General features: G+C 37.6%; 17 protein-coding genes and 2 long non-coding RNA genes across 41 annotated transcripts; 8 read left to right on the plus strand and 11 right to left on the minus strand.

Moving 5' to 3' along the window:
- The first annotated feature begins 49,355 nt into the window (after nt 1-49,355).
- Nucleotides 49,356-55,320, plus strand: LOC139995504 (uncharacterized). The gene is made up of 2 exons (XR_011801987.1): nt 49,356-49,435; nt 54,804-55,320. It is a non-coding gene; the product is annotated as an uncharacterized lncRNA (long non-coding RNA).
- Nucleotides 55,321-55,785: 465 nt separating this feature from the next.
- Nucleotides 55,786-57,799, minus strand: LOC139995503 (uncharacterized). 3 transcript variants are annotated; one of them, XR_011801985.1, is made up of 3 exons: nt 57,276-57,686; nt 55,965-57,202; nt 55,786-55,903 (listed from the first exon to the last, which is right to left on the minus strand). It is a non-coding gene; the product is annotated as an uncharacterized lncRNA (long non-coding RNA). The 3 variants fall into 3 exon arrangements; XR_011801986.1 differs by having other exon boundaries at nt 55,800-55,899; nt 57,276-57,687; XR_011801984.1 differs by lacking the exon at nt 55,786-55,903 and having other exon boundaries at nt 56,551-57,202; nt 57,276-57,799.
- A 1,812-nt stretch (nt 57,800-59,611) lies between these two features.
- On the minus strand, nt 59,612-63,330 carry Cpr5 (cuticular protein 5). 2 transcript variants are annotated; one of them, XM_072018906.1, is made up of 4 exons: nt 62,082-63,330; nt 61,548-61,743; nt 60,963-61,234; nt 59,612-60,817 (listed from the first exon to the last, which is right to left on the minus strand). In XM_072018906.1, exons 1-4 carry the CDS (start codon nt 62,181-62,183, stop codon nt 60,617-60,619), a joined length of 771 nt encoding a protein of 256 aa, XP_071875007.1. In that variant the 5' UTR covers nt 62,184-63,330; the 3' UTR covers nt 59,612-60,616. The 2 variants fall into 2 exon arrangements, with proteins under 2 accessions (XP_071875007.1, XP_071875006.1); XM_072018905.1 differs by lacking the exon at nt 62,082-63,330 and having other exon boundaries at nt 61,548-62,002.
- Nucleotides 63,331-64,206: 876 nt separating this feature from the next.
- On the minus strand, nt 64,207-64,952 carry LOC139995698 (G-protein coupled receptor Mth2; the record flags this gene model as incomplete). The annotated part of the gene is given in 3 exon segments (XM_072019399.1): nt 64,207-64,800; nt 64,802-64,835; nt 64,837-64,952. Coding segments are annotated over 3 exon segments (633 nt in total), but the record flags the coding sequence as incomplete, so codon positions are not given.
- A 4,030-nt stretch (nt 64,953-68,982) lies between these two features.
- LOC139995422 (roundabout homolog 2) lies at nt 68,983-97,374 on the plus strand. Of its 2 annotated transcripts, XM_072018870.1 has the most exons (11): nt 68,983-70,353; nt 78,445-78,753; nt 88,024-88,177; nt 88,326-88,456; nt 88,559-88,825; nt 88,923-89,203; nt 89,366-89,890; nt 90,047-90,277; nt 90,424-90,762; nt 90,855-92,943; nt 93,063-97,374. In XM_072018870.1, exons 1-11 carry the CDS (start codon nt 70,293-70,295, stop codon nt 93,239-93,241), a joined length of 4,566 nt encoding a protein of 1,521 aa, XP_071874971.1. In that variant the 5' UTR covers nt 68,983-70,292; the 3' UTR covers nt 93,242-97,374. The 2 variants fall into 2 exon arrangements, with proteins under 2 accessions (XP_071874971.1, XP_071874973.1); XM_072018872.1 differs by lacking the exons at nt 68,983-70,353; nt 78,445-78,753; nt 88,024-88,177 and having other exon boundaries at nt 88,331-88,456; nt 88,564-88,825.
- On the minus strand, nt 92,951-99,327 carry LOC139995442 (uncharacterized). Of its 2 annotated transcripts, XM_072018908.1 has the most exons (7): nt 99,184-99,324; nt 98,772-98,848; nt 98,273-98,416; nt 98,099-98,205; nt 97,900-98,026; nt 97,727-97,815; nt 92,951-93,137 (listed from the first exon to the last, which is right to left on the minus strand). In XM_072018908.1, exons 2-6 carry the CDS (start codon nt 98,818-98,820, stop codon nt 97,733-97,735), a joined length of 510 nt encoding a protein of 169 aa, XP_071875009.1. In that variant the 5' UTR covers nt 98,821-98,848; nt 99,184-99,324; the 3' UTR covers nt 92,951-93,137; nt 97,727-97,732. The 2 variants fall into 2 exon arrangements, with proteins under 2 accessions (XP_071875009.1, XP_071875010.1); XM_072018909.1 differs by lacking the exon at nt 92,951-93,137 and having other exon boundaries at nt 97,576-97,815; nt 97,900-98,023; nt 99,184-99,327.
- Nucleotides 99,328-99,413: 86 nt separating this feature from the next.
- On the minus strand, nt 99,414-102,949 carry LOC139995428 (kanadaptin). Its single transcript, XM_072018881.1, has 6 exons — nt 101,954-102,949; nt 101,592-101,860; nt 101,372-101,514; nt 100,526-100,686; nt 100,069-100,443; nt 99,414-99,991 (listed from the first exon to the last, which is right to left on the minus strand). The coding sequence occupies exons 1-6, from the start codon at nt 102,695-102,697 to the stop codon at nt 99,608-99,610; spliced, it is 2,076 nt and encodes a 691-aa protein (XP_071874982.1). The 5' UTR covers nt 102,698-102,949; the 3' UTR covers nt 99,414-99,607.
- Nucleotides 102,950-103,082: 133 nt separating this feature from the next.
- LOC139995434 (choline/ethanolamine kinase) lies at nt 103,083-111,792 on the minus strand. 3 transcript variants are annotated; one of them, XM_072018896.1, is made up of 6 exons: nt 111,014-111,792; nt 108,075-108,187; nt 107,001-107,480; nt 106,652-106,898; nt 104,727-104,891; nt 103,083-104,566 (listed from the first exon to the last, which is right to left on the minus strand). In XM_072018896.1, the coding sequence occupies exons 1-6, from the start codon at nt 111,080-111,082 to the stop codon at nt 104,450-104,452; spliced, it is 1,191 nt and encodes a 396-aa protein (XP_071874997.1). In that variant the 5' UTR covers nt 111,083-111,792; the 3' UTR covers nt 103,083-104,449. The 3 variants fall into 3 exon arrangements, with proteins under 3 accessions (XP_071874997.1, XP_071874998.1, XP_071875000.1); XM_072018897.1 differs by lacking the exon at nt 111,014-111,792 and adding an exon at nt 108,501-108,710; XM_072018899.1 differs by lacking the exon at nt 111,014-111,792 and adding an exon at nt 108,302-108,429.
- Nucleotides 111,793-111,927: 135 nt separating this feature from the next.
- LOC139995436 (galactose mutarotase) lies at nt 111,928-115,767 on the plus strand. Of its 2 annotated transcripts, none has more exons than XM_072018901.1 (5): nt 111,928-112,219; nt 114,206-114,414; nt 114,555-114,925; nt 115,043-115,468; nt 115,600-115,767. In XM_072018901.1, exons 2-5 carry the CDS (start codon nt 114,213-114,215, stop codon nt 115,678-115,680), a joined length of 1,080 nt encoding a protein of 359 aa, XP_071875002.1. In that variant the 5' UTR covers nt 111,928-112,219; nt 114,206-114,212; the 3' UTR covers nt 115,681-115,767. The 2 variants fall into 2 exon arrangements, with proteins under 2 accessions (XP_071875002.1, XP_071875001.1); XM_072018900.1 differs by lacking the exon at nt 111,928-112,219 and adding an exon at nt 112,955-113,203.
- Nucleotides 115,768-117,385: 1,618 nt separating this feature from the next.
- Nucleotides 117,386-131,639, minus strand: Asator (tau-tubulin kinase asator). Of its 4 annotated transcripts, none has more exons than XM_072018875.1 (15): nt 131,155-131,639; nt 126,228-126,360; nt 125,961-126,108; nt 125,608-125,822; nt 124,909-125,178; nt 124,617-124,703; nt 124,179-124,460; nt 123,923-124,091; nt 123,502-123,812; nt 123,103-123,399; nt 122,652-122,936; nt 122,300-122,567; nt 121,744-122,127; nt 119,744-120,146; nt 117,386-119,650 (listed from the first exon to the last, which is right to left on the minus strand). In XM_072018875.1, exons 1-15 carry the CDS (start codon nt 131,160-131,162, stop codon nt 119,596-119,598), a joined length of 3,315 nt encoding a protein of 1,104 aa, XP_071874976.1. In that variant the 5' UTR covers nt 131,163-131,639; the 3' UTR covers nt 117,386-119,595. The 4 variants fall into 4 exon arrangements, with proteins under 4 accessions (XP_071874976.1, XP_071874979.1, XP_071874977.1 ...); XM_072018878.1 differs by lacking the exon at nt 131,155-131,639 and adding an exon at nt 127,370-128,116; XM_072018876.1 differs by lacking the exon at nt 131,155-131,639 and adding an exon at nt 127,180-127,348.
- Nucleotides 131,640-133,717: 2,078 nt separating this feature from the next.
- On the plus strand, nt 133,718-136,149 carry Pgk (phosphoglycerate kinase). The gene is made up of 5 exons (XM_072018893.1): nt 133,718-133,971; nt 134,122-134,470; nt 134,586-134,924; nt 134,991-135,210; nt 135,316-136,149. Exons 1-5 carry the CDS (start codon nt 133,910-133,912, stop codon nt 135,591-135,593), a joined length of 1,248 nt encoding a protein of 415 aa, XP_071874994.1. The 5' UTR covers nt 133,718-133,909; the 3' UTR covers nt 135,594-136,149.
- Pex19 (peroxisomal biogenesis factor 19) lies at nt 136,139-138,306 on the minus strand. Of its 2 annotated transcripts, none has more exons than XM_072018903.1 (5): nt 137,994-138,306; nt 137,471-137,653; nt 137,253-137,416; nt 136,936-137,166; nt 136,139-136,809 (listed from the first exon to the last, which is right to left on the minus strand). In XM_072018903.1, the coding sequence occupies exons 1-5, from the start codon at nt 138,052-138,054 to the stop codon at nt 136,582-136,584; spliced, it is 867 nt and encodes a 288-aa protein (XP_071875004.1). In that variant the 5' UTR covers nt 138,055-138,306; the 3' UTR covers nt 136,139-136,581. The 2 variants fall into 2 exon arrangements, with proteins under 2 accessions (XP_071875004.1, XP_071875005.1); XM_072018904.1 differs by having other exon boundaries at nt 137,253-137,410; nt 137,994-138,304.
- A 1,141-nt stretch (nt 138,307-139,447) lies between these two features.
- LOC139995430 (solute carrier family 2, facilitated glucose transporter member 1) lies at nt 139,448-161,571 on the plus strand. Of its 8 annotated transcripts, none has more exons than XM_072018885.1 (9): nt 139,448-139,644; nt 142,409-142,602; nt 151,725-151,755; nt 151,842-151,901; nt 151,990-152,013; nt 158,764-158,862; nt 159,429-159,993; nt 160,168-160,568; nt 160,655-161,571. In XM_072018885.1, exons 1-9 carry the CDS (start codon nt 139,636-139,638, stop codon nt 161,000-161,002), a joined length of 1,731 nt encoding a protein of 576 aa, XP_071874986.1. In that variant the 5' UTR covers nt 139,448-139,635; the 3' UTR covers nt 161,003-161,571. The 8 variants fall into 8 exon arrangements, with proteins under 8 accessions (XP_071874986.1, XP_071874990.1, XP_071874988.1 ...); XM_072018887.1 differs by lacking the exon at nt 139,448-139,644 and adding an exon at nt 140,508-140,874; XM_072018886.1 differs by lacking the exons at nt 139,448-139,644; nt 142,409-142,602 and adding an exon at nt 147,334-147,617.
- A 2,207-nt stretch (nt 161,572-163,778) lies between these two features.
- Nucleotides 163,779-170,248, plus strand: LOC139995425 (uncharacterized). Its single transcript, XM_072018879.1, has 4 exons — nt 163,779-166,836; nt 167,811-168,559; nt 168,723-168,941; nt 169,023-170,248. Exons 1-4 carry the CDS (start codon nt 165,355-165,357, stop codon nt 169,111-169,113), a joined length of 2,541 nt encoding a protein of 846 aa, XP_071874980.1. The 5' UTR covers nt 163,779-165,354; the 3' UTR covers nt 169,114-170,248.
- A 1,614-nt stretch (nt 170,249-171,862) lies between these two features.
- LOC139995437 (actin, clone 403) lies at nt 171,863-174,889 on the minus strand. Its single transcript, XM_072018902.1, has 4 exons — nt 173,962-174,889; nt 173,333-173,711; nt 172,474-172,709; nt 171,863-172,360 (listed from the first exon to the last, which is right to left on the minus strand). The coding sequence occupies exons 1-4, from the start codon at nt 174,085-174,087 to the stop codon at nt 171,971-171,973; spliced, it is 1,131 nt and encodes a 376-aa protein (XP_071875003.1). The 5' UTR covers nt 174,088-174,889; the 3' UTR covers nt 171,863-171,970.
- Nucleotides 174,890-175,280: 391 nt separating this feature from the next.
- Nucleotides 175,281-178,740, minus strand: Gcn5 (Gcn5 acetyltransferase). The gene is made up of 5 exons (XM_072018880.1): nt 178,601-178,740; nt 177,517-178,494; nt 176,855-177,415; nt 176,065-176,789; nt 175,281-175,981 (listed from the first exon to the last, which is right to left on the minus strand). The coding sequence occupies exons 2-5, from the start codon at nt 178,485-178,487 to the stop codon at nt 175,788-175,790; spliced, it is 2,451 nt and encodes an 816-aa protein (XP_071874981.1). The 5' UTR covers nt 178,488-178,494; nt 178,601-178,740; the 3' UTR covers nt 175,281-175,787.
- A 39-nt stretch (nt 178,741-178,779) lies between these two features.
- On the plus strand, nt 178,780-186,735 carry Stc (nuclear transcription factor, X-box binding stc). 3 transcript variants are annotated; one of them, XR_011801973.1, is made up of 12 exons: nt 178,780-178,908; nt 179,384-180,918; nt 181,001-181,174; nt 181,259-181,648; nt 181,721-182,002; nt 182,087-182,377; nt 182,503-182,966; nt 183,100-183,630; nt 183,710-183,816; nt 184,008-184,137; nt 185,881-186,044; nt 186,140-186,735. XR_011801973.1 is itself a non-coding variant. In XM_072018874.1 (11 exons), the coding sequence occupies exons 2-10, from the start codon at nt 179,424-179,426 to the stop codon at nt 184,108-184,110; spliced, it is 3,837 nt and encodes a 1,278-aa protein (XP_071874975.1). In that variant the 5' UTR covers nt 178,780-178,908; nt 179,384-179,423; the 3' UTR covers nt 184,111-184,137; nt 184,346-184,626. The 3 variants fall into 3 exon arrangements, 2 of the variants coding, with proteins under 2 accessions (XP_071874975.1, XP_071874974.1); XM_072018874.1 differs by lacking the exons at nt 185,881-186,044; nt 186,140-186,735 and adding an exon at nt 184,346-184,626; XM_072018873.1 differs by lacking the exons at nt 185,881-186,044; nt 186,140-186,735 and having other exon boundaries at nt 184,008-184,209.
- A 1,315-nt stretch (nt 186,736-188,050) lies between these two features.
- On the plus strand, nt 188,051-190,026 carry LOC139995441 (dynein light chain Tctex-type protein 2B). Its single transcript, XM_072018907.1, has 4 exons — nt 188,051-188,650; nt 189,183-189,316; nt 189,422-189,555; nt 189,840-190,026. The coding sequence occupies exons 1-4, from the start codon at nt 188,451-188,453 to the stop codon at nt 189,885-189,887; spliced, it is 516 nt and encodes a 171-aa protein (XP_071875008.1). The 5' UTR covers nt 188,051-188,450; the 3' UTR covers nt 189,888-190,026.
- LOC139995429 (uncharacterized) lies at nt 190,025-213,128 on the minus strand. Of its 2 annotated transcripts, XM_072018883.1 has the most exons (12): nt 212,917-213,128; nt 210,506-210,642; nt 201,769-201,925; nt 200,632-200,761; nt 200,433-200,550; nt 197,213-197,294; nt 194,990-195,038; nt 194,704-194,788; nt 194,524-194,617; nt 193,175-194,166; nt 192,415-192,625; nt 190,025-192,200 (listed from the first exon to the last, which is right to left on the minus strand). In XM_072018883.1, the coding sequence occupies exons 3-12, from the start codon at nt 201,890-201,892 to the stop codon at nt 192,070-192,072; spliced, it is 2,016 nt and encodes a 671-aa protein (XP_071874984.1). In that variant the 5' UTR covers nt 201,893-201,925; nt 210,506-210,642; nt 212,917-213,128; the 3' UTR covers nt 190,025-192,069. The 2 variants fall into 2 exon arrangements, with proteins under 2 accessions (XP_071874984.1, XP_071874983.1); XM_072018882.1 differs by lacking the exon at nt 210,506-210,642 and having other exon boundaries at nt 212,917-213,110.
- Between the last annotated feature and the right edge of the window lie 4,956 nt (nt 213,129-218,084).

Genomic DNA, 218,084 nt, shown 5'->3' on the forward strand with positions numbered 1-218,084 from the left:
CCTAACCCCAACCTAACCCCAACCTAACCCCAACCTAACCCCAACCTAACCCCAACCTAACCCCAACCTAACCCCAACCTAACCCCAACCTAACCCCAACCTAACCCCAACCTAACCCCAACCTAACCCCAACCTAACCCCAACCTAACCCCAACCTAACCCCAACCTAACCCCAACCTAACCCCAACCTAACCCCAACCTAACCCCAACCTAACCCCAACCTAACCCCAACCTAACCCCAACCTAACCCCAACCTAACCCCAACCTAACCCCAACCTAACCCCAACCTAACCCCAACCTAACCCCAACCTAACCCCAACCTAACCCCAACCTAACCCCAACCTAACCCCAACCTAACCCCAACCTAACCCCAACCTAACCCCAACCTAACCCCAACCTAACCCCAACCTAACCCCAACCTAACCCCAACCTAACCCCAACCTAACCCCAACCTAACCCCAACCTAACCCCAACCTAACCCCAACCTAACCCCAACCTAACCCCAACCTAACCCCAACCTAACCCCAACCTAACCCCAACCTAACCCCAACCTAACCCCAACCTAACCCCAACCTAACCCCAACCTAACCCCAACCTAACCCCAACCTAACCCCAACCTAACCCCAACCTAACCCCAACCTAACCCCAACCTAACCCCAACCTAACCCCAACCTAACCCCAACCTAACCCCAACCTAACCCCAACCTAACCCCAACCTAACCCCAACCTAACCCCAACCTAACCCCAACCTAACCCCAACCTAACCCCAACCTAACCCCAACCTAACCCCAACCTAACCCCAACCTAACCCCAACCTAACCCCAACCTAACCCCAACCTAACCCCAACCTAACCCCAACCTAACCCCAACCTAACCCCAACCTAACCCCAACCTAACCCCAACCTAACCCCAACCTAACCCCAACCTAACCCCAACCTAACCCCAACCTAACCCCAACCTAACCCCAACCTAACCCCAACCTAACCCCAACCTAACCCCAACCTAACCCCAACCTAACCCCAACCTAACCCCAACCTAACCCCAACCTAACCCCAACCTAACCCCAACCTAACCCCAACCTAACCCCAACCTAACCCCAACCTAACCCCAACCTAACCCCAACCTAACCCCAACCTAACCCCAACCTAACCCCAACCTAACCCCAACCTAACCCCAACCTAACCCCAACCTAACCCCAACCTAACCCCAACCTAACCCCAACCTAACCCCAACCTAACCCCAACCTAACCCCAACCTAACCCCAACCTAACCCCAACCTAACCCCAACCTAACCCCAACCTAACCCCAACCTAACCCCAACCTAACCCCAACCTAACCCCAACCTAACCCCAACCTAACCCCAACCTAACCCCAACCTAACCCCAACCTAACCCCAACCTAACCCCAACCTAACCCCAACCTAACCCCAACCTAACCCCAACCTAACCCCAACCTAACCCCAACCTAACCCCAACCTAACCCCAACCTAACCCCAACCTAACCCCAACCTAACCCCAACCTAACCCCAACCTAACCCCAACCTAACCCCAACCTAACCCCAACCTAACCCCAACCTAACCCCAACCTAACCCCAACCTAACCCCAACCTAACCCCAACCTAACCCCAACCTAACCCCAACCTAACCCCAACCTAACCCCAACCTAACCCCAACCTAACCCCAACCTAACCCCAACCTAACCCCAACCTAACCCCAACCTAACCCCAACCTAACCCCAACCTAACCCCAACCTAACCCCAACCTAACCCCAACCTAACCCCAACCTAACCCCAACCTAACCCCAACCTAACCCCAACCTAACCCCAACCTAACCCCAACCTAACCCCAACCTAACCCCAACCTAACCCCAACCTAACCCCAACCTAACCCCAACCTAACCCCAACCTAACCCCAACCTAACCCCAACCTAACCCCAACCTAACCCCAACCTAACCCCAACCTAACCCCAACCTAACCCCAACCTAACCCCAACCTAACCCCAACCTAACCCCAACCTAACCCCAACCTAACCCCAACCTAACCCCAACCTAACCCCAACCTAACCCCAACCTAACCCCAACCTAACCCCAACCTAACCCCAACCTAACCCCAACCTAACCCCAACCTAACCCCAACCTAACCCCAACCTAACCCCAACCTAACCCCAACCTAACCCCAACCTAACCCCAACCTAACCCCAACCTAACCCCAACCTAACCCCAACCTAACCCCAACCTAACCCCAACCTAACCCCAACCTAACCCCAACCTAACCCCAACCTAACCCCAACCTAACCCCAACCTAACCCCAACCTAACCCCAACCTAACCCCAACCTAACCCCAACCTAACCCCAACCTAACCCCAACCTAACCCCAACCTAACCCCAACCTAACCCCAACCTAACCCCAACCTAACCCCAACCTAACCCCAACCTAACCCCAACCTAACCCCAACCTAACCCCAACCTAACCCCAACCTAACCCCAACCTAACCCCAACCTAACCCCAACCTAACCCCAACCTAACCCCAACCTAACCCCAACCTAACCCCAACCTAACCCCAACCTAACCCCAACCTAACCCCAACCTAACCCCAACCTAACCCCAACCTAACCCCAACCTAACCCCAACCTAACCCCAACCTAACCCCAACCTAACCCCAACCTAACCCCAACCTAACCCCAACCTAACCCCAACCTAACCCCAACCTAACCCCAACCTAACCCCAACCTAACCCCAACCTAACCCCAACCTAACCCCAACCTAACCCCAACCTAACCCCAACCTAACCCCAACCTAACCCCAACCTAACCCCAACCTAACCCCAACCTAACCCCAACCTAACCCCAACCTAACCCCAACCTAACCCCAACCTAACCCCAACCTAACCCCAACCTAACCCCAACCTAACCCCAACCTAACCCCAACCTAACCCCAACCTAACCCCAACCTAACCCCAACCTAACCCCAACCTAACCCCAACCTAACCCCAACCTAACCCCAACCTAACCCCAACCTAACCCCAACCTAACCCCAACCTAACCCCAACCTAACCCCAACCTAACCCCAACCTAACCCCAACCTAACCCCAACCTAACCCCAACCTAACCCCAACCTAACCCCAACCTAACCCCAACCTAACCCCAACCTAACCCCAACCTAACCCCAACCTAACCCCAACCTAACCCCAACCTAACCCCAACCTAACCCCAACCTAACCCCAACCTAACCCCAACCTAACCCCAACCTAACCCCAACCTAACCCCAACCTAACCCCAACCTAACCCCAACCTAACCCCAACCTAACCCCAACCTAACCCCAACCTAACCCCAACCTAACCCCAACCTAACCCCAACCTAACCCCAACCTAACCCCAACCTAACCCCAACCTAACCCCAACCTAACCCCAACCTAACCCCAACCTAACCCCAACCTAACCCCAACCTAACCCCAACCTAACCCCAACCTAACCCCAACCTAACCCCAACCTAACCCCAACCTAACCCCAACCTAACCCCAACCTAACCCCAACCTAACCCCAACCTAACCCCAACCTAACCCCAACCTAACCCCAACCTAACCCCAACCTAACCCCAACCTAACCCCAACCTAACCCCAACCTAACCCCAACCTAACCCCAACCTAACCCCAACCTAACCCCAACCTAACCCCAACCTAACCCCAACCTAACCCCAACCTAACCCCAACCTAACCCCAACCTAACCCCAACCTAACCCCAACCTAACCCCAACCTAACCCCAACCTAACCCCAACCTAACCCCAACCTAACCCCAACCTAACCCCAACCTAACCCCAACCTAACCCCAACCTAACCCCAACCTAACCCCAACCTAACCCCAACCTAACCCCAACCTAACCCCAACCTAACCCCAACCTAACCCCAACCTAACCCCAACCTAACCCCAACCTAACCCCAACCTAACCCCAACCTAACCCCAACCTAACCCCAACCTAACCCCAACCTAACCCCAACCTAACCCCAACCTAACCCCAACCTAACCCCAACCTAACCCCAACCTAACCCCAACCTAACCCCAACCTAACCCCAACCTAACCCCAACCTAACCCCAACCTAACCCCAACCTAACCCCAACCTAACCCCAACCTAACCCCAACCTAACCCCAACCTAACCCCAACCTAACCCCAACCTAACCCCAACCTAACCCCAACCTAACCCCAACCTAACCCCAACCTAACCCCAACCTAACCCCAACCTAACCCCAACCTAACCCCAACCTAACCCCAACCTAACCCCAACCTAACCCCAACCTAACCCCAACCTAACCCCAACCTAACCCCAACCTAACCCCAACCTAACCCCAACCTAACCCCAACCTAACCCCAACCTAACCCCAACCTAACCCCAACCTAACCCCAACCTAACCCCAACCTAACCCCAACCTAACCCCAACCTAACCCCAACCTAACCCCAACCTAACCCCAACCTAACCCCAACCTAACCCCAACCTAACCCCAACCTAACCCCAACCTAACCCCAACCTAACCCCAACCTAACCCCAACCTAACCCCAACCTAACCCCAACCTAACCCCAACCTAACCCCAACCTAACCCCAACCTAACCCCAACCTAACCCCAACCTAACCCCAACCTAACCCCAACCTAACCCCAACCTAACCCCAACCTAACCCCAACCTAACCCCAACCTAACCCCAACCTAACCCCAACCTAACCCCAACCTAACCCCAACCTAACCCCAACCTAACCCCAACCTAACCCCAACCTAACCCCAACCTAACCCCAACCTAACCCCAACCTAACCCCAACCTAACCCCAACCTAACCCCAACCTAACCCCAACCTAACCCCAACCTAACCCCAACCTAACCCCAACCTAACCCCAACCTAACCCCAACCTAACCCCAACCTAACCCCAACCTAACCCCAACCTAACCCCAACCTAACCCCAACCTAACCCCAACCTAACCCCAACCTAACCCCAACCTAACCCCAACCTAACCCCAACCTAACCCCAACCTAACCCCAACCTAACCCCAACCTAACCCCAACCTAACCCCAACCTAACCCCAACCTAACCCCAACCTAACCCCAACCTAACCCCAACCTAACCCCAACCTAACCCCAACCTAACCCCAACCTAACCCCAACCTAACCCCAACCTAACCCCAACCTAACCCCAACCTAACCCCAACCTAACCCCAACCTAACCCCAACCTAACCCCAACCTAACCCCAACCTAACCCCAACCTAACCCCAACCTAACCCCAACCTAACCCCAACCTAACCCCAACCTAACCCCAACCTAACCCCAACCTAACCCCAACCTAACCCCAACCTAACCCCAACCTAACCCCAACCTAACCCCAACCTAACCCCAACCTAACCCCAACCTAACCCCAACCTAACCCCAACCTAACCCCAACCTAACCCCAACCTAACCCCAACCTAACCCCAACCTAACCCCAACCTAACCCCAACCTAACCCCAACCTAACCCCAACCTAACCCCAACCTAACCCCAACCTAACCCCAACCTAACCCCAACCTAACCCCAACCTAACCCCAACCTAACCCCAACCTAACCCCAACCTAACCCCAACCTAACCCCAACCTAACCCCAACCTAACCCCAACCTAACCCCAACCTAACCCCAACCTAACCCCAACCTAACCCCAACCTAACCCCAACCTAACCCCAACCTAACCCCAACCTAACCCCAACCTAACCCCAACCTAACCCCAACCTAACCCCAACCTAACCCCAACCTAACCCCAACCTAACCCCAACCTAACCCCAACCTAACCCCAACCTAACCCCAACCTAACCCCAACCTAACCCCAACCTAACCCCAACCTAACCCCAACCTAACCCCAACCTAACCCCAACCTAACCCCAACCTAACCCCAACCTAACCCCAACCTAACCCCAACCTAACCCCAACCTAACCCCAACCTAACCCCAACCTAACCCCAACCTAACCCCAACCTAACCCCAACCTAACCCCAACCTAACCCCAACCTAACCCCAACCTAACCCCAACCTAACCCCAACCTAACCCCAACCTAACCCCAACCTAACCCCAACCTAACCCCAACCTAACCCCAACCTAACCCCAACCTAACCCCAACCTAACCCCAACCTAACCCCAACCTAACCCCAACCTAACCCCAACCTAACCCCAACCTAACCCCAACCTAACCCCAACCTAACCCCAACCTAACCCCAACCTAACCCCAACCTAACCCCAACCTAACCCCAACCTAACCCCAACCTAACCCCAACCTAACCCCAACCTAACCCCAACTATGTACAAAGGTATTCCAACCCTGTAGAAAACATTCCAACCCTGTCGAAAGCATTCCAACCCTGTCGAAAGCATTCCAACTATGTACAAAGGTATTCCAACCCTGTAGAAAGCATTCCAACTCTGTACAAAGGTATTCCAACCCTGTAGAAAGCATTCCAACCCTGTAGAAAGCATTCCAACCCTGTAGAAAGCATTCCAACCATGTACAAAGGTATTCCAACCCTGTAGAAAGCATTCCAACCCTGTAGAAAGCATTCCAACCCTGTAGAAAGCATTCCAACCCTGTAGAAAGCATTCCAACCCTGTAGAAAGCATTCCAACTCTGTACAAAGGTATTCCAACTCTGTCGAAAGCATTCCAACTATGTACAAAGGTATTCCAACCCTGCAGAGAGCATTCCAACTCTGTAGAAAGAATTCCAACCCTGTACATAACATTCTGACTCTGTACAAAGGTATTCCAACTCTGTCGAAAGCATTCCAACCCTGTAGAAAGCATTCCAACTCTGTAGTAAGCATTCCAACCCTGTGGAAAGCATTCCAACTATGTACAAAGGTATTCCAAATCTGTAGAAAGAATTCCAACCCTCTAGCAAGCATTCCAACCCTGTAGAAAGCATTCCAACTCTGTACAAAGGTATTCCAACTCTGTAGAAAGAATTCCAACTCTGTAGAAAGCATTCCAACTATGTACAAAGGTATTCCAACTATGTACAAAGGTATTCCAACCCTGTAGAAAGCATTCCAACTCAGACGAAAGCATTCCAACTATGTACAAAGGTATTCCAACTATGTACAAAGGTATTCCAACCCTGTAGAAAGCATTCCAACTCTGTACAAAGGTATTCCAACCCTGTAGAAAGCATTCCAACCCTGTAGAAAGCATTCCAACCCTGTAGAAAGCATTCCAACCATGTACAAAGGTATTCCAACCCTGTAGAAAGCATTCCAACCCTGTAGAAAGCATTCCAACCCTGTAGAAAGCATTCCAACCCTGTAGAAAGCATTCCAACCCTGCAGAGAGCATTCCAACTCTGTAGAAAGAATTCCAACCCTGTACATAACATTCTGACTCTGTACAAAGGTATTCCAACTCTGTCGAAAGCATTCCAACCCTGTAGAAAGCATTCCAACTCTGTAGTAAGCATTCCAACCCTGTGGAAAGCATTCCAACTATGTACAAAGGTATTCCAAATCTGTAGAAAGAATTCCAACCCTCTAGCAAGCATTCCAACCCTGTAGAAAGCATTCCAACTCTGTACAAAGGTATTCCAACTCTGTAGAAAGAATTCCAACTCTGTAGAAAGCATTCCAACTATGTACAAAGGTATTCCAACTATGTACAAAGGTATTCCAACCCTGTAGAAAGCATTCCAACTCAGACGAAAGCATTCCAACTATGTACAAAGGTATTCCAACTATGTACAAAGGTATTCCAACCCTGTAGAAAGCATTCCAACTCTGTACAAAGGTATTCCAACTCTGTACAAAGGTATTCCAACCCTGTAGAAAGCATTCCAACCCTGTAGAAAGCATTCCAACCCTGTAGAAAGCATTCCAACCATGTACAAAGGTATTCCAACCCTGTAGAAAGCATTCCAACCCTGTAGAAAGCATTCCAACCCTGTAGAAAGCATTCCAACCCTGTAGAAAGCATTCCAACCCTGTAGAAAGCATTCCAACTCTGTACAAAGGTATTCCAACTCTGTCGAAAGCATTCCAACTATGTACAAAGGTATTCCAACCCTGCAGAGAGCATTCCAACTCTGTAGAAAGAATTCCAACCCTGTACATAACATTCTGACTCTGTACAAAGGTATTCCAACTCTGTCGAAAGCATTCCAACCCTGTAGAAAGCATTCCAACTCTGTAGAAAGCATTCCAACCCTGTGGAAAGCATTCCAACTATGTACAAAGGTATTCCAAATCTGTAGAAAGAATTCCAACCCTCTAGCAAGCATTCCAACCCTGTAGAAAGCATTCCAACTCTGTACAAAGGTATTCCAACTCTGTAGAAAGAATTCCAACTCTGTAGAAAGCATTCCAACTATGTACAAAGGTATTCCAACTATGTACAAAGGTATTCCAACCCTGTAGAAAGCATTCCAACTCAGACGAAAGCATTCCAACTATGTACAAAGGTATTCCAACTATGTACAAAGGTATTCCAACCCTGTAGAAAGCATTCCAACTCAGTCGAAAGCATTCCAACCCTGTAGAAAGCATTACAACTCTGTAGAAAGCATTCCAACCCTGTAGAAAGCATTCCAACCCTGTAGAAAGCATTCCAACCCTGTAGAAAGCATTCCAACCCTGTAGAAAGCATTCCAACCCTGTAGAAAGCATTCCAACTCTGCACAAAGGTATTCAAACTCTGTAGAAAGCATTCCAACTCTGTAGAAAGCATTCCAACTCTGTAGAAAGAATTCCAACCCTGTACATAACATTCTGACTCTGTACAAAGGTATTCCAACTCTGTCGAAACCATTCCAACCCTGTCCAAAGCATTCCAACCCTCTAGAAAGCATTCCAACCCTGTAGAACGCATTCCAGCCCTGTACAAAGGTATTCCAACTCTGTCGAAAGCATTCCAACCCTGTAGAATGCATTCCAACCCTGTAGAAAGCATTCCAACCCTGTAGAAAGCATTCCAACTATGTACAAAGGTATTCCAACTCTGTCGAAAGCATTCCAACTATGTACAAAGGTATTCCAACCCTGTAGAAAGCATTCCAACTCTGTACAAAGGTATTCCAACTCTGTAGAAAGAATTCCAACTCTGTAGAAAGAATTCCAACTCTGTAGAAAGAATTCCAACCCTGTACATAACATTCTGACTCTGTACAAAGGTATTCCAACTCTGTCGAAACCATTCCAACCCTGTCCAAAGCATTCCAACCCTCTAGAAAGCATTCCAACCCTGTAGAACGCATTCCAGCCCTGTACAAAGGTATTCCAACTCTGTCGAAAGCATTCCAACCCTGTCGAATGCATTCCAACCCTGTAGAAAGCATTCCAACTCTGTAGAAAGCATTCCAACCCTGTAGAAAGCATTCCAACCCTGTAGAATTCATTCCAACCCTGTAGAAAGCATTCCAACTCTGTACAAAGGTATTCCAACTCTGTCGAAAGCATTCCAACTATGTACAAAGGTATTCCAACCCTGTAGAAAGCATTCCAACTCTGTACAAAGGTATTCCAACCCTGTAGAAAGCATTGCAACTCTGTACAAAGGTATTCCAATTCTGTAGAAAGAATTCCAACCCTGTAGAAAGCATTCCAACTCTGTAGAAAGCATTCCAACCCTGTAGAAAGCATTCCAACTATGTAGAAAGGTATTCCAACTCTGTAGAAAGCATTCCAACTATGTACAAAGGTATTCCAACTCTGTAGAAAGAATTCCAACCCTGTACATAACATTCTGACTCTGTACAAAGGTATTCCAACTCTGTCGAAACCATTCCAACACTCTAGAAAGCATTCCAACTCTGTAGAAAGCATTCCAACTCTGTAGAAGGCATCCCAACTCTGTAGGAAGCATTCCAACACTGTAGAATGCATTCCAACTATGTACAAAGGTATTCCAACCCTGTAGAAAGCATTCCAACCCTGTCGAAAGCATTCCAACCCTGTCGAAAGCATTCCAACTATGTACAAAGGTATTCCAACCATGTAGAAAGCACTCCAACCCTGTAGAAAGCATTCCAACCCTGTAGAAAGCATTCCAACTCTGTACAAAGGTATTCCAACCCTGTAGAAAGCATTCCAACCCTGTCGAAAGCATTCCAACCCTGTCGAAAGCATTCCAACTATGTACAAAGGTATTCCAACCCTGTAGAAAGCATTGCAACTCTGTACAAAGGTATTCCAACCCTGTAGAAAGCATTCCAAATCTGTAGAAAGCATTCCAACCCTGTAGAAAGCATTCCAACCCTGTAGAAAGCATTCCAACCCTGTAGAAAGCATTCCAACTCTGTACAAAGGTATTCCAACTCTGTCGAAAGCATTCCAACTATGTACAAAGGTATTCCAACCCTGCAGAGAGCATTCCAACTCTGTAGAAAGAATTCCAACCCTGTACATAACATTCTGACTCTGTACAAAGGTATTCCAACTCTGTCGAAAGCATTCCAACCCTGTAGAAAGCATTCCAACTCTGTAGAAAGCATTCCAACCCTGTGGAAAGCATTCCATCTATGTACAAAGGTATTCCAAATCTGTAGAAAGAATTCCAACTCTGTAGAAAGAATTCCAACTCTGTAGAATGAATTCCAACTCTGTAGAAAGAATTCCAACTCTGTAGAAAGAATTCCAACCCTGTACATAACATTCTGACTCTGTACAAAGGTATTCCAACTCTGTCGAAAGCATTCCAACCCTCTAGCAAGCATTCCAACCCTGTAGAAAGCATTCCAACTCTGTACAAAGGTATTCCAACTCTGTAGAAAGAATTCCAACTCTGTAGAAGGCATCCCAACTCTGTAGAAAGCATTCCAACCCTGTAGAAAGCATTCCAACTATGTACAAAGGTATTCCAACCCTGTAGAAAGCATTCCAACCCTGTCGAAAGCATTCCAACCCTGTCGAAAGCATTCCAACCCTGTCGAAAGCATTCCAACTATGTACAAAGGTATTCCAACCCTGTAGAAAGCATTCCAACTCTGTACAAAGGTATTCCAACCCTGTAGAAAGCATTCCAACCATGTCGAAAGCATTCCAACCCTGTCGAAAGCATTCCAACTATGTACAAAGGTATTCCAACCCTGTAGAAAGCATTCCAACTCTGTACAAAGGTATTCCAACCCTGTAGAAAGCATTCCAACTCTGTAGAAAGCATTCCAACCCTGTAGAAAGCATTCCAACCCTGTAGAAAGCATTCCAACTATGTACAAAGGTATTCCAACCATGTAGGAAGCATTCCAACCCTGTAGAAAGCATTCCAACTCTGTACAAAGGTATTCCAACCCTGTAGAAAGCATTCCAACCCTGTAGAAAGCATTCCAACCCTGTCGAAAGCATTCCAACCCTGTCGAAAGCATTCCAACTATGTACAAAGGTATTCCAACCATGTAGAAAGCATTCCAACCCTGTAGAAAGCATTCCAACTCTGTACAAAGGTATTCCAACCCTGTAGAAAGCATTCCAACCCTGTCGAAAGCATTCCAACCCTGTCGAAAGCATTCCAACCCTGTCGAAAGCATTCCAACCCTGTCGAAAGCATTCCAACTATGTACAAAGGTATTCCAACCCTGTAGAAAGCATTGCAACTCTGTACAAAGGTATTCCAACCCTGTAGAAAGCATTCCAAATCTGTAGAAAGCATTCCAACCCTGTAGAAAGCAATCCAACCCTGTAGAAAGCATTCCAACTCTGTACAAAGGTATTCCAACTCTGTCGAAAGCATTCCAACTATGTACAAAGGTATTCCAACCCTGCAGAGAGCATTCCAACTCTGTAGAAAGAATTCCAACCCTGTACATAACATTCTGACTCTGTACAAAGGTATTCCAACTCTGTCGAAAGCATTCCAACCCTGTAGAAAGCATTCCAACTCTGTAGAAAGCATTCCAACCCTGTGGAAAGCATTCCATCTATGTACAAAGGTATTCCAAATCTGTAGAAAGAATTCCAACTCTGTAGAAAGAATTCCAACTCTGTAGAATGAATTCCAACTCTGTAGAAAGAATTCCAACTCTGTAGAAAGAATTCCAACCCTGTACATAACATTCTGACTCTGTACAAAGGTATTCCAACTCTGTCGAAAGCATTCCAACCCTCTAGCAAGCATTCCAACCCTGTAGAAAGCATTCCAACTCTGTACAAAGGTATTCCAACTCCGTAGAAAGAATTCCAACTCTGTAGAAGGCATCCCAACTCTGTAGAAAGCATTCCAACCCTGTAGAACGCATTCCAACTATGTACAAAGGTATTCCAACCCTGTAGAAAGCATTCCAACCCTGTCGAAAGCATTCCAACCCTGTCGAAAGCATTCCAACTATGTACAAAGGTATTCCAACCCTGTAGAAAGCATTCCAACTCTGTACAAAGGTATTCCAACCCTGTAGAAAGCATTCCAACCCTGTCGAAAGCATTCCAACCCTGTCGAAAGCATTCCAACTATGTACAAAGGTATTCCAACCCTGTAGAAAGCATTCCAACTCTGTACAAAGGTATTCCAACCCTGTAGAAAGCATTCCAACCCTGTAGAAAGCATTCCAACTCTGTACAAAGGTATTCCAACTCTGTCGAAAGCATTCCAACTATGTACAAAGGTATTCCAACTCTGTAGAAAGAATTCCAACCCTGTACATAACATTCTGACTCTGTACAAAGGTATTCCAACTCTGTAGAAAGCATTCCAACCCTGTAGAATGCATTCCAACTATGTACAAAGGTATTCCAACTATGTACAAAGGTATTCCAACCCTGTAGAAAGCATTCCAACCCTGTCGAAAGCATTCCAACTATGTACAAAGGTATTCCAACCCTGTAGAAAGCATTCCAACCCTGTAGAAAGCATTCCAACTCTGTACAAAGGTATTCCAACCCTGTAGAAAGCATTCCAACCCTGTCGAAAGCATTCCAACCCTGTCGAAAGCATTCCAACTATGTACAAAGGTATTCCAACCCTGTAGAAAGCATTGCAACTCTGTACAAAGGTATTCCAACCCTGTAGAAAGCATTCCAAATCTGTAGAAAGCATTCCAACCCTGTAGAAAGCAATCCAACCCTGTAGAAAGCATTCCAACTCTGTACAAAGGTATTCCAACTCTGTCGAAAGCATTCCAACTATGTACAAAGGTATTCCAACCCTGCAGAGAGCATTCCAACTCTGTAGAAAGAATTCCAACCCTGTACATAACATTCTGACTCTGTACAAAGGTATTCCAACTCTGTCGAAAGCATTCCAACCCTGTAGAAAGCATTCCAACTCTGTAGAAAGCATTCCAACCCTGTGGAAAGCATTCCATCTATGTACAAAGGTATTCCAAATCTGTAGAAAGAATTCCAACTCTGTAGAAAGAATTCCAACTCTGTAGAATGAATTCCAACTCTGTAGAAAGAATTCCAACTCTGTAGAAAGAATTCCAACCCTGTACATAACATTCTGACTCTGTACAAAGGTATTCCAACTCTGTCGAAAGCATTCCAACCCTCTAGCAAGCATTCCAACCCTGTAGAAAGCATTCCAACTCTGTACAAAGGTATTCCAACTCCGTAGAAAGAATTCCAACTCTGTAGAAGGCATCCCAACTCTGTAGAAAGCATTCCAACCCTGTAGAACGCATTCCAACTATGTACAAAGGTATTCCAACCCTGTAGAAAGCATTCCAACCCTGTCGAAAGCATTCCAACCCTGTCGAAAGCATTCCAACTATGTACAAAGGTATTGCAACCCTGTAGAAAGCATTCCAACTCTGTACAAAGGTATTCCAACCCTGTAGAAAGCATTCCAACCCTGTCGAAAGCATTCCAACCCTGTCGAAAGCATTCCAACTATGTACAAAGGTATTCCAACCCTGTAGAAAGCATTCCAACTCTGTACAAAGGTATTCCAACCCTGTAGAAAGCATTCCAACCCTGTAGAAAGCATTCCAACTCTGTACAAAGGTATTCCAACTCTGTAGAAAGCATTCCAACTCTGTACAAAGGTATTCCAACTCTGTAGAAAGAATTCCAACTCTGTAGAAAGAATTCCAACCCGGTACAAAGCATTCCAACTATGTACAAAGGTATTCCAACCCTGTAGAAACCATTCCAACGCTGTCCAAAGCATTCCAACCCTCTACAAAGCATTCCAACCCTCTACAAAGCATTCCAACTCTGTAGAAAGCATTCCAACCCTGTACATAACATTCTGACTCTGTACAAAGCTATATCAACTCTATCGAAACCATTGCAACCCTGTCCAAAGCATTCCAACTCTGTAGAAAGCATTCCAACCCTGTAGAATGCATTCCAACTATGTACAAAGGTTTTCCAACCCTGTAGAAAGCATTCCAACTCTGTACAAAGGTATTCCAACACTGCCGAAAGCATTCCAACCCTGTAGAAAGCCTTCCAACTATGTACAAAGGTTTTCCAACTCTGTAGAAAGCAATCCAACTCTGTAGAAAGCAATCCAACTCTGTACAAAGGTATTCCAACTCTGTCGAAAGCATTCCATCCCTGTAGAAAGCATTCCAACTCTGTTGAAGGCATTCCAAACCTGTACAAAGAATTCCAACTATGTGCAAAGGTATTCCAACCCTGTAGAAAGCATTCCAACTCTGTGCAAAGGTATTCCAACTCTGTCGAAAGCATTCCAACTCTGTCGAAAGCATTCCAACCCTGTAGAAAGCATTCCAACCCTGTAGAAAGCATTCCAACTCTGTACAAAGGTATTCCAACTCTGTCAAAAGCATTCCAACTTTGTACAAAGGTATTCCAGCCCTGTAGAAAGCATTCCAACTCTGTACAAAGGTATTCCAACTCTGTTGAAAGCATTCCAACCCTGTAGAAAGCATTCCAACCCTGTAGAAAGCATTCCAACTCTGTAGAAAGCATTCCAACCCTGTACAAAGCATTCCAACTATGTACAAAGGTATTCCAACCCTGTAGAAAGCATTCCAACTCTGTACAATGGTATTCCAACTCTGTCGAAAGCATTCCAACCCTGTAGAAAGCATTCCAACTCTGTACAAAGGTATTCCAACCCTGTAGAAAGCATTCCAACTCTGTACAAAGGTATTCCAACTCTGTACAAAGGTATTCCAACTCTGTAGAAAGAATTCCAACTCTGTAGAAAGAATTCCAACTCTGTAGAAAGAATTCCAACCCGGTACAAAGCATTCCAACTATGTACAAAGGTATTCCAACCCTGTAGAAACCATTCCAAGGCTGTCCAAAGCATTCCAACCCTCTAGAAAGCATTCCAACCCTGTCGAACGCATTCCAGCCCTGTACAAACGTATTCCAACTCTGTCGAAAGCATTCCAACCATGTAGAATGCATTCCAACACTGTAGAAAGCATTCCAACCCTGTATAAAGCATTCCAACTCTGTACAAAGGTATTCCAACCCTGTAGAAAGCATTCCAACTCTGTACAAAGGTATTCCAACTCTGTAGAAAGAATTCCAACTCTGTAGAAAGAATTCCAACCCGGTACAAAGCATTCCAACTATGTACAAAGGTATTCCAACCCTGTAGAAACCATTCCAACGCTGTCCAAAGCATTCCAACCCTCTACAAATCATTCCAACTCTGTACAAAGCATTCCAACCCTGTACATAACATTCTGACTCTGTACAAAGGTATTCCGACTCTGTAGAAAGAATTCCAACTCTGTAGAAAGAATTCCAACCCTGTACATAACATTCTGACTCTGTACAAAGCTATATCAACTCTATCGAAACCATTGCAACCCTGTCCAAAGCATTCCAACCCTGTAGAAAGCATTCCAACCCTGTAGAAAGCATTCCAACTCTGTCAAAAGCATTCCAACAATGTACAAAGGTATTCCAGCCCTGTAGAAAGCATTCCAACTCTGTACAAAGGTATTCCAACTCTGTCGAAAGCATTCCAACCCTGTAGAAAGCATTCCAACTCTGTAGAAAGCATTCCAACCCTGTACAAAGGTATTCCAACTATGTACAAAGGTATTCCAACCCTGTAGAAAGCATTCCAACTCTGTACAATGGTATTCCAACTCTGTCGAAAGCATTCCAACCCTGTATAAAGCATTCCAACTCTGTACAAAGGTATTCCAACCCTCTAGAAAGCATTCCAACCCTGTAGAACGCATTCCAGCCCTGTACAAACGTATTCCAACTCTGTCGAAAGCATTCCAACCCTGTAGAATGCATTCCAACCCTGTAGAAAGCATTCCAACCCTGTATAAAGCATTCCAACTCTGTACAAAGGTTTTCCAACCCTGGAGAAAGCATACCATCTCTGTACAAAGGTATTCCAACTCTGTAGAAAGAATTCCAACTCTGTAGAAAGAATTCCAACTCTGTAGAAAGAATTCCAACTCTGTAGAAAGAATTCCAACCCTGTACATAACATTCTGACTCTGTACAAAGCTATATCAACTCTATCGAAACCATTGCAACCCTGTCCAAAGCATTCCAACCCTGTAGAAAGCATTCCAACCCTGTAGAAAGCATTCCAACTCTGTAGAAAGCATTCCAACCCTGTACATAACACTCTGACTCTGTACAAAGGTATTCCAACTCTGTCGAAAGCATTCCAACTATGTACAAAGGTATTCCAACACTGTAGAAACCATTCCAACGCTGTCCAAAGCATTCCAACGCTGTCCAAAGCATTCCAACCCTGTAGAAAGCATTCCAACCCTGTAGAAAGCATTCCAACCCTGTAGAAAGCATTCCAACTATGTACAAACGTATTCCAACTCTGTAGAAAGTATTCCAACCCTGTAGAAAGTATTCCAACCCTGTAGAAAGCATTCCAACTCTGTACAAAGGTATTCCAACTCTGTCGAAAGCATTCCAACCATGTAGAAAGCATTCCAACCCTGTACATAAAATTCTGACTCTGTACAAAGGTATTCCAACTCTGTAGAAAGAATTCCAACTCTGTAGAAAGAATTCCAACCCTGTACTTAACATTCTGACTCTGTACAAAGGTATATCAACTCTATCGAAACCATTGCAACCCTGTCCAAAGCATTCCAACCCTGTAGAAAGCATTTCAACTATGTACAAAGGTTTTCCAACTCTGTAGAAAGCATTCCAACTCTGTACAAAGGTATTCCAACTCTGTCGAAAGCATTCCAACCCTGTAGAAAGCATTCCAACTCTGTAGAAAGCATTCCAACCCTGTACAAAGGTATTCCAACTATGTACAAAGGTATTCCAACCCTGTAGAAAGCATTCCAACTCTGTACAATGGTATTCCAACTCTGTCGAAAGCATTCCAACCCTGTAGAAAGCATTCCAACTCTGTACAAAGGTATTCCAACCCTGTAGAAAGCATTCCAACTCTGTACAAAGGTATTCCAACTCTGTAGAAAGAATTCCAACTCTGTAGAAAGAATTCCAACCCTGTACATAACATTCTGACTCTGTACAAAGCTATATCAACTCTATCGAAACCATTGCAACCCTGTCCAAAGCATTCCAACCCTGTAGAAAGCATTCCAACCCTGTAGAAAGCATTCCAACCCTGTAGAAAGCATTCCAACCCTGTAGAAAGCATTCCAACTCTGTAGAAAGCATTCCAACCCTATAGAAAGCATCCCAACCCTGTAGAAAGCATTCCAACCCTGTAGAAAGCATTCCAACCCTGTAGAAAGCATTCCAACCCTGTAGAAAGCATTCCAACCCTGTAGAAAGCATTCCAACTCTGTAGAAAGCATTCCAACTCTGTAGAAAGCATTCCAACCCTGTACATAACACTCTGACTCTGTACAAAGGTATTCCAACTCTGTCGAAAGCATTCCAACTATGTACAAAGGTATTCCAACACTGTAGAAACCATTCCAACGCTGTCCAAAGCATTCCAACCCTGTAGAAAGCATTCCAACCCTGTAGAAAGCATTCCAACTATGTACAAACGTATTCCAACTCTGTCGAAAGCATTCCAACCCTGTAGAATGCATTCCAACCCTGTAGAAAGCATTCCAACCCTGTATAAAGCATTTCAACTCTGTACAAAGGTATTCCAACCCTGTAGAAAGCATACCAACTCTGTACAAAGGTATTCCAACTCTGTAGAAAGAATTCCAACTCTGTAGAAAGAATTCCAACTCTGTAGAAAGAATTCCAACTCTGTAGAAACAATTCCAACACTGTACATAACATTCTGACTCTGTACAAAGGTATATCAACTCTATCGAAACCATTGCAACCCTGTCCAAAGCATTCCAACCCTGTAGAAAGCATTCCAACCCTGTAGAAAGCATTCCAACCCTGTAGAAAGCATTCCAACCCTGTAGAAAGCATTCCAACTCTGTAGAAAGCATTCCAACCCTGTAGAAAGCATTCCAACCCTGTAGAAAGCATTCCAACTATGTACAAAGGTTTTCCAACCCTGTAGAAAGCATTCCAACTATGTACAAAGGTTTTCCAACCCTGTAGAAAGCATTCCAACTCTGTACAAAGGTATTCCAACTCTGTCGAAAGCATTCAAACCCTGTCGAAATCATTCCAACCCACCAGAAAGCATTCCAACCCTGTAGAAAGTATTCCAACCCTGTAGAAAGCATTCCAACTCTGTACAAAGGTATTCCAACTCTGTCGAAAGCATTCCAACCATGTAGAAAGCATTCCAACCCTGTACATAAAATTCTGACTCAGTACAAAGGTATTCCAACTCTGTAGAAAGAATTCCAACCCTGTACATAACATTCTGACTCTGTACAAAGGTATATCAACTCTATCGAAACCATTGCAACCCTGTCCAAAGCATTCCAACCCTTTAGAAAGCATTCCAACTCTGTAGAAAGCATTCCAACCCTGTAAAAAGAATTCCAACTCTGTAGAAAGCATTCCAACCCTGTACATAACACTCTGACTCTGTACAAAGGTATTCCTACTCTGTCGAAAGCATTCAAACCCTGTCGAAATCATTCCAACCCACCAGAAAGCATTCCAACCCTGTAGAAAGCATGCCAACCCTGCAGAAAGCATTCCAACTCTGTACAAAGGTATTCCAACTCTGTCGAAAGCATTCCAACTCTGTACAATGGTATTCCAACTCTGTACAATGGTATTCCAACTCTGTCGAAAGCATTCCAACCCTGTCGAAAGCATTCCAACCATGTAGAAAGCATTCCAACTCTGTACAAAGGTATTCCAACCCTGTAGAAAGCATTCCAACTCTGTACAAAGGTATTCCAACTCTGTCGAAATCATTCCAACCCTGTCCCAAGCATTCCAACTCTGTAGAAAGCATTCCAACCCTGTAGAAAGCATTCCAACTCTGTACAAAGGTATTCCAACTCTGTAGAAAGCATTCCAACACTGTAGAATGCATTCCAACTATGTACAAATGTTTTCCAACCCTGTAGAAAGCATTCCAACTCTGTACAAAGGTATTCCAACACTGTCGAAAGCATTCCAACCCTGTAGAAAGCCTTCCAACTATGTACAAAGGTTTTCCAACTCTGTAGAAAGCAATCCAACTCTGTACAAAGGTTTTCCAACTCTGTAGAAAGCAATCCAACTCTGTACAAAGGTATTCCAACTCTGTCGAAAGCATTCCAACCCTGTCGAAAGCATTCCAACCCTGTAGAAGGCATTCCAACTCTGTACAAAGGTATTCCAACTCTGTCAAAAGCATTCCAACTATGTACAAAGGTATTCCAGCGCTGTAGAAAGCATTCCAACTCTGTACATAGGTATTCCAACTCTGTCGAAAGCATTCCAACCCTGTAGAAAGCATTCCAACTCTGTAGAAAGCATTCCCACCCTGTACAAAGCATTCCAACTATGTACAAAGGTATTCCAACCCTGTAGAAAGCATTCCAACTCTGTACAATGATATTCCAACTCTGTCGAAAGCATTCCAACCCTGTAGAAAGCATTCCAACTCTGTACAAAGGTATTCCAACCCTGTAGAAAGCATTCCAACTCTGTACAAAGGTATTCCAACTCTGTAGAAAGAATTCCAACTCTGTAGAAAGAATTCCAACCCGGTACAAAGCATTCCAACTATGTACAAAGGTATTCCAACCCTGTAGAAACCATTCCAACGCTGTCCAAAGCATTCCAACCCTCTAGAAAGCATTCCAACTCTGTAGAAAGCATTCCAACCCTGTACATAACATTCTGACTCTGTACAAAGCTATATCAACTCTATCGAAACAATTGCAACCCTGTCCAAAGCATTCCAACCCTGTAGAAAGCATTCCAACCCTGTAGAAAGCATTCCAACCCTGTATAAAGCATTCCAACTCTGTACAAAGGTATTCCAACCCTCTAGAAAGCATTCCAACCCTGTAGAACGCATTCCAGCCCTGTACAAACGTATTCCAACTCTGTCGAAAGCACTCCAACCCTGTAGAATGCATTCCAACCCTGTAGAAAGCATTCCAACCCTGTATAAAGCATTCCAACTCTGTACAAAGGTATTCCAACCCTGTAGAAAGCATACCATCTCTGTACAAAGGTATTCCAACTCTGTAGAAAGAATTCCAACTCTGTAGAAAGAATTCCAACTCTGTAGAAAGAATTCCAACACTGTACATAACATTCTGACTCTGTACAAAGCTATATCAACTCTATCGAAACCATTGCAACCCTGTCCAAAGCATTCCAACCCTGTAGAAAGCATTCCAACCCTGTAGAAAGCATTCCAACTCTGTAGAAAGCATTCCAACCCTGTAGAAAGCATTCCAACCCTGTAGAAAGCATTCCAACCCTGTAGAAAGCATTCCAACCCTGTAGAAAGCATTCCAACCCTGTAGAAAGCATTCCAACCCTGTAGAAAGCATTCCAACTATGTACAAAGTTTTTCCAACCCTGTAGAAAGCATTCCAACTCTGTACAAAGGTATTCCAACTCTGTCGAAAGCATTCAAACCCTGTCGAAATCATTCCAACCCACCAGAAAGCATTCCAACCCTGTAGAAAGTATTCCAACCCTGTAGAAAGCATTCCAACTCTGTACAAAGGTATTCCAACTCTGTCGAAAGGATTCCAACCCTGTCGAAAGCATTCCAACCATGTAGAAAGCATTCCAACTCTGTACAAAGGTATTCCAACCCTGTAGAAAGCATCCCAACTCTGTACAAAGGTATTCCAACTCTGTCGAAAGGATTCCAACCCTGTCGAAAGCATTCCAACCATGTAGAAAGCATTCCAACTCTGTACAAAGGTATTCCAACCCTGTAGAAAGCATCCCAACTCTGTACAAAGGTATTCCAACTCTGTCGAAAGCATTCCAACTCTGTACAATGGTATTCCAACTCTGTACAAAGGTATTCCAACTCTGTCGAAATCATTCCAACCCTGTCCAAAGCATTCCAACCCTCTAGAAAGCATTCCAACTCGGTAGAAAGCATTCCAACTCGGTAGAAAGCATTCCAACTCGGTAGAAAGCATTCCAACTCTGTAGAAAGCATTCCAACCCTGTAGAAAGCCTTCCAACTATGTACAAGGGTTTTCCAACTCTGTAGAAAGCATTCCAACTCTGTACAAAGGTATTCCAACTCTGTCGAAAGCATTCCAACCCTGTAGAAAGCATTCCAACTCTGTAGAAAGCATTCCAACCCTGTAGAAAGCATTCCAACTCTGTACAAAGGTATTCCAACTCTGTAGAAAGCATTCCAACACTGTAGAATGCATTCCAACTATGTACAAATGTTTTCCAACCCTGTAGAAAGCATTCCAACTCTGTACAAAGGTATTCCAACACTGTCGAAAGCATTCCAACCCTGTAGAAAGCCTTCCAACTATGTACAAAGGTTTTCCAACTCTGTAGAAAGCAATCCAACTCTGTACAAAGGTTTTCCAACTCTGTAGAAAGCAATCCAACTCTGTACAAAGGTATTCCAACTCTGTCGAAAGCATTCCAACCCTGTCGAAAGCATTCCAACCCTGTAGAAGGCATTCCAACTCTGTACAAAGGTATTCCAACTCTGTCAAAAGCATTCCAACTATGTACAAAGGTATTCCAGCGCTGTAGAAAGCATTCCAACTCTGGACATAGGTATTCCAACTCTGTCGAAAGCATTCCAACCCTGTAGAAAGCATTCCAACTCTGTAGAAAGCATTCCAACCCTGTACAAAGCATTCCAACTATGTACAAAGGTATTCCAACCCTGTAGAAAGCATTCCAACTCTGTACAATGATATTCCAACTCTGTCGAAAGCATTCCAACCCTGTAGAAAGAATTCCAACTCTGTAGAAAGAATTCCAACCCGGTACAAAGCATTCCAACTATGTACAAAGGTATTCCAACCCTGTAGAAACCATTCCAACGCTGTCCAAAGCATTCCAACCCTCTAGAAAGCATTCCAACTCTGTAGAAAGCATTCCAACCCTGTACATAACATTCTGACTCTGTACAAAGCTATGTCAACTCTATCGAAACCATTGCAACCCTGTCCAAAGCATTCCAACCCTGTAGAAAGCATTCCAACCCTGTAGAAAGCATTCCAACCCTGTATAAAGCATTCCAACTCTGTACAAAGGTATTCCAACCCTCTAGAAAGCATTCCAACCCTGTAGAACGCATTCCAGCCCTGTACAAACGTATTCCAACTCTGTCGAAAGCATTCCAACCCTGTAGAATGCATTCCAACCCTGTAGAAAGCATTCCAACCCTGTATAAAGCATTCCAACTCTGTACAAAGGTATTCCAACCCTGTAGAAAGCTTACCATCTCTGTACAAAGGTATTCCAACTCTGTAGAAAGAATTCCAACTCTGTAGAAAGAATTCCAACCCTGTACATAACATTCTGACTCTGTACAAAGGTATATCAACTCTATCGAAACCATTGCAACCCTGTCCAAAGCATTCCAACCCTGTAGAAAGCATTCCAACTCTGTAGAAAGCATTCCAACCCTGTAAAAAGAATTCCAACTCTGTAGAAAGCATTCCAACTCTGTAGAAAGCATTCCAACCCTGTACATAACACTCTGACTCTGTACAAAGGTATTCCTACTCTGTCGAAAGCATTCAAACCCTGTCGAAATCATTCCAACCCACCAGAAAGCATTTCAACCCTGTTGAAAGCATTCCAACTATGTACAAAGGTTTTCCAACCCTGTAGAAAGCATTCCAACTCTGTACAAAGGTATTCCAACACTGTCGAAAGCATTCCAACCCTGTAGAAAGCCTTCCAACTATGTACAAAGGTTTTCCAACTCTGTAGAAAGCATTCCAACTCTGTACAAAGGTATTCCAACTCTGTCGAAAGCATTCCAACCCTGTAGAAAGCATTCCAACTCTGTAGAAAGCATTCCAACCCTGTATAAAGCATTCCAACTCTGTACAAAGGTTTTCCAACCCTGGAGAAAGCATACCATCTCTGTACAAAGGTATTCCAACTCTGTAGAAAGAATTCCAACTCTGTAGAAAGAATTCCAACTCTGTAGAAAGAATTCCAACTCTGTAGAAAGAATTCCAACCCTGTACATAACATTCTGACTCTGTACAAAGCTATATCAACTCTATCGAAACCATTGCAACCCTGTCCAAAGCATTCCAACCCTGTAGAAAGCATTCCAACCCTGTAGAAAGCATTCCAACTCTGTAGAAAGCATTCCAACCCTGTACATAACACTCTGACTCTGTACAAAGGTATTCCAACTCTGTCGAAAGCATTCCAACTATGTACAAAGGTATTCCAACACTGTAGAAACCATTCCAACGCTGTCCAAAGCATTCCAACCCTGTAGAAAGCATTCCAACCCTGTAGAAAGCATTCCAACTATGTACAAACGTATTCCAACTCTGTAGAAAGTATTCCAACCCTGTAGAAAGTATTCCAACCCTGTAGAAAGCATTCCAACTCTGTACAAAGGTATTCCAACTCTGTCGAAAGCATTCCAACCATGTAGAAAGCATTCCAACCCTGTACATAAAATTCTGACTCTGTACAAAGGTATTCCAACTCTGTAGAAAGAATTCCAACTCTGTAGAAAGAATTCCAACCCTGTACTTAACATTCTGACTCTGTACAAAGGTATATCAACTCTATCGAAACCATTGCAACCCTGTCCAAAGCATTCCAACCCTGTAGAAAGCATTTCAACTATGTACAAAGGTTTTCCAACTCTGTAGAAAGCATTCCAACTCTGTACAAAGGTATTCCAACTCTGTCGAAAGCATTCCAACCCTGTAGAAAGCATTCCAACTCTGTAGAAAGCATTCCAACCCTGTACAAAGGTATTCCAACTATGTACAAAGGTATTCCAACCCTGTAGAAAGCATTCCAACTCTGTACAATGGTATTCCAACTCTGTCGAAAGCATTCCAACCCTGTAGAAAGCATTCCAACTCTGTACAAAGGTATTCCAACCCTGTAGAAAGCATTCCAACTCTGTACAAAGGTATTCCAACTCTGTAGAAAGAATTCCAACTCTGTAGAAAGAATTCCAACCCTGTACATAACATTCTGACTCTGTACAAAGCTATATCAACTCTATCGAAACCATTGCAACCCTGTCCAAAGCATTCCAACCCTGTAGAAAGCATTCCAACCCTGTAGAAAGCATTCCAACCCTGTAGAAAGCATTCCAACCCTGTAGAAAGCATTCCAACCCTGTAGAAAGCATTCCAACTCTGTAGAAAGCATTCCAACCCTATAGAAAGCATCCCAACCCTGTAGAAAGCATTCCAACCCTGTAGAAAGCATTCCAACCCTGTAGAAAGCATTCCAACCCTGTAGAAAGCATTCCAACCCTGTAGAAAGCATTCCAACTCTGTAGAAAGCATTCCAACCCTGTACATAACACTCTGACTCTGTACAAAGGTATTCCAACTCTGTCGAAAGCATTCCAACTATGTACAAAGGTATTCCAACACTGTAGAAACCATTCCAACGCTGTCCAAAGCATTCCAACCCTGTAGAAAGCATTCCAACCCTGTAGAAAGCATTCCAACTATGTACAAACGTATTCCAACTCTGTCGAAAGCATTCCAACCCTGTAGAATGCATTCCAACCCTGTAGAAAGCATTCCAACCCTGTATAAAGCATTTCAACTCTGTACAAAGGTATTCCAACCCTGTAGAAAGCATACCAACTCTGTACAAAGGTATTCCAACTCTGTAGAAAGAATTCCAAATCTGTAGAAAGAATTCCAACTCTGTAGAAAGAATTCCAACTCTGTAGAAACAATTCCAACACTGTACATAACATTCTGACTCTGTACAAAGGTATATCAACTCTATCGAAACCATTGCAACCCTGTCCAAAGCATTCCAACCCTGTAGAAAGCATTCCAACCCTGTAGAAAGCATTCCAACCCTGTAGAAAGCATTCCAACCCTGTAGAAAGGTATTCCAACTCTGTCGAAAGCATTCCAACCCTGTAGAAAGCATTCCAACTCTGTACAAAGGTATTCCAACTCTGTCGAAAGCATTCAAACCCTGTCGAAATCATTCCAACCCACCAGAAAGCATTCCAACCCTGTAGAAAGTATTCCAACCCTGTAGAAAGCATTCCAACTCTGTACAAAGGTATTCCAACTCTGTCGAAAGCATTCCAACCATGTAGAAAGCATTCCAACCCTGTACATAAAATTCTGACTCAGTACAAAGGTATTCCAACTCTGTAGAAAGAATTCCAACCCTGTACATAACATTCTGACTCTGTACAAAGGTATATCAACTCTATCGAAACCATTGCAACCCTGTCCAAAGCATTCCAACCCTTTAGAAAGCATTCCAACTCTGTAGAAAGCATTCCAACCCTGTAAAAAGAATTCCAACTCTGTAGAAAGCATTCCAACCCTGTACATAACACTCTGACTCTGTACAAAGGTATTCCTACTCTGTCGAAAGCATTCAAACCCTGTCGAAATCATTCCAACCCACCAGAAAGCATTCCAACCCTGTAGAAAGCATGCCAACCCTGCAGAAAGCATTCCAACTCTGTACAAAGGTATTCCAACTCTGTCGAAAGCATTCCAACTCTGTACAATGGTATTCCAACTCTGTACAATGGTATTCCAACTCTGTCGAAAGCATTCCAACCCTGTCGAAAGCATTCCAACCATGTAGAAAGCATTCCAACTCTGTACAAAGGTATTCCAACCCTGTAGAAAGCATTCCAACTCTGTACAAAGGTATTCCAACTCTGTCGAAATCATTCCAACCCTGTCCCAAGCATTCCAACTCTGTAGAAAGCATTCCAACCCTGTAGAAAGCATTCCAACTCTGTACAAAGGTATTCCAACTCTGTAGAAAGCATTCCAACACTGTAGAATGCATTCCAACTATGTACAAATGTTTTCCAACCCTGTAGAAAGCATTCCAACTCTGTACAAAGGTATTCCAACACTGTCGAAAGCATTCCAACCCTGTAGAAAGCCTTCCAACTATGTACAAAGGTTTTCCAACTCTGTAGAAAGCAATCCAACTCTGTACAAAGGTTTTCCAACTCTGTAGAAAGCAATCCAACTCTGTACAAAGGTATTCCAACTCTGTCGAAAGCATTCCAACCCTGTCGAAAGCATTCCAACCCTGTAGAAGGCATTCCAACTCTGTACAAAGGTATTCCAACTCTGTCAAAAGCATTCCAACTATGTACAAAGGTATTCCAGCGCTGTAGAAAGCATTCCAACTCTGTACATAGGTATTCCAACTCTGTCGAAAGCATTCCAACCCTGTAGAAAGCATTCCAACTCTGTAGAAAGCATTCCCACCCTGTACAAAGCATTCCAACTATGTACAAAGGTATTCCAACCCTGTAGAAAGCATTCCAACTCTGTACAATGATATTCCAACTCTGTCGAAAGCATTCCAACCCTGTAGAAAGCATTCCAACTCTGTACAAAGGTATTCCAACCCTGTAGAAAGCATTCCAACTCTGTACAAAGGTATTCCAACTCTGTAGAAAGAATTCCAACTCTGTAGAAAGAATTCCAACCCGGTACAAAGCATTCCAACTATGTACAAAGGTATTCCAACCCTGTAGAAACCATTCCAACGCTGTCCAAAGCATTCCAACCCTCTAGAAAGCATTCCAACTCTGTAGAAAGCATTCCAACCCTGTACATAACATTCTGACTCTGTACAAAGCTATATCAACTCTATCGAAACAATTGCAACCCTGTCCAAAGCATTCCAACCCTGTAGAAAGCATTCCAACCCTGTAGAAAGCATTCCAACCCTGTATAAAGCATTCCAACTCTGTACAAAGGTATTCCAACCCTCTAGAAAGCATTCCAACCCTGTAGAACGCATTCCAGCCCTGTACAAACGTATTCCAACTCTGTCGAAAGCATTCCAACCCTGTAGAATGCATTCCAACCCTGTAGAAAGCATTCCAACCCTGTATAAAGCATTCCAACTCTGTACAAAGGTATTCCAACCCTGTAGAAAGCATACCATCTCTGTACAAAGGTATTCCAACTCTGTAGAAAGAATTCCAACTCTGTAGAAAGAATTCCAACTCTGTAGAAAGAATTCCAACACTGTACATAACATTCTGACTCTGTACAAAGCTATATCAACTCTATCGAAACCATTGCAACCCTGTCCAAAGCATTCCAACCCTGTAGAAAGCATTCCAACCCTGTAGAAAGCATTCCAACTCTGTAGAAAGCATTCCAACCCTGTAGAAAGCATTCCAACCCTGTAGAAAGCATTCCAACCCTGTAGAAAGCATTCCAACCCTGTAGAAAGCATTCCAACCCTGTAGAAAGCATTCCAACCCTGTAGAAAGCATTCCAACTATGTACAAAGTTTTTCCAACCCTGTAGAAAGCATTCCAACTCTGTACAAAGGTATTCCAACTCTGTCGAAAGCATTCAAACCCTGTCGAAATCATTCCAACCCACCAGAAAGCATTCCAACCCTGTAGAAAGTATTCCAACCCTGTAGAAAGCATTCCAACTCTGTACAAAGGTATTCCAACTCTGTCGAAAGGATTCCAACCCTGTCGAAAGCATTCCAACCATGTAGAAAGCATTCCAACTCTGTACAAAGGTATTCCAACCCTGTAGAAAGCATCCCAACTCTGTACAAAGGTATTCCAACTCTGTCGAAAGCATTCCAACTCTGTACAATGGTATTCCAACTCTGTACAAAGGTATTCCAACTCTGTCGAAATCATTCCAACCCTGTCCAAAGCATTCCAACCCTCTAGAAAGCATTCCAACTCGGTAGAAAGCATTCCAACTCGGTAGAAAGCATTCCAACTCGGTAGAAAGCATTCCAACTCTGTAGAAAGCATTCCAACCCTGTAGAAAGCATTCCAACTATGTACAAAGGTTTTCCAACCCTGTAGAAAGCATTCCAACTCTGTACAAAGGTATTCCAACACTGTCGAAAGCATTCCAAACCTGTAGAAAGCCTTCCAACTATGTACAAGGGTTTTCCAACTCTGTAGAAAGCATTCCAACTCTGTACAAAGGTATTCCAACTCTGTCGAAAGCATTCCAACCCTGTAGAAAGCATTCCAACTCTGTAGAAAGCATTCCAACCCTGTAGAAAGCATTCCAACTCTGTACAAAGGTATTCCAACTCTGTAGAAAGCATTCCAACACTGTAGAATGCATTCCAACTATGTACAAATGTTTTCCAACCCTGTAGAAAGCATTCCAACTCTGTACAAAGGTATTCCAACACTGTCGAAAGCATTCCAACCCTGTAGAAAGCCTTCCAACTATGTACAAAGGTTTTCCAACTCTGTAGAAATCAATCCAACTCTGTACAAAGGTTTTCCAACTCTGTAGAAAGCAATCCAACTCTGTACAAAGGTATTCCAACTCTGTCGAAAGCATTCCAACCCTGTCGAAAGCATTCCAACCCTGTAGAAGGCATTCCAACTCTGTACAAAGGTATTCCAACTCTGTCAAAAGCATTCCAACTATGTACAAAGGTATTCCAGCGCTGTAGAAAGCATTCCAACTCTGGACATAGGTATTCCAACTCTGTCGAAAGCATTCCAACCCTGTAGAAAGCATTCCAACTCTGTAGAAAGCATTCCAACCCTGTACAAAGCATTCCAACTATGTACAAAGGTATTCCAACCCTGTAGAAAGCATTCCAACTCTGTACAATGATATTCCAACTCTGTCGAAAGCATTCCAACCCTGTAGAAAGAATTCCAACTCTGTAGAAAGAATTCCAACCCGGTACAAAGCATTCCAACTATGTACAAAGGTATTCCAACCCTGTAGAAACCATTCCAACGCTGTCCAAAGCATTCCAACCCTCTAGAAAGCATTCCAACTCTGTAGAAAGCATTCCAACCCTGTACATAACATTCTGACTCTGTACAAAGCTATGTCAACTCTATCGAAACCATTGCAACCCTGTCCAAAGCATTCCAACCCTGTAGAAAGCATTCCAACCCTGTAGAAAGCATTCCAACCCTGTATAAAGCATTCCAACTCTGTACAAAGGTATTCCAACCCTCTAGAAAGCATTCCAACCCTGTAGAACGCATTCCAGCCCTGTACAAACGTATTAAAACTCTGTCGAAAGCATTCCAACCCTGTAGAATGCATTCCAACCCTGTAGAAAGCATTCCAACCCTGTATAAAGCATTCCAACTCTGTACAAAGGTATTCCAACCCTGTAGAAAGCTTACCATCTCTGTACAAAGGTATTCCAACTCTGTAGAAAGAATTCCAACTCTGTAGAAAGAATTCCAACTCTGTAGAAAGAATTCCAACCCTGTACATAACATTCTGACTCTGTACAAAGGTATATCAACTCTATCGAAACCATTGCAACCCTGTCCAAAGCATTCCAACCCTGTAGAAAGCATTCCAACTCTGTAGAAAGCATTCCAACCCTGTAAAAAGAATTCCAACTCTGTAGAAAGCATTCCAACTCTGTAGAAAGCATTCCAACCCTGTACATAACACTCTGACTCTGTACAAAGGTATTCCTACTCTGTCGAAAGCATTCAAACCCTGTCGAAATCATTCCAACCCACCAGAAAGCATTTCAACCCTGTTGAAAGCATTCCAACTATGTACAAAGGTTTTCCAACCCTGTAGAAAGCATTCCAACTCTGTACAAAGGTATTCCAACACTGTCGAAAGCATTCCAACCCTGTAGAAAGCCTTCCAACTATGTACAAAGGTTTTCCAACTCTGTAGAAAGCATTCCAACTCTGTACAAAGGTATTCCAACTCTGTCGAAAGCATTCCAACCCTGTAGAAAGCATTCCAACTCTGTAGAAAGCATTCCAACCCTGTAGAAAGCATTCCAACTCTGTACAAAGGTATTCCAACTCTGTCGAAAGCATTCCAACTATGTACAAAGGTATTCCAACCCTGTAGAAAGCATTCCAACTATATACCAAGGTATTCCAACTCTGTCGAAAGCATTCCATCCCTGTAGAAAGCATTCCAATTCTGTAGAAAGCATTCCAATTCTGTAGAAAGCATTCCAAATCTGTACAAAGAATTCCAACTATGTGCAAAGGTATTCCAACCCTGTAGAAAGCATTCCAAATCTGTGCAAAGGTATTCCAACTCTGTCGAAAGCATTCCAACCTTGTAGAAAGCATTCCAACCCTGTAGAAAGCATTCCAACCCTGTAGAAAGCATTCCAACCCTGTAGAAAGCATTCCAACTCTGTACAAAGGTATTCCAACTCTGTCAAAAGCATTCCAACTATGTACAAAGGTATTCCAGCCCTGTAGAAAGCATTCCAACTCTGTACAAAGGTATTCCAACTCTGTCGAAAGCATTCCAACCCTGTAGAAAGCATTCCAACTCTGTAGAAAGCATTCCAACCCTGTACAAAGGTATTCCAACTATGTACAAAGGTATTCCAACCCTGTAGAAAGCATTCCAACTCTGTACAATGGTATTCCAACTCTGTCGAAAGCATTCCAACCCTGTAGAAAGCATTCCAACTCTGTACAAAGGTATTCCAACCCTGTAGAAAGCATTCCAACTCTGTACAAAGGTATTCCAACTCTGTAGAAAGAATTCCAACTCTGTAGAAAGAATTCCAACCCGGTACAAAGCATTCCAACTATGTACAAAGGTATTCCAACCCTGTAGAAACCATTCCAACTCTGTAGAAAGCATTCCAACCCTGTAGAAAGCATTCCAACCCTGTAGAAAGCATACCAACTCTGTACAAAGGTATTCCAACTCTGTAGAAAGAATTCCAACTCTGTAGAAAGAATTCCAACTCTGTAGAAAGAATTCCAACTCTGTAGAAAGAATTCCAACCCTGTACATAACATTCTGACTCTGTACAAAGGTATATCAACTCTATCGAAACCATTGCAACCCTGTCCAAAGCATTCCAACCCTGTAGAAAGCATTCCAACTGTGTAGAAAGCATTCCAACCCTGTAGAAAGAATTCCAACTCTGTAGAAAGCATTCCAACTCTGTAGAAAGCATTCCAGCCCTGTAGAAAGCATTCCAACTATGTACAAAGGTTTTCCAACCCTGTAGAAAGCATTCCAACTCTGTACAAAGGTATTCCAACTCTGTCGAAAGCATTCAAACCCTGTCGAAATCATTCCAACCCACCAGAAAGCATTCCAACCCTGTAGAAAGTATTCCAACCCTGGAGAAAGCATTCCAACTCTGTACAAAGGTATTCCAACTCTGTCGAAAGCATTCCAACTCTGTAGAAAGCATTCCAACCCTGTAGAAAGCATTCCAACCCTGTAGAAAGCATTCCAACTCTGTAGAAAGCATTCCAACCCTGTACAAAGCATTCCAACTATGTACAAAGGTATTCCAGCCCTGTAGAAAGCATTCCAACTCTGTACAAAGGTATTCCAACTCTGTCGAAAGCATTCCAACCCTGTAGAAAGCATTCCAACTCTGTAGAAAGCATTCCAACCCTGTAGAAAGAATTCCAACTCTGTAGAAAGCATTCCAACTCTGTAGAAAGCATTCCAACCCTGTAGAAAGCATTCCAACTATGTACAAAGGTTTTCCAACCCTGTAGAAAGCATTCCAACTCTGTACAAAGGTATTCCAACTCTGTCGAAAGCATTCAAACCCTGTCGAAATCATTCCAACCCACCAGAAAGCATTCCAACCCTGTAGAAAGCATTCCAACCCTGTAGAAAGCATTCCAACTCTGTACAAAGGTATTCCAACCCTGTAGAAAGCATTCCAACTCTATACAAAGGTATTCCAACTCTGTCGAAAGAAGTCCAACTCTGTAGAAAGAATTCCAACCCTGTACATAACACTCTGACTCTGTACAAAGGTATTCCAACTCTGTCGAAATCATTCCAACCCTGTCCAAAGCATTCCAACCCTCTAGAAAGCATTCCAACTCTGTAGAGAGCATTCCAACTCTGTAGAAAGCATTCCAACCCTGTAGAATGCATTCCAACTATGTACAAAGGTTTTCCAACCCTGTAGAAAGCATTCCAACTCTGTACAAAGGTATTCCAACACTGCCGAAAGCATTCCAACCCTGTAGAAAGCCTTCCAACTATGTACAAAGATTTTCCAACTCTGTAGAAAGCAATCCAACTCTGTACAAAGGTATTCCAACTCTGTCGAAAGCATTCCATCCCTGTAGAAAGCATTCCAACTCTGTTGAAGGCATTCCAAACCTGTACAAAGAATTCCAACTATGTGCAAAGGTATTCCAACCCTGTAGAAAGCATTCCAACTCTGTGCAAAGGTATTCCAACTCTGTCGAAAGCATTCCAACCCTGTAGAAAGCATTCCAACCCTGTACATAACACTCTGACTCTGTACAAAGGTATTCCTACTCTGTCGAAAGCATTCAAACCCTGTCGAAATCATTCCAACCCACCAGAAAGCATTTCAACCCTGTTGAAAGCATTCCAACTATGTACAAAGGTTTTCCAACCCTGTAGAAAGCATTCCAACTCTGTACAAAGGTATTCCAACACTGTCGAAAGCATTCCAACCCTGTAGAAAGCCTTCCAACTATGTACAAAGGTTTTCCAACTCTGTAGAAAGCATTCCAACTCTGTACAAAGGTATTCCAACTCTGTCGAAAGCATTCCAACCCTGTAGAAAGCATTCCAACTCTGTAGAAAGCATTCCAACCCTGTAGAAAGCATTCCAACTCTGTACAAAGGTATTCCAACTCTGTCGAAAGCATTCCAACTATGTACAAAGGTATTCCAACCCTGTAGAAAGCATTCCAACTATATACCAAGGTATTCCAACTCTGTCGAAAGCATTCCATCCCTGTAGAAAGCATTCCAATTCTGTAGAAAGCATTCCAATTCTGTAGAAAGCATTCCAAACCTGTACAAAGAATTCCAACTATGTGCAAAGGTATTCCAACCCTGTAGAAAGCATTCCAAATCTGTGCAAAGGTATTCCAACTCTGTCGAAAGCATTCCAACCTTGTAGAAAGCATTCCAACCCTGTAGAAAGCATTCCAACCCTGTAGAAAGCATTCCAACCCTGTAGAAAGCATTCCAACTCTGTACAAAGGTATTCCAACTCTGTCAAAAGCATTCCAACTATGTACAAAGGTATTCCAGCCCTGTAGAAAGCATTCCAACTCTGTACAAAGGTATTCCAACTCTGTCGAAAGCATTCCAACCCTGTAGAAAGCATTCCAACTCTGTAGAAAGCATTCCAACCCTGTACAAAGGTATTCCAACTATGTACAAAGGTATTCCAACCCTGTAGAAAGCATTCCAACTCTGTACAATGGTATTCCAACTCTGTCGAAAGCATTCCAACCCTGTAGAAAGCATTCCAACTCTGTACAAAGGTATTCCAACCCTGTAGAAAGCATTCCAACTCTGTACAAAGGTATTCCAACTCTGTAGAAAGAATTCCAACTCTGTAGAAAGAATTCCAACCCGGTACAAAGCATTCCAACTATGTACAAAGGTATTCCAACCCTGTAGAAACCATTCCAACTCTGTAGAAAGCATTCCAACCCTGTAGAAAGCATTCCAACCCTGTAGAAAGCATACCAACTCTGTACAAAGGTATTCCAACTCTGTAGAAAGAATTCCAACTCTGTAGAAAGAATTCCAACTCTGTAGAAAGAATTCCAACTCTGTAGAAAGAATTCCAACCCTGTACATAACATTCTGACTCTGTACAAAGGTATATCAACTCTATCGAAACCATTGCAACCCTGTCCAAAGCATTCCAACCCTGTAGAAAGCATTCCAACTGTGTAGAAAGCATTCCAACCCTGTATAAAGAATTCCAACTCTGTAGAAAGCATTCCAACTCTGTAGAAAGCATTCCAGCCCTGTAGAAAGCATTCCAACTATGTACAAAGGTTTTCCAACCCTGTAGAAAGCATTCCAACTCTGTACAAAGGTATTCCAACTCTGTCGAAAGCATTCAAACCCTGTCGAAATCATTCCAACCCACCAGAAAGCATTCCAACCCTGTAGAAAGTATTCCAACCCTGGAGAAAGCATTCCAACTCTGTACAAAGGTATTCCAACTCTGTCGAAAGCATTCCAACTCTGTAGAAAGCATTCCAACCCTGTAGAAAGCATTCCAACCCTGTAGAAAGCATTCCAACTCTGTAGAAAGCATTCCAACCCTGTACAAAGCATTCCAACTATGTACAAAGGTATTCCAGCCCTGTAGAAAGCATTCCAACTCTGTACAAAGGTATTCCAACTCTGTCGAAAGCATTCCAACCCTGTAGAAAGCATTCCAACTCTGTAGAAAGCATTCCAACCCTGTAGAAAGAATTCCAACTCTGTAGAAAGCATTCCAACTCTGTAGAAAGCATTCCAACCCTGTAGAAAGCATTCCAACTATGTACAAAGGTTTTCCAACCCTGTAGAAAGCATTCCAACTCTGTACACAGGTATTCCAACTCTGTCGAAAGCATTCAAACCCTGTCGAAATCATTCCAACCCACCAGAAAGCATTCCAACCCTGTAGAAAGCATTCCAACCCTGTAGAAAGCATTCCAACTCTGTACAAAGGTATTCCAACCCTGTAGAAAGCATTCCAACTCTATACAAAGGTATTCCAACTCTGTCGAAAGAAGTCCAACTCTGTAGAAAGAATTCCAACCCTGTACATAACACTCTGACTCTGTACAAAGGTATTCCAACTCTGTCAAAAGCATTCCAACTATGTACAAAGGTATTCCAGCCCTGTAGAAAGCATTCCAACTCTGTACAAAGGTATTCCAACTCTGTCGAAAGCATTCCAACCCTGTAGAAAGCATTCCAACTCTGTAGAAAGCATTCCAACCCTGTACAAAGCATTCCAACTATGTACAAAGGTATTCCAACCCTGTAGAAAGCATTCCAACTCTGTACAATGGTATTCCAACTCTGTCGAAAGCATTCCAACCCTGTAGAAAGCATTCCAACTCTGTACAAAGGTATTCCAACCCTGTAGAAAGCATTCCAACTCTGTACAAAGGTATTCCAACTCTGTACAAAGGTATTCCAACTCTGTAGAAAGAATTCCAACTCTGTAGAAAGAATTCCAACCCGGTACAAAGCATTCCAACTATGTACAAAGGTATTCCAACCCTGTAGAAACCATTCCAAGGCTGTCCAAGGCATTCCAACCCTCTAGAAAGCATTCCAACCCTGTAGAACGCATTCCAGCCCTGTACAAACGTATTCCAACTCTGTCGAAAGCATTCCAACAATGTAGAATGCATTCCAACACTGTAGAAAGCATTCCAACCCTGTATAAAGCATTCCAACTCTGTACAAAGGTATTCCAACCCTGTAGAAAGCATACCAACTCTGTACAAAGGTATTCCAACTCTGTAGAAAGAATTCCAACTCTGTAGAAAGAATTCCAACCCGGTACAAAGCATTCCAACTATGTACAAAGGTATTCCAACCCTGTAGAAACCATTCCAACGCTGTCCAAAGCATTCCAACCCTCTAGAAAGCATTCCAACCCTGTAGAACGCATTCGAGCCCTGTACAAACGTATTCCAACTCTGTCGAAAGCATTCCAACCCTGTAGAATGCATTCCAACCCTGTAGAAAGCATTCCAACCCTGTATAAAGCATTCCAACTCTGTACAAAGGTATTCCAACCCTGTAGAAAGCATACCAACTCTGTACAAAGGTATTCCAACTCTGTAGAAAGAATTCCAACTCTGTAGAAAGAATTCCAACTCTGTAGAAAGAATTCCAACTCTGTAGAAAGAATTCCAACCCTGTACATAACATTCTGACTCTGTACAAAGGTATAGCAACTCTGTCGAAACCATTGCAACCCTGTCCAAAGCATTCCAACTCTGTAGAAAGCATTCCAACCCTGTAGAAAGCATTCCAACTATGTACAAAGGTTTTCCAACCCTGTAGAAAGCATTCCAACTCTGTACAAAGGTATTCCAACTCTGTCGAAAGCATTCAAACCCTGTCGAAATCATTCCAACCCACCAGAAAGCATTCCAACCCTGTAGAAAGCATTCCAACCCTGTAGAAAGCATTCCAACCCTGTAGAAAGCATTCCAACTCTGTACAAAGGTATTCCAACCCTGTAGAAAGCATTCCAACTCTGTACAAAGGTATTCCAACACTGTCGAAAGCATTCCAACCCTGTAGAAAGCCTTCCAACTATGTACAAAGGTTTTCCAAGTCTGTAGAAAGCAATCCAACTCTGTACAAAGGTTTTCCAACTCTGTAGAAAGCAATCCAACTCTGTAGAAAGCAATCCAACTCTGTACAAAGGTATTCCAACTCTGTCGAAAGCATTCCAACTCTGTACAATGGTATTCCAACTCTGTACAATGGTATTCCAACTCTGTCGAAAGCATTCCAACCCTGTCGAAAGCATTCCAACCATGTAGAAAGCATTCCAACTCTGTACAAAGGTATTCCAACTCTGTAGAAAGCATTCCAACTCTGTAGAATGTATTCCAACTCTGTACGGAGCATTCCATCTCTGTAGAACGTTTTCCAGCTCTGTACAAAGTTTTCCAACCCTGTCCAACGTTCTCCAATGGTGTCCAACGGTGTCCAACGGTGTCCAACGGTGTCCAACGGCGTCCCACGTTGCAGTCCAGTCTAGATCATGCAAAATTCTTTTCGCGGCTTTTGGTAACCCGAACTGGACTGGTGCGTAGTTCTTAGCTTGGCATCGTTTTTCAAAGATTAATCAACTGATCAATTTTTGGAAAACGATACCAATTACCAGGTCTCACCACGAGGAGGTGACTACGCACGAGACCCGCCCATGAGTTATTTAACATTACGCATCGGTCTCGACATTCAACCTATTGGCAAGAATATCGAGTTCTGACTCTACTCCATCATGGGCCTGCGTAAAGAGATAGTTATTTCGTAGCCTAACCGCGAAACACCTATCTCCTACGCAGCAGTTACACGAATCTTTACAAACGTAAAACAAAGCTTACACGACGCAATATCTATCTCCCACACAACGCAACATTATCTCACTCACACGATTACATCGATCGGTACAAACATCGCACAATAATTTGCAACCCTATCGGCATCATTCCTTATCGAAGATACATTTGTCTAACTTGGAACGTAAGAAAAGAAATGGGGCTACTATGGAAAAGGAGCCCCAACAATCAGACGATGAAGAAAAACCGCGGCTCGCCCGGAACGAACGTAATCGCGATCTCTCGAAAGAACTAACAAACCTACGTGACGTACCCCCGTGCACCAGATAACTCAAAGATTCAGTGGAAGCGCAAGCATTGACCTTCGCTCGATTCCTGTCACGTCGTTTGGATCTTATCACGGTCGATGGCACTTACCGATGATACCAGTGTCCAGCAAATGGGCCTGCGATTTAACACACTCCAACTGAACAGTTGAACCCGGGAAGGGACCGCTGAACAGGATTACAAAGGCAAGGCCCCAACTGAACAGTGGGGTCCACCCCCGCGAGTTCGAACAGAATTACGGAGGACATTAAATGCAGGTCCCCTGTCCAAGTACCGAAGTACGAATCGGACAGTATTGCAGAACTGCGACTCTATCGTCAACAGATTCACAGGTATCACCAGCGTGATGACAACGCCCGCGATTCGAGGCAAACGACGAACAGTCGTCGAGTAGTCACCAAGACAAGAGGTGTCCTTGGGCGACCAGGGAATCCAAAGAGTTGTCCCGTGTACGTTGACCCGCGCGTACCCGGAATACGCGCGAGCGAGTACGCCACGCGGCAGTTTGCAAGAACTGAGCGATCGTGAAACGATAAATCGCGGGAACAATTTTTCTAATGTGGTAAGCGAGGTGATCAAGAGAGAAAAGATTTTTATTTTTTCAGAGATGAAACTCGCAGAATGGATTCCAAGATAGACAAGTATCGTTCTATAGAATGAGCTTACAATGTATTATAATACATAACATAGGTATCTACCTTATGACTAATTAGGGCTAAAACGCACGCATCCGACGTTGTCCCACGGCGTCCCACGGTGTCCCACGGCGTCCCACGGTGTCCCACGGCGTCCCACGGTGTCCCACGTCGTCCCACGGTGTCCCACGTCGTCCCACGATGTCCCACGTCGTCCCACGGTGTCCCACGTCGTCCCACGGTGTCCCACGTCGTCCCACGGTGTCCCACGTCGTCCCACGGTGTCCCACGTCGTCCCACGGTGTCCCACGTCGTCCCACGGTGTCCCACGTCGTCCCACTGTGTCCCACGTCGTCCCACGTCGTCCCACGGCGTCCCACGGCGTCCCACGGCGTCCCACGGCGTCCCACGTTGCAGTCCAGTGTAGGTCATCCAAAATTCTTTTGGCGGCTTTTGGATATTCACACTGGACCAACGGTATCCAACGGCGTCCAACGGTGTCCAACGGTGTCCAACGGTGTCCAACGGTGTCCCACGGCGTAACACAGCGTCCCACGGCGCAACACAGCGTCCCACGGCGCAACACAGCGTCCCACGGCGCAACACAGCGTCCCACGGCGTAACACAGCGTCCCACGGCGTAACACAGCGTCCCACGGCGTAACACAGCGTCCCATGTCGTTCCACGGCGTCCCACGTCGTTCCACGGCCTCCCACGGTGTTCCACGCTACAGTCCAGTGTAGATCATCCAAAATTCTTTTGGCGGCTTTTGGAGATCCACGATGGGCCAACGGTGTCCCACGTTGCAGTCCAGTGTAGATCATCCAAAATTCTTTTGGCGGCTTTTGGAGATCCACGCTGGGCCAACGGTGTCCCACGTTGCAGTCCAGTGTAGGTCATCCAAAATTCTTTTGGCGGCTTTTGGATATCCACACTGCACCAACGGCGTCCAACGGTGTCCAACGGTGTCCAACGGTGTCCCACGGCGTCCAAAGGCGTTCCACGGCGTCCCACGTCTTTCCACGGCGTCCCACGGCGTCCCACGGCGTACCACGGCGTACCACGGCGTACCACGGCGTACCACGGCGTCCCACGGCGTCCCACGGCGTCCCACGGCGTCCCACGGCGTCCCACGGCGTTCCACGGCGTCCCACGGCGTTCCACGGCGTCCCACGGCGTTCCACGGCGTCCCACGGCGTCCCACGGCGTCCCACGGCGTCCCACGGCGTCCCACGGCGTCCCACGGCGTCCCACGGCGTCCCACGGCGTCCCACGGCGTCCCACGGCGTCCCACGGCGTCCCACGGCGTCCCACGTTGCAGTCCAGTTTAGATTATCCAAAATTCTCTTCGTATTTTTTCTTCATCTAAACTGGACTGTATTAGCATGGTTCTTAGCTTGGTATCGAATTATTGTACAATGTTTGTACTGATCGATATAATTGTTTTCCAAAAATTAATCATCTGATTAATCTGCGAAAAAGATTACATTGATCAGTACAACATTGTACAATAATTCGCAATCGTACTGGTAACATTCGATATCAAAGATACATTTGTCTAACTTGGAACGAGAGAAGGAAAATGAAACTATTGACACTGCATATACAATTTAAAGTCTTGCAAAAGATACATACGACTCGTTGTACTAAACTTATGAAAATATCGAGAAGTTATATTACTCCAACGTGATCGCAAAATGTTTCTTTTAAAAATGGGAAAACAGGAAGAAACCTGAACAATCAGGCAATGAAAGAAAAATCATTTGGGTATCTAGCATACATATTTAATATGCTATGAAATTTTCAAATATGTAACTGAAATGTATTTTCTGTAAATTGATAAATTTGAAACAAACATATTTACTGGATTTAGTATATGAAAGAAAGAGGCATCTTTAAAACGAGAACATTTTATACATGAAAAATAAACTAGTACTAATGATCAATTATAGATCAAATTACTATTGATTAAATTTTAGCGAATATAGAGAATCATTTGTATCTTTTTAATCGAAACTAGGGTTACGTTGAAAACAAGAATTTTAAGTAATAGAATTTAAACTGAATTAAAAATTAAAAATTTCATTTAAAATAACTAAGATGAGAGAAAACCCGCTTATTAGAAAATCACTTGCTTCGTCTTTTAACTTTTAACAGTATCTGTTATTTCCTACAACAACATAGTGACTTGCAACATAATGTACCGAAAGAGATGCACATAAATAATTTTGTTCAGAATTTTTGTTACAAACGTGACGATTATCGCGAATGAACTTTTGTTTCATGCAAATTGTTACGCCACGAGGCTCAGTAGAGATCATATTTCCAACCGTCGCTCGCGGTCCTTCAGCGTCGCAGATATATCCTCTTATCTGCCCGACGAAAAACATAGATTGTATCGACGAGCGCATAATGATCACGCAGGCCGACTTCTTTGTTAAAATAACGGTCCGAAATCGACGGTTCCAGAACTCGCTGCCTGGTGACAACTATGCGCTCGTCGATACAATATATGTTTTTCGTGGGGCAGATAAGAGGATATATCTGCGACGCTGGAGGACCGCGAGCGACGGTTGGAAATATGATATCTACTGAGCCTCGTGGCGTAACACAAATGAAATTCGAATATTTATAAAATTCTACATTACTGTTAAAAGATTAAAAATATCGCGGTCGAAAACATTCTAAATGTTATGGTTCTAAGAACGAACAATCACCAGCATTAATTCCAATCGCAATGAATTAAATTTTAAAAAATATTTCAAGCCTTCATAGCAACATTAAGATATTTCATTATAATACTTTTTTACGCATGAAATCGCTCACAATTTCATACATGTAAATATATATTACATATATATACATGTAAGAAATGTATGTAATGTAATAATGTAAATATATACATGTAAATATAAATTATACATTCGTAATAAGGTTCTGTATTTTAGCAGTCATGGTAACGTTAACGCTGAGAAAGGAATATGTCTTATAGCAGTATTTTCAGTAATAAACGTAGTAATAAGAGGTGCATTAATAAGGGACGCTGAAAACGAAACAAAGCAGTAGGCAGAAGGGCTACTAAAATTCGATCGTCTTCCACTCTATATAAACCCGATCAACGCGCCGAGAGTGGAACTGAATATTCTTGTTTCGCAACGCTAATTTACTACTAATATTTATGAAGCAAAAAATTCTCAAAATCAAACGCGAAGAGTGCTTTGTTATATCTGCAATATCAATTAATCTATCATTAAAAAAAAAAAAAAAAAAAGAAAAGTCTGAAAATTCCCGAAACTTGAGACGCAACGCTAATAAATTTAAATCTACGCACTCGTATTTAAACAATACGCAACACTAATAGCGAGAGATCGTAGTGCAACCATTTAGGAGGTTGCTGATGAACGACCACACTTGCACAACTCTTGCAGCTGTATCGTGTGATCCAGGAACAGTGTCCGACAAATACAGTCGGAAGGTTTGGGCATTCTGTAAACGCAACTCTACTTAACAAAACGCGATCATTCGTTGTCGCAACGCTAAAGGGAAAAATAAGTAGAACTCGCGATGGAACAACATCGCAACGCTAACTCTTAAAGTGAATTTAATGAAAATTATTATTTACTATATGAAAAAGCAACTTTAAATATTCTGGTATTGCTACTTGCAATACTATAAAATTAATTGAACACTTTTATAATCTAATTTTAAACAATGCAAAACAGGAAAAATTCTAAAAATTGCAAAAGGCAATCGCGATATCGTAATTCGCAACTCTAAAGCAAACGCGATTATCATTTTATCGCAACTCTAATACAACCCGTAATTAATTTATCGCAACACTAATAAGAAAAATCACGAGTGGAGGGCTGACATATCGCAGTGCAACCATTTAGGAGGTTGCCGATGAACGATCACACTTGCACAGCTCTTCCAGCTGTATCGTGTGAGCCAGAAACAGTGTCCGACAAATGCAGTCGGAGGGTTTGGGCATTTTATAAACGCAACTCTACTTAAGAAAACGCGATCATTCATTATCGCAACGCTAACAGGAAAAATTAGTAGAACTCGCGATGGAACAATATCGCAACGCTAACTCTTAAAGTGAATTTAATGAAAATTATTCTTTACTATATGAAAAAGCTACTTCAAATATTCTGATGCTGAAACTTGCAATACTATAAAATTAATTGAAAACTAACATTTTTATAATCTAATTTTAAACAACAGAAAAAAGGATAAATTCTGATACGTATAGTTCTATAAGAAATTCTAAAAATTCATAATAAAATTTGCAAAAGACGATTCACTACTCTAAAGCAAACGCGATTATCATTTTATCGCAACTCTAATTCAAACCGTAATCATTGTCTCGCCACACTAATGCAAAGCCGCGATATTATTTCGTAACTCTAATACAATCCGTGATTAATTCGTCGCAACACTAATACGAAAAATCGCGATTGGCCCAATGGGACGATGGACCGATATATACATCGGCCAAAAACTACTACTACTATTACTACAAACACTAAAAGCGAGCATAGTGACAAAGTAGTAACGATAATGACTTCCCATGCTCTGGACGACCCAGAGGATGGGTAGCCATTGGTAGTTGCCCTCTTGAGTGACAGTTTGTCGGGCCTCTTCGGCATATAGCCTCTTCTTTCTTCGAGCGCAATGCCCGCTGAAACTTAAATCTAAGCTCGAGACTTCTAAATCGCAAACAAAAAAAAAACTTATAAAGGTGAAATAAAAATATAAACCGCGGAAGCTGATGGAAGTGCGCATGGACTGGCCAACGATCACAGCTGTGATCGTTGTCCACTCGCATGTGCGTGCTCGAGCGATAAACGTTCGTTTCGAGCCCACGCGACCGCGACCGCGAAATTCGAAAAATCGATAGGCAAAACCAGAGACGAGAGCATGCTCTACTCGTGCCAGTTTCACCGTCAATTTTTCAAACCAATTTCCAGAAACAGGTTGGTCACACGAAAATGTGCCTACCCGACCAGAGACTGTGCCAACCTGCCCGGCCCTACCTACTTATAATTAACAGACACACCAGAAAGTATACTACCTATCCTACCTAGCGCTATATTTAAAAATAGCAAAACGGGCACACCAACACACTCGCTCCACGGTTCTCACGCAAACGCCCGGGTGCAAAGGACCTACACTAGAGAGGACGTCCCGGGACGCCTCCGACACCCGAGCTTAGCAAACATGCACGCTCTAAGGGTACGTACCTTTTTCCTGAAATCGACTGACGAAGGCTAGTGATCATTGCGTACAACGTGATAAAACACGTCTGCAGAAATTATATTTTTTAAATGAATATAAGTAAACTTGAAATTATAATTGCAATTGATAGCAATATTATGAGTGCATATACACTTAATCGCGTGGATGATATTATCACAAAATGTGATTGTATCGAGACGTAAATTGAATCGATATATGTCTCGATATTTTTAATATTTGAAGTTTTAACGAATGAAAAAAAGCGACGCAATTCCACGGCCTAATAACACACATACACAATGTGGAAATTACGTCGTGCACGATACGCTAACGCATCGTCAGTCGCTGAGAAATTATTACATTACTTAATTCTAGATCATCGTGCCCAATGTCTTTCTCCCATTCAAGTAGCACCTGGGCACGTGAATGAGATCCTGACAATGGGCACGGAAAGGGTTAAACCTGAAAATCCTGATCTAAAAAGATGATTAGTTTGTCCAATTTTTATTTAACGGACTAACTTTCTTTGATTTTATATTTCACTACTTCGATTCATATTGTAATAACTCTACTTTATTAATTTCATAAATAAGAACAAAATTTTAATATTGCAAAAGAGGTAGCGTTAATTGAAAAAAGATTAAGATTCGATCAAATGGAACAATATATTACTAAGAAAGAAATAATCTCAGGCGATCTCTTTATCAAAGCACATACTGCAGAAAATGCAAAAGCAGTGTTCAAAATTATTGCTTTGATTAAAACATCTGCCTGTCGCGAAGTGTCTTCTTGCACGTAAGATTTCACACATTTTTGTACGGAAAAATATGAATTTTACTTAATATTGACTTACCTGATAAACGTGACTTAATATTGTCACGATCGATTCATTGCTAAAAATCAAGTATATTTATATGTCATACAGGTATATTCGTGTAGATATTTGCCATTTGCAAATATTCATACGGAATATTAACACGCATATTTATAAATAACACGAATATATTCGGAAATATATATGTTTAACCTAACTATTAAAAAACTAATTATTATAATCGCGATATGCAAGAAGACCTATCCTAAACTAATAAATTTGAAAAAAAAATGTTACTACTCGCGGGTATAAAAAATACCCGCGGTCACTATGCTCGTAAGAAATTCTACGTAATACAACCGGTCACCCGTGCCGATTCGGACCTTTCATCCTACGACATGATTGAGTGACCGGAGGAACAGAAATGCATGCGACTCACCGTTCGATGCGAAGAAACAGAGGACGTTACCCTGGATGCTGTGGTATCCCAGCGAATATCATCAGGGAGACTAACATCAGGCAGGAATCGTTGAATGGCCAATGGTAGCAACGGGGGTTGCGAAAAATCTGTTACAAAAGGAAACATGATGAGTGATTGCTGACTATTTGAAAAGTTGGAGATAATGAAAAATGGAGGTTTATTAACTTTAGTAACTTTAGTAATAATAAAGATTGAAATTCTAATAAACTTTGATAAGTATAAAAACTGAAACTCTAATATGAAAGTTAAAAATCTAAAAATTATGAATCTAATGATTTCTTAAATATGTTAGTTATTTGTTTCATAATTCGGTATTAAGACTTTAACACTTATTTTATTTTAATGAAAGAATAACCACAGAAAACACTAACCTCCCAAATTTTCAATCAAATTGTATTCTTTAATTGATAGTGATCAAAGAAAAGTATACCGAATAGATATAATAGAAGTACGATATGTAAAAATACTTACATTCTTGGCCTTTGAGCCACTCTTAAAACATTCTCAAAGAAGATGAAGAAGTTGAAGCAGTGATATGCCTATAACAGAACATGAGATATCATTAATATCGTTAATACGTAATAACAAACTTGAAACTTTAGCAATAATAAAGAGTAACGTCTAATAAATATGTAAATTGGAACTCTAATACAAAAGTTTTGAAAACAAAACATTCAGTGATTTTTTATGCGTATCAGACGGTTTTATCGTACTTTAATATTAAGACTTTAAGATTTTATTTCAATTAAAAAGGACATTTATAACTTTCTAAAATATCATTAATTTTTATTTTATAATTAACAATATTTCAAACAAAATATAATAAATAGAACAAATTGAAATACAATATATAAAACTACTTACATTCTTGAGCTCCTGGAGAGGCTTTATCCTCTTGAGGGTGGCACTGACTCTAATACCGAAAACGAATATTCAACAACATAAATATATAAAAAAAGAAAAATAAAAGACTACGTTACCGCGACCGCTTAAATTATGATCGGCGAACAAGAACTCTAATATCGCGTACAAATTTGATTGATAAAATTTTAGTACTTTCGCGTATGATTATTCGATCGAATTTAATCAAAACTATCGTGACTTTAAAATATTGAAAAGAAACTATTGCGTAGCAAACACTGACTCTACAACCGCATTGCGCGCGGTCACAAATATTCCCTGAAAATAAAGCAGTTTAGGGGCGGGGGTGGGGGGTGGAAAAGAAGCGAAACGTCGTTTCGACAATTTTCTTCTTTTTCCTATCGAACGTTTATTTAGAAAATACTGCTGTATCTTTATACTTAAAAATTATTATTAAGAAATTGGAACAAGTATGAAAATGTAAGTTGAAAATTGTGAAATATTTCTCGATAGCTAACAAATGCTTACGAATACCGTGATTGCAATGCAATCGCTTGCAAAAATTATACTGTTCGCAATTAGAATATATACTGTGAATTTTCGTTATTAGAATACGAAATATACATTCCACTAAAACACTATAGTCGCGAGTTATAAATATTGGAAAATATTTGCAAGAATTCAAAAGTTCGCCACTAAATATACTTAAGGAATACTTGACAAACGCACGCGAAACCTTGTTTCGAAGTATTTGAATTTAACTGTTACCAAGTTGCAAGTTTTGCGACGTTAACTGTAGCAAATTTACATAATACAACAAAAGAAATTGAATTTCATAAGTGATTTATTGAGATATAACTCAATTTGAAACAATAAGACAATTCGTTAAAAATTCGTTTGAAATAAGCGAATGATTTCATAAATCGGAAATAGAATAATAATTTACTTAATCGAAGCTATTGACACAGCACATGCAATGTCACGTCTTGGGAGGATCATTCGAGTCATTGTACTAAACTGTTTAACATTCTTTAACATCACCACAATAATCTTCCCTTAAAAATGGGAAAATAAAAAGAAGCCCGGACAAACAGACAATAAAAGACAAATCGCGGCGCGAACTCTTTCGTTCGCGATCTTTTGAAAGAATCAATGGACTCGCGCGACGCACTCCCGTGCACAAAATAATCGCAAGACTCAGTGGCAAAGAAGAATCGATTTTTATATTTCATTCCAAGTCAGATAAGTATCATTGTACAGAATGGACTCAGAATGGATTTGAGAGTCAAGACATATCCCACGGAGTCCAACGGTGTCCAACGGAGTCCAACGGTGTCCAACGGTGTCCAACGGAGTCCAACGGTGTCCAACGGTGTCCAACGGTGCCCAACGGTGCCCAACGGTGCCCAACGGTGTCCAACGGTGTCCAACGGTGCCCAACGGTGTCCAACGGTGCCCAACGGTGTCCAACGGTGCCCAACGGTGTCCAACGGTGTCCCACGTTGCAGTCCAGTCTAGATCATCCAAAATTCTTTTCGCGGCTTTTGGTAACCCGAACTGGACTGGTGCGTAGTTCTTAGCTTGGCATCGTTTTCCAAAGATTAATCAACTGATCAATTTTTGGAAAAGGATGCCAATTACCAGGTCTCACCACGAGGAGGTGACTACGCACGAGACCCGCCCATGAGTTATTTAACATTACACATCGGTCTCAACATTCAATCCATTGGCAAGAATGTCGAGTTCTGACTCTACTCGATCATGGGCCTGCGTAAAGAGATAGTTATTTCGTAGCCTAACCGCGAAACACCTATCTCCTACGCAGCAGTTACACGAATCTTTACAAACGTATAACAAAGCTTACACGACGCAATATCTATCTCCCACACAACGCAACATGTATCTCACACACAACGATTACATCGATCGGTACAAACATCGTACAATAATTCGCAACCCTATTGGCAACATTCCGTATCAAAGATACATTTGTCTAACTTGGAACGAAAGAAAAGAAATGAGGCTACTATGGAAAAGGAGCCTCGACAATCCAGGCGATGAAAGAAAAATCGCGGTTCGCCCGGAACGAACGTAATCACGATCTCTCGAAAGAACTAACAAACCTACGTGTCGTACCCCCGTGCACCAGATAACCTAAGATTCAGTGGAAGCGCAAGCATTGACCTTCGCTCGATTCCTGTCACGTCGTTTGGATCTTATCACGGTCGATGGCACTTACCGATGATACCAGTGTCCAGCAAATGGGCCTGCAATTTAACACACTCCAACTGAACAGTTGAACCCGGGAAGGGACCGCTGAACAGGATTACAAAGGCAAGGCCCCAACTGAACAGTGGGGTCCACCCCCGCGAGTTCGAACAGGATTACGGAGGACATTAAATGCAGGTCCCCTGTCCAAGTACCGAAGTACCAATCGGACAGAATTGCAGACCTGCGACTCGATCGTCGACAGATTCACAGGTATCACCAGCGTGATGACAACGCCCGCGATTCGAGGCAAACGACGAGCAGTCGTCGAGTAGTCACCAAGACAAGAGGTGTTCTTGGGCGATCTGCGAATCCAAAGAGTTGTCCAGTGCACGTTGACCCGCACGTACCCGGAATACGCGCGAGCGAGTACGCCACGCGGCAGTTTGAAAGAACTGAGCGATCGCGAACCGATAAATCGCGGGAACAATTTTTCCAACGTGGTAAGCGAGGGCATCAAGAGAGACGAGATTTATATTTTTCGTTTCAAGATGGATAAGTATCTTTGTACGAAATGAGCTTACAATGCACATAACATAGGTATCTATCTTATGATTAATTAAAGCTAAAACGCACGCATCCCACGGTGTCCCACGGGGTCCCGCGATGTCCCACGGTGTCCCACGGTGTCCAACGTTGCCCCCGCGGGGGGGTCTTAGTCCAGTCTAGATCACCAAAATTATTTTGGATGATCAAGACCAGACTATATTCAAGTAGTTTTTAGCTTGATATCGTTTTTCAAATAATAATACTAATATTCAAAATAGTACTTGGTGTATTATTATTTGGAAAACGATACCAATTACCGGGACCCACCACGAGGAGGTAACTACGCTCGGGTCCCATTTACATAAACAGTTTTTATAACAAAGAAGTAGCGTGTATTGAAATTTATTAATTAAAATAGCTGTAGTATGTGGATCTGCATAATCATACTTGAATATTGAACTTATCATCGAAGAAACGAAACCATGCAAGATACCAATTGTAGTGCGTATGGATGAATGGTGAGTTGTCGCTGCCTTCGAATAAATTGCACTTGCTTTCTTGATTTCATGAATACGGTGCTGTATCCTTGGTTTTGAGCAGACATAGAAAATTACATTCCATCCACAGACACTAAATAGGTACACTCTGCGTTACTACTGGTTTTATATGAAACAGTGAAATGAGAAATTAAATACTTTAGAATTTAAAATTAAAAAATAATACTATATAGAAATACAATAGCACTAAGGGGACTTGAAAGATTTCGTAAATATTAAATAAAACAAAATAAATCATTAATTTACTCACAACGAATTGATGGTATTCATTTAAATCAATGAATCAGAGTTGCTTCCAATTAATCGTACAACTGTTATAAATTAAAAGCATAATTACTTTGAATTAATGGGAGGATATGGTTATAAATTATTGGTATAATTGTTAAGAATTAATGGAGTTATTGTTTTAGATCAATGGCGTAAATGTTATAAATTAATGACTTAGATGATATAAATTAATACTTTAAATGTTATAAATTAATACTTTAAATGTTATAAATTAATAGCTTAAATGTTATAAATTAATAGTTTAAATGTTAGAAATTAATGGCTTAAATGTATAAAATAACAGTTTAAATGTTGTAAATTAATAGCTTAAATGTTGTAAATTAATAGCTTAAATGTTCTAAATTAATAGCTGAAATGTTATAAATTAATAGCTTAAATGTTATAAATTAATAGCTTAAGTGTTGTAAATTAACGGTTTAGACGTTATAAATTACTAGTTCAATGTTATTGTTAATATTTTTTGTTTATTTCCCCTACATTTAAGTCCTTCTTCGACGTTCACTCTTCGGCAGTTCAGGCGCAAAAGAGCTCGCGCGCGACTTTCGTGTTCCTTATATACCTTTACAAAGTGTCGAAATGTCAATCAAACGGTATCGACCTTTTAACAAAGCAAAAGACGGTTTTTCCATTATAACAAAATCAAATTGAACAATTTCTTAATTTTTATCGTAAATTGGCGCCTTCAACGATTTAATATGATATCCATTTTTATCATTTTAATAGTTTCTACAAGCTAAGACTAATTTCACACTTCTTTCACACTAGTTTTCGACTATCAATTAGTTTGAACAAAAAGGGGAAAAAAGCCTAACGGCAGTCGATGACGTTACTGTGAAATAAGTTAAGGTATTAAATGATCAGGCAGATAAAATTCATATTAAACATTATATTGTATTATCGATATTGGTTCATTTACTCGTGCTAATTACAAAAGAAAATGTTCTTTTTTCTTGAATAACACCTACATCAGTGTGTCCGATATTTAAAATTCTTATTTAATGCTTACTTAAAAGTCAGGTACCTTTTTAATTCCTCTTAAGTTAAACAAGTAAATTTACTCGGTATAGTTGTAACATAAAATGGCTTTTTTTTCTTCAATACCGCCTGCATCGTGATACTGGTATTAATTATGTAGCGAATAATATGAATTAATTGGCTGTAATCGCGATTAGGTATTTCTTCGTTAGATCTATCAAACGATCTATTAGGCTATTAGCGAGAGACTTATTGATTCCTTGAAGAATGGTTTGATTGTTATAAATTAATGTTTTAAATGTTGTTAACAAATGTTTCCATTGCTATAAATTAATAGTTGAATTGTTATTAATTAGTTGCTTAAATATTGTTAATTATTGGTTGTGAGGTGGTTGGGTCGTGATAGGTACTGAAAAATCACTCAGATATATTTAACAATAGATATTTATTATAATATATTCTGTGTGTACACGATGTGTAGAACTCGCGATTGTTATATTGGTGGTTCGCGATTATTATTCGTAACGGTTCGCGATTCGCAATTACAAATTCGATTTCTGATTGATGCGTTTTGATGCGCGATATAAGCTCGGATGATGATTGCCTAAGATGCCGTGGAACTCTGTTCAATTATTACGAACTACCAACTATTGCTTCGGACCGATATGTAACGACTGACTTTCCGTCACGATGATGCCGCGAAGGAAAACTGTATTGTGGTGTCTCTTAGGATGTGAGATCATCGGATTCGTTGAGGAAAGCCTTGATTCGGAAAGTGAGGAAAATGGACGCCGTTGCTAATTGGCTCATTTTTGTGTTGGTGGTTGGAAAAGAATGCTAACTGCCCTTGAAAGAAAGACGCTAGCGGGAAGCATCGTACGTGAGAAAAGCAGATTTCTCGTATCTTCGGAGGTGATAGGTTTAGGGACTGCTAAGAGAAAGACTGTTTGTCCCTGTATTTTCGTCCAGTCGCGGGGAGACGCGATAGCGTTGAAGCGCGTCAACGGGAGTTGTAAATTCCCGTTACGATTAAACGAATCGACACCACGAGCAGGCCGATCCCCTTATTTCTTATAGGATAATAGGGGTGTTTGGTTTTAAATATAACTGGAATCTACAGTTATATAATCTATATCTATTTATTTAACCAGCCTACAATACTTGTTGCGTCGACAGATATTGTTTGAGTTCGTCGTGTCGGAAAGTACAATAATTGATCGATCCGAAGGTTGATCGATTTGATGGGTAGAGCACCGAGAACTTGACTTTTGATATTTTTCGTTAAATTCGCAATTTTATTCGTCAGGGCTTACGATGTATGCGGTATGATTTCTGAAAATAGACTAACTGCCCTAGGATAAATTCCTTGTCCTCTCGGGGAGACGACCCCCACCGCGCTCGGATCACGCCACCGCTCGCGCCGATGATCATGTATGCCGACTTCTTTGTGAAAATAAAGAACGGACCGAAATCGACGTTTCTGGAACTCGCGGCCGGGCGGCAACCATGCGCTTGTGACAGATGAAATGTCACAGACGAAATCCGACTAAACAAAGCGATAAGATAGCGAGATTCCAAGAGCCTTAGCATGAGTGCCTATCCATTACCCGACATAGAAGACATATTAAGCCAACTAGGAGACGCGAAATTCTTCTCATCACTTGACCTATTATCCGGTTTTCATCAAATCCCTATGGACGAAAACTCAAAGAAATACACTGCTTTCTCAACACCGCAAGGACATTTCCAATTTATCAGAATGCCTTTTGGACTCAAAAACGCGCTAGCAACATTCCAAAGAATGATGGATACAGCATTTCGCGGATTAATTAATAAACATTGCTTTGTATATTTAGACGACATTATCATATTTGGAAGCACTATTCAAAAACATAATGAAAACTTAGCCATAGTATTACAAAGACTAAGAGAATTAGGACTAAAAATTCAATCGGATAAATGTGAATTTCTAAAACCAGAACTCGAATATTTAGGACACATAGTAACATCGGAAGGAGTAAAACCTAATCCGAAGAAAATAGAAGCAGTCGAAAATTTTAAAATTCCTAGAAACCTTACCGAAGTCAAATCATTCTTAGGACTCGTGGGATACTACCGGAAATTTATACGTAACTTCTCTAAAATAGCCAAACCCCTGACGGATCTAAACAAAAAAGACACTAACTTCCACTGAACGGACAAACAACAAAACAATTTCGATACGCTCAAACAAAAACTTTGTCAAGCACCTGTTCTGCCATACCCAGATTTCTCTAAAACATTCATATTAACGACAGACGCTAGTAACGAAGAATTAGAAGCCGTATTATCACAAAACGGACACCCGTGCTGTTACATCTCTCGAACGCTAAACCCTCCAGAGAAAAATTATACGACTACAGAAAAAGAATTATTAGCTATCGTATGGGCATTGAAACGACCACGACAATACTTGTTAGGACGAAAATTTATTATTAGAACAGATCATCAAACTTTGAAATGGTTGAATAATTGCAAAGACCCATCGTCTAGATTAATGCGATCGAGACTAAAGCTAGAAGAGTACGAATACACAATCGAATACGTTAAAGGCAAAGAAAACCCAGTCGCAGATAGCTTATCTAGAATTCACGCGATTCAAAAAGTAGAAACCCCCGAAGAAACGGTAGTCTTAGATTTCTTACAACATTTTACAAAATGGAAAAAGAAATCGGATATCCCAAAACGATTAGAAATAAAACCTAACGATCAATCTTTCTATCAATTAACTAAAACAGAATTAGGAGAGTTCAACGAGACAGTATGGTTACGGAAAATTGATAACATATTACGAAATAACAAGAAAGTAGGTATAGGAGACAATACGTTTGCAGAATTAGAAAAGAACCAGATCAAGCTTATGCTTCTATATTTCAATGATACCCGATACCCTGTCACTTTCGCGTGGGACCCGATACAAGAATTAACCGAGGAAGAGATAGAGAAAATAATTCAGGAAAATCATAACGGTACGATAGGACATTTAGGGATCCAAAAGACATACCAAAGAATAAAAGAACGATGTAAAATTCCATATTTACTAAATAAAGTCGAAGAGTTTATAAAGAGATATGAAGCTTGTCAAAAGGAGAAATTAACGCGGATTAGACCAAAAGAAGAACCAATAATATCTGACACACCATTACAACCTAACGACAAAATTGCTATGGACATCATAGGACCTATGACCAAAACTAAGAAAGGAAATCAATTTATACTCTCAATACATGACGAACTGACAAAATACTTGATCCTAATACCACTAAAAACACAACAGACAGAATCCATAATAAATGCACTCTTAGAACACTACATTTACATATTTTCTGCACCCAAAACAATTCTAACAGACCAGGGACAAAACTTCATTAGCGAACTCGTGATAAATTTCGAAGAGGCATTTAAGATTAAACACATTAAAACCACTAGCTTCCACCCTCAATCAAATAGATCTCTAGAAAGAACACATGCCGTAGTAAAAGATTTAATCCGTACAAGTCTGCATGATAATAATGATAAAGAATGGGATGAAATATTAAACTTCATATGTTTGGGTTATAACACAGCCGTGCACGAAGGTACCGGATTTTCACCTTTTAAACTAACGTTCGGTAGAGACGCAAACCTACCATCAGCAATCGCGAAAACTTCGAATTTAACTTACAATGATATGTTTTCACTCTGGCAAAAACAATTAAATAAATATTTAGATATCGCGAGAAAAACACTAATAAACAGTAAAAAACGATACCTTCGAGACCAGAAAAAAAAGATAGTTCGAACTCAAACGGTATTTAAAGAAGGAGATTTTGTATTAATCCATAATGATCACAAAAGAGACAAATTAGATACTGAATGGACTTAGGACCATACAGAATCCACTATATCAAAACCCCTTATTACGAAATCTTAATTGATAATATTATAAGAAAAATACACGGTAATCGTTTAAAACCTTACTTTCCAGGTCGACACTTCTCTTTGCCAGAATAGTATCCGCGCAAATAAATATCATACTATCAGAAAAAAAACTCTGTATTCGAAAAAAAAAGAGAGAGAAAAAAAGTATTTGTGTAACGATTTATGTATTAATGTATTTTTCTGCCGAAATGAAATCTTAATCAACAGCCACAATTCCCACCAAGCGTCCCGGTCGCAACATCCGACATCTATATTCCGACCAACTCATACCATCTCGAAGAAGAAGAGGAATCAGCTGTGATTTTCAAGCCAAATCCAATTCCACAAAAGCCTTTTGAAGAAAACTTGAGGGACCAAGTTCAATCTAAGGAGGGGGGAATGTGACAGACGAAATCCGACTAAACAAAGCGATAAGATAGCGAGATTCCAAGAGCCTTAGCATGAGTGACGGTGTTCCTTAAAGAGCAAATTAATATTGCATAAAGTTGGCATTTGTAAAAAAAAAAAAAGAAAAAAATCGCAGACACGTACCGCGGTAGCCACAGCTACGACATTTTCTAAAATAATTGTTCATAACTAATTTAATTAAAGGGAAATTCCGGTAGAAATCGGTGTGTGAATCTTGCCAGAGGTTCTGCCTTTGTCTTATGATGCTGAAAATTCATGACTTTTTGCTAGGGAAAAGAGTAATTAAGGAATAGTCGTGAAATTAGAGGGAGAAGTACGTCTGTCCTTGTCGCACAATATAGCTCTCCTTGTCTAACAGGAGTTGAGATATCTTCTCGTACATTTTATGCTCCTTGTTACATTCCCACAATTCCAGCCGTCTTCCATAGGTGGCAGCATCGTTCATACACGTGTTTTTCTAATTCATCGAATTTTCGATAATTCAGTTAGTAACAATTATCCCCGTGACCCGGAGTGACTCCGTCAATTTTCGCATGATTTTCGCTAAACGTAGTTAATTTACGATCTTTTGTGCACGAAGAACTTGGCACAGTTTCTAAGGGAGTTCCTACAATTCTTTAGAGTGTGAATTAATCGCGCAAAAGATTGATTATAATGACCAATCGTGAAGTTGGCCAGTGGTCAACTTATAGTCACCTATTTCAGGGGGAGAAGAATTTATATAATATTTGGATTCGTAACAATTGCAGATATTTTACAACATTGTTAATTTTTGCAACTCGACAGAATATTTTATATCGATCAATAAACTTTCTCAAATTCGTTCCAAGCATATACCGTTGTTTAACAATTACGTTAATCATTAAATATACATGTAATTCTAATATTTTCACACAGATAGTTCTGCTCTAATTCTGTTTCTAATATAAGATCATGTTAATATGTTGTTTTAGGTCAATTATTCATTTAATTACTTACATCATTTTATTTAATAACGTTTATAATTTGTAATTGTAATATTCGGTAGAATTCCCTCTATATTTGAATCTATCGTGCGATAAATGCTCGTGTCCTTACTCATTTACATGACATGCCTACCCCAACCAGGCACGGTACTCTTCTTCTCTTTCTTCCCATACCTACCAAATGTACAACAAAAATTGCTTACGGGAGCAAAATCGGTTTGGACACACCACCCCGGGGTGTGAAAACCCAGGGTGAAGAAACGAGCCCCCTGCAACAACAACGGGGCTCCGCACGCAGCTTTGAGAATCCAACGTGTCACCAAAAAGTTACGAGTCCGACACCTTACCGCGGAGCTAACCGGGATCTTTACGTGTTGCTTGCTTAAACCTACATTTATGTTTAATCCATTTTATCCACAATCACCGCTCTTTTGTCTTCTATCTTTTAATCAAAAAAATATTTTAGATACACCCTATTATTCTCTACCCTCCTTTCCATTCACCACCCATTTACGACTTATTAAATTTACCAAGTCCTATACATTTCTCTCTTATTTCTATGCCAACTTTCCTTTCTCAAATAACATTACGCCTTTCAACAATTTTCTTTCTTTCTATTCCCTTCTGCCAAACCTTCTTCCAACGTTCTTCTTTCCTGTCAGACTCCGTAACGCACTATAATTCTCACCCAAGCCTACACCAAGGATATAATTACCACCATATTTCCTATAATTCTATATAATTACTACATTTAATAATACCGTTCCATTTTATTTCTAATATCTTTCATTCCTTTAAATGGAAGTCATTTAACGTTAATCACTTTCCATATATTATCCATATAATTACAAGATTTCAATCATGTTATTCCTTATTAATATATTTCCAGATATAATTACTACCTTTCGTAATGGTATTTTATTCTATTACCCATACATTTCACAATTACACCTTTCTTAACGCAACCATATTCTTAACCTTTAAAAGCTATTCTATCTTATTAAAGCTTACTTTACATTTATCTACATTTATCTTTTTAAAGCCTACTTTCACAATTTATGGTCAGTGGTCGAATAAACAACGCACACATATATCCTAAATGTATCTTCATTTATTCTTCAATCTCCTAGAATTCAAACAAGTCCATTCTTTTGCCACCCAGAAAATTATATTGCCTTACGTATTACTTAATATCATTTTATACTTTCTTTTCCTTATTTTCTCACTTCTTTCAACTTTCACGCTTCTAACGTCTACAATTATTTTACATATTTTACAATTTTCTAACAAAATTAACCCATGTTTTGACAAATTCTCACGCTCAATCAACATCGCTATTGCCTTTCCCGATCCAGTTTTTCGCACACCCAAGTTAGATACGCGTTTATTTTATTTACATATCTTTATTACACACCTCGTTTTTTCACTCTATACTTTTACGCTCTTATCGCTACCTACTTCGCGCAAAACGTTTTACATTTCTAAACGCTTTTATTTACACATCTTATTTACACATTCGCGAACTACTTCTTTCTGCCCTTCCTACGTTTCACACATTTTCTCCAACGCTCGCACGCAATCAACGAGATAATACATTTTCTCATTATCAGCGATTAAACGCTCTTTTCCTTCTTCTTGTTGTTACTCCTCCTGCTGCTCGTTATTCGCTAGAGTCCGCTTCTCCATCTGCACCATCTATGTTCGCCGGCAATTTATAATAAGGAGAACAAACCGGTATAACCTATAACACGTATCACCCAATTAGAATTACCCTTCATTCGTTATATTTACTTCGACCTACGATCAACACATACCTTTATGTTAAACTTCCAGATACAAAAATATCTTACACAGCTCCGACCACGTAAATCTCTACAATCGTGGAATATGCGTGTTCGTCAGACGGCCGAACCACCGTGGACACGAAGATGTTGGTCATGAACTACGTAGGGTTCAGATCGACCACTCCGTCCAATAATTTTTTGTTCTATTACTTTCGAATAAACTTAACATGTATAAAAGACCCAATTAGCGTATTGGCCTTATTACGCTATCGCATCAACACAGTCTTATCTCTCTGTATTACATATAGTTTTAGTATCGTCTTACTTAATCTAATTCCACTCATGTGCAATTCTTTTCTTTCTATTTACATCTTGTTTCTTCGTTTTTCGTTCCCTTTGGTACAAATTATAGCGAATATAAAATCATAGAATATAAACTATATCGCTTATTTTGTATTCGTTATCACATTCTCCATTAAAACATTAGCCTAATACCTATACTAATAACCATTTGAGTGCAGATTGGCAGCAGAACGTAACAGACTGTACACAGCGTAATCAGACGGCAGAAAGGCAGCATAGAAAGGAAGCACAGAAAGGCAGCAGATCCTGCACAAATTCAGCAATTTAAAGCGCGCATACCCTATCATTTAAATAAGACCATTAAATTACTCTTATTACTATTATTGTAGATAAATAAATAATTTTCGTAATACTTTTCTTATTAATAATAAACATATATTTATTGTTTTACAGCATACATTTATGTATTAAAGCATAAATTAACGTTAAGAACCCAATGCTTCAATTTCCAATTTCACAAATACAGTATACAGTCAGTTTTAAATGTACACGCGCGAATATTTCTCCAAGTATCAGAAATGCGAAAAAATGTTTTGGATGAAAGTTCACGACGGGAACTTAATAAGATATTTCCATTTCTTGCTATGTTCTTTTTTAAAGAGATTTCAATGCCAATGGATCATTTGGTTCAATGGTACTGCATATTTTTTTCTACACCGTTCGAAAAATGTACGAGCTTGGGTCGAAAAATAATTAATTTAAAAGATATTGCAGATTTAATCTCCTACAGGTTATCGTATGAATAGACGAGGAAAGACAACGCGCGGCCTTTATGTTTACGTTTCCGCTGCCGTAAGATGACCAAAATACTGACGCGTGCGCTACACGCTACACGAATTCACCACGCAACATACAGACAGAATTCACTGAAGTAGTATCGATAGTAGGTCGGGCTATTTTCCTTCTTTCTTTTTTTTTTTTTCTTTTTTTTTCTGCGAAAATCTTGGGAACTAGGGCTGAGCGCTGGTTACACACGTATACAGGGGAAAGTTGTTGAAAATATCCAATATTTGAAATGTCTAACATACCCAAAGATCATTGAAATCGAAGAGGAAGTAGCTTTTCTACAAGTTCAATATACAAATATCAATTATTCCCTCGTCTACTATATTTATAATTAATTTGTTATTACTTAACATAAGCGTCGTCGGCCGTCGGATTCAAAGTGCAAACCCAACCCCCAAACGCGATACATTGATGATATTCGTTTTTAAATGAATTATAATTTATAATAGACATCCTTTGCAGCCTTGCAAATGCAAGTTGTATACGGGGCCTTTCAGATCGCCCGAGCCCCGTTTGTAGACAGAAGATAGAGTAAGGTAACGAATACTGATGTATACGCTGGCGCAGACGCATAACTGTAGGCAAAACTACACTGTAATGGTACCGGCAATTTTTCGCCAATATCTCAGAGACTAAGACCGAGCGACGATATTATTGAAAAATATGTTGTAATTGAACAACTCTACTTTCAATAAAACTGAGGAGAAGATAAAGATCGCTTAGAGTATCGTTTATGAAAGGAAACAATGACTTGCGATCAGTTAAAACAAGAATTCGAAAATTATAGTGAAAATTATAGAGAAACAAAATAAAATAGAAGCTGATTCATTTATATATCCATTAAAGTAGATTAACTGAAATAATTTAGAGCCTTTTCTATAATGAAAAACAAGATGTTCCTTCCCTGCTCCCTATTACTTATTACTATTTTTTTATTAATATTTATTAATTACTATTACTTGTTTTCATGTACATCGTATGTAGATATATTGACAAAAAACTTGCTTTTGCTGTAATTTCCTTACATTCGTTTATATATGACGCTAATAACGTTGTAGTTCTCGCGCCAATGCAATATGTCGAAAACAGTGGTGCTGTATGAGATGCTTTGCGATGTTTAAATTTTGCTCGCAATACTTCCAAAGAGCCGCTATCGAGTTGTAGAAATATTTATTCATAATTTTGAAGTACATATGACAGTACGATATACAATTTTATTTTTTTTTTTTTCTTTTTCCTTTTTCTATTGCTTATCAAACTCACTTGAAATGATTCCAAAACCAATCTCTCGCAAGGCTTCGTAAGGTTATTATAAATTTAAACCATACTGCTCGTTTGCTAAATAATATATTTATTTTGTATGCGATATTGTATCCAGTAACGGTATGTCTTTAAAACGGAAGGACTTCACTTGGATAGAAACGCAAACGCCGTTTTAATTATGTCTAAATCTTGGAATCTAATTATCTAGTATACACTTTTTATCTTTGGAGATTTATAAGTTATAGACGATTAATAGTTATAGTAAAAAATACAAAGATTTGCCTCGTATTCCACTCAGTTCCTTTCTTTCGTCAACGAGGCTCGTGATCTGTCTGCTCGTGTCATAGAATGCATGTAAATAAATATTTCTATCCTTTCGACTTTGCTCTTTAAACAAGTCAAAGTATTCCATAAAAATCACTACAAGTATTTAATGACTTGGTTATGAAATCTTGAACGGAACCAAGAAAGAAAAGAAAAGAAAAGAAAAGAAAAGAAAATAAAAGAAGAAGACCGTTCGTCATAAATGCAGGATGGCAGATTAACCGTATAGTAGCTATTTCTATATCGTTATAGTGATAAAGATGTTGGAATGAAAATTCTAAATCATTAGACCGATACCCTTAAATAAGATTTTATCTTCGGCGTAAAACAGCAAGATATGGATTTTGTAAATACTATAAATTTGGGATATGTTTGCCAGTAATTGATAATAAGGAAAAAGAAAAGAAACGATGGAGAACAACGAGTGGAGATGACAAATAGAAATGCATCAAGGTCGCTGCATGCCATCAGTAACATTTTCAAGTACACGTGGTCAGATATCCAACGTTTTCAAAGCAAAAAATTTTCAGAATTCGCATTCGAGCAAAGTGAAGCAAAACTGAGGAGAAGGAGATAAAATGTCATGTCGAATCGAATCGAGCCGAGCCGAGTTGCGTTGCATCCCGTTGCGGTGTTTAATGAACTTTAACGATGCCTCCGGTACCATAAGCACCCGCAAGAAGCGACTGCGTACCGTAGAGAGAACCTCCTGGTCTTAGACCAAGACCTACGCCAAGACCTAATAAACCCGCGTTCGCGGTGAGTACGTTTGTGGCAGCTACCGTCGGCCCTGCTAACAACGGTTGTCTCAATATGGGGGCACCTAACAGCGTAGCCTGCAAAATAAACACATAATCTTAACTTAACGAATCGTATAATCGGTATAATATAGGGCAGTGTAGAAGAGAGTACAACACTGAATTTAACGTAAGTAGGCAGGGGTTCAGGTTAAAGGAAAAAAAGAGATTGCACGGTACGAACCTGTGGACGAACGGCTATAGCGGGTGCGGCTGCAGCGATAACCGATGTTGGTCGTGCCAGCAAGGGAGATGCGACAACAGGCCGTGCGGCTGGGGCTGCAGCGACCGCTGTCTTGACCGTGATGCTAGGATCTTTTTGAACAACAGCGTTGAAACCGTTGACAGGATCGGCAGCATACGAGACCACTCGACGCGAACCATCTGGCTCTATTAAGCTATAACTACCTTGAACCACATCGCCATTACGGGTTTCCTCTTGCGCTTTGTTGTCACCTTTTATAAATTTTATTAATTTAATTTATTGTTTAATTTATTATCAATTTATTAACAAGATACTAGCGTATCCTTACTACTTTGCTTTTCTCATTTTCTCATTTATGTCTACAACGATACAGTATCGAGATCTCTTTTACAAAATCTCCTATTCTCTATTGAGCTAATTCGCGAACAAAGAAGAAAACAAAATTTTCAAGATTATTATATCCTATTTCCTTTTCGTTGTTTATCTTTTTCGATATTTTATATATTTGACATGGTATCTAACGGGTAACTTCGAATCAGCTTTCACGATAAGGCAAATAAATACCCGTAAGACCATCGGCTACGCTGTAACTGAAGCTATATTGCGGATTTGGATCGAAATTTTCGGTTCTGACGACAGCAGCCGTAGCTTGTGGAAGTGCTGCTGCCACAGTGGCCCCAGTGGGAGCAATTATTCCTGCGCTCGGCCCGATTATTCCCGCATGAACGACAGTTAGGACCGTAGCCAAGTATCCAATGATCTGTATATGAAAAACAAATTGATCAAACAATGTTCTTGCATGTATACACAAATCTGTATGATGTCTAAGATCTTTTTCACCAGAGGCGATGCGTGTATCGCGATACCGATGTAACATATTTCATTATGGAAGCGTTCACGCGATAGTTCTATAAGGAACAATAATATATAGTCTTTGTTTGTCGTAAACGCGCGCACGTCTCCAAGAGATAAACTGAAATCTGAATGAGAAACAAGACTAAAATGCAAAATTTTTATCTACATATATCGTATATGTGTATAGTGTACATATATAAAGAAACAGAAAACGACAGAAAGAACGCGAAAACAAATGATTACCTTACAATCCATGATGATGAAAAAGACAACGACGTTCTGAGACCTCTGTAATAACTGGATACCGTAGCTTTTCGCTAGCGAGGATTTTATACTCTTTGCCATCGGTAGACCCCGCCCTCGACTTTTCTTCGCAGGCACTTTACCCCACTGCGTCGAACTTACTCTTCGGTGAATGTAATAGATCAAGTTGTCTTTGTCATAGTTGAGAGTAAAGTTGCTGTTACCTATGAACTTCTTAATCAAACATCTAATTAAACGTTTACGATCAACTCGTTCACTCTGTCTGTTTCAATTTATTTTTCTATATTAAAACTTGTTTTACAAAATGCTTCGACGCTCGCAAGGAAGCACGATTGAATCACTTATGCGACATTTCATTTAAAATCAATTTTTATTTCGATATGTGTAGACACAAGTGCTTACATAGTACGAGTGTGGTTATTGGAAGCCTGAAAGTTTTCTTGAACCATTGTTATGCATTGACCGTAATTATTATCACGTATGTATATATTATGCAGTCTTTCTTATTTTAAAAGAGTAAATTTCGCAAATATTCATGGATCAGTTGTACGTGGACCTTACCTTATGATCTTATGACATAATGAATTTCATAAAAATTATTAATAGGAATTACCATATTCGATATCGTTATTCGTTCCTTCCTATTTGAAAAAATCAATTTTTGTACCTGCAATATGTCTCTACACCTACGTCAACGGCGTGTGGATGGTAACTTGTGATGTAATTTGAATTTGATCAAATAATTACGATATTTGATATTAATCGAGCCGTTGAGCATCGATTAGAAGACGATGAGAATTATAGTTTCTGATAAAATATCAGATTATATTGTCCTAATTATGGTAAGATGACTGAATAACTAGATTGCCGAAGAAGAAATACAATACATTCGGTATACTTTGTAAGCACAAGATCACTGGTTAGTTGATACTAATGTGAGCTAATAATTGGTATCGTTGCGACATTGAGCTACGAAATCTTGGAGTCGTGGTAAGCGGTGATCGCAGGGGAGATGGATCGCGTAGACAGTATACTGCTCACGCGTTTCGTTCATATGGGTCACGTAACTCTAGGAGTGCTTCAAGGAGCCGCGTGACATCGAGCTCTCAATTTGCGTAACTGTATAGCATCTATCTCGATCTAATCTGATACGTATATATTTATTCGTCTATAATATGTATAAGTACAGTATACAAGTACGACCAATAATAGTTCGATACACGTTGCATAGCTCACACACGTAGTCATGTGTTATACGTGCATTTGAACGAGTGCAAATAACATGCCACCGACGAAATATAGATCCTCGTTTGTGGTAACACGTTCCTTTGATTACCAACAGAGTGGTTCAAGAGCGATAAACTATTTTTTGGTCGATCAGAAGTAGGGATTTTCTCTGGTAGATGTGGGTATAAAAGAGCATCAGCTACTTCGTTTTACTTACATTCAGCCACATTCTGAAGGCCCTCTGATTCTCTTACCATTTTCATATAACATGCCACATCATCGATTCGATGGCTTCGAACAATGGTTTGAATTAAAACTAAAGTTTTGCACGAAATTACAAGTAAAGTATAGAGCAAGTTATTCTATAAAATTTATGAACACAGTATAGAATGTTATACTTGTTGAAAATACTTCGAAAGGCGTTACTTCGTTATACACTATCAAAAAAGAAAAAAAAAAAAAAAAAAAAGAAGAAAAAGCCAATCCACAATTTCAGGAATCGCAATGATCAACCCTACGGTTTAATAACGTTTAATCGTAACGGTGTGATAAGTTTTCCAATTATATAAAAGTATATTGTTTGCTACACAATTTGTAATTGGATCACCATCTGCTATGCATTCTTATTTCGCAAAATGTTCTTACGAATCTTTGATCGTTATGCGGAGAGCAGGCAAACGGCAAAAGCAGGCAAACTTTAAAAAAACACCAACGCGGTAAATTAAAGACCGGTATTAAAATATAGATTAGGGGAAGGAATGAAAAAGGAAGAAAGAACAGAAAATGGGATATTATGTAAAACATGAGACGTTATACGTTATACATTGCTTTATATGCTTGAATTATAATTTCATTCAATAACAATTATTGCCTCGTAATTATAATTTATTAGTGTACTGCTATCGAAGAAAGGGACGGCAAAGAGAAAGGACAATGATTTCGATCGTTTATTAGGGAATCTTCGATTCGACTTAAAGTACAGGAAAACCTACGATATCGTCCGCGGCGGTAAAACGGCTAACAACATGAGAATCGGTTGAATCAATCGTGAGAATTTTAATAGCCATAAGTCGGTAAAAGCAGCGGCAGTAAAAACGTTGGTCACTCTGGGTGCGTCCATCAAAAGATACAGCCTAAGAAGAAGAAAGTATCGTTTTTCAGCCGTATTAATTCTGTACGTGTTGTTGTCCGCGAGTGCTGTTGATTTTTGTATTAAGATCATTCTGTAGGATGTATAGCAAAATAGAATGGTGTTCGCGAGACAAGTTATAGCCAAAAATGTATTGATATAAAGAATTACAGTCAAGTTTGTACCATCCTTTTCATTGAAATTTGGTCTGACAAGAGACGATTTTGGACATAACGGAGTCAATTCTACGACACAAGCTAAAATTGTTGGTAGTAACGAACTTCCCCAGGTTCAACTGGCGTACGTTAAAAATTTCTTTCTTTCTCGCTGCTGATTCATTTCTAGTCGGTAATGTTAAACGAAATCGCGTAATAAAAGGCTGAGGATATAGTAAGAAGCATCAGTACCAAAGCCAGAATGATATAAACATTAGGATGTATGGAAACACGAGACAGCACGCACGTGCCAATGGCGATCAAAATTCCATTCAAGAGTTAGTAAGAGTTTGCACGCACTCCACGAGTTGTTACAAAGCGTAAGAATGAAAATGCGTGTATTGTTTATCGCATGATACTTACTTTCGATACAAGCCATACAACAGGTCGCGTGCCAGATACGTTACCGTTACCAAGCATACCGTGTAGAGTTATCGTCAACGTATTTTTGAAATTACAACGACTTTGATGATCGTCGATGCCATCGACGTTATCGAAGCAACATTTTCGTATAAACGCACCGTTCGATACCGCATTATTATCTTGACGAGTACAGTGCACCAACACACGAGCGATATAAAGCAACGTTATCGCGACCCCTGTCATAAACATGCGTAGTTGATCAAATTTCAAATCTAATTCGATGTTTATGTATATCTACGAGATAGTGATTATTTCTACCGAGTTTATGGCATAATTTCGAATGTCTCTGTGCTAGGCAAACGCGCACTAGTAACCGAGATCTTCTTTCTCATTTTCCTTCCTTTCCACTTTTCATGACAATTCTCTGTCAGTCGTTATATGTTAGACGAGTTTCCTCACTCTATTTAGATCGTCTATCCCCGTTTATCGTTTCCCGATCTTCCGGTTTAGCTATTCGTCTTTCTCTCTCTCTCTCCAGTGTATCACGACAATTATTTGTTTCCCAGAAAATCGAGAATTCGTTATTTTAGCGTTTTGTGCGTTGCTCATAAGTCGTGTTGCTTTTAAGTCATACACACACACACACAAGTTGTTCGATACATTTTATGACTTTCAAACGTAAGTCATTACTTAAAAGTCGTAATTTGATCTAAATCATTTACGTCGAGAGATGCCTTTTCGAAAATGAAAAAGTCCTTATTTAGTAGACGCTTTAGTCCGATTTTATTACCAATTCTATTACAATTTATTTACTCGTCTAACTAATTAACTTGAATGCATCGAAATCGATAAGAATTTACGAATAACAACGAACAAACGAAGTACGCGATCACGTTAGATTCGGATGTGATCGATAATATACCGATTATATAATTCGACAATAGACGTAACGTAATAATAAAATTAGGAAAGCGATCGATCGAAGATAAATTAATACAACATATCCAGAATCGTTACGTAATCATTTCTCGCTCACTGGAATTCCCCAACAAAGGAAAACCTCTTCCTGTACCATGCATGGACATGACCGCTATTAGCTACATCGTACTTATACATGTATACATATATAATATATGTATACGAAACCGGTGAAGAAACAAAGAAAAATTTCTATAAAGAATTTCACCGGAAGTAGTGGCTGAAATGGTTTCAACTTGTAGCGATAACATGTGATAACAGGTACACGTCTACGTTTCAGTGCTCCGACAAAAGTTTCATCGTATTGGATTGGCAACTAATACCACCTATTGACAAAATTCGCAATCGCTTATTTACCAACCCAATATTTGTACCTTTTAATTGGCATACGTAATACGTATACTCCAACGCAACCATATATATATATATTGATTGTACATATAGATATCATATATAACAAAATACTTACCTCTGTATTTTGCTTGATTAACTTTTAATAGTTTGATCATAACACATGATCCTCCTTTATCATTGTGTCCGTCACATCAGTGATCCGTCTCGCTACATCGGTATCCTCTTTCGATCTTGCGATACAGGCAATAGGAATCGTATAATTCTATGTAGACGAAAGGTTTGTTTGATTCGTTGCATAGCAACTAATTGGACGCATAATAAGGGACATGTTAATCGTCGGATTTCTCTTTTTAAAATTAAAACGTTTTCTCGCACCTTCCAGTACCGGAGCAGCCTAAGCCTAAATATTGTCTTCTGTTTAGTGATAAGTACGTTTTATGGATCGGTTGCCGAGAAATATTCATGCCTTCCATCCAAAAGATCCGGCTCATGGTACGCTAAATTATGATATTGGAGCTCTTAACAGACGTCAGAAATGCAATTTAAATTCAAGGAAATGTATCGAGAGAAAGAAAAATGAAATTTATTTGAGAACACATCCAGAAATCAAAGGATTCGTTTCGATTTTACTTAGGTAAACTAATTTCTTCCCATTTTTGTCACTTTTACGCAAAACCATAAAAATATATACACATATTAGAAGATGCAACAGCTTCGTCTCAACATTGCAAGTTATTTTCTATACATATGCAGATACGTATTGCACTCACGATGCCCGATGAATGTTCATGAAAATATAGGTGATTTTTTCAATAGACCACGTCATCAGATAGTTGTAGATCTTCTAGAGTACTTTCTGCATACTCAACAACGATTCACGTTTGAAAACGAATGTCAAGCATTAACAGCCGTTCAAGTGGATGATACTGAAATTTCAAGTCATGACGAGCAATGCGTGCATCCTGCAAACTATAGATAACGTATAACATAATTGTCGATTAACTTTTGTTTATTTTATATTTTGCCTTTTTTTATCGAAAAGAATTTTATTTGAGCCGTTGCTATATCCGGAAGCATCTGCTATCTATAAGATATCGTCTATCTATAAGAATACATTTACAAATCGAATCTTTTAGATAACCTACCAAATCGATCGTTAATCGTTCTAGAAAAAACATTGCTTTACATTGCGCAGCTCGTCGTTTTGTATGCATTATTTTTCGACATCTCTGTGTTACAAGTATAATTAAATCAAAATAATCGTCAAGTTGTTGAAAAACTACTTTATACGTTATTAATTTGTCTGTTCCTATTACGTTTCTAACTCGTTCAGTGTCGATTCGATTCTACGTATGTCTTGTTGTGAATATCGATTTCAACTATTTGCAAGTTAATTGAATTGCTAACAACGATAGTTGGCACACAATATACTTTTGTGAAATTTCCGGTTATTTACCTAGGGAAGGGAAACTTGCGATTGCTGTTAGCGTTCAATGAGTACTGACCAGTCAGTGAGTTTCCGGCATCGACGACTACATACTTACTTGGAATTACGCCGTTGATTAGCATTTCTCGATCATTAACCGTTCGTTATAAATTATTATTTTCTGTAACATTTGTTACAATTGCAACTTTCTACTTTGGTTACAACTGTTCTTTGACATTGAAAATCTTATATATAGTCGCGTTGCCTCATTGCCGTTATATCTAAACAGACTCGATCTTTGATCAGTCTGACCGAAATTTATGACCATCGTTTCTTACATTACTTACAATTTCTACGTGTCGTCATTCTACGACTAACCCGTAACTCTATCACAGTGCTCGATTGCGTAACAACAAATTTTCGTTTATGTGTAATTACATAAAAATAAAGCTCTAGGTATGCAGGCAGCGGATGTATGTTGTTGACTGTGCAGTATTGTGCACTGTGCATGGTGCGTATGAGCGCGCGAGCGCATCTGCCATGTACATGTCATGCTGGGTACGCAACATACAATTATCGCGAAGGTTTATCTTATTTATCAAGGCTTATCGCATGTTGCACAACATATAGATGAACTAAACAATTATATAACGATGAAAAAGGTTATGGTCACATGTAATAGTAGATATACGACGTAGTCGACCACATTCATTTATATAAATAAAATTTGATTAAAACTTGATAATCATATCTACGTGTTATATATGAAGAGAAGCGTTAAACATATGAAACGTGAAATTTTTACAATCATTTACAGTTATTTACGTAGAAATTATTAATAACGTTATTTGGATAGTTTCTTGGTCACACACTGTCACACCCATAATTTCGGTAAATAGGATAGTTAGGAAGAAATTAATGGTTAGCTACTACAACCAAGCCAGAAAAGTTTGTTACTTATATCGATTACTATAATAAGATTCCGAGCAGAAACATTGAAGTACATAGTTACATATGTGTGTAAGGATGTACGTACGTACTTGTATACGTGCGTGGTACATGTTTTGTTGCTGAGAAGCGTCAACTGACGATGAGAACCAAGGGCCGAGAACGGCGAGAACCAAAGAGGTTACGAGAACGAACGAGGATACTCGAAAGCAGCCGAAGTGCCGCGTGGTACACGAAAAGAATTGCTGCGCCCTCAGTCGTGACTCGATCGTCGCGGTGAGTCGACTGTAGTTGTTCGTAAATTGTCGTTATCCTAAAATTGATTGAATTTTTATATATTATTATAATTGTGCGCACAATTTTCATACTTCTTTCGATAAACAACGCTAATTCTTTTGTCGAAAGATGGCAAATATAATTACAAGTGAGAATAATTGTTCAAGGAACAGAGAAACGGAGCGTAGCTTGACAGTCGGTCACGAAGCGATCGATTTTGAAAGGAACGCCGTTCTTCGAAAATACGGAACCAATCGATCGTATGCTAACCTTAGAGAGTAGAAGACCGAATAAATGGATACCTAATACGAAACGCATCGAATCAGTGATTGTACGTTTATAAGTGGCAATGAGGACGCGCGGTTTTGGATCGATCAAAGAATTAGAATAGTTCTTTCTCTCTCCCTCTTTCTCTCTCTCTCTCTCTCTCTCTCTCCCATCTCTTTCCCCTTGTTTCCCATCTCTCCTCCCTCCTTCCCTTCCTTCGGAAGAGAATGAAAGTGTGCTAGAAAAAACGTGACATCGAGTGCATTGGTCGTGATTTCCTTTTCCTTTACGTATTTCGTGTATAACGTGTGTTACGAACACGTATGTGCGTTATTTCTAATATATACGTGTATGCGCCTGTGCGTGTGCATGCGCGCGCGCGCGCGCGAGCTCCGGCGATGTCAGAAGTTCATCGCATGAAAGCAATTGTCGGTTTTGTTCGATAAGAATGGGGCTGCCGGTGATCGACCGACGGTTAGTGGTTTAACGTAACATAACATTACTTGACGCTACTGCAAACATAGTATGCATATTGGTGAATATAGATGAGTGACACATGTATACGTAGCTGGTATACAAATACATGGGGATATAGTTAGTGCGTGTGCGTAGGTGGGTATCGAATATAATGTGGGTGTGGGTGTGCGTTGTTCGTACGTATGGACGTTCGTACGTACGCGTATTTTGTGGTAACGTGTAATGGCATGGAAATGAGGCGCGCGCGAGTGTCACGCCGAAAGATACGCCTCTCGCCTGGAAAGCTACTTTGTGCTCTAAACTCGAAAGGAGAATCCTCTCGCGAGTGGCCGCTCTTACCGGTTTAACCTCGTCGACATCGTGCGTGTGTTCCTTCTGGCCTTTGATTCTATTTATCCGGTTTTCGGATACATCTGTAATTTTCCATTGAATTTTCATCAACATGTATTAACATCAAGTTACAACGATTGTAAAGGGTCTCGTTCGTCATTCACGACCTTCTTCAGAATCTTTGGATATCCGAAAGAAAAATGCGCAACGAGTGGCTAAGAAACTTGTTCGCGACAGCAATTTTCGCCCTTATGGTACATGGTAAGTCTCCCTTCCTTTCTAAATCTCTCTATTCCTAAATCTGTTAACTTTTCTTTGACGTTCCTCGTACACACACACACACACACACACACACACTCACACACTCTCTCTCTCTCTCTCTCTCTCTCCCCCCCCCTGTTCTCTATGTACTCTATGTACATTTCGGAGATTTATATCTTTTTTTGCTTTTTAACACAATGCCAGGCATTCACATCTACATCTCGTATGTAAATTTAACTAGCGTAAGAGGAAAGAAAATATAGTGAATTATTTACCATCACCGTCATCGTCATCGTCATTATTTCTTGACGCCTAACCATTGTCATAATGAAATGAATAATTTTAGAAAATAGTTTTTTCACTCTTCTACGTCATAATACCAATTACCAGTAATACCGTAATACCAATCACAATAAATTGGAAATTTTTTGTTTAATTTAATACAACGAACCGTTAAGTTTATAGTTTAATAAAAAGGAGTTCAAGCAGAGATACATATTTCTTCTTTTACGACCTCTTGTTCTCAGACGTGCGATAACAAATGAGAAAAGAGACTGACACAAATGGTAATGTTCCTTGAAGATAAATCTTTTGTTCTTGTGAAGTTGGTCTCATTGAATCGACGTTAAAAACAAAAGTCAAGTGAAATTGGGGTGATAATATATCACTGACAACGAGGAATCACGTGTTTGAAAATGGTTGCTTTTAACAGATATGTAACAGAAATTATTCGAGCATGATCAATGACAAAGAGTAAATAATTATGATTTCTGTACAACTAATTCAATTACTTTTTTAAGTCGTTATACAGCTTCCGTTTGAAATAAAACGGAACGCAATCTATTATGTTATAATTCAAAATTAGCGAAATTGATGTCTAAATAAAGGCAACGACATATAGATTGTATGGTAGAATACCCATAAATCAATGCCTGTAATACGATTCCATATACAGCTTTTGTCGATAAAAGTCTCAGTATTCTGTCTAATATGTATATGTACACGTATATGTGTATGTAGTATATGATGATTACAAGTGCGGAAATAAATATCTTTTGTTTCCTTTGCAAACTCAAAGAACAATCAGAACGTGATTATATTATACATGCATAGATAGATTTGATCTCGAGCTTGTGTAATCATGCAAGCGAATTTAATTTATAAACGTATCGAAACAGTAAAAAATTGATCAATGAAATATCTACTGTAAAAATGAATACAAAATTATTATTATACTAATTGTAAGTAGTGCAACGCCATAGTGATAATAAAGTTTTATATGCATTATATACATTTTAAACACGAAATAAATAGTTTGACATAATCGTCTTGAGAAAAATTATTATTACATTAGATATACGCTACATATGTGGAATTAATGTATATAGAAGACAAATTCGAAGAAGGTCATATTCAAAACGTTCTTTAACAATATTCCTTAGTTTCTATGTCCTTCCACCTTCCTTCGCCTCTACGGTGGAATTAGGAAGTTACTTTTTCAATGGGAGAACTTTTATTCTCCGTAAAGAATAACGCTATCGATTTCATTGAGAAATTTTAAACTGATATATATATATGTAAAATTATATTTGTGATATAAAACACTTTCTCTTTCAAATGAAAATGCAAAAGCCTTTAATATCGAAATGTATCGTAAAATTACTTTAACGTGTTAAATGTATATGTATCTGCATAGATATACGTATACGTGATACTGTATTTACAAATATTGTTTTTCCTAATTAATTTGATCTCGATCTAAGTTGTTAAAGAGAATTTGCAAACTTGCAAGAAAGAAATTGATATCCAAATACGGGTATAATATTTCCTTTTCTTTAATAATTAACATTTCAGTAACATATCATAAAATAAATAAATATTAAATAAATATTGCTTGTTTCTGCGAATCGGTGATATTGTTCTCTCTATTATAAGTTGATGCATAATAACGATAACGAACGATAATGAGCGATGAAAAGACGAAATACGATACAAAGATTTATTTCGCTTAATACTGTTCTCGATAATGCATGAAATTGTAAATCACCAACAGACAATACAGCTTAGGAATGATTTTGCGTTGATTACGCTCTAGTAAAAAGACACGGTATTGGATGATAGACATTGGCTGGTCTATTTTTGTGGATGGAAAGTCTGACGAAGGTAGCCGAGTATCACCGATGTGAAACGAAACTATTAGGTTATGCGCGACACTTCACAGGATAGAAACGAACCACCAGCGATTCGTACGTAGCGAATCTGTCCATCTGGCTGTCTGCGAATCTTACGAATAACCAATACACCATCTACATTTATAATATCTGTTGACTAAGTTAAAGCATACCTACAGTATAAAGAAAACCATACAGATCTGTGTATAACCTAATAAGATCGATTACAAGATTACGTAAAAATTGTTCGAAATAATAAGAAATCATTTTCGATTAAAAGGGTAAATTCATTTAATTAAACGACTCGTAAGAGTGCCATTCCAACAATTTAATTTGTTTCAACTTCGTTAGTCTTCTTCCAATGGATGTTTTTAATTCTCATATATCCATGTCTGACATTGGGCCGTCGAAGATTTAAGACTCGAGAACAATGACACTCGCGATATTTATGTTTCTTATTCGCAAAGATTGTTTCCACATTCTACGTTCTCTAGAAAAGTTGGCAATTATTTTAACAGTTAAAAATCTTGAAAAACATACTGTTGAATTTCAAACGTATCAGACGTTTAGAAAATAATAAACAAGGAAACCATAGCAAATATAATTTTACGTGCAATGGCTGCAAAAATAACATTTGCAATTCTTTGCAAAAATAGGAAAAATTGAATACTTGCGTTGTCGACTATGGAACCTGAGGATCAAATTTAGAAAAAACCTTCCCGATGTTACATTGGAAAATTTTGTTTGGAGCATTTTTCTTTAATGGAATAGATCGATCGTTCTGCTTCTAACGATCAACGCTTACGCAATATGCTTAATGTTTATACTTCTCAAAGCAGTAGTAACGCTTGAAAAAAGAAAAAAGAAAAAAAGAAAAACGAAAAGAAAGGAGAAAAAGAAAAAGAGCAAAAATTAAAATGTTACCTATAAAACTGACAGATGTCGATGATCGAATATTAATTTTAAGTTTTACATTCTGATATGCAAGTTTAATAAATACAGAATGCGCTACAAACAAGAAATATTAGTATACGTAATATGTATTAGCAATACAGGTTCGTACATAGCTATCTTGTTTAATGGAAGAGAGTAGAAAAGTAAAATATGCATGTACTTGTTTTATACAATAAAAAAGCTGTGACGCTGTAAAACGAAAAATATAATTAAAGGATAGATGTAAGACGATAACCAAACGGTTATTTAAATGTTACGCCAATATTTTAAACTTTCTACACCTTTTAGAACTATATATTCTCCTTATTTTCATAATAATACAAGCTAATAAGTGAGTGCTGTTGTTTAATTTATATCAGATTGATATCAGATTAAAATAAGTCATTTAGATCTGAAAATCTGAAGCATATTCACCATATTGTGAAATACGCGAGAAGAAGAAAACGCTATACATGCACTATACCTATATTATACATATATACATGTACCTATATTAGGAAACATTTAAGCGTATTCGTGCGTTTGACAGCAAGAATATATGGATAAAAATATAAAATGTTATTATGGTTATTATTTAACAATGAACGCTAGATTGGGGTTTCTCGCTTAATCTCGTCGCATAAGTTTGACATACAAAGACAAAGACGTACTATGAACAGGAACAAATGGAAAATTTGTTAAAATAGAAATAGAAAGCTATCATCGATTCTCTTCGAATAATAGAAAGCTGCTATTTTTTCCACAACTTTGGACAGCCCTGCTCTGAAAGAACTCGAGTAGGGTGTGTCGGCCGAACCCTCTTCGAAGGTTCCGTACGTCTTAGGTTTCCCTCGCGTCTCAAGGAATTCAATGGTTATTCCCGTTTCGTCTTCTACCTTCCCCTCTTACAAGAATATCCTTCTTAGGGATCGAAAGTAATGAAACTGTTTCTTCCTTTTTTTCCCCTTTCCCTTTCTCTTCCTTTCTTCCTTGATTCTCTGCTTCCTTTCTTTCTGCGTTATTTCTTTCGATTGCCTTTTCCCCGACATACAAGCTGAAACACATATGCACATACAAATCACTTGAAAAATCACAACGTCAACTTATTAGTTGCAAATGCTGTTCGCGTGAGATAATGTTCAATAAGTACAAAAAGATAATAGAATAATAAAAATAACAGCGTGAAAAATGACAACGATTTCATAATATATAAAATGATCCTTTCGAAACGTTTTGTCGGTTTATCGTGATATACATACCATTGGATACTCGCCAAATGTACTGCGGTACATTGTACTATGTACTTTTCAACCTACCTTCTGCCCTTACCCCTTGTTCCTCTTCGTCTACTTCTGCTTCCATGGAATCTTATATTCTTATATAATCTTGTATAATATATTTCTCTCTCAATTTTATGAATATCTACATCTACTTGCATTTCCTTATACAAGATAGGAAGAAATTATTTGTAACCCGTTGATTAAGATATTTTCAAAGAGCGTAATTTCCGTCGTCTTCGTATACTTTGAATATCGAGAATTCGATTGAAAAATCAAATATAAAATGGAGAAAGGGATTAGTATGAACAAAGAAATGAGAAATAGCGACTAATCGAATGACGATATACTATTCTGATGAAACATATGGATATACGATATATGTACATACGTACGTACATGTAATATATAAAGAAAGGAAAGGACTGAAAAAGGAAAAAAAAAAAAGGAACTGATGGAGATATTGAGATTCAGGGGAAAAGAGGACAGAGTAGGAAAAGCATAAGTAAATTGGGAGAAAGGGAAAGTCGAGTAAAAGGTTGTACGTGCGATAAGAAAACGATAAACGATTTACAGAAAGAAAAGAAATCTATGATAGGGGAAAAGAACAAGATCCGGCACAGCTGGCAGAGTCTCCGAAGACGGCGAAACGAGTAGAACCTACAGAGCTGAAGCGCAACAGCGGCAAATCAATACTCACGTTGCAGTTGCGAAGCTATAAGCCAAGTCATCGTGTGTGCAAGAATTCTGTACTTTAATCTCTGTAAGATTATCTTTGAAATTAGTTCTCGTGTCTGTCGGAGATCTTATTGACAGAATTTTTGTACAAAAATTCGGATGTTTGAACTCGTTGGACGTATCGTTGGATTAATAATACATACAAGGTGCATACATACGTATAATATGTATTTATATGTTGGCGAAAAGTATTATGCATAGAAGCGAATATCCGACTGTTTCGAAACTTTGGAATTTTCGAACGCTTCAAGCAATTTTACGTCTCTCTCGATTCCTATTCGAGAATTTCATTTACGTTTCTTATTTTACAATATCTTTGACAGATTTCGTCAAGTGCTGTAACTATTGCGACGGAAAATTGAATATACATATTTGACATATTTGTAAATGTTGATCGAAATTAGCAAGGTTTGGAGATTATATTGGGTTGGCAACTAAGTGATTGCGGATTTTGTCAATACCACCTAATAACAAAATCCGTAATCACTTAATTGCCAACCCAATATTTGTAGGAAAAGAAAAAGACGGGGAGAGAAGAATAAAAGGAGAAGTAAAATATAATATGACAAAAAATGAAGAAAGACGAAGAAACAGAGAGAGAGAGAGAGAGAGAGAGAGAGAGAGGGAGGGGTGGATGTGATAAAATAGGAAAGAAATAAGAGAGTGACAGCGGGTTGGCAAGGCAGGTTGCCGAGATAGCTTGATTCGGAGAAGGTTAGGACTGAAATGAAACGAGATGCCTCGGGCCTACCGAGCATAAGAACTGGGAGTTGGTTCACGTGCGCTCACGACTCTGTTCAACAGCGAAATATGAAAACTCCGGAGGCGATTTTAATTTAGCCACAATGTCTATTGTTTCCGAATACTGAAGCGAGAGGACAAAAGAGAAATGCGCAAATGTCTATACATGCATAGTGCATACATGTTTGGTACATATAGAAACGAACACCGTCAAAGACATTTATAGAGTACTATAAAGATTGTGTATCCAAGCGTAGATAAATAAAGGCATCTGCCAAAGTAATAAAACCCAGTCACTCTTTAAAAATTTATTCATTATTCTTTGATTATATAAATTCGTCTTTATTTGAACGTTTCTTTAACATGCAACTAAAGTAAAAATAGAGCAAAAAGAATTGGTAATTATATAGAAGGGGGGGGGGGTATACATCTGACCGATTTTAATGATTTTCAAATGTATCGTTAAGGTCAACATTCTGAGTAACTTTTCAACTACCGCTCGACATTAATTTCCAACATACATATTCATAAAGATATTTTTGCTACCTTTTATCTCGAGGTGGGTTAGGTTCGGGTTGACTTTATGTACGGGCATGATGGCATTATAGGATGCGTTCGTACATCTTGCGTATCAATTTTCAGGCACAGAAAGGATAAGAAAGAAACTCAACTCACCTTAGCTGTGCGTAAGTCACGACCACGGACATACATATAATAGCATCATGTCCGTACATAAAGCCAACATTTTGTGTGTGTGTGTGCGCGGGCGCGCGTACACGTATGTATGTATGTATGCGTAGAAAAGAGTCGTTAAGCATCATGGCTAAGATCTCGTCAACAAATTCGAAAATCATGGAAGGCGGTGAGACATACCTTCTCTGTATATATAATTATAATTACCAAAGCATTCATTCTCTTTCCTCTTTTCTCCCCGATGGTCTATCTGTATCTTGTTCTGTCGTACAAAAGCAAGTGCGCGTCTAAAAAGTGTCAAAAATTCTCATAACGCAAAGGTACGTTCTAGAAATATATTCAAGGATATCTGTTGAAAAAAATTGAAATACGTACCACCTATTCATCGAACTTCTCATGTACATATACATTTCGTCGCGCCTATATCCCTACGTACGTTCGTTTGTCTGTTGCGAGTATACGCAATACGTGTTTGTCATGTTACGCTAAAATCATAAAATGTGCTCCCTATAATATTATTATATAAAAACACGTGCACACATATATCTTATAAACTTTCTGCATTCTTATTTCCTGTTGCCACATTTCAATACGTGTCGATATTATAATCATCCACTGACGAAATTGCTTCGTTCGCTATAGAAAAGAACACTAGGGATAGACTTTTAAAAACGAAGGATTTCTTAATTACAGCAAAGAACGTTCGCACATCTCGGAATTTTAATGAACGTTCTTACAGATGTGCAACATTTCTCGGCTGATTTTGCTTTAGACGTTCGCGTTCGAGTAGAATTTGCAGACTGCACGAAGCGATTGTAAACTACTTGTGGTCTATAGGTTGTATCTGTACCTTGTGCGTTCCAAGAATATTTTAGAATCCCTCTAGCTATATCGGGATAGTTGAAATAGCTTTGTTCAAGCATGGAGTTTGAAGCAGGTAACATAAGCGTGTCTATCTTCATCGTACAACCAACAATTTAGAGGCTATGTTATACATTGTCGAATTACAACCGACCTAAATAAGAGCGCGCTTGTTGGCATACAAGATATGTACATATTACATATCTAACACATACACGCACATGCACACGTACACACACATCGAATTCAAGTAAAATTTAACACAATAGCGAAACGACGGAGACTTTACGTACTTAGGTACGTACAGTAACTACAAAAAGTATTCGTACATATTCTTATTTTCCGATCAAGTGTTTCTTTTTATCAGGTTGCACGTTTCATTGTACATATTATAACATTTTTTGGTCGTATGAAAGCGTATACGTATTACCAAATGATATGAAATTCAATATAGCTACGTGGATTTAAATAAGTGCAACGTATATTGTCAATATACCATATATATATATATTATAGAAAGTTTGTCTATAGAATTAGAATGAGAAATATAACGATGTAACGATGAATAGGAAAAATGGAAAATCGGGTAAAACATCGATATGAATATTTTTGGCTGTGACTTTACAATTGCCTTTAATGCGAATCAATCATAATATATCAAAATATTCTGGTTCCAGGGCAATTGAGATCACCGCGTATAACGGAACATCCTTCGGATATAATAGTGGCCAAGAATGAACCGGTAACATTGAATTGCAAGGCGGAAGGTAAACCTCAGCCCGTGATTGAGTGGTATAAGGACGGTGAACTGGTTCAAACATCACCCGGAGATGCAAAATCACATCGTGTTCTTCTTCCTACGGGATCTCTTTTCTTCTTGAGAGTAATGCACGGGAAAAAAGAACAAGACGGAGGAGTGTATTGGTGCGTTGCAAGAAATCAAGCAGGCTCTGTTCCAAGTCGAAACGCAACGCTAACTGTCGCAGGTAAGTCTATCCGAGATCATCTTTAGTTACATTATCTAAAATGAAATCGTTTCGACAATCATGCACAACCAGTCGTAAATTTCTCGATAACGTGAAAAGTACAATAATGCGTATATAATACATCGCGTATTTCGCGCTGTATAGTCGCGTAGTGTCGCGTACACGTGTATATGCTCTTGTCGCGTGTACGTGTGTTGTGTATGCGCGACGCGAAGAACGAAAGAAATTAGAGTAAGGTTGATCTGTCTATTTGTACAAAACAAAGAACGAGTCGATTACGTTCGAATAAACGGAGGACGAAGTCGAGTTTGTTTAAGGCAGATCGATATTCAGGCGAAAGGAGAAGGGGTTAGAAAGAGAGAGAGCAGACAGCAACCCTTCCACATCGAATAGAATCCATCTCTTTACTCGCATTTTGCGATCGCTAAATTGCTTGCAATTTTGTTACACTTGTGCATATAATAATCGCAAAACAGAAGAGAACACCAAATTCGAGTAAACAGGGCAATTTTGATTATAGCAATCAACTAAGTTCAATCAGCAAATATTGATAAATATATACGCACCGAATGGTAGATACGCGACATATCGAGTTCGAAAGACAAATTTTATTCCTATAATCAAAACTGTTTACACTTTCATAAATCCATAATGTGTTAAAAACCGATAATAACCGATGGAATGTAAAAGAAACACAGAAATAATTCTTTGTCTTCAAAATCAGTATACGTTACGCAGTCCTGTAACTTAACCGCTTAGAAAGGAACCAAAGAGATATATGTACGTATGTATATATTCTTTAAACGACGTTGTATTATGTGTAGAGGAAATGAGCTTTGTTTCGAATGTATCGTGTTTAACGATTCAGCGTTAATATATTCGATATTACGGGATTTATTTTTCATATATTTCTTTATCGCTTTCTCTCCCTTTGATTCATTCGAATCTATATTCTATCGTGTTTCACACGCACCGTTGCTTGTAAAAGTTTCTTTCATTTTCTGAGGAAATAATAGACGCACAACGTTTTTTCTTTTATATTATTTTGTCGAATTACGTACGATCCGTTTTGTTATGTTGAGATAAACACCGCGACATTTCACAGACTTGGTTTCACGTTTATACGAAGATGCACCGTTGTAAAAAACACGTTTGCGAAAGAAAGACACTTTTCGGACAACCTACTTTACAATACTTACTTGCACGTAAACGAAATACCTGTATATCGCATTAAGGATGAGGATAATAAATAAGACGGAAAATAAGTAGATTTGTCAAGAAATTGTAGGAAAGAAAAAGCGGAGACTGTAGATGAGTAATAAAAGTAGAGGAGGAACGAAACGAAAACAATTTGGAAACGAGGATAACGAATAAAAATTGTCGGTTACGAAGAAATTGCTGCATATTATGCGTGCAATCGAAGATTGAACATACACATTTCTGCATACGCATATATATGCGCATTACGCATGCATGCGCGAGTAAAGAAAGAGTGAGAGAAACGGTGGGGATGAAGGAGAAAAGAGAAGGAGAATAGAAATCGATACGAAGCTGTATCTACAGCGAGCGTATGCTCGACCAACAGAGTGCTGTGTTGTGCGACGTGATGCAGCATAGTTTGTCATGAATAGGTGGTAGTGTGTTGCATGCAATGTATATATTCGCATTAACACGATTCTCAAATCAAATAGATCATTTTATTTTGGAAAATTTCTTTCAACCTTTGCCGTTTGTCAAGACAAATTTTCAATCTTATTGTCGTGTCAATTGAAAACCATTACACTTGTATTTTACTGATTGAGAATCGCCGAGTGAGTGGAATATTATACTGTATAATTCCCACTTGGTTTTCGTTCCTTTAATTACGTAGGCATCGCAAATCAATTATTTTCACACGTCATAACGCCTTTATGTCTCGTCTATCTCGTGTGTCTTTACTCACAATTCATATCTGTATTTTTACCTAACAAGTATCTCTTTCCTCGTCATACTTTTTCCTTCTTCTTTATCCTAACAAATATATTCGTGGAAAGAACGACAAGAAAAGAGATGGAGTACATTTTCTCGCGTTTCGTGTACCTATTTCAAGACTCGTATCCACGATTGCTTTACCGTTTTCCTGCGCCCTTTCCTAATTTCGTGACTTTCGTTAAAGGATATCGTTATTACCGAATATTCTTTATTTTGCCATTATGTATGTATATATGTAGAAATTTTGTCACACGAACTCGATATTCGACGCCGCGCCGATAAAGATGGTGATCGCAATGGCCGTAGACTGTATACTGCAGACCGTAGACTGTAGACGCAAACGGCAGTTATGGCTGACGACTATGAATAAGGCTTTGTGCCGCGAGTATACTGTTCGACCGACTCGCACCGAAATATACTGGTCGAGAATGAAAAAAAAAAAAGAAAAAGAAAAAAAGAGAAAGACAAGGAAAAAATTGTAAAGGAAGAATAGAGAGCAGATAAGAGGAAATAGGAATAAAAGGAAAGGATAAAAAGATCTGCAGTCACGATGATCTAATGCGGGACTGCCCTGACCGGTCGACGATCGAAGAGATATTGGTAATGCGTCGAACCGATAAAAGAAAAAGAAAAGATCGAATTGCTCGTTTTGCCGAATATTTAACACGAAAGGAGAGAAATTCATAGGGATAGGCGACAACGTAGTTGCGTACGTAATAGACGAACGTAAAGAAACTTTTGGTACGAGACAAGTAGCTTTAAAGACCCATCTATTTAGAACGAAGAAACGAATAATAAGAACAGTGTAGCCTTGATGATTGAATGTCGACGAATCGATCGACCATCATTTTATTAGTTATATGTACGTATACGTGTGTAGTTAGTTTATCAAACTGATATCAACTTGACAAGATAAAGTCAACGAAAACGTTGGATCGACTTTAGCTTTCCGGATTTTCTTCGATTCTCGCCTCGGTGAAATAACACCTATCCATCCGTTTGCTTGCAACCCTCCTATGTCCGGGGAACCCCATTCGGGACCCTCGTTCCCTCTATCCAACGCGTATCGATTAGCCGGACGGCATAGTACCGCTGTGCTGGCTGTGCTGTGCCAGGGTTACTTCGCGCGGCTTTTAGGGGAAAAGAGGAGAAGAAAATGAGAGTCGGAGGGTTGAACGAGCAAAGAGAGTAAGAGGCGCGTAGAAAAAGAAAGATATAGCGAAAGAGGGGGTAGAAAATGGGGAAGGGTGAGGGGAATGGAGAGGATAGCGAAGAGGTGTTACAGCTTTTAATCCCAAAGGAGGACGACGTTCTATATCGACGGATTCGTTGATACAAAGTACCGACAGTATATAACCTATTCGCTTACTCGGTTTCTCCAAAGTCGAAAGAGAAGTCAACGGATAAGCTCCTTACTCCGACCAATTTATATGTGTATAATACGTGTACATATGACACGTGCACCAGACTTGTTTTCATTATTAAGAACAAATTATTATTATATACATCCCTCTTGTATCATTTTTCTCTAACTATAACCTACATACGTATATTATCGTCGAGGCAATCGTATTATTTTTACGTAATCTAATACTATCTTTTTACTTTTGCTTTCAACGTTTTTTTTTTTTTTTTTGTTTGGAACTGTTTGGAAGACGTGATTCGTTCATCGATCGTATTTTACGAAATTAAGCGTTTGGTACACGTATCTGTCTAATTAACATGTGGTATATTGTTATAGTAGAAGGAAGTAGGAAGGACGAGGAGAAGGAGAAGGAGGAGAGGAGAGGAGAGGAGAGGAGAGGAAAGGAGAGAAAGAGAAAGAGACTTTTATCAATGATATTCGATTTATATCGTTCGTCGGTAGTCGCTGGTTGCACGTTGCACATGATAAAATTCAAGTGTCTCTTGCTCGCGTTAAATTCAAAAGAACGAGACCTTTTTTCATGTCGTACTTACGAGGGTAGCCTAACTTCCGTTCTCATTCTTTCATAGCCTGCAGCATAAGTGCGGTAAAAGTCTTGCCTGGAAGGTCACGAACCATAAGAAAATTTACTCCAAGAATAATATGCCGTACTCTGTAGAAGCAGGATGCAAAGAATACGGAAAAATAGTGAGAAATTTAACGTTGTTTTGCTGTATATATGTATTTGTATATACGTCCGTACGTACGTGTATATTAGATTATATCATACATACATGTACAAACGTTTCGTGTAGTTGAAATAAGGTAACAAATATGAGAGCTGGCCAATACCATCCTCGCTTTTTTTTTTTTTTTTTTAACAAAACAAAGTTAAGAAAGTTCCCATCATATACTACAGTCGCATTCTTCTATCGTTTATCATGCGTGTAATCAAATTATACTAACACGATACATACAGTACGGTTATTTTTTTCTTCCAAATCCGTTACAAGTGGTAAAGAGTAAACGCTGTTGAAACAACGACTCCATTCAGTTCGAATCGTACCTATAGTAGGTATTTCCGGCGTGGACAGCTAAGTTTGCAATGTACAGTTTGAGAGTTGCGGTGCATACAAAAGCTTATCGCAAGATACAATCTACGAACACCGATAAATATCGAACAGCTACCACTCACAGTCATGTTCACATTTGCTTTTCCGTTTACGTTTACATTTGCGTCTCTAACTCTCTATCCGATCCGATGGTTTTGATATCCGATTTACGAAGCTTTCACTTTCATTCGTGCTTTTATATATCTTTTATCTGCCTGTGAAACTATTCTTTGATTCGCTGTTTTCGTCGTACGAACTCTTATCCTCTTTCCCCCCCCCCCCCGCGGGTTGTTTCTTCTTAAACATTTTATATAATTTATACGATGATACGATTAAGAGCAGATAGGAGTGTAGTATTCCGCGTTGTTCTTGATACTCTTTCGCATCTATGTAAGCGTCATAGGGATAGTAATGGCATATTCCTTCGTTCTTGTATGCACGTACAAATCCCATTCCTACCCAGTATGCGATGTACCTCTGTGATATATGTGCGTGAGTACGTCCAACTGCCACGCCTACCGACACTACGGTTTAATTGAGTAATCGAGTACCCTCGCGACGTAGCCTGAACCAGAGGAAGAGGAGGATGAGGAGGAGGAGGAGGAGAGTCACTTTCGACTGTATCCCCTCTCTCCCCCCCCTCCCTTTGCTATTCATCCTCTTGTACACTGCCACCCCTTCTCTCGGTCTTCCTCCCTTCCGTTGCTTTATTTGGCAAGGATTACAAAATTAAAAAATTGCAAGAAGAAAAATTTGGCAAGAGCAACGACAGAAATCTCTTCTTTTTTAGAATAGCGCGTAACGACGAATACGTTGATCACAGCTTATCACAGTTAATCACAGTTAGAAACGCACGTAGTTGTATTTGAGAAACGTGATAACGTACAGGAGCAAGGAAATATCAAACAAACGTCCAAACGTATTCATATTTCACGTAGAATTCGATCGGGAGGAAAAATGGTAGCAAGTACTAAGATATAAAGTAGAAAAATTGTAAGATCGTGTGGCGTGTGACGTGAATTATATCGCTCGTCCGGCTTAGGGAAATCAGGGACTCGATGTGACAGGAACCAGACAGAAACGATGCAATTTAAATGTTAAGCGAACGGTCACGGTATCGTATAGCCAGGTACCATACGTAATGCGTATTTTACCGAGATCGAGTGTGCGTGTTAACGGGATTTCGTGAATTGAAACGCGATGGTTAAATCGAATCTGCCGTCGTATAAACTTCCTCCGCTCTTCCTTTCCGCTTTCAAAATTGTTCGTGTCAAAGACGTTAACTTTATGTACACGGAGAAAACCGTAACAGAGGGCGGAGAACCGGAGGCAAGACGCATCTACGGATATGGAGATCTTAACGTCGGACGAAGAACTGGCCTTCGAAGGGAAAATACCAAGTACCGCGTCGGTCTTTAGGCTCTAAGTATAGAAAGGCTTAGAAACAAGATTATCGTAGGTACGTACGTGTGTACGTATAGTATACGATACGTAAGTAAGCATTCGTCTCTTACGTATATAGATAAATGTGTATTCGTTTCTTCGACTAGAGAGCGACAACTTTGTCTGTAGTTCGATAGTTGTGTGTTGTCTATCGAATAGTCACACGAGGACACGAACGGCTGCACACTCGTGTCTATTTATATCGAATCCGTGGGCATACCGGACCAGACTGGCGCGTCGCGTCGCGAGCAACTGCTGTGCCGACAATTTCTCCGTCAACATGGCCAATCTTAAACGTTTCGAATTTCGGATAAACCTTTATCGCATCTTTGACTCAAAAATCATAAAAATTGTAACGAAATGGGCTTACGCTTTGTTAAAGAAATGGATATTTATCCGTGTATCTGCATTGCTATCGTAAAATCATTGCCAGTGTACTACTACACTCTGTAACAATAACAAAACCAATAACACTGACAGTGAAAAAAAGAATTTATTAAACTATCGCAATATACGCATTGATAATTGCTTCGTCAAAGATAATTTCATACACCTTCTCTATTCTCTATTCTTAAGTGTTCTTAATTGGAGGAACCATATATATATATATATATATATATATATATATATATATATATATATATATATATATAGAGAGAGAGAGAGAGAGAGAGAGAGAGATCAATTTGTTCACATTCGCTTGTGTGTTAAGATTAAAAATGCAAGTATCAAATTTTCAGATCGATCGCACGTATCTATAAAATTTGATTTATAGAACGAGCGAACCAAGTAACTATTAAGTATATGAAGGCATTGTCGAATTTCTTATACCGCTATGATTCATATTGTACACCACGTTCGATTTTAACAATTTTGTCAAGTACGATGTATCTGTTGTATCGAAATCGGTCAACGTTGTTACGAGTTGCAAACGATTAAAAATTACAACTGTAATAAATCTAAAGATACGTACGCCAGTCGATGTCTGCCGCTTGCTTCTGCATCGATCGAGTTCGATGAAATTTTCACCGTATATACTATAGCTGACATAAATCGAGAATACGTATTTTCTAAATTTTCATTACAGGTTCGCTATTACAGGTTACTATTTTCTTTACGATTGCGATTCTTTCAAAAATGTTGTTTACGCGTCATCCAGTAAACTAATCCTTACAACTGATCGTAAAGTCTCGAGTCTCTCGGTCCAATTTTTGAAAAACGGTCCTGTTTTGAAAAACGTTCGAATGCTTTTGTAAGTCGCTGTACACTGTACACATATACGTGCATGTAACGAAGAAATCGTATTTTCGTTCATATAGAAATTTGAGACGGATGAAGATAGCGTAATATTTAAGTAAAGATGAACGTGCCTCTAGATACGTGAATAACGCATCGTCCGTTTTCATGGAAATAAATAAAATAAAAGTACTATTTGAATGGGATCGATTAAATTTGAGATAAGAGTTTCAAAGTCTGTGGAAAACGGCATAACCGGGATAAGACGTCCGACCGAGTATTGGTTTGATAGAAAATCGGAGAACCACCCGATGAGTAGTTGGCCAAGTAGACGCACCTACTTACGCCTACTCTATGTATGTATATGTATAGATTGGCGATCAACTATCCGTATACGGATACGCCGTTGGTATATCTGTATACTGTATGTAGAGGTTGAGTAGAGGCGCAGCGGTCACCTTTCGAGACTCGGCTGAAACTCTCGAGTAAAGCATCGAGCAGCCAAGCATGCAACATGCAAGCATACTAACGTATACCCATACGGAGATAGAGTCCTGTGGCCATTTGCATTGAATACGCTCTTACCTACCGAGCGAATATCCGAGCTTCTACGTAAGCAATGCCATCGCTACCACTGCTTTTTGCCCTTTCTAACCGGTCCTTGTACCATTGTGTTTATTTATGCTCTTTAATTATATCGAATACGGTAGTGAAAAATACCGATGCAAAAGTTGCCCGTATCTCGAGCAAGAGCAAGATAGTCTCTTATTCTTTGCACCGATGTTATTAACATGTGTGATCGCGAAATTTATCTTTCATTCGTTGGCAACAAATATACAGTATGTATGGATGTGTCAAGTATATACAGATAGATATAGTAATTTGCTCGGCCGATTACGCGTCACTGTCTGTAAAGGCGAACCACTGGTAACTGGAAAGATAATCAAAGTTTTTCCACTGCTAAGATCGCATATGCGTTAAACAGACGATCGCGTGTTATAAATGAAAACGGAAACGAAACGAACGGTTTCGCTTTAACGAAGAATGTTGGCAGATCGTTGCGATCGTTCTGGCCGTTTGCATATACCGTCGTTCTATCCATCTTGTAACGAGAGCTAGCCCGATTTTCAAGTAGTCGTCTCGCGCAGATGGTGCTACTCCCGCACGGTCTAACAGGCATAGTCGTTTGTCTCGTTCGTACACGCGTAGCACGAAGGGAACGCGCCTGCTGCTCTCATTAGTTGGTTCCTGCGGCACGCGAAAAAGCCTGAGGGGTTATATGACCGGTACAGGGGTGAGAATAGGAAAAAAGACGGCGGGGGTGAGACGGGAGATGCAAGAACCCTTCAATTCTTTCGCTCCAGATCTAGCGTCCGTTAATTGGAGGTTGTTTGACTACGCACCAACTTCACCCTCTTCTCTCTTCTCTCTTCTCTCTTTTCCATTCTTCCTTTCCAGATTCCTACTCCCCTTTTCTCCTTACTCTATCTTGTTTCTTTTTTACTCTATCTTCTTGAAAGTTGGTCCAAAGTTTATCGCTGTTACTGTTGCTGTGTTTTCTCACGTTTATCTGGATTTATCGAAGAGAGAGAGAGAGAGAGAAAATTTGGATTCTTTGACAGCTCGAAAGGTGAAAGATATGAATCGTAATGATCGATGATTCGAAATGCTATTTGGAGATGGGAAACGGGCAGGTTGCGTGTAAGCTGCGGCGAAAGCGAGTGAGCGAAAGAGAAGAGAGGAGAGAGGAGAGAGAAGCGTTAAAAAGTAGATGAAAAGCTGTTCAAACTGTACCGCACGAGTGTAGGTCTGTTTGTACGGCGCTAACGATGAACAAACAGAGCGGAACGGCTTAGCCGATACACCGGCTATATCGCGTGACTCATCGTTCGACTAGAGACCGAAACGATCAAAGAGGAGAAAGGACTTAGGATGAGTTTAGAAGTTTGGTATTTGTGATGTTATAGCTCGTCGCCTCTTTTTTTAATTAATTCTATCGTAAATAGCGAAATGTTTCGAGAAACGTATACGTACACTGTGCCAAATAATTGCTACTAAAATGAAACGAACGATTTATCCGACCTTCTATATTCTTTGTTTCAGTGTTGAGGGATGAGTTTCGCGTGGAACCACAAAATACAAGAGTCGCAGCTGGAGAGACTGCTCTGTTAGAGTGCGGACCACCCCGAGGTCATCCAGAACCAACGCTGCATTGGAAAAAGAACGGTCACGCGATAGATTTGGATGCTACTAAACGGTAATCCGGTTGCTTTCGTCTGCGCGCCTCTCGTTTAATCGCGTAACATTGTTGACGGTTAACTGTTAATTGGCGTTTCATAAGTACACGTGGTATATCGATTTCGAAAACTTAATCGCTTACATTTAGCGAAAATTGTCTGTTGCAGTATCACTTTGGTAGACGGAGGAAATTTGATGATTTCGGATGTTAGGCAAACTGATCAGGGAAAATATCAATGCGTTGCCGAGAACATGGTGGGCGTGAAAGAATCTACGGTGGCAACTTTGACAGTTCACGGTGAGTAATGTCCATGAATCGAACAAACTAACCATATTGCGATACGATGCAACATAGACGATGAAAAAGTTTCAACTTTTGCAATTCGTGTTTCCTTGTTAGTGAAGCCATTCTTCTTGTCGACTCCTGCGAATCAAACGATCCTAGCTGACCAAACGGCTGAATTCGCGTGCCGCGTAGGCGGCGATCCTCCACCCGAGATCCTTTGGCGACGAAACGATGGGAAAATGCCAATCGGGCGGGCGCATATTTTGGACGACAAAAGCTTGCGAATCGAAAGAGTGACGTCGCAAGATCAAGGGACGTACATTTGCGATGTTGAGAACGGTGTCGGTGCCATATCTGCGACTGCAACTTTGACAGTACATTGTAAGTAAGCGGAAAACGGAATGCTTATCCGTATTGACGAATCGATGCTAAGCAACGATGCGTGACGTTCTCTCTTGTTCTCTCTTGGTTCCGTCAGCGAGGCCAATATTCAGCAGTTTTCCAAAAGACGAGATTGTCAGCGTCGGATCGAACGTTTCGTTTTCCTGCGCGGCTCGTGGCGCACCGCAGCCCTCTATCTTTTGGACACGCGAAGGTTCGCAAGAATTAATGTTTCCTGGAAACGAATACCAAGGACGTTACAAAATCACAGAGGATGGCAGTTTACGTATCAAGAGCGTACTCGGAAAAGACGAAGGACACTACGTTTGCAGCGCGATCAGTCAGGCTGGTGCGAGCACAGCTACAGTCTTTCTTCAGGTATTGGATTGCGTAACGATCGACCATCCGCGATTCCTCGATTTTCTCTTTTCGATGTTGCCCGTGAAATTGTAAATTGCCCGTACAACCATATTTACGAACGAAGGGTAACTGTGCTTGGTTGAATACCAATACAGATCGATTCTTATATTTGTCCGTTAGGTTACATCGGTCGAGGAGGTTCCACCGCCTGTCATCGAAATTGGAGCAACGAATCAAACGTTGCCTCCGAAAAGCGAAATTTCTTTGCCGTGCCGTGCATTCGGAAGACCTAGCCCAAAAATCCGCTGGTACAAGAACGACCAACTTGTACGAATCGATGGCGATGATCGATTTGCGATCGCTGGTAACGGCACTCTTTCCCTAAAAAATCTTCAATCGAGCGACACGGGAATATACAAGTGTGTTGCATCGTCCGAGTCCGGGAATACGTCATGGTCGGCTAGTTTAACGATTAGCCAAGCAGCGAGTTATCACGGCGTCGTCGTGCCAGATATATCGTTACTTCCCGAAAGTCCAAGCAAACCAAGAATAGTGAATACCACTAGCAACACGGTCACGCTCACCTGGAGCCCGGGACACGAAGGCGTTAACAAAATAATCGATTACACGGTCGAGTATTTTGCTACGAATCCAAAGACTAGCTGGATCGTTGCCGGAACGAGAATAATAGATGACGTCTATACCGTAAGTACATGGACATGTGTACATGATCAGGCCGGATTCGAATACATGAACATAAGATACAAGTAGACATGTACATATGTGCATAGACGTATTCTTTATCCACGAACAACGTTAATCGACGATGCAATTCCAATCGCTGCTCTTTTCCTCTCACAGGTAACGAATCTCAAGCCAGATACGAGTTACGTATTCCTTGTTCGTGCTCGAAACAGTCAGGGTCTTTCCGTTCCTGGACCGTTTTCCGATGTGGCGCGCACGACTAATATCGATCAACACGCGATTCCTCAAACTGAACTAATTCGAGCAAGAGATCGTCTCAACAGTGAAATTCTTTACTTGAAGGATGTTCAACCTTTGAGCAGTACCAGCGTGAAGATCGTATGGGACGTAAGTAGGCAGAGGCGCTGTAGAACAAGCAACGCGTTGCAAAACTATATAAATCCTTCGATCGAATCCAATTATATAATAGTTACGAATTATTTGTTGTTTCACTTTTCTCTGTGCCTTGTTTTCCCTGTGCTGTTTGTCTCTAGATACTGGGAGCTGCCGATTTGGTCGAAGGCTTGTACATAAGATATCGTCAAGTTTCCGAGAAGCCAGAATATCGAATGGTCACGGTACTGAATGCCGGAGCAACCAGCTACGTTTTGACCAATTTAAACAAGTACACGCGTTACGAGTTCTTCCTAGTTCCTTTTTTCAAGACTATCGAAGGGAGACCGAGCAACGTGAAATTAGCGATCACGTTGGAAGACGTACCTTCCGGGGCACCTGAAAATGTTCATGTCGGCATGATAAATGTGACCTCGGCATTCGTCCGTTGGTCTCCACCGCCGAAAACTACACAAAATGGACAATTAATAGGATATAAGGTAAAAATACGCGTGTGACAACACGATGTAAAAGCTAGTTTTCCGTCAGAAAGAATCGAGTCAAGTTCGTTTCTCTTTTATTCGTTCGCTAGATTCAGATCAAGAGCAATAGCAGCAACAAGATTTTGGGCCAGATGTCTTTAAACGCGTCGACAACGTCGGTGATCATCAACAGCCTAACGACAGGTGGTCTTTACACGGCGCGCGTTGCCGGATTAACTCGTGTAGGTCTTGGTCCGTTTTCCAATCCAACCGTTTTGAACATGGATCCAGGACAATTGACGCAGTTACCGCCACGAACAGATCCGAGTCAAAGAAATGCGTCTGTCGTGAGTGAAACTTGGTTTTTGATTCTCGTGATAACGGTCGTGTTGACAGTTATCGCCGCGTTATTGGGTGCTGTTTACGTTCGTCGAAGGCAAGCGATGAGTAAACAACTCGGCCACTTGAATGTTCCTGTCGGCACGGCTAATGACATCTGTCAATTAAACAAAGATACTCTGTGGTTAGAGCGTGGTTGGAGGCCGAGTAACACACTCCAGGCTTCCACCAACGATAAGGACTGCGAAACGAAGCTATTAAGCAATCAGAATCAAATCGGCCTGCCACCTGGAATCGTTGGAATGGCTGGCTCGGAATACGCCGAAGTGAATCTAACGACGTTTTACAATGCTCGAAAACAGTTGCAAGCTCCGCCAGAACCATACGCTACAACGACACTGTGCATGCCTGCTCGTAGCCCGGATTCGATAGAAACCGCCGGTCGCAAGTCGAATTCCAGCGATTCTTGTCTCAAGCCGGACTATTCGAGTTTAGATTCGAACTTGGATCGAAACAAATCAACCGTGTCTCCGAGCAGCGACAATGCCAGTAGCGTTTATAACGCAGAGGATAATACGGAAGCGCAAAGAAGAGCTCATCAATACAGAATGCCGCTGCCAAATGAAAATCAGCCACCGAATTGGTGCGATATGCTACCACCTCCGCCGGAACATCCGCCCTCGTTCGAGGGATCTCTCGGTTCTTCCAGATCGCATTCGCATACGCATCAACACCAACACCAACATCAGTATCAATATCATCATCATCATCATCCGCATCAAATGCAGCATCAGTATCAGCATCAACATCATTATCAACAGCAGCAGCAGCAGCAGCAGCAGCAGCAACAGCAACAACAACAACAACAGCAACAACAACAGTACCAACATCAAACCGCTTTTAGCCCCCACCTAGGCAAGAGAAGTATCGAAAGGCAAAACGATTTGGACTTGATCACGAGTGCAGGACTAGCGTTGGGACTGGGTTTAAGCTCGAGTTCGAATTCAGGTTCCGGTTCTGGTTCGGGTTCTGCAGGTGGAAGCGGCGGCGGCGGCGGCGGCGGTGGGGGCATTGGTAGCGGCGGCGGTGGTGGTGGAGGAGGTGGCTCCGGTTCGGGCTCGGGATCGAGAAATTCGCAAAGTCCACCGAGTCCGCCGACCAGAATAATTAACAATTTAGGAGGTTCGAATACAATTTGGAACGATTCGGCGGGTCAGCAGACTCAACCATTCGACAATTCTGTTCCGCAAAATAACGTCCATCAGCAAGGTAGATATACGAGTTTGCCTCCGCAAACGAATCCACCGGCACTGCCTGTCTTTCCACAATCGTTCGATTGTTACGATTCGTACAAAGGTAATCACGAAAACGAATACGAGAGCGGCTCTCTTTTGTACGGTCAACGAAACGATTCGCCATCGGAAGACTACGATTCTGCGTACAGTCGTGTAAATCGTGCGGATTCACGATCGGAACGATCAATAGCGAACGAGGATATCTATCGACGAAACGATCAAGATATCTATACAACGGAGAATCTTTATCAAGCTGAGAACGACGAATGGGACAGAAAGTCCTGCGATTCGAACGCACACTCGGATATTTGTTGTTCCTGTTCGGAATCCAGTTGCCTCTATGGCAACACCCTCGAATACAACGACCAATTCGCTCCGACATCGGCCAATTGCCTCCATGGTAAAACAGGTTCCCGAAATAGAAACGGCAAAAGTCCGCGTAGAAGAAATACTAGAACTGCTTCACCGACCTATAGTAGCGGTGACAGTAATTATTCTTGTATCCCTCCAAGGCAATCTGGAAACATTAGCTCGCAAGAAAGGACGAGGCATAACCGTGGCAAAGGTTCGCATTATCTTCTTTTCTTTCTTTCTTTCTCATTGCGGTCGATCAGATAAAAATCAGCGTAAAACAGCGCGATCTTTATGTACGTACAACATGAAAAATATTTCGTTCTCTTTCAGATAAAGTGCCTAGCTTTTCGAGAATCGGCGGCTATCCTCAGCACAATTCCTCGGCCTCGAACACAGTCAGCAGTTCTGGAAGTCAAAGATACAACAAGCTGAACAATGTTTTCGTAGGTGGTGGGAATTCAAATGCTCCTATAGAGTGTAGTCGGCCGGCCGACCTTCGCGATGGCTAATGTCACAAGGATTCCGGGAGGATCAAGACCGACCGATAGAATCGACCGTTGGTGATACGAACCGCTGTTTCAACCTCAAACGAATTACTTGCATCGCAACGAATCGTAGCCGTCTCGCGCGACAATATCGCCAACATTCTCAAAGTACCTTTTCAGGGCTAAGCTCGTCCTCGATATCTCCAAACCTTAATAGCTACTCGTATTAACCGTGATATTCCTTTATTCCTGTCTCTTTTCTTCCTACCTTCACCCTTTGCCGCGCGAAACTCTTTCTATTCTCCTAATAGATGGTTTTAACCATTAGCCCTGTTTACGCAAGTAAGTTTGCGTTCGTCTCGTAGTTTCCATACTTTTGATAATTACCTAACCTAACGAGTTGTTGCGTTTCTTCGTTTTTTGCTCAATATATACAACCACTGCCATCGAGTAATGAAAATGTATGATGGAGACGATATGGTTGACAGTGAACGGTGAACGGTGAACGGTGAACGGTGAACGGTGAACGGTGAACAGCGAACAGTGAACAGGATGCGAGATGATGGATATGATGAAAAGAAAGTGTTATAGATCGAATAGATTTAGTTTCATAATCTTTGTTCGTGAGTAACGATAATTTACGATTTCAACGTCGACTACGACATTGCAAACGATATTAACACGCAATATATTGTTACGCGTATGCGCGTTCCACGCGCTAGATCAACGTGGCACTTGTGTACTTTTCAGAAATTTTCAATTTTCGCCGCTCAGAGTTCCGCACGGTTCTACTATTTTCCGATGTAACGTTCCTAAATGGTTAGAAATGATTCTTTAACTTTGTCGTACGGATACGAACGCGTTGCCACGTGATACTTCTTCAACGATATACATATGTATGCACAACTTTTATGGGTACGTACAGCAAAGAATGATCGACTGTCGTGCAACAAGTATTACATCATATCGAACAGTTTTTTTTTCTTTTCTTTTTTCTTTTTTTTTCTTTTTTTTTTTTTGTATGTACGTATGCGTGTGCGTGTGCGCGTGTCTGTGTGCAGAAGCTTCTTTCTTCTATGAGCAGTTGATGAAACAATGGAAAGTAGCTGTCGACCGGTGTCTTTCGTCGTAAATGTCCAATGCGAATCGGAAACGAGCAGCTATCGTCTGTATTCTATTCGTTGCATCGATCGAAAGGGAAAAAACAATTGCCACGTAACATTGACGAATCGATTCGTCGGTAATCGCTTACGAATGCCAGCAAAGATTACGGCAGACAAAGAAAATACGAATAAGTGACAAGCTACGAGGACGACGACCAACAGTGTTGAAACGGCCATTATAATATTCTAAATTGGATCTAATCGGGCGTCGTTGGTCCGAGCACATTTACAAACTGCATCTCTTGGTTCCTCCTAATCTCAGTGTATGTTGCGTGAGAGTTCGTCGAGGCTCCGGAATTGGAACGAATCTTAATGTAAATCGAGATAGTCGAGTGGATAGAGGACACTCGTTGTGTAATAATCGCTCAAATTCGTTGTAATTAGTTTGTTGTTTCGCGCGAGGAAACAAAGAGTAAATATTATTAAAGAATTGACTGATTGTAGATCGGCGATCGTCGAACTATATTATACCGTTCTAACGAATGGGTTTGTTAATACGTTGAGCGCGGCGCCGGTCCTTGGAAATCGGCACTGAACTTTTCGTTTGGCCGGCGTCGGTTCCTGCGGCCGAAAGTATTAAAGTTAAAAAACAAATGTAGTCATTTCAATGAAATTTGTTAAAACACTGTAAAGAAAAATGGATTTGCCTTGGATTTACACATATTATAAAACGTGACAACTTTTTTGGTCAAAATTTTGGCTATCTTGCGTCAAATTCAAACAGCTTTGAATTTTTATCGTAACATACCGAACAATATCCTCGCACTTTATGTACGTCTGCTTGCTTTTTGTGTAATTTATGAACGATTCTTCTTTCAACTTGGATATTTGGCTGATTGCCTTTTGGATCAAATCATTCGTTTCGATGATCACAGATTCAACGGTAGATAAGCCCTATCCAGTGCGCGAAGTCGCGCTCGCTTTGAAGTCTTTAGCTCGCTCGCTACCGGCTAAACGGAAAAGATAGCAATTTCGGCACCGCGCTCAACCTATTAACGGACGTTAACGAGCGTCAAAGAGAAATAACAGACGCTGAACGCACTGCCGAATATCACAATTCCGGGAGACTACGTAGATCGGGTGTGGAGATACGATTCAATGTGTAACATAAGTATATATAAAATTATCCTCGCGAGTAACGGTTCGCAAATGAAATTGGTAAATCCGTAGATCGCATATAGAAACATACAAGTATAATCCATCCAGAAAGGTGAGAAACAAGAATAAAAGAGGTAAATGCTATTAGTAACGAATTAAATTAAAAGAAGGAGAGCGTTCGTTTTCGTAGAGTGTTTTAAATAAATGATAAATTTCGAACAAAAGTTAGAGAAAGAGAGAAACGTAGCTACGTAGAACTTATATTTTAAGTATTCACCGTAACAATATTCAAACATTATCTCTGATAGTCTGTTTAGACTGTACACTGAGTTTGCCAAACTTCGTCTTTACGGACTCTATCGACTGCTGGTAAATGGTCCTTTTCTATAGGCACATATGTATGTAGATTCTTTTTGGGAGAAGAAACAAACGAACAAACACCTACAAATCTGTACATAAATTCGCACTCGAACTCTTCCACGATACGGGAGCAGTTCGATCGATAGTAGTTACTTATTTAGATACCGAAAATATTTCGAGTTCAAGATCGAGAACTCGTGATACTTTTGTCGCAGATTATGCGGCAGAGTAAACGATTCTTGAACCAGTTATACCGAACCATCCTATCAATTTGCGAAGCGAAAAAAGTAATGACGTTATTTTTATAGTTTCTCATATTTGCACGATTGTTACGATGGTTCAAACTGTTTGTATGTATCATATTACGCGTAACACCTTCAACGTTGAACGAAAATAGAAGATCGCGTACGAATCGTGACGACACACGCGCGCGCGCACGCATGTACACGCACGCACACACCAAATCCTTTTTTTCTCTTAAACTCGCTTTTATTCGTATCGCCACTATCGCGGGCTTACTGTGCAACCCGTCCTCCTCTCCCCCTTCTCGATCACGTGCATCATTAATTCTTTCATTCTCGTTTCTCGTGTCGTCTATTGGCCCGTAATTTCCCTTGTCCTGTCTATCTTAAATTGCTCTTTTACGCTTATGCGCTTGTTCTTGCGCTCGTCGCATCTCCATTAACTCTCCATTTACTCTACCGACCCACCTGCCGAGAATTAAAACGGGCAACGGAATATAACGAGAAACACATGTCGATGTGTTCTTCCGTTTGTGAAAAGTGAAAAGTGAAAAGTGAAAAGTAAGCAAATTGAATGTAATCCGAACTAAATCGTCTTCGTTGAAATCGATTAAACCAACATTGTCCCGAGCGAGGGGAAGTTTCACGAAAGTTTCGCAAGTGATTTATTATCAATCACTGCCAATAGCTGAATAGTCTCTTGCGAAGATTGGACGCTTTGTTGACCGACTGACAAAAATTGTCGACACGGTAGAATAACGATATATATATATATATATTTTATAGTCACAGCGCGCTAATCGTCATATCATTAACATTCGGATCGAAAGATCTAATAACGATAAAAAACGTTCCGAACACTACGATTCGATAAGTTTCAATTTTACTTGCATCTTTTAGCCACTAGGTCTAAATTAAATCGCGAAGGCTGATAAGTGATTTAGCTTAAATATTCTTTACGTTTTGTAAATAAAGCGCATAAAAGAAACAGAAATTGTTCGTTCGTTCGTAAGCGTTTTCGTAGGCAATAACTTATTTATTATAAAACAAATGCAAGTGATTGTCCACTTTGAACATGTTATTGAAAAGAAAAATACGATACTAATAAAATTGGTCGATACAGACTAGTGTCATACGCGTACAGGCAAACACAAGACGCGCACAAATGTAGATAATTAAAAAGTAATAATTATTATTGTCAAGTACTACATATGCATATAAAGCGATATACAGAAGCGTTACGCAATATACGAGTAACGATTATTAATAAAAACAAAGAAAAAGTGATGTTGAACATACGAGTATTTTCCAAACTTTTTACGTTCTAAAAGTAATTCATGAAGATTTAAAGGAAAAAACAAACGTTTACTTCCTCTTACCCTATTTCCTTTTACATTTAACAAGCTAGAGCTCCAGTTAAACGAAATAATATATAAGAGTCGAGTTAAAGAAAATAATCTTAGAGTTTCGGATAATTTAAACATTATATCGGATATATTTAGAAATTTATAGTTTTATTACAACAGGAGACAACGATCGATAATTATTTACAAAATTTCGTTCGTAAACAAACGATTTTCCTTTTTCAAGTATTCTTATTGAGAATTATGAATACAAAATAAAATTATATTAGTTTTTACGCTTACATGTAATTACCCGCAACTACCCTTTCCGCAACAAGTGCGCTTAGGGGGTCGATATCCTCTAGAACCGTCGCCCATTAATGGGTTGTATTCTGTAATGGTCGGAGAATGTCAGAATTAACGCTATCGATCGATATCGTTATTTTAAAATCATTATTTTCCATGTGTGTATTTACCCTCTCTTATAGATTTGTGTTTCTTCTCTGTAGAAGGTGGTGAATCGTTGTCCTTCTTTCCTAGTCTATCGCCTATGACATTATTGTCTAAGATTAATTTTGCTATTCCTTTTGCATTTCCTTTCTGCTGGAAAACAGAATAATACACATATGTTCTAAATCCATGTCGGTGCGTTTCAAGTTAAGATTCCCAATTTACCTCTGTCCTTTCCTGTTCCGCTAACATACATTTCTGATAATATTCTTCTTGCATTTTTTGTCGTGAAGCTTCTAAACCTGAGAGTCTTTCTCGCAACAGATCTGGATCTAGACGTAATAAAATTAGGCAATATAAAATTTGACCAATGTGACTTAGCCATATTATGATATTTACTCTTATGATATTTTGCTGCATATTCCTGTTCGTTCTTTCTCAACTTCCAATTCGCATATTTTTCCAAAATGTACGGAGATGCCCACCAAATGCAGATTGTAATTCCAATTATATACCATCCAACGGATGCGATAGTAGTCCATACTGTATCGATTGTCAAGATGTAATTAAATTAAATTACATTAAATTACATTAAATTACTTTGGATTAAATATTTTTCAGTGTTTCAATGTCTTAAAGGGAATTCGTGCAACGACATCTTAAAGATAACGCTATCTAGTTAGTAATTATCAATTTTGATTAATAATTTGACGCATCTTAATGATATAGCGTAATAAGAGAGATATTACGTTTCGATAAAAAAGTCACTGTCATTTTCAATTAAATGAAAATATATAACTTGTTCGGCTTACTTTGTAAGAATATGTACATTGTAAGAAGTAAAATTTGGACTTGTTGGCTAGGTTATGTTTCGTATCTATTTGACAAATATACGTACCTGTTTTAAAATAAGGAATTTCAAATATTTCCCCAACGAAATAATCCATTTTCTGTCTTTTCTAAATAATGCGACACCTATGATTTTAAAAACTGTTAATGTTAACAAATCACAAATATATTTGATAAATATTGAAATAAAGCGAATATGCAATCTATTGGTTTATAATATGAAAACATGCCAATCACTGTCCAGTTATGTCTTATGTTCGTATGGATTTTATCTAATAAAACATGGTAATAAAACACGGTTATCGTTGTTTATAATTTCACATATATTCAACTTGATGTACTAAATGTACATGTATTATTTCGATGTAAAAAAAAAAAGGTTAATTTTCAAAATTTCCACAAATATCAGAATAGAAGAAGCAAAAACAGTTGTAACTATTTTCTTTATTCTTCTATTTTACCTGTTTTTGAATCCGTTTATAAATTCACAATACCCGTCCGCGATCACGATCGAAAATGTCCAAAATATTCCAAATGTCACTAGAAACGTAAACGATACAAGTAGTCGGTACAAACAATCGATCGATACATCGAAACGTAACCTCGTACATGTTTATTTGTATATACATAGTACCTCTGATACTGCACATATATATGTATACATGATATTAAATACAAAAGCACACGTATGTAATAAATCATAATATAATACTGTATTTAATAATCATCATATAGTAACTTAGCAATAAATATCGTACAGTATAGTATTTACAATACCATAAATTACACGGTAATAACGTATAAAGAATTCAACAAGTTTATAATACATATATTAGACAATTAATACGTATAATTACATATAAATATTGTATAATCATAACAACCTTAATAACCATATTTCTCGTTCAGACTTGTCTTTCCATCGCCTGCTTGATCCGATGGCGGAATCCACATGGAATAATTATCTGCGTGTATGTCTTGATCGCAGTACATTTTTCTTTGTTCCCGTCGAGGATTTTTCGTCATTTCGATGTTATGCTTTTGCTGCTCCTCGTGTTTCTCGGAAGATTCGTTTTTAACAGTGGTATTAGAGAGTTGCAATTTAAAATTCTCCTTAGATAATAAATCATGGGATGAATTTGAAATTGATTCATCATTGTCATCGCTATCCATTTCTTCTACAGCTGCTGCCTCTATCGCAGTGTCGGAATTTACATTTGATTCAAGTAATTCGGTATTGGTAGGTACATACTGCTTTATTTGTTTCACCTATATAAACATTCCATAAAGGTAGTAGAGTAGTATTGTGGGCAGATTAAATGCGGACAAAGTAAATATTTACTCACCTTTTTGTCGGAAATTAAGGTGTTGCAAATCTTCTTTCGTTCTACTGGTGCGTTTTGCATAAGATGCGCGACTGCTTTAGCCTGACTAATAGTCTGATTCATAGTATCGCGATAAGAAAGAGCTGGCAAATTTGCAGGCTGTGTCAAGTTCAACAGTTTAATCAAACTTGCCTCTTCTTTTCGAAGATTTTGTAATTCCAACTTCATCTTAGCAACGTCACTTTTAGTTAAAGCAAACGAACTTAGACTTGACATAAAAGCGTCTAACGCATCTTCTTCGGTCGTATCATTCTTCGCATTACTCGCACTCTGCCAATTTTCAATCGAAGTTGACAACTGTGATATTCGTTTTGTAACTTCCTTATGTTTTTCGAGCTAAAATAATAATACCAACAACATTTTTATTTAAATGTTGATTGAAAGTTGCGAAATTAGTAAAGTACTTGCTTCAACTCACCAAGGAATCATACGTTTCTGCTTTTTCTTCCAATTTTCCAGCTAATCTCATTCTCTGTTCACGCTTCCTTTCTATAGAACCTGTTCTATCCAAAAAATTGTCTTCGTCCGAGTCATAGTAATCTTCTGCTTCCCAATTCCTCGTTTTCCTTTTTCTTGCTTCTGTACATACATGTATAAATAAATTTTAAATAAATAAAGAAAAGAAAATAAACTTCTCATTTACAATAAATCGACCGTTAAGCAAAACGGTTTATTTTTACAAGAAGATAAAGTTAATTAGTAAAGGGGCATCTGTGTTCAAGCATCGGAACGGTAGTGTCGATGTTCCGGTTCATCGGTGTTGCTGAATTAGCCGACACTATTAATTACTCATTTAATTCAAAAGATGCGAGGAGCGTGTTCCAGGTTGGGTTTAGGTGGAAACCGATGTCCTTGTTCATATTGTTTGGACTTTGTCCGGTTTTCATGTGAACACAATCTGGAACACGATCCTCACATGTTTTTAATTAATCAGCTGAGTAATTAATAGCGCCGGCTAATTCAGCAACACCGATGAACTGAAACATGAACATCATCGTTCCAATACATGAATACAGGTATCTTGTTATATAGAGGGACCACCACCACCACCACTACCACCACAGACATCAGTTTCAATGCGTTTTTAGATGCTGAAAAAGCTAATTGCATTGCTGGCGAAAGGTCGAAGGTTTCTGCCCGAAAGCCCCGAACAATGTTGTGTACAACAGTATTAGGTACAAATATGAACACAAAACATAACAGTATAGGTATGAAAACAAAAGTTAAAGTTTATTATAAAGAATTTTATAAACGTTATTCTTACCGTGATTTGCTTGCCTTAATAATCCATATTTATCCAAGATTTTGCAAGCTTCCAACGCGCATTGTACAACTGCCTCTTTTTTTTTACCTTTTACAAGGGCTTCCGCTCTCGTCGAATGTCCGACGATATCTTCAGTGGGGAGACTAAATTTTTCACGAGATTAAGTTAATCGTACCATATATTTCTTTCACATTGTTTTCGTATGTATGAAAATACTTACTCCACCCAACACAAAAATTGTCCAAATCCCTTTTCTTCTGTTTGATAACGTAGATCATATCCTTCTCTTTCAAACCATCCTCTAAGAGTTTTCTTGGGATCTTCTAAAACTAAATCATCATCCGTAATAGAAGCATAGGGATTTTCTTGAAGATCTGTTTCTTCGTCTGCATCTTCTCCCATTCCCCAATCAATGCCTTCGCTTTCCTTTTCTTCGATGGATGCTTTGTCTTCCATGCACCGTTTTTCCAACTGGGACGCTCTCATTTCCTAGAATATTTTCGTTTCATCTTATATTTGCTTGAAAAATAACTGCATTAGTTCCATACGAAAGGAACAATGTTTGGATAAAAGAAAGAATACCTTTAACTCTGTTAAGCTGTACGGAGATTCTTCTTCTTGGTCTTCCGGCGGAGCTTGTAAAATGTACTTTCTCTGGCTGCAACCAAATCTGAGCATATGACCTCCGTGTATTCTTACGTAAACATTAGGTTTTATGCGGTTCCCATTCCAAAAAGTACCATGAGTACTTCCTAGATCATATACATAGAAACCTTTATCGTGTTCTTTGTCTTGTTCAGATCTGTATTGTAAAACTGCATGATATCTTGAAATAGTAGGATGAACAAGAGATAAATGGCACAAAGGTAAACGCCCAACAAGATAGAAATTTTGTTCGTTGAGTGAAATTGTCTCGATGATCATTCCAGACTTGAGCACTTCCATCATGTAATTCCCTTCCGGCTTTCCTCCCCAAGATGGTTCTACATATGGGAATGGTTGATCTTGCGAATGTTTTTGAGATTTTATATCACGCTCTGAGCTTTTCGAACTTTTATGTATCGGACAAGAACGTTTTTGACCACTTGATACAGTCGGTTTCTTGAAAGTTGCGATATTATCAACATCATTGAGATCTTCGGATACGTCATTTGTTGAATATTCTTTTGTCGAAGGTGTAAGCTGTATGTTATTTTCCGATGTATCGGAAGGATCAGAGATGTTAGTAGTGGGTAGTATTTCTTCATTGTTTACTTCAGCTTGTACATTTCTTTCATCATTGTTGAAATGAATATTGGGCATAAGGTTGTGTGACGTAGTTTCCATAGTTTTTATCGTTCGTAAGAAAGAAGAAAGGAGGCCAATATCAAACGTTGTAGAAAGTTGTCAGTTTCCGGGAACAAATTAAAACTTCTTTCAATTAACTTTTAAACCGACACCAACTAACGTCAACGTACGTTTATATAACCTCAATAGACTGTAAATGGAATAACCTCAACTAACCTTATATACGTATTAACTAAAAACTCGAGGTGCACGCTGCATGCGTGAGTCACGAAAATGCGTTGTATACAATGATTGCCATCTTACGGAGATAAAAGAAAATGAAATACTCTATATGTAATATAATATGAAATTACAGATATTTGTTTTTCTGCAAAATTATTTATTAGTATTTGAGGGAAAGGATGGCAAGAACGAAGAGAATGGAAATAGTTTCTTTCAACTTTATTAAAATATTGTTCTTTGTTGAACCGAGAAACATGTCGCACTAATGAAAAATACGCGATATCACGATGTGGAAGAATTAGAAATAAAACGCAAATATCATTGGATAATCAAGAAGAAAAATACCGATGAACAATAATATCTCGATATCAGTACTGGTCGCAGATACATACGTTCAATAATGATGATCAGCTTATTTACTATGTATGCTTTCGTTTTTTTAGCATAAATGTTCTTAGCTCGTGCAAAAAAAATCCGATACAAACGCAATTAAGTACATATATATATACATATATACGCGAGACGCGATCGAAAGTACGATTTGGCTGTTTAACACGTTAAGCGTACAAAGTTTCCTATTTCAATTGTAATAATGATTCGTCCCAGGTACAACAAAATCGTAGTTATGTACAAATCATCTACGTACATACATACATGCGTACATACTTATACATGTACAGGTACGTATGTATGCGTATATGCACGTATATGTGTATATATGTATAATGTAATTATAAACGGTAGGAATAATCGATCTTTTTGATTTCCAGTATCCGGCTAAAAATATCGATAGCTGACTTGAAAGTTGAGCAGCATTTCCCTGAAAAGTTTAAGATGTCAGGACGATATCATACGCATTTCTTATCTTATATCACATTTGTAATTCGTAAGCCAGGTTGGTTGTCCACGGGAGAGATCCTTTTCTATTTACGTAGTCCCATACCGCTTTTATAGGGCGAAGGGAGTACATTATGAGAAACTGGGAGACGATTCTTTCGGTCATATTAATTAATCAGACGTCGCCATGGTATGCACATAGTAGTCACGACGGTTATCCATCGAGAATGAAAACGACAGGAAACGAAACGAAATTGTACGTGATAGATAGTTCGCGTAGACAAGTCTATCGTAGTAGTAAGGCATCGTCTCGTTTCTTTCCTTCCTCTCTCCTTCCTTTTTTCTCTTTTCGTGTTTCTTAACAGCCTAACCCCTTCCCGTCGTAACCCTAACCCCCTCTCGCTCTCTCTCTCTCTCTCTCCTTTTCTCACGTTGCTTCTATCTCGGTCACTTGCGTGCATGCGTTCAATGCGTTGCTCGTCATTCTTCCACTTGTCTATACGTTGGCTTTCACATCTTGCTTTGTTCCGGCTTTTTCTTTTCGCTCTTCCTTTCTCGTTTCTTCTTTTTGTTGAAAACCGCAAACATGTATCACGAAACAACGGTAAATCGTGATTCTGACAAGATACGTAATTACGAGCGCATGAAAATATGGTAGGTAAACTTTTATTTGTCACGTTACGTTGCAGAAAGGAAACAGTCTTCGCCGTAACGATCGTGCGCTCGATTTGTTCAATCTATGGTTATTTTTTCAGCAGTATCGTCGTTGTCTATCGTGGGCGATCCTCCAGAAGCCATAATCTTCTCTTTTAAATACTGGTAATTTTTTAATCTAGAAACCGCATAATCCTGCAACAATGGAAATAGAAGGAAATGATCGGAGAAGATAGGCAAAAGAGCAAGGGTAATGAGCATGAGCACGTAAATAAGTGTATGTAGAGAAAGTTTGGAATAATAAAAGTAAGGAGAGAAAAGCATAAAATACGGATACACCGTGTCGTGAGCATACCCAATAGCCAAATGGAATTTCCGATAATTTGGCGTTGACGATACTCCAAAGACCCCAAAATAAGTGACTAGCCAAAGAGAATATCTTGATCTCCATCATGATTCGTTCCTCTTCCGGTAATCCTTCTTTGCCGATTGTTCTTAAGTAACTTCTTATAAAGTTGAGCTGTCAAAGAATATAAAATTGCTAAACGTATAATACGATCGTTTTTTCGAAAGTAATTGAAAGATGAATTTGAACAGATAGAAGGTGGTATACATATATGTATATATAGACATATATACATACGTGAGCGAAAAATCTACCTATACGTATGCAAATATGTATACATATATACATTTAGATATGTATGTATGTCCGAAATACAGGATAAACTTTAAAAGCTTTTCTGTAAAGAGAAAACATCTACAGTGAAAAGTAGCTCGAAAGTGGTACGTAGATGTAAACGGTTTGAGAAATCGAGTCAATTGCAATCGGAATAAACATGCGTTCATAGGGACACTCTAATTGAATACGGTATACGGATATTTAAATGCGGTGAGAGAAGTGTCTTAATTGGAAATAACGCGATTTTACCACCCATAAGACACTGTACATTTATCGAGTAATGTAGATTATGGATCGACTATCGAGAGTGCGTGTAGAAGTACTCTAGAGTCGTAGATGCGCAGGTACGGGACTGATGTTGCAAAGGTGGGTGATGGCACCGGTCGTTCTGGTTCCACAACGTACGGTGCGAGACGGGATCCATAGCATAGCAGTGGCACAGATCGATATTGCCATCCCCGTTATTCCGATTTCCGATTAGCCGATCAGGCAGGCATCAGCCTTGTCTCACCGAATCGTGGTCCTGTGAAACTAATATATACACACGCAACACACGCCAAGCAGCTCCTCGATCTGCTCTCGATAACTCTTGAACTCGCTTCACCGAGTAGATATAGGTATACGTATGCATCGCATACGATCGAACTTGGTCTTGCGCTTTTAATTTGTCAACCTCGAAGACAATGAAGGAAAAGCGGGAAAAAGATAGAGAAGAAGAAACAAGTTAATAAGGGAATTGGGTGGAACGACAGCGGCCACAACAATGGTAATAGTGGCGGTGGCGGTGGCGGTGGCGGTATCAGTGGCGGTGACGGTATCAGTGGCGGTGGCGGTATCAGTGGCGGTGGCGGTATCAGTGGCGGTGGCGGTATCAGTGGCGGTGGCAGTAGCGGTGGCGGTGGCGGTGGCGGTGGCAGTGGCGGTAGCGGTGGCGGTGGCAGTGGCAGTGGCAGTGGCAGTGGCAGTGGCAGTGGCAGTGGTAGCGACTTTGACGGTAACGGTGAAAATTACAGCGACGGCGGCAAAGTCAAATATGGGACAAAGGGAATTTTTTTTGTCTATGTCAATCTCAATTTTGGTTGACAAAACGCGATTGCCTTCTATTTTCACTCTAGTTATTTCTCGGCGGTGCGAGGAAAAAGAATGATAAAATTATAAATGGAACCGATCCTTTCTTTCGCAATGCATACGAATATTTTATGATTTGATTCGATCATTGTTCAAAGTCGACGTAGAATTTCGAATGAATACATTTCTCTGTTTCTGTTTCGTTTTTTGAAATGCGTTAAGTATGTATGTGTCATCGTTCAAATGGACGCAGTTGCAAGGTATCGCTATCGATATATGTATCTATATGTGTAATCGATTAAAAAATGTATCGACCGATGGAGTAAAATTTGAGATCATGTAACAAGTGCGGGGGGGGGGGTAACGGGGGATCCCTGGGGGGATTTTTTATGTATGTAATTCGTTTGTTCGTCTCCATGAGGGCGCAAGACAAGTTGAACGACGGAACGAAGGATAAGAAAACGCGACGATCTTACCATGATTCACTTTCTTTGTAAATGTTTCGAAAGACGAAATACTCCAACATTTACCTTTTGCTCTTTCGTAGGACCAGATGCTGCGCGTTCATGAAAGAAAGGATATTCCGCTGCTGTATAATCGTACTGCCATTCCACGAAATGATTTGCTATGTCGAATGCTCGATAATTATAAGAGCAATATTCAAAGTCGATAAGAACTAGTTCTGGTTTCCGTGTGTTTTGCCGTAGCAATATATTACCCTCTTGCATATCGTTGTGACAAAAAACAACTGGATATTTATGTCGGGTTGCGAGAGATCTGAAAAATAGATTCCTTACCGTTAATACAGACTATAGTGTACTAAATTGCTACTACGTTGTTTCGTCGATTCCGCAGCCTCTCCTTCCCCCGTTTCCTCACCTGAACCACTTGATCTCGTGACCTAGGTCGATCGCTCGTATCGCGTTGACGTTTTTCGAATGACGAACATCGACGTCCTCGATATTTTCTAATATGTCGGTGGCCGTGTCCAACCATTTGGTCATAGTATCCCAAAGCCAAGTTGGTTCTTTGCTTATCGGAACCTGCATACTATGTATCTGGGCCATTTTTTCGGCAATCATGCAGCTTAAAATCGGATCCGCCAATTCATCGGTAAGCAACGGTCTCGCCGGTATGTATTCCTCTATTCGACCACCGGGAAATATACCGTGTAACTTGGGTCCGAGTCGCCTTTCTGACAGTAACGTGAATATGACCGATTCGGTGATCAGCCCTTCCAAAGCTCTTTCCCCGTGTATCTGACCGTACAGTCGCAATAAGACTTGCCGTGGTTCGCCTCGAATCGGAACAGTTCCATCGGGTAACTGGACATTGTACAACCAATTGCTTAATCCGCCGCTGTAAAATATCGAATAATATCCTCGTATTTAGAATATTCGGATCATGCGTGTGTTCCGCCAATTATTCTTACCACTGATCAACACATTTTCTCACAAGCGCATACAATACAGGTCACTAGAACACACTATCGCGTAATATGTATATTTCAATATGTATATTTATACTGCGTATATGTATACACGTATACATTTATTGATATTGTAAAACTAATACGAATATACAATAAACATATTGTGCGTAATACTTATGTAGCGTTGTGGAAAGATGCATATTCTACGTATGCAACTGCAACACGGTTTCGATTTGAGAAACAGTTGATCGACGTTTCGTCTGGCTTACGATCGCGGCACAGCGTATTATCTGCTTGACGCTTTACTTTACGATCGGTCAGAGTCTCGATTTTCCCCCTTTGAATCGTACATGCGAGTAGATTACAACAAGAAATCGTGCAAACAGCAGAGAACTAAGAAGCCGATATCAAAGAATGCCAAATGAAAAGTAAACGCGAATGGAAAGAGTATCATCGGTCGTTAAAAGTGATACTGTAAAATACTGTGAAACGTAATATACTGAACCTCGAACGTTACTAACCTGATACGTTTCAATGTCATGTTGTCCGCGGTAACGTGTTTCCAAACTCCGTGGAGGTAATCGCGGCATATGCGCGCTGCCATTTCCCGCATCTCTGGATTCTCTTCGGACATCTGATGTAAAAGAGACAGGACAAAGCTGAATCATCGTCGATAGTCGATGTAACGAATGCTTAACAATAACGATTTCGAAATACGTCTAATAAATGGCATTTTACGGGGACTGACCGATCAACGATGCACCTACTACGTAAAATGTATGTTTAGAGGAATGTCTGTTCTTTTACGCTTTATCTCGTTTATCCTTGAATAAATGCTGCGGTATGGTCGACCGAACGTTTAGCCATTAAATAGTAAAATCAAAGACCGAACGAATCTACTAATCGTTCTACTAATCGTCATTTCTTCTCGTATCACTGCACCGTACCCACAACAAGGATCGTCCTTTTTCTCTTTTCTCCCGTTGTTCTCCTTCCAAGGTGGAACACGCCCCTCGAAGATCTAAATTCGCGAAACGCGCCGTTTCGATGGGATACAGCAGGCGCGACACGATTTTGAAACAGGTGGATATCCGTTCCTATCGTCGCGATACAGAACGGGACGTGCAAACGCATCGAGCGAGTGTATCGCATCGTTACTGCCATCGTCGACGGTGTGCAGGTCGTTGCGAGACTTGCGCGAAAATAACGATCGATATTTCGTCCTACGTACGAGTATGTACTTATGTACTTGCTACGCGATCATTTCTTCCTGCTGCACTGCGACCTACACAACATACGAGATACATACATCGAGTATTAAACACGCGAGGCGGAAAAGAAACAGGATCGATAAACGGATACTATATTTTACGCGACCGTTTCATCTTTTCATGTATACGTACGTATATTGGTAGACGGGTTATTCGATGGTGTTAAATAGCTTGTTTCACGAGTTCATCGAGAGACGGGACGCTAAACGGCGCCATGCGGCATGCTAAATTTTATCGAGTTTTATCGAGCGAACAATCGTTACAACAAACGTTTCAATTTCAGTTTCCAACTTTCCATATGAATCGCATTGCTTCGTATTTTAAATAATTATTCATTGTTAGCGTAGTAAAAATTACATTCGATATCAGGTCTACAGATAGACGAATCATCGTGATTTCCCCAACTGATCTTTTTTTCGCGTTAAACGAACAAGTGTACGCGTGTATGGATAACGGAAATACCTATGGATAATGGAGATATTTGATCGTTTTGTGCGCGTAGTAAGACAGAGGACAAATAGCACGACCAATTTTAGAAACACGTTAAACTTCGCGAAAAGTCTCAGCTTAACGAAATTAAATACAGGTTTATTACTGCGTTACAGTTATCTTGCCATCTAGAGATACCTTTATTTTCATTTCCCTTTACAAATAAAAAATTTACTCCACTATAATAGTATAATAATAACGATAGTTACGATCGTTGTCAGCATTGTGTCTCGTATAGACGTAAATTTAATCAGCTTAATCGTCGGATAGAACTGCTTTCGGAAACTTTTCTTACAATTAGCATCTTTCGATTATATAATCATTGAACGTAATCAGCGAGCTGTTAAAGTTCAAGATAAAAGGAATTATTGTTCGTTAGAACACACACCACAGTGACCCTGATAATGATACTAGATAAGCGATAGTAGACAATCGTACTAGATTTACGGATCAAATGTAAGATTCTAAAACGCTCGAAAATGCGCGAATCAGCCAATGCAATGTGTCGAACAGAAATGATCAGTGATCCATTCCACTTAACTTGAACGATCGTATCGTGTTACGATATAACTGACCAGCTGTTGTATTGTAAGACAGAGAAGAAAAATGTGCAAGAAAAAAGGAGAAAGAAGCAAGTAGTAGAAAGCCGAATACTAAATTCGATCGCACGTTTCTTTATCTACGGAAACAAATTGTCACATGTATTTCCATCTCTTTCTCTAAATACGGTCAATCGCGATAATCTTCTCAGCCCCTTTTTCTCAAAGATAATTTCAAGCACCTTTATAAGAAAACGCATTGACAACAAATAATTAGAACGTGTCACAGTCATCCTGTCTTTATCAATAGATCGAGTGATCACAATGGTGAACGATTGCTAAAATGTTATTTCCCGTTGGTAACACCAACCGCCAGAATTCGACATAACGTTTCTCACTCGTTTCACGACCGTCATAGCCATCACCTCGTAAAGAAACGTTGATTACGCTAGACTTATTACATACCCGCATCTACGCTACAAACAGCTATATAATTGTTCGACAAGATGCTTACATACGAAATCTCTACTATAATAATCACCGTTTTCAATTTAATGACGATATATGGACATGATCGACAAAAAAAGAGAAAAAAAAAAGAAAAAAAAGCACGATGTCTACGAGTTATTTAGTCGCTTACAAAATCGATTAAATACCTGTTTTACCTCCTTAATGATACATGGCTGATATGTCTACGATCTACAGTCTAAAATACATAATGTCACCGCTTTGTTTTTTAAAGTTTCGTATTTTATCACAAGTTTTCCTAGTTAGTTCCTATAGTTTCCCTATTCGTTATACATTTATTGAAAAATTCGATTATTAACTACATATATCTCGATGTGCATAATGTATTCACATTACTGCGATTATATTTATCTACAATGTACGATAAAGATAAAATCGGTCCTGTGTGTCGTTGAATTTCGACAAATGCTGATGCAATGGATACGTGAAAAAATTTGGCGCGATAAAAAAGGTTTGTGAAAGGGAAGAAGAGCTTATAATTGCATGAAATGTTGGTTTTGCCTATATGTAAAGCTTATCTAGTACTTTATAGCATCGAATTCGAACATTATGTAAAACAACAGCAACGAGAAGACTGAAAATCACATCTTGGCGCAAGTATAATTGTTAGAATTGTAGATATTATATACACACCTTGTTTCCAAGACCCATCTTATCAATTGTTGTTATTCGAAAAATTTGCAGCGTCGATAAATCTTGCATAAATGGTCAACTCCCACTACTTCTACGCACGTCTTTTTTAACGGCTCGATTCTGCTTGAACGTTGAGACTTGGCTATTTAGCACTTGGTGTTTAATGTTTCATGAACGTAGAACGAAACTGATGTTAGAACTAATTGTGGCACGCTATCAGATACGGAGCACGGCTACCATTGAAACAAGGAGAGGGAAAACAGGAGGGGGCAAAGGAAGAAAAAGAGAGAGATGTGCGTTTAAGAAAAACAAAATTCTAGGTACTGTGTTGGTAGAAATTCTCTGCCGCTTCCAACACTGCTTTTCCTTTGATTTCGATTTCGATGATTGGTCGAATCTCCGTCTCGCTTACGCTGCCACGTATAAAACTTGGGACGATGATCGATCGACTCGATTTACTTATATCTTATTAATATTTGATAAAAATCGTAATCGACAGTGATTACACTGACAATGTAAAAATATGTTTATTCCTATTATATATAAAACTTTATAAAAGAAGATTTACAATTTTATAGACGTTCACAAATCGGGTACAGACAAACAGGCGTACTCTGTTCACGTATTTATTCTGTTTACGTGACTCTTGTTTCAAATACACTAGAACACATTTACAAAACAAAGAACAAATAACTCGTTCACGCATATAACTCGAACTCGTGCACAAATTGACACAAATATGCGACACAATTCAAGGAAAAAGTTTCAACATGTAATATACACATTATAAATGACCAATAGTACCTAGATTTCTGTCCCTACTTCTCTTTTACGTTTGAACGACGATAGCGCCACTGTGGCGTAAAATTTGATTATCCACAGAGGAAGTATTATATATACCAGAGCACTTGTTTACACCATTCGTGCCTAAGCTGAATTTGTCTTTTATGAACTCAACTGTGACATTTTATTTTGTCTTGAGGAACAATTTCGACTTGTTGGTGAAAGAATACGAAGAAGAATTCGAATACAGGGACGAAAACTGTGAACACTACGAGAAACAGAAATAATCATCAATTGTCAGCGCAAGTAAACTTGGACAACATTCGCCAAGATCCTCCGTTCCGCTCTTCTGTTTTTGAATTAATATAATTTCGAAATTTCGAAACGTTACTGTCAGCACGCTGCATCGTATACAGCCAAAAGGTATATATTAGTGTTTCGGTTATACATATATATGTATTTATCACATGAAACACAAAGAAACAAAATTGAAACAAAAACGAACTCTATCTGTCTATATCTAAGCAAATTCGCTCGTCAAGCTATTGCAACAACATATATGTACGTACATGTAAATACATTTAAATGTTGATATATATATATATATATATATCATAATTTAGTTCAAAAGTGAACTTTTTTTTAACAAAACTCCTTTCTATCTCGTTTCGCTGTTTTGTCCTGTAACTGCAATTTCAATATGTAGAAAACACATGTTATCTCAAATAACAATTTATTTTTGACGAGGTCATCGAAAACAAACGATGATAACAACACACTGTTAAGTTACTCGATATATCGAGAGGACACGTAAATTTTGTTCCATCCAGGCTACTAGGCTATCCGAAAAATTTCGATTTTATTTCCCGATTTCGACGAATATGACAAACGCAATGAGAATGCTCGAAGGAAATTGAAATTATTTGCTAAAAAGATTTTACAATCTTAACATGTAGATAGAGAAAATTCTTACGTTAAGATATCGCAGATAAACTATGATCGGTCGGTTTTACCATATAACAGATTAGATAAATTCTTTTTCCGATTCTTTTTCTTTTTTTTTTTTTTTTTTTTTTTCTTTTCATAACCATATAAGCTACGTATATATGTTGCGTCGAAACAATGTTTTATAGCTATAACAATTATATCTTTTTCCAGTTGAGAGATAAATATATGATCATTTATTTTATCTCTATTGTTTTTAGTCTCAATGAAAGAAAATATAATCATCCAATGACAAAATGATAGGAGATACACGCGGCGTGTACTTATATGAACATTGTGACGAGAGACATTTAGAGAAAGATCTTTAGTGCGTTGTTGAATAAGTTGGTTACAGTGCTGCCATACTGCTGTCATCATGCAATTTTCTCGTTGTGTGGCAATAACAGTTTGTTTGTTATTTAAGTAAGATTACAATTACCTTTAACTTTAAAGATAAGAATATAAAAACTATAAATAATTTGTATAATGTTGAATCGCATTCTCTTTCTAAAGTGCGTGCGTTAACTATACATATATATATATATATATGTACGTATGTATGTATATGTAATACCAAGTAGTACATATGTATATAGCCTGTCCAACGAGACATGGCAGTAGATGTAAACGCTTGCAGTCGCGATAATCAAAATTTTGTTTACGTTTACTGCTTCGTCTCGTTGGCGTCGAAGCAAGCTGTCAAGTACTCTAAAAACGTTCGCTGAATTCCTAAAGTTAAGAGTTGTGTTTTCGGATTCTACGCATTGAAAGCTATCAAATAGCTTTGCGTTGCAACGATAGTGTTGCGTGGCCGTTCAGGAATTTGAGGAATTTCAGACTGGATCGTTGCCCGTGGAGTACTAAAGTACTCTGCCACTGTTTATGAGTTTTGAATTAAACAAACTTGAATAATTAACGAATGATTTATAGAGAATGCAGAAAGAAACATAAACTTGAATGAATTAATCTTGAAACAAATAACTATATTTTAATAAACTAATTACAGATTGAGAAATTGATTTTCACGTTTTTAGAATAGCGTCCGAACGTCGGAATTAGCTTTACAATTTCGTTTTTTCTGTCTTCTTTCGGTCTATTTATGTCTTCGGTTTTTACGTAACGAACGCAATTTGTTTATAAACTAATAAGAACAATTGTTATTAATTAATATCAATAGCAATTTTTCCCATCGGAGCTTATCGTATGATAGAGTTGGCGGTTTATGTCTTGGCAATATTCTTTTCTGTGGTAATTTAGATAAATGTTCAAATCAGAGAATGATTAGAATTATCACTGATAGAAAACAAAAATGGCAATAATTTTATTTCCATTAAGACGAACTTTAGCCTGCGTGCGTGCATTATATAAATATAAATATAAATATTGCAATCGATGTTTCGTACAAGTAATTTCCGTACCGATTAGATCGATTATGGATTCGAATGGTGAACAATTAATATCTTGTACAAAATGGGGATCTGTCGATGGTCAAAGCATTGAGAAGTACACTTTAAAAAATAATGCGGGTCAGGAGGTGGACATCGTAACGTACGGTGCAACGATAACATCTATTAGAACTCCAGACAAAAATGGAAGAATAGCGGACATCGTTTTAGGTTTCGATAAAGTAGAAGGTATAGGACAATTTTTTGCCTTTGTATACTTATTTGATTCATTCGCGTGATGGATTTTATTGTCAATCTTTGATTTCAAATAATATACATACATATTTGTTCATTCTTTTCTTTTTCCTTTCGAGCAATTTCTTTTGTAGATTACTCGTCCACGGCTTATAAACCGTATTTTGGTGCGACGATAGGAAGAGTCGCGAACCGTATAAAAAATGGGGAATTCACATTGAACGGGAAAAAGTACCATTTAGCTAAGAATGCAGGACAAAATAGTCTTCACGGGGGCTTTAAAGGGTGGAGTTCAAAAATATGGAATGCCGCTATTCAGTGTAACCAGCTTGTACTTTCTTTGCTAAGCGAGGACGGTGACGAAGGTTATCCTGGAGATGCAATAGTTTCGGTCACTTTTCAATTAACCATCGATGGAGAGTTACGCATCGAGATGAAAGTTTTCGTCACCAAAGCTACTCCTATTAACTTGACTAATCATAGTTACTTCAATCTAGCTGGTCATGTTCGTAAATCAATCAGTTTAGAAATTTATCATGCTTTATGCCTTCGCTGACAAGATTTGTTTCTCTTCGTACATTCTGATTTTCATTGTAATTAGCTTTAATTGGATACATTTCAGGATGGTAACGCGAGCGAACTATACAAACATCGGTTTACTTTAAATGCGGATCATTGGACAGTCACCGACGCAGAAAGTATTCCTACTGGAGAAATACGATCGGTCCTCGGTACCGTGATGGACTTGAGAAACTCGACCATACTTGGAGATGTCATTGACAAAGTACCAGGTGGTGGATACGATTATAATTTTTGTTTAAGAGTAAACGATACCGCAAACGAAAGAAATCTTGTTGCCAAGGTTTTACATCCTACTTCTGGAAGATATTTACAAGTTTTTTCGAATCAGCCTGGAGTGCAATTTTATACAGCCAACTTTTTACCCGAACGCGAGACCCCGGGTATTAGGGGGAAAAACGGAACCACATACTTTAAACACGGTGCATTCTGTTTAGAAACACAAAATTATCCGGATGCAGTCAATCATGTAAGTGTGAAAATTAAGGTTTAAGGTTAAATGATATTTTTTAGTTATAAATGACTAAACAATGATAAACAAACTAAATCTCCATTGCAATATATCGTTTCAAGTTAATATCTTTGCTTTAATACTTACAGGAAAATTTTCCAAATAGCATACTTGAACCTGGACAACTTTATCGTCATACTGTTATATACAAGTTTGGAGTAGTAGCATAGAAAATACATACTTATTCTCTGTATATGATACAATTGTATTTTGACTATTACGTTCTAATAATTAGAATAAAAGTATGTTACGTATTACATTCTCTCCTAATACATACTTAAATTATATAAATAATTATACAGACAAGGAGGGTGGAAGATTAACTTCCAACGGAGAATGCCTTTTTTCATCAGACATAGAATTCATATTAGCTAATAATCTTTCTTCGCGTTGCTCTATTACTGGTGCGGTTGGAGGTGTATAACGATAGGATATAAACCCTTCTAAATAATATCCAACAGCAGCAATAGGGATACATAGCAATTTTTGAGTAAAGGAAAGTCTATTAATAAGAATCATCATCTGAAATAAAAACGCAAGTTGAATATACATTTTGCCATTCTTTTATATTTATAATTTATCTCGTTGGCTGTGATAATGAAATTTGTGATAATGATTTTAACGAAATGGTCATATCGATACACTGTGTCGATCATTGTATTTCGATATTTTGCTTTTACTTTTCTTACCTTTTACAGCTTCGAGAAAAGAGGTTATATTATACGTCCCTGCCTGACATATATCTACTTACTAAGTATCATACGAATAGGTACATGTATGTATATAAGTCGATCAACTTGACTTTGCGATATCGAACGTTTAACAACGTTTAAACAAACGTCTTTGTCGCACTTGCACAAATTGCTGTAAATGTTTACGTAAAATATTTACTTGTTATAACACTATGATAATGATGCTATCAGACGTGACGAGATTCTAAATTCTAACGTATGAAACTATAATTTTTTGTAAACTTTAAAGAGGACATATTATTATCATCGACGCGGGGAAGCGGCGTACACCGATACTCATTGATATGTTTTAACGATTAAACGAATAGAAAATGGTTAACAGTATGGGAAAACGGGAAAACAACGGGAATATGACAACATATGGATGCAAAATGTATGATTGTAGGTTAATAAGTAAGTATAAGCCAGTACGTACGCGCTTACGACGACGGAGACGATAGAGACACGGTCAATACGATGTAATAAATGATGATGTAATGAAACTGATCGTAGATTTTTCGTGTCGTCAGTGTACGTCAGTTATTTATTATTTAATATATTTAACATTTTTCATGGATTAAACTTCGATATTAACTGTGATATTAAAAAAAAATATAGTTATCAATCGCTAAAAATAAAAATTTGGTAGTTTTTCCATTTCATTTGTACTTATATATTGCACGAGATTATCCGTTTGCTTTCAATTATCGTTGAGTAAACATATCCCTTGTGATTACACGCGATAGTCTTTAAAACATAATTACGCACATATACATATATATGCATTGGTAGCTTTACGAGTCATTTATTTCTCTCTGTAATCTATTAAAAGTTTCAAAGTAAATTAATGAATCTGATTTGACATTTATGGAAAATATGTATGTTTTCATATAGAATAGATGTGTGCAATATTTACGCGCGGAATCTGTATCTTTTCAATACGTTTTACGGTTCCTTAATTTTCAATAAAATATGTCGTATTCGCTCAAACGATGCATCAGTGACAAGTTCTATGTAGTTTGGAAAACAAAACGCACACACTGTTTCTTTATTTTTAACAGAGTGCGAACTTTCAAAGTGAATGGTATAAGTGACTTATGATACTTTTCTATTATAGATTAGAGATACATTCAAATATACTAGATTATAGAGATACATCCAATGAGCTGTATTATGCGTATTTGTTTACATTCAAACGTACACTTTATCTTCAATTACAGATTCATTACCGATTTACACACAGTATATTCATCGTCGCTGGCACTTTTCTATTGTAAAGTTACGTACGTTCGCACAAAAAATTTTAGATGAGTTGAGAGATGAAGTTTGGAAACGCGAGTACACGAACAAATGTAGTATGACGATATACATATTCGTGCGTATACGTACACAGATTAATATGCGCTCGATAGACTCGCGTATCACTCCGTTCCTCATTTCGTCTACGATAATCCCGTAGTTTTTGCTCGCGCATACTGCACACTTGTTTTCATATTGCGAAATTATTCTCGTGACATTAACTTAAAGCTATCTCGTCGTATCTTTAACGTTATTTCGATCATTGCACAAAATAAATCCTAAACTATTTTGTACAAGTATAATATTTATAACTCTATGCGCAAATTTGGTTTCATTAATAGAATACTAAAGGATTCTACTTGACTAGTTTTATGCATCACTATGTTTGTTTCGATTGCGGATTTGTAAGTGTTTGGAAAAATCGCGTTATCGGGAAGTGCAAGACAAATACGCGTGATTATATATAATCTAACTATAACATTCTCTTCGAGTACTTATTTATTAATACAGTTTTTTCATCGCTTAAATCTTGATGACGAAAAATTTGTCAAACGATCGAAGAAGGCTTGCTTATATTGACAAGTGATAAATCGTGATCTCGTAATTGAATTCATCTATCTTTCGTGGCAGCCTTAATACAAGCAGTTAGCTAATACGTTACACATTCATAAAACGATAATTCGGACGAGATATACATTTGCTCGAGGATATAACTGTTATTTTATTTTAACGTTAACGATCCTTTCTTGCTATCTTTTATTAGTTGCGTAATGGTGGTTTTTCAAAGAGTACCGGTTACCTTCATAACTCGCGAAAATTCGTTTAAAACTACTATGTATTTAAAATAAATACGGTACAACAGTTAGCGTCATTTCGTATATCCAATATCGATTTTGACCATCTATATCGTGATCCATCGTACATTAGTTTTGTATGAAAACTATCACGGAAAGTTTTGTTCAATTAGTAAAAGTTATTTCCTACAATTTCCCCTTATATTCAAATTTCTCTGTTCACTAAATGCATAATCAATAAGAACAACGTCGTACAGTCTCCTCTTACATCGGTGAACAACTAAAATTTTGCAATACAATTTCCTATAAAGTGCAGATAATGAGTATTTTGTAGAAAGAATTTCGCGTAAAGCAGGGGTGCGTAAAAAATGGGAAGACGATTAGGACAAGGAAGGGAGAACAAGGAAGGAAGGGATACGAATAAGAGAACAGTGAATGGTAGCGAGTAGGAACGGTGGCGATGGCGATGGCGATGGCGATGGCGATAGCGACGGCGACGGCGGTGGCGGTGGCGACGGCGACGGCGGTGGCGCTGGTGGTGGTGGTGGCGACGTCGACGACGACGACGATGACGACGACGACTAGAGAAAAAGGAGAAGGAGATGTGCCTTTCTTTTTTTCTTCTTTCTTCTTCTTCTTCTTTTTTTTGTTTTCTTTTTCCTTTTCTTCTTTTTTTATTTCTTTTTTGTTTTTTTTTTGTTTTTTTTTTTGAAGGAATAATTTGTTTCGAACCGTAGTTGTGTCTTTGTTAACGTATATAACGTACCTGATAAATATTTAACGAACTTTATCCTGTCGTCACATACCTTTGTAGACTAGGAAGTACATTCTTTGAAGCACCACCAATTCATATGATTTTTTGCAACAGGGTCTTACAGTAGAATGAAATACACAACTGCATCTGCAATTTGATCTAAAAGAATTTCTAACTCATTTGACGCGGGGAACTCGAAACATTTCATAGCATTTCTTCGAGTCATATTCATTTCGCTTTAACGTTTAGCGTTTTAATCAAAATTGCTTTACCTAAGAAAGCAATGGTTTCTCACGTGATACGATTTCTTATGTTTTCCCTTCACGGAAAAATGAACAACTTTTATGCGACACTTTGAATCAAATCATCGTGAAATTAATATTACTTTCTTGCTTTCTCTCATACGGAAAGAAAGATTCCAGACATTCGAACGAGCAGATCGCAAGGTCTCTGCCGATCGTTGATACAAACAAATACTTGAATTCGCCTCTGCAGATATTGTATATCTCACCATTCTTTGCTGATTATTGTCCCATCTGATATAGGTCGAAATCTGCGACATCTGTAATTTAAATGAATTAACATTCGACAATTAACACGCATAGCCAAACTATGTTTATATATATATATATATACCACAGTCATATATAAATACCTAGCATTATTTTCTGCAATATGAGGAGGCAGAGATGTAGGAGGTGGTGGAGGTTGAGCATTCGGTGGACCACTATTATCAGAGTCATTGTCGCTATTCTCGTCGGTACGTTTAGCCGTCTCTCCTAAAAGATGCGAAGGTACTCCTCTAGGAGAAAACTTGGATAATACTTCAGAATGGGACCTGATTCTGCGTTGCGGTCTTTGAAATCGAAGATTTAATTGGCTGGCATCGGTCACATATTTTTCGCTTTGCCTTCGGCGACGTAACGCAGGTGTACATCCAGTTAAATTTTCATCTTCTGTCGAATTAGCCGACGTTAATGGTGAAAAGATCGATGGTTCATCGGGCAATGCCAAGCAGCGCCGCAATACCTCCACTGTCAAGCGTTTGCCCTTGACAGCTAAAATTTATTAATATTAGTATCGCTAAGAAGCTATAACCAATCCTAATCGTTATAAATTGCTGTCCAAAATACGAAAAATACAACTTTCCATTTCCTTCCCCTTCCCTTCCTCCTTCCAATTACTTAAGAATTGAAAACTTTTTGATTTAATAGTATATGTTCTTAGAATCTTCAATATATAATTTATCAATCAAACAACGGATGTGTGCACATACATGTATACGCATACACATGAGCGCATTGCAGACGTAATAAAAAAGAATAAGTAATAGTCGAAGGAAAGATGTACAATTTTCAAATGATAATAGTAGCGTGTGGCATCTCTGCGACATCTCTGTGGCATCTCTGTGACTGGGCACCTTTACAGGTAAAAGAAAAGCAAACGAAGAAAGTGGAACTAAACAACTTGAACTATAATTTTCCATACAAACGATTATAAATATTTTTCCTTATAATGTACTCTTTCTCGTTGTAATCTTTTTCAATTGATTCTTTGCCGAAGTTTTAATATATGTGTATGTGTTTAATATATATATATTAAAACTTCAGCATATATATATATATACACGTATATAGGTAGCTGAATACGCCAAATAGCTAACTCCTCATCGATTTCGATATCTCTTTTTTTTTAACATATTGTCAAGATCATTCTGAACAATTTCTTCATATATATGTAAATATAATGGGTGCTCTCGTTTTAGTTTTCAAGGTATGCACAAAATTATGTTTGGTATTATATTTGTATGTACTTTCTTTCTATATTTTATACAAAATTGTATATTAGATATTATAATTATTGCGTGTATATTCGTATATTGTGTCCCAATTATAATTGTGTTGCTGTAGCTACGCTATAATTGGTATTGTTACTGCTCGGTTGTACAACCGATAAGTGTATTTCATGGTGACCGGGTACGCTTGTAACAAATAAGTTCTGACAAATTTGCTGATGGAATACATGTAGTACTTATCCCTGGGAGACCGAGTATTTTCTCTTTTTTCTAACGTCATTGAATTTATATCACCCATTTATACCGCTCCACGCGGCTCGCCACCACTTCAATAGTCTAATCCTACCTATTCCTTTCCATTTGGAATTGTTACTGTGACTGGAATTCTTATTATTTCTTCCCATCGCTTGTATGTTGCTACGAAGATATTGAAAAAGGTGTCTATATGATATATTAAAAACCAGTTTTACGCGACGTATATAATACCAAACATACTTGCATGTATAACTCGAAATCTAAAACTGAGCATTCGTGATATTTATAGAATAAAGTTGTTCAGAACGATGACTGACAACATATTTCAAGGACATTGAAATCGATAAGCGAGTGGCTATCGGGTATTGTGCGTGACATTCGTGTGGAAGTTATATATCAACGATGGCTTTGTCGTTTTTAAGGAATTTTCACCCTGCAAACTTTATCAATTACAAAAACGATCAAACTCGCGAAGAACGTTAAACTCGTAAAACTTGTACAATCGAATCTGTACAGTATTAAAACATGTAACGCGTGTGAGTTCGGGAAGATAGGATCATAAAATTACAGTGTAAGCTAAAAAAAAAAAAAAAAGTCTTACTAACTAGCATCTTTTTCTCTGGCTGTAGCCGCAGGTGTAGACGATATTTCTACTTCATTTCCCATGATGCTTTTGGTATTTTGCGTATTCGTTTCTGGTGTTGATTCCGATAATGAACATCTCGGACTTTTAACAGGAATTGGAATTTTGCTGACAGTATTGTAAGTCCTATTAGAGATCTCCTTTTCTTTATCGTCCTTATATTCACGAAGTGGTACTACGTTCGGTATAGTGGTCGAGGCAGGGATAGTGCTGTTCTCCTTGTGTACGGTATCATCGATAGGCGCTCGATTTTCAACAGCATCGTCGTATATCGATGGTTCTTCCTTTTCCGGATTAGGATTATCTAGGATAGCCGGACTGTCTACCGTACCGTTTGTCATTTTTTCTATAAAATTGCATTAAATGAATGTAAAATCAAGAAGGTAATAGCGACATATGATATGATACGATAATAGCCACAACAAAAACAGCACTGCGATACTAACATAGTAATAAAGTCTTTAAAAACTTTCGAGATCGAGTAAAAATATAGTAAATTAAAGCGTTTCTATATTTACTTTGCAGTGGCTCTCTATCCGCGGTGGTTTGTACAACGGTTGCGCCACCTGTTGCATCAACTACTCTAATTTCTAGTCTTCCAGCCACTGCTTCCTCCTCTTCTTCGCCTCCAGGTGTGCTGGGTATTGTGTTCGGTGGTGAAAAAGCAACTGCTGGTACGCTCGCTCTTCGTGGTGGAGGGCTTTGTCTCGGTTCGTCGTAACGTGTAGCTATATTTCTCATGACATCAACCTCGTACAACAAATCATCGAATGCAGCTTGTTGAACCTGTTATTGGAAAACAATACGTAGCTCTATAAAACTTCAAATATGTATGATATATATATATATATATATAAAACGGTTACGGACCAACGGTGCTTCGAGGTACGTGCGAACATGCGGCGCCAACGCAGGAACGCTCCAAGCGCGAGGAAGCGCACTTTGAAGATCCGGATATTTCTCAATGCCAGCAATATTTAAGCACCTATGAGGAGCCGCAGGCTTCGTAGAATCTTCACTTATTCGTGAGAGGGCAGTTGGTATTATTGAATGTTGCGGTGCGATCGACGTGGTTGATTGAACCACTGTCGTTTTCGCATCGATAGATGCAGGTACCGAAGTTGCGATGGTCACAGCATCACTACCAACTGTCGACTGTATATTGAAATTTGATAAAATCAAATTAATTATTCGCAATAATACGTGTCAAAACAGACCGTGGAAACTTTTTATTTGTACGTAAAACTTGATAAAAAACTTGACTATCGAAATTGGATTCTGTAACGCAACTTACGATAACATGATCATTTTAAACAGTTACCTGCGGAACCATAATTGGCATGTTGGTCCCTTTATGCTCGGGACTCTGTAAATTCTCTCCTTTCCATTCGTTGTCAGTCTCTTCAGAATCGTCAAATTGTGATTTCCACTGAGAAGCGAGGGTCAGGCCACCACCGCCTTTAGTCACTTGTTGCAACGCCGATACATTGTCGTCATCTATTTGCGCGAACTGAGTTATGGAACAGTCCCTTATTGCGGCACGACTAGCTCTTGTTTGTTGACGTCCATCTGTTCTTCTTCGCGGTTCTCTTTTCAACGGTTCTCTTTGTTCCGTAACCTGTCAGGATATACATCCAGAAAGGAATAGACATAAATTAAAAACAAACAACCGTTTATATTGTTTGACTTTAGTAAATAGCTTTTACGATTTTATACACACGGGGCTCTGATTGCCAACGTATTTTGGATTGGTAACGTCGTAGGAACAATAAGAGGCATCGACTTCAGTTTGTACACGAGGACTGGGAGGTTCGCCAGGCGTTGCCTCCGGTGCAGATGTTACTCGTAATCGAGCAAATGTTGCGCCACTTGCGGATTTCCTTAATGGCGCTGCGGCATTAGCTCCAATTTTATTGCGAGGAACTTCCGAAGCAGAACGAGCGGATGCCATTAAAGCGTCTCCTTCGTTGTCTACCACGCCTGTTTGTGGTTCTGCTGCCATCGAAACTGCACGCCTCTTTTTAGGCGAATCTGTAGAAACGAAATGGTAAAGGTACACGCGAACAAACATGACGGTATCAAGCTAAGCACTCGCTTAAGATATTTTCTAATAAGTGAAATATTGTTTTGAAGGTAATAACCTTGAGCTTGTTGCCCAGCTTGTTGATGAGTGTTATCCATTGTAGGTATTGTGGCGTTACAATTTTTATCTCGGCCGTGATTGCTTATAGCTGATGTAAACGGCACCGAAGATCCTTCTACTCCACGTTGTTTATTTCTTCTACATATACTTTCATAATCCATTTGTGCCTGTAAAAGATATACCGAAATATATATCCGCCGTGATTTATACGCAGCTAGTAATGTCTAGTAAACGTCTCTATTTAATCTCTTTACGTCTAATTCCTTTCTGTTATCGGGTTCGACGTTTTCTTGATTATTCGTATCGACATTCGGCGTGGTTGGTGCTTGATTGATCGTAGTAGCTGTGGTCAGTACTGGAGGCATGGCGACCTGATAGTTGCTAGGTAGAGACCTGGTAGTCGGTAAACTTTCGTTCGATATATATGGCCTCTCCCAATCATAGGGATCAGTAGCTTTCACTCCTCTACGTTTCAAGCAACGTTCGAATAGACCTGCCAGCATCGCATAATCTGGTTTATCTGCGTATCCCAAACTCTAAAAAGGATATTCCATTAATTGCTCGATCACATGCATTAATTGGAAGACGATATAATATTATCATTATCTATTAAGTGTTATATATCACATGACCATATTGAATAAAAATAGCTGGTTTTTTGAAACATGTAAAAGAATATTAAGATCGCATACCTGAATATGTTCCAAAAAAACACGGAGATCCGCTGGAAGATGTTTTAAAAGTAAGCGATGATCGTACTTTTCTTTCATGAGACCCACCTAGACGAAGAAACGAAAGATGGATGAGGCGCGGAAGGGAGAAAGGGAAGGAAGGTGGGAGGGAGGGAAAAAGTCAGAGGCGGAGAGAGAGAGAGAGAGAGAAAAGGAAAAACGATACATTAAAGCTTAGGCGAGATCATTTTTTTATGGTGAAGAAGACGCGTGTCGGTCAATTAAACCAAGAATACTTATAACATTGGTATACCTGTTCTTTATCCTTTATTTTTCGCCATGGAAGTTGTCCATTAACAAACTCTACCAACATATAAAATAATGACCACAAATCGTCGTGTCTGCCCATTTCTTTGTTTTTGTGCGCATTCACCGATGCGTACCGGACGGTTCCCCTAAATCCTGCCGCGCTACGAGGTGGTCTAACTTCACCAGTACCCGTCGTAAATTGACGAGCCAAACCGAAGTCTAACATATAAACTAACTTCGATGTATGCGGAAGTCGTCCCATTGAAAAGTTTGACTGAAAAGATAACATTAATTATACAGAACGAGTTGCAACTTTTGCTATAGCGATTAATAACGAATACCATTTTCATGAAGCATCAATATCATCTTTTAATTAATGAACATGTATCTTATTTCGATTGAACATAAATTTTATAATAATAATAAATTTTGATATGATATAAATAAGTGCATGCGAACGGTAAAAGTGACTAACTGAAATTGGAAGAAAATATGCGTATGCGATGCCCATAGGTGATGTACATGATGATCATAAGTGTATATTGTACATTAATGGAAAAAGAACAAGGAAATCATTACATCGATACAAATTGGAAATTGGTTTCGAAAGATAATAGGGACAAGCGACAAGGAAGAAATAGCAAGTATCTTTTTGAAATTGAACGCTATTCTGATGATGTTGTACAAATTAAGATAAACTTACAGGTTTGATATCTCTATGAAGGAAGCCTACTTGATGTATGCTTTCAATTGCTTTGAGAATTTGAAGTCCTAAACGGAGAGTAGTAGATAATGAGAAAGCACCACGAGGCTGAGCACGTCGTAACTCGGCTAAATTTTTTCCTTGCAACTGCATTACAACATAATTGAATCGATCATTACGGCCACAACCTATAAACCTACACACATGTTCTCGGCCTGCAATAAGGAATGACAAGCATTCATTAATAAAGATAAAAGCGACATTTACCTTGGGTATTATATGTATATATGGTATACAAATTGTGCTTTTACGCTAATTTAGTAGTTCTATATAATTATAAGATTACAACATACCCTGAAGTTTTTTCAATACTGCTACTTCCATCTTAAGAACTTGCTTTGATTGACGTGCTGATTCAACTTTCAACGCAACTTGCTCTCTGGTCATCAAGTCTAGCCCTTCATAAATTTCACCAAACCCACCCCCTCCTATTCTCCTGACCTGCATAGAGAAGAAATTACTGGGTAAACTAAAATAGACAAGATACTTTGGGGATTGGTAGTTTGAGGAAGCGAAAGAAAAAGAAGGAGACTTAAAAAAGAAGATATAAATTGACTCACGACTTTCCAACGTTCTTTGACCACATGGCCAGGTTGCAGCAAATCCTCGCTCATCATAGTTATATTATTATTCTGATCCGTGCTTTCGTCGCCTACATTCCTTGGCTGCAATGTCGTAGAGTGATCGGGATGCCTAGAATGCGCAAGCGAACCCTATTACGAGATTCGTTAAAAATTAAAAAGAATATTCGCATGCTGGTGTAGGTCTTCGGTCTTGTATTAGCCTCTGGCCGATACGCGACAAGCGACGATGCGAGCAAGCAAGAATAGGTAGAAAGATGGAAGAAGAATCAAAGTGAATCGCGACGTAATGCAGTAAATGGAATACGAAACAGCTCGACCCGACGCAACGAACTTTACAGCTGTCAACGTGAGACAAACGACACACCCTGTACGAATGTGACAGGTTAGGTTTTTAACCTAAAGCGTATTACAGTACGATTGCAGTAGGAAATTGGTCGATACTGAGCGCCCTGTGTTAGGCAGCCATGATTACGCGCGAGCGAAGGGTGCATCGGGCATGAAGGGGGCGATCGTCTACTCTACCAATCGTTCAACCACGTTTAATCGTTCGACCCGTCACCTGGTGTCACGTTTGGTTCCTTCTGCTATCCTTGCCCCGAATCGCTTGCAAAATTTCTCTGTTCGCACCCGCAACAACGCAAATTTTCGCCAAAGAAATTTTTGTTCGAGCTTGTAATCAGTTCTAGCTTGGATTAACTATTATTACGAACAGAGCCGAACAAGGCCGAGCTTAGTGATTATAAACCAAGAGGGGAAGCGCAGCTAAGGAAAAGATATATAGCTTTGCTTCCTTCGTCCTAAAAAAAAAAAACTCTAGTCGCGTAGAACTTTTCATTGTACTATAGCATTATCATTTAGCTTTTCCTAAATTCAACGCGCACGATCCACCAACCAATCCAAATATGATTAGTACTTCATTTCCACTAACAATGTCGTTTGGTAATCGTTGATGACGTTTCTACACAATGCGAATTCTTCTCAGCCAGTGCTTTATGTTATTTCACGATCCCGCACGATTCCCGTTTCCATCTCTTTTCTTTCCCTCGTTTTCCCCCTTTTCCCCGATTCTTTCTACCACTACTTCCTCCCCTTCCTACTAGTTTCTGTCTTCACCTCACCCTTTCGTATTCCTCCTTCCTCTCCTTTCCTTCGCTCACCCTCCCACACTCTCACCCTACCACACCCCACCCTACCCCACCAATCCTTCCTAACTGTTTCTCTCACTCGAACGCGGTCCTTCGATCCTTCCTAATTTTATTTTCTCCGAATTTCTATTACACTGTTCTTTTTACTCTTACGATCACTTTTTTCACCACCGATCGAACATATCAAATACGTTCATCAATGCTCTAGTAGATATGCCCGTCAAACACCGATGGAACGGCCATTTTTCGATTTCGTACCACGGCATTCGTAATGCTTATAAACGCCGCAAGATAGCGACCTGAATGCTCGATCGATCTTCACCGTCCTATCTTTTCCCTCTATGATTTCAAACATTTCGCGATTCAATCATTAGTATTTCGGAATTAAACGTTCTAGGCCTCCCGTGCCGTACGCATTTCTCTCTCTTCTTTCTTTCTTTCCTTTTTTCTTCTTTCCTTTCATAAAAATTCACCGCGTATTTCACAGCGTTTCCTCTTCTATTCCATTCTATTTTTATTACTCTGTTACAAAACAGCGCCCGCCGCAAAAAGTTATTACCGTTAACATTTTCACGTATCCATCCATTGTTTTGCATGTTACGCTCCTTTACGTATGTAGATCGTCATAGATAATTGTTATTATACTTTATCTGTCTGCAGTTTTATTAATAGCTTCAATAATGGCTACACCATGACTATGCGCAAAAGTAAAGAATATTATAAAGAGTATTCATACTTGGAAGAAACTAATGAGAAGGAAACGATTCAAATCTGTAAGTACACCTTTTTCAGTAATTTCAAGTAATAGCTGTGTACGTACACGTATTACATAGTTATATATTTTATTACGTTCGACGTAATAATATAGGATACGCGCATTATCAATTGCAAATGATCTTTACTGATGATAGTCAAACTTTTTGATACTACCTTGAATAGTGTCGTGACGTATTCACCTGTTTGATTAATTTCTTTCATTGCCATTATAAGAATAAGACGGAGGATAACACGTTAAAATGTGTACACAATAGTAGATGATAAAGGCTTCTCCTTTTTATTTAAACAGGAATCAATGAATCCTCGTGTCTTGTACCACGATGCAAAATCGATTCAAGTACCTATCTACTTACATAGAAAACATATCGATCGCTGTATCGTATTTATATTCGTGTTCGTGGTACTTACGATTCTTTTGTGATTACTACTGTTATTATTTTACTATTTTTGTAGCATAAATCCTATATATTTTTTGTGAATGATTCTAATGAAACGAAAGCACTTTATGTTACGACCGTTCGCGGAGAGACGCGGTCGCGAGGAAAACGCGTCAGCGAGAGGCGTAAATTCTCGCTACGATTCGTATAATCGACGCCGCGAAGTAGTCGTTCCCCGTGTTTCGGTTAGGATAACAGGGGTGATTAATTGAAATTAACACTGTGTTAACAGGTTAATATGATGTATATATTCAACAATGGATTACACAATATTATGAGCGTCACAAGTATTTGATGATGAGTACAGCTTATGCGTTACAGAAAATGTGACCCGATTTGACGATATCTCTCGATGAGATAGTTAGACTTTACAAACGGATTGATTTACAGATAGAACCGTGGTAGACTTATTGACTGTTCGGACCACGAAAATGGACTCCCCGGTTACAGATTTCGAATGAGACTGATCGGTTAGAGTGTTCGATTGAGACTGATCCGTAAGAGATTTCGATTGAGACTGACTTCCTTAGACCGATTCTTTGTCTTTCGGGGAGACGACCCCCCATATGCTCGGATCACGCCATCGCACGCGCCGATGATCACGCAGGCCGACTTCTTCGTTTATAAAATAACGGTCCGAGATCGACGGTTCCAGAACTCGTTATTTGGTGATAAATATGCGCTCATCGATACAATGTATATTTTTCGTCGGGCAGATAAGAGGATGTATCTGCGACGCTGGAGGGCCGCGAGCGACGGTTGGAAATACGATCTCTAAAAAGCCTCGTGGCGTAACACTTTATGTATAAAAGATTTGGACCTATGAAAATATAATTTTAAGCGATACGAGCAGAGGATATTACAGATTGAGTATATTTTTTTAAAAACCGGAAGACGTTACAAACTTGTTACATATTAACTGTAAGTGTACATTTACACTTGCGTCGATCTTCGAGTATTTTCGAGCTTTCCAAAAAAGTATCCAAGTATTTTTCAAGTTTCCAGATAAGTATTTCTTCCGTTAACCATACCTATATATATATATGTATGTATGTATGTATGTATTTACTTACTTATGCGTGTGTATATCCCAATGTGAACGGTTCTAATGTCTACATATGTAAGTAATTGCTTCGAACTTGTCAACACCTCTTTTCGAAACAACTAATACAATTGTTGTTACTTCTCCTCCGGAAATACGTAAACGAAGGCAATGTTCAGCCATTGGGGCTAGGACTTTAGTTTCAAACAGATTCTGGTTCTCTTAGCTTTGCAGTTGTAAATTTGTAAGTGTTTGAGGATGAGATGGGAAAAAGAGATATCTTTATATCTATGAAAGTTTAGACACAAATTAAGTCAGCTAGTGACATTGATCGATGTAAGTAAATGACATGATATATAGTTGAGAGTTGGTCCAGATACCATACCTAACAACGGCATGGCCGAATCGCGTGCGTGCGAATTTATTGTTAGTCACGCAGAAGCCGTGCATTTCTCACATGTTCGTGAACGAATGTCATGCTCAAGGTAAGAATTGTTCTTTTATTCGGGTCGATTCTATTTATCGTTTAAAAAAAAAAAACAACACACACGTATATGTATGCAGAAGATAATAATCGTAAATAAAAAAGTTGAACGTCTTTTTTATAGAAAAATTAATTTAGAGTTAATAAGATGAACTATCGATTGCCGATTGTGAATAGGCGTTTCTATAAATTTAAATGATTTTAAGCTGTTTTATGAGTGCAAACGAACGATACAATTACTTTCATTTTAGAACTTTGCGATCTATGTTGACAAGAGAACAAATATTTCACTGGATGATTAAACTGTTCGCAAAGGTTCTTTGGATTTCGAATGAGATTTTAAATAGGAGGACACGCGATTGTTCTTTTGATCAGCGTTCGACCGTCTTTTCGCACATGTTTAATAAAAATCGAGTAATGAAATTTCGAAATGCTTAAATTACTAACTCCATTCGCCAGAGGGCATAATTTAAGTTTAAACGTCTATTTTTAAACGACCCCACTGTGTGTGTGTGCGTATGTGCGTGTGTGTGTGTGTGTGCACGCACGCGCGCGCGCGCGTGTGCATGTCGTGAAACGTAAAGTAGCATCTTTCTCCGCGCCAAGGTATTTTTCTAAGTAGCTTTGCTGCTTGTAAATTTTAGTCAGTGTCAATGTTAAGCATCTTTGTTGCGATCATTCATCTCTGCTTCTTTTTTCCATAGACATGTTTAAGTTACAAAAACTTGGAAGTTATACATATATTATGTATTACGTATATATTATATGGATACAATCGAACACGTTCGTGTATGTAATTTTTTAAAGTTCAAAATACGCAATTTGTCAGGCATTTCGGTAAAACTTACGTATTTATATAGAAAGGTAAAAACAAGTGGCGGGTTAGAGAACGCAAAGAAGATATAGAAACATATAGAAAAGAAACACAAGTTTCTTTCCTGGAAAGGAATAGAAAGGAAAAGAAGTTGAGTAGGAAGTCGAAATTTGAGGGTATATCTCAAAAGAGATAATCACATACCACTTCATAGTTTCAAGTAAAGACTAAGCACATAAAGATTGTGCCAAGTGGAAAGTTGGTTACACAAAGACGACGACGACGACGACGATGACGACGACGTCAAGTAGAATAATTACGATGACGTTTGCGTGTAGCGCACGGTGGTAACAACGATAACGGTAGCAAGGGCGATAGTAATAGTAGATCGATGCGTCGATCGATGCGAGATTCGGCACTAGAAACGAACGAACAATTCGATCGGTTCCTCGGATGGAATCGATATAAACGTAGCGCGATTTCTAGTGAATGGTTTCACGATCCTCCTCATCTAGGGCACGAATCAGCGAACGAATACAATTCGTCGCCGCGATCTAGATAACACCGTGAGTTCGTTTACGAACCGGTGGCCCAAGTTCTCTGACGACGAGCGAGTTAGAGCCAGAAAGCGAATCGTCGCGTTCCACTGGCATTGGACATTGGACACACACTGACACGAGACACGATCAGCGTGATGTTCCGTTTCTTCCATCGCCGCCTCCTTCCCTTCTCGATCTTCCCTGCCATCCAACCCGTTCACCCCGGTCCCCGTGCCCTACCTATATGTCCCCCCTCTGTAGTGGCCTACGAAACCGCACACCTTGAACCGAACCGATTGCGGACGCTACTGTTACATATGTATATGTACGTAAGTATATCCGATACCAGCTACACGCTTTCGGTACACATCTATCAAACTGTTTTTCTCTCTTCTTTCTTGCAAACATGTATCTATTCTAGTCTATTGTTCTATTGTTCACGTTTAATTAACAATTACATAATCTTCCATAATCTTCCAATGTTATTCTATATTCCATAATACATAATTGTATAATTACATATATAATATCTAATCGATTAATTGATTAATCAGTTTATGATATGTCCACTTATTAGTGATTTCATGTCAAATATGTATGTATTTGATATTTAATGGTCGACGATGATGAGAAATGCAAATTTTGTTTTTCGATAAGAAAAAAAAAAATCGATAAAGATTTAACTGATTTCAATAGAAATCCGATAATTCCGCGAATTACAGGCATACAATATATATATATATATATATATATATATACAGATTATTGGTTCGATATGTCGATCGATACTGTTAGTACTGCATATCTTACTATGGGATTACGCTACTGCGAAATGTATAACGATTACACAAATGTTTGCGTAAATATAATACATAATGCATGATAATACATGACGGTATTCCTACTTTTTTTTTCAGACGTTGTGCCGAATTAAATGATTTTAGCCGAGATTCTTTGTGAGAAAATATACACGGCTATATTTCGCGTATTTCGCCTTCGCATTTAGCAACGTTGTGTTATTTCGGTACAGCATCGGTTAGACATGCTCACACGAGATTCACACGATTCTTATATTCAACGAATATCAAAACCAATTTTTCTAGATAGTCGCCAACGATAACCGATTCACTTCATCGTCTTTCGTGTATAGAACAACTTTTAATTTTGTTTTCATCGAAATACGATCAATTACCGAAGTCGAAATCCCATAACCGGGATGAACGAAAGAACTACAAGAAAGAAGAAGATATTAATCCAGTGTATATATATACCGCACAACATATTATTATACACGCGCATACAAACACGTGTGCGAATGACGGAATGCTAATTTTCAGTTTCTCTACGTAATTTAATTATTCTATGTTATATCTTTTATATCAAGCAAATGAACTGGGCGCGACTATGCTACTATGCCAGAATCGAGAATAGCAACGGTTGAACGAAATACCGGAATACCAGACGTTGATTGAACACCGCTTATGGAACAAAAGTAGTTCTGTCCATGCTCGTATCAACGATAATATATCCAATCGTCGAGTCGATTAACCATTTTTATTGTTTCACTTATATACTTTAATAATGCATTCGTGTGATCATTGTAAATTATTTTTATATCTTCATTTCGTTAGTACAAAGTTGATTAAACTTCATATTTTCCATATTCTTTGACACTTTTCGTAAGTAATAATTCACACATCTCGCCTATTGTCAGATACATATAATATACATGTATACATATATATCCACATACGTATACATAAATAATATGCGAATGTTAATCTACCTTCCACGTATGTAGTATTAAACTCAGTATTATACTCGGTTAAAACTGAGTCACTGTTATCTTTTTCACATTTTACAACAATTGTTACAAAGATTATCGAGTGGTCTGAACTTACCGATAGCATATTAATCCAATTCATATTCGTTTAATTATAAGTTTAATACATATCATATAAGTAATTGTTATATATATGTATTAATACGATTTTTCGTATTTTGTTTCTTGTCGTCTGTTTTTGTTAATTTGTCTATTAATTTCCATTTAAAATACTTCGTGTAACTTCATTGGAAATATTTATGCGACATGTAAGTATGTTACAAACACAAAGATAAGTAACGGATCAAGGTTCAACAAGCGTTTTGACATCCTCCTTATTGTCTCGGTTTCTCTGGTTGTTTTAATGCGAACAGTTCAAAAGATTTTCAGAGGTCGCTGTATTCGTCGACCTTTCTTTGACTTTGTTGAGTCAAAGCGTCACGACGATAGGAGATACTTGAAAGTGATCGGGAGTTTTGCCAGTAGCTGCAACGCTAAACGAAGTGGATTAAAATCGGGAAGCGATAATAACACGTTTCCTGTTATACGTAATACTGTATCAAGTTCACATATTCAAACATATTCAAAATTCAGAGGCATGGCGTTAAACAAGCTCAGCATCGATAAAGTGGATCTTACGGATAAACGCGTTATCATACGGTATAACTCTCTTTACCTAGAAAATGATTATTACGTAAAATGCGTAACTTTACCAAGTAAAATATCAAAGTTTTAGGTTAAATAATTTAAATAATAAATTTAACCTTATGGTACTCGTGTGAACATTAACTTCATTATACTTCGCTATAGGGTAGATTTCAATGTACCTTTGAAGGATGGTAAAATCACCAATAACCAGAGAATCGTTGCTGCTTTGGATACAATCAAATATGCTCTTGAAAAGAAAGCAAAATCTGTTGTTTTAATGTCACACTTGGGACGTCCAGATGGTAAACGAGATATGAAATACTCTCTTAAACCTGTTGCGGAAGAACTAAAGTCCTTACTTGGAAAGGAGATTCTATTCTTGAACGACTGTGTCGGATCTGAGATTGAAACCGCGTGTGCCAATCCAGTGCCTGGAACTATTATCTTGCTTGAAAACTTAAGATTTCACGTAGAAGAAGAAGGTAAAGGAGTAGGAGCGGATGGAACCAAAGTAAGCAAATTACATGCTATCGTTTACATGCTATATAATAGACTTGACTAGGTAAAACCAACAAACTGTTTCTGTTTTTTATTTTCCTTTCTTTTTTCTTTCTCTCTCCGTTTAGGTAAAAGCAGAGAAGGGAAAAGTAGAAGAATTTAGGAAATCATTGAGAAAATTAGGAGACATTTATATTAACGATGCCTTTGGTACAGCCCATCGAGCTCACAGCTCTATGCTTGGTGAAGGATATGAAACAAGAGCAAGTGGTTTTCTTTTGAAAAAAGAATTGGAATATTTTGCCAAAGCGCTGGATAATCCTGAAAGACCATTCTTGGCTATACTAGGTGGTGCCAAAGTTGCAGATAAAATACAGTTGATTAATAATTTGCTGGATAAAGTTAATGAGATGATCATAGCTGGTGGAATGGCTTACACTTTTCTAAAGATATCGAAAAACATGAAGGTAAATACAGCATGGTAAACTGTTGTTTGAAATATCTAAATTAGAAGTATAATGTTCGTGTTCCAGATTGGTAATTCGTTATTTGACGAAGAGGGTGCAAAAATCGTTAATGAATTATTATCTAAAGCTGAGAAGAATAAAGTTCAAATACATCTGCCCGTTGATTTCGTTATCGCGGACAAATTCGCAGAAAATGCAGCTGTTTCTGTTGCGGATGTAGAAAATGGTATACCTGATGGTTGGATGGGACTTGACAATGGACCAAGATCAAGCACCTTATTTAGTGGTAAAGTATTCATTTATTCTCAGTCATCGACATGTATCTGAGATTTTCAGATAAATTAATATCGTAAAAATATTTGTTTATAACTTTATTCAATTTAATGCACAGAACCTATTAAAAGAGCAAAAACAATCGTATGGAATGGCCCGGCAGGTGTCTTTGAATTTGAAAATTTTAGTAAAGGTACAAAGAGCTTAATGGACAATGTTGTAGAGACAACGTCACGAGGTACTATTACCATAATCGGTGGCGGTGATACAGCCACTTGCGCTGCTAAATGGAAAACAGAAGATAAAGTAAGCCATGTGAGCACCGGTGGTGGCGCAAGTTTAGAACTTCTTGAAGGAAAGATTTTACCGGGAGTTGCAGCCCTTTCTCCGTTATAATCTCTGCTCGATGTCATTTACATCTTTAGATTTTGGCTAGCATCTTTATTTAAAAGATGTTAATTTTCTTTAATTACCAAACTAGCATCATAGTATAATGAAATAAAATAAAAATAGGATATTTATCGTTGTGTATAAATTACCTTAGTAATCTATACCGTATCGGTATAATTTATGTTTGGAAAATTCCTTCTGCTTTCACATATGAGATACATCTGCATTCGTGAATATAAAAAAACATGAATTGTATTTATAATCGTATAAAAACAATTAGATATATACTAGATGTAACGTTTCAATATCATTGTTGAAATTGTTAAATTCTGCATGCTATTATTTCCTCGTGTGACGATTTTTCTATCAAAAACGACATACGATGTTCAACATGAATGCCGCAATCTCTGATATCATATAACTTGCTTGCGAGATAAAATAATAGCATAGCATACAAACATGAATAATCGTACAAAAAATGTATGTACTGTATGTAACGATGGAAGTGCAAAAATGGACAAATATGGATAAATAAATTAATAAAAGAAATGTTATGCAATTATCATGGTTTTTGTGTATTGTTGAAGTTCCACTGAAAATAATCAAGTTTCACTCTTTACAAATGTAATGGTGTTCTATTATTTTCAAGCGTATACAAAAAATATCTAATGTTTGCAGCAATACATATTCATACATACGTACGCATGTATATACTCACATACAAGGAACATTACTATTTACAAACATGATGTACTGATAAATATCATTATTGAGAATAATAAATTACGTTAAATAGTCTTCCATATATCGCTTATAGCAGATATGTATATTGTAATACATGTATATTATATGCTATATATGTATATTACAACACATCTAAAAGATCCATAGATTGAACATCCCAGTTCATTATTTACCTCGATATTTTATTTTAAACAACAACCTCTTGTATTATTATAAGCGCAGAGGTCGAAGAATAATTATTAGGATGGATTTACATTAAGCAACAATTCTGCGGTGTTTCCATGCTGCGTAGTAACGCTGGAATCACAGGATCGCCCTCAGTATCAGTTTGAAAAGGCATTGTCTGTTCTCCTATTAATTCTTCAGGTAATTGACCGCAAGCTTGTACTTCTTGCATAAATGATATTATTGTTTCAAAACGTTTCTTTTTCACTTCTTCCGTATCACCATCTTTCTCTTTATCGAGTTCCATACATACCTAAAATAAAAGGACATTTTTATATACTTTATATTAGGATTGACATAACTTGTTATCCTATGTGGAAATAATTGTTGTTCGAGTGAAAATGGCTTTTGTTTATAATTGTTCCTATTGGATAATCACCTGCTGCATTAATTCAAACTGTTTTCTAAACCTCTGAAGGTCACTCGATGATATCACTGTCTTCTTCTCTTCTAACCATTCAGGATACTTATCTACTAATTCTTTTAGCGACGGATACAAAATTTCTTTTGACAATAAATGCTGTAGCATTCCTTGCATGAATGGTGGAATGGCACCTGGCCCATCTTCCAAGGATGCTAATCCAAACATTTCAGATAAATCAGCCTCGCTCTACAATGTTTTCACGAAAAAAGACATGTTTCAGGATACAAAGAATTAAATAAAAGAAAGACCCTCATGATTTCTGAAACAATTACCTGTAAGTTTTCGGACGTTGTAGACAAGTCGTTTAATGCTTGTGCAATGGCAGTTTGAAAGTCTCTACTCATACTATCTTTATCAAAGGTTTCTTCGTTGTTTATCGCACTAGCAACTGTCTGTGCCATCCTTTGAGAAGAAACTCCTAATTCGCTATCTGTTTCTAATGGGAAAATTTGTTAATAATATCTTTTTTGTGTTTTTCATAAACAATTACCATTTTGAATAAAATTTCGTAGGCTTTCTACAAATTGTTCTGCTGCTTGTTTAACAAAATCTGTAGTCCAAGCATCTTCCGATATATCAGTTGTGTTCTTATCTGTTGTGGATTCTAAAGTATCTGCTTTACACTTATCCTCTTTATCTGATACTTGTTCTTTGTTGAAGTCCTTCAAAGCACCTGAGTCAATGGTTATACAACTGTCAATCTTATCAAAGTTTAGTGTAAAAGAAACAAATATTGCTAGGTATTCTAATTGGTCTTTTTCTTTTAATTACGTAATAAAAGAATCGGCATATTACTATTTATTGTTATAAAACAATATAAATATTTCTTTCCTGTTCCTCTTTCTTCCTTTACTTTAACTAAATTATACTTTTCCAAACAAAGTTGTAAGAAAAGTATGCAATAAACGTATTAAATAGAAAGAGAGAGATAAAAGTAGATATTCATACAGTTTGAGGTTAGGATTTTTAAATTATGTTTATTATAAATTCATCAGAATGTTATAATTACTCACTGTCTAATAAATCGTTTAATTCTTGATCTTCCGTTTGGTTCGTTGAGTTTTCGTCAGCCATAGCTATCGTTTTGTAATTTTGTCGTTAAACCTTAAATCACTATGCGAAAATATGAAACTTATAATATATGTAACAAAACGTTATAGCTTTATCATCGTTTACATATATCAGCATACGTATGCATGTGGACAAAACATGAATGAATGAATTCTCTGATTTCTGATACCAGTTAATATTAATCGAGAATCGATTGTAATTTTAAAACAACGACATATTCTTTTGATCCTGTTACGTTTTTTCTTGGGTTTAAAAAAAAAAAAAAAAAAAAAAGAAAAAGTACATGGGTTGGTGTCTGTTCGCAGGAATGCGCGGGAATTCAAAAAGACTTTGATGTTTCTAAACGATCGTTTATTCTAATTTGTATTTTTCGATTGCAACAGAAAGAAGTTCACGTTCAAGAATCAAAACTGGATTAGATTAAAAAACTCCCTTTCTTAGCTTTCTATCTTCGACACCTATCTTTTCTTTTCTGGTGCAGGGTCACCTGTTCTGGTGTTTCTGGCCCGATGATTCAATGGGCCTCATCTTTTTGAATAAATGGAGTGGGAGCGTTGTGTTCCGTGGAGAAAAGTGTCTACGTGTGCGGCGATGAGGAGGAAGGCGAGAAGGAAATGGCGCAAGACGGAAAGACAACAAAATTTCTAAGGAAGTGAAAGACATGGGTCGAGGATAAAACATTGTTAATTTATGCGGCCCGTAATAAATATTCTAAAGATGCCCCTCAAGACGCTCAGATCCATTATTCATACATGCGTGCGCAGTCTATTCCATCGACCACCAAGGGATGAACGGAATGTCCTTCTGTCATTGGTTGCTCTAACAGATCATTATTCTGAAAGTTGCCGAACGCAAATCAAGTTACCAAGTTAGCATACATATATACTAGTATATACGTATGCATATGTACCATTGTCTTATGTACAGGTTCTGAAACAGGTTCTGTGGCGGAGAATGTCACGATTATACGACGACCTGTGTTTTTCCTATCCGCTACCAGCGGCGTTGCTGTAGAGTAATAATAATAATAATAATAAAAATAAAAAGAAAAAAAAGGAAAAGGGGGATACAAGATCATAATTTTATGTCCCCTAAAGCGAAGTTTAACCATAAATATGTTTATGCATAATAAATGTTTATGCATAAATAACGTATATCTACTTATAAAGCGTTACAAAAGTTATAAAATGTTCACTTGATTACTTGCATCACGTGTTACTTTGTTGAAATTGTTTTAGCTACTCGACATCAGCGTCCTGTGTGTAGTGGATAATTCAAGAAACTTTCTGTCCTCAATTTTGGAACTACCCCCTCCACAGGAGTTTCCGGATTTGTGTATACGATCGTAGTCTTAAGCAAAAGATTTTAACTTTGAAAAGAAAATGAATATAAGACGATTCTGCGTATAAGCGTTTGCTTCTTCTTGATGAACCTTCTTAAGCAACCACTATGAATTCGTGATTTCTTAAGGGAAATAAGATCGACTTTACAAAGATGCATTACTTTATAGAAATTTAAGCATTGTGTTAAGAAGGAACTATGAATACGGCCCTATGAACACTCGGTAACTGAATAATTCACCAGATGACGCTGGTAAGTTTATGAGAAACAATATTGTAAGATTTGGTATGTGTTAAATTATATCCCTGATTATATTTTTAATAAAAAATATTGATTAAAAAATATCAAATACAAATACTGTAATTATCTTTTCAATATTCTAACAAGAAAAGAGTTTTATATTTCAATGATATTTCACTAGATTTCAAATTTTTTATGTTAGAAATAGTCGAATGATATTTTAGTTATTACATACTCTTTAGTATACGATATCTTTTTCTAGTAGTGCGTCATTAAAATTATGTATAGAAACGTGACTTTATAAATCGATATCAGTTGAAGTAAACCACCTTTGATACACATAGCTAGTCTTAAAATCGAGTGTTCCTTTTTATGTAATCAGTATTATTAGAAAACACAATGGACATTAATTGAAATTAAATAGCGACAATAATTTGTCGTACAAAGTTGACATTGATTAATAGATATCTTTTATTTGATTGTGATATATATATATATATATATATATATAAGATACAATTGATGAAGAAATTTCTGTGATGACGAATATAAAGGAAGTTGACTTATAAGAAAAAATGTAGCAATAATAAATATTAAATATATAAGTACCTTTTAAACATAAATGTTTATATTGTTTTTTTAAATTTCTATCAAATAAAGATGATTTTAACTATGATTAATTCTAAGAATGCAAGGTAGAGTAAGAAAAAATATGAATATCTTCGGAAGATATTGGAATAGTTAGAAGTCTGATAGAATCTGTCGGTAGGATATGCTACCAGGTCAAGTGAAATCAATTGAAGCAAGAATTAATTGATGCAGGAATATAGGAGAATAGAAGAATCGAGGGGGAAGAAGAGGCGACGCATTAACGTAGTTGTGTTCGTTGTTAGAGGAAGCCGGAGGCTCGTCTAACGACGTACGCGTTAAAATTAAATCCAGCCGGAGGCCGACGGCTACGTCTTGCCGACGGCGACGACGACGGCGACGTCGCGACTTGATGCGTCCTCTAGCTCAGTCTCAAGAGCACACCCTGGGTGGACGGATGCTCTGATCTTCGATATTTTGCTGCCCGTATTTTCGTGATTTTATCGTCGATTTCATCGGTAACACGTTCAGCAGATCTTTTCACAATCAGCGCTATAAGACGTGCAGATTCACTCATTGAGAAACAACGGACTCTTGCCGAACTGTTCTCTTCATTCTATTCTTTCTATCGTTTCTACTTCGCTTGAGCACGAGGTAATTAATAATGTCATGCTTTTCTTATAACAGCTTTTAGACTCCTTGTTGACGTCAATGGACCATGTCCTGATTTTTCACGGTCGGCATATTGGCTCGAGCGAACTAATATATTTCATCTTATATAGAACGAATCTTATATGGAAGCATCATATTTTTTTTTTTTTTTTTTTTCCTTTCACGTGCGAAACCTTTAAACGTTGGTTCATTGGTCGAACGTATAAATGTTAAATATGCATAGCATATTCAAGAATTCTTGCCAATTCACGTCGAGTGATTTGCGAGAAACATGCTCATTTAAAACGTAATTAATCATCTACTATAAATATATATATTTTTAACACAAGGAATTAAGAGAGTAAAACTCACAAAGTAGAAAAAGTAGAAAAAGAAAGTATGTTAATTTTAATTCTAAATTAAATTATACGTTATGATTTGCTCCTAAATTTTGTGTATTTATTTGTCTTTGAAATCCTAAATAGCGAACAGTGTGAATTATGTTGATGTTTTCGAAATATGTAATTAGTAGAAAAGTTACATTAATTTCTAATGATTTTCTTGAATGATCGTAGGACGAAATTTTCAATAGAAGTGGGGAGTGTGTCATCGAGTCACTAGCCTTGATTCTTTGCCAAATAATTGATAGGGAAAGCGTACTGTTGTCACATTCTCGCGCTAATTTTACGTACATTATCTACGACGCATAATTGACAATTGTCATTATTCTAATGATATATCTATTTTTATCTTTAATAATTTATGCAGAAACTGCAATATTTCAGTCAATTACGAAATTGCATATCACCTTTCTCTTTTCGTTAATAATTGCCATCTAAAAACGAAATCTGTACATTTCCAACGTGCTTGAAGAGTATAGTAAGAGTATAGTACTCAATGTGAATTTATGTCAATTATCGACATGTCGCTCAGCTCACCGATTTCGATGATTTTTCTATATATTGTAAAAGTGAACATTTCGAATAACTTTTTCCTATAGGTAAAATCGCCGCTCGGTCTTAGTTTCCGAGATATTCGGAAAAAAGAACTGTCGGTACCACACTGTGAATTCTGCCTATATTTGTAGGCGTCCGCGTAGGCTGTCAGCGTATGCGCCAGTATTGGTTGCCGGCTACCTTACGACGCGACCGCCGGATAAAATAGCGTCTAATCCAAACCTAACAAGAAGATATGCAAACAAACTACAAACAAAAGATAAGAATTAAGTTTAGACTAGGCGTCATTTTATCCGTCTGTCTTACAGTGGCCGGTAATCAATACTGACGCATACGCTGCCACGGACGCACAATTATAGGCAAAATTCACAGCAGTGGTATCGACAGCTTTTTTCCGGATATCTCGGAAACTAAGAGCAGGCGACGATTATATGTAGAGGTAAAGGTTGTTGCAAACGTTGATTTCTACAACATATTCAAAAATCATTGAAATCGGCTAGGTGGCTGAGATATTGATATTTACCAAAAGTGACAAATACGTTGGTTTATCGCTTTATGTATAGTTTCTTCGGTGTTGTAAGGAAGAATGGATCGAGATGATGAGGACTTTGGAGAAGGTTTTGTCGCAGAATCTCATCCACTTAGGCCAACGCATCTTTCTGTTCCTATTAATGGCCGACCAGATTCCAGAGCACCTAGTATCAGCAGCAGTGTTAGTGATATGGACGTTCCGATTTATGCTAGAGAAACCACTATACCTGTCTCAGCTGGAAAAGTGAGTAGATGATTGTTTTTATATATATTCAAATCATTTATCGAAATATCTTTAAATTGCTTATGTAACAAATTACTTTTAGACATATTAGCATTTTCTTACATCTTTTCTTGACATTCTACTAATGTATTTTTATCGTATGTTGTACTAATTTACTTTTTATTACTAAAATTGCAATAAACCATTACTGATATTAAAACACACAAACATGAAATGTATAAAATAATTATATAAAAATAATAGCTGATTCGATGTACATCCTGGGTAAAATTTATATAGATACGAATGTTATCAGACAATGGAGTAACAAAAATTCGAGGCGTTAATAATAAGTCGTTAACCAAGCTATGCAGATTTTTTACCGTAATATTTTCATCCAAATGATACTGGTTGTTTGAACGAAACATACGTATCGATCAAATTTCCCACTTGATCGAAATTTTTGACAATTTATAGATATAAATATAAGTATAGTAGCGTCATCAGTGCGTAAACTACCACAGCTTACGAATGATCCGCGGAACTTTCATTAGTAAATGACCAAATGTATGATTCATATATACATATAAACAAAACTGTTTTCTATGTGCATGTACACACGTAAGAAGGGAAGCACGAGAAGAAGATAATTTATTTGATGAGAAACTAATTGTATTTACGTTTAAGGTTACCTATTGATTAACGACACTCTTTGAAATGAATATTTCCCCTGTGATAATATATAACAACAAACAATCAAAAATAATTAAATGGTTAAAATGACATTTGGATTTCGATATTCAAGAACGATGTACGATACTTGCGATCTTAGAAATTTCATAAGGATGTCGATTATAGAGTAAAAATGAAATAATATTTTGAATCGATGTTGCTTTACGATAATTATAATCAATAGAGCACATAAACGATTGACGGAATTCTTGACCTTACGCATCACAGATCATTGATCGATTCTTTAGAGTTTGCAGCAAATATCGTTAGTCTTTAGTAATGCTTTCGTGATCACAAACGATCTGTGGTTTCTTCGAATGACGTAAGATGAGCTCTAAACTACTGTACGTAGATACGCATTTGACCCTAGTTAATAGAATTCTAAGCATTCAATTAATATGCCCTTAGTACCTATCGGATAATTAAACGATACTTATCGCTCGTACTATATCAATATTCTATAATTATGGATTTTATAAAATATTATTTTAGTGAATTCTTTTTTTTTTTTAAATAATCACGTAAATGCTACAAATCAAATTTCTCAGCAATTGCAACATGAATATGATTTGTTTATCGATTAAAATATATTTTTCTATCGAACAATTTTAAAAACTAGCAATAACGTGTGATGGAAATATCTGGAACAAAATTTTCAATCAAAATTTTCATCAAAGTCTTGTTCTTATATTATAATTTAGTTATTCAGAATAGCTATTGTTTCAAGATGTTTGATTTTATGTTGTATAAAAGATTAGAATTTTATACTCTCGTCAACAGGTGAATTTTCCCTTTCGTTCGGTTTTCCGTTTCGAGTTACCAGTCTAAGGACGATGTATCGACACAAACAGTGGTTGACATATCGCGGTTCGACAGTATCTAATAACAGTATCTAATGTTAATAATGTTAAACGTATCTTGTTTCCCTAAATTTATCTTAATTATATATTTTTTTTTTTGTTTTTGTTTCAAAGCAGTATATGTTTTACAGCGAATATTGTTTTCTTGAAAAATAGTTATAGATAACTTGTGTGTAGGAAATGATTTGAGAACGCTTGATAACCTAGCTCCTGATTGGTCGATACGGTGGGTGTGTACAAGGCACGTCACCTGTCGTCTGTCGGTGTTCTTTAATTCCTCGAGATATGTATACTATCTGACGCAATCGCATATGAATGTTACATAAACGCAATATGCAATTTATGACGAGTAAAAATATATTAAATTTATATTAATGCTACACGAATTGCGCGTAATTATGAGTAAATATGTGAAATCATGGGGAATTTTATGGGGAATTTTATAGGGAATTTTATAGGGAATTATTCAGAATTTAGAAAGTCCACACGTTCTCGATTTCGATGATTTTGAAATATGTCGTAGAAATTAACATTTCGAACAACTTTCTCCCCGTATATACAATCACCGGACTCTCTTAGTTTTCGGTTCAAAACGTTCATTTCTTCAACGTATATACTTAAAAACCATAGAAACCGAGAACGCATCGACATTTTAAAAATTACCGAATTATGTTCCTTTGTTTATTATTAAATGAAAAATATAAACAGTAATGTTCGTTTCATAAGAATCTCAATTTTTATGTTTGTCATGAAACAATGTTCAAACGACATACGATTATTGAAAATTGTTATTTATTTATAATTTTTTCTTCATCGTTGTAATATACGATAACCATTCGATTAATGTATCAGTTATGAAATTCTCTTAATACATTGTGTTTCTTTCGCATTACACATGTATTTGTCCTTTGTATTATGAGCCTATAATTATGACACATTTCATATACTCATGTATGTATGTATGTATGTATGTATGTATGTATGTATGTACGCAATTTCTCAAAAGCATTATTCATTTGAAACATGAATGTGCATTTCTCAGATTTTTTATCTTTTCTTGACAAAAATATATAAACATCCTCTAGTTCTCTTTATGGTTGCACTATATATTTCTAAATTATAATTAAATTATCAATAATTGTTTTAGAACTTTGCATTCGATGAACGTACGTACCTATGTAACAGCTTGAAAGTGGATAGAACATAATTTGAAATGCTAATACATACTTGTTTTACGACATCAACTCGCTAAAGGAAATGACTTCAAATTTCCTTTATATGAATTCCCCTTATAAATATAATATATTAATATCAGAATATTTTACAATAATTTGAGGTTTCAATATTTTTGTATTATATATATGTATTTAAATTGTAAATTGCAAACAAAGAAATTTGATTATCATGAAACTTGGATTCATTTAAGCTTATTCACGCTTGAATAAAAGTATCATTACTATTTACTATCGTCCTTAATATTGTTTGCTAAATTTGTATAATACAATAAATTAAATTATGTTATGTATATATAATTTTGAAGCATACTGTTACGTTGTAATTATTAATCACAATAAATAGGTGATGCGATAACTATACGTACTCAAAGATTTTGTTTCAAATTTCTTACAAAAATGCAAAGTAATAAGAGAATTGTAAACGTATGTACAAAAATTCGAAGGTTAGGTAGCAAAGAGGAAAAGGGTGGGAGAGGGAGAGGCAGAGGGGAGAGGGGGGAGAGAGAGAGAGAGAGAGAGAGAGAGAGAGAGAGAGACAGACAAACAGACAGACAGACAGAGATAGAGACAGAACGATTCTTGGGGGCTCGCCATCTACCAAGTAATGACGTCGCGTAGCGAGCGTGTAGCTTGCAGTTGCATCGAATGTGTAGCTGTCGTTTATCGCCCACGCGATCGTATCGTTTTTACCTGAGATAAAATAACCAAGTACGTTTTATTACATATCCGCATACTCTCATTGCATCTCCTTTTTTTCATATCAATAATTTGATAAATGTTCTACGATCAAAAGTATAGTCATTTTTAACTCTATACCATATCTGTATACTTCAGAAGAGGTTAGAATATGTTTACACATATACGTTATATTTAAAATATTAATTATACAAAGGTAATAAAGTCGTATTTTAGATAAACGTTTATTTTATTTAACATAAAATAATGAAATATTAAATTTATATAATTATTATGTACATGTGCATACATACACGCACGAATGCACGCACTTTGCTTTAAATTTCTTATTTAATCTATCGCCATTTATGATATTTGCAATCAGTAATCTCCATATGTGTCAACATAATAAGTTTTCTATTCTAAATTACGAGAATTATGATGTACTTCCTCTTAACCAAAGTTACATGTTTCAAAATATATCGATCTACCGGTAAACATTTGGCCCAATATAGGCGTCCGTGGTGGCGCAGGCTCGACAAAAACAGCCAGAGATGGAAGTCAGTATACCTCATACCTTACGCGAATACGTATGTTACAAGCTAAAGAACGCTATTTAACAGATTGTTGACCTAATGGTCGTTTAAAAATTCCGTTAGTTTTATTCGTATAAGAACATTATATGGTTGTGTATGAAAATATACATTGAAAATAATTGTGATATGAACGGTGTCTTCAAAAAATATATATATATATATGTGACGATATATCCGAATGCTTGATCGAATACAAAGTAAAATCGGTGTAAATCTAAAAAGATGTTGCGTGATATTTATAACTAATAATATTCGAGGTCAATTGTTTTTCGCATTATGCAAGTTGTAAATCAATAAAGTTCATAATACGTGCATAATGGCTTTTAATGTGAAATGTAGGAAGATATAAGGAATGAACAACCGTTATGCAATGATAAACGCGAATGCGAAAGTGAAATTTTCCAATTTTTCTGAAGTGATATATTAATATTTCGAATAAATATTAAATTCTTTAGATAATTTACACATATAACCTTTAATTTCTCTGTGTTACATCAAGTAATACTATTTAAGAAAATTTATTAGAAAATTTATTAGAAAAAAGTCACTTGACTTAAATAACTAAACTATAGAGTTAAAATAAATTTAAAATATTTGTAGTCTATAATCAACAACAACAACAACAAGAACAAAGGAAAGGAACAAAGGAAATACAATAGAGTAAGAGAGTAAATTTATTTTGTTATCTGGATATAGTTATTGTTTCCTCTGATCAAATGACTTAGACTAGAGATAATTTTCCAAATGGATGAAAAACTAAGCAATGCTAGATTTGGAATTGCAATGAAAATTTTCGCGCGTGCGCACAAAGATACAGCGAGACATCTTGGTTGGTTATTCGTTTATCCAGGCAATATAAGCATACAAGGATCGAACGTGAACCCGCTTGGAATAGTCAAACCCGCGTTCCCTTTGACTACGTCATCAACAGTAAGTAAGTACGCATACATACTGACATACGTGTTTCATTTGTGTTGCGCTTTCCATTCGCGCGGCAACAGCCATTATTTCTCTTATGAAAATTCATTAAACGAATTCCACGTTTGCTTTTTGTAAATTCAATGCAAATCTAAAGTAGATAGAGGCAAACTGACAATCACAATCAGTTGCAAGTAGACATTTATTATCGGGTTAGGATACAAATAGGAAATTGCTTTCTGACACTTCTGAGGTTGTAAGTATGTATATAATGCATTTTAGTAATGTAAATATATGTATATATCGTTGGTAAGGGGTAATTGTTTATACTGATATCAATAATGATTCAAAAATTAATTCAATTCGATGAAAAGAAATGTTTTAATTCTTACGATAAAATAATAATGATCAGCATATTGATTACGTTTTATGTATTTATTAACGGCAACAGTTGTGAATGGTAAGAAGGTAAAGGTAATATGATTAGAATTGTTTCTTCAGTTAGACTTTGACTTAAAATGTTTTGATATGTATGTAGATGTGAGAAAGGAACTAATTCAAACAGAGATTATAAGTTTCAAAGAAAGTTGCGCGATGTAACGATACCATATTACATGATGTACGAAGAAATATAAAATCCATATATACATATAGGCAGGATATGTTAGTTAAAAAATGTTTGATACAGACTGTTTCGTTAAAAGTTCATCCACTCCATTTCTTCGCACACGAAATTATCATGGGCTTGTTACGGCCTCCTACATATTTAATGGTATTATCAGTGGCGGCTCGTAGATTTTACACGTAGCGTGCTGCGTGCTGCGTGCATTACACGTAAACGTGATTACACGTTTCTAAACATAATTATACAGTCTCATTATAAACATTATAAACAGTCTCAAATAATTAAATCGGCTCGATGATTTTTCTTGACCGCGAACATGTCGCTAACCTCTGGCGTTCTATATGGAACAATGTTCTCTCCCCTTGGTTGTCTGAACGATAAGTCAAAACAGGAGTAGCTCTTCTCAGTGTTCTAATTTGAATTTTTTCTTCAAAAGATCGCGCAAATGCGAACAAGTCAAAGAATTCACGGAATTAATTTTTAAGGATTGATATAGTCGCGTATTAAAATTAAGATTCGAATTAGATCGACGCAATGAAAAGGGAAACTTTTAAATATTCACAGTAAGCAGAGAACGCGTGTGACACTGACTGCGGCAAGGAACGGAGCATGTTGAACGAAGAAAAAGCGTGAGACTGTCAGGGAAGATATTAACGGCTATATTGAGATATCGATACAATGGACAGCGATAGACTTTTGTTTAGTCTAGAAGCGATTTTCAAAGGTTGTGTCCGCCTGACGAGTAGAACTAGAAGGCAATCAGTGACTGCTGCGAGCCTGCTGCGAGCCTGCTACAGTCACTGACGCACGTGTCACGTAATTTTTAAAGTGAAAAACACAAGATTCGGTCTGAAGTCAAGTTTATTTTTCACAGTTAGGTTTTGCTACAAAAAGATCGGAAGAAGAACTGTTTGGTCCTGGCTCGTACCATCAGGGAAGAAAGCTCGGTGTGGGTGTGCCCTTTTGAACTCAGAACGCGGATTCGTCGTCCGCACTTTTCGATAGAAAAGTGAGGGTAATGATCCGCGATGCCCATTGGCTAATGAATGATAAAGAAAACCAGATATGGGCATCCTTGTTCCTGGGAAAAGTTTGTTATCTCGCCAGACACCCGCTTTCTCCGTAATAGTTAAGAGCGTGCAACAAATATGCGGACCATCTGTAAACCGAAAATGTTTATGTGAAGAGAAATGAAACAGAACAGATTCGGTTTACGGTGTCTCCTTAGGCCTGTTGAGGGTTAGCGTTAACAATGGGTAGTCCTTAACGCCCAGACTATGAGGAATCTCGCAAGGGCCATAGCATCTAGCGTAGCACGTGCTAAACAAAAATTTGATCCGTGACACACGCGTCGTTTATGCAAGAAATCAACTCGCTGTGACAACGAGTCACGAATAAATAACAGCATAAAACAAAAATTATAATATCAGCGATTTTTGAAATATTTCTTAGCATGCTGCAGCACGATAGCGCGTATCGAGTAGCCGCCCCTGGATATTACATATTTTGTTTATATTGAAACGAAACGAAGATCGATTACGATCACGTACATACAATTTATATAGAAGGAAAGCCAGAGTCCCTTTCGATGATCCCATTACGACGTTGTCTTAGCGATATCTATTTTTTTTTTTTTTTTTTTTTTTTATCTATAATAATGATTATAACCATTATAGTCATTAAAGTATCATTAAATGAGACGGGATGCTGTAATATAAAGCACGCTATATATACACGCACATACATATATTGTATATAAACATAATAACAGCAATATATAACGAAAATAATATTATTTGTTACGCTATATTACATTAATAGAAACATTTGGGGTGATGAGTATTAATCGTGCGTGTACGTTCGTGCGTGTGATTCTTTGTTGCTGAATGAAAGTAAAATTGTCTTTCCTTTGAATCAATGAAATCGTATAGAATCGTATACATACAAAGTGGGGCAATAATTATACCCGATATTGAATATTTCCGTCATTCGTAGTAACATGAAAAAAATGTTATATACAAAAGTTGCACGGTATAGAGAGGGGCATGCTGTGACACAGACATTTTTATGTAGATGAAGGCATAGAGGGGATTTCAAGGTTGTTGCCAGTTATTTCAATGAAACGCTGTGCTCGTTTCATCGCAGTGCGATAGTCTGTATTGAGACGACTTCGGCAAACTATCGCTGGAGGTCATCCAAGGTCATCAAAGATGGTAGAACGATTATTACGTATTATTTCTTTCGAGTTATGGATCAGCGTGAATCCAAAAATCTTATCGTCGCTAGATCTAGACGCGTATTTTTATGTAAATGAATAGTTTTAAAATATTGTTTATGTTCTACTAATATACGGCGTGTTGCTAAGAATGTAAACATCGCGACAATTTGTAAGATTAGCGTGAATGATTGTTAAATCAGATATATGACTATCGATCGGTACGATTATTATCAAAATGAAGTTTTCACTGGAAGAGCAATTAGATACGATTGCCATTTGTGGAGAAATGGATAATAAAATTCGATAGGGATTTTAAGCCTTGTATGCTGAACGATATTCAACGATATCCGTATATATCGTTTGCATCGAACATTTCGAAGATTGTGCAGAAAATTAAAAGAAACCGGTAATTTGATTACATGTAAGAACGATTGTCGCAAAAGACACGGCTACGAGATGTATAGCGATACGAGAATTGCAACTTCGCGTTCGCGTAAATGGTCACCGATTGAAATATTGTCTGTAACGTAAGAAAGCTTATTTTGCTACTACATTTGACCTTGGATGACCTTCAGCGTGGGTTTGCCGAAGTTGTCTCATCAGCGAGTATCACAGCGCGATAAAAAAAGAAAAAAAGAAAAAGCACGCAAGAAAGGTGATTACGTGCGATACGAATTCTGTAAGAAGTATAATGCTGTTGAACCTTTTTGGTTGTCGTATTGTTGACTGTATCATGCGTGATCATTTATAACCCTTACGATCACGATGTGAACTCGAGATGTCGATTAACAATCATTTGCTATACATTTCATATCTCGTATTTCACCTGATAATACATCGTAAATACATACAGTGGATATATTTATAACCATTTGATTTTTAAATTATCTTGAAATTACTTCGCATAATCTCATGAAATGATTCGAAGTATCTTAAACGTTTCGATCTTACGTAAGACCAGATTTTACTCCAATGATTTTATTATCTACGTATATTCACTTTTCCTTCTCTTGTAAACATTATTTCGTAAATTATTCATCTTATAATTAATATTACGCTGAACGTTTTCGTACAATAACATATGACATATGTATGTATATACGTATGTATGTATGTATGGATGGATGGATGGATGGATGTGTGTGTGTGTGTGTGTGTGTGTGTGTGTGTGTGTGTGTGTATGCACGCATACATACATATTATATATATATATATTTATATATTTATTTATTTATTTATATAATAATATAGTTATATATATAATTTACGATTCTTTTTTACAAGCCGCTTTATAATGGCAACGGAAAATAACAAGGTATTAGAAACAAAGAGATTAATATAAAATTTGTAGACATTTGAATATTTTCGATATGCGTACGCAATTAACAAATTTCGATTTAGTCGAGCAATGAAATCGAGAAACAGGCTACAACGCCATCGCCTTTAACACCAGCGCCAAAGGTAAAGAATTTTTTCCAAAATTTCAGTACCGATACCGTTAAAACGAATCTTATCTTTCCTGTTTCTTTGTTTATTCTTTTACACGCAGCCTACCACGGAGGATAAGCGGTGGGTGAGTATACGATAGAACGTGAACGATAATCTTCAATACGAGAAGTATCTTAATTCGTATTTTTACTCGTTAACTCCTTGTTTCGTCATTGAAATTATTTATTATTGTTTATTGGAGCAACCGTTTTATTTCGATTTCGTTCTTCCTGTACGAATCTCGAATGTTACCTCGTGTACGAAGGTAAGCGCGTATATGGAAGCCATTTTTCGTTGTCCGTTAATTCACGACGAGTAAAGTTGCGCGTATCGAGAGGAAGCTAATCTCGTGTAAAGTTCAAATTTTGGCCATGTCGAATGTCACCGGCGATAATATAATCGTTCTCTATGCTCTGTCTATTAAATTATAAGTTTCGGATAGACAAGAATATCCACGGCTGGAGGTCACATTGTCGTTTCCTTGACTTTACCTTTTTATCTCGTTTATTCTTATATTTCTCACATATTTTGAAACGTCGTTTGTAAATCTACCGCATCTTTGTATTCTGTTGAATGCTTATTTCCAATTTTATCAAGTACGTACATACATACGAACAAGTTTTTGTAATAAGCGGTTGTGTTAAAAATGATCGGGCAATTGATTTGTATTGGCGTTTGAATTTCACTTTCTAGAAATGCGATTAAAATTCTGTAACTTTGATGATTCGTCGACGTCCCATGACGAGCAATTTTTTATTCGTTAAAAATATCACGTTACAAACAAATAGCTATATTCTTAGATTTGTTTCTCCACTTTGTTCTACGTCTTTATCTTTGAAACGTCGTCGTGTCGTTGTACACGTAAAACCGTCCAATTCCTCGGAACACGAGTTTACGGTTTACACAGTCTGCGTAATTTCCGTTTTGTCTAATGATAACGAAGCCGTCAAAGTCTATCGAACCGTAGTTTAATAATATCTTTGAAATATTCCGCTTAGAACGATGTTTATTTATTTTCGTGAAACTTTCTAAACGTTTAAACAAAGCGAATGGTTAGAGGAGAAAAACCGGGTAAAAGAGTGGGCAACCAAGGGAAATAAATAGTTGAAAATGTTTGTCTATGCGGCCAACTTTTTCTTCTTGCTTCGAACGTAAATAAATTTGATCACCGTGATCCGCAGAAGTATCGACCGAGATGAATTCCAAAGAATAGAGGTAATACGTCGTTAAAGTGTTCTCCGGATTACGTTGATTAGGACAACTACTCTGACTTTAATATTCTTAACTATAAAATTGGTGCAGGCAACGCGAGCGCTACATTAAAAGGCTACATCCGGTTTTGCATTGAGACGGTACGAGCTTGTAACAACAAAATAATAGATCCAGCTAGAGTAGTAAGGTTCTAATTCTCTCTCTCTCTCTCTCTCTCTCTCTCTCTCTCTCTCTCTCTCTCTCATAGTGTCTATTTAAATTTTCTCAAATAGCCATTTTAATATGATGGTAATGCTTATCTTTCTAATATCTTAGCAAAAAATTCTCTTTTTCATCGAATTTTTCGTTATGTTACTGTCGCGCTAAGAAAAACTTTATAAAATGAAGCTTACATCACGATATAAGATATTGCTATTATACTCAACCGCGTAAACATATTGATTTGATACGTGACGGATGAAATATAAGCTCGTTCGATAGAACTTTGGTTTAAGACCGATGAAATCGAGAAGAACAAACGTAAGAAATGTAAATGCGTTACTATAATGTTTGAAACTGCTCGGCTATACAACTGCGCTATAATTACGTGTTAATGCGGAGCGTACGTTCTTTGTTTAATTTATATCGCGTAGACAAATGAAATTTTTAATCAGGAAATGGTTAGCGATCGTATCGTTGTATAGAACGATCTCTCGCAGTTATTACTTGAAATTACTCATCTTCGATAGAACGCCGATAAACTATTGATTTTGAAACGAAGTCGAGCGTTTTTACCCAAATTTTACCTCTATTCGATGAAAAAAAAAATTTGTTGACAAAAATTGATCGTACCATAAATGAAACAACGTCACGAATACCGAGCTATCCATACCTATTATGGGATTCGATGATAAACAGGAACGTAGATTTCGCGTTAGTAAGCGGTATTCGTAAAAGTAAGTGGTTGAGTTAATTATCAAGGAAAGAAAGGAATAAGAGCAAAATCGTCGTAAACAAGTATGGACGATTGTTAACGTGAATTTCTTTTCCTGTGAATTTCGTCGGGTGAAATGCTGGATCGGTGAGAGAGGTAAGTAGGTAACTTGGTGTCGTCCAATTGGTCGTTCGAGGGGCCCAAGCTCGAGGGAGAAGCAAAGAGGAGAGGGAGATACGACTGGTTTCGAAAATCGGCTTTCGACCCGCTAGCACGAATCTGGTCTCAGTAGCTTTCATACGCGACCGTGACACGGAACGATTCGGTCGTTGTCTCTTCGCTGTTGCCGCATCTGTGTGTGATTCGCATTTTGTATACGCGTTAGTGACAGCAAAACCTTCCTCCGATAAAGTATAACGTATAATATTTAGTAATAACGGTTACGAAATTTTATCGATTTACCATGAGCTGCAGGCTACAGGTAAAAAACTATATCTGATACATCTATAATATTAATTGTCCACAATACTAAATTACCAACTAGACGTTATTATATATCGCGTCACCGCATTTCTCTATCTCGCACGATCTTTGCTCAAATACTTCGTATTAACGCATTATTAGTTATCGTGTCAATTTCGCAGCAGACGAAATATTCTTTCAAATCAATCTGGTCGTATTTGCTCCGAGCATCGTGGAATGGTATGCAAATGTTGTTAGCGGTAAAATATTAATATTCAATTTGAACGTTCGAGGTACCATAGATTTTCAAAACGTGGAAAAGTTTACGCTTTGTGCCATTAGAAGTAAGACTGTAATAATTCGCCTTAATTAAGTCGTCTAAAAAAAGGTACAGAATTTCGTTGCTTCTTATTTTCACTTACAAAGAAATACGATTCAGCTTTATTTCCATCGTCTGATTTTAATACAGAACTAATAGAACATTCAAAATGGCCGATTGGTCTAGGGAATTCTATTTTTTTACAGATTTTGGCTCGTTTATCTCTTCGAACGTGTTGTTAACCACGTTCTTTTTTTTCTCTCTTTTTTTTAAGCTAATTATATTTATAGGAGCATAAGATTATTTGACTACCGTTCTACGTTAAGTTTAAGGAAACAGAAGGAGGGAGAGAGAAACGTTTATTTAAATCAAGTTTGGTCGAGTGTTGCATTATCGAGATTACTTTTAAATAACGATTAACGAATAATCGTTGAACGAGATCGTTGCATAGGCTTCGCAACAGATATTATCACACATTATCTTTCTGAAACTTTCGTTATACTTTGATAATTTAATTCGGTTAAAATATCGCAAAGCTTTCTAATAATTTTTTTTTCTTTTTTCAATACGGCGCGTGCCAGCTAGTACGGGTGAAATAAAAGAATGGAAACATTCGTGACGATTATTAAGAGGATCGGGTTGTCCTTTTGTCGGATAATATGCATATTGCCTGGCAAATTGTTTGTAAGTGAAATCCCTATATCTCGAAAATGAAAGGAAATTAATCGGAAACCGTATGTTAGGAGTTACATCCATATATAAGGTTAAAATATACGCCGGTGACATTATTAGAATCGTGATCTCTTGTTCAAGTTTATGAACAAGGTATATCACGAGTAAATACTGCCGAAACATCTGTACAGTCTGTACGATCCGAATGGTTCGCGTTAGTTAGTTCAGAAGTTTGGCAAAAAGACAGCGAGGGGAAAAAGCTGATCGTTTACTCGACTCGTGTATATTAATCTAACGAATATGTATGATTATTTCTATATATGAAAACATTGAACACTAATAATTACCTAATAATGGCAGGTATAAATTGTATTTTTTACAGTTACATATCCGTTTTTAAATAATGTGCTTAGAAAATGGAAAGTAAAATTGTTAGGTACTTACAAATATTATTACGACGTTTTCTTAGCGCTTTGTTCTAGCATTTCATCTTATTTACCGAAACATTTGTTATTTATGCATTTATAGCATGTAAATTATCGAATTAAATCGGATTTACATTTACTATTCTTTGCAACTTACATCATACAACGAATGACGCAAATCGGTAACCGATGCAAAATCGCAATTTCTTAAATACCATACACCTGGTCATCGAATACGTAAATAAAAAGAAAAAGAGAAATATGTAAATAAGATTAACACGTTTATACGAAGAATTTTGAAGATGCGAATATTTTTTTATAATAATATATACCTATCGTTTTATAATAAATTCTAACAAGTTCTGAGCTTTATTTTATAAAGAGATATAAGATCTAGTTTAAAAAACGAAGAAAAGATTGGTTCACTGAACGAGCTGGTTAAGAATCAAAGTATCCGGGATGGCGTCCAAAATTATTTCTGTTTAAGAATAGTAACGTGAAAACAACGTTATTCTTTTTATCTTTGGTCGAGAAAATTTCTCTCGTATATGCATAAATATACGCAATAAGCGAGAGGTTAATTCCAGATCACTGGGAAATAATATTGTACATATAGTTGATTAGTTATATCATCGTGTATATAGATCCTACACACGTGTGTGTATATACGTGTCGTATATATATATATATTTCGTTCGTAGTTGAATTAATAAAGTAGTTGTTCGGAGATTTCGTGAAAGTTTTTACCGTACCGATCGAGGATCGTCGAACTAATTGACAGCTTGAAAGTTTTAATAAATTGTTTGCGTTCGTGTCATGTGGTGGCTATAATTAGGATGCTCGAACTTGTGCGTGCCACGAGACCGATGTAAAAGAGGCCTGGCGTCGTCAGCCAATCGGCACCGCTCGTGATCGACACACCTCTGTTTCGACCAATCACCAACAAAGGTTCGAAGAACAGGAAATTTTCGCTTCTTCACGAGTTCGTTCGCGTTCGTTCCAGAATTACTACTATGACATCATACTCGTAATGAAATGGAATTTCGTTACTGTTACTACGTATTTGTCATCGTTATTGGAAATAACGATGGTTTTTTTAAATATATGGAACGTACTTGCTTTAAAACTACGCTGGCGTATCGCCTACACGAACAAACATATATAATTACAAATAAAGGCACTGTTACACTACCGTGTGAAATATGCTTACGAAACAATTTCATTCGCATCGCTGTTGATGGTGTCGTTTTCTTGAAACGGAGTCTCGGTGAATTCGATCGAATCAAATAAAAGATAAGTCAGCTTCGCATCGTGATCAAATATTTAACGAATCGAGGTGAGAGCAGTCAAGCTCGAAAGAAATTTTTGATAACTTGAAATAAAATAAACTCGTACATTAAGGACAAATATACTGCCTCTTACGCCTATAACGGTGCTTTTGTTATTTTATCGAAGCTTTGCTTCTCGGATTGGTCGCCTCAAAATCTTAGCTATATTTCGAACACATGGTAGTTGGTTCGGTAATCGGTTAAAGATGGAGTATAAAAGAAAACGATGAAAATGAATCGTGCCATGGAATGTGCTCCCGTATATGTATAGTAGAGACAAGGCTTGTCTGTAACGCAGTTCTTAATATGCATATTCATGAGAAATAATAAATCGCGTGAGATACATATGTATTTTTATCAGCGACTTGACAGATATACTCCCATTTGTGTCAATTAAATATTTCCTTTCAACTTACCCTTTCTTCCAAACAGTTGCTTTGCACGTTACATACATATATCGTACATATAAAGTAATCTCTGTGTTTAACGTAAAAATAATGGGCGAAAATAAAAGTGAAAGTGAAGTTAAGGGCAAACGCTATTTTAACGATAACATATGTAGACGATGTACATATAATACAGCCAAGTACGATAATAATAATAACAATGGCAATAATAATAACACGTATATGCGTTGCCTGCTGTTAACACCTTCGCAGTATAGTGGATTCTACGAATTAATTTTGAATTAAATTGGAGATTATATTCGTGCTTCGTTTGATTTGAGAGACACTGGCTGGTAGAGTTCTCTCGGACACGTGTGCGTATCACGTATAATAGTGTGTTCAACGTGGTTGTGTGCCATGGATAGGAGCGGTATAAAAATGCGTGGCAGGGGTACCGACCTACAGAGTAGTTTTTGACACGTGCTTGGAAACACCGGAGACCTATATATAAGTATACATACATCCACATTTATATAGATATTTTGCATAAAACGATCGAATTGCGGTGGTTTAATCTGATTATCAGTACGGTTCTGTTTAATTCGTCAGTGAATCGATCAGAACTTCTCTCAGATGACTCTGAAAGCAGTCGGATTCGCTTACATTGGGAAAGCGGTAAGATTTGCAAATAGGTCTTCGGTTTGGTAGATGGTAAACCACAATCGGTATTTTTCATGACCTTTTTCGTCTCTACAAACAAACGTTGGTCGCTGTAAACTTTGTCCATATATCTAGTATTCTTAATGTTTAAGCTTCTCTTTCCGATCTCAGATTTGTTTCGCGCGATGATTAGATCCAGTTGGAAAACAACTAAATGAAACATAATAAATACTTGATATCGCGGTCCTCGTTAATATCTGTTAATTTTTTTTTTCTTTTTTTTTTTTTTTTCTTCGATAAAGACATTAAGCTATCTTTTTACGATCCGGAGTAACTACTTTTTGGCAATAAGTTTGCTTTTTAGTAACGTTAAACATATTCACGATACTATAGATGCCCGTCTATTCCATAGATTTGATTTTGCGATCGGATCTAATAAATAATTGTCCTTATTGCAGGGTCTAAATGGACGACTAGCATTTGCTATTGCGGCTGCTGCACTTGGATCATCGTTTCAACATGGGTACAACACTGGTGTCGTTAATGCACCTCAGCAGGTATTTCATAAGACACATTGTCAGCATTTTTCTTGTACACACCGTCGATATGTGCCTACTTTACGATCATATTCATTCGCACGATTATTAAGTAAAATTGTTATTTATTTAGGATAATCGGTTGTTGTTGTTGTCGTCGTTGTTGTTAAATCAGCTAATAGTCGATGCTTGCGTTCCAATAATAATTCGTCGTTTCCGTTTAATAAAGTCTCTGGATCTATCCTAAATACTTTCAACGTTTTTTTATTCTTAATGTTACCGTTATATATACATACAAACATCGTACGAGTGGTTAGAATCAATAATGAGGCTTTTTCCCAGTTATCCAAGGTTTTTGTATGTATCTACAATGTAATTTTTACGTGTTTAATTGATTTTTGCAAGCGCCACTATTGCTCAACGTCGAATAGATGAAACAGTTGAAGTTGCGATTGTTTGATATTATAATTGCAAATTAAATGTTCGAATGTGAAATGTAAGCGAGTAAGTGGATAAAGTATAATATAAAGTATAGAAATGAAAGTGAATGATAAAGATACGTGATGGTACATGATGATGTGTTACAGCTCATCGAAAACTGGATCAGTGACCTGAAGATGAATCGTACTGGACAAGTAACGAAACAATCGGAAGTAACGATGATATGGGCAATAGCGGTGTCGATATTCTGCGTAGGCGGAATGATCGGTGGCTCTCTGGTGGGTTCGATAGCCGATCGTTTTGGTAGAAAGGGTGGTTTATTACTGAACAATATCCTGGTCGTGCTCACAGTAATCTTCGAGGGCAGTGCCAAAGCAGCGAAAAGTTACGAAATGATAATTATCGGAAGATTTCTGATCGGTATCAATGCAGGATTAAACGCTGGTTTAGCGCCCATGTATCTATCTGAAATATCACCTATTCATCTACGAGGAGCCGTTGGTACAGTTTATCAACTGGTTATCACCATGTCTATTCTGGTATCACAAATTCTTGGCTTGGAGCAAATTTTGGGCACTGACGAGCAATGGCCGCTTCTTTTATGCCTGACGATTGTCCCTGCGATTTTTCAAGTGATTACGCTTCCATTGTGTCCCGAAAGTCCGAAATATCTGTTGCTCAGTAAAGGAAAAGACATGGAAGCTCAGAGAGGTACATTTCCGCGGTATTCAATGTTTGTTAATTACTTTTCTAACCATGTGTATCGTCCGCAAAGTACAAAGCTGTGTCGCTTGTTTTGCGTACATTGTTTTCATTGAACGGAATTCTATTGCATTATTGGAGCGAGACGTTTATCGATAACGAAACGACTGTTTGTTGTTGCAGCTTTGGCCTGGTTGCGTGGCACGATCGAAGTTCACGATGAGATGGAGGAAATGAGGACGGAATACGAATCGGTGAAACTTGTACCAAAGGTTACGTTGAAAGAATTATTTGTAAATCCATCTCTTAGAATTCCATTGATGATCGCAATCATGGTTATGTTCGCTCAACAATTGTCCGGAATAAATGCCGTCATGTTCTTCTCGACCAAGATCTTCACGATGGCGCAGTTGGACAAGACCGCAGCGCAAAATGCAACGATGGCCGTCGGAGCGATGAACGTTGTTATGACTTTTGTCTCTTTGATACTTGTTGAAAAAGCTGGAAGAAAAACGTTGCTATTAGCCGGATTCAGCGGAATGTTTATCGATACCGCGTTACTCGCGGTTTGTCTTGCTTTCGCGGTAAGTATATTACCGCGAATAAATTTAATATCGCGGTATTGCTTTAAATGGAAAACCAACGGATACATCTGTTTTTTGCTTTTCAGGATACATCTCGCGCAGCAGCTTACTCCTCCATTGTACTGGTAATGACGTTCGTAATCCTATTTGCAATTGGACCGGGTAGCATCCCTTGGTTCTTGGTATCCGAGTTGTTCAATCAATCCGCCAGGCCCGCGGCCACGTCCGTTGCTATCGCGGTCAATTGGACGGCCAACTTCATCGTCAGTATCGGATTCCTACCGCTACAAGAGGCATTAGGTGCCTACGTGTTCATTATTTTCGCCGCGCTACAAGCATTCTTCGTTTTCTTCATTTACAAAAAAGTACCCGAGACAAAGAACAAAACGATGGAAGAGATTAGTAGCATGTTTCGACAAATATCGTACCAGTAAGAACTTTCATATTGTCATTGCGCTTAAGAAATTAATTAGAAACCTATTCTTAAAGAAAGGTCTTCACAGAGGAATGAATCGAACGTAGATGCGAATTTCTTTCTTTAAAGAGTCCGTGACTTGACTACAACGAATACATCTATTTTTAACATGCTATTCACGTTTTCATACGAATCGAAGGCGTAATATTTTTTAGCGAATCATTACTACGGAAAATTGTATTTTTACTTTCTGACGAATTCCAAGAATATTAAAAAGCTGTACTTGCTTTTGAATGTGTATTCTAAACGCTGTCAAGTCGCGCATATTTTTTAAGCAGTTTGACTTTCAATTAAACTTAAACTTAGTTCCTATTATTACCGGCACAATAAACTTATAGCGACGTACGAAAGCAGTATCAAATTACGCATAGTGAAACACAATGTTAAAAACTACCGAATTGTACATCTTAACAAATTTCTTCGTTTCTTTTTATATCTCGATACACACAAACCTCGAATGAAATTAATAATACATATTACAATGATCAAGATACTATAGTTTTAAAGAATTAAAAGAAGCTCAACCTCGGAGAGACGAATATTTTATTTCTAATATATATTTTCATATCGAAGATCAAAAACATGGAGAAATTAGCGATTTAAGAGACGCATAAATGGAAAACATATATATTTTAACTGGCAGTTCCTTAAGAATAATCGAGAGAATTAGACGACAATTTTCGCTTTTGCACATACTGTTCGCACTAGATGTTGTTCCATCTTCAAAAGGAGTGAAGAAACGATATTATTTAATTATACCGATACTAAATATTGCTACTCTAGTCATAAAAATATAATATTTTTGCATTGGAATTACATTTGGGAAATCTTGCTAAAATCAGTATACATTTTGCATAACGTAACATCAGTATACAATGGTTGAAAATTATTTGCTTTTTTTTTTTTTTTTTTTTTTTCTTTTCTTTTAAATAGAGATTTATACCATATAAACATTTCAATGTTTCTAAAATCCTCGATAGAAATTTGTTTTACATGAAACGTTTCCAAAGTATTTATAAATGTTAGTAAAACGTGTGTATATCTGAAATCAGACAAATATAGCGTAAAATTGTTGGAACTCGTGAGATTCATTCTCGACAAAAATTTTGCTATTGTAAAATATACGTACGTTTTAAAATTTTTTACAGTTTTATTGGTTGCATGTATACGATTATACAGACTTTTATCAATTTTATCCACATTATGCCGCAAGAAATAGAAATTTTATCCAAATGAGAAAAATGAAGAGTACCGCCGTTACACTTGTACATAGAGATATACGTAGGATATTACCGTATAGCGTACAGAAGAGAATCGTATTTATATATGCATGTAACTAGTGAATGTTTAAATCTGTATACCGTTGTTGTTATAATTATTAGGTAATTAATTAATGTAATATAAACGATAACCAAAAATCATGTTGAAATATCGTAACGTATAGTTTAGAAAAGTTAGTTTCGCTGTAAATCATGAAACGACAGTGTAATGTTTTGTTTGCCGCGTACGTTCTTAGATCCAAATAATACTCACGCATAGTTGTATCATTGATGCTAAACTTATCAGGATACCCATGTTTTCACGGTGTGCCGGTGTATCTTTTCAACAAACAGATTCGTTAACCGATAGTGGTTCTTCGTTTTTTAAATGCTGAAACACGCAGAAATTGTGTAGGTGAAACTAAAAACATTGCAATACATATATAACTCTAAATTATACTATACCATACCTACATGCATATATCTAAATCTAATGCATTAATTAATTAGATAAATAATACTTTCGAACAATAATTCAACGTACAAAGGTCTTTTATATTTGCATAATTTAAATTGTATTTACGACGTTGTTATACAACACATAAGTTCCAGTCTATATCTTATACGATATTAATTACAATTCGGTAATCGAGGTAGCGAAAAAATAATTGAAATAATTGTGATATGGACTAAGACTTATTGGGTATCAATTCAGTTATTAAATCAGTTCCTAATCACGAACCACCATCAATATCTTAAGCTACGATTAATTGAAAATAGATAGAATAATAATGCGTACAGGCAGTAGTAGATAATTATTTTTGTTTACTAAATCTACTACTAAAACTATTTTGTTTAACTTGCGATAATCGATCCAACTATTTGTCTGTCAGAGGCTTAAGTTATGTAATAAGAGACCTATTTTATTATCTATAATATAGAAAATTAAGGATTCTGTTATAATATCTGTAAATCCTTAAGGTGTTTAATAAATATTCATAAATGTCAGATAAGCAATAAAAATGAACAAATAATAAACATAAACGTAAAAGTTTAAACGCTCGAGACGCGTTATTTTTCCCTTATCTGACGTATATGAATTATGATTTTAATATAATTAAAAATAAATTTACAACAGGCAATAAATTATTTATGTATAACGTTAAAAATCAAAACTTCTATATTCAAACTTTTACACATACATATGTTTAGCGTTATAAAAGCACCGAATTACGTGGACAATGAGTACAACCCAACATACAAATATTTGTATAATTAAATCTCGAATTTTTTTTTATTCATCAACTATATCATGTAAGCTCTTTGTGGTACAATTATAGATAGCATTTAGTGTTAGATTCTTTTTTTATACCTGAGACATGTATTCGTTATTTTGATTCTTACTTCTTTCTTCTTTTTCTTCTTATGGGATTCATACAACATACATATCCGTAAGATGTAACGGAACAATTCGTAAATTTCGCGCGACATTGTTACTATTATTTAAGCATATATTAGAAATCCATTATCCACAATATCGTGACGATTTGCATCGTATCAACTTCAGAATTTATTATAAAACATCATAGCGACATGTATCACATTATAGACTGTAACTTTCGATCCCAATATACAAATCACCATAATAAAAACTATGTAATATTACTGAGTATGGAATGCAAATTAATCGATTTAATTGAAACTGAATATGTATATCGATCACTCGTAAACGATCGAATTCATGAATTTAGAAACATCGATTAAACATTATTTGACATTTAACATAATTAAGTTGTTTGCTGAAAATGTTTAAAACGAAATTTGTTTTTTGCTAAATTTATCGATTATAAAGTTCGTATGTGTAACTTTCTATACTGGTAATGCATGCAACATTATGTATATACGTATACATAATACAAAAATAAATAGTTTTCAATGACACATCTCTACGTTATCGGAAGTTTTCTAAAATTATCGCGTAATTGGCAAAGCTAATGGCAAGTAATTTGATAGAAAATGGCATTGTCACTGAATATACTTATTATGATAATTTTTATGTCTTGCCAGGTTTGAAAATTCATTAAAAGTGCCTGTTTCTATTAATAAACGAGCAAATAAAAAACGACGCATATCGAAAAGTAATTTAGCATTAAAATATTGAATGAGAAATAACAATCGGCAATGACAACGGCTTTTCTAAAATTGTTAAATTAAATTAGGAATAGATGTACGTATACATGTACGTCAATTGTGATAAAGCAAATGAAAACAACTAAATACGATGCAAGTTTATAAATAAAATGAAATTTCAATAATTGGAATTGTATACGTAGAGTAATTTACGTAAAATTTCCGTTCTAATCATATCGCTAAAATGTGAAAACCATCGTACGGTGTAAGCAAGTAAATTGTACATATTATTCAGAGAAAAGGCACAGCGAGAAATATAATGATAGAACGCATGCGCTTGTTTTCTTTGTCGCGAACATAAGTGGCATGCACATATATCGCAGAGGTATATTCGTGTGTACATGAGAATAAAGAACGAAAGGAGAAGATTGCATCGGGTGTGCTTACGTTCAATAAGATTCGTCGATGTCGAATGTGGTGGGTGCTAGATGATCGATGGGTAAAGCAAATGAAACGACAGGATTTGTGGTTGGTACCGCGAGATGTCGTGAGTTTAGGATACTACGAAGCAGAGAAACGCCGCGCGCGGCTCGCATAGCTCGTCGGAGTAAACACACAAGTACGATTTTGGACGACAGGCACCTCGTGCGCTGCCACTGGCAGATAGTTGGAGAGGAGGTTGTGTTGAAAGAGGAAAAGATTGGAAAATAATATCTGTTAAAAGGAAGTGTTTGTAAAGTTGGATAAGAGATCGGTGAAGGGTGATGATATGTGACGGGGATAGAGATCGGCGGTGAGGGCATTGTCGGTGAAGGTACATATTGTCAAGACGTTTCATGTGCGCGGTGCGGGCGCGTGGTACGCTCGAGGCGGCCACAAATGAAGAAGTGGGAAGCGACGGTGAGGGTGGTAGAGAGGGAAGATGTCGAGTGGCTCGGCCTCGAAACTCGTGAACGGTGAGAATAAGAAGGAGAACGTTCACTGGTACGAGTACGGGAATAGGAAAGAAAACGAGAGCGGCGCTGCTGGCAGCACTGCCTTTTCCATAGTTGCTTTAGCTGGTGATACTAGTAACGCTACTACTACTGCTACTGCGACCACTACTTCTACTACTACTACTTCTTCTTTTACTACTACTACTACTACTACTACTACTACTACTACTACTACTACTACTACTACTACTACCACTACTACCACTACTACCACCACCACCACCACCACCACCATCACCACCACCACCACCACCACCACCACCATCACCACCACCACCACCACCACCACCACCACCACCACCACTACTGCTGCTGCTGCTACTGCTGCCGCTGCTGCTGCTGCTGCTACTATTACTACTACTACTACTACTACTACTACTACTACTACTACTACTACTACTACTACTACCACTACTACTACTAATACTAATACTAATACTAATACTACTACTTGTACTACTACTACCACTACTATTATTACTGTTGCTGCTGGTGGTATTGTCAGTGTTGGTGTTGGTGCTGGTGCTGGTGCTGGTGCTGGTATTGGTACTGGTACTACTGGTTCTAGTGCTACTAGTGAGAGCGGTAGTGGTAGTGGTGGTAGTCGTTGTTCCACCAGCAGTGATAACGGTGACAGTGGTAGTAATAGTGGTGTCTGTGTTACCGGCTTGACCGCCGAGGGCGTCGTCGGCGTGGAGTTTTGTGACGTGAATTCCGATCTGAAGATACCGGAGAATCAGGGAGCGATACGTAATGAAAAAGATGTGAACACAAGAACGGAATACAGTGAAATCGAATTTGAAGAGACGTACACCGGAAGGTGTATCGGGACGCCAATCGTCAATCTCACCACCACTACCACTACCACCACCACTACCACCACCGTCACCATCATTGAGCACGACGATCGAGCGACTACGGCCGTTTCTGCTCCTTGTTACGAAGAAGACGAGGAAGAAGATAACGAGGAGGACGACGACAACATGGTCGCGGCGATGAACGAACACTTGTCTACCACGTCGGCGACCAGCGGCGTTCGAAGTAACACGGTCTCGACTACCAGCACCACCGTTAACTCTGTCGTTAACCAGAACAATAGTTGCTCCCGTACTGAATTCGAAAACGTCGACGAGGATGGTAAACCAGCCGCTGGAATACTCAGTTTTCCCTGTGATTTCGATCACATGTACGCCAGCATGACAGATAGCGGAGCTCCGGCAGTAGCCACTGCCACCTCCACTCTTGGTGTCAGTCCTCTTCGAGGTAACGAACCACGTCAGAACGATCTCACAGAAGTGAAACATCTTAAGGAACTCTTGCTTCTTCATCTTGATTTGATTCAACAACAATCCGAACAAATCGTGACGAAGGATAAGCTCTTAGCAGCTCTACGACAGGAAAATGAAACGGTACCTTCCTTTCCTTTGCTTTTAATCTTCTCGTCTCAATGTTAACGCGTATCTCAATGTTCGTGTTAATTTACAATTATTTCATTTCCTCTGGGATTCTCTCTTTTTTGTCATTTCTTTTACTACTAATTTACTATTACCACGCGAGCTGCATGTTTCTGACGATAAGACGCATTGCAAAGTACCCGCGTTTATGTCCGTGTGTCAATATCTTTGCCCTTCCCATTCTTTCAACTCTGCTTTCCCGGTTCTTATTCCTCTTTCTTTCATTGGTCACTCGAACGTGAAGGTCAGACGTAACGTTACCGCATGATGGCGCTGTTTTGTATAGAACCGTAACTTCGAAACAACAAGCACGTTATACATATGTAACTTCTGTTTGTTTCTCGCGGGCAATCTGCCTTTCCGGTGACGATACTCTCACTATGGAAAATAAAACATCTTTAAATAAACGGATTTTCTGAAAGAATCGATCAATTTTCGCGACGCTATTGTCGATAATATCACTCTCGCTAATACTTTGTTTTATCTATACGTGTATATGATCAATTGCGAGAATGATCATGCCTGGGATTCGGAAAGAAATCAAAACTCGTCCGACCTATCGTTTGTTGACAGTAAATAAAGTTGTTTAAACGAATATTGCGTAATTTATATGATTATTCATTTGTGAATGTTTGTGTTTCTGAATGAAAAAATGGAAAAAATAATTCATTCTAATCTTCCTACATGAATTTTTGTATTTAGTTGTATTTACATTTTCCGTGCAATGTATGGAATATATTCATCGTGTTTATTATTATTTAAGTAATAAATCTCGATTTTATATTTGTATTTAATTAATTGATTAAATGTTTAAATTTATATTTGTACAATTTCAATATATCAGAACTATAATTTTCATTAACATTAATGCTGTAGAGATACCCGTTATTTTGACGGAACTTACTTATAAATGTGTGTCTGTGTTATAGCTTAAGCTGCGGTTGGAGCGTATGGACAGGCGTGTAAATTTGCAAAAGCTCAGATCAGAAAACAATGAAAATTCCATTGCGTCAGAGCACATAGGAGCTTGCTCGTCTCCAACTATTAATTCTGTGAATGTGCCATCGACTAGCGAACTTCACAGGAATATTCAATCTGAGAACAGTAATTCTCAATACAATGAAAGCTTTAAGATACGTTTAAATACCAGTGGTGGCATTACCACTGTCAAACAGGAACCAAATGATAATCAAAGTAAGCACGAGACAAAAATAGAAACTGGTAATGATATTAGATTAGAATGGGAAGAGAAGAAGAAAAGAAGAACAGACTCAACGTCGCTATCCAGTGGAAGCAAAAGGAAAAGGGGTGTTTCATGTTCGTCTACTATTAGCAACGACACATCCTCTACGGTACAAGATAAGCCATTAACTCAAGAAAACAACAGGAAAGCTGATAGGAAAGGGAAGCCGTTGACAAAAAAGGAATCCTTCCTTACCACAGAGGAACATTATTATACAGCTGTTGGAGATCCCAATTATACGTTAAATTTAAAGGAACCTAATTTAGTAGAAAGTAATACCTCGTTAGAAGTTCCAAATTGGAGGGTAAAGATATATACAAGCTGTTATACGATGGAAGGAACTGAAAATTTGGATGATGAAATTTTTAACAAAAGACATTTAAAGTTAGAAAATGATGAAAGGAGGAGAAAAAGATGGGATGTACAAAGGATAAGGTTTGTATCGTGTTACCAAAGTAATACCAAAGTATCGTTACTGTATTTTATTTCCTTCCAACCGTTTCATAATGTTTCACCGTTTCAATCAAACTTATACATTATTAAGTAAATTTTTGATTATTAAGTAAATTTTAATAGTCAGATGAACTTCCTTTTTTAGAGAACAGAGACATATTGAAAAATTAAAACAAAGACAAGAAAGACAGAATCATCAAGCAACGTGTTACAATACTAATCATACCGGGCCTTGCCCGTCTGCTGTTGAAGAAGAAGCTGTATCGTCGTTATGGCCTGATGTAGAACAAATACAGAGTCTTCAAGTGGATCCCCAGTTACCTGTTACTGCATTTGGTACTCCTATTCCTAGTTTCACCCCAAGGTAAATTAATAATGTATTAGTAACTATGTCCTACACTTGTACTGAATTATATTGGTTATATCATTTGTTTTATAATTACAGTGAATTTTCTTTACCTTGGTCAAATATGTCACGATCGAACAGTCGTCGTCCAAAACGATCAACAGGTAGAAGAAAATCTACTAGAAGATAAACGTTTTACGACAGTGGACAGGATTATTTTTGTCTTACCATTTTTAATCTTTGTTATAGATATGCTCCCTCATATACATCTGTTTTTTTCTTTTTTCTAAAATCATATCTTTTTTATTACATGAAATAGGAGCACCAAAGATATTTTTATTACCTTTTTTTAAAACAAAATTCAGGAAAGATGACTATACTTCACAAGAGTACCTATAATACAATGCTTTTTATTTCTTACTTACTCATTCGTGTTTATTAAAGCTTGATCAAAAGATATTGATCTTATAGTTTGTTCAAATCTATAAGAATCATTTTATTTGTACGACTGTAATTTGATATTGTCGCAATTTTGTAGAAATATTCATTTATTCAATTTTAATTAATATTTATTAAATATACTTATAAAATCTTATTTGGAATTGTACAGACTACAACGGACATAAATAATCAGATTAAGTGTATTTTCTTGCAATTAACTGGATAAAATGTAAATTTAATTAAACATGCAGAAGGTCAGATGCGTTGAAGATATACATACTTCGTGATAAACTATTACAAAATTAATATTATATACAAATAATGCAATCAACTTGAAATTTTTCGTAGCCCTTTTCTTTGGTTTTGGCTGTAAAACTAATTGGTGTCAACAAATATGTTCCATGATAAACATCAAAGATTCAGTAAAATTACGAATTGTTTATGTAATTTTTTTTTTTTTTTTTTTTCTATGGATAGTGCAAAAGAAAAGTGGGTACGATGTCCGCTTGAAAATATTAAAATGAAATAAACTGCTTTAATAAATTTCTTTTCAGTTTTAACATCAATTACTAAAGATATGTCTTTGTTCCATCTTCTTCTTTTCTATACTTTTCTATTTCATTTTTAATTTCTTTCTAAATTTTACCCTAGCATTTAATTACAATTGTCGAAAATTTTTTCAGTAAAATGCACTAATTTATTATGCATGTACTTCAATTGCATTATACTATTTTATCATACATGACAAGTAATGGGGTACTCAATTCAACCGTCCATAAGAGATGGTCAGCATTTCGTAAATTGAAATGCTCGACGTTAAAATACGGTGAACATAGCGATTATAACTTGTAAATAAAAAGAAACATCTTTCCAATTATACATAAGTTTTTGTTTACTATTTTATTTATAGTAGTGCGCACTACTGATGAGTAGACATCAAATGATTATATTTTGTTTACAATAAACAGAATAAGAACGAGTAGCGTCTTTTAGGTACGTTAAGACATAGCATAGAATTATTTACGTTGTTCTCGTTAATTCGATTTTACGCATTGAAAGCTTTTTCAAGTATACCAAAGACGTAAAATAATGTCATATACTTTTCTGTTTTAAAACTAATAATTTCATAAAACATATATGTGTGTGTGTGTATCACATTTTGATACACAAAATCTCATAACATTTATAAATATTATAATTACTATTTGAAACAACATAAATTTTTGTGCTATTAACATTATTTGAATTGTATAAAATATAATTTTGAAAACATAAATGAATGCCAGGCATAAAGTAGTACCTCTTGTTAAGTTTTAACGATTACATAAATTGTTTCGGAATTTCGTGATATTGTTGTGACTTTCGAATTAACGAGATTGTGACAGCCTACGTAATTGTCATGTGTATAGCATGTATATACGTTTACTTTATTTTTTGTGTGCGCGCGCGCGCGCGTGCGTGCGTGCGTGCATATGTCTGATATATCGTATGCGTGCAACTATAAAGAAATGTATATGATTTTAACTGGATCGATGTATATATAGGGTGGCTCATTTATTTTGATCATGCAAAACATTTCCGTCATTTTTAATGACAAAGAGAACTATAGAAAAAAAGGTTGTTTAGTTCAGCGTAACAATTTTTTAAGATCGCAGTTTTCAATGCTTATGTCTTTTTAATGAATTAAAAACATATTATAGGGGATACTTTTCAATGATAAAAGAATCGTTATGAGTTAACTTAATTTATATTTTTTATCACTTTACTACTTTCGATGCATAACAAGCACAACTTGAGAAACAACTAAAGTTTTATAAACTGTGGTCTTAAAAGCTTTATTGCGATGATAAAAATTTCTTCTTTGAACTAGACAACTTTTTTCATTTTTTATTTTTGTATAATATTAAGGTATTAAAATAAATGAATCATATATATAAGGGAATGAATGACTGTATGCGTGTTTTACAAAATATATTTATTATATTGTGTACTATATATAAATATTATATATTATAGTACACATATTATTGCTCTACATACAGGTCGTTCCATAAGTAGTGGATCACTGCTTAAGATTATTCATAATAGTATTAGCAATATAATTTTAGTCGAATATTTCGGCTATCACAGAGGTACAAGAGGTACAATTTACATTCTAAATGTATTTCATATATTAGTATGCGAATCTGTTTGTTTCTAAACAAAATGAAAAGATATTAAAATAAATAATGTATAAAATAATAAGAATAAGGAGAGAGAGAGAGAGAGAGAGAGAGAGAGAGAGAGAGAGATAAAGAGAAGAAAAAGGTACGATCCATTAGCAACTTATGAAATGACCTGTATATAATAGAAATTATAATTTAGAAATAAGAAATGTCAAATAAATAAAATTATTTCTTACAAAAACATTCTGATAAATGCTAGAAATTAATTATCCTATAAATAAATCGAAGTTTTCAATAAATATTAGGTGACGCGTTGTGATGTAAAATTTTGCATACAGAGTAAGTTAATTTTATTACGACACAATATCGATTTATAATTTTTCTATTGAATATAGTCAAATTTCTTTTGAAACCTGTTGAAAACTCTTTTCGAAAGGAGAATTAGAAACACTTTCTGTGTACAATAGACGGACCCGATTCGTCGTATTCTTGCTTAGAAATCCACATTTGTTGGAAGGTGCTTAAACTGGCCAAGATCGAGCCACCGATCCAGACCGAGTATTTCCTTTCTGGAGGCGCGATTATCTTGATCTTCATTGTAGACGGAGCCAGTGCCGTTATTTCCTTTTGCATCCTGTCCGCAATACCTGGATACATAGTGGTTCCGCCCGATAAGACCGAATTGGCGTATAAATCCTTACGAATATCGACGTCACATTTCATAATTGAATTGTAGGTGGTTTCATGTATTCCACATGATTCCATGCCGAGGAAGCTTGGTTGAAACATTGCTTCTGGACACCGAAAACGTTCATTTCCAATAGTAATTACCTAAAAACAGCATCAATTAGTTCATTAATTTGAACATTTTGCTCTCAAACTCTCAGTTCCTGAATAACCATAGATCGTTAAAAAATTAAACATTATATATAAGCCAGAATTACCTGACCATCTGGTAATTCATAGCTTTTTTCGAGGGCACTTGAGCCAGCGGCCGTAGCCATCTCCTGTTGAAAGTCCAAAGCAACGTAACACAATTTTTCTTTAATATCTCGAACAATTTCACGCTCCGCGGTCGTAGTAAAAGAATATCCTCTTTCCGTTAGAATCTTCATGAGATAATCTGTTAAATCGCGGCCGGCCAAGTCCATACGTAAAATTGCATGCGGTAACGCATATCCTGAATCAAATAGCAATTATAATTAATATATACAGGATTCTTCAACTTTTCGATCTTATAACCATTTGAAAGGATATTGTCATAAACTTTTATTAAAACTAAAACTAACGCTACATTTGCGTACATTACTACCACGTGATATGTGACAATAAAAATGTTCATTCTGAATGTTCAAAAAAAATGTTCAATTTCCGTTATTCGTGCAACATGTATTCATATACAATAAAATGAATACCTTCTTCTCAAGTATTTTATACAAGTTGTATAAATTAGATGAACTTTAGTTTTTAGACAAATTTTACAAATAAATGAATTAAACGAATTATATTTTTCGTAAATACAAATACATACGTAAAGGTATGTACTTTGTCGCGATAAAAATCATGACGTAAAATCGTATAATTTTTTCAGGAAACAGTTCTTTTTCAATTAACGTTATCTGTACACAAATATTATATATACAATGATATCTCGGATCAAATCAAACGAACCGTTTTGCTTTTGTAATATTCATTAAAAAAAAAAAAAATGAAATATAAACGAAATAATATAATTTGCAGAAATAATCATCCTATCGATCGAAATGATAAATATACATGTATAATGTATATAATGACACGTACCCTCGTAAATCGGTACTGTGTGTGAAACTCCATCTCCGCTATCTAGAACAATGCCTGTAGTGCGCCCTGAAGCGTAAAGCGATAAAACAGCTTGTATAGCGACATACATTGCCGGAGAATTAAAAGTTTCGAACATAATTTGTGTCATCTTTTCTCGGTTAGCTTTAGGATTCAAAGGAGCCTCGGTCAAAAGAACAGGATGTTCTTCCGGAGCGATTCTTAGTTCGTTATAGAATGTATGATGCCATATTTTTTCCATATCGTCCCAGTTTGTTACAATGCCGTGCTCGATTGGATATTTAACAGTTAAAACACCCCTTTTACTTTGTGCTTCATCTCCCACATAACTGTCCTTCTGTCCCATACCAACCATGATTCCCTATATATCATTTTTTTTATTGTTTTCAGAACAAATAAATAATACGATAAGTATCCATTCTTTCTTATAAACTTTGAAACAACTTGATTTTACAAATGTAAATGTATTGAATTTTAAAAATACGATAATTTTGAATGTTTCACGGTATTCCGATATTAAGTTGGAACAAATATTATCTTATACTGATATAAATGTACAGTATGTACTAACAATTTATAATAGGTCATATTTAAGATATTGTTAGTTTTACCTGATATCTAGGTCTTCCAACAATGGAAGGGAATACAGCACGTGGAGCATCATCTCCTGCAAATCCTGCTTTGCACATCCCTGATCCATTGTCTACTACTAAGGCTGCTACATCGTCGTCACACATTTTAAACTAAAAGTATTTATGTCGCTCTTCTGATCTTTGTAGGTATAAAAGGAAATATTAATCTTGGTTGCCAAAAACAGCGAATAGCTTATTTGTTTGACTAGATTTTGCACTACCTCGACAGTGCATTGACTCTTCTAATATTGTTTCTGCTGAAGAATGGAGCTGCTTTATATTAATGCCCCCTCTTTTACTACCTCTATGCATTCATGCCTGTATATTAAACAGTTTCTTGCACGTCAATGAACTAGTGTACATTTCAACTAACATAATGCCAGCTAATACAATTTAAGCTAATATAAAGCAATTTTTGGTTCTAACATTTTTATAATTACCAACAAATATTCCCCCTATTCATATCTAATCTCTCTATTCAATCTAAATGCCAGTTTTTTATTTTCAACGTTTGTTATATTTACAGAATAGAAATTGTTAGCCAAAAAAGAGTTTAACTTCTTTAGTTTCTTAACAACTTCTAAAATCTATATGACAATATTAATCCTATACTTAACAAAACTGCCGAAATGAATATTTTTAATGAGAATGCTTAATCACTTTTTAACATACGTATACTAATGAAAAGATTATTTCTAAATTTTCACAGAGTTTATATATAAAGTATAGCATAAAAGGTATTATCTCGTCTCTTTGGCAATATTAAATCCTTCCTAACCAAATACAATTTGAATTGTAATAATCCATAATAATCCATTTATATTTATGAATAAGCAAATCTTATTTATCAATGAAAGCGAAAACCAACTTATAAGTTCATTAAATACAAACGAATTGATAGTATATACAAAATGATATAAAGCTTATATAATAGAAAAATATGTTATTTTTATTGTTATAAATATGTATATCCAGTTTATTTCAAATTCTAACTTTGTGGAAACATTTCTTATACATAGATGTACAGATGTGAGTAATTTTAATAATAGAAACAAAATATGTATCTTACAAATAATTTGTCTTTTATGATACGAAGTATTATTTGCATACTTAAAATACATACATATATCTCTTTTTCGTTAATTTAGCGAATGCTCTAGTTTAAAATGCAGCTCGTTTACAATTAAACAGTTATATACATAGCATCTGTTAAAGAAAATTTCATGCAATTACTAGGAATTTTCGTTTAATTCGTCCTCAAATAAATATTCATAATTGTATTTAAAAAAATGTCTGTGTATGTGTTCTACAAATGTTTATTTTTATTTTAGCTTTATTTCATTTCAGTTAATTATTTACAGAAAATAGAAATTTCAGTTTACTAAGTCTTCCAGAATTAACGCATTTTAGAGATTCACTGTTCCATAGAATGACCACTATACAGAATCTCGTTATAATCGGTGTATTACATTCCTTAATTAACTGTTCGACTAATGTTTATAATTAGGCCGTGAAATTAAGTATCTAGTTTGATTTTAATTTGCTGTGTATCCTATTTTCAATCGTGTTTTAGGGTGGAAAAATGACAAAAAGAACGTAGTACCAAATTTATTACAAATTATAGAATATAGATGTGAATATTTTTAGCTACATTTTACATGGAGTACTACTTTTCCATCATTTTTCGTATCCTCTTAATAATTAAGTTCTTTTTTACATTGACTAGTCTTTAATTTCTGTATCTACAGATGAATGTACAAACATAAAAATATAATCAACACATATATATTTTTAATTTATGAATTTTATTTATCCCAAAGACCAATTTCTTTCATTCTTGTTTGGAAATATTTTTCTAAAGCATTAGCACATCGATAGTACTCGGTATCAGGACTATTATACAAGCGACAGTTAGTGAAAATTCGTGTCATGTCTGCAATAAATAATCTTCTTGTAACATAATATCTAGCTTTTAATCGATCGGTCATAGTTTTGAGATCTGAAAAGTAAAGTTTGTCATTCTTTCCCCACTTTGTACGATTTATTATGTTTTGAACTTTTGTACTCAATTCTTGTACTCACCCATTGGATATTTAATATGATCGTAATAATCTGGCACTTCGTTCTTATCCACAGGCTTTAAAAATGGCCATGCTGTACTATGATTTTTTACGCTATTTAAAACATTTTTTAACGCATTATACAAAGAATCAGTGATATCCAAGCATGCTTCCATTGGTTCTGGCCCTTGAGTTCCTTTAGCTACTCCTCTTGTTCTTGTCTGAGTATAACTTTTCCAACCAGTTTCACGAATACCAGGTATAGATTCAACTGGAATTCCCCTAACACCTTCTTTGAAACATGTTAAACCAGGATGAACTTTTTGTATCTCTTGTTGCCTTTGATGAATCAACTTTTTAATAATTTCTTTCTGTTTTCGTATCACAGCCGTAAATTCAGTATACACAATTTTCGCATTCAATTCGCAATGCATTAATGTTGCTCCCTCATAATCCTTAATATATCCTTGATACATTGACCGAGGTAATTTTATATCTTTACTAAAGCCTTGCTTTTTGAAATATCCGATTGCAAATTCATCGGCGAATGTAAGGAAATGTAATATATTATTTTTTATATGATAGTCTTTAAGCATGTTCATTAAGTGTGTACCATAGCCTTTGACTTGCTCTTGGCTTGTAACAGCACAAAATACTATTTCTGTAAAGCCCTGAGTAGGAAACATTCGAAAACAGATACCACCAATTGGTCGACCATCTTTTATTAGAGCTAGTGTTTTATGCTTCCTATAAATAAAGAAAGTATTATAAATCGTGAAAAATATATCCATTTTATTATCCAGGTTACTTACGGATCAAAAACTAATTGAGATATGTATTCTTTTGGCATTCTAGGTAATTGGTGGCTAAATACGTTATGTAATCCAATTAACCAAAGCATCGTTTGTTTAGAAACTGGCTGCGTTAAACTGTTCCCAACCACGTGAAATTCTATAATCTTTCTGCTTTCCTCAATCTTAGCAGTTTCATCTCGTGGAACATTTGGTGGAAATACTGCGTCAGGCCCGCACATGTAATTAGGATCGTTAATAGTCGCTATAATTTCAGCAACTGTTTCTTCTGATAAATCTTCAAAAATTTCTTCGTTCTTTCTTCTTTTTACGTCTGAGCGGCCTTCGGAATGTGATCTTTTTTCATGAATTTTCTTCATGCCAGGACTTATGTTAATTGTTGTATAGTTATCTTTATCATTTGGTGGAACTGTGACTTTTTCAAATTCACCGGTTCTCCTTCCTTGACTTGTTTTTGATTCCAACGCAGATTGTAAATAAGTAGGAGGTACTTGTTTAAAATCAGGATCCCAGATCGGAGAATTATCCGAATAAATCTCTGCTTCTAACATTGATAGGAACCTTAAATTGAATAGATATATTACATATGAGATATATACGTTATATATCTCGTCGATTAATGAAGTAACACAAATAAAATAAAAACAGAAATTTTTACATACTTCGGAAAATGTGTTAAGACTATTACTCTTTTCTCTGGTGCTAATTTATCTCGTTCACTGTGACATTTATCTAGCAATTGCCTAGAAACTGGCTTAAAAACAGCTTGGACAAACGTTCGTCCAAAAACTAGAGACGTATCGTAATGAGGTAATGAATCACAAAATGCTGGTATATGACAAAATACAAGCCAACGAGTATGATTAATTTTATATGCAGGAGCTTCTTCTGCACTGATCGTGCCTCTTCTAGCACTGAGTGGATCAAAGTTCCAATGGTTCAAACAATGCAGAAACATCTTAGCCATATCGCACATAGCTTGCATGTCTCTTTGCGGCAAGTGACCATATTTATAAGCAACAAAATTCATTACTGCTTTTGCTATACTAGGTCGTTCAAAAGGTGGTTGTCCTAAAGGACCTTCTATCATAGGTTTAGTCATAGATTGTATACATTTTCTTAAAAGCTTGTATAAGTAGAAATAAACTTTCTTTGTGTCAGGATCTTCTTCTTTCTGTAAACCTAGAAAAATATTGTCAGCGTCTATAACCATACATAATAATTTATTGACCTCTTCTTCTGATTGATTAGTCAAATGTGAAACATGATTTTCTAAAACATGCTTGCAACTTTTACAAGGGTCAAAAAAATTTATAACAGGTTGTTGTGTATCATTTTTAGAAGATTTAGTTAGTAATTGAGAATTCTTCCATCCAATGCATTTGCAATCTTCAATTTTACAGGCGCTATATGTTGCAATTTTTAATATTTTTTTCATTTGTGGTAAATTTAACATATGTTGTTTCCTTTGTTGGATTCTTTGTAAATTATTTTGTCGGCTGCTCTGTTCCTGTGGTCTGACAGTATTTGATTCTCTACTATTTCCTGCATGTTGTGATGTACTAGTTACACATTGACCAGTTTCCTCTAGCGACTGTAAAGTTGAGTTACGATTTCCTTCTTCAGTTGTCATACTTTCCCTAAATAAAAGGGTGAAAGGAAATAATTTTTGGCTTTATATAAAATAAGAAAGCGATTAGCTTTTGAAATGAAAATATGTAAATAAGGGATGCATCGTAAACTTACACCGCATCAATGATCCTGTAAATGTATAAATTGTCTGTTAATGTTGTACTGTTAATAGTAAACAATACTATTATTGTATATCTTTGATATAATTAAATGTTATGAAACTAGAGAAAACATTCATAAAACAGATATAACACTTATATTTGTATGTAATATACGAGGCTCGACGCTTATTTACATCATAATGAGCATAAAGGTTAGGAAATAAAGTGAAATTAAATTGAACATAGTGCCATCTATTTCACAAATAGAAATTAATCTTCTCTTTCATTCAACATCCAAGAAGGTTCAGAAGCTCTCTTCTTGTAAGTACGACGATCAATCTTTATCTTATATTAGATGATATATATGATACAAACTATATTATTTCTGTTATAAAATATTCGAGATATCCTCTAAATGTTATTTCAATTACAATTTCAAATAATTGTTCAAATGTACAATTCCAATGAAAATTTGATAGCGTGTTTTGATTACATGATTCATGCTTGTTAAGTCACGAGTATGTACTTACATATTTACTTAAAAGGGCCTTCGTACCTTTTCAATTCTGTATTACGGTATCAATCGTATCTTATCTTATTTTCTCCACAACAAGTATTTAATATACTTATATTTAAAAATTTTAAATAAAGACATACAACGGTGTATACTACGAAATTTTGGTATTGCGATGAAAGATTTCTAAAAAGATTGCGTTAACCATATTTTAGGTTTAATTGTATATCAGCTCAGCGTAATATTGGAAGGGACTTATAAATATAATTGTGTTCTTATTAGTATAACAAATTACAACGAAGAAAGTAAAGTTGCAAGAATCATGGCTACTTGGGATGGTTCTTATTCAGGACCAGATGACCAAAATTATTGTCAAATGTATTCTGATCAAAGCGTACCTGGGCCTGCAACAGCAAATTGGACATTATTTTCTGATAATATAAATAACGATTATTTACAACCTAGTCGTGAGTTCTATGTACAAAATGAACCTATGTTTGAACAGAATAGTCCAAATGCTTTCTATCATTCGAACACGAATGTTATGCCAAGTTTGTTGACTACAACCAATAATTATCATGGGCATGTAATAAACCCAGTAGGAAATACACAAGTATTAAATAGTGAGGAGTACTTTTCAACTGTTGTCAAATCTCAACAAGGCTGCGTATCTGATGACTCTTGGAAATATGATAACAATCTAATGAAGAACGAAGATGTCTCTACAAAGAGAATAAAGGAATCTTCAGACAGCATAGTCAATCAATCAAAATTACATGTGATGGCTGAAGAGTTTGTGCCAAATAATAGAGGATATGGTGATAGAAGTAAAAGTAAAGAGTTAGAGAATACAAAATCTATTAACGATGCAAATGGTTGTGTCAAGGATAATGGCAAGATATCAGATAAATACTTCTTTTGTAATGAGAGTAGGCATGAAGGTAAATATAATAACAGAAAATGTTCTAATTATAAACACAAAGAAAGACAGCAAGATCAGTGTTACAAAAAAAATGCATACACGAATTCCTATCAACAGCATGTCAAAACTTCTCATAAACTTCAAGGTAATAAATACTTTACTAATAAGTATTATGCAGGAAAATCACAAGTAAATTCAAAAGTTATGAATGAAAATGCATTGGAACAACGTTCAATGACTAATAGCGCTACTTGTAATAATAAAAAGGATCCTGTAATAAATTTGAATAAAGGAGAATCATCATTAAGTATGAATGTGTGCTCAAATAAAAATAAAAATTTGTCGAATGAGGTTAATGATAAAAGAACTATCGTTGGTGATAATAATGTACAAGGTGATAGCATACAGCAGCCCAAAAATTCGATGAAGGAATTTACTTACTATAATCCTGGCTTCAAACAGACCTACAATAATCATAGAAATTTAAGGAAATATCGGTATAATGATAGACATAACAGGGAAGAAAATTTTTATAAAGAAAAGCGACATCATTATTCAGGGTATGGTAGAGAAAATTATAATAAAGAAGATAAATTTAAAATAAGAAATGAAATGTGCAGTAATGGAGAATATAACGAATATAAAGAATGTTTTAACGGGAGAACTGGATTAGAAGCAAAAGAGATAAAAGAGAAAAGGCACAACCATCAAGGATATAATGGATTTAAAGAACATCACAAGGAAGCTAAACTAGAAATCTTTAAAGAGAAAGATAAAGGTAAATATTATGTATATGAAAATAAAGAGAAAGGAAATGAACATTGGAGGAATAAAAGGGAAATTAGCGAAAGAAATAATATTCAGAAACGGGGACAAAATAGAAAGTCACCAGTTGGTACGTATGTAAGTTGGTATTTCCTATGCTATGTTGTATTTTTAACATGATAATAATGCAGTTTTATAATTTTATTGTGCAGATGATGATGCAAGTCAAAGAGAAAGATTAGCAGAACAGTTGAATAGAGGACAATTAGAATGTTTAGTATGTTGTGAATATATTAAACAGAATGATTATGTTTGGTCATGTTCTAACTGCTTTCATGTGTTGCATCTGAAATGTATTAAAAAATGGGCAAAGTCATCACAATCTGGTAAATATAATTGTAGTTATAAACTAATAATTCTTATATACTATATACCATACTACAATAATTCTTTATATACTATTTGTATAGAAAATGGCTGGAGATGTCCAGCATGTCAAAATGTTAACTTAGTAATTCCTGAAGATTACTTTTGCTTTTGTGGCAAAACAAGAGTACCCGAATGGAATCGTAGAGATGTTGCACATTCTTGCGGTGAAATTTGCGCTAGAACATTATCCAAAAATAGTTGTCCACATAAGTGCACTCTCTTATGCCATCCTGGATCTTGTCCACAATGTACAGCAATGGTAACAAAATATTGTGGCTGTGGTAAAACTCAGCAAACAGTACAGTGTAGTACTCAGAAATTATTGCTGTGTGAATCTATATGTGGTAAAAATTTAAAATGCGGCAGGCATAAATGTCAAAGTAAATGCCATCATGGAGAATGTGCAAACTGTGAAGAAACAATAAAGCAAAGTATGTAATTTAAATATGACATAATGTAAATTAAAGTATTAAATTTCATTCTGAGAGCATATTTATTTTCAGTGTGTTATTGTGGCAAAAGTACAAAAGAAATAACTTGTCAGAGTAATATTTCGTTTACATATTCTTGTGGAACTATTTGCGGTAAATTGTTAGAATGTGGTAATCACACTTGTACAAAATTATGTCATGCGGATGCTTGCGAATCCTGTTCTTTAACTCCTGACAAAATTACAACTTGCTGCTGTGGTCAAACACCATTAACAGATAAGAGACAAACTTGCTTAGATTCAATTCCAGTCTGTGACAAAATCTGTATGAAAAATTTGAAATGCGGGCAACCTAGTGAGTATTTCATTTCAAACTGAAGGTGCATGGGATTTTTGATAAAGTACAGTAAAAATTTATGATATAATATATTGTCTGCAGATAATCCTCATAAGTGTAAAGTGAAGTGTCATATAGGAGATTGTCCTGTTTGTGACTTAATTACCAATGTTAGATGCCGCTGCGGAAACATGGATAGGGAAATAGCTTGTAAAGATTTGATATCAAAAGCTGATGATGCACGGTGTGAAAAGAGATGTATAAAAAAAAGGTCTTGTGGGAAGCACAAATGTAACCAACTGTGTTGTATAGAGATAGAACATATTTGTCCATTAATATGTTCTAAAACTTTAAGCTGTGGGAGGCATAAATGTGAACAAAGTTGTCATAAAGGTATTAAATTACGTTAATGATAATATTAATATTAATTTTGAAATCGTAAAAATTAAGTAAAAATCATAAAAATTATACTGTACAACGAAATTAATTGATTAATATAAAACATTATATTAAAATAGGAAGGTGTCAACCTTGTTGGCGAAGTAGTTTTGATGAATTATACTGTGAATGCGGGGCTTCTGTGATATATCCTCCCGTTCCTTGTGGGACAAGAAGACCTACATGTGACAAGCCTTGCTCTCGACAGCACTCTTGTGGCCACGAAATATTACATAATTGCCATAGCGAATTAAACTGTCCGCCTTGTACTGTTCTTACTCAGAGATGGTGTCATGGTAAACATGAATTACGAAAAGCTGTACCATGCTATGTTAACGAAATTTCATGTGGTTTGTCATGTAACAAGCCCATATCCTGTGGTCGACATAAATGCATTACTATTTGTCATTCTGGACCATGCGAAAAACCAGGGCAACAATGTTCTCAGCCTTGTACTGCTCAAAGGGAACTGTGTGGACACATCTGCGCTGCTCCATGTCACGAGGGTAAATGTCCAGACACACCTTGCAAGGAGATGGTTAAGGTAATTAATTAAATATGTTTTCAAAATGACATTCACGGCTTGACGATACATAAGATCTCTGTATAATTAAGTTTAAAGTTTGTATTAATATATTGGCTTTCTGCATTACTAATAAAAATCTCTTTATATATAGGTGACGTGTCAGTGTGGGCATAGGACTATGTCGCGTGTTTGCGCCGAAAATTCTAAAGAATATCAGAGAATAGCAAGTAGCATATTAGCTAGTAAAATGGCTGATATGCAATTAGGTCATTCTATTAATTTGGAAGAAGTATTTGGTCAAGGAGCAAAGAAGCAGAATCAGTTAAAAACTTTAGAATGCAATGATGAATGTAAAATAATAGAACGGAATAGAAGATTGGCGTTGGGTTTGCAAATTGCAAATCCAGATTTAAGTGGAAAATTAATGCCTAGATACAGTGATTTTATGAAACAGTGGGCTAAAAAGGATCCTCATTTTTGTCAGATGGTTCATGACAAATTAACCGAGTTGGTACAATTAGCAAAAACGTCTAAACAAAAATCACGCAGTTATTCCTTTGATAGCATGAACAAAGATAAACGTCATTTTATTCACGAGTCTTGTGAACATTTTGGTTGTGAAAGCCAGGCATATGATCAGGAGCCAAAAAGAAATGTTGTTGCGACTGCTGTAAAAGATAAGGTAATGCACATTTTACGTTTAACTAGAAGAATTGAACTCATAATTTAATTTTCTGGTATTATGTTGAAATTTATTACAGTGTTGGTTACCTAGTTATAGTTTATTAGAGATTGTACAACGGGAAAATGGTCAGAGAAAAGTTCCAGGTCCAATGTTAAATACTACAAAAGCTGATGGGTCCGTGAAGTAAGTAAAATTAAGTAAATTCAGCATTTCCAAAATCTGTCACGTAGTTTTAATGAATTAACAATGGGTTTGTATATCGGGCTGGCAACTAAGTGATTGCGGATTTTGTCAATACCACCTAATGACAAAATCCGCAATCACTTAGTTGTCAACCCAGTATTAATTTCAAATTATCCATTTGTTCTCTTTAGGACAATATTATCACTGCCTGCGAAAAAGATCCAAAAGCCAGAAACAACATTAAGCATAAAAACATCAGAACCAGAAATAGATTATTTTGATTATAAGGGTTAAGATTACTATCTCCGTATTACATAAAGTGTAAGTAATATAAGAGATGAAATTAATATCATAATTAGAAAAAATGCTGTTAAATATAATGGATTAACTAAACATTTTAATAATATTTATTCTTTGTACGTACGTACGCACGCATGCTACCATAATATATGTATACATATATGTAGGGTGACCCAGATAAATGGGATCACATAAGCATTTGCCTTATTTGTATGAAAAAACTTTTCAGTACAATTCAAGGGCCACATGCAAAGGTGATTTTTCTTACAAGATTACAAGTGATGGTCATCGCTATGGTTTTTTTTTTTTTTTTATTTTTAAATAGAACTGTATATATTTATTTTTCCATATCCTTATAGAGCACGAAAAAAAAAAAAAAAAAAAACAAATTCAACGACCTTAATAGCTATCTTAATACCGTTTCCATCATTTAATCTTTAGATACTTGCGTTTGAATTGTACATAAGTGATATTTAATTATGTTCAATCGTTAGGTGGTAAAATAAAAGAATGCAAAATTTTCGACTCCAAAGTAGAATTTTCTAACTTTTAAGTTTAATTTATTAGTGTCACACGTCATAACTGTTATAAGACAAATTTTTAAAGTAACTATGTGGTATAAGAGTTAACGTCTTCGATTAAAAAAGTTTGGTCACAAATAATCATTATAAATGATTAAAATTTTCTTTGCTACCGGTAATCATTATCGATATCGAGAAGTTTATTTTGATTACGAATGATCTGTAAATAGGTCATCAAGTAGCCGTCGTTTATAAACAGAGGACGTTAAAATCAGTATCGTGTCGAATTTCTTAGTCGGTATAGCAGTCACGTTGGGCCACGAAGGTTCATAAAGTGATTTATCTAGTAGTATATTTCGTTTGTGACATAGCCCACCGGTTTGTAGGACACCGTTTTTTAGATTGCACGAGAGGTCTATCTCATCTTTAATCGATGATGTTGTCATTGATAATATATGTATACATAATATAGTTATATCGATAATATAGTTCCTTTCGACGTTTGATAAAGTAGGTAACCTCTTTGACTTGAAGTTGGTGCGGTGTGCTTCTTTGGCCTGAAGTTGGCGCAGTATAGGTCCGAGGTTCGTTACAATCCTGACCAATAGGGCTCATATATATGAAAATTGAGCGCTCCTATTGGCGCAGAATATTGTCAAAGTCAAATCGAGCGCGCCTATTGGTGCGAAATATTGGAAAGTCGTAGTTTCGCGGAGAAACGTACCGTGGGGTGAGATTGTACTCTTGACAATCGTGGAGCGAAAATTCGTCCCGTCGAGCGTTACCCTGTTATTATTAGTACTTTCATTTTAAGTTTACCAACATTTCTACACTTCTATCTGCTTCGTTCAAATAGCACGTTCGTATTTAATCGCTTATTGATTATAATCTTAGTAAAATTAAGTAGTATAACGAAATTTTCTTTTACTTTTATCGTTGACTGCGTACTTGACAGGTTACAGTCATCATATTATCGGTCTTTGAGATAGGATTTGGGTTCTATTACTACTTTATTCCGCTATAATCAGTTTCATTGCTTTAAATTATTGGTTTATTATACATTTATTCTTTGACTGTATTTCTGATGGTTAAAATTGTCTATAATTCGCATTAGTACCGACCTTTGAGGAAGACTTTGGATTTTATCGTCGCTTTATCTCGCTATAATTTGAACAGAACTGTTATTGTTAATTACTGATTTTGTTATACATTTATTTGAAATTGTCGGTTTTCCTTTGTGCAGATTATTGGCTGATCACGTGACTCAAAGGATAGAGGTTCATCAGATCACAGGCGCCACAGGCGATTAATAATCGATAAATCGAACTGATACGAAACGGACGCTACAGATGATTATTAATAATCGAATCGTTGATTGCTCGAGGTATTAGAAGAAAGCAGACGTATGTAGACGATTATTTTCTCTTTTTATTCAATCAGTGATGATCGATATTTGCTATACAACTTACGATTGATATATAATGACATTATTTTATAAATAGTTGCGTAATTTGTTGAAAATATTAAGACGAAGGAAAAACGCTTAAAGAAATCACATTTTGATACTGTTTCGGGTATATAGATTAAACGATTATACATATTAAGTGATTATACGAATTATTTGATTGTTATTGGAAAACAATCTGCTGCAAAATTATTATATTTTTATGTATTCGAATGAGAAAATCGGTTTATTCGGTTTATTCGGTTTATTCGTCGAAAGGGTCTGAACAAAACATGTTGAAATAGGTTTCTGTGTAAGATTAAATATACATTCTAATCGCTGATCACTTCGGACATGTTTATGTAAGGAAGTTTAAATTATTAGAATCATCGTCGAATCTTTATAAGGTGTTACATAATGTATTAGCAAATATCATATTTCACACTCTGATAACGAACATTCGGTATTGAATTTTTCCTGACGAAATGATATTATATTTTAAAACATTAATAAAGATTGAGAGATATATTAGAAAACATCTTGTAATACATAAACAGTGTTTGAAATATTACACGTATATTCCATTTTCTTAATATGTATATGTAATAGCTGTTTGTTGGTGAGAAATGAATAATAATCGGTACATAGTATATACATTTCGAAAACCAGCCACTCCTTCCCCCTAATCGTTCCCCCCTGCTAATACAACTTTTTTTCAGAACATATTTCTGTCCGTGCGCAATGCGCAATACGTTAGAGTCGGTGTTTGTCGCGTAATGACATTTTTTATATTTTCTAGAGCACGATAGCTGTTGATAGTTGTAAATTGGAACAGTTATACGCGAAATTCTAATTTCGCGACAGGCAGATCTTGGAATCGAAGCGACAAGTTTTCGCATTTTCGCATTTTTGCATTTTCGAAAATGTGCTTCGACGAAAGGATTGCCTAAGGTAGTTTGCATTAATATTTAATTTTTATTCAATAAGTTAGATAAATTTCCCATTCACTGTCAATTTGTCTGTTTCGTAATGGAATTTCGATAATCCAGAGAGTCAGTTATTTGGACGAATCGTTACGTGGCCGTGTTTTCGCATGTTCAACCTGTTTCATTTTCTTTTTTTTGTCAGTAGCAAATTTAACAACATCGCAAATGTGATAAAACACTCCTCGCGCTTTATTTCGAGAACTTTATATCTTGTAGTTATGGACTTAACAAATTAGGCTCGTATAAACAGTGACGGTTTGTTCGGGATTCTGTCGAGTGGTAGATCGTCATTCTGGCTATCGAATCCATTTCTTTATCAGCGTCCCTTTGATCGTTTGTTAATGGAAATACCGTTGAATTATCATAAATTCGTTTTATTTCGTAATTACATACATCTCGTAATTGCATTTCAAGAAAAATGAGAGCAGATATATTAATATGTTTGAATTACTATTGGTGCTATGATATAAATAATTTCCTAACAAATGAAAAAGAATGCAAAGTAGCGATAACGAAGTTAGATTTTATTTTGTAGAGTATTCATTTATTTAAAGTATATCGTTATACCGTTAAGATTTTATTTCGTTATTTTAAAGTATAAACAGTGATCGTTCGTTATTAGAGTTATAATTTTCTCGTCCATAATATTTTCGATTAATTAAGCACAAAGTAATCTTATAAACGTTTCAAATCAAGTCCTTTTGCCTTCTAAAAGCAAGTTAAAATAGAACGTAGTGGAGTTTGTGTTATTTAAAAAATATCTCTTCGGTATATTTTGTATATTCGGTTGTAAAAAAGTTATACGATGAAATAGAAATTTCATTAAATAATCGGGGAAGATAAAACTAATCTGAATTTGCAGGTGCAAGGCATTTCGAGACATCAAGAAAAAATTTATTCGTTTTCTTTGTTTTTTTTTCTTAAATTATCATATTCCGACATATAATATATATATATATATATATTTAACCCTGTTTTATACACGTGTGCGTCGTCGTTCAAAAATATAGTAAACGATTAATTTCTCTTTCCTAGACAACATACAACTACTTTGATTATCGCGTGATTTTCTCATTCTTATACTTGCCTGTCTCAGATAGAAAAGTAGATAGGAAGTTTTCCGTAGAACCTATGCTAGTGTACGACCAAATAGGGCAGATCCGTAATTTTATAGGTTCGTGTATATGCGAACGTAACAATTTAAACTCGGCAGTTGACCGCACGGTGCAGCACTAGTCCGAGAACAGCCAGGTTCGTGAGCGTGAGCGCTCTCATTACCTTCCTGATACGACTGTGATTCGAGGCGACAGGTTTCATAACCTAAGTGCAGTGTGAGAAATATTTAACGTTCTTTGTAATTAGATTCCAACGTAATTGAAATAGATGGCGAACAATATTGAAAGTAAAGCTACTGTCGCATCGGAAGAGATAGAAGCAGAAGAATGCCAAGAAGATGTTCCAGAGGAAGGAAAGGTTATTCGGAAAGACGAAAAATCGAGGCTAAATGTGGAGGTGCTCGATGACGCGGAAACCGTGACGCTAGAACAACCAGTTTATCAAATACGTCCGCAGTTACACGAGAAGTATCTATTAATCGTATCGAAATTTCCTGCGGTTGAACTCTATTTTCCTTTGGCTTGAGAGTCTTTAATTGAATTTTTTTTCAACGACATGACGTCCGTTTGTCAAGCTTTATCTTGTTCAATTATTTCTAATATGTCGTTGTCGTTGTTGTTGTTGTTGTTGTTGTTACTACAATCAAGGGGAATACTTTTTTCATTTTGAAGATATGATTTTATACTTTAGAAGTATATACTTCTAACGTAATCTTAAGTATATAATTTGTATATAGGAATATATAATATATATATATGTATATATATACACAGAGCAGTCTAGTACAACCGTCGTTGTAAATAACGCGTGAAATGCATTTTACATGGAGTATAACTTATTATTATTATTAGGAATGGTTAAAACGAGTAATATAGTAGATCGAATAGTTCGCTAAGCTCTACGTATATATATATATATGTATATAGCGATAGTTTAATAAAGCGTTTCGCTTTAGACTATAATTATAATATAAATGGTGAACAAATGATTTGAATACAGGTTTAAACCGTTAAACGCTAAAGAAGTTATACATAATGTGCTATTTGATCAGCTTTCTGCGAAAACTTACGATGCTCAGGAAGCAGCCCAATGGACTAAAGATATAGCGGATTTAATTAGAGAGAAAGTTAAAGGTGAAATTCTCTTTTCTAAAATGAATTAGGCGTCGAGTAAACGATACGCTAAGTTTAATCAGATAATTAAAAATTTCATATAATTTGTTACGTACTTATTTCTAGAGCTAAAGTTCAAACGTTACAAATATATTGTAAATGTGGTTTTGGGTGAGCAGCATGGTGCTGGGGTGAAAATGGGTACAAGATGTATTTGGGATGCAGAAGCAGATACGTACGCGTACGATAGTTTCTTGAATGTAAGAGTCGCGCAGTTAATTTTAGTATCTTAATTTAGTTTAATAATCGGTACTGTATTTGATCGAGAACAAACGATACTAAACAGTTTACAAATTGAGTTACAATATTGGATATCGTTCGACTAAATCAATTTTAAAATCAACCTACTTGCAAAGATACGATATGTATTATTTAATATACGCGTATAGCTTTTAATTCTTGCGATTATTATAAAAAGCGTTTATTAGCGAAAGAAACTTAATAGCAAAGAGATAAATGCACAAAGACGATAACATTTTTTCAGGATACGATATTCTGTGTGGCCACTGTGTACGCCGTGTATTTTTATTAGAAAATGCTTATACGCATCTTTATTATACATATCTTTGATTACGATACACCAAGTATTTGAAGTTTATCAATTATGGTATCCTATGATGATACGAACAAAATCGAATGAAAGATGAAGAAGAATAAAAGATGAACTCATAGCCGGCGTAGACATTTTATTGAAATAGAAGCTACTATTAACACACATTTTACATCTATATATCGTCTCATGGCACAATTTTTACATATTCGTAACATATTAAACATATCATCTGTAACCATGTACTCTAATAATACGCAAACTAAAAATTTAACGACAGCGCATAACATTTACATGTCTTTGTTTACTAAAATTATTATAGCACCATAATTCACGGTATTATTCTATTAAAAGAATTTTTTAAACACGATAAAAGAATGATATAGTTATGACTTTTACTTATATTTATTTACTTTAAGATTATATTAAACTACGAAAAAAAAAAAAAAAAAAAAAAATGTATCGTCTTATATTTTATTTGTCTTAACAACTTTATCTAAATTCCTATTGAAATTTGTTGCATTTAAATTCATATTTTCATCCATATTTTCATCCATATTTTAAATCCACATTGTTAAATCCATATACAGACAACATTCTGTAAGCGCATAAATATGTAACTGTTCGTCGTAATAGATTCGGTGATAAAAGTGAAAAGACAGTCGTAAAATATTGCTTTAATAATACAACGATAGAAAAGGATATATACTAACGAATATATCTGCAAAACGTCTCTCTATCGTAATGCTCGATCGAATATCTTCGATTCCTGAGATAATAATTATTAAATGAAACTATTTCGAATTTTATAAAATTTTTAACAAAAGTGCAAAATACGTAGTTTATATAATGATATATTTTTATACATATAATGTATATATATATAATGTACTGCATATGATGAAACGTAGAATTTGTAAGGAGTATAAAAGAGTATTTTTGTAGTAAGGAAAGAAAAAAAAAAAACACATAAGGTTTTTATTCTTACGAATACAGCGGATGATGTTACGCTAAACAAAACCCAGTGTAATACACAGGGTGAATTATAAACGCATGTCCGTACTTCAAAGGGTGATTCTACGTATTAAAATAAGTAAAGAACGTCCTATAACCATCTGTGTATGCCCTACGTACCTTCGTTCTCCGATTGTGGATGATTAAAGGAAACTTTGAACAGCGAGAACATCCTTATCGTCCATGATGATCTAAATTCTATATTCTTGCGGAATCATCTAAAGACTATCGCAACTGAACGACGTATAGAATCTGCGAGAAGAAAGGATAAAAAATGGATTTGAGAAGAATACATACATACGAAGGATATTTTCGAGCGAGTACGGGACTCGATGTGAAGTAGAGCGTGTGTCGGTTTAAATATTTTCTTTGATCGTTCATCGACGCCGATACCGAGGAGGTACGTAAGACACAATGCTCGTAAGACGTTTTTCATATTTTATACTTTTTATATATTATATTTTAACGTGTAGTTCAATCGCTCAAGTACGAACATGCATTTGCGACTAATTCTGTATACAGCAGGATGAGAATTCACCGTTCTCTATAAAATCCAAGTAATAATGCGTATTAAAACGATGTAAGTAGTTAGTATTGTAGAAATGAAAAAGAATGAAAAGGAAGAAATTTGAACGAGATGTCGTTGCTTTAGCGTTTGATCGGGAAAATTATTACACAGAGAAAGTATAAGTAGAGATTAAGGGAAGAATATGTAGCGAGATTTAAAATCTCGATAATTCATCGGTGTGATTATGCGTAACTAAGAAAGCTTACAATCACGGTACGACGATATTTGATCTGTTGTAATTACAATTGCTACTTGGAATTAAAATTAAATCAAGTTTTAATCGTATATTTATTTATCGTTATATATACGTCTCGTATATATGACAAACAAAGAATCAGAAAAATATTTGCTTGCATTTTATTTCGTAATCATTTTATAGCTTTTTAAAATCGTTTACTCTTTCTTACGTTAAAGTTGTTCTCTAAATTTTATTCTACGCAAGTGGCGGCGCAAGTGGCTGATCGATTCTGACGCGCGATCGTTTAAAACACGACTAATAAGTCGTAAATAAGTCGCTTAATCGAGATTAATACGTATTAATATTGATATTGATATTGATATTGATATTAATGTCGATATAATTTACATAATTACACATGGCAAGGCGCAACAAAGTGGCAAACAAACAGGAACAACAGCCTTGCCGCTACTCGATTTCGATTTACTTTTACCAGACGCTTCGTATTCGTATTTCGCCTTAGCCTTTTGCCATCCTCCTCCCTATAATAAAAAAAAGTGCTGATAATCTTATTATTATACGTAAAACATACGCGATTGCAAGGATTCTCTAAGGGACGATTCTTTATACTTGTTGTCTCGCAATTAATTTATAGCTAGAAAATATTTTGAAACGAACGAGTAAGAAATATTATTTTTGAAAACAATTTGAAGAAGATTAGAATACTTTTTGTAAAGTGTATAGCGTACTTACACCACCAGACTGTGACATAGCCGCACTAGCCTCTTCTTTCTTAGTGAATTCTGCTGCTCCGGGAGGATAATAAACTGGAGGTCCAGCGACATTTTTACTTTTTACTTTTGGCGGTGTATGGGGTACAAAGTCAACCTCCTTTTTCACCGTTGGGGACTCCTTTTGTTGTTCCTTTTCCCTTTTTTCAATGTCTTCCAGGACCTCGCGCTACACAGAAAGCAGAGATTCTTTACCATTTAATAGTATGCAATCGTGTAACTTTTTCTAATTAATTCGTAATTTGTTTCTTCTTGTCTCTTATTCGATATTTACGAAAAAGCGCATCGTGTTTTCGTGTAAATATACGCGATAGAACTTGAGTAGCGATTCGTACTTGGTACACCAAAGTATATATTAGCCGCTAAAGTATTTAGCCACGTAGTATTATTTTATGTATTTTATGTATGACGTACGTACGAACGCAGATTGAAAAGTTTGACAAATTTATAGTAATAATTTGGATAGTAGCCAAGTCGAGTAATATGGATCCATTGATAAAACGATTAACTGGAATAAATATGTGGAGTGCAGTTGTGAAACAACGTCGTACATAGATATAGAAGGTTTTGCATAGGTAAAGTGAAAATATAGAATAATTTGCATGGATAAAAGACACAGAGGCGCGCAACAGAGGCCGTACGAGCTTCCCTATCGCCGACTAGACGCACTTGCCACTTACATACTCGATACTAGAAATACTCGAAGAAATCAAATTACCTCTGTGTCGGAGAACGATGCCATGAGATCCTCCAACTTCTTGGGCGGAGTTTGCACGTTGTTGTTAGCCGGCTTGTTCGATGGATAAAGCTGAACAGCCTCGGTCGGGAACGGTTTAGGTAACAAAACTTCGTGGTCTTCGGGATTCTTGTTTGGAGGTATGGACGTGGTGGTGTTGGAAAATTTGTATATCGTTGTGGTAGACTGCGGCGGGGAAGTGGACTGTGCCGGTAATGTATAATAATTGACCGGTGTTGCCGGTTTGTCGGGTGTCGGATGTCGTCCGCCGGACGGTGGTCGACTAGGATAATGTTCCTCGATCCGATTTATCGTTGCGCGAGTCTCGTTTATAGTCGGTGGTTGATTCTGATAGATCACCGTGGTTGCCGGATGATCCGGTGGTCGATCGCCAGCCGTATGACCGTTTGGATAACCTCCATCCACCTGATAGTATTTTTCGTTTCGCGTGATCGTTGTTTTATTTGCCAAGAGTGGTGAACCAGGATGATAGACCGTGGTGGTTGGTTGCACGTTGGCCGGACTATCGTGGTGTTCTTCGTGATAGAACTTTGACTCTTGATGAATCGTGGTAGATTTCTTTGTCACGTCTGTTACAGGAGGCGGCGGACTGCTGTATCTGGCTGGTGTTCTAGATGGAACGTTCTCGGTCACCGTTTGATAAGCGATGGTTTTGTCCGTGGAGCTAGTAGTTCCTTTCGGTATCGTGTACGTGATAGTTTGATCACCTGGCAGCACAACAGTGCCTGGCGCGTTGCCACCTGGTAAATAGGTTTCAGGCGGTCCTGGTAGCTCGTAAGTGTACGTTTTAATGGTAGTGGTTACTTTGGTGTTCGGACCCGGTGCCAGATTGATCGGTATCGCTGCTGTTGGCGATGGCACTGGTACGTACTCGACGTTTCCATATTCTTGCGCAGCATTCGCGTGCACCGTCGTCGTTACCGTCGTGTTTTGCGCTGGTTCTGTTTGATAGCCTACGAATTTATTTAATCGTAAAAATAAGTTTTCTCGCTAACAGCCAAACGACACTGCATTTACAATAATATTGTACGTTTCAATGGTAGTAGCGGTAAAAGTATCGCAAATCACGTATACGTGAATGTTATTGCGATACATTCGTTCTGGCATCGATGGTTGCCATGCCATCATCGTGCGAGTGGTTTTCACGACATTCGTGACATTCGTGACATTCATGACCAGTGAAACGATAGAGTATTAGCTGAATTTGATTAACTTTACTTTGAAGCGTTTTAACAACTTTCAGCAAACTTGTACGATATTCACGTACGTTTAGAAAAGCTTTGAGCGTACCTGCGTTTACATATACTTACTGGAAGATTCATGAATATATTTCACATCCCTCTGAGTACCTGCTGGTAAAGGCGAAGTTTGCTTCGAACGAGATACGCAACTATCGTTATACACCTGCCATATGAATAGCCTTTTATACTTTTTATATTTATATTTACATTATTATATTTAAAATATCGTAGAAGACAAACTCAACTTACTAGTTCTCTGTTGACTGATTTGCTGACCGGTTCTAAGCCACGGGGGATTGTGCTTTCTTCGTAACTCCTTTCTCGGATATCATCGCTGTAAGATATATCTTATATTACACAGTCTATTATAATTTAGAAAATACATGGCTTTATTATAGCAATTGTTGCAGTAATTATTATAGTATATTAGTAATGGTATTATTAGTAGTATGAAATAGTATTATATACGTTAAATAATTTTGCTATTTTGCTATTTTGCTATTTTGCTCTCGCTTTGAAACAAGATAGTACGTACATCAAAGCCGTACTGGTGTTGGTTAATGCGTTGTCCGCTACCCACGAATCTGTAATATGAAAAAGAAATTTAACGGATTTCTTGATATTACATCATTTTACGTAATGGTAATTATCTACAATCTTGTTCCTTTTTATGTCAAAATAGGTAATAATATTATATTATTACATACATGTATAATATACGTAATATACACGTATAACGGCGAATAAAATATTAATATGCTCTGGCCACTCTTCTAAATTTCACGTTCGTTTTATTTGTCAATTCAAAAATCACTTTATCGAATCACTTGTCCCGTTTAATTCCTTGATATATCTAAATCCGGATTTCGAGCGAGAACGAGTTCGTTTCTAAACAGTTTTTAATAGAGCTTTATCCGAAAAAGGAAAAGGAAAAGGAAAAGGAAGGATTATCTTGGTAGATTGGACAATTGTTCGATTCTAAAATATCAAAGTTGTAAAATTCTCGCCTCGGTTGCATTATAATCTTTTAATTTCTCTTATCATTACTCTTTCGATTATTCGAACGAGTATTTCGAGATTACTCGAACGATTTTGTTGAAGTTTCCATGCTAACTTAACGACAATGTCATACATCCTTGTCATCCAATGCCTTCTCAATGACGCCGATTTGTCGACGTGAATCAGAGTTTTCATATTTTCTCTTTGGCCTTTTATTTCCTCCCTGTCTGAAGTGCAGCAGAGGGACAAGGGAGAAATCGGGTCAATCTTCTGTTATACGCAACCCTAATATGGTTACGCTTGTGTATCGTGCGTTACCGCAAAGAACGCACGCTCTGATCGCAACGTCACTTCCATATAGAGAGACAGGTAGCGCGGAAATCTTCTCCGTATAATAGCGTTGTCGTGTCGTCTACGATTACGGCTTACCGGAACCTCGGGATTTCAGCAAATCTACAACTTGTTCTCTATGGATTCTTTTGCATAATTAAATGCTTGCTTAAAATGTGTATGAAAACGGTCTATCTCTTATCTCTATAGAAATAGACGAAGTTATAATAATAATAATAATAAGCAGTAAATTTTGTATACTCGATTTACGGTATACCGACGAAGGATATTTCTAAACTTTTCGCAAACGGATCGAGACGAAACATACCCTTTATACCTTTCTTTCATGGACACTAAGCTGTTGCACAGAGTAAGCTCCATCGATATCCGTTCGGCAAGTTTAGGTAGTTTTTGCTCGATGCGAATATAAACAGACAAACAAATGGACGGACAAAAATCCGAAAAATTAGCCTTTTCCACCCCATAGCTTATGGGCTGCTGCCGGATATCTATTCTATTTTTTCTTTCCCTTCTTTTTTTTTTATTCGATGCGGACAACACAGACGACTAATACCAAATGATACAAATTATATAATCTTGCATTCGCTTCTGCTTATTGGGTTTGTTATACCGCATATTCCTTATTCGTTTGCTTATTTCAAATCATATTTGGCAAATCGTTCAACACGATCAACATTGTTTAGAAAACGTGGCATAATTATAATCTTCGTATCTTATAACCTGCTATTAACAATATATAACGTAACGGTATTACGTTTATTTTACTATCATTTAACCCTGTTTACAAAGGCATTTAATTTTCCCGGTTGGAGTTGCGGTATTTAACAACGGATAGAGATGGAGTTGGATCGAGGAGGTTGAAAAGGAGGTGCTAGGCGAGTATCTCGCGGCAAGGAACCAACTTCTCTCGTTTTGTCGTTCTCATTGTTAATTAACCGTATACCTGCAAGGCCGTTCCGCTCCTTAAAAGGAGCGACACGAGTGACCAGCTCTCCCCTTCCTTCTATGCGATCGTTTAAAACGCGGCAGCGCTTGCGCGCGATTCCTCGCGAACACGCCCGAGGGTTCGTAGCGGTATATCGGACGTTCCGTCACAAACGTCGTGCTTTTTACCAAAATCTCATTTCCTCTTACGATTCTCTCTCGTATATCGCGGTTTCTTCCCTTTCGTAGTCGTTAAAATCTTGTTAGAAAATCAAACGATTAATTTTTTATTTCAACGCAATAAAACATATAATATAAGAATACGATGTTCCGTCGAACTTTTACTAGATTTACGCGTCTTTCTACAAATAATACACTTCGGCTATGAACATTTGTCGCTCATTTCAAAATGCTTTTGTGTAATTTATTTATATGAAAAATTCGTTGAATAGAGTTAAGCATATACGTTTTAGCGCAAACTTACCAATTGGTTTTCCATCCAGACTTTTGTTATATTGATACGACACCTGTTTATAAGCGACCGTTTTGCTTTGACCAGGCTGTACCTAAAACAGAATCACGATCTTACTTTAAATATCGTTCGCATATGTTCAATACTTTTTCTCCACCATATTCATTGGGAAAACATGATTTGGCTGACCAAGTAAGAAAATAAGTAGCAACTACCGATTTGTAACGCGCGAATATATGCGTAATCTGCAGGGAGATAAAAAAAAAAAAAAAAAAGAAAAGAAAAAAAGACAGGCCCGTCTATGAAACGATTACGCGTAGGTAAATTGAAACGATTGTCTTTACGATAACGATAGACGTTTGTTGATAGACGTTTCTCGCTCCTCTCGATGACCGTTATAAACCCTTTAAAAAGTACCGACTCGTTCTCATTATTACCCTGTCAATACATAGATGACTGTAATTAAAGCGGTATGTCGAAATAATAATATATGTATAATAATGCATTTGTATGTTTCGTGTACCGCTTGTAAATGCAAAATTTCTTATTAACACGCGTGTTCTTAGTAACACGCGTGATTAAAAGTAAGTTAGACCGTGTAAATTCTACGCCAATAAATTGTCATAGATTTCGCGTCTCACGGTTGAAGCTGTTATTTCCTATGCGAATGAGAATAGGAGGTGTTTGTACGTACCTTAAGGACCCGACGGCTGAAAGTTCATCCGGCGAACGTGTAAGATGCGCGCGATAAATTGCACGTGTAACCAATCTACATTTTCATTGTACGTTAGATTACGAACTGACCAGCCAGGAAATGCTGCGATTACTCTAGAGTCCCGTGTATGCGTAACAGTAATTTTCCATTTTTTCATGCTCTTTTAACGTACGATGTATCTCGTAAGATGTCAGATTTACGATACCGCATTCCGTAAGAAACGAACCGTCTTATTTCTTGGTCACAGATGTTATCGCGTGTGGTCATGCGGCTATTGTGAGCTGAGTGGAATTTACAAGTTCGTTCTTGCCAGCGTAATTGCATCGATGATCGATCGGTTTTCTAAATTTTATATTACCTTTCAAGAGTAAGATCTTTGTCTTCGACTCCTTTCCTACGTATGTTCTTTCAACGTTCTTTATAGTATAACGTTATGAATGAAATATTTCGCGTCTCTTTTCATTAGTTCTGCTTCGTTTTTCGAATTTCGTTTTTTGTGTCTCAATATCTCTTTAGTTTCGATCGAAGATTCAGACAGAATCGAAATATCATTTTCCAAAAGGATTAATTCGAGAATATCTCGGTGATTATATTATCGCGTATAATACGAAAAAAATGTTAGGAGTTTCGTTGTAAAGCTTCATGTCCGGATAATTACAAAAAAGAGAAAAACAAAGAAAGTAACGACGAATCGGTTGGATCGGTAGTATAAGTACATGGAAACCATGAAACTTTCGTTTCAAGCATTTTCTCGTACGCTAAATAATAATTTACGAATTATTTAAAGTCGTCGTGTTACGTATCTACGCATACCTAAGTTGTTTCGTACAAGCTTCAAAGAAAGTCATATATCGTATGAAAATAAAAATTATCGTGCAAAAATATTTGGAATTATATTTGGTTTTGTTTGATCGACCAATTGTCAATCTTCGTATATTCTTATAGAGGGAAAGAAGAAGCAATTTGTGGTTAAAACCAGGGGTGTGCGGGTAATCGAGTTTCGCGACGGATTTAACTACAAGCTGACGGAAAAAATTACATTCCCGAATCAAAAATCGGATCCTAAAACGAAGGATAGCCGTATATATTTACGCGTCGAGGAATTTTCGGGATCCTGAACCGAATACTTCGAAGACGAAGGAAACAACTCCCGACTCGACCCGGGAAACATCAGAAAATCGATCGATTATTCGCAATAGCTTGTAAACGTTCGTTGGATTATTCATCTTGATGGATCAAGCGTAATTAATAATCGTGTAAACGGAAATAACGCGCAATTAAGTAGTAATATCGAAGAAGAAATTGTTATTTAAAAGAAATAATTACACGAACCAGCATGAAAAATAGGTTGTACAATGATTCGTTCGTTTGATGTTAAGTTTGAAATATAAGGTGATCTAACTTTAAGCAGTTTCAGAGTGTACTCAAAGTAGAATCGTATGCTTGGCCGATTTATCGTAGTCGAATGTCAAGTGAAATTTTCTAGCGATCGTAAAGAGATTGAGATTACGGTTCTTTCACGTATAAGACCGATCTCGCTGTTTGCTACGATCGTTTTAATACGTTATAAGCCTCTAGAATACCAAGCGACGTACGTAGACATAGATCCATGCAAACGACGTATCCCGAGGCAAAGTTCGACCGATGCGATCTCTTTGATATACGTATGTGTAATTGGAATCGGCAAATTTTAACAAAAGAATATGAAAAAGCAGAAACTACGATAGTTACGCACATTCGTCTATACATTTTCAAAGTGGTTGTCTGTCTGTGTCACGTAAAACACGCGTTTACGAAACCTTGCTTCTTTCGAGTAAAAGCAAACGAAACGACGTGGGTTGATTTAAACATTGGTTATATACGATTTAACTTGCATGCGACGAACCGCCTGCATATTCGGATATATTATTATATTGTGATATATAATTCAACGTCAACGTCGAGTAATCTCCTTTTTTTCATTCATAGCAACATTATGCAACACGAAGCGTCTTGGTAATTTCGTAACATATATATATATACATGTCGATAATTGCATAATAAATGTTGATTTAGCAAAAATTCGTATGTTCAAAGTGTTGCGTAATGCAACTGAACGTTGCGACATCTCTTTTATCGTTTGTTTTTTATTCGCAAGTTCTTTTTTCCTTTTTGATGGAGAAACTCGTTAACGAGCGAAAGTTTATTCAAAAGTTTGTATTCTTCTTGAATATCGACATTTCTAAAATAGTTGAAAACGAACGATCTTCTTCTCTCGTATAAAGGTAATTGGATTATCCGATGAACGCGTTACTTACAGCTTTTATCTAGTAATTTGTCATTACTATTACTTATTGTTATTAGCTAATGGAGCAACGAGCAGAGATACGGTTCACGGATTATTAAAATATCCAAGTTAATGAAAAGAAATGTTTGTTAAGATGGAAATATTTTTATTTTCGATACAAATATATGCATACAAAAATTAATAAAGCTGAGACGAATAAGTATATATATGAACGTATATATGTAACTTACATTTTGCAATTCTGAATCGATGAAGTTCAAATCAGGTATACCACTCGGCGCACCACTCGGCCCGGTGCTTACATATTTTTCAGTGGTGGTGGTGATGGTTGTAGCGGGTGAGATGGCTCTAAGGACGATAAGACGAACTTTTAATCGAGAAAAAGGAATCTATATTCCGTGAATTTGAACATCTCTTAGGTTTACTTACCTGCCTTCGGAAACCACCTTGGTAGGATTTGCAGCTACGCGATACTCTACTTGAGGCGAAAGCGCCCTGCCGCCTCGGCTCGGGGTGGCACTTCTCGAGACACTTGTTTGCAAGTCCTCGAGAAGAGCGTCTGAAACCATGAAACGTGTATTCCGCCGCTTTTGTATTTGGAATAACGAATGTTCATCGTTGTAAACGAATACACGATCGAATAATTACGGTTAACCTAATTTTGATAATACGAGGTAACGTAGAATTTTCGTGCGAACGACGTATATCTTATCATAAGTGAAAGTATTATAGCATATCACGTGATTCTGATATATTCAATCGTGACAAATTTTATTCATGGTTGGATGAATGGAGCTTTCCGACGCAAATAGATGTTTATCGTTCTGAACGAGCAAAGCTATTTTTGCCGTTGATATCATTCCAGTAGCGGTGTGCAAGTTGTAGAATCGTTTAAAAATTATGCGACATTAAGATAGTTTATAATGTGATTATATTGTGATCCGACCAGAGAGAGAGAGAGTGCGTGTGTGCGTATTATGATCAAACGAAATTTAGTTATAAAATAGCGATATACTTGATTAACTTAATTAATTAAATTAGTTACAGTAATAAGCAATTTCGGGCTGAAATCAATGTACAAAGACTGTTGGAGAATGGTTTGTTACCATCGTCATAGCGTTATTCTAGCCTTTTAGATAGGCGAAGATGCGCGAAAAGACAGTCCTGGTCAACTCTTTCGGAAGAAAGTGTTAAAATGAATTTAAGGTGAGAATAGTAATATATGCGAGGGACATTGAGAAACGTATTATTATCGTTTAAATTGAAAATAATGGAATTTCGTCGATAGAATATTGTCAATTAAGGAGCAGGTATTAGATGCGTAATAAATAGTAGTAACGTGCATTCGTTAATAATCGTTTGCATTTGTTTTCTAAAAATTATTAATTAATTTAAAAATTAAAAACAGTGATAAAAAAAAAAAATCAGTTTTTCTTAAGGTAATAGAAAGAATGCTTTTTTTGCTGCAATATAAAATTATTGAAATTCACGAAATCATAAGAGTGACGCGTAAAGAGCAGGTCGAAGAAGAACGATTCAAGGATAGGATTACGTTTAAAGGTTTACCTAAGTTGTTTTCGAGGCTGTTGGCCATGGTTGTCGACTGACTCTGGCCCGATATAGGACTACCATGACTCACTATCTTTCTGCTGGTGTGCGTTGTTGTTCTCTCCCTCACTGCAGCTGACATTGCGTTCTTCTCAAGTTCCTTGCCTCACGAGATCTGAACAACGATGTAAACAAGAATGAAAAAAAGAAGAAAGAGGAAAGAGGAAAGAAAGGAAAAGAAGAAGAAGAACGAAAGGAAGAAGCGAGAATTACGGTGAAGTTAAAAATATTACAAGCTAAAGACAAAATTATATCGAAGGCGATCGTAAATCGCGTGCATTACGGGCGCTGGTTGTCGCTCTGATGTACGAAGTCAAGCGAAATTCCCCAATGTCTGTACCACTGGCACTACGCTATTAGCATGTAATTGCAGCGATAGTGATTTTACCATTTATTTTATTGTTTTTATTAATTTTTGTTTAATTTTACGAACGTATCGTTTCGACAAATTGTTCGTTGCAGATCAAATTACTTGAAATCCGGTAGAACTTTGATCTTTCGTATGGTAAAATTACAATAGGTTCCTGTCTAATAATATAGTTATACTATAATTACGATAGTAGTCGGTACGAAAAGTTAGAACCGATAAGACGGTGAACGTATCGATTGATATACCGGATGAATCGCTTAAATTACTCGACCTCGATAGTTTTTTTATTTTGCGCTCGATGCTATTTTGAATTACAAGGTCAAATGTTACATTTAAAACAGCGAGTTGCTTGGTATCTCGCTAAAAATACAAAATATTCCGACGAAATCTGATTATTACAATCGTACATCTCGATGTTATACGATTTTGATTTGAAATATGTCATGACGTGAAACGTGTCACGATCGACGATTATTAAAAGGACGTCTCGATCAGCGAGAACAAGAATATCTTGGTAATTCCAATCGAATGATATTTCATTTTTGTAATTATAAGACAAACTGCTATTCTCGTTGGCTGTTGGCGTGCTTCTAATATCGCTGATCGTAACACGTGTAAAATGCGGTTTAGTTATATACAATGGTGCAAATGAATACATAAAAGCGACAGCGGCTGTTATAAATTGTTCAATACCTAAACGTCTCTTTGGTATACAAACAGTATTTAATTTGTTTTCTTTGACCTTTAATTAATTGACAAAGAATGTGACAATAGTATATTTCATCGTAGTATATATATATATATATATATATTCGAAGAAACGTATTTTCTACGAACGGCGAGGCGAACGATCATCCGCAAGATTACTATTTCCAACGAAGATCGTTGCGTCAATTAAACGGTACGTGACGCGATACGAAAATAAGTGCAGCCCTGATAAAATCTCGTCCAGCCCGGAAGCTTGGAGGCTTACGTAAGCTGTATGCGACCCGTTGACAATCGGCCGATGATGTTTCGCGAGAACCTGGAGCTGCGACAAGTATATCGGTATATTTCGCCAGAAAGGTGATCCAAGCCATAGGATTTGTTCGATCTGTCGCTTCTACCGTCGATTACCTTGTGCAACTTAAAACTGTGTATAGTTGGTGACTTTATAGTTAAGGAAAAGTAAGAAAGTGGGACTGGACGTTGAAACTGGTTGAAAGTTGGACTAGATATCGTCGATGACGATCGAAGTAGAAAGAGGGTTTGGTCCGTTTCCTTCTGATAGCCGGGATCGCTGAAACGGACGCTGAAATCCTGTTATTGGTACTCCTCCGCGCGTCCAGCGCCACGGTACTTCTATTTATAGAGGCTGAACGACGCTTATAAATATGGGAGATTCGAATAGATGGAGAACTGGATCGGTGGAGGCGCTGGAACTTTCGCGGTGAACACCTGAAGCCGGTTTAACGTTAAATCCAGCTGCGAGCTAGGTTAGAGCAGCGTGGCATTTTGAATTAAGTGGGCGCGTGTAATGGCCGGCGTTCGCGATACAAACCTGCAAACGAAGATTTATTTCTGTTTCGACCGTTCTTATACCGTTTCGATGCTCGACTCGGTCGTACGCGTACTTACGTGTACGCCTGTCGAGCACGGAGTTTCGAAAACTAGTTTTGTAACACGCTATTAAAAGAGGTATAACGATCGTAGTGTGGGTTGATCCGTGATACTTAGTTTCGATTGGACGAGCAATACGATCGTTCTGTGGATCGATTTATGGGAATCGTTTGCGCGATGAAAGGCAAACTTGAGATTTTAATAACGCGTATAAATAGTTATTGCTTATCGATATTACGTTTCTAAGGTATACGTTATCGTATATCGTATTTGAGTTTCAGCAAGACGATGAACCCTTTTGCGCTTGATGTTACGCATAGGCATCGATCGATTAAATGATAAATATATTTGTCGTTGATAAACCTGTTTCTAATTTTAGCGCATTGTTTCTGGCACCGTGTTCTCCTTACGGCAAGATTAGAAAAATGAATTTCTATTATCGATAATTGTCGAAAAATTTCGTCGGATTCATGATCGTATCTTAATCGCGATAACGCGTAAATGCCTCCCGTGCGCGTAATATTTTTATCGCTGTCCTGCGAATATTTCATTTCCCAACATCCTCTCTTATAAAAAAAAAACATCTTCTATAAAAGTTTGTAATTTTCGCTTATGCTAGAGTAAATACCAATCGTCGTACGAGAAAGCAAACGTCAGAGTTTGCGATATTATATAAGACAGATACTCGATTACAGAATCATAAGAATAATATATCGAACGCAGATCGAGATGCGCATCCCTATGAATTCTGTGTGAATTCTGCGTGAATTATCTTAACGAACGTCATACAAGTACGTATAAGGTAGATAGAATTATCGATATTATCGTTTGTAATGCAAGATCCTAGACTTTAGAGTCTAGAGTCGCTAGACTTTTACTCTTGCTCTTACTATACTCTGGCTTCAATTTTTTCTTTGTAACTTTGTAGCTTACAGAGATCTTAGAAAAATATATTACAACGACATGTTTGCCTCGTTTTTATTTGCAATTCGATCGAATAAGTATTGCAAACGTTAAATCGTTCCATTTGAAACGGTCGAAACGAAACGGTTCTATTTAAACCATGTCTGGGACGCCGTAGTAAGCGGCAAAAGTATTTCCACGGGAAGCGCCAAACTGGTGGGTCGTTTTATTCCGGCGGAGACATCAATGCGAATGAGGCAAAGGGGCCAAGGAGTTCTTCCAAGAATTGTCTGTAGAGGAGAGACACGCTCGTACGATCCCCGCTGAAACCTTGAAACGCGAACCTCGACAGTTTCTAGAATTTGTATCCCTCTAACCAGTCTGACGGATAAAACATTTTTCGCTTAGGCTAGCCCGTGATTAAACTAGCAGATTTTTCTCATTATCACGTCATAGGCCATTCATTCTTATTAACTTCTAACGATCTAGCTTATCGCAATGGATTTTTAATTCTTTCGTGATAAGTAGTATTTATCTTTATCCAAAATAGTATTTATTTTTGTCTCGTTAACGATATACTCTCTCCCCCTCTCTCTCTCCTTCTCGTTTTTAAGTCTCTAAATTTCTGTAAAATTTAAATAACAGTCTTTCGTTTCGATGTAATTCGAGTAATCGGTTCGAAGATAAATCCACGCGTATAATCGAAAATTCTTATTCTCGTAGTTTCGTTGAAAATTATATAACTACATGCACGTTATTATGCTGTACTGTGATGTACAAGTTCAGCGTGGAAGCTATCCGAAGAAAAATCTATTATATCCCACTTTGATCTAATAATTATGCGTTTGGATTTTGGATAAAAAAGGCTGGTTTTGAATATTGAACCGTGGAAAAGCATATAGTATCGTATATCGTATATCGTATTTTGACCTATTACACGAGTGAAAGATTTATTCTTTCTATTGTGCAGCATTTTCGCGATACGACCTAAATACGATTAACTCGATTAACTATATCTAATTTGAATACGAGTATCGTAACTTGCAAAACAAGCTATCCCCAATTAATTATGTAATCAGTGAAATGAACGTAACGTTTGTTTAAATCGTTAAATATTAAAAAATCGGTATGGTTATATCCGAATATCGTATTCGTATTTGCGACACTGTGAATAAAATGATTTTATGATTTTGAGAAACGTGGTATTTCGCGTGAAACGATAAATGATAAATAAGGGCATGCTTTATTTAAGCGAATATAAAACACGTGTAGTTATACAGCTGGGTGTACAGATGGCTGCACGATTTTAACGATTTCGCCGTTACAGACTCGACTTTATAAATGCCAAGTACAAAACCAGATTAAATCGTCGGTGCTGGTTGCGTCAACTTTTATCGTTGTTGAGAACGTTCTTCGTATCGTATCGTTATTAAGGCGTTTTTACAACGCGTATCGTTCGGAACGAAGTAATAAGAGAAATAGGTGATCCTAATTGAAGATGAGCCGAGAACTTGACCACTAAAACATAGAGCATAGAGGTACGTATTTCGACTAGTCTCGAGTAGTTTCGATGTCTCAAAGAAAAAACAAACTTTGCCAACGTTCAACTTTTCTCGTATTCTTAGTGTTGCTACTAATACGTTATGTACCTGTCGATCTCTGCGATAAAAATAGGAACAAATTATAAAAGTTAATGTAGTAATGTAGTTAAAACGATATGTAACTAATGGGTCTAAACGGTTAAATGGCCTAATCTAAATGGTGTAAACGTACGAAAACGTACGAAAACGTACGACTCGAAAACGAATAAATGGAAACGATTTGAGAATAAATAATAAATCCACGATAGAGTTTTTTTAACAACGTAACAATATGTTGATAAATATCTTTAAAATGATATATTTTGATGCTGTTTGTTCTTTTACGTAGACGAGCGAGTATATTCATTGCTGTTTGTCTAAAAACTTGGTTTGGAAATCTTTTACGATATACGTTTATACATACAATATATGTACACAAGAGTTTTCTTTTTTGGAAATGGGAAATGTTGGAAGCTGTTTTGTAAGCTGTTTTGGAACTGTCGTACAAAAATTCAAAGTACCAAGTACGCCGTCCGCGTAAAGATTCATCGTTCGAAATTTCTAGCTTAGCCTTCAACGACGATAATCGCTTAATAATGGCTTTATGCTGTTTCTTTGTACGACCCAACTTCGCATAATCCGATCTTTCTGGTCTAATTTTAACTTGGCTGCATCGATCGCAGTCTCGAAGGCAAGTGACAACATTTTCGTCGATGATTCGCTCGATGTTCGTTCTTGTCGGTGTTCTTGTCGACGTTCGATGGCCTTCGCCAGAATGCGGTTACTCGCGTCAATGAAACGATCGGGTGCTAACGTAATAGCGGACAGACACCAGGATCGAAAGGTAACCGATCGATCCATCGACGACAGAAAATGTTCTATCTGTTGAGCGTGTTTTACGCGAACGGTAAGGAAAGACGCGCAAAGCGATGAAATATTTCGCTGTTTCTTGCTTGAGAAATTGTTCGAATAATAATAATAGAAGGAATATTTTTAGAATTAGCAAAAGAGCAAACAAACACTCTCTTCCCATTTCGTGTTTCATTTTCTTCGGTTTTCTATTTCTCACGTAATTTCGCTTTTCGAACGAAGGGAAGAAGTCGAACGAGAAAGTGGAGGCTATCTCGCTACGTATATACACGCGTAATTTATAATTTTACATTTTTAATGGAAAAATTCCGATGTAAAAGCTGACAGATATAAAATAATGTCGGGACAAATCAAAAATTTGCAAAACAAAGACCGAATTACCGAACAATTACCGTACACCGTAACAAGTTACCGAAATCTTGATGAAATTAACAAAAATACACGTAAAACGTATTTAAAAATATTATAATTAGATTTTGTTGGTTCGATCGATGTAAAAAAAAGGTTTAATTTTATCGCTGATCTTACAAGAAATTACATATGGTAGAAATAGAAATAGACAGGAATATTTTTAAATAATGTCCTTTTGATCTGTGAATTTTTCGATTGGAAAAAGTCGGAGAGGAAGCAGAGTTTGGCTAGCGTAAATTTAACAGCGACAGTTTGACATCACGCGAGCGGCTATAGTCCAGCCAACTGGCGCTCAGAGTTTCATTCTATTTTTCCTCTTTTCCTTTGTATCTGATTCAGCCAGTTCTTTGTTTAACTCTTACCCGTAGATATATCCTAGCAACTTTTACAAAAGCGTAGCTACGAAAACCGCTGTGTGAATTCTTTAGTCGGTCCTTGATGCTGAGAAATCTTTATTTAGTCGCAACCTATTTTCCATGCTGATATCCTACGTTTCGGAACGACGTTCGATTATCAGAAAATCAAAGTTTATTCCCAACTTTGTTACAGTTTTTTTCTTTTTTTTTTTTTCTTTTTAGAAAAAATCCGAATGCCGTTGCGTACCTTGGCACGAGCCAAAACGATTTCCACCCGTAATCGTATTTTTCTATCGGTAAGATTGTACAATGTTTTAAATTTCGAGATAAAATAGAAAAATACTTATCGACGTGTATCGATACTCGCGTATTCCAATTTTAAGCGTACAGGTTTTCTCGAAACGTTAAAATGCCTCGTTGCCCGCTGAAACGAAAGTACTAACGCTGAAACGTGAAAATTCGAGCGGAGCGTTAAATTTTTCTTCTGGCGGGAGATAAATAACATACCGATACGTTGAAAAAATACATGCAATTTCAGTAGAAATTAGTTTCTATTTCGAACGAATTCTAAATTATTCGTCTGCCTTTCTGTCGTACGAATTTAGGTATCTAATCTTTTAACGTCCTCTTTTAGATTCGAAAGATTTTTCGTCGTAACGTCGGGTAATTTGGACAATTTAAAATAAGACGAACAAACGAACGTGTCTTCCTCTATTTTCACTCGCGCAACTGTCAAGACTTTATGCGATAAAGACGTTCTTTGATCGTGGTCATCCGCACTTGTATCGTTAAAGGAACGCGTGATTATCGCATTATATTTTCGATACAACGTTGCGGAATACGAACGACGTGGAATATAAAAATATCGTAGAAAGTTGACTCGGAAATTTATGAACGATCCGGCTAGTTTCGGTGGACGTTATATTTTTCCCGATCGATAAATCTCGGGTAATCGCATCCGTTTGCGACCTATCGAATGGAAAATCCGTCGACGGTACTTTTCTCGGCAAGCAACGCGGCGACTACAGGAAAAATAAATTGGCGAATCTACGTTTATTTTCGGCCCACTGCTTGCCTGGTGGCGGGATGTTTACTTTTATAAACTATAAACCGATGCGTGTTCGTACCGGTTTTTCCTTGTCCACCGTACTTTTCCGGACGATCGAAAGATCGTGTATCATTCGCACCGCATTCGTCGTCGTATCGTCCGTTCGTTGTTTTCTAATCGTTCGGTTGTTGTCAACCTGTTCGGTGCGACCGCGAATATTTATCGACTTGTCCGTCGACTATAGTCAACGCTCCTACCAGAGCTCCTACCAGGTTAAACATATATTAGATATATTATCGTCGCTACAAGTACCAGCGCGTTCACTCTTTACGCGTCTGCTGGAAAACAAATTTTATTCTATGTCGCGTTTTACATTATTATATCGCGTCTTACGTTTACTTGGTACGTAACGAGAGTGTGAAATAATTTTCGCGTAACTTGTAATTACGTTGCACGCTATTAAACATTTCTTCGTGGAAATACCGTGCTCTTCGATGCCGAGGAAGAGACAATTCGAGACGGAAAATGCATTAGTCGTTAAACAGGAGAATAAAAATTGAATGTGCAGCGGGTGAATAGTAGAACGGGGCAGGTGATGTAATTCTACGTGGAACGATGAATCGTAAATGTAAAGGTTGTGGTAAAAAAGTAAATATAGAAAGCATGGTAACGTGATTCTATCGATACCATTGTATACCTGATCGGTGGAGATTCGTAAAGAGAAGTTGGTGGAAAATTTTATACTCGTTACGAGGATAAAAAGTGCGAAAGAAACGGTGGGTCGTACTCGTAATTATTGCTCGATCGATTCTCGAATTTACTCGTCGTCTGTTTTTATATTCGCGTTTAACGAGACGGTAGGGTACTATTTACGAAATAATTACAGGAAATTACGGGAAATTAGCTCGTGAAATGTATCAAAGTAGAGGAATAACGAAAAATGTCTGCGCGATGGCAAACGTGCATTCCGTGACAATGCGATTTTCAGCGGTTATGTAAAAAGCAACTTATCGATGGAACATTAATATCGCGACGTCTGGATGCAGCTCGACCTCGCGTCGATCGACGCAAAGAAGAACAGGTTAATTATCGTTTTTGTTCGCGTCCGTCCACTCTTTCGCTTACGTAAAACGGTTCGTCGAGTGGATATCGATCGTACGACAGTGCGAAGAACACGACGAGAATGTTTCTATCCTTTTAAAATTCGCCGCGTTCGAGCATTCCCGATGACCGTTCCATTCGACCAAGTTTTTACCGTCGAATGCTACGAAAGCTGCAACGCGAACCACGTTTTTTGAAACGCGCGTTATCTATGCGAATGAGAGCAGTTTCTCGCAGTTTTCGGTCTAGCAGAGACGCAAAAGACCCATCGAAAAGAACCGATCGATTTTATTCTCGAGAAAATAATATGCCGATTTTGCCAAGGTTTAGGCGCGAGTTTACGGCAACGGTCAACGAAAAATAAAAACATCGGTCGAGTCGACTCAAGTCGTGAATATCGTTATTAACGAATATGAAAGCGTATGCGCGCGCTGAACGGTCGGTCCTTGAAACACACCTTACATGGATGAAAGATCCACGAAGACGAAAAGTGGGAGTTGACCTTCCGCCCATCCACCGAGAACGATCATCTGCTTACCGGGTTACGTGCGCCGCGAAGAACGCGTAGTAAACGTAGCCTGATCGCGAACATGCCTATAATTAACAATTTCCCGTGAAATATCACGTATCGAAGCGAACCTTAAAATTCCGAGGCGAACAATAACGACGACAGCTTCTAATCGGAAAAACGTCGTTACAAAATCCTATTATCGATCGGCGACCGTTGGAGGATCGGATTAGCTTCGACACGTTGATACGGATAGTGGTGTTCGAGCCGGATACTACTGGCTACGAAAGTGAAAGCGATCTTGAAATCTCTACCTCGCTAGAATTATTACTTTGGCGATAAAATTACGTTTGTATTTCAATGACGCGGTCGGTATCGATGGCGAAAACATCGTCGAAACAGCTTACACGTTTTTAATAATAATAGTAATAATTATCCGAACAGAAAGAAATATTCGAAACTCGTTTTAACAAATAAGCTAGTTGTAGCGTTGGACAATGTTATCTCGGAGTCAGCCTGCAAAGTAACAAAGTAGCTGCGCTAAATATCATCCACGTATTAGACGCTTTCGCGATCAAATTGTACACTTTCTTAAAATAAAGTAATTTCGGTTACTCGATGTATTCGTTAATACGATAACGAGATACGTTTCGTCTCTCAGACCGATTCGGTAATTATTGGCTTTCTCGAATCTTGGACTTTGGCGCGCGACTTGCTAAGATCTTTCTCACGGTATTTCTAGCATCGTTATGCTCGTAAATATCTCAAAAATTACACGTCAATCTTGTAAACCCGTTAAAGAGTACGAAGATACTCGTGATTTACGATTAAGAAAAGCCGATAGCCATTTATCAAGTATCTTTCATCTTTGAAGCGTTCTATTAAGCCTAAAACGATCGGAATTTTGTATTTGCCCGAGAAGAAGAACGGATATATATATATACGGTTGATGACGGTTAAATGAAATAGTTGCGAAGCTATTTGCAAAAGGATTTTCCACGCTCGAAACTCTTTGTTCGCGAGGTTCTACGCTTCGATCGTGCTTCGATCGAATAGAAACTAAACGTAGAAACCTCGAGAAGTTAATCGGTACGATTTTTATTTTATTTGACTTTTAAAAGCATCCGAAGTAAATCTGTTGTCGATAAATGTATATCTATATTCGACGCACCATCCGTCGTAATATTTACGTTGACATAATTAACGGAAACGCAGCGGCCAATATTACGGGGATGGTGCGCGGCGATTAATCTTGTCGCGTGGAAAAACTCTCGGGGCCTTTGAGAGGCTTGAACTCGAACAGTGACCGTCGTTATGGCTCGCGTGCACGTCGATGGTTAACGCGTTTCACGTTTACTCGTGGGCAGATGTGGTCGAGGTGGGCAAGAACGTCCGTTTGAATTTCATTCGTCCCCTTTAAACGCGGCCAAACGCAAAAGGGAATGCCGCGAATTTCGCGCGTCAGTGATGCGTCGCGTCTATTTTGCAACCGTGACTCATGGTATACGTTTCCTTGGCCGCCGTGCTCTTCGACGTCGTGTTTAAGATTTAAGATCGGCTACTCGCCGATCGGTCGCGAGTCCGTTAATCGTGAATCAGAAATATACGTTGAAAGGCGGCGCAGTGCCAACGTGATTGCACAGGGATGCGTAGTCGGACAAGCGGATCGTCCTTATATTTCCATTTTCTACATTCACGTCGTTTTCCACGTAGAGACGCGTAACCCTCGTTTAACTTAACTTTCTACGCTTGAACGAATCGCTCTAGTTCTACCAAGATCGTACGAACGTCCTTTATATATCCTAACAAAACGGGGAAAGATTTGTTTTCTTCTTTCGTTTTCCTTAAAATTGTAACTTCCTTAAAAGTCGATAACTCGATAAATTCATTTACCCAGAGTAAAAGTCAAGTCGCGATACTAGGTTTTTTTTTACCGACCAATCGATAGTAATTACCCTCCTCTAGAGATTCTTTTCAAGAATTCGTTTCGAGCTCCGATGGCGCATTTAATAACGCATAGGCCGATAACGCGCCGACAAAGTACGAAATATCGAGATAGATCGAATAATTCAGCGCGAAGCGAACGCAACGCGTTCGTTATTGTATGCAAACGTTATTACCGTAAGGCTGTACTTATTTCGCGAGTACAAAGAGTATGACTATCTTCCTACCTAATTGATACGTATATGCGTATACATATATACGCATATATATATGTACGGATACGAGCGTGATTCTATACGTTACGCTTCGACCTTCTTCGAACGTATCAATAGCGTGAAAAGCGTCAAACGCGAGTGTCACAGCTTGAAACGTGTCCGGATTTGAACTCTATTCGAGTATATACTTATAAAACTTACCTCGCGAGAAAGGGTAATCCGATATTTGTAATAAAATGTGATCGTTTCACCGTTTCACGTTCGGTTGTTCGTTTTTCGTTTCGTCGGGAAATTTCGCGCGTCGAGTAATTCTCTCGAGACGGCACACGTGACACCGCACAGTGGTAGCCTGTCCAGCACTGACTCGATCCACTTTGCGTTTCGCTCGCGAGTGCGTATTGCAGCGCAGGACTAGCGTACGCGCATGCGCACCAAGCTTCTCCGAGTCAGATGCTCGATTCGCTGACCGCGTCAATTTCAAAGTAGCGAATACGCGACGGTGTGAAACATTTTTCTTCGATTCACTGACACCACTTTTCCTTCGCCGATCGCTGATCGCTATGTCAACGAAGTAGAACGAATGCTTCTCCTATTCGATTAAATAGGTTTGTTGGCATTTATCTATTTTATATACCAGATATATGAAAATATGCAAATAAAATATACGAGATACGGAAATGTAATATGCGAATCGGGTATAATACACGGTAGGTTGAAACTCGAAGGCGAAACAAACATCTCGCTCTACGTACATTCGTTACGTTACGTTGGCAATGTGCGTCCGTATAAACGTAAACACGCGCAGTTTACTCGTAATACTTTTAATTTCAGTGTCTCGTCATTCGGTTTCTCGACCGAGTGAATCGTACAAATATAAATCGGTAAGAAACTTTTCTTACAAAATTTTCGTCCGACGATTACCTTCGTTTTACCTATTTCATAAAAGGAACTAGAAATACGGTGAGCGTTCAATTACGCGCGAGCGTCGTTTGTCTGGTCGGTAGATTCGCGCAAGTCCAACTACTCCTACGCACAGGGACGGGCAAATTCTAGCGTCGTTGTAAAGTATCTACTATAAGCGTTAATTATTAAGCGAATGCGTTATTTAAATGCGTTTAAATACGTTTAAGAGCACCGTAATTGTTTACTAGCTTTATGCAAATTATAGGAAATAGATTTAGCTTGTTGGCTCTTACAGCGATGATGTCATCGATAAATAAAGTAAAACATCAAGCTTTATTTTAGCGTTGTAATTCTTTGGTAAAATACTTGTTTATTTTAACCAAATGTATCGTGATATAAGAAAGGTTTTATAAGTTTTTAATAACTTGAAACACAATAATAACTAAAATAAGGTTTTATGACAAAGATTTCTTTTCATTTAGCCACGAATCGACCTATCTCTATTTTCTCTATCTCGTTTAAATAATTCGATATTATATCGAAAACACAAGGTACGATTAACGTTTCAATCGAATCTAACTTTTAGCTTTTCGTAATTCGATGTATGGATGCCACGTAATCACGCTTTTCTCGTTATATGTTAATTAATAATTGCGAATCCTAAACCATAAACATACGTATATGTGTGTAAGAATCAAAGAATCATTATAAAAGAATATTAATAATAGCGCGAGCAATCTTGTATCTTGAAATCGTTTAAGAATTATTCGAACGAGTATATGTATATATAAATAGAAGAATGCGGGATAACGAGTCCATAGTGACGAAACAGAACGAACCTGTTGGTGATGTCATACTCGTGATTCCTGTTTAACCGTTAAAGTAGAATCCATATGATGCATGTTCGATATTGGTATCTGATTGTTCTCCAGTCTACATATCTTTCAGAGGCTAAACATCGACTAATTCCCCCCTTAATTATCCAGATTTATCTCGGACAAATTATAATTAAATCACATATCATCGAACTGTGTTACACTAAAGAACGAAAGTGTTAAGTAGCGAGAAAAAATTAAATCGAAATTTGCATTTATTTTTCATAATTTTCATATTTTATAATTATAATATAATTAACATTATCACGTGTATGTAGTTTCCAACGTACCCAATATTCGACATTATATGAAATTTTATCAAACTTTTTGCTAATTTGAAGCTAGTACTTTTACAATTTTTAGTATCTTGTAGTTTATATATATATATATATACAGAGAGAGAGAGAGAGAGAGAGAGAATTATAAAATATGTTATGAATATGTAAAAAAAAAAAAAAGTACATTGTACATACATATGTACATATTAAAATGATTAAAAAGAGCGATGAATCTACTACAGAAACGTGATAAAGGAAGATTCCTTCATATTCTTTAGATGGTAAAGCTCTATCAACAGATTCGTTATTTTATTCTTAATAAAGTACAAAAGTAAGTTTACAGAGTGTGCAGTGGTTTTCCCATAAAAAAAAAAAAAAAAAAGGAAGCATAAAATCGGCGATTCCGAATTTTTTCTGAAATTAGAAAAAAAAAAGTTCTTTATTACCTAGAAATAATTGATCTTTATTCTATTCCATCCTTGTGTTAGTTCTTTGATCGCGATTGTCGAAGATATATTTTAAACGCACACGAGCGTATGTATTCTTATGTGGTAGTCAACGATGATAGACATCGTTCTGCATCTTATACGCATGTGTTTTAACTACCGATGAGTCGATAGTTTTAACACCTAATATCAATGTATGTATGGTTCATCGGTTGTAGGAATAAAAGGAAGCGATAATATCAACACAGTCGTGAAATAAAGTTTCGCAATGTTTTAATCAAATTTCTGTTATGTCGTACATGTAACGATGAATCTCATAAATTATTCAATGTGTCGACATTGGAAATATTAAATATATCTTATTATACTCTAAATATCGCGATACCTTCAAAAATAATTTAAAACAATTTACAAAGATACAAGTACGTGTTTATTAACTTATTTCAATTAATTATCATCGCAAAACAATCTTCATCCTGTGATGAAATTTCTTTACTAGAAATTTTCATTTCTTTCCCGGAAACGAATACGATCTTTTACCAATCGATATTTTATCACGTGATATTTTTAATATAGTCACAACTGCATATGCAAATAAGATACGGATCTGTAAGAACCAAATACGTACGTACATACTTGTACATACACGATTAACGAGTAAATAATTTTATAAATTTCATCGAAACACTACTAATTTCTGAATCGATGCCCTTTCTCTCGGTCTTGAACGGATCTAAATTTCTAATACAGTTACGAGAGACAACCTGTCCTCTCTCTTGATACGTATGTATGCGTCTTTCGCATTGTATGCCTGTGTTTGGCTCCTTTGCGCGGTCGTGACATGGAACGCGGTTACAAACGAACGAATGTTGTGACACGCGCAAAATATGCAAGTACATATATGCATGTAGATAGTTTTCTCTGCTCAGGGCTCGTAACAAGGGTAGAAGCGTAGAGGGCAAACGCAACGCTGGCGGAAGGTTGCTCTCGAAGGTGGGGAGCGTACCAGGGGCTGGAGGTGGAAAAGAAGGAACGATTGGTAAAGTTCTGTTGATACAAGTGCTAACGCGGCATGACTGATAGTATGCGCGCGTGTGTGTGCGTCTCTCCAGTAACTCTCGCTCGAGAGGAGGAGAGCCTGGGCAAATATATGTAGCGAAGTGCTAAGAAAAAGAGGGGAAAAAGGTGTGGTTGTCACCGTCACTATACTGTATAAACACACGCCACGATCATCGACCATTTCGATTTTGCGTGCATAATTCCAGTGTACGTCACAATATGGCTGATCAGGTCGAAGCAAGCTGTGCACGGGTGCGCGTGTGTACATACTCGACGCTCGCATATACGTACACGTAGCGATCCCGAATTTGTCGTTAACGATGTTATTTCATTTACGACAATGGCTCTTACCGAAAACCATTGAGCAACTGATTACTCGTTTACCCTCGTGATTCATTTGGAATAAGATAGTAAAATTAAGAGCAACAGGATACCGATACTAAAATCCTAATTTCTTTATAAGGCGAAACCGTTGAAAGACCGAGTGTCCTCCAATTTTCATAATTTTTGGATATATCGTAGAAATTAACATTTTGAATAACTTTTTCCTATCGTGTAATACGCGTAAAGGCTGTACAGGTATAGTTTCCGAGATATTGACGAAAAACTGCCGGTACCACTACAGCGAACTGTCTCTATGATTGCGTATACGTATAGCGCTATTGGCTGCGTGGCTCCGTGTGTGGCGGCTGGATAAAATAGTTCCTAACTCAAATCTAATTCTTATCTTTTGTTTATTAAATACATGTGAATTTGTATTTAATTGTTCATCGGTAGATTAAAATTTCTCGTTATTCTTTCATGCGTTAATATTACAAATTCAGGTAATAGTATTTACATTCGTATTACGAAGTTATTCTGTTAACGTTTGCTTATATTATTGAAAAACGATTCAACGAGTCCATTTTCTTAGATCTACACTTAATGACGTACAAATAAATTTAATAATCTTGTTACAGGTCAGTAACGAAACGGCGTATTTAGTAACTTTCATTAAAATAAAGATGTAATACGATGTACTCGATAATATCTTGTTATATGAAATTTAATAAAACGACAAAATGTACGATTCTTTAGAAATTTAAAGACTTTATACTTAAAACCTTTTACACTTAAAAATCGATCCAACGATAAATGTGATTTTAGAGTTATACGCAAACAAACAAACAAACAAACAAACAAACAAACAATAAACTAAATCTATTTATTTATCAAGGAATCGTTTGTATTCTTTTCTTATATTCTAACAATATCATCGCCATTAGTCGCTTTACTCGTCACAGAGAAGCATATTAGAAAGTAGAGGCTTTTAACTACGTCCCTGAGTTTTACATGTCTTATCCTTCGGTTATGTAAATATCAGGTAGGTTCTAGGTTCGAAGATAGGTTCAAAGAAAGGTTTAGTTTTAAGAAGAAGCGAGAAGAGTAACCGAGTTGCAAACAGGTAAAAAATTAAATGTAACTTGTATCGATAGAGACTATTTCTATAATGTAGTGTACGATTCGTTTCCACGAATGTGACAATACGTACCACGAAACGAACGATATTCGATAACTCGAAGAAGTCTTTCTAATTTCGAACGTATTTCGTCGGTAACTATGTAAATACTTGATTGTTCCACGATATTTAAAATACGAGTCGTGCAGTTTCACAGGAACACACGCTGATCATCTTCGACGAACATTTTTAATCCTAAACTCGTCGTTTTTGTTATCCGAATGAAACGAAAATCTAAGAGCCGGGGAAAAACATTGCTTCTCTCGGTAAAAACGAGATCTAATTCGAAAGCGAACGGAGACACTTGACG

Source organism: Bombus fervidus, chromosome 16 (assembly GCF_041682495.2).
Source record: "Bombus fervidus isolate BK054 chromosome 16, iyBomFerv1, whole genome shotgun sequence".
Lineage (NCBI taxonomy): Eukaryota > Metazoa > Arthropoda > Insecta > Hymenoptera > Apidae > Bombus > Bombus fervidus.

Bases quoted from the DNA above. Each gene is read 5' to 3' on its own strand.
- Cpr5 (XM_072018905.1), bottom strand. From the start codon at position 61,860: ATGTTACATCGGTATCGCGATACACGCATCGCCTCTGGTGAAAAAGAT. The intron at 61,235-61,547 runs GTATTTATTTGC...AATTTATAAAAG, and splicing joins CGTAGCCGATGGTCTTACGG to GTGACAACAAAGCGCAAGAG. The intron at 60,818-60,962 runs GTTCGTACCGTG...TTTATTTTGCAG, and splicing joins CTATAGCCGTTCGTCCACAG to GCTACGCTGTTAGGTGCCCC.
- LOC139995422 (XM_072018870.1), top strand. From the start codon at position 70,293: ATGCGCAACGAGTGGCTAAGAAACTTGTTCGCGACAGCAATTTTCGCC. The intron at 78,754-88,023 runs GTAAGTCTATCC...TCTTTGTTTCAG, and splicing joins CGCAACGCTAACTGTCGCAG to TGTTGAGGGATGAGTTTCGC. The intron at 88,826-88,922 runs GTAAGTAAGCGG...TGGTTCCGTCAG, and splicing joins TGCAACTTTGACAGTACATT to CGAGGCCAATATTCAGCAGT.
- LOC139995442 (XM_072018908.1), bottom strand. From the start codon at position 98,820: ATGGATTATTTCGTTGGGGAAATATTTGAAATTCCTTATTTTAAAACA. The intron at 98,417-98,771 runs GTACGTATATTT...CAATCGATACAG, and splicing joins AATTCCTTATTTTAAAACAG to TATGGACTACTATCGCATCC. The intron at 97,816-97,899 runs GTAAATACACAC...CGACCATTACAG, and splicing joins ACACAAATCTATAAGAGAGG to AATACAACCCATTAATGGGC.
- LOC139995428 (XM_072018881.1), bottom strand. From the start codon at position 102,697: ATGGAAACTACGTCACACAACCTTATGCCCAATATTCATTTCAACAAT. The intron at 101,515-101,591 runs GTAAGTATTTTC...TGAAAAATTTAG, and splicing joins CAATTTTTGTGTTGGGTGGA to TCTCCCCACTGAAGATATCG. The intron at 100,444-100,525 runs GTGAGTTGAAGC...TTATTATTTTAG, and splicing joins CAGAAACGTATGATTCCTTG to CTCGAAAAACATAAGGAAGT.
- LOC139995434 (XM_072018896.1), bottom strand. From the start codon at position 111,082: ATGCAAGATTTATCGACGCTGCAAATTTTTCGAATAACAACAATTGAT. The intron at 106,899-107,000 runs GTGAGGAAACGG...TCTATTTTTCAG, and splicing joins CACGAGATCAAGTGGTTCAG to ATCTCTCGCAACCCGACATA. The intron at 104,567-104,726 runs GTATGCTCACGA...CCATTGTTGCAG, and splicing joins AAATTCCATTTGGCTATTGG to GATTATGCGGTTTCTAGATT.
- LOC139995436 (XM_072018900.1), top strand. From the start codon at position 113,157: ATGCAATTTTCTCGTTGTGTGGCAATAACAGTTTGTTTGTTATTTAA. The intron at 114,415-114,554 runs GTATAGGACAAT...TTTCTTTTGTAG, and splicing joins AGGTTTCGATAAAGTAGAAG to ATTACTCGTCCACGGCTTAT. The intron at 115,469-115,599 runs GTAAGTGTGAAA...TAATACTTACAG, and splicing joins ATCCGGATGCAGTCAATCAT to GAAAATTTTCCAAATAGCAT.
- Asator (XM_072018875.1), bottom strand. The intron at 124,704-124,908 runs GTATACCAATGT...TTCTTCGTCTAG, and splicing joins AAATAAAGGATAAAGAACAG to GTGGGTCTCATGAAAGAAAA. The intron at 124,092-124,178 runs GTAAAGAGATTA...TATCTTTTACAG, and splicing joins ATAACAGAAAGGAATTAGAC to GCACAAATGGATTATGAAAG.
- Pgk (XM_072018893.1), top strand. From the start codon at position 133,910: ATGGCGTTAAACAAGCTCAGCATCGATAAAGTGGATCTTACGGATAAA. The intron at 134,925-134,990 runs GTAAATACAGCA...TTCGTGTTCCAG, and splicing joins AGATATCGAAAAACATGAAG to ATTGGTAATTCGTTATTTGA. The intron at 135,211-135,315 runs GTAAAGTATTCA...TTTAATGCACAG, and splicing joins ATCAAGCACCTTATTTAGTG to AACCTATTAAAAGAGCAAAA.
- Pex19 (XM_072018903.1), bottom strand. From the start codon at position 138,054: ATGGCTGACGAAAACTCAACGAACCAAACGGAAGATCAAGAATTAAAC. The intron at 137,417-137,470 runs GTAATTGTTTAT...TTTTCCCATTAG, and splicing joins ACGAAATTTTATTCAAAATG to AAACAGATAGCGAATTAGGA. The intron at 137,167-137,252 runs GTAATTGTTTCA...AAAACATTGTAG, and splicing joins CAACGTCCGAAAACTTACAG to AGCGAGGCTGATTTATCTGA.
- LOC139995430 (XM_072018885.1), top strand. The intron at 151,756-151,841 runs GTATTAGAAACA...ATTTCGATTTAG, and splicing joins TGGCAACGGAAAATAACAAG to TCGAGCAATGAAATCGAGAA. The intron at 160,569-160,654 runs GTAAGTATATTA...TTTGCTTTTCAG, and splicing joins CGGTTTGTCTTGCTTTCGCG to GATACATCTCGCGCAGCAGC.
- LOC139995425 (XM_072018879.1), top strand. From the start codon at position 165,355: ATGTCGAGTGGCTCGGCCTCGAAACTCGTGAACGGTGAGAATAAGAAG. The intron at 166,837-167,810 runs GTACCTTCCTTT...TCTGTGTTATAG, and splicing joins TACGACAGGAAAATGAAACG to CTTAAGCTGCGGTTGGAGCG. The intron at 168,560-168,722 runs GTTTGTATCGTG...TTCCTTTTTTAG, and splicing joins TGGGATGTACAAAGGATAAG to AGAACAGAGACATATTGAAA.
- LOC139995437 (XM_072018902.1), bottom strand. From the start codon at position 174,087: ATGTGTGACGACGATGTAGCAGCCTTAGTAGTAGACAATGGATCAGGG. The intron at 172,710-173,332 runs GTACGTGTCATT...TATTTGATTCAG, and splicing joins CACAGTACCGATTTACGAGG to GATATGCGTTACCGCATGCA. The intron at 172,361-172,473 runs GTAATTCTGGCT...TGCTGTTTTTAG, and splicing joins ATGAATTACCAGATGGTCAG to GTAATTACTATTGGAAATGA.
- Gcn5 (XM_072018880.1), bottom strand. From the start codon at position 178,487: ATGACAACTGAAGAAGGAAATCGTAACTCAACTTTACAGTCGCTAGAG. The intron at 177,416-177,516 runs GTATGTAAAAAT...ATTCAATTTAAG, and splicing joins GTCTTAACACATTTTCCGAA to GTTCCTATCAATGTTAGAAG. The intron at 175,982-176,064 runs GTGAGTACAAGA...TTTACTTTTCAG, and splicing joins TCATATTAAATATCCAATGG to ATCTCAAAACTATGACCGAT.
- Stc (XM_072018874.1), top strand. From the start codon at position 179,424: ATGGCTACTTGGGATGGTTCTTATTCAGGACCAGATGACCAAAATTAT. The intron at 182,378-182,502 runs GTATTAAATTAC...ATATTAAAATAG, and splicing joins TGAACAAAGTTGTCATAAAG to GAAGGTGTCAACCTTGTTGG. The intron at 183,631-183,709 runs GTAATGCACATT...AATTTATTACAG, and splicing joins CGACTGCTGTAAAAGATAAG to TGTTGGTTACCTAGTTATAG.
- LOC139995441 (XM_072018907.1), top strand. From the start codon at position 188,451: ATGGCGAACAATATTGAAAGTAAAGCTACTGTCGCATCGGAAGAGATA. The intron at 188,651-189,182 runs GTATCTATTAAT...ATTTGAATACAG, and splicing joins CGTCCGCAGTTACACGAGAA to GTTTAAACCGTTAAACGCTA. The intron at 189,556-189,839 runs GTAAGAGTCGCG...ACATTTTTTCAG, and splicing joins CGTACGATAGTTTCTTGAAT to GATACGATATTCTGTGTGGC.
- LOC139995429 (XM_072018883.1), bottom strand. From the start codon at position 201,892: ATGTCAGCTGCAGTGAGGGAGAGAACAACAACGCACACCAGCAGAAAG. The intron at 194,789-194,989 runs GTACGTACTATC...TATATCTTACAG, and splicing joins AACACCAGTACGGCTTTGAT to CGATGATATCCGAGAAAGGA. The intron at 194,167-194,523 runs GTAAGTATATGT...ATAAATTCGTAG, and splicing joins ATATATTCATGAATCTTCCA to GCTATCAAACAGAACCAGCG.